Raw genomic sequence first — 288,358 nt, 5'->3', positions numbered from 1 at the left:
TGCCAACTTAACAGGATCTTTGGAGCCATTATGGCCCACTTCAGATAGAAATGTACAGGTGCTAGGATCTCTATAATCTTCAGTCATTGGCTGGAGGATGCCCACAAAGAGATCGTCAAAGCCAATAATAAGGTGTTAATAGGTGGAAGCACCCAATCAACTGCATTCCTTGCAGTTGAATGGAAAATTCTTTCTGGAAGGGAGTTCCTGGCAGCACCTCTCCATAGCTGCCACTAGTTCCCATTCTCTTCTTCAGTTATGAAGACCTTCTATTCTTCTTTGATATCCAGCATAATCACTGTTAGTGCGTTTTTTCTTAAGTACTACATTCATTTCAAAGTAGAGTCTTAGAGCTGGAAATAATCTTTGGGATTACTTCATTTTACTCATGGAGAAATTGAGACCAAGGGAGACAGGGGTTGTTGTTGTTGTTGGTGGTGGTGGTGGTGGTGCTTGTGAAGGTGAGTGATTCAAGATGACATAGCTGGTGAAGGCAGAAGCAGGACTTGACTCCACATGCCCTAAGTCTCAGAGCAGGTTTATAGTAGCGTTAAGAAAAGGCTGTCCATTTTGTTTTGTTATTTATATTTTATTAAAATAAAGAGAACATGCTTCATGTATTTCATAGGTACAATTCTAGGAAAATAATCATACTCCCTCCCTTCCTTTTTCCGTCTCTCAATTCCCCCCTGCCAACATTTCTTTTTTTTTAATTTTTGCAAAACAAAATTTCAGTCACTTGTATAATCACAGGTTTAATGCACCATGAACCATAATATTCAGCAAGTAAAAAGTAGAAAACCACATTCCATGGCAGTACAAACAAGGGGTAAATACAACAATCAAATCAGAAGATGTCAGTTTTATTCCTGCACATTTTTGTGTTCTATATTAACTACCACATATCGGAAAAAAACATATAATATTTGTCTTTTGGGGACTGGTTTATTTCACTAAGAATAATGGTTTCCAGTTGGGTCTACTTTGTTGAAAATTACAATATTTCATTCTTTTTTATGGTTGAATAGTATTCCACAATGCATATATACCACATTTTTCTTTATCCAGTCATCAGTTGATGGACATTTGGGTTGATTCCATATCTTAGCTATTGTGAATTTAGCTGCAATAAGCATGGAAGTACAAATAACTCTTTCATATGCTGATTTCATTTGTTTTTGTAAATTCCCAGGAATGGGATGGCCAGGTCATACGATAGAACTATTTTCAATGATCTGAGGAATCTCCATACTGTCTTCCATAGTGGTGGTACTCGTTTACATTCCCACCAAGAGTGTTTTAGTGTACCTTTTCCTGTACATCCTCACTAACATTTATTGTTTTTTTATCTGTGTCTCATAGCCATTCTAATTGGGGTAGGTGAAACCTCATTATGGTTTTCATTTGTGTTTCACTGATGGCTAGTGATTTTGAGTATTTTTTCATGTGTCTGTAGGCTATTTGTATTTCATCCTTTGAAAAATGCCTGCTCAGTTATTTTGCCCATTTCTTAACTGGATTGTTTGTTTCATTGTTGTTGAGTTTCTTCAGCTCTTTATAGGTCCTGGATATTAATCCTTTATTAGTTGCATAGTTTGCAAATATTTTCTCCCATTTTCTTGGTTGCCTCTTCACTTTGTTGAGTGTTTCCTTGCAATGCAGAAGCTTCTTAGCTTGATGACATCCTGTTTGTCTATTTTTGCTTTTATTGCCTGTGCTTATGGTGTCTTTTCCAAGAAGTCTTTGCTTATGCCGATGTCTTGCAGGGATTCTCCAAGGTTTTCTTCTAGTAATTTGATGGTATTAGGTTGTAGATTTAGTTCCTTGATCCATTTTGAGTTGATTTTTGTAGAAGGTGATAGGTCAGATTCTCGTTTCATACTTCTGCATGTGTAGATCCTATTTTCCCAGCGCCATTTTTTGGAGAGACTGTCTTTTCTCCAGGGATTGATTTTAGCTCGTTTGTCAAAGATTGGTTGGCTGTAGTAGTGTGGATTAACTCTGGAGTTTCAATTCTGTTCCACTGGTCTATATGTCTATTTTTATACCAATACCATGCTGTTTTGATTATAATTGCTCTGTAATATGTCTTTAATCTGGTATTATTGTGTATCCAGCTTTGTTTTTGTTGTATAAGATTGCTTTAGCTATTTGGAGTCTCGGGTGCTTCAATATGAATTTTAGCATCATTTTTTTAGATCTGTAAAGGATGTCATTGGTATTTTTTTTTTTTTTTGACAGGCAGAGTGGACAGTGAGAGAGAGAGACAGAGAGAGAAAGGTCTTCCTTTGCCGTTGGTTCACCCTCCAATGGCCGCCGCTGCAGCCGGCGCACCGCGCTGATCCTGGCAGGAGCCAGGAGCCAGGTGCTTTTCCTGGTCTCCCATGGGGTGCAGGGCCCAAGCACCTGGGCCATCCTCCACTGCACTCCCTGGCCATAGCAGAGAGCTGGCCTGGAAGAGGGGCAACCGGGACAGAATCCGGCGCCCCAACCGGGACTAGAACCCGGTGTGCCGGCGCCGCAAGGTGGAGGATTAGCCTATTGAGCCACGGCGCCGGCGTCATTGGTATTTTGATTGGGATAGCATTGAATCTGCAAATGGCTCTGGGTACTGTGGACACTTTGATGATAATAATTCTTCCAACCCACAAATGTGGAAGATTCATTCTTTTTTTTTGTGTGACTTCTTCTATTATTTCTTTAATATTTTGTAATTTTTATTGACAAGATCTTTCACATCCTTAGTTAAATTGATTCTAATGTTTTTAAATTTTTGTAGTTATTATGAATTGCATTGATCTTTCAAGTTATTTTTCAGCCATGGCATAATCTGTGTATATAAAACTACTAATTTTCATGTGTTTACTTTATATCCTGCAACTTTACCAAACTCTCCTATAAGTTCTAATACTCTCTTAGTGGAGTCTTTTGTTTTCCCTATATATACTGGATCATGTCATCTGCAAACAGGGATAATTTGACTTCCTTATTTCAAATTTGTATCCCTTTGATTTCTTTTTCTTGCCTCATGGCTCTGGCTAAAACTTCCAGAACATTGAATAACAACTTCCATTACATTGAATAGCAATGGTTAAAGTGGGCATCCTTGCCTGGTTCCAGATCTTAGTGGAAAATGCTTCCAACTTTTCCCCATTCAATAGGATACTGGCCATGGGTTTGTCATATATTGCCTTGATTGTGTTGAGAAATATTCCTTCCATACCCAATTTGCTTAAAGTTCTCATCATGAAAGGATGTTGTATTTTAACAAATGCTTTCGTTGCATCTATTGAGATAACCATATTGTTTTTATTTAATTTTTATGTGATACATCATATTTATTGATTTGCATATGTTGAACCATACCTGCATACCAGGGATAAATACCACTTGGTCCAGGTGAATGATCTTTCTGATGTGTTGTTGGATTTGACTGGCTACTATTTGTTGAGGAATTTTTTGTCTATGTTCATCAGGGAAATTGGTCTTTAGTTCTCTTTCTCTGATGTATCTTTTTCTGGTTTTGGAATTAAGGTGATGCTTGCCTTATTTAAGGACTTTGGAAGGATTCCTTCCCTTTTGATTGTTTTTGGGTAGTTTGAGAAGAACTGGAATTAGTTCTTCTTTAAAAGTTTGAAGGGCCAGCGCTGTGGCACAGTGAGTTAATCCTCTTTCTACAGTGCCAGCATCCCATATGGGCACCAGTTTAGTACCAGATGCTCCTCTTCTGATCCAGCTCTCTTCTATGGCCTGGGAAATCAATAGAAGATGGCCAAAGTACTTAGGCCCCTGCACCCACGTGGGATATCCAGAAGAGGCTCCTGGCTCCTGGGTTTGGATCAGCACAGCTTTGGCCATTGTGGCCAATTGGGGAGTGAACCAGCTGATGGAGGACCTTTCTCACTGTCTATCCCTCTCATTGTCTGTAACTCTATCTCTCAAAGAAATAAAATCTTTAAAAAAAAACTTGATATAATTCAGCAGTGAAGCTATCTGTCCCTGGGCTTTTCTTTGCTGGGAGGATTTTTATTACTGATTCCATCTCTGTCTTGGTTATTGGTCTATTTAGGTCTTCTGTGTCTTCATGACTTAATTTTGGTAGATTGTGTGTGTCCAGAAATCTATCCATTTCTTCTAGATTTTCTAGTTTGTTGCCATTACAGCTCTTTGTAGTAATTACTAATGATTCTTTTTATTTCTGTGGTATCCACTGTTACATCTTCTTTTTCATGTTTGATTTCATTAACTTGAGTCTTCTCTCTCTTTTGGTTAGTTGAACCAATGGTATATCCATTTTTTAAAAAAAAAATAGCTCTTGGCTTCACTGAGTTTTTGAAGTATTTTTGTTTCAATTTTGCTTAATTATTCTCTAGTTCATTTTTATCTTAATTTTAACTAGTTTTTTTTAACAGATTTGTTCATAGCACTCCAAGAACATAATGAGAAGGGAATATCATTATGTTCTTTTCTAGTTTTAATTATTTCTTTCCTCTTACTAATTTGGGGTTTGGTTTGTTCTTTTTTTTTTAGATCATTGAGATGCATTGTTAGCTCATTCACTTGATGTCTTTACAATTTTTTTATGTAGGCATAATTTACTATAAACTTTCCTCTTTACACTGCTTTTCCTGTATCCCATAAGTTTTAATATGATATATTGTCATCTTCATTGATTACCAGAAATGTTTTATTTATCTTTTGATTTCCTCTATGACACACTGTTCATTTATAAGCATGTTGTTCAGTCTCCATGTGATTGCATATTTCCTAGAGTTTCTTAATTTTTTTATTTCCAGCTTCATTCTATAGTGGTCAGAAAAGATACATGGTATGCTTTACATTTTTTTTAATTTGTTGAGACTTGCTTTATGGTATATGATCCATCCTAGAGAAAGTTCCATGAAGTGATGAAATTAATGTGTATTCAGCAACTGCAGGATGAAATGTTCTGTATGTATCAATTAGTTCCATTTGACCCATAGTTTAGATTAGCTCTGTTGTTTCTTTGTTCGTTTTCTGTGTAGTTGATCTACACATTGATTAAAGTGGGCTGTTGAAGTTCCACATTACTCTTGGAAGGCAGCTGTGCTCACCACTATAACACCAGTGCTGATGTCCTCCCATTATTATTGTATTGGAATCTATATCTCCCTTTAGATCCATTAACATTTATTTTGTTTCTTTCTTTATTTGAGAGGTAGAGCTACAGATGGAAAGAGTGAGAACCAGGAATAAACCACCCACTGGTTTATTCCCCAGATGGCCACAACGGCCTGAGCTAGGCCTATCTAAAGCCAGGAGCCAGGAGCCAGGATCTTCCTCCAGGTCTCCCACATGGATAGAGGGGCCCAAGCACTTGGGCTATCACCCACTGCTTTTCCAAGCCATGGACAGAGACCTGGATTGAAAAAGGAGCGCCTGGTACATGAACTGGCACCCATATGGGATGCCAGTGCCCAAGGCAGAGGCTTAGCCTACTATACCAGTCCCAACATTTGTTTTAAATAGGCAGGAGCCCTGGCAATGGATGCATTTACATTTACTATAGTCACTTCTTCATGTTGAATTGATCCTTTAATCAGTACAAAATGTCCCTCTTTATCTCTTACCAGTTTTTCTGTTAAAGTCTATTTGATGATATTAGGATGGCTTTCCTGCTTGTTTTTGCTTTTCATTAGCACAGACTACCTTTTTAACTATCATTCACTTTCAATCTGTGTATATCGTTTTTTAAAGATTTAGTTATTTATGTGAAAGTCAGATTTGCACAGAGAAGGAGAAGCAGAAAGAGAGAGAGAGAGAGGGCCAGCACTGTGGCTCACTTGGTTAATCCTCCACCTGTGGCACCAGCATCCCATATGGTCACTGGGTTCTAGTCCCGGTTGCTCCCCTTCCAGTCCAGTTCTCTGCTGTGGCCCAGGAGGACAGTGGAGGATGGCCCAAGTGGCCCAAGTGCTTGGGCCCCTGCATTCACATGGGAGACCAGGAAGAAGCACCTGGCTCCTGGCTTCGGATTGGCACAGTGCTGGCAGTATCAGGCATTTGGGGAGTGAACCAATGGAAGGAAGACCTCTCTCTCTCTCTCTCTCACTGTCTATAACTCTACCTGTCAAATAAAGAGAGAGAGAGAGGTCTTTCATCCACTGGTCCTCTCCCCCATTGGCCTCAACGACAAGAGCTCTGCCAATCCGAAGCCAGGAGCCAGGAGCTTCCAGTTCTCCCACATGGGTGTAGTGGCCCAAGGGCTTGGGTCATGTTCTACTGCTTTCCAAGGCCATAGCAGAGAGTCTGATAGGAAATGGAGCACCCAGGACTGGAACCAGCACCAATATGGGATGCCAGTACTGCAGACGGTGGCTTTACCTGCTACGCCACAGTGCCGGCCCCCAATCTGCGTATATCTTTGATGCTAAAGTGTGTTTCCTGCAGGCAGCAAATTGTCGGGTCCTTTTTTGAAAAAAAAAAAAAGTATTTTTTGAAAGAGGGAGAGAGAGATAGAGATTTCACCCACTGGTTTACTCTCCAAATGGCTGCAACTGCCAGTGTTGGGCCAGGAAGAAGCCAGGAGCCAGGAGCTTCATCTGAGTCTCTCACATGAGTGCAGGGCCCCAAGGATTTGGGCAGTTTTCACTGCTTTCCCAGGCACATCAGCAGAGAGCTGGATCAAAAGTGGAGCTACCAAGACTCGAACTGGTGTACAAATGGGATACCAACATCGCATAAAGTGGCTTAACCTGCTATGTCACAGAGCTGGCCCGAATAGTTGAGTCTTGTTTTACAATCCATTCAAGGGCTGCCTGTTTTGAAAGATTACTAGAGGGTCACAGTTTTCAATTAAATAGTAACTGTAACTGTTGTAAATAAATACTCTCATTACCTTGCTCCTAAGCATTAAGAAACTTAAAATTGGAAATAAAATAACTGAAGATCTTTGAGACTTAATTTATAAAGTTGTATTTAGTGACAAAACTGTAATCTTAATGAAAATTCTATGGCCCAGTTCACTTGTTTAATCACATTAATCTCCAGAATACATAGTAGCGTGTTATTTTAAAACTTTACAATAAAAAACTGAAGTTTGTCATTGCATTGTTACCTGACATTTTGAAACTATAAATGGTTTACAATATTATATTCAATTAATTATGTTGAACTAGGGAAATAGTTAGGGAACTATTGTAAACTTATTGTTTACATAGGAGAAAAATAGCTGATATATTCTATTTGGCACTTATTTGTGGAGTTGTGATTTTATTTGCAGATTTTAAAATTTATTTCCATTTGCTTTTAGAATGGAAAAGTGTTTAAACACAAGTCTCAATTGTACCTGTGAATGACATTCTTATTTGGAATGTTTTAAAGATAGCTGTTGCTTCCAGAAAAAGAGAACTGCTACATTTCTTGTTTTTTTTTTTTTTTCAAGAGACAGGCTTCATTCAAATATGTGAGAGTTTTCAGCCTATTTGAAGCAATTTCAATTCATCTAGATTGTAAAGGTTTAGTGTGGATATGGATCTCAAGGGGTGGGTTGAAGAGCAGAGGCATCTGGTGAGCCAGACCACATGACAAATGATCAAAACTGTAGAAAAAAATAAGAATATATTTTATGGGTTGTAGGCTTGCTGGGCTCGACTCTCTAGTTTCAAGATCTTGACAGATCTAGTGAAAAAAAATTTCACCACCAGGACCAAAATTGTGGTTGTAAAGCCAACTGCCTGCAATGCCAGCATTCCATATGAGTGCCTGTTCAAGTTTTGGATACTCGACTTCCAATACAGTTCCCTCCTAAAGGTCTGGTCTAAGAGCTTGGGCCCCTACCACCTCCGTGGGAGACTCAAATGAAACTCCTGGCTTTGGCCTGGCCCAGCGCTGGCCATCAGGCCCTCTGAGGAATGAACCAGTAAATAGAAGATTTCACTCTCTGTGTAACTCTGATTTTCAAAATAAATAAGTACAACTTTAAAGAAAACTCCATCACCGCCTCCACCCTTCACCAATTAACATCTCATAAGATTATCAACTAGAATTAGATAAAGCCACACAAAGAAAGACCAGGGGCCAATCACCTCACCTTTGTGTATAAAGGGGGTGAATATCTCATATGCCAGGGAGTGGGGTAGATGTGTTTTTAATCGTCAGAGTACAACGAGAAAGTGAGTCAAAGTAATGATTTTCCAGTTAGACCTTTGAAAATAAAGTGGGAAATGAAAAACAGAGTGGATATTGAAAGTCAAATATCTAAGCATGATATTAACCAGCAATTGATCTGGACCAGGGCTTTTCTGTGAATATTAGAGAGGCAGAGTTGTCTCAGCAGCAAGAGATCTTTTCTTTCCTCTTGAAGTAAGAAAACTGATTACCACCTTCAGCTTTATTCAAGATTTCCAGGGATTTGTATGGAAATGTTATCGGATCACCCTAGGCTACCTATGATGTCATCTCTATCAGAATCACTTCCTTTTTTCCATACACAGAAGATTAAGAGTTCACTTCTGATGATACAGATGAATATTTGTAGGACAAATAGATAAACATACACTTGTAGAATTATGTAACACAAGTGCAAGAATCAGCCTCCACTTTGAAATTCTCAAACCATCATCTAAAAAGCACATGGCTTTTGAAGGTAAACAACATTGAGGGGTAATATACTAATTCATTTTTTTCCTCTTACTAAATTTAGGAAACACATGTAACACACTGGAAAAACTGCTCTTGAGACAGGAGAATTGCAGTATTACTGCCAAGATCATCAATTCACTAATGCAAGTGTTGTGGTCTTTATTTACATAGCAGTTGGGAGAGGAAAATATCTAAGAGGCATGCTGACATTAACCCTTGATATTATTGTTGTGGAAGGTAAAGAGCACTGAGTTCAGAGGCATGCGTTTCAGTGTTGGCTCTGCTACTGGCTGTGTGACCTTGGGCAGGTCATTTACCTTTTGTTTTTTAAAGATTTTATTCATTTATTTGAGAGATAGAGTTACAGACAAAGAGCTGGAAAGACAGAGAGAAACACCTTCCATCCACTGTTCCACTCCCCAAATGGCCACAATGGCTGGAGCTGAGCAGATCCAAAGCCAGGAGCCAGGAACTTCTTCCAGGTCTCCCACATGGGTGCAGGGGCCCAATGACATGGGCCATCTTCTACTGCTTTCCCAGGCCATAGAAGAGAGCTGTTTTGGAAATGGAGCAGCCGGGACACCAACCAGTGCCCATATGGGATGCTGGTGCTCCAGGTGGAGGCTTAGCCTACTATGCCATAGCACCAGCCCTGTCATTTACCTTTTCTAACACTCAGTATTCACATATTTTAAATGAAGGAAATAATGCTAACCCCTAGGTGTTTGAAAACTTTGAATGAGATGATGAATGTGAAAGAAATTAGAATTCAGAATAGTGCCATGTGGCAGATTTATTATTGTTTACCTGCTGAGCTGTTACACAGGAATAAGTGAGTTGTGGACGGGGAACACTGATAGCAGGGGTTTCCATGATTGTCCAGGAGCAAGTACTGAGCTTAGAATAGACACAAGGCTGTCTACCAGATTGGAAAGACGGGTGAGTTTGAGAAATCGTCATTTTATGTGGAAAACATGACGAAAGGTCCTGCTGCCATCTCTGGTGCCAAGACTTGCCTTTCTCCTTCAGCTTGATGAAAGACACTGGGTATCAATGTGTGTGGCCCTAACAGTTCTGTGATGAAAACAAAGTGAACACTTCTCAGCCGTCACTAACTCTGAAAGAGCTAAAGGGACATTGTAATGTTTATAGAAATCAAGTGGGCCAATCTGGGAGGCTGTAAGGCTCCTAAGGTGCAAATGCCTATTGGGTATCGTATGCCCAAATCCTCATCCTCGAAGCAAGAGAAGACAGAAACTCAGGCATCCATGAAATGTTACAAAAACAGAAAAAGCCCTGCTCCAGCCACAGGCCCAACCTGGAATGGAGCAGCTTGCTCAACAATTCCATTTGGAATCCTTTGTTTAGAATTGAGGAATCAAATTTTTCAAGTGAAACTATGTCATGCATCAGGGCCAAACTGATTTTTAGCTTCTTTCCAAAGTTTGAAGATGCATGGTCTTGCCCTTTTTCATTATGCTTTTGCTAGGGGAAGAAGTAATGCTGGCCACAATCTGGTTAAAGTGAGAAAGCTTCAGGCTGTTTCTGATAATCAGTTGGAAAAGTAAGACAATCCCTTAGGATGCCTCGTGGTCAGTCTTGGTTTGAAGGACCCTACCAAAAGGAAAGTGAAGGGGCTATGGTTTCTAAGTCAAAGGGCAATGGGTGCAGTGGGGAGTGGGACACACAAACAAAAGGGCCTCTATGCTCGCAACTCAAGAACAGTTCCGTTAGCTACTTTATACTGGGAATTCACTTAGTGAGTTGGAAAACCTCTGCTGTAGGGCACAGGTACCAAGGAAGACAAGTACACAATTTTAGGGAGCATGTAAACTTGCTCCTGATTCACTGCTCTTTAGTGGCAGAAACAGAAAAGGACAAGGACAGTATGATATCTAGATTCTCAGGATTCACAGTAGAAATTATGATCAGGTTTGTCAAAAAGAGTTCTCTTCTTTAAACCGAAGTTCAATAAAAGAACAGATCCTTTCTTCTCTCTGGAGACTGGCTTCCTGAAAAACAGGATAAGCATGATGTTTAAGAAGCTGGCTATGAGGTCAAATGTGCCCAGGTTTGAGTGCCAGCCCCACCACTGCCTAACTGTGTGACCTTAGGCAGGTTACCTAAGCCTTTCTGAGCCCTGCTGTGCTCCTGTTGCATGGGGATATCAATAACAGCTACCTCCTTGGGGTATGGTGAGGATTAAATGAGTCAAACTCACATGAGGGTATGTCAAAAAGTTCAGGGAAAATGGAATTAAAAGATAAATTTGTCTTGGTGCAAAATTTTTTTTGGAAATTCATGCACAGTGTTTTCATTGCATGCATTTTCCATAAATGTCAAGAGCCTTCATGTAAAGCCCTAGAACAGTGGCTGGCACATACATGCTCAATAAATGTCCATTGTTATTTTAGTATTAAAAGCAGTGTCTCTATATGTGGTAGTCAAATTACTATGTGGTCAAGTTGCTTCTTAGCTTTGTGGGTAGGATCAAGAATTTCGAAGGCAGAGAATGAGGATTAAGTGAAATAATTTGCTCAAATATTTAGCACAAATGGGCTCTAACGTTTGTTTTCTTAAAAGTATGCTCAGGTCCCACTAATCTCTTTAGCTGCCACTTCATTTCTCTTCACCTCTTCAAGTCTAAACCTCTCTAAGAAGTTGCTGACATTCACTGTCTCTATTTTCTCATCTCCCACTCATTCTTCAACCCTCTCCAACCTGGCCTCTGTCTGTATTACATAAGGGGAACTGCTCTTTTACATATTGGAAAACACTCTTAACAAGGTTCCCAACATCTCTGATGTCACATCCAACAGAAATTCCTCTGTCCTTCTCTTCTTTTGGACAGCTTTTGACATAGCTGTTCACTCCGTCAGGTTTGAAACACTGTTACAAGTTTCTGTTGTGCACCAGACTGTTCTGGTTCTCTTTCTACTGCACTGGCCTCTCCTTCCCAATGTCCTTTGTTGGTGTCTCATGTCCCCAGCCTCTAAATGTGTTAATTCTTCTGGATTCTGTCCTCTGTTCTCCTCTGTATTTACATCTTCTGCCTGTGTGATCATATCCAATAGCCATAAATGTCATTTATACACTATACTATACTGATGAGTCCTGAATGGTTATCTAGACTTCTCTTCTGAATTCCACACTTACATATAAAACTGTTGAAATGGTATATTCACTTGACTGTTTTATGGGTGCCTTTAGATTCACATGATCAAACAGAATGGTGTTGTCTGATAGTCTTTACCATTTTGATATTTAACACTATGCACCCAGTTACCCAAGCAGGAAACTTAAGGGCTAGCCAGATTCTCCTCTCTTCCTCACCACTCCCATCCAATTAATTGGTAAGTCCTAAGCCATAAACTTTCCAAGTGTATCTCCAGCACATCGACTTCTATCTTTACTACTGCTGCTTAATCCAGGCTATCACCCTCTCCTGTCTCCTAGCCCATCTCTTCCTTTGGATTCTTGCAATTCTCCACAACGGCTTTTGTGATCTTATCAAATGCAAATAGGATTACACTTAAAATCCTTCCATGGCTCACCAAGTCACTTAGAATATGAAATCTAGTATCCCAGCATGACCCATAAGGCCCTGCATCACTTGGCCTCTGTGTCATAGGCACATGAAAGCAGCAGGTCCATATTACTGGGGTAGGAGGAGACTTTGCTTCCCTTCCTTTGACAAATATTTATCTGGATCTGTAGCAGAAAATCTTTCAGAATCTCCAAAATTCCTATTCAAAGATTCATGTGGTTCATTTTTTTATGACAGGCAGAGTGGACAGTGAGAGAGAGAGAGACAGAGAGAAATGTCTTCCTTTGCCGTTGGTTCACCCTCCAATGGCCGCCGCGGCCGGCGCGCTGCGGCCGGTGCACCGCGCTGATCCGAAGCCAGGAGCTAGGTGCTTCTCCTGGTCTCCCATGGGGTGCAGGGCCCAAGCACTTGGGCCACCCTCCACTGCACTCCCTGGCCACAGCAGAGAGCTGGCCTGGAAGAGGGGCAACCGGGACAGAATCTGGAGACCCGACCAGGACTAGAACCTGGTGTGCCGGCGCCGCAAGGCAGAGGATTAACCTAGTGAGCTGCGGCGCCGGCCCTCATGTGGTTCATTTTAAAATGACACTCATATGAAATACAAAAAGATTAAAATATTTCAAGAGGTGATTATGTCCTACACCAAATCTACCAATTAGGAAGTGGAGGTGAAGAAACCAGACAGCTAACAAAGTCTGTTGGTGGTTGTTACCATCAGCGAAGATTGGGAGACCAGCGTCATGCGTAAGAGCATGGAATTTGCTATATATTCTGATCTTTTTATTTGGAACTCAAGGAAATTTTCCTCCTCCCCACTATGTTCTCTGATGCCTTCCTCTCTACAATGGTAGAATGGCAGAGTCCAGACTGTTGGCATAGTCAGGCACTCATGCCACCATCTCTCAACTACTCTCCCCAGGCAAGAATATCCCCTTACCACTGTCCCAAAGTAGTACTGCTCTTTGCTCTTTAACTTTCTTTCTGAGCCTTCTGCTTTGCTCCTTTATTTTAGGATATGATAAATGGTGACTCACGTGCAGTTAAATAATGTCATCACTAATTCCAACCATTGTGCACTTGATTTCATTTAGAATTCTTTTTGATGATTTTACAACAGTGCAAGAGCCAAGAGATAAACTATGTCTACCACCTGCTAGTGTGTGACCTTATTCTCCAAAAATAGCTGCACTTTTGGGGGCTGGCATTGTGGCACAGTGAGTAAGGTTGCTGCCTGCAATGCCAGCATCCCATATAGGTGCTGGTTCCCTGCTTCTTCACTTCTGATGAAGTGCTTTCCCTGCTAACTCACCTGGGAAAGCAGTGGAAGCTGGTCCAAGTACTTGGGTCTCTTCCATCCATGTGGGAGACCCAGATGAAACTCCTGGGTCCTGGCATCTACCCAGTCCAGCCCTGGCTGATTTGGGTAGTGAACCAGAGCATGGAACATTTCTCTCTCTTTCTCTCTCTCTCTCCCCCTCTACCCCCCATAACTCTACCTTTCAAATAAATAAATCTTTAAAAAAAAAAAAAACAAGACTTACACTTTTGTATGACTTACTCTGAGCCATGTATGGTGCTAAGATTTTGAGTATATTATTTCTTTTAAAAAAGATTTATTTTTATTTATTTAAAAGGTATAGTTACTGAAAGAGATGGAAAGAGAGAGAGAGAGAGATAAAGTCTCCATCTGCTGGTTCACTCCCCAAATGGCTGCAACATCTAGGGCTGGGCCAGACCAAAGCCAGAAGCCAGGAGCTTCTTCCCGATCTCCCACATGGGTGCCTCTCCCCATGGACTTGGACAATCTTCTACTGCTTTTCCCAGGCACATTAACAGGGAGCTAGATCAGAAGTGGAGCAGCAAGGACTCAAAACAGTGCCCATATGGAATGAGGCATCACAGGTGGTGGCCTTACCCACTACACCACAACCTTAGACCCTTGAATATATTATTTAATCTTCACAGAAACTCTATACTGTGAGCACTATTTTTATTCTCATTATACAGATGAGGCAAATGAGGCACACAGAGATTAAGAAATGAGATTAAATTCCTGAAGCTAATAATTTCAAAGCTGGGATTTGAACCCTGAACCTAGGTCATGAAGATTTTCTTGCCAGTCTACTCAGCTCACCCTCATTTGGAAGCTCCTGTGGACATCTCTTTCAAATTCAACATGGAGCCCAAGGGTCATGGTCTTGCCTCAGCTGACATTTTCCCTAACTACAGAGTCCTGAAGTGGCCCTATACGCATGGCTGAATCTGAACACCTGGGACAGAACAAGCTAATCCTCATGGATTTGTTCATCTTTCTGAGTCACCTTGGTTACCATGGTTAAGTTAGGCTCAGATTAAATAACCCAGTGGAGCTGCTTATAGCAAAATTTTAAAAAAAATGCTCAGGACATTTTACACAATCTGAAATTTGCACTATGGGAGACTAAGACAAAATCAATTATATCTATGAAAAATACTAAATTATAGTGCCCCACATTTGTTCTTCAGATTCAGAGTACATTTTCAAAGGCTGAACCAGATACATACTTTCATTTGCAAGGCTGGTACTGGCAGGTCCATGATTGGGGGAGACAAATATTTTCTTATCTAGAAAAGAAGAAGAAGCAAACATGATTGGAAGTGACATCTCTGAGGCTGGACTAGAAAGTGCCCACCAGCACCTCCAGTAACCCTAGATGGCCTGCCTGTCACTTTTGGGAAGCCGGCTTATTTTCTCTTATCAGATGCCACAAAAGTAGAGCAGCTTCTCTGTTTTCTAAGGCTCCTTAGGTTGTGTTCCCATCTTCCTGAGTCAGGGTCACTGACTTCCCCAATAGATCCCGGACCTTCGGTTACCAATGACTACAACTGATCTCTGCATTAGTAAGAGAGCATGCAGAGTTCCCAGCAGCTGAAACTTAAGTGATGAACACTTGCTTGTCAATGTGTCTAGAGGTGTCAGAAATAGTATAATGCCTACATTATAGTTTTTGTTATGATGCCCTGGCATATAGTAGGTGCTCGCTAAATATTTACTGAATTGGATTTGAACTGTACAGAGTTGTTATATTTGGAAGGTGCTGATTTGAGCCATCTGTGTTTTAACCAACTGTTAAAACAGAACTCTGATGTGCGTATGCACAGGCATATATACAAACACAGTTGGCCTAATTTTCCCTCCAAATCCAGTAGGAAGAGACTTGTGAAAAAGTATGGGGTGGGAATTTTCACAAGTTACCCACGCATGACACTTTTATGACTAACTCTCTATGTAGTTTCCTAATCAAACTCTGAAAGTGATGGAGTGTTATTTTAATGGGGAATTTGTTTGTGATACTAGGATGAAACACAGGACCTGACTTAGGTAGGCTATGGTGAATGGGCTCTTTGTGTACTCTATGCTTAGTTCAGAGCAAAGACAGCTTCCAGTTCTTTCCTTAAGGTATAGAACACTAGAATCACAGATGCACATGGACTAGGGAGCAAAAAAAAAATGCATCCCGAGGATGCAGATTTGGCCCCATGAGACTATAAAAATATATATTATAACAAATATTTCATGTGAAAAGCAAAGCTTGCAGCATAGTGGATAGCCTTCTTCATGAAAGTATAGTGTAGGCCAATCATTCTCCATCCTTTTACAAAGAAAGGAGTCTTGTTCCTGATGAATATCTTACATCAAGTAGGAACAAATTAAATATTCATTGGATGAGTGAGTGAATGAAGAAGTGAGTGACCCTTATGGGTATTTTGATTTCAGGGGGTAGAATAGTGGTCAGAGAGCAGGAATCCAAAGGAAGCCAAGTAGGAGGAGCCCAGGGCACAGGAGTAAGCCATAGACAGCCAGGCCCTGTTACTTCTACAGGCAGCATTGGGGCTGCCTCTCCCATTGCTTTGAATTTTAATGCATGGAGCAGATGGTTGGTGTAGATTGCTCTTGTTTGTGCTCATGAGTCTGGCATCATTGCAAGTTGCCAACCTGTTTGAGAGTAATGTTTGAGCCAGTAGGTACGTCAAATGGCACAGTTTTAATGATAGATTATTTAGTGGCTCCCAACAAGGTAGATGCAGGACCCTACAATTTTAGGCAGTAGCCCACCATTTTTGTAGGGTAAGGCCAAGTCAACAGACTGCAGTGAATATTTCAGGCCAAATCTGGCTGGTTGACTATTTATCAGTCATTAAACTGTGCATACCAATGAAGCTTAGTGAAGATATATGGAACATTTAAGCAGAACATTCTGTTTCTCAGCAGCCCCATGTCAGAGAGGCAACAATTAGTCTTGGTACCCCATGTCATGCTAACTTACTCCCCATCGCCACCAATCAAAGGCAGCCTTCCAAGTAGGCATTTGAAGCCATCTCCTTATAGTGCACAGAGCTGGGAGGCAGGGTAAAGAGCAATTCCATGCTTCCAGCTATCTTGACAGAGTGGCACTATTCCCTCATAACACATTCCTGAAGAAGGGAGAGGCATCTGTTTTACTGGAAGAGACTTAGGAGGCGCTCACATTTCTCATCAGGCTGAGGCTCCTGAACCAAGTGCTCAGTGGGGAAGGCACGAGGGTAGCCAGGCTCTGGGGGCCTGGAGCTGGCGAGGGAGGAGAAATGCCACAGCTCCCTGGGCTGAGCAGAAGGGGCCCCAGTCAGGGACAATGGATACTGATCCACAGGCACAGGACCAGACTCATCCAAGCTACAGTTGGCGACGCCATGTGCAAGAGACACTTCTGGCTGTGGCTTTGTCCATGAAGAAGAGAAACGCCACTGATTTGGAGGCATGTCACCATCTGAAAAGGAAAGATTTTGAAGATATGTTAGGTGTTTATTCTTTTCAAAATGGAAGTAGATTAATGTTTTTCTGGCTAATACATACTTGAAGAAAATATAGAAAAGGCTAAAAAACACCCTAATCATAATATCCAGAAATAGCAGATATCCTCTTTTAGTTGTACTTCTCTCTAGAACATATTTTCACAACACATGTTGTTATGAAAGCTGCTTTTGCTTCATTAAAATATCATGACCATCCTCCTATTGCCATGAATACAGTCAAAGAGCAGCTTTTTAAATGGTTGTTCAGTACTCTGCATTAAAGCAAAGATGTGACTAACAGAATGTATATCTGTGGGCAGCTCAATTATTTCTATTTTTTTTTGTTATCTGAACAACATGGTAATCAGAGTTTTTGTATATACATCTTTGCCCCCATGTCCAATGAGCTTCTTAGTGGAACTTTTCTAGAAGGAAAAATGCTTGATTTGTGTTTGGTTGATGCTGTTGCTTAACTTCCATGTTGTTAGCTATTTTATAGCTGGTGTTTTACATATACCAAACTAGAAGACTCCATAGAACTTTACAAAGGGTTCAGTGCTTGCCTGTGTTGGTCACCGCACAACTCTAGGGGTTGAAACCCTAGACCAAGGAATTGGGGACATGGGAAAGCTAAGAAACAGAACCAAGATAGCAATGCAGAATAGCCCAGTGGGGAACTGAGCTAGAGGAATGAGTGATAGGTAGGGAAGGAGTTTCTTGGACCTCGTCCTGCAAAAGCAGAATGTTCAGGGTCAACAGGTGACTCTGTTTCTTCTTGCAAAGTTGAGGAATGGACACAGTGTCTCTTTTGGTCCCATAGACATTATTCTGACTGTCTATCATAGTGGTTGAATCTAGGATATTGCTCGTCTAGGACAGCTCACGACATGAATGAATGTTTTCCCCAATCTCAGCACCCACTCAGGTGAGACAGGAGGAGGGAAAAAGCTCTGCAAGGTGGAGCTTAAATCTTGGAGCCACTCATCTATTCAAGATAACAAAGGAGGAATGTGTGGGTGTGGATACAAAGAAAGATTGGCTGCCTGGTACACTGGCCTCTTTGCCCTCCACATATGTTTCTGGCAGCTCTCCCCAAAGTTCAAGTTGACGGGCTGGCGCTGCGGCAGAGCAGGTTAAAGGCCTGGTCTGCCCACCAGCATCACATATGGGCACCGGTTCGAGTCCCAGCTGCTCCACTTCCATTCCAGCTCTCTGCTATGGCCTGGGAAAGCAATAGAAGATGGCCCAAGTCCTTGGGCCCCTGCGCCCATGTGGGAGACCCGGAAGAAGCTCCTGGCTCCTGGCTTTGAATCAGCTCAGCTCTGGCCATTGCGGCCATCTGGGGAGTGAACCATTGGATGGAAGACCTCTCTCTCTCTGGCTCTGCATCTCTCTGTAACTCTGTCTTTCAAATAAATAAACAAATCTTAAAAATAAAAAGTTCAAGTTGACTGAATTTTCTACTTGCTAAAGGAATCTGAATTACGTATTTTATAAATAACTGGAAGAGTTTGAAGTTTTCCAATACGAAGAAATGATAAAGGTTTAAGGAGACAGAATGTTACCTGGATTTGTCCATTACACATTGTGTACATGTATGTAATTAGCACACTGTACTCCATAAATATATACAGTTATTATTTGTCAATAAAAATAAAAATTGAAAAGTGCATGAAAAAAACAAACATGTGGCCCGCACAGTGTTACTACAGTGCCTTCACTCACCACCATGACATTCCATGTAACACAGATGATAAAAAAAAAAAAAGAAGCCCAAACCTATGCGGCAGGACATTTGGCCCAGAATTTTACACCACTAACAATCAGTTTTGGGTGATGGCGGATCTCTTTTAATAAAATCAAGGGCAAAGGAGCATATTGAGATGTGTTCCTGAGACTGAATCCTATTTTTGAAAATTGATATCTCCAGACCCAAAGCAATCGAGGGCACTCTGTGGTACAAACACTGATTAAACTGGTTTGGTATAATCACTGTCCATGCTTCATAATGAACAAAGGTACTGCATGTCCTATGCACAGATTAGAAACAAAGCACAGCCTCTGACAGCCAGGCTGACTCCATCTGAACTGGCTTTACAGAGCTCATACATATGACCTAGGTGCTTACTGAGTGTTTGAAATGAGGAAAGCAGGGCCCCAGAGTGCTTTGATTGTTTCTCCTAAGTGCATTACCCTCCAGAATTCTGGGACTGAAATGTTTAGGCAAGAGGGTAGTTCAAGGTCTCTTATGGTCACCAGAGAACAGTTTGCATGGGAAGTTGTAGGAACACACAGACTATCTCAGCCATGAGTTCACAACAATCCAATAGTGGGTCTCAGATAGCTGGGGAAATCCATCTTCCCAGACAAGGCTTGGGTGTTGGTGGCTCCTAGAGCTGAGACTCTGAGTTTGGGCAAGCCACTCTTTCTCAGGCTTCTTGGGCCAACTGCTCCAACAACCAGACCCTTTCACCATGTGGACATGTGAAGGCATCGCATCTTAAATCATAATCTGGGCTGCTTCAAAGTGCTGCTGCCACTAGAAGCAGTTTGGGTGACATTTTCCTACTCAAGTACCCCATGAAGTACCTCAGGAGGTGAGAGAGGTAGAGCTGGTGGAGGCTTTGCTGCCTTCTCAAACCCTAAACTACACTGATGAATGAATAGGAGGGTGAAGTTGGTTTGATTCAGGGATACTTGGGGAAGATAAGGAGTTTTCTTTTGCAGGAATATAAGACTTCCGCTCCATATATTCCAACCTCAGGCATCTAGGCTCTACCTCCTAGTCCCATCCATGCCTCTGGAATCCCTCAGGCACTTGTTCCTAAGACCAGGACTGTTCAGAGAGTAGTCTCCAGCTCCCATTCTGCCTCTTTTGGATGAAGCTGGTAGGCCATTCCTCTTACCTCTCCCCCAACCCACCCAAGCACATCCAAAAACCCCACCCACACCTACCCATATTCACTTCTGGGAGCTCCAGAACTCTCTGGAAGACATCTTTGGACAGTGAAGTGCCTGCCTCCACCCCTTGGGGCCTTCCTGCCACAATGTCTTGCATGGTGGCCATGACTCCTGACCCCAGCCTACTTTCTGGAAACACAAACTTAAGTGTCACCATCTCTAAAAGACCCTCTTAGGACTTCCAATCTAGGATTTGGTATCCTATTGCTTTCTGTGACTATACCATATTTCTGTCCATCATACTGTAATGTTAATCTGTAATTCTTTATTGCTTAATTTACTCACTTATTCATTTACTATTAGTCTTCCCCTCTATCCAGTAGGCCTTAAGATGGCTGGGATAATTTCTTTTTTATTCATCATACAACACCAAGAACTTGCACAGTGCCTGGAACATAGTAGAGCCTGACTTAATACTCTTCTAGTGATACACATGCATGCACTCACACACATGTGAATGTCCATGATTGCACACAAACACATATACAAATGCACACTCACTCATGCACACAGCTCCCTACTGAACCTTTTAATATTGAAGAGGGCATCATTCAAACTGGTCAATAACACAGATTTGGAGTCAGGTAGGATTGGAGTCCAGTCCCAGATCTGCCACTTTTGTCTGTGTAACACTGAGCATGCCCCCTTCCCCCCAACACACACACACACATACACACACCTCTGAGTCTCAAGGAACTATTGTGAGATTGAATGGAATGATCCACGTAAGGGGCTTTGCATATTGCCTGGTATTCAATAGGCATTCTTTTTTTAATAATTTTTTTTATTTGACAGGTAGAGTTGTAGACAGTGAGAGAGAGAGAGGTCTTCCATCCGATGGTTCACACCCCAAATGGCCGCTACAGCTGGAACTACGCCAATCTGAAGCTAGGAGCCAGGTGCCTCCTCCTGGTCTCCCATGTGGGTGCAGGGCCCAAGCACTTGGGCCATCCTCCATTGCCCTCCCAGGCCACAATAGAGAGCTGGACTGGAAGAGGAGCAACCGGGACTAGAACCCAACGCCCATATGGGATGCCGGTGCCACAGGCAGAGGATTAACCAAGTGAGCCATGGCGCCGGCCCCCTCAATAGGCATTCTATAAGTGGTAGTCCTTGCTGTTGTTATTGTTAGTCATTTCCATTTAATAAACCCACTATGAGTTTCTTTACTGCTTTGCAACATTTTGTGTAACCAACCCAGGAAAAAGCAAGACATTAATAAATGTATGAGCCCTGAGAATTCACCCTGCCATCAATCACCTGGTGTTGTAGGCAGGGGGGGCATAGAGGATGGATTGATTTTTGCTGTCAAAGCAGAATTTCAGAAGCCTTGCTCAGTCTGTGTCTATTCCCATCTATAATACATCAGAGCTGGGCAGGAACAACATGTAAATATAGAATAACAGGCTTATTGAGCATTTACTATGGGCCAGGCAATTTGCTTAACATTCCACATGCATGATCTCATCAGGTCCTCACAGCAACCCAGATGAGAAAATAAAGACTCAGAGTAGTTAAAGCAACTTGCCTGAGGCCATGCAAATTGACAAAACATTTATGGAGAGCAATTTTTCAGTAGATATCAGAACCATAAAATTTGTACACACCCTTTAACCCAGTCATTTTCTTTACAGCAATTTATTTTAAGGATATAATAAATGATGCATGTAAAAACAAAGATGTTCAAAGTGATGATGATAATACAGCAAAAATTAGCAACAACCTAAATGTCCAAAAAAAATTTAATAAATTTGGTACATCTATGAAACAATAGTCTTCATTAAAATAATGCAATAGAACATGTGATAGCATGGACAGATGTCTATGACTTACATCCACTATTTTTTGCTCCTTGAAGCTTACCTGCTTACTAAATTTTCAAAAAGACCACATTTTATTTTTTTGTAATTTGGAAAAGTTATTTCTTAAGCAAAAACTTAAGAAACCACTTGACCAATGAACCCCCAAAAGATGAGTCACAGTTGCAAACAGCCAATCCATAATTGCCTTATTTTCTTCCATCTACCCTTTCTCTAACTGCATCCTTAATACAAGTTCTACTTTACAATGAAGCTTAAACTAAGAACACTAAGAGAACACACTCACCCTGCATGAGGAAAGTGCGACCTTTGGCCTGCCCAATCTGCACACATTGTCTCTGCCTTCTCTGCACGCCTAGCTGGTGGCACTTGTCCCTCATTCACTCACTTTGGGAACAAGTAAGAAGTTCTTTGAATGAGCTGAGGTCAAAACTACAAAAGGCAGAGGAACAGCTTAGTGGAGAGACCCTGTCCTAGGGCATCAGGGGTAACTGCTCAGTCCCACCGTTATTCTCTGGGGCATCTAGTCTCTTGTTGAACATCCCTGGGTTTCCTTACCCAACTAAAGGTGGAAATCAAATGCAGAACAAGTGATAGTAGTATGGAAAATTGTGACAATGTGGATGGACCTGGAGGACATTATGGTAAGGAAAATAAGCCTGACACAGAGAGACAAATACCATGTGATGTCACTCATATATGGAGTCTAGAAAAAATGATCTCATAGAAGTTGAGAGGGATATAATGGTTACCAGAAGCTGGGGAGGAGAGGAGGACAGGGGTAATGGGAACGCATCAGTCAATGGGTACAATGTTATAGTCAGATAAAAGGAACAAGTTCTAGTGTTCTACTGTACAGCAGGGTGACTATATTGAACAAGAATGTATTGTATGTCTCAAAATAACAAAAGGAGAGGATTTTTAATATTCACAACAGAGAAATAATAAATGTTTGATATGGTGAATCTGCCAATTACTCAAAATTGATAATAACCCAATGCATACATGTGTTGAAACATCAATTGCACTCCATAGATACATACGTGTACTGGATCAAAGATGTTTACCAAAGTGATACTTGCATGTAGATTATTAAAACAAAAAAGAAAGAAGCAAGGGAAGGGAGGGAGGGGGAGGGAGGAAGGGAATGAGGAAGGGAGGAAAGAAGGAGGGAAGGAAGGAAGGAAGGAAGGAAGAAAGGAAGGAAGGGATGAAGGAAGGAAGAGAGGAAGGGAGGGAGGGAGGAAGGAGGAAGGAGAGAAGGAAGGAAAGAATGATGAAAGACACACACAGATGAGAGAGAGAAAAGAAAATCACTTGAGTGACTAACTGAAATTAGGGGAGTAACTTGATAGCACCGAACCCATGTGATAATAAATGCTATAGCCACCCCTTACTAGTTGTGGGATTTGAACAGGTCCTTTGACTCTCAGAGCTGCCATCTCCTCACCAAGAAAAAGTACACAGTATGCATTAGCAGGCAGGCTTGGTGTGAGGATTCAGTGAGATCATCCATGGGGCAGCCCCTAGTAAAGAGCCTGGCCCTTACAAAGTGCTGAATATGTGTGAGCTATAATAAACATTATTAGCTCTAGTGCTTGTGGATCTTAACCCTCTCACAGGGGCTGTTATCGGGGACTACAAAGGCAGGACAGTAAAGTCATCAAGAGATTAGCCTTTGTGTGATGGCCCTGCGTTTCAATCTCTCCCATTCCCTGACTGTGTGCCCTATCTGCAGGAGCGCATCCTGGCTCAGCTGTAAAACGGAGGATAATAATGTCCATTGCAATGCAGCTTTGCGAAATACAATAACATGCAGCTGGGGGAATTTTCATAAGCTGAGGAATGAACAGCCAGACAGAGTAACCAAACACAAGTGCCACCTCCACAGGGCCCCATTGGGCCCCCTCCCAGTCACTATCACCCAGCCAAAGGCAAACACAGGCCTGTCTTCTAACACCATACAGTCACTTTGCCTGTTTTTAAACTTCATAAATCACAGTGGATTTTGAGCTGTTTGGCACCCAGTGTGGCTCAATAAACCTGTGTGCAGACTCCTTTACCTTACTGGGAAGGAGGACATAAACTTGTCAGTATTTACAAGGATGAAAAGCAACTAACATGTCTGGATCTCATGTAGCTACTCACAGTAAAAATGCAACCCAGCGTTGCTTTCCCACCCCCACTAATGGCAGAAGGGATGGGAGAGAGAAGGAGGTGGGAGCTTTGAGAGCAGCTATGAAAGTCTTCTAGGTGCTTAAGTGTACATCCTCCCACCTTCTCTGAGCAGCCCTGGAACATATAACCAGGTCTGTGGCCAGGCTTGGGACTGCTCTTGGAGTAGGACATAAAGAACTCAAGCTTGGATGTGCACCGTGACCATGCACCTTCATCCACCCCAGAAATCACAATTGCCACAGCCTGTCTAGTCACCAACTCCAAAATTCTTCATGTCCTTATAAAGGGAGGTAATTCAAAGACACCTTCAACTTGTATATGTGTGTGTGTGTGTGTGTGTGTGTGTGTTTTCTGAAGTACAGTCAGCAGGATAAATTATACATAAGGATTTTTAAAAACTAACTTTGATTTGGAAAGTCAGGAAATTCGATGGCATTTCCTAGCCACACAGGTCTCTATGCTTAGGTTTTGCACATTTGGCTTTAGAGAGCGCCCATAGAATGGGGGTGAATCAGTAATGGGAGCCCATAAATGAAGGCCTGGTCTCCTTGTTGTGGCTTCGTTGAGGCTGCATGGCCTGGTGCAGGCTGCAGGAGTTGAGAGCATGCTGAGTAACGGTCAGTCACAAAGGCTACTTTATAGATTTCTCACCATTCTTCAAGCTTTGCGTATGTCATACAATCCCTCTAAGGAGAACCTCTCTGGGATCGGGCTTCTTTCATGGGACCCTCCCCCAGAGTCACAAAGCTTAAGAGAAACTTGACTCCTAACTGCCATTAAGAGGGGTCTTAAGAAACACAGTCTTTCCTTCATAGCAAACAAATAGTTGCCTGGGCCACAGCACACTCTGTGAGGGAGGCAACACCTCACAGGGAAATGCAACAACCCAGAAGGTGGGTGGAAAAGAAAGTCACCTCTTTATGTGGCCTTTAAGGGTTGCTTTGGACAAGAAACAGGGCCATAGCCAAGCTTCCTCAGTGGGCAGAGGCTTCCCACAGTGATACAGGCTGGCATCAGAAGGCACAGAAAACACCACAGCAGCCGCACAACAGAACTCTCAGAACACTTGCAGGCTTATGGGAAAGGCCTGCTGTTCTGTGATCCTAATGTTTTGAATTCAGGCTGTCACATCCTTCCTAACCATTCAAGAACATGTGTCAAGCTTTGGCACTACTCCCACAAAAGTAAGCCACCCCTACATAGAACTTGCTATGTAACACTTGGCATGCATTGCCTCATTCACTCCTCACAAGAACTCTCCTCTAGTTAAATAGCATTCAATTTTAGAGGTGAGGAAACCAAGTCACAAAGAGGCGAAGATATATGCCTTCAGATCACACTGTTGATGGAGGGCACCTGGCCCCCATCGGCCTGTTTTTAGAGCTGCACAACATAGCACATCCCCTTTTATGGTAAGCCTGTCCGTGAGATCAGTACTCTCTGATCCAAAACACAATTTCATTCAAGCAAGCAATATTTATTAACTGCCTTCTGTGTGTGTCAGGCATTGTGCTAGGTACCTGGAAAGCATCATTTAACAGATCAAATCACTGCTACCATGGAATTGAGTCTAAGGCAGGGGGAGAGGGCAGTCATGAAAGAAACGTATAAACATGTAACATAGCAGGTGGTGACAAATGCTAAGGAGAAAAATCAAATGCAGTAAAAAAAACAGAGTGACAGAGTAGGAGCTTCTATTTTGTACACAGATCATTCAGAGGAGGCAGCCTGTCTGGAGAGGTAAAACTCGGAGACGTACATGAAGGAAAAGGAAACCATGCAGATGCTCAGGGGAGAGCATTCCAGGCAGAGGGGATATCAAGTGCAAGTGCAAGTGCAAAGGGAAACCCTGAGGCAGGATTGTACTTAGCACAGATTACACATAGTGAGGAGACAAGACTGAAGTAGTTGGGGTAGAAAGTGGTAGGATATCAGATGAGGAAGATAACAGGGGCCAGATGAGATGGGGGCCTGTTAATGACTTTGGATTGAATTCCAGGTGACATGAGAAGCTATTATAGTGTTTTTAACACAAGAGTGCTATGACAGGACTTCCATTTTCATTTGAATGGTGGCATTCAATGCTATCCTGAGACCAGACTGAAGGGGAGGAAAGACAGAAGCAGTGAGAGCAATTAGGAGACTACTGAACTAATGTAAGGGGGAGATGATGGTCTCTAGGACCAAGGTGACAGTAGTGGAAGAAGTAACCTAAGGGATGTCCAAGACTTGTGTCCTGGAGCTCGAGAACATTTAGAAATTGAAGAGAAAAGGACACCCACAAAGGAGACTGAGAAGTAGCAGTAACCAAGGAGGTAAATGGACAACCAAGAAAGTGTGATGTTATGGAATCCAAGTGAAGGAGGTGTTTCTAGAAGGAGGGTGCAATTGAATTCAGCAGATGAGGCTGATAAGCCAAATAAGTTGAGGACAGAGAAAGACCATAAGACAGTGGCAGCCACTGGGTAACCTTGATAAGAGTGGTTTTAAAAGTGAAGGTTCAAGATTGCATGACAATAAAAGCATGGACGTAGTGGAGCATAGAGAGTATGAGAGGAGAGGAAGAGGACTGAGTGTGCCTTGATGTCACTTTTGGATTTTGCTGCCAAGTAAAGCAGAGAAATGAGGTACTACACCAAGAACTGGTCTTATCCCAGCTTGGGTTTTACTGGGCAAATAGAACAGAGGAAATGAGGGAGCATGGATTGATGGTGTTTACAAGGAAATGATTGTAATGAATCCAAGCCTGTGCATTCAGAAATAAATCAGAGTCAAATAGCCAAAGTCAGCCAAAGTCAGCATACTTGTCTGTGTGTTAAGTGCCTGGGATTCTGACCCTATCAAGGAGTTAGTTAGATCTTCTGAATCCCACACACCGCATTTCTCAACTCTTGCCATGTCAACCTCCCACGCACTAAAGATCACAGTCATTCCTGCTCCTGCTCTGATTATTTAACACTCGGGGTCACCACCTCCCCACTCTCCACTGCCCCCTTGTGCCCATTTTAACACCAAGTTTCAAAGTAGTTCCTTTTAGCACCTGCTGCTAACCATGCTCTTCCACATGGTGACCTAACCCTCAAGAAAATCACATCACTTCACTGAACAGTAATTTCTAGGAGAGAAGTGAATCCTGCCAAGGTCAGTACGTAACATACACACCAACACCCCGTCTGGATCCAAAGAACACAGCCAGAGTGCTGGCTTCCGGAAACAGGTAAGCTCTTGCCCCAAAGGTGGAGTGCCTGCTCATCTGCATTGCACAAGTACCCCAGTTGGAGGCGCCCATGCCCTCCAATGGGAGCAAGACATTCAACATGTGCTTTTGGCACCAGTAATAAAGAACTCTTTAAAAATTAGCCCTATTCTGGTGAATTCGCACATTCCAGAAAGGTAAAGAGGAGCCACAATGCTTCACATTGCTTGGCAGGGGGAACTTCTCCATTAGGTCCAGGAGTCACAGGGCCATGAGTGCTTTCTGGTGCCCACACAAACGTTTTACCATATTTGGAATCAGAATGAAAAAGATCAATATGAAAATGATACTGAATATATTAAAAAATATATCCAGTCTGGATTTTACTCATTTTTATACTAATGCAGTCCTACTATTTTTATGGAGGAAGGGGCCAGTGAGGGAAAGCGTGTGAGTCCATGAAAGTCATACTGCTGCCCCTGTTGGCTTATTGTTAAAGCTTTCTCCAAACCTGCATATTTTGGTGTTCTCTCTTGAAGTAACTGCTTTGACATGTAAGAATTCTTATTTTTTAAAAAATTATCAAATAATGTGTGCAATACATACCTCTGACCTTGTGAAAGGTGGGAGAGGGATGTGGACTCTTCATGTGTCTTCCTCTGACCCCTGCCCTTGCTCACCAAATCACCCAGTATTAGTTGAAAAGAGCCTGGAGACAACCTACATGGGACACTCTTTTTCTCATCATGTCCAATATTAATGATAATAGTAACAATAATAATATTGATAATGATGATAAGGGTAAACAGTGATGGAGCTCTCATTTCATGCTCAGCAGTACACCCAGCATTTACTACGATTAAGGAAATAATGAAATAGGTGAACTAAGTTGATTAAACAGTGTCCATTTTATATTGAACTTCTAAGAAGAGCTGTGACTTCTCACTGGACAAGGGGACTTGGCTTTAGCAAATACACACATATCCAAGCACATCAAGTACATCAAAGACCTGGTCTTTCAGTGATAGTTTTCACAGGGAATTTCAGCCTCCTCCCTCTTAACATGCTCACCATTCCTTAGGATCACATCTTCATTCGGGCTTGATGGACTCAATCTCTGGGGACTCTTGATATTTCCCAGAGCTCTGGAGAAGTGCTCATCCACTACACTGCCAATGTCTCCTTGGAAATACGTGAAAAGAACACACCGGGAATTCCACTCCGTCTTTATAGGCCTCTGCCTACTTCTGTCCTGCTGGACATCAGTCTTCTTCATTTCTTCCATTGTGGGTGAGCAACAAAGTTGACAGCTGTGGACCAAATGCAAAGTATCATTGGCACTATGTTATCAAGTGGCTTGACTTTCGTTTGGATGAGCAGCATCTTTGGGGACAAGCAGTTTTCTCCTACCAATACAGGCTATCATTGGGGCCTCAAGGAGTCTTTGAGTTTTTGAAGGTCAACAACAATGCTATGCTGGTCTGAGGACTGATCTTATCTAATCAGTGTTCAGGAAACATCAAAACAAAGCTCCATAAAATGTTTAAAGGGGCTTCCCTTACAAATGAGAAGAATCATCAGGCAACATGATGGAAAAAGCATCAGGAAATGGGGAGTGGAGTAGAAGGGCATTGAGACAAAATAGTAACATATTTGCCTTCTGAGGAGGTGCCTCCCTTCCAATTGAATGAGCCAAGGTCAGGCCAGAGTTATCTGTAGACACCAGATTCCCTGGAGAGCTTGGCTAAGCAATCCAGTGGGAGATCGGCAATTTCAGCTTACATGGTCAGCATTGCTTTCTGTCTTGACTAGTTCCATGCAAGAGAATAAAACACATCCGATTCTCTTACTCCTCCTAATTTCCTAAGCTATGTAAGATGGTGTCCTGCAACTACCAACACTCATTTGTAGAAACTAGCAATTACAAACAACACCAGCTCTAAGGTGTCCAGACATAGTCTGAACCACATGTAGATCTCCAGCAAACATTTCTATGCTAATATATATGGGCGCCATTGGTGGAAAGCCCCTGGAAAATTGTAATATTGTCAGCTCTGTTCATCAATATATCCTTTGAACTTAGAACAGTGCCTAGGATAGAGCAGATGTTCAATAGCTATGTGCTGAATTGCTTTAAATCCCGGGCTCCATCACTGGCTTCACATCCCATCATGTGAGTTCCTTGAGATCAGAGGCGATTGGTTTGCATCCAGAACAGCACTTAGCACATATAGGACACTTAAGACATACTGTGGCCTTCCCTAAGCAGGGAAGTAGCCTGTCCATATCTTTTTACCTTTGACAACCCAATTTGAATTGCCATGTGCTCTGGCTAAACATGGATTTAATCTATTTATTTTTCTGAATAGGATGAAAATAATCAGAGTTTAACAAACTATCTTTCTAGTCTATGAGATCAGTGATGCTTTATTCTTAACATATAGCACAAAGCACATGATCATTAAATGATGGCTGAATGACTGAATGCCATTTCATGCAAAGAAAGCACAATGCAAAGAAATCATACCAGACAAGGGTTCAGAAGATCTTGGGTTTCCCTTGTCTATGTAACTTTGGGGGGAATTACATTATATGGCCTTAATGGGCCCCATATTCCTCTTAGGTAAAAAGGGCACTGGAGCACATAAATTATGTAGTAGCCTAGTTATCTATGATTCTACTAAAAGTGTCAACAGATGATATTGAGGACAATGGGAAGCAACAACAGACAGTGAGCAAGGGACCCCTTCTCAGAAGTTTTCCTTTCAGAATTATTCTAGATCCAGATGTAACTAGATTGTGCTGTCTAGAGAAGTGTTTGAGCACTGTCATTCCGTTTCCCCTGATTGACAGCCATGCTAAGCTTAACCAGGAACTTCCTAAAAGCACAAATACATTGCATTCATGTGAATAGTCACTTGGGAAAACAGGTAGTTTCTTACAAAGTTAAACATGTTCTGGGCTGGCGCCGTGGCTCAACAGGCTAATCCTCCGCCTTGCGGCACCGGCACACAGGGTTCTAGTCCCGGTCGGGGTGCCAGATTCTGTCCCGGTTGCCCCTCTTCCAGGCCAGCTCTCTGCTGTGGCCCGGGAGTGCAGTGGAGGATGGCCCAAGTGCTTGGGCCCTACACCCGCATGGGAGACCAGGAGAAGCACCTGGCTCCTGGCTTCGGATCAGCACGGTGCGCTGGACGCAACGCGCTGGCGCGGCCGCGGCCGCCATTGGAGGGTGAACCAATGGCAAAGGAAGACCTTTCTCTCTGTCTCTCTCTCTCACTGTCCACTCTGCCTGTCAAAAAAAAAGTTAAACATGTTCTGGAGCCAGTGCTGTGGTGCAGAGGGTTAAAGCCCTGGCCTGCAGCACCAGCCTCCCATATGGACGCTGGTTCTAGTCCCTGATGCTCCTCTTCCGATCCAGCTCTCTGCTATGGCCTGGGAAAGCAGTGGAGGGTGGCCCAAGTCCTTGGACCCCTACACTCACATGGGAGACCCGGAGAAAGCTGGCTCATGGCTTCGGATCGGCACAGCTCCGGCCGTTGCAGCCATCTGGGGAGTGAACCAGCGGATGGAAGACCTCTCTCTGTCTCTACCTCTCTCTGTAACTCTGTCTTTCAAATAAATAAAAAATTAGTCTTTAAAAAAACATGTTCTTACCATATGACTTAGTAATCTCACTTGTAGGAACATACAGCCAAGAGAAATGAAAACTATATCCACACAAAGACTTGTATATGAATGTTCATAGCAGCTTTATTTATAGTAGCCAGAAAAAAAAAAAAACTGAATGTGGCCTAGTGTCTATACCATGGCAATTAAAAACTAGCTGTGATATATTTATACAATGGAATGACCTTCAGCAATAAAAAGAAATAAATTATGAATCCACAACTGCGTGGATGAACCTCAAAAACCCTATTTAAGTATCTACAAAAGCCCCATATTATAGGATTTCACATACCTGGATCAAGCGCAAATACATTATGGTGATGAAAGTTAGAACAGGGGCCCACACTGTGGCCTAGCAGCTGCCTGCAGTGCCAGCATCCCATATGGATGCCAATTTGAGTCCCGGCTGCCCCACTTCCGGTCCAGCTCCCTGCTATGGCCTGGGAAAGCAGTAGAGGATGGCCCAAGTCCTTGGGCCCCTGCACCCGCCTGGGAAACTTGGAAGAAGCTCCTGGCTCCTGGCTTCGGATTGGTGTAGTTCTGGCCATTGCACCAATTGGGGAGTGAACCAGCAGATGGAAGACTTCTCTCTGTCTGCTTCTCCTCTCTCTGTGTAACTCTGACTTTCAAATAAAAATAAATAAATCTTTTAAAAAATTAGAAATGTGCTTGCCTGGGGATGAAGACTGACTAAGAAGGGGCATAAGGGAGCACCTAGGGGATGTCAGAAATGTCCTAAATTTTGATGATGATGATGGTTACTACATGGATATACATTTTTGTCAAAATGCATCAGATTGTACACTTAGAATCTTTGCATTTCACTGAGACATATTATTCCCCAATAAAAAAATCACATGATATATTCAGACACTTGGAGCTATAGAAATAAAGCAAAGATGTTATAAAATACAAAGTGATGTGGTAAATGTGGAGGCAGTACTTTTTTTTTTTTTAAAAAAAAAGCACTTATTTATTTATTTGATTACTTATTTATTTGAAAGGTAGAGAGAGAGGGAAAGGTACAGGGAGATGGAGAGCTAGTGGGAGTGAGAGAGGTCTTCCATTTGCTGGTTCGCTACCCAAGTGTATGCAACAGCTGGGACCAGGCCAGGCTAAAGCCAGAAACCTGGAACTCTATTCTGGTCTCCCATGTGGGTGGCAGGGGCTCAGGTAATTATTGTATCATCTTCTGCCTCCCAGGGACATTAGCAGGAAACTGCATGAGAAACATACAGTAACTGGACTTAAATCGGTCAGCAAATGATTTGCAGTACTTGGGCCCCTGCCACTCCTGTGGGAGATACGGGATAAAGGATGCAGGCATCCTAAGTGGCAGCTTAAGTGACTGTGTGACAATGTCTACCCACCACTTTTTTTTAAATCTGCAGTTTACATAGTACCAACTGGGCCAGAAGTTATCCATCTATCCTCTCCAACTTTTACAATTCTCAGGGTAGGTGTTATTATCCCCGTTTTACAGTTGAGCAAACAGGAGTTTAGAGAAAGCGCAATAAACTGCCCAGGCAACATAGCAGAGTAGAAGCAGAGCTGGCCTCTCTCTCTTTTTTTTTAAGATTTATCTGTTTGCTTAAAAGTCAGTTACACACAGAGAAAGGAAGAGGCACAGAGAGATCTTCCATTTGCTGTTTCACTCCCCAAATGCTGCAATAGTCAGGCTGGGCCAGGCTAGTTTGAAGCCAGGAGCCAGGAGCTTCATCTGAGTCTCCCACATGGGTGACAGGAGCCCAAACACTTGGGTCATCTCCTACTGCCTTTTGCAGGCCATTAGCAAGGAGGTGGATTGAAAGTGGAGCAGCTAGGACTCACACTAGGGCTCAGATGACATGCTGGCATTGCAGGCAGCGGCTTTACCCACTGTGCCACAACGCCAGCCAGAGCTGACCTTTGAACCCATGTCTATGTGTCTCCAATGTCTGTCTTTAGCCTACCATTGCTTGCTGCCTATCTGGTGGGTCTAATGGTCCCTTCAGTCTATAGGCACCAGTCTCCCTGTTTATTGAATAGGATAGCCCCTAATCCTGAGCAGGCCTCAAGCCAAGACCCTAAGCTGGCCATCTGGTTTCCTCCAGGGAATGCAGGCAGACCTCTGACCGCTCCCTCAGGGCTTCTTCTGGAAGCCTCTGGCTGCTGGGTATTACCTTTGAAAGTCTAGTGCTCTTCACTCAGAATTTCCCGCAATCAGTGCACTGGGCTTGATACAGCTTGCAAGATACCTTTACTAACTCCCCCTGAGGCCACAATGGAAAGAGCTTGCTGGACGCTGGGGTAAACAGGGCCCTGAAGCACACTTGTACAGAGACCTCAGCTAGGAAAGTTAGAGACAGAGAATGTTGGAGGTAATCATTCAGTCCTATCACCCCAAATGCCTCAGACTGTGGGAAACTACGTACGGGTTCTGAATAAACCACAACAAGCATTTCTACTCCTCTTTTCTTCCCCAAACACATGACACAACACTCAAAAGGAAAGCCATCGGCTACTTCTCTGAATCCTTCTCACAAGCAATTCTCTCAGTTGAACTTAGACCACAGTGGAGGGAACGGTACTCATCTTGAGGGATATTAAAACTGAGAAGTGGGGCAGGCCTTTCGCACAACAGTTAAGACACCCCTTGGGATGTCTGTGTCCCAGATTGGAGTCCTGAATCTGCTACCAGTTCCAGCCCCCTGCTAATGCTCCTGGGAAAGCAGCAAATGATGGCAAGTACTTGGGTCCCTGCCACCCCGTGGGAGACATAGGATGAATTCCAGGCTCCTGGCTTTGACAAATCCCAGATCCAAATTTTGTAGATGTTTGGAGAGTGAACCAGCGAATGGAAGGTCTCTCTCTCTCTCTGTCTCTCTCTCTCTGTCTCTCTCTCCCTGCTTCTCAAATAGAAAACAATACATAAATAAATAAAGTGAAACAATTCTGAGAAATGGTGTGTGGCTTAGTCCTGAGAGGAACTGAGTCTCACTGCACCTCTGGAGAAACTTGTGCAGCTTCATCCTCAAATGAGTCCTCCACAAAGGGTCTCTTTCATTTATGCCTGAATTTTGGGGTGGTCCTGTTTCAAGGAGAAAGAAATGTTATGAAGCTGCATCTAAAGGGATACCACTCACAAAATATAAAGACACTACAGGGGCCGGCACTGTGGGGTAGCAGGTAAAGCCGCCACCTGCAGTGCTGGCATCCCATGTGTGCACCGGTTCAAGATCCGGCTGCTCCACTTCTGATCCAGCTCTCTGCTATGGCCTGGGAAAGATGGCCCAAGTGCTTCGGCCCCTGCACTGGCATGCGAGACCTGGAGGAAGCTCCTGGCTCCTGGCTTCTAATCGGCACAGCTCCGGCCATTGTGGTCAATTGGGAACTGGACCACCGGATTGAAGAACTCTCTCTCTCTCTCTCTCTCTGTGTAACTCTTTCAAATAAATAAATAAATCTTTTTTTTAAAGACACTACATGCTCCAAGTGGACATGGAAACTTTCCCCAAGCTTCTGCAAAATGTCCTTGAATACAGAATCCAAAAACAGCAGTTTGGCCTCAATTTTCCCGCAGTCTGCCTGCATGAACGCTTTCCTGCAGTTCTGCAAATTGATACCTAGTACCCAGGGGGTGGCGTAGGCAGTCAGAGGGCTTGGTTGTCATGAGCTCTTGGATCCAAAGGCCCAAAGGGACCACATTGTATCTCCCTGGGAAAAGTATATGATGCCCTCCAATTCTGTCCCAGTTGAGATTCCATCCCTCCACCCACCTTAAAATTACCCAATTTCCCCTACCTTAGTTCTGGACCATCACCTGAGACAGGGCAAGATCCTAGAGCTGGCAAAGGTGCGTTTGGATAGCCAGAGCTGTCTGGCCTGTTCCAGAGAGGCTCAGTGCTTGCGGAAGCAGAAGCTGGGCATTTGTACCCTCCCCTTGCTACTTTCTACCCCTCTAGTTGGACTGTATAAAGGCGTTTCCTGCTAGCTATCTATTAAGAATGCAGAAAATGCACTCCAACGAGTCAACCTGGTTGGGCACCTACAGGAATGAGGAAAAGGGGTAGCTCTTTTTTTAGACAAAAAAATCATTCTTTTTGCGTTAAAAAGCACTTTGTGATATTGTCTCTTGACCTAGGAGGCCAATTGTCTGAAAACATATACAAGGGTCCATAATATCTAAACCATCAAGTTTGAGGTTTATCTCAACCTGATGTCACTTCACTCTCAAGAACTGAGAGCCACTTTGAATTACCTCTAGTTTCTTCCTCTCCCTCCATGGAAAGAAATAAAGAGCTCAGAACCCTGCATTCTGGATTTGTCAAAGGCTCCCATGGGCTGCAGAAGGAGTGAAGGCTTAAGGCTTCTGTGAGTTTGCAATAGACCCCAACAAAAGATTTAAAGCAGAGTGTCCCAATTCTCATCTTGAAAACCCTCAGTAATATCTTAGTCAGTGGCACCATCATTCAGGATCTATACCCTGAAGCCATTCCTTTGCTTGTTTCTTACTCTTTTTCAACAGTATTGATCCAATAAATATGTATTGAACACCCACTATTCTGGGAACTCTGTTCTAGAGTACACAAAACAGACCAAACCTCTGCCTTCCTAGAATGAATGCACATATATGTTACATGTTTGTGTGTACATACATATATGTGCACTATATGTACAATGTCAGCTAGCGATAAGTCCTGTAAAGAGAGATGGAATGGGGAAGGGGAATTGGAGTGAGTGCTAATGTATAGAGGCCAGAATTCTGCAATAAGGTGACATTTGACCAGAACCCTGAAGGAGAAAGTCATATGGACTCTTGCTTTCCTGGCACCCTAGGGAACACCAAATGCAAAACTATGAGACCCTGCTTAATCTGTTCACAGCACAGTGAAGAGGCCAGTGTGGCTGGAGGGGAGGGAGTGAGGGGAGAAAGAGAAAGGGCCGGATCACATAGGACCTCAATGGCCAGGCTGAAGTCTTTGACTTTTCCTCTAAGTGAAAAGGAGACTCACTGGGGGCTTGCAAGAACACATCAACAAATTCTGAGTGCTCTCCTCTCCAAATGCTTTCTGTTCTGTCCTTTTTTCCACCTCCCCAATGCTTTCCATAGTCTAAGCATCCAGCAGTTCTTCCCAGGATCACCAGCACAACCCCCTAGCTGGACCCTTTGCTTCCCCCCTTTCCGCCCTTTCTAATGCATTCACCTCAAGACATCCACAGTGAACATTTTAGAACATGCACACGATCCAATCACTCCTTGTTTAAAAGCTTTTAATAGCTTCTCTTCCCATAACCTTTCTAAGATCGTAAACCTCAGACTCCACCTCCATCCTGCTCTCTAGTTATTGTCCCTTCACTCCATGCCCACCCTACTGACTTCCTGGCTATTCTTTGAACTGGTTAAATACTCTCTGGTCTTCCCCCTAGCTAGTCATTCTCCCTGCAATGTACATCTCCCAGGCATCCTCATAACTTGTTCACTTACTTCAGTCACTTTTTCTGAGAACATTCTCTTAACTGTTCTGTTCAAAGTAGCAGTCCTTCAAATTCCACCCTGTCACTCCATTTATGTTCCTTCACAGCATTTTTTATAAAATGTATTTATTTGTTTATAAAATGTGAGGAATACTTTTAAAAGCTTGTGGAAAATGGAATTAAAATATAAGTTTATTTTGGTTCAAATAATTTTAAGATCCATGCATATGAAGGGTAATGCTTGGGATACAGTGGAGACTCAGCAAATATTTGTCAACTAACCGGATAAAAAGTGGAGGGAGAAATTATTCATAGAAATAAATGTATAATTGCAACAGTGATGAATCAATGCCTGGTACTGGGAAAGCCTAGGGTAAGGAATCCTGACTTAATTATGGAAAACTGGGTACCCTTCCTGTGGAAACAATGCCTGAACTGAGATCTGATAGTCTGAGAAGGAGTTAGACAAACAAAGAAAGGAAGGAGGAGTGTTCCAAGTGGTAGAAACAGCACGTGCAAAAGCTCTGAGGTGGGAGGGACCAGGCCAATATGAGTGACAGGAGAAAAGAAAGCAGTATGTTTCAAGTGGAGACAGTAGGGGGAGAATGGTACAAAATGAGCAGGAAAGGTAACAAGAACATTGCAATGCATATTAAGGAATTTTGTCTTTTTTCTGAGAATAATATGAAGTTATCAAAGACTTTTACAATATTATGTGCCAAGGAGTGTTGGGGGGGAAGAAATGACATAACTTAAGATGTACATTTTGCAAACATCAGTGAGCTACTGGCTATAGTGCAGAGAAAGGGCTGAAGGAATAAGCACACATGAATAGACCAATAGAAAGCCATTCTCATGGTCTAGAGCAGAGATGAGGGCAGCTACATCTGGAGCTGTGGGGAAGGAGATGGAAGTAGAGTGAAGCAGATGAATTCAAGAGGTTTTCAAAAATAAAATCAACAAATTTCTTCCCTAATTGAATATAGGGAAGGAGGCATATCAAAGATAATTCCTAAATGTGGGGGTTGCATATTTGATCATTAAGTGCAGCTTCACTGAGATAGGAAACACTGAAAGAATGTCTTGTTTAGGGGACTCAAAAAGAAAGGCTTATTATAAGCAATTGATTTTGAGGGTCCTTGGAACCGGTTAGTCAGGAGAGACATCTGAGAGAGGTAAATTGGGAGGAGAAGAGAGGAAGAGGCTGGTACTGGCAATACAGGGAATGCTTTGTGGGAGTTTGGAGGTGGAAGAATAGAGAGAAAGAACAGAATCTGAGGGTGGGAGATGCAGGGGTCAAGTGAGGTTGTCGTCTCTTTTTCATAAAGGGATAGAATTCAACATGATTATAGGCCAATAGCAAGGAACCGGTTGAGAGAGCAAGAGGTTGAATATACCACAGAGGGAAAGTGTTATTAATAATGTAAAGTTATTATAGTGTGAAGGCGATGGGGTCAAGGTACAGGTGGAAGGATTTATTATCCATAGGAGGAAACATTGTTCTCTTATAAAAGGGGAAAGAGGCCTCAGATAGGCACAGACTCAGTAGTTTTATAATTTTGGTGCATATGGGAGATATTGTTTCTTTACTTTTAGTGGTAGAGGAATTAGACTAGGAGACAAGAGATCTTGACTTCAATCAGAGATTCATAACTTAGGTGAAGTTATTTCTCACTTTTTGCCCATTTCTTAAGTGAAGACGCTCTACTACATAATCTTTCAAACGTCTTGCAGCTATGCCATTCTAAGCAAATCGAGAAAAGCTGAAATTCAAGACTGCAGAAAACTCACAACTTAGGATTCATTTAATTGTGTTTCTAGATGGAAGTACTCACTTCGGTTTCAAGGTGATGAACAGAACCAATGTTTTTAATCTCATCCTCTTAAGATCCTAATAAAATGCCAAAAGGCATAAAAATAAGAGGACCTCCCCCGCACAAAAAAGCAAAAAACCAGAGCAGTGCTATAAAGTCAGAAAAGGTATCACCGAGAGACCAGAGAAAAATAGTGAACCAAGTACTACAATAGACAGTGTACATGTATGAAGCCATTTAAATCATTCTACAAGATGGATATTATCACAAGGATATTTCTATATGAGGGATCTTCAAAAAGTCATGTAAAATGTGTGTTGTAAAAAAATTAGGCATGGATTCCTAAAAAAGTATTTTGCACAAAAATAAACTATCTTTTATTTCCATTTTCCACAAATTTTTGAAGTGCCCTCATGTTATTCAATGTTTAAAATGAGGTAAATAGAGTCATGGAGAGGTTACATAGCTTGGCAAAGCAGGAAGTCTAGCTCTAGTGTTTCCATGCTAAACCACTACGTTTTGTGACCTCCCAGAAACAGAAAGCAATTCTGGAAATGATAACACTGAACTCACACCCTGTTAACAGAGAAGTAAGAGAAGGATATTGGAGAAATGGTCATGGACTCCCAAATGGAGCCCCAGAAAAAGTTCAGAGTTAGCAGTGGCTAGGAGCTAGAGAAGTGCACTGAAGGTATGCCAAATTAACTGGGCCACTCTCCAACTCTGTGCAGTGTCTTATTGTAGTGTTCAGCCCTGGCTATAGCCAGTGAGAATAGCTTTCTAAATAAAGTCTTTCTTGTGAACAAAGAGGGAGTCTAGGGTGGACTTTGTGGTTAGAGACAGAAGTGGGGTGTGCTTAGGTAATTTTAGGGCCATAAAAGTATATGAAGACAAAAGGGACTTTGGTATCACAGTGACAACCTTTAAAACACAATATATCCAATAATAATTAGATGCTTTACTAACCTCTGAACTGTTAACTAGCCAGACTGCAACCAGTTCCCTATCCATATTTCAAAAAGGGGAACCCCCTTGTTGAGACACCCACAACACTCACCTGCACAGCTCTGCCATTGTTCAGAGAGGAATCCTGTCCAGTGAGTAGTGACTACTTGCAGTAGTACATGACTGCAGAGGACTCCAAGAAACGTACCAAAATATAGCAATCTGATTCATATGAATGGTCAATCACTAGACATTTAAGGAAAACTGCATTTTACAGAAACACTAAGAAGACAATGCAAAACAACTGACTTCTAAGGAAAACTTAATGTGGAAAGCAGAAGAAGATATGTTTTAAAAATTGTAATTGTGGGGTCAGTGCTGTGGCATAGCAGGTAAAGCCACTGTCTGCAGTGCCAGCATCCCATATGGGTACTGGTTTGAATCCCAGCTGCTCCACTTCCCATCTAGCTCTCTGCTATGGCCTGCGAAAGCAGTAGAAGATGGCCTAAGTCCTTGGGCATATGCACCTGTGTGGGAGACCCAGAAGAAGCTCCTGGCTCCTGGCTCCTGGCTTCAGATTGGCGCAGCTGCAGCAGTTGCTGCCATTTGGGGAGTGAACCAGTGGATGGAAGACTTCCTCTCTCTCTCTGTCTTCCTTTATGTAACTCTGCCTTTCAAATAAATAAATTTTTAAAAAACTTCTAATGGCTTAACATGATGTCTTCCAATTCTATTGCTGGATAGGATTTCATTTTTTTTGGCTGCATAGTATTCCATTGCGTACATATACAACATTTTCTTTATGATTAATTTGATGATGGTCACCTTGGTTGATTCCATGATCTTAGCTATTGAGAATGGTGTTGTTATAAACATGGTGGTTCAAGTATCTCTTTGATATATTGTGTTCAAGAATTTGGGGTATATACCCCGTAATGGGATTGCTGGGTCATATGGCAGGTCTATTTTTAGTTATTTAGGCAATCTTCACACTTTTTCCCACAGTGGCTGCACTAATTTACATTCCCACTCACAGTGTATGAGCGTTTCCCTCTCTTCACATCCTTGCCAGCATTTTTTACTTACTCTCTGTCTTTTGGATAATAGGCATTCTGAAAAAGTGAGGTGATACCTCATTGTGGTTTTGATTTGCAGTTCCCTGATGATTGGTGATATTGAACTTTTTTCCATATATTTATTAAACATTTGTATTTCTTCACTTGAGAACTGTCTATTCAAGTTCTTTGCCCATTTCTTATCCAGACTGGTTTTTGTTGTGGTTGTTGCTGTTGAGTTTTCTGACATCCTTGTATATTCTGGATATTAATCCTTTGTCAGATAAGCGGCTTGTAAATATTTTCTTCCATTCTATCAGATGTCTCTTCATTCTAATGAGTGCTTTCTTTACTGTGCAGAAGCTTCTGAGTTTGATATAATCCCATGTTTCCAGTTTTGCTTTTGTTGCCTGCACTTTTGAAGTCATCATCTACACCAATTTCTTGATGTTTCCACTACATTTTCTTCCAGCAATTTCATAGTTTCAGGGCTTAAGTTTAGGTCTTTGATCCATGTTGTATATAGTGAGAGGTATAGATCTAATTTCATTCTTTTATGTATAGACACTCAACGTTGCCAGCACCATTTAGGGAAGAGACTATCCCTTCTCCAATGTATATTGTAGGTACTTTTGTGAAAAATCTGCTGGATGAATAAACATGGATTAATTGCTGCGTTCTTTTTTCTGTTCCACTGACCTATGTATCTGTTTTTATGCCCATTCCATGTGTATTTTCATTACTATAACTTTGGAGTATACTTTGAAATCAAGTATTATGATGCCACCAGTTTTCTTCCACCTCAGGATTGCTTTGACTACTCAGGGTCTTTTGTGGTTCTAGATGAATTTTAGGATTTTTTTCTAATTCTGTAAAGAATTTCATTACTATTTTGATGAGGATTGCATTGAGTCTGTAGATTGATTTAGGTAGTATGGACATTTTTACAATACTAATTCTTCTAATCCATGGACAAGGAATATCTTTCCTTTGTTCTGTGTCCTTGCTTATTTCTTTCATCAGTGTTTATAATTCTCATTGTAGAGATATTTCTCTTCTTTTGCTAAAATTTATTCCTAAATATTAAAATTTCATATAGATATTATAAATTGGAATGTTTTCTTGAGTTCCCTTTCAGCAAGATCATTATTGGTGCATAAAAATGCTTCTGTTCTTGTACCAATGCCATCTCACTAGTCCAAGTGATCAATTTCAATTCACAATTGATCACACTGATAGGTCTAAGAGTCAAAGGAATCACCCCAACAAGACTAGTGTCTGCGAATACTAGCTGACAGAATAAAAAAGGGAGAGAACGATCCAACATGGGAAGCGGGATACACAGCAGACTCATAGAGTGGCAGATGTCCTAAACAGCACTCTGGCCTCAGAATCAGCCCTTAAGGCACTCAGATCTGGCTGAAGAGCCCATGAGAGTATTTTAGGCATGGAAAGCCAAGACACTCTGGCAAAAAAAAAAAAAAAAAAAAAAAAAAAAAACTAAATGAAAAGTCTCTGTGAGTGAGATCCCAGTAGAAAGAACAGGCCATCAAAGAAGGAGGTACCTTTCTCTGAAGGGAGGAGAGAACTTCCACTTTCACTATGACCTTGTCTAAATAAGATCGGAGTCTGTGAACTCAAGAGGCTTCCATAGCCTTGGAAACTCATGACTAGAGCCTAGGGAGATTTCTGACACCATAAACAAGAGTGTTAAATTGTTAAGTCAACAACAGGAGCCACTGTGTACTTACTCCTTATGTGGGATCTCTGTCCTTAATGTGTTGTCCAATGTAAACTAATGCTATAGCTAATACTCAAACAGTACTTTACACTTTATGTTCTGTGTGGGTGCAAACTGATGAAATCTTTACTTAATATATGCTAAATTGATCTTCTGTATATAAAGATAATTGAAAATGAATCTTGATGTGAATGGAATGGGAGAGGGAGCGGGAGATGGGAGGGGTGCAGGTGGGAGGGAAGTTATGGGGGGAAAAGCCATTGTAATGCATAAACTGTACTTTGGAAAATTATATTTACTAAATAAAAGTTTAAAAAAATGCTTGTGTTCCCTAGATGATGATTTTTCTATCTTACCACTTTACTGAATTGGTTTCTCATTTCTAATGACCTTTGGAGGAGTGGCTAGATTTTTCTGTGTCTAAATCATGTTATTTACAAACATGGATAATTTGAATTCTTCCTTTCCAAACTATATGCCTTATTTCTTTCTGTTCCTTAATTGATCTTGCTAATACTTCTAATACTATATTGAATAAGAGTTGTAATAGTAGACATCCTTGTCTTGTTCCAGATCTGAATGGAAATGTTTTTAAGGTTTTTCCCATTTGGTATGATAGTGGCTGTGGGTTTGTCATATATGGCCTTTATGCTTTTGAAGCATGTTCCTTCTATAGCACATTTGTGGAGAGTTTTTTAATCATGAATGAATATTGAATATTATCACATGCTTTTTCTGCATCTGCTGAGATGATCATACGGTTTTTGTTCTTCATTGTGTTGATGTAATTTATGATGTTTATTGCTTTGGAAATGTTGAACCACCCTTGAATCACTGTGATAAATTCCACTTGATTGTGAAAACAATAAGTCAAGAAATACAAATCCTGCATATTCTCTTTTATATTTGTAAGCTTAAAAAACAAACCTCAATCTGAACACAGAATGTTCATTACTAGAGGCTGGCAGGGATATTGAGTTTGGATAGTGAGTAACAAATCAAACTTAGAGAGAAGGAATAAGTTCTTGGTGTTCCAAAGCATAGAGGGAAGGCTATAGTTCACAATGACCTAGTATATAATGTATGAACAAATATACTTCAAGCTTGCAATCACAGAGTAATGTTAAAGAAAGGGAAATATTGATTACCCTGATTTGGTCAGTATGAATTGTATACATACATTGAAATGTCACAATGTAGCTCATAAATATGTACAATTGTGGTTAAGTAAAAATTTTAAAAAGAAAATAGCAAAAAAATTTTAATTGGCACTTTGAGGTATATCCAAGAGAATATTGAGATCATAGGTTAAAATTAGTCTTCTATGAAAAAACAGTAATTAAAGAATAAGACAAAATTCAAACAAATTGAAAACATAGTGACTGGAATAACATAACTTAGTAAAAAGCAGTGGAACTAACTTAAAAAGTGTTTTAGTAGTTTGAAAGCTTAAGTCATGGAATAGAGATGGAACAGATTATACAGCACAAGTGCAGGAGGACACTTCAAAAAGTTTATGGAAAACTGGAATTTAGAGATATTTATTTTTGATGCAAAGCATTTGAAGTTCATTCATAGTTTTTTCATAATATGCATTTTCCATGAACTTTATTCAAGACCCATCATAAATGAGATTTTCAAATTTTTAAAAGTTTTAAATTGGTAAGGAACAGATCAATTAATGATATTGAAACAATTGGCTATGAATTGGGGAAAGAATCAAGTTTAAGGATTATCTTGAATATTTTACCCTCTTCTGCTTCAATTTCTCTATCTCTACCGAATCATTCCCATCACCATTCAAAAATGTCATGTATCTTCCATCTGTAACAATCCCTCCTCCAGATCTATTTCCATTCCTCTGATGCCCTTCACAGCAGAGCTTCTTGAACTTATTGTCCATGGTTGGTTACTGCCACTCTCTCTCAACTTACCATTCACTTGCTCCCCTGGAGCTTCCATTTCAGCACGCTGAAGTATCTGCTCTTGTCGCCAATAACCTCAGAGTTACTAAATTGAATGAAACCTCTCAGTCCTCATCCTACTCAACCTCTTGGATGCATTTAACTGATTTGATTACTCCCTTTTATTCTTCAAAAATTCTCCTCTTGGCTTCCATGACACTAACTTTTCCTGCTTTTCTCTTACTTCAGTAGCCCTTTCTCCTCAACCTTTACCAACTTAATCATTTCTAGCTCTAGCTGCCTGATGAAGAGGCAGCTGTACTGTACGTTTTTGTAGACTGATTCATTAGGTTGCTTGAGTTGAGTTCTGTTTTAAAATTAAGCAGACCACCAATGCTATCAATCCCTCTGTAGGTTTCCACAGATAAGCAATGTTCATACTAAAACTTTCTTGTTGGCCGGTAGTTATCTTTTATAAATAAGAAATATGTTTTTCAGTGCAATATCCTTTTTTATGTCTTTTAATATACTGAAAAATTACATTTCAGAAAATCTACAGAAATACCTTCCTTTAGTACTAGCTTAGCAGTTTAAATATTGGCTATGACATTTTTTAAAGGATTGGCTACATTTTCTTCTATGTTAAACCATCTGAGAAAGCTATGAATATAGATGAAGATGCTGCAAAGGTGTGTAAAACAATGTTAACATTTAACATCCTATGCTAACTGACAAAAGGTGAGAAACACTATGTCCCAGATCATTTTTTACATGTTGACAAGAATGCTGTTTACTGCAAGTGAATGTCATCTAGGACTTATGTGTTGGAGGAAAGTGACTCAGGGTTTAAGGCTACAAAATCATTAATGGGCTGGGATATGGGGCACAAGTGCTATCAAATAGTGAGTAAAGTTCCACTATTTACTATCATTGGAATTAGCACTGCTCTTCTTAATGTTCTAGTTACAAACTTCCATGGGTTTTAAGTGGTTAGCCCTAACCATACATTTGCTACAAGTCCCATTGTATTTAGCACACACTTTTGAAACATTTTTTCCAGGTGCAACATTACAATAGAAATACATGCAGTGGTTATAAAATCCAAACTTCTTAACATCCTTATCCTTCCATGAGATATCTACCTCCCAAATATGCCCTGAACACAACGCAATCACTTTTCACTCTTTCCATAGCTACCATCCTGGATCCAAACCACCAACTTTGCTTGCCTGTAGTAATAAAATAGCCTCATTTCCAATCTCTTCCTTCTAGTTCATTCTCCACATAGCGATTAAGAAGATCCCTTTAATACACCAATCAGATTGCAGTGCTGCTTAGTCTGCGTTTGTTCACCTCTCTAATGGATTTCCATTACACTCTGAATAAACCCACCCTCACTGCATGCCTCTCAAGCCCTGCTCTATCCTGGTCTAGCTCCCATAACCTCATCTGCCACCCTTCCTGCCATTGCTCACACTGCTCCGATCCCACTGGCCTTGGACACACCAAGCTTATTCATGCCTCAGTCTTGTCTTTTCCTATTTTCTCTGCTTGGAACCATCTTGCCCCAGCTCTTCATCTGGCGGGATTGGGATCTTCCCCATCATGTGGGTGTTGACTTGAATGGATCCTCTTCAGAGATGTTCACTCCTTCCCACCCCAGCTAAAGAATTACCTTCTGTCACCAGGTTTTCTCTAGAGCATTATCCTGATTTGATTGGTTCCCAGCATCTACCATCTAATTTTATCTTTTAAATACATATATTTAATATGAAATAAATATATAAATATAAATATATATACACTCACGATCTTTCTTTCTTCAGTCTCCTCCTGTTAATTCTTGTATTTCTAGACATAGAACAGTGCCTGGCTCACAGCCTGTATTAATGGAATGAATGAACAGTTTAGTGCTTCTAAAAGTTTCCTAAGGAAACTCCCAATTGCATGAGGCTTGGATACAAAAAGGTTAAAGTGGCTAGATTTGCAGGCTTGTTCTTGCATTCCAGGGATACACTTGCGTACTCCCACTCATAGGAAGCTGTCTGCTGACTTCATCATTATGCTTGCCATCATTCCTCATGAATTCATATCGAAGTAGAACTGAAAATGAAGCTCAGTGCCTTGGTGTTAACAAGACTAAGTTTGTAGCAGAAATACTGGCACCTGCATTCGAATCTGGCTATCATTTCTTCATTGTAATCCCACACGGAGCTACCCCTAATGCTTAAGGATAATAAATGCAGTTGGGCTGCAAGGGATCCAAACAAGCTGTAAATACACACAACTTTGGCAACATTTCTAGCTTTATAGAGAATAGAAAAAATAAAATGACACAGAAGAAGAGTATAGGGAAGTCAGAGAATCAAATCATTTTAGACATCAAATCAAGGGATGTTCCAGGGGGCATTTCCCTGTTTATTTAAGAAAGGTGTTTTATATCTAGAAATGAGAATTTCATAAGCTCCTCTGTGAGGATCACAGAGCATCCTCTGTGATGAAATATCAGAAAATTTTAGAAGGTTCAAAAGGTTTATGGAGAATTGAAATTAAAAGATAAGTTTATTGTGGTACAAAATATTGAAATTGATACATAGCTTTTTCATAATATACATTTTCCATGAATTTTCAAGGATCTCTAGGATCTCAGCATGGCCTTTTGTATACTTCAAATCCAATTCCCTATGAAAGTGAAGAAAAACAATATAATGAAATTGTAATAATGTAATTGTTCTGTCCCCAAGTAGTGATTAACTGTGCCTTCTGTTCTCTGAATCTTATCTCATTGGTTTTATATTACAAATAACTCTTGTTGTTCCTCTTCCCTTGACCTACTTGAAGTTCACATTTTTCTAAAAACGTGGATCTCCGAACAGAATGCAACACTTTGGGATAATTTTTTTTCCAATCCTATTAAACCTATTTGCTTGTCTGTTACATGCCAGTCACCATTCTAGGCACTGGAGATAGGGAAGAGATCAGGACAAAACCCTTGGCTATTCAGAGCTTGCATGCTGCTAGGGTGGTGTGACATGGGGTAGAGCGACAAGGAACATACATGCAAATGTAAGTTTAATAATTGCTCTGAAGAAGATTCAACAGTATTAGCACCAAAGGATATTTGGGTAGGGAGGAGGGATGGGTCACTGTGGATATAGAGGAGGGTCAGGATTTCTAAGTAGCTGATATTTAATCAGTCTGAAGGATAAAAAATCATCCAGTTTGGCTAGAGATCCTCCCAGTCAGAGGTGTCTGCAAAGAGGTGGGCATGAGAAACTGAAATGCTTGTGAGCCTGAAGAGTGATGGGCTAGGACGAGTTCTGAGATGAGTTTCTAGAGAGTCAAGCAGGAGCAAGATATTTTGAGACTTTTTCCGAGCAAGCCCCAGCACAGTGTTTGAATTTTATTTTAAGTACTATTGGAGCACTTTAATAGAAAGCTATCAGGGCAATTGGGATAGTGATTTTTGTTTTAATGTCCTTAGTTGTTCTGTAAAAAAATTTCTTGGTGGGCCAGTGTGTGGTGCAGTGAGTTACTCTGCTGCCTGCGATTCCAGCATCCCATATTGGAGGTACTGGTTTAAGTCCCAGCTGCTCCACCTCCAATCCAGCTTCCTGCTTATGCACCTGGGGAAGTAGCAGAAGATGGCCCAGGTGCTTGGGCCCCTACCAGCAATGTGGGAGACCCAGTTGGAGTTCCAGATTCCTGGCTTCAGCCTGGCCCAGCCCCATCCATTGCAGCCATTTGGGGAGTGAACCAGCAGATGGAAGATCTCTTTCTGTCTCTCCTTCTCTCTGTGTCATTTTGCCTTTCAAATAAATACTTTTAAAAATTTCTTGGAATAGTACAAAAGTGCAAATAGGCAGTACAGCTTGAATGTTCTTTCAGGCAAGCAGGTGAGAGGTGATAGTTTGTACCAAGGTGATGGGAGCGGAGATGGGGAAAAGTATTCAGAGTCTGGATATATTTGGAGTTACAGTCAATAGGGCTTGAATATAAGAGATAAAGGAGGCAAGATTTTTTGGTTTGAACAGTTGTGCAGAGGTGGTAAGACTGGGAGAAGACTGACAAGGTAGGTGTAGCCAATGAACTGCTTCACATGAATCAGGATAAATGAATCCACTTAACAAATATTTGCTGAACTCCTATGTGCTGATACTGTTCCAGGCTCTAGAATTGGTCTTGTTGGATCAATGTCACATTGTTTTTCAGCTGTGTCTTTCAACACAGGCATTACACCGGTCATTGAAGGAGGGTCCATGCTTTTATATTGTTCACTGCTACATCTCATCTAGCATATAATTGGGCACACACTAGCCCAACATAGGCCTGCTAAATGACTAAATCAAATTATTCAAAGATTTTAGAGTGAGTGTGAATACACTAGATCAATAGTCTAACAGAATGTCAATGAGATAATCAAGGTTTCCACTAAGGTGATTATCAGAAGCACTGAAATGCTGTACACATTTTTATTAATTCTAATCTGTAACTACTTAAGAATCACATAAAAACTGAAGCATGTGCTTTTTAATTTACAAGGTAGCATAAAGTTGCTTTTGGGAAAAGAAGTAAAGATAACCATATTTTTAAATATTAAATTCAGACATACATGTTTAGTTAAATATGGAAATTTTACATTAAGATGTAGCTTTACAAATATTGCTTGTTTAATTTCAAGGATAAACCTGGAAAATGGTAAATTAAAAGATGTTTTATTCTGGGGGGGGGGAGTTTTATTCTGTTATAGTGCAGTGGATTAAGTTGTCACTCAGGAGGATAGTATACCACATATGAGCACCAGTTCAAGTCCTGCCTACTCTGTTTCCAATCCAGCTTTCTGCTAAGGCACCTGAGAAGGTAACAGAGGATGGCACAAGTCCTTGAGCCTCTGCCCATCCATGGAATAGGACATCCTATGGGAGACCTGGATGGAGTTCCTAGCTTCCAGCTTCGGCCTGGCATAACCCATGCTGTTGTGGCCATTTGGGAAGTGAACTAGCATACTGAAGTCTCTCTCTCCCTCTCCTCCTCTGCTTTTCAAATAAATAGAAATTTTTTAAAAGCTGTTTTATTCTGAGCTTGGCTCTTCTAATATTATCATTACTGTTTCAGCAGAAACTAAGAAGCAGTGCAGAAAGCAGAAGACAGGCAGCAAAAAAGCCATACTTTCATACTGCTGCTGCTATCCTAGCTTTCTGTAATCTAGCCTGGGATGAACACTGTATATTAACATTACAGTCTTTAAGTTCTGCAGATAACTAAAATATGAACACAAGACAATCTGTTTATGCTTTCTGATGGTAATGCATCTTAAACACCATAACATCAGTATTTCCTTGCTTTAAAAACCTTGGTAAAATAAACCTATAAAATTCCAAACAACCAAATGTCAACTTTACATGATGAAGTATTTCTGCTATGTAGTCGTTTTATGTGCCAACTGGTATCCAAGAATTTAGGCTATTTGCAATATCAACTTGTGATTTTGGAAAGGAATAAGTTGAACTTTTTTTTTCTTGTATCAAGAAGTTTTTTACTTAGTTATAAACAAAGCCAGTCATGTAACATGAGATGTGGTAAGAAGCAAACATCTCTTGAGCCAACTGATTTTTAAAATTTCATTTTTAGATACATTTTTGCTTATTTCAAAGGCAGAATGAGAGAGAGAAAGGAAGAGACAGAGAAAAAAGAGATCTTCTGTCCATTGGTTCATTCCCTAAGTGGCCACATCAGGCAGTTGGCCAGGTAGAAGACAGGAGCTAGGAGCCAGGATTTCCTTCCTTCTCTACCACGTAGATGGCAAGGACCATCTTCAGCTGCCCTCCCAGGCACATTAGCAAGGAGCCATAATTCTGGCTCCAAACCAGCTCATTTCAAATGAATTGAAGTGAGCATATAAAAACAGGCATGCATCTGAAACTTTATAGGGAAAAAACAATCCATAGGAATATTGACAACAGAGGCCAGGTTGTGGCACAGTGGGTTAAGCCACCATCTGCGATGCTGGCATCCCATCTCACATTGCTGGTAAGGTTACAGTCCTGGTGGCTCCATTTCTGAGCCAGCCCTTTGCTAATATGCATGGGAAGGCAGTAGAAGATGATCAAAGTGCCCCTGCCACTCATGTGGGAGACCCAGATAAAGTCTTTGGCTCCTGGCTTCAGCCTGACCCAGCCTCAGTCATTGCAATCATTTGGGGGAGTGAACTAGCAAATGGAAGAACTCTGTGGTTCTCATTCTTTCAGATAGAAATCTTTATTTAAAAGAATATTGACAATATTCATGAACGGCACATTTACAAGCCTCTCTCTATTCTCTACGCCATGGATTTGTTCAAATTAATTAAGAGCACTTCTTTGCATTACATGAAAATGTTTGGCTTTAAAAAATGTGATTCATCTTATTATTTGGAAAATGCTTAATATTAGCTAATTCCTATCTTCTCTCAGGGCCTCAGAAATAACCAATTTACATTAGGGAAATAGATTACATTCTGAAAAGGAAGAGGTAATGACTTCCAAATGGACTGCATTGGCTCCCCAGGGTGACAAGGAGAGTTACTACTTGCAAAGGAAAAGAGACATACTTAACAAAAACTATTCCAATTTTGCCTTGTTAAAGTTTCTGTTGTAGAAAGCAATAATGATTTCAGCATTTCAGTAATATTGCCAAGACCAGTATTTTTTTTAAAAAATATCTAATGTGAAGTTTCACATTTGTACTCATACAAGGTACTCATGGACTCAGAAAACAAAGCATTCACACCATTTAAGGCATGCCAGAAATCAACTTCTGGTTCATGAATTTATGGTTGAATGCATTATTCAATATTTTGTGTAAATTAAATAGCCTAGTGAGCATTAAATTTAGAAATTCTATCAGATAAGTTTCCAGCATTTCTGTACTTGGAAGCCACCTCCCAAAATTTATTCCCTTTTGATAACAGTATGTATTGTTGCTTTACAATAGTTTTCAGAACCAATATAAAACCTAATTCATAATCATGTGGGTCTGTGTGCCTCATGACTTAATTTCTATCATGTCTTATTTACCACTTTATAGTTCTTTGGTGTCTTCTTTGAGTGTTTATATGAAAAGAACATGAGTATTTAATATCAACCAAATTAAAGAGCAGGAGAAAAGAGGTCAAGATGTGAGGGCAGCCTCCCATAACTGAAGCCTCTTTCCACACACGCATAGAATGTGTGTTTACACAGGAGATGGTAGCATGCCAGGGTCAGCAATGTTTTTAGTGCAGTTCCCAAGCAAAGTTTACTACATCCTTAATGTATTTTCCATCCCCAAATGGTGGAATCTTTACTAAACAATGGTTAATATCTGAACAGACTAGATGTACCCATTATCTTTTGACAGATTCTGGATTCCCAAGAGTGCATTTTCATGTAGATGGAAATGCCTTCCTTACAATGACCTTAATTTGTTATCAGCTATGTATCCTAATCACTGTGTAAATATTCTTTTCATTTAGGAAATCAATTCTCCAATAAATGTTCAAATGCTTCTTGATTATCTTTAAAGGGAACACTATGTGGTATGCAATTTTTCTTTTTAACTTCTTAAACTAGTTTCTTTTAACTACTTACAGACTTATCCCTGGTGAAAATCCTGAGGATTTTAAGAAATCCCCAGAGAACATCTAAAAAGTTGTTAAGACAAATGACCTTGAAGTATAGAAGCCCTTTTCTAAATAGGGTAATGATTACACTTACAGACACTATGATGAAAGAACACCGACACAATTTATTTTCTGTTTTATAAGAAAACTTCTGAGTGCTACAAATTAAATGCATCAATTCTGAATTTGGATATAATGAAGAAAGATTCACAATTTTATTGGGATGACACAACTCTGTGTAATGCTAGGCACCGAGATTCTAAAACAAAAATGAAAGCAAACTGAAGTGTGCAAGATAAAGTACTTAAGTTCAGAGGATCCATGAACCTCCCCAAATAGTACACAAGCAGCTGTGTAGTGTGTATGTGTACATTTTCCTGTAAGTCCCAAAACTGTAATCAACTTCTAAAGAAACACAAAAGGGTCAAGAAACAGTGTAGGGTAGAATTCTAATCTCCTTCCCTATACTTCCAGTAAGATCATTTGTGTATATCTAACAGTTAATTTTAATAACAAAAAGGTAGAAAACAAATAAAAGGTAACCTGCAAGGACTGGGCTATGAAAAAATCCCGAGTGTTATTTCCTTTATGGGCTTAGCAACAGGTTCCAGTTTAGAGAAAGAAAATGGGGCTGTAGTGGTTAACACAAGCTGAGAGAGAGAGACTCCAGCAGGATTTTTCAAGTCCTTAGAAAAACCAACCTTTAGTATGAATAAAGCAATAGCAGGAACTCCAAATTCAGTGTAACTCAAAGTACAATTTTCAGTTTTTGCATAATTCAACTTATTTTTATTTTTTTAATATCACAAACTTCAATCAGAATACTTTTAAAAATATTATTCTGCATGCATTTAACAAATCTGACAAAAGGACAAATATCCAGTTTACTTGCATCATAACTGAAGTTTTAACTGAACAGCCAAAGAACACATTTAAAATCATTAGGCACAGGTAACAATGAAAAAAACTCCAATGCATTAGTATGATGGCAGCCTACCACTATGCACATGTTCATATAACACTACTAGTAATGACCCTGAAGCACAGGCAAATGGAGATGAAGGACTCTCCCTAAGAAGCAAGTTTAAGGGATCAAATATCATCATCATCATCACTACTGAGGACAAAGCTGCTGCCTGTGGACAGGGGCCCTTCTTCCTTAGCATTCTCAAAACCACCCAAAGTCCCTTTCTCATCAGAATCGTCAAACAACTTCTCATTGGAATTCTCCTCCTCGTCAAATAACTTCTCATTGGAATCATCATCTTCGAATAACTTCTCCTCTACCTCATCACCTGCCTTCATATCTGCATCTTCTTCCTCTTCCTTTTCATCAGAATCTTCAAAGAACTTTTCATCTGCATTGGCTTCTTCCTCCTTTTCGTCAGCATCTTCAGGCCCCTTTTCATCTGCTTCTTCGTCCTCTTTCTCATCAGACTCATCTTCGAAAACTTTTTCATATGGATCTTCCCCTTCTTCCTTCTCCTCTGAATCTTCATCAAACTCTCTCTCTGAGCCTTCCTCATCTAACACTCTCTCAGAGCCCTCATCATATTCAGATCTGTCTGTATCATTTTCTTCTAACTCATTTTCAAGAACATTTCCATGAGATTCCTGATCAGAGCCATCTTCGTCAAAATCTCTTTCAACACCGTTTCCTTCAAATTCTTTTTCAGAGCCATCTTCAGACAGTTTTTCTGAGTGTTCTTCCTCAGATTCTCTCTCTGAGTCATCCCCTTCAGACTCCTTTTTGGGGCCACCCTCCTCTTCAGAATCCTTGTTGGGGTCATCTTGCTTGGACTCCTTCACAAAGCCATTCTCTTCATAATCACTTTTGAATCTCTTCTTTGGAGATTCTCTTTCTCTTTTAGAGCCATTCTCTTTCAACTCCTTTTTAGGAGTCCCCTCTTCCAACTCTTGTCCAGGGCTGCCTTCTTCGGACTCTTTCTCAGGGCAGCCTTCTTCACAATCTCTCTCAGGGCAGTCTCCTTCAGACTCTCCTTCAGGGCAGTTCTCTTCACATTCTTCTTCTTTGGCCTCTTTTTTCGGGCCACCTTCTTTAGCATCATTTCCAGAAGCATCTTCTTCAAAGCCTCCCCCATCTTCTGCCTTTTCAAACTTCTCATCAATAGGTTCTTCAAGCGCCATTTCAGTTGCGGAATCTTCAGCATTCATTTCAGATGTGCCAGGGTGCTCTGAAAAGTGCCTTACTCTAGAAGGCCCTGCCCTTTCTGTTGCAACAACAGAATCTGATCGCTGAAGGCCTCTGTTGGCCTCTGGAGCATTGAGGAAAGCCTCCCATCCTCTCAGCCTTTCCTCCCTTTCTCTGGAGGTCTCCTCCACCTGTGGATAAATAGAAACTGTCATTAAAAAAAAACTTTTAGGCAAAAAGAAGTAACCTCTCTGGGCATTTCTAATATTGATCAAAGTACCATAATTTTATGGTACCTCTTCTTCAGAAATTAAAACAATTCCATCTTAAATTTTCAAAAATTTCCATCTTGGGGCAAGTGTTGTGGTAGTGCATTAAGTTGCCAGTTGGGATGCTCACATCCCATACCGGAGTGCCTGGGATCAAGTTCTGCTTCTGTTTCCAATCCACCTTCCTGCTAATATCCACCAGGGCCCAAGTACTTGGGTTCCAACCACCATCCACATGAGAGACCCAGTTGCAGTTCCAGGATCCTGGCTTTGGCCTGGCCTAGCCCTGGCTATTGCAGACATTTGGGGGAGTGAACTGGAGGATGGGGGATCTCTCTCTCTCTCCCTGTCGAACTAGTTAATCAATTAATTTTAAAAAACTTTACATCATGATTTACCAGAGTTTACCATAAATAAGATCATTTAAATAAATGAAACCACCACAGTACTGTAGCAATTTCTCACCTTTTCAAAAGTTAATATTTTAGCTCCAACTGTACTTTATGACATAGAAAGGAAGAGAAACATTTTGGCTCAATGTCTTCTTTTCTTACACTATCCTAAGCCAGCCTCAAAATTTCAGACTCATAAACTGGAAGACTGAAATATTTCTCTTACTAACCTTCAGATGCAAAATAGTATTTAAAATAAGTATTGCTACATTAAACAGATAAAACGGAACCTAAAACCTAAATGTGAAGGGCTGCTGTATTAGTACTTGTTAGTGATGATGCAATGGATGTGCCCTTGACAGCTGCAGAATTTACCTGATAATCTGTAGTCCCATCCCATGCTTCAGCAGTGATTTGACGGCCACCAAACCACCTTCCATCAAGGGTTTGAATGCAATAATCAGCTTCCTCTGGATCCCTAAAGGACACAGAGGCTACACCATCTGGGTGCCTCTAGAAAGACAACAAGGAAAAAAAAGGAACAAATGATAAGATAAAAACATAAGACATACAAGCATGTGACACAGTAGGTAGGGAGTAGCGTTCTCTTTGCTACTTTAAGCTAAATGACTTTATGTATTATTTCTTCTCTTTGATCACAGCTTGTAAAATGCAGCCAGCTGCTTCTTTAGCTTAGTCTTATCTAGCAAGAACCAAGCAATGTCCTTGGAAATGCTTTTGCTGACAACACTGTCTAATGCGAGGCAAGAAAGTATAACCGTTAAGAGTGTAAACTCTGAAGCCAGATAGCCCTGGAATGAAATCCTGGCTTTGTTAGTTACCAGCTGAATGACCTTGGACAAAGTGCTCAATCTCTAACATTTTAGCTCCCTCATCCAGAAAATGGGTGGAATAATGCCTATATACCTCCAAGGGTTATGAGAATTTAATGGGATAACATGTATCACACTATGTAGTACACAAGCAATGGTGACTTTTAATTATTATGCTTTAATTTTGGAAGCACAAAAAGGATACAAAGGGGAAACATAAAGAAGAATTATCTCTCCTGATTGTTTCAAATATGCAGGGAGAGAATAATTCCCAGAGAGGGAGAAAGGCAGGCAAACAGGGAATCATAAGGTCTCATACATTTTTCTTGTACTTTATTTTCCTGATCAAATATTATAGAGTGATGATGAAGAAAAATGAACAAGGAATAACCAAATCTATCAAAGCTTTGACTTGCAATCTATGTTTATCTAATTATTACTAACTAAACACTAACACAAGATAGCAGGTCGTCTATATAAAAATATTCATCTAAAATTCATGGGCATCTAAATGTCTGGTCACCACTTATTCAGTGGGAAGAATGACTGATCTAGGATTCATTTGTCCAAGCCATGAACTTACATCAAAGAGAAGGAGCTTCTTAATTTGTCCAAACTTTGAACACTCTACTCGAAGGTCTTCTCTTATCTCATTCAACACCAAAGGATCATCCTGCAAAAATACAAATGATTAAAATGAATTTTTGCTCACTTCTTTAACTATAAATCCTGAAAAATATCTTGTTCTTACTAACTGAATAAAAAAGCATTTTGCTTAAGGTTGGTTATGCTTGTCTACAGTTTATAAAATTAACAACAACAAAATCAAATGAAGCTAGACTACTTGAGCCACTGTTACTACGACAATATGTCCCGCTTTAAGATAGAAGAAATAGACAAATATGGCAGATGGCAGAAGGGGTGTACAGTGGTAAGGGAAAGCCAAGAGAAGTATCAATGGCAATTCCAAATCTACATCAACTGTGATGGCAGGAGAAGTGTGGAACATAAGTAACGACTGCTAGTTCCTATGTTGTCTATGGCCATCACAATGGAAGTGATGAGAGCCTTTTGTTTTGTGTTTTGGATAGATTCATACTTGCAGAAACGTTAGAATGCAGAGAAACATAGCCTTTTCAATGACTAAGTATTCTATAATTGATTTTCAGGCTTCTAAGAGTCTATTTTAAATCACAGGGTAAATCTTATGAGCATTCCTGTTCATCTTGTCTCCTACCACATTGCACTACCCGATGTTAAACAGACAATAACATACATTCTTGCTGTTGCTTTCTTGCAACTATGAACAACTCTAATAAGAACATCCAAGCACTACTGTTTCTAGTAGCTTTAAATTCAGGTAGACTTTCCTCCCCATAACAAGAGGTTTAAAGATTTTCCTTAGGGATTTCAATTCAATCCCATCAAGGTGGCATGTACCAAGGTATCACTAGTCAAAGTGATCAGTTTCAGTTCACAATTGATCATAACATAGGATTAAGAGTCAAAGGGATCAAAACAAGACTAGTGTCTGCTAATACTAACAGATAGAATTAAAAGGGAGAGAACAATCCAACATGGGAAGCGGGATACACAGCAGACTCATAGAATGGCAGATGTCCTAAACAGCACTCTGGCCTCAGAATCAGCCCATAAGGCATTTGGATATGGCTGAAGAGCCCATGAGAGTATTTTAAGCATGGAAAGCCAAGACACTCAGAAAAAAAAAAAAGACCTAAATGAAAGATCTCTGTGAGTGAGATTCCAGTAGAAAGAACAGGCCATCAAAAGAGGAGGTACCTTTCTCTGAAGGGAGGAGAGAACTTCCACTTTCACTATGACCTTGTCTAAATAAGATCAGAGTCTGTGAACTCAAAAGGCTTCCATAGCCTTGGCAACTCATGACAAGAGCCTAGGGTGATTACTGACGCCATAAACAAGAGTGTCAATTGTTCAATCAACAACAGGAGCCACTGTACTCCCCATGTAGGATCTCTGTCCCTAAAGTGTTGTACAATATGAATTAATGCTATAACTAGTACTCAAACAGTACTTTACACTTTGTGCTTCTGTGTGGGTGCAAACTGTTGGAATCTTTACTTAATATATACTAAATTGATATACTAAATTGAAAATGAATCTTGATGTGAATGGAATGGGAAAGGGAGCGGGAGATGGGAGGGCTGCAGGTGGGGGGGAAGTTATGGGGGGTAAAAGCCACTGTAATCCAAAAGCTGTACTTTGGAAATTTATATTTATTAAATAAAAGTTAAAAAAAAGATTCCCTGTAGAAATTAACAAATTTTTCTCCAATCCTCAATGCCTGAAAAAGACAGAAAAAGAAAATCAACCTGAATTTCAACTACATACAAATAGAAGATATCCTTCTATGAATTTCTATTTAAGTCAACTTACACTTTCTGGGAAGCACTTAAATGTATCTATCTTTCTTACAGAGTTTTTTTTTCTCAGCAACTAAGGAAGAAGTGCAAAGAACTACAAAAACAAAAATGGCACTCCTGCCCTGAAGTTCTCTCAAAATGCAAAAATAAGCAACTAGGTATGCATTTACTAAAATTAGATTCAAAATAAAAAATACAAAGTCCTACTCATTTTCACAAATCTGAGGCTTCTGAAATTACACTTGGAAGACTCTGGATTTCCCTACTTATAAATATAATTTTGAAGAAACGAATTTGTTTCCTACAGAATTATAACACCAGAGAAGAATGCATTAAAGTCACTGGTAAAGTCATGTGGTAGCCTTTGGTGATGTGTGTGTCTGGTCAGCTACTATGAGACTGTATGCTTTCAAAAGGCAGGAGCTTTGTTTTACTGCATTTTGTATACCTTGCAGAATACCTCCTACAGTACAGACTTTCATACACAGCCAACAATCAATAAAAGCTTTTTCAGAATTTGATAAATTGTTCCTAATATCTCTTTTATTCACCAATGGAAATCAGGATTACTTAAAAATAAACAAAACACTCAACAATTTTAAATCTAAGCATTCCCATTAGGGTGTGCAGGGTAGGATGTGGTGGGGTGGAGGCATCAATTTTATTTCTAAACCAACTTTTTGGTTCTTTTCCTGTAAGATACCAAATCTTAGCCAAAGTCTCACCAGATCTCCATGTTTGTTTTTACCAGCTTTGAAAAACTGATCTATATTAATTGCTGAAGCTAAAAGATAATAATCCCTTCTTTAGGAATACTATTTTAACCTAGCTGGGTACATGTAGAAATTTTCTAAGAAGACTCTGCAAGCAATAGACCTCAGGCTAAAATCAGATTCATATATTAAAACCCTCTGTTGGCCCGTGCTGCGGCTCACTAGGCTAATCCTCCACCTGCAGCGCTGGCACACCGGTTCTAGTCCCGGTTGCTCCTCTTCCAGTCCAGCTCTCTGCTGTGGCCCAGGAAGGCAGTAGAGGATGGCCCAAGTGCTTGGGCCCTGCACCCACATGGGAGACCAGGAGGAAGCACCTGACTCCTGGCTTCGGATCGGCACAGCGCGGGTCATAGCAGCCGTTTAGGGGGTGAACCAATGGAAGGAAGACCTTTCTCTCTGCCTCTCTCTCTCTCTCTAACTCTGCCTGTCAAAATAAACAACAAACAAACAAACAAAAACCCTCTGTAGGCCAGTGCCACAGCTCACTTGGCTAATCCTCCAGCTGCGGCACAGGCACCCCGGGGTTCTAGTCCTGGTTGGGGCGCCGGATTCTGTCCCGGTTGCTCCTCTTCCAGTCCAGCTCTCTGCTGTGGCCCGGGAAGGCAGTGGAGGATGACCCAGGTCCTTGGGCCCTGCACCCACATGGGAGACCAGGAGGAGGAACCTGGCTCCTTGCTTTGCATCAGCACAGCGCACCGGCTGCAGCACCCATTTTGGGGGTGAACCAACGGAAAAGGAAGACCTTTCTCTCTGTCTCTCTCTAACTCTGCCTATCAAAAAAAAAAAAAAAAAAAAAAAAAAAAAGACCCTCTGCAGTCAATCCTTAGGATTTTTAGGGTATTGTTTTGTTTTTCCCTGGAAGAAATAAACCACATTTTTTGTGCCTTTCCAATCTAAATTTATGCTGGTAAAGTTAGCTAGTAACCACTATCCACACACACAGCTACTGTGTGTCATACAAAAGAACTGCACCTAATTAAAATTAAGGTGTTCTGTAAGGGTGCAAAGCATACCAGATTTTGAAGATTTAGTACCAAAGGGAAAAAGAACAATGTAACATAACTCATTAATATTTTTATATTTATTACAAGTTGAAATTATTAATATTTTGGATATACAGGGTTAAATAAAATTCGCCTTTAAAATGAAGTTCTCTGGTTTCATGTTGTGATTTTACTGTGGCTATAAAAAAGCTTAAAATACACATGTGGATCACATTATATTTCTCTTGGACAGTGCTGTTATAAACAATGAGAAATCTACCTCTATATCTAAGTTTTCATTCTTCAGCTCCTGGTATTCAAATTTCCAGGCAATGCATTCTGAAATAAGGCTTTGAATTAAATACTGACAACCCCCTGAAGTTAAGAGCATTAGCCTTCATTATTTACCCTGAAACTAAAGAGTACTTGTAAGTATACTGTTTGGAATAATAATATAGTCGACCTCCCAAACTGATTTCTTTCTGAGTGAACTGATGAATCAGCTTCTACTTCCCACTGAAAAGCTCAATGCTGGTATCTGTTCTTTGGGTTCACATGGTGTCTTCAATCAAATGAGACACTTTGCCAAAACAGTCGATAAAAGTAAGTTGTACTATTAACACTTGAGAGCTACATAATATCTATATGAGTGTCATCCAAAACAACTTCCTGTGATGACAGAAGTGCTGTACATCTGCATTATTCAATATGGTTATTACTAGCCACATGTGCTTAGTGTAACTAAGGAACTGAATTTTTAATCTAATTTAAATTATCTTACATTCAAATATCCACATTTGGCTGGAGTCTACCATGCTGGACAGAGCAGGTTTATACGGACACATATCCCTCTTGTTAACAGGCTCTCATCAAGGTAGTCAGACAACAGGAGCCCAGGCAGGTTGGCAAACAAAAACAATGCCAGCAAGCATGTCTTTGCCCATGAACTCTGAAGCCCTTTGTGATGTTAGGCATCTGAAAAGAAAACTTGCCTTGATTTGCAAAGATGCTAAAGAGAAAATGTTTTAAGCACTGGGTGAATAAAAAGATCCTGGCTTGTGAGTAACAGGGGATTCACATTCTTATCCTTCCAATTATTTTCATATAAATATTGAGGGTCTATTAATAAATATACACAGAGAGCCTAGTTTGTGCCAGCCACAATTCTACGCACTTGGAAGTATAGCAGCAAACAAGGCAGACAAAGTCCTGGCTCTCACGGTGCTCATGGTCTAGCAGAGGAAACAAATAAGTTCTATGAAAGAAACAAAATGGAGTAACATAAAGGCTCTATAACTCCAAAATACAGTTTATACTAAACAATTAGGAATTTGTAAGCATGAAACTTCTACTTTGAAAAATATTCACTGGAGGGAATTTGTAGGGGTCAAGGTAAATTCAAAGTCATTTTTTGTGGGAAAGAGTATTTGTTAAGCTAAGAAAAGCTAAATCTGCCCATACTGATAGACTCAAATAAGGCAAGTAAATGACCAAGGCAGGAGTTTGCTTGGTAGCTGGAGCAGAAAGCGGACCGTGGAGAGCCTTAAGCAGCATGCCTCACCCCACACTCCCTCAGTCTTGTTACTATCACATACTGGGAGAAGCCATAGCTGTCACAGCTGGCCCTAGTCACCATCACTGCAACCATGAGCAACAAGGCTGAGACCCAGCAGCTACCTGCCACCCCTGCCCTCAGCGCTGCTGAAACCAGGCCCAGCACCACTGGGCAGTGGCACAGGGAGCTGTGGCCCTGGTGGCCTCACATCATTGGTGCCTGGGCAAGATAACTACAAATGGATATGGTTTCATCAACCAGAATGACACCAAGGAAGATGTATTTATACACCAGGCTGACATAAACAATAATCCAGCAAGTCCTTTCACAGTGTAGGAGATGGAGAGACTATGGTGTTTGATATTGTTGAAGGAGAAAAGGGTGCAGAGGCAACAAAGCTTACAGGCCCTGGTGGAGTTCCAGTCCAAGGCAGTAAATATGCAACATACTTTAACCATTATATATGCCATCCACACCTTAGGGTTCCTCCACGCAATGACCAACAGAAATTCAGAATAGTGAGAGTGGAAGAATGAACGAAGGGTCAGAGATTGCTTCTGAAGGTCAAGACCAACGGTGCTGGGCCTATTGCAGGCAAAGGTTCCCACCTCACTACATATATAGACCGTATGGGAATGGAGATAGAAGATGCTGACAGTCATGTTGCAGGAGGAGAAGGCAGACCAGTGGGACAGACTATGTGTTGGGCTTACAGAGGATTCTGCAAAGAATGCCAGAGACAGTTTAGATAGGATAAGGAAACTCAAGGAGATGAGACTCAAGATCAGCATCCACTTCGACAGTGCTACCACAGCAATTTCAATTACCAACACAGATGCCCAGATAACCCTAAACTACAAGTTGGCAAGGAGACAAATGCAACCAATTTGAGAATTCATCCCATCCCAAAGCTAAGCAGGGAAGAGTTGAGTAAATGCCAGAGACCATTTCTAGCATCATCTGGTTTAGTCATTCAACAAGAAAAAATGAATATGAAATTCCAGCAGTAAGAAAAGAACAAAAGGGGCTGGTGCTGTGGCATAGCAGGTAAAGCTGCTGCCTGCAGTGCCAGTATCCCATATGGGCGCTGGTTCAAGTTCCGGCTGCTCCACTTCCAATGCAGCTCTCTGCTATCGCCTGGGAAATCAATAGAACATGGCCCACGTCCTTGGGCTCCTGCACCCACATGGGAGACCCAGAAGAAACTCCTGGCTTCATATTGGCCCAGCTCCAGGTGTTATGGCCATTTGGGGAGTGAACCAATGGATGGAAGACCTCTCTCTCTGTCTCTGCCTCTCTTTAACTCTTTTACTTTCTTTTATTTTCATATGTGGAAATTCCAGATCTTTGAATGAAATTTATATTGACATTCACTTTGGAGTGTTAGGACTATTGAATGTGAAAATCAAGGCCTTCTAGTCACAGAAATAAATATGTCACCTAATAAACAAACCACTTATTTACCATGGGCATAAAAAATAATGAATCCTAGGGGATTCTGGAGTTTTATCTAGGAGATGAGGCATTACTATCCATCTATGCATTCCTTTTAAAGTCCCATCTGGCAAAGACAGCACTTCAGAAAGCAACTAGATACATCTCAGCTTATAATGGGGTTACACCCTGATAAACTCACTATTAAGTTGAAAATATCTTAAGTAAAAATTGCATTTATTTCACTTACCCTACTGAACATGATAGTTTAACCTAGCCTACCTTAAATGTGCTTAGAACCCTTACATTACCCTACAGTTGGGGAAAATCTAACAGAAAGCCTATGTTGTAATAAAGTACTGAATCTCTCAAGTAATTTACTAAGTAATGCACAGTACATTGTTGTGACCGCATGACTGTGAGCTGTGGGTCACCGCTGCCACCCAGCATCTACAGAAAGGATCCTATCATGTATCAGCATCCCAGGAAAAGATGAAAATTCAAAGAACAGTTCTATTAAGTGCATATTGCTTTTGCACCATCATAAAACTGAGAAATCATTAAGTTGAGGACCATCTGTAGTACATGTGTGCATGAATGTGTGTGTGCGTGTTTTAACCACATGACATTACCACTTCAAGTATAAAATCACTCTATTTCAAGATTATTCTGGATTTCTGGACAGATGAGAAATCATGCAACCTTATAAACAGACCACATGTATCTTCTTCATGACCTCAAAAGATGCCTGATTTGCTGAGATAGAGCTCAACTGGGCACTCTCTACTGGGGCTAACATGATATTGCCATTTTGACTCTGTTTAAATGCACAAAAGAAACAAGGATGTGTACCAGCTGCAACTAGATCATTTGTAATCTTGGAATTTTACATTGTGAATTTTTTACTCATGTGTATCCTGCTGTCAACGTGAGAACCAGACAAGAACAAAGGGTCGTTTGTCCACCAATGTTTGTATGTTTACACCAGCAGATGGAGATAAGAACAGAGACAGAATACAACATAAGGTACCTTGATGATAATTAAGACTCACCAATATTCCTTAAACTTCTTTAGTAGTTAGCTTTTCTTTATTCACTGTACTTGAATTTTCATAAGGACATTAAGTATTATAACATCTTCCTAATAGCCACTAAAGAGTTTCCTAAAAATTAGACACTGAAAAAATAATCTCCACTATTTAAACATCAGGGGCTATGTTTAATTGGAATCTTTCAGAATAAAACTTTTGGTACTAAAGTGAAATTTTCATTTGCAAGTGTGACTCATATTCTCAGCTCATACTTGTTGAACTACACTCAAAATCCACAAACAGTTCCCATATAGCTTCTAATATTTTTAAATGATTTCCCACACCAAATAGCTGCTGCTGGGTGCCACAGTCCACAGCCTACATGGGTTACAATTCGAGGAACACTGAGCTAAACAAAGGGAAATCTTAAAAACTTCGATCGATTCTTTGTTCTATTTTCCTGCCTTAACTAAAACACAAACAGGTAGGATGTGACATGACAATGCTGAGGCAAGGAAAGCTGCGGTCTCCTTTGAAAGAAAGCATATCTGCATTGCGGTCAGTCCTACCTCAAAATCCATAGGATGAAACATATTTTTGATGATGACAACTCGTTCATGGCGCATCCGGGATGGTCCAGCTCTCCTCTCAGGTCTCCAATCCAACTGCCTAATGTAATAAAGCAGTAACAAGAAACTGTGAACTTCATTCAGACTTGCATAGAGGAAAAAAAGCAAGTCGCTAATATCACCAGTTCTTGAGTACTTAACAATGATAATTATTTGATTCTAAAACAACAGTGTGTACTTTAGTAATAGTTCCATTCAAAGAACTTTCTGAAATAAAAACACTGAGCAAGGGAAAAATGGACTTACTGAAATTCCCAGAATATATTTTTTTTTCCAGAGCAACTGCTGTTTCATTATACAAACATTCCAATGAAATTCCTAGAAAATTTCTAATTAGTTAGAAACTATTTATGATTCTCAAGATAAGATATACAGGGCTGGCACTGTGGCGTAGTAAGTTAAGCATCTGCCTGTGCCGCCGGCATGCCATATGGGTGCCAGTTCAAGTTCTGGCTACTCCACTTTCAATCCAGCTCCCTGCTGATAGCCTGGGAAAGCAGTAGAAGATAGCCCAAGTCCTTGGGCCCCTGCACCTGCGTGGGAGACCTGAAGAAGCTCCTGGCTCCTGGTGTCGGATCAGCTTAGCTCCGGTCATTGTGGCTATTTGGGGATTGAACCACTGGTAGGAAGACCTCTCTGTCTCTCCCTCTCTCTGTCTGTAATTCTGCCTCTCAAGTAAATAAATAAATCTTAAAAAATGATTAAGACATACTTGGAGGACAAAAGAAATCTTTTAATTGTATTGATTTTTAGGCATTTTGTCATTATAAAGAATTGCATTGATATATGAAAAACTGTTCATTCTTTGTTACAATATTAAATTTTACTAACTTCATTTATAAAATTTGTAGGTATTATTTTAGCTACTCTTGTAAAAAAGTGAGATAGCACAACTAACTGCTTTTAAGTATTTACTATGATAAAAGTATTCATCACTTTAGCTAATTTCTTAAACTAGCGTATTTCAAAAAGTTTATTAAATAACTTGAGAACATTTTATATATACATACATATATACTATATATGATTTTAGAACATTTTATATATGTATTACATATGACTACATAGTAAGTACAAAAATAAAATCTATCATTTCTATTTCTAACAAACCTACATATAAAAATTCAGCTCCTGGTGCAACTGATTTTAATCCACATGGAAAATGAACTAATGGTTCTGGTATGTAAGCATAAAATATTTTATTTAATTTGATGTAAAGCATTTTCTAAAGAGCTGGCTTCTCTCAGCTCATGTAAGCACCCAAAAAAGGAAAAACCACACCACTGCCAAATCATCTCATTGTATAGACTACTGAAGGTTCCAGATGATCTAATGAAATTCCTTTAAAACTATATGTAGACATAACCAGGTAGCTATTACCAAAATACTCTAAGGTATTTATATGAAATATTTCAAAAAGGAAAAAAAGGACAAACTTTTGTTGCATAGACAGCTTCTTCTTATAGTCTTTGCACTTCTTCTTCTTCTTTGAGGCATCATATTCCCCCTTTAGCTGGAACTTTGCCACTTCTACATGCAATTTGTAGCCTCTGATTTCATCTTCATCCAAAAGTTTTAATGCAAGTTCCACAGATTCTCTCTTTAGAAAAGCAAAATAAAACAGTCCATAAGCTATAACTGAAGTGAAAGTTATACGAACAATAAAGATTTAAACAGAACTACCTACTTTGTGATACAGAACTTTAGAATGCAAACCAAGAAACCTGCATTTGAGACACAGCTGTCCCTAACCAACTAGCTATATAAACGTGGGCAAGTTATTCAAGTTCCCTAAGCCCTAATTCTTTACCTTAAAAAGTTTTCCCTTTATTGTCCCTGACCAAAATTAAATGAAACAATGCATGGCAAGGCTAGAGACTGGCACATGGAAGGTACTCAATAAATTCTATTCTTATTTGGCAATTTTGCTTCCTAAAGCCCCATTTTCTCACCTGTAGAACAAGGCAAATGGACTTGCATGATTTCTAAGGTGCACTCTAGTTTTTAAATCCTGCAATACTCCTTCTTAAAAGAGTAGATGATTAAACAAACTGGGAATAGCATAGCCAAACTTTGTTTAAGGGGGCTGGTGCCATGGTATAGTAAGTAAAGCTGCTGCCTGTGACACTGCCTTCCTATATGGGAGCTGGTTCGTGTGCCGGCTGCTCCACTTCCAATATAGCTCCCTGCTAATGTGCCTGGGAAAAGCAGTGGAAGATGGTTCAACTGCTTGGGCCCCTGCTACCCACATGGGAGACTGGATAAGCTCCTGGTTCCTGGCTCTGTCCTGGCTTAGCCCCGGCTGTTGTGGTCATCTGGGGAGTGGAACAGCAGATGAAGATCTCTGTCTCTCTGTAAGTCTCTCTATCTCTGTTAGTTTGACTTTCAAGTAAGTAAGTTTTTTTTAAAAATCTTTGTTTCACCAACTAAAATGTGGGTCTCTAAAATACTGAGAAACAGAAGATAATTATTCGACAGTTTGTACATTAAACACATTTATGGATTCTGGGTCCTACACAAAGGCAGCAGTTGTCAGTCCTAGAGTCATCAAAGATCCAAAAAATCACAAAAGGACACTGAACTCAAGATACTTGTACAAATATGGATCCTAGAATAATTATTTTTCTGGAACCCAGTTAACTGGTTTGACAATGCTGTACTTTTATGTTTCCTGAATTATACACATCCAAAGCTTTTCAAAACTTTGTTTTCTTTAAAAATCTTAAACATCCAATCAGACTCCCTAAGAATCTATACACAGATTTTAAAACAACCCTTAAAGAACTTGTAAAACCCTCAAATCTCCTTACATTTGAACTTTACCAAACTACCTTCCTAAAATGATCAGGCTCATGTCCCTTAAACGTATCATGTTTAAGATCCAGGTCAAAAACCAATCTCCCAAAAAGATGTCAGCTTATCCTACCCTCCTCTGATCCTACTAGAATCCTGTACGCTCACAGCACACCTGTGGTGTCTGCTGTTTCATCATTTTGATTTTACTTTGAAATTATTCTCAGGTTCTATGACTGTATACATATTGCCACCGTGCTCATTCCTTTTGTACCCTGCTCTAATACATAACACATGCTCCTAAGGTGGCAGATGTTCCAGACGATGGCTGCCTTTGTCTCTAACTTTTCCCCATGTAATTTATAGTACCATTACCACATGAGGTTCTTTAAATTTCTGTTAACTACACTCTTTCTTCTCTCCCATTTAAAAAGTATTTTAAATCACAAGGCATTAATTACCGTCTCCTTTATGGTCTAATTCAAGGGTCAGAAAAGTCCTTTTGAAAAGGGCCACTTAGTAAATATTTTAAGTTTCATGACTCACGGGGTCTGTGCTGTAACCACTTAACTCTTGCCAATGAAACATAAAAATAGCCATAGGCAAATGTGTTAGTGAATGAATGTGGCTGTGTTCCAATAAAACTTTATTTACAAAAACGGGTACCAGGCTGTATGCTGGTCTACTAAGTGGGTAAATTTTCAAATAGAGTTCTAAACTGATTAGATGTATCAATAAAAAGACCTTTATAGTCAGAATGCTTTTAAGACAAAAGAAGCATATCAAATGCTTATATAATATTTTGAACTGATTACATATTCTTTTAAAACAAGTAAATAACCTTTCCAATGTGATACATACAGGTACCATCTGAAATTTCAGTTTTCCTCATATCCTGTTTTGAACAGTTCCTGGTCTTGTTTATTATCTATAAAAGATTATAGTCCTGGTTCCTCAGTTGAAAATGGAGATACAAGAAACTTATCTGACCATATAACTAACCTTCAAATAACAGCAAAGCCCATCTCCTTTAAGATTTCCTTGATTATCTTTGTAAAGTTTGACCTTAAATTCTTCTGTCTGAGGATCTCTCATAATAATACCAAACTTGGACATAAGCTGTATAAATTCGTCCACTGTAATGTCTGGAGGCAAACCTGTAACATTAAGAAAAAATTTTCTTAAATCCCTAAAGGCAGTTATAATAAAGATGAGAGCTACTTAGCGTTCTACAAGTTAGAAATCTACAACTTAAGTGAGTGCTATGTTGATTTCCTCAATGGATGTAAAAATCTCACATCATCAAAACAGAGAAAAGTTCACATTTTTGTGTATTCAAGCATGCATTAAAGTTATGCTTTGCTCAGGCTTCACTGAACCTGCATTGGCAAACTTCTCTAAGTTTAGTTAAAGCAGGCAAAAATGATAGCATGAAAATGACATATACTTAATTTTTCTTAGTTCTGTCATAAACATATACTTAATGAATGTATACAGCTGAGCAACAACAACAAAGCACAGTGATAAGAAATGGACTTTAAAGAAACTGAAAACTAAAAATCACTTTGTAAGAAAACTGAACAACCAAGTATTCACTATCCCAAATTTGTTTAAAAGTATACAAACCAGACACATATACATTTGTATTTCTGTCTTCTTCAACATGAAACCATCCTAAAAATACAAATGAAATAAATATATAAAACTCAAGGTAATGTAAGATTTATATTATAAAATATATAAACAGTGGCAGTCTGTTGAAACTTACAAGAACTTTATCTTATTCTTAGAAAACTAAGACAAACTCATTTAAAGCACTACCCAGCTTTCCAAGTGTTTGAATCTTTTGACAGATGCAGTATTGTCTTAAAAAAAGGCCTGTTTATTTTGATTGTTGCTTATTATTTAGATTTTTGACTAGTACGTAATATTTGTACATTTTGAAATGTGTTATTTATTTTTATCTACTTGGAAAACAGAGAGAGATATCTTCCATCTGTTGTTTCATTCTTGAAATGTCCACAAACAAGGTTGGGCTGGGTCAGGCCAAAAACAGGAGTCCAGAATTCCTCCTAGTGTCCCACATGGGTAGCAGGGGCCCAAGGACTTGATCCGTCATCTGCTCCCCTCCAGAATACAGATACAGGAAGCTGAATCAGAAGCTGAGGAGCCACAACTTAAACTGACACTCTGATATGGGGTGCCGGGTTCCCAGTGGCAGCTTAACCTGCTGCACCACAATACCGATCCCAACTTAAACATTTTCATGGGCTATAGTAAAATTTTTCAACATACAAATAGAGCATAAACTAATCAAATCAGGTAATTATGAATCTGCCATTATTTAAATAAAAAAATCTTGCCATTTGTTCAAAGCTATTATAAATCTCCAAAAAGTAACTCTATGTATACATTCACACTTTTAAGTTTTTACACTCATATTCTGCAAGCTAGAACTACTTGCCTGACTCGGATTTTCTTTTTTCTCCCTTCTTTCTGGGATCAGTGGGTTCAGGAGTTTTTCTTTGTGGAGGTTCCTCAGCAATCCTAGTATTGACATCTTGTATGTTTGCCGTAGAACTAGATGCGCCATCATTAGAGAAGCCATAATTGGCCTGATATGTAGCAATGAAATCTTCAGTGATCTAAACAAGAAATTTAGTTCATGCACGTGTGTGCATACACATACAAACACATGCACAGAAATTCAGTTATTTCCACCCATAAACTTCAAACTGTGTCATATTACAGACTATTTGGCTATATAACTTACCATCGAAGATGCTGCGTGAATAATAATTGTAGTTGTAGTGATTAAAGTGTAAATCCAAGAATGGTCACCTGATACAAATACTTAAATTATCAAGACAAAAGTCTGTGGTACTAATAAAGCACTTTAAGTGATGTTGGTCCCTTTTCTAGTTGATGCATTTATAAATTACTACCTCTCCACAGTCTACTGACTAAGGCTACACATACATATAACAAAGGAAATACCAGGTAACAATACGACAGGATAACAACCTACAGTCAACTAATAAGCTAACCACAAAATCCACTTTTTTTACTGTATAGAAGCACACATATATTTCCACTTAATTATTCAATATGTGAATTCAAAGAGCACATAGAATGGAAGTGTGATGTGGCATACAAAGAATGAGACTCATAATTATAAAGCTAAATGATCATTTGAAATCTATCACTAATGAAATCACCATTTAGAATCAGAATCAATTCAGGGCAAATCCAACTAGTTTTGGGGGGAAAATGGACTATTATATAATGTTAGAAAAGTGCTTATAGCATCACACCAATTCAATCAACATTCAGTACACACATGAATGGGGAAAATTTAAAATCCAAAGTTTGAAGAGGTAAGGGCCTCAATAACACAAAAATGTAGAACGATAAATTAATCCACTACCAGACTACTGTTAAAAGTACTCAGAAGGCTGAAGAAAGCCAATTTGCCTCAAGCTGACACTACCTGTACTTCTGTAAAATAGCAAATTTTAAAAAGTTGGAGAACTTTCAATATATACAAATATAAAATGGGAAAGAAAAGTAGAAATGAAGACTTTTTCACAGATCAGTCTAATCACACAATGGAGACACGCTGTGTTTTGTTGGTTTGCATGTCTTGGTGTGCTATTAGTAGTCTTTCTGGCCTCCACAGGAGACTCAGAATAACAGAGTGCTTCTACAGCAAAGTTTACAGAACCAAGTTTCACTAGTTATGTTACTTCCAAGCAGAAATAAAATATCTAACAATTTCTCAGTACTCCAAACTAACATGCACACATCTTTTCCAACCATACTCTGCGCATCCCTCATTGTATTCTTGTGGATGTAAAGTTCAAACATAAATGCCTAAGGACAAACGCAGCAGGCAGAGAAAGCAAGGAGCAAACAAAGTTCATTCAGCACAAGTATATAAACAGCAACTTTTTGTAAACGAAGACATATGCTAAACGTGAATTCCTACGATAAGTGAGGTAAGCGAGGGCGGCTCTCTGAGATGATCAGCTACAAAATTTTTTTTGTGTTTTTCCTCTTTGCAATAAAAAAGTCATCAATAGAATAGCCAACTGTGACCTTCACAGACAAAATAAAGCACGGAAAAGGCATTTAATACCCCATTCGAAAGATTTACGTTCCTTTACACATCAACTCTGCAAAAGACACAACAAAAACAAGCGTCACCATCCAGGGGGGTGAGGACCACAGACCTGACTGAGTGAGCACAGCAAATGTAAAAGTGCTCTGTGAAGCTGGCCAGGCGGCCCGCTCTGCAGTGGCGCCAGTGCTACTCGCTTACCTTGGGGAACCAAGCCTTCTTGTCTAGGTCCCACTCGTACGGGGTGTCAGCCGCCTGCTGCCCGAAAGAATCGGGTTCTCCGCCGGGATCGTTCTGGGTGTCACCCTCCTTGGTGTCTCCGTACAATTCTTGCATTCGCAACTGCTCATCAAACTCGTCGTTCCCACCCAAGTTGTTGCCGCTCATGTTTCCTACCTAGCCCAGAAGCAGGGTTCAGACGAGCGAAGAGGCCGAAATGACGCCAGAGAGGGGATCTGAGAAGGAGGTCGGCCGTGCTCCGCTCCCGCCCCGCGGCCCCCCGGCCCGCCTCCCCACGGCGCCCCAGCAATCCCCGGGAAGTCGGGACCGCTCGCCGCCGCGCCGCCCCTCGCTCCGCGCGGCTGTCCGCCCGCCCACTGCGCGCGCGCGCGCCGATCCTCTCAGCTCGGCTCCGCCACCGCCCACCTGGCTTGAACCACCGGGCCTTGGCGGCGCCGCCGCTCGGTCCAGGGCGCGGCGAGAGCGCGCACGCGCGCCGCCGCCACCGCCGCTCGGGTCTGAGACGACTGCAATTCTCGCGGCAGCGTCAGGAAATGACTTCAAACGGAGCCCTCCTCAGGCTGACGCAGTCGCCATTGTGGGCGCGGTGTGACGTCCTGTGTCGCGCCGACACGCCTACCATGACGTCAAAAGGTGCCGACGAAGGCCTGAGGCGCAGGGTCCGGAGGGGCGGGGCGCCAAGGAATGCGCGGCTGTCGTGCGTTGATGACCACCAGGCCCTTCCTGTGGACGAGATGAGGTCCTTTAGGGCAATGCAGTCCCTTGGGGGCCTTAGGCCCCGTGGATCTTCGGAAGGTTCGGCCTGGCTGACCTAGTCCGGGCGGTACCCCAAAGGAAGGTGTGGGAATACTGCCTTGCAGTGGGCGCCATCTTGGGGGAGTGGGTGGGACCGGCAGGACAGGTTTCTCTCGCTTCCTTAAAACGCAAAAACATCGCGTCTCCGTCGCCCAAAAACTCTTCCCTGCTTCGGTGTCATGTCTTTTACTTATTTGTTTCTGATTGCCCTGGGATAGGCTCCGGCTCTGGCTCATCTTGGTAGCTTAATCACCTGCTGCAGGATTTGCTGTCTAGTGTGCAGTGACTGAATGAACGAACAAACCAAGGATAAGCACAAGGATCAACCTTTGCCTAATCTCAGACTCCTGTTTGATCGTCTCATGCCTTCCTCTGGACGAAGAGTTGGACTCTGCCTGCCTCGTCCTCCAGGATTCAGAAGTGCTCAAGCCCCAAACTTGAAACGTAAACATAAACATCCCAGTGTAAACACAACCTGTGCTGGCCCAGTAACTTTGTCTTTCCTTTAGAAAGATACAGCACGCTTTTGTTCTAAACAGAACTTTTTTTTTTCCCTGCAAATTACTTGCATTGCTGAAAACGAAGAAGTCCATATTTGTCACTTGGTATACAGTTATTGAACTAGTAAGTGTCAGGCAATGTACTAGGCTCTGGTGACTCAACAGTCAACAAGATGGGCACAGCTCGTGGGAAACAGGCTCAGGAAGGCTAATAAATCTGACAGGAGAGGTATGGGGTGCCAGAGACAGTGGTTCTCAAACTTTCTGATCACAGGATCGCTTTACTCCCCCAAAATACTGAAGAGTCCAAAGAGTTTTTGTTTATATGGTTTATATTTACCATTATTTCCAAAACAGTCATTTTAATGAGTATTTATTAGTCCATTTAAAAATGACAGCCCGTTAGGTGTTCATTGAGGATGGAGAAAAGCTCCTCAGAAAAAATTATTTCTACTATTCCAGTGACATTTGCTTCGAAACTTAGCGGCTGAGTATGAATTCTAGAAAATCCTGGCTCCTCACATGCCAACTGTGTGAATCCATGTTTCAACCATAACCATAGTTTTTGAAATAGTAGTTTGGGTTTGTATTTGTTTATATTTTTGTTTTAAGTACATTTCTGTTTCATTATATTCTTGTTCTGGTCAGAACTATTGGAGAACTGAACTTGCAGGCATTTGCATAATATAGATAATGTGAGTTTTATTGGGCTCATTTAAACATTGCTAAGTATATCTTCTTGGATCCAAAAATAGTATACAGTTGTTTTCAGCAATGTGTTATTGGGCTCCCGTTTCATTCCTGAGTGAGTCCACAGCATAGGTGATAATGCTACACCAGCCTACTGCAAATGACACTCCTTAAGTGCTTGCTGTATCCACAGCCCCTTCCTGATCAGGTGACCAAAAAGGTTCCTTATGCATGCATAAGTTCCATATCACCCAACCACCCTAGTCCAAAGACTGCCCAGAGGCCTGTAGGTGACCTAGCAGGGGAGCTCTGCATTCTAGATTGGGTTTCACTAACTGAGCCAATGAGAACCCCTCCCAGGAAGTTTGAGTGTGGAACAGATAGGAGTATGGTCATAGTAGCACAGAGACCCATGTAGGAAAGGTGAAAGATGGGACAGTGACCTGCTGTGAAGAAGTTCCCCAAGGGTTAAGAGAAACATCACAGGGGGCCGGCTTCGTGGCACAGTAGGTTAATCCTCCACCTGCGGCCCCAGCATCCCGTATGGGTGCCAGTTCTAGTCCCGGCTGCTCCTCTTCTGATCCAGCTCTCTGCTATGGCCTGGGAAAGAGTAGAAGATGGCCCAAGTGCTTGGGCCCCTGCACCCACATGGGAGACCAGGAGGAAGCACCTGGCTCCTGGCTTCGGATCAGCGCAGCTCTGCCATTGTGGCCATTTGGGGAGGGAACCAATGGAAAGAAGACCTTTCTCTCTGTCTCTACCTCTCACTGTCTATAACTCTACCTCTCAAATAAATAAATAAAATCTTTAAAAAAGAGAGAGAGAGAGAAACATCACAGGCAGAAACAGAGGGTCACCAAGTCACTATAATAATAAAGCAGTGGAACTGGGAGATAAATATAATTGTACCTGTAATGGCACTCTATTGGCCATGAGACCGGAGAGTTTTATGTATATATTTTTTATTTATTTTCACTTTCTTTGAAAGTCGGAAAAAGATCTTCATCCTCTGGTTCACCCACCAAATGACCACAACAGTTGGGACTGGGCCAGGCTGAAGCCAATGGCCTGTAACTGCATTCAGGTTTCCCACGTGGGTGGCAGGGACTCAGATACTTAGCTATCATCTGCTGCCTCCCAGAGTGTGTATTAGCAGGAAACTGGATCAGTAGTGGAGTAGCCAAAACTCAGATACTCATATATGGGATGTGGGTATCCCAAGCTGTGGCTTAACCACTGCACCAAATGCTTTTCCTAGAGAGTTATATTTTAGCAATACAATTATTTCTATAAGGCCCCATTCCAATTTGTTCTTATTTCCCTGTGTAGTCATAAAGTAACTCTCTGGAAACTGAAGCAATCTAGAAGCATCTCTATCCTTGTAACTTCTCTTCTTCAAGATTGTTTGCAAGTTGCAGAAACACTCAAGGTAACAAGGAAAATAGGACTAAAAAGGTAAGCAGGAGGTGGTTTCCTGAAACTCTAGGACCACAATAGATAGCCTGCGTGAAAAGCTGTTAAACCTAAAAGAGGAACCAGCTGGAATCCAGACAGTGAGCTTCTCTCTGGCTTCATTTTTCTCTCTCTGGGTGTTGTAATATGTGTGTTAGACTCCTAATAGACCAAGACCTTCTTGGTGGATAAAACTCTATTAAACTACAAAAGTATAGACTGCTTGGCTAGAGAAGTTACCTACCTGGACCAGGGAATCTTTTGGGAAAATACCTGAACCTTACCAAACTAGAGTTTTTTCATAATGACCCTTTCAAACGCACTCTGTTTCTGAATTTTCCTTTCCCCACATTCTGTGACCTCAAGATTTAGCAAATCCAAGTTTGAAGAATTCCCCCAGTTTGAACCCTTCTATATCAGGAATCTACTGGTCTTGAAAATAGTAAATTTTTTGTTAGAAGGAGTTTCATTTCTCCTATTTTCAGCATGTACTCCAGTGTTAAAGATTTTGTAGCAATTTCAACTTTAGTGATGAAGACTTGCCTTTTGGTTGTACCTACCTTTGTGACCGTGTGTGTGTGTGTGTGTGTGTGTTCTAGTGTACTATTTTGGTTCCTATTTGAAGTTTTGGGTCAGGAAAGACTCTCAGCAAAGTTGAGATATATGCAAAATTTGTTTTGCTTATGTCCCATCTGTTCTCCCCTTTTTAGGACTTTCCAAAGAAATTAAATCGTCCATAGGAACATTTCTGACATCACAATAACTGATATGAATGAATTCTTGGTGCTATTTGTAAGGTGAGCGCTGAAAAAGATAATCTGTTACTAAAAAAAAGCCACCCCTCCCCAAAAATCAAAACAGGGCTGTGAATTTTAATTACAAATTCTTCTGTTTGATTGGGACTTGGCTTATGCCCTAAAAACCATTTAGGGAATTATTTTATATCAGATCTCTAAGTCACCTACAGATTACTAAGTGTTCTCTTGGCTTTTGTATTCTGGTGCTTCTATCAAGTTATTTCTAAAATGTTACACTTAAGGAAGTGAGTATAATTTTTGCTGAGGGTGAGGAAAACAGTAACAATATTTTGGGGTTCTGTAGCTTGAAAACAATTTTTGGAATTAAAATAGGTTCTCTGTTACAGTCTGTCAGAAATATTGTTTTTAGACTATAAAGCTTCACAAGTCATTTAAAATTTTATTTCATATTTATTTGTTTCCCCTACTTTTTACAATGTCTATCTTAATATTAATACAATATTGGCACCCCCACTTTAAATAGACCAGTTTTACAGAGATTTGATGTCTAGTGTTAATATATATCCCCTTTATGAACCACATCATTAGCAAAAATTCACAACTATGCAAGCCATTGAGAAAGCTCAAAATTACCATAAACACACTCAAAAATCAAGTGTTTAAAATACAAATTGAACTATAGTACCAAACATATGCTTTGATTTGCTCCAGGAAAACATTTTCTGAAACCACACATCTAAATCTGACACATCTATTGACAGCGGTTTTGGGAAATGACAGTAACAAGGGCATCGTGTTAACAATAGGAGGAGCACAGGATAGAACATGAGATCCTGCTGTCTGATTTCCAACAGGAGAGACTGAATAAGTCAGATACTTACAGGACCTAGGCACCAATCAGGTTTCAGAAAGCCAAGCAGACAGCTGAGCTGATAACAACCTCAGATTCAGGTGTTGGGAGTTTCATGTACTTCTCCATGTTTTTAGAAAGAGGGCACTGCTTACCAGAAAGAAAGGAATTTCCTTAAAGGAAGAATTTCAGACACTATGACAGCATCAGAGATTTTCTCTGGGGGTCCAAATGACACTCATAAACATAGCTGCTTATTTTGCCTGTGTATGAGGCAAATTCTTTACAGTGTTTGTAATAAATACCTTTTCCTGGTTCTTAATCAATGGCAGTTGTAAGTAAAACTGCATTAAGTCAGTTAATGTTGACCTTGTTAAGGCAAGCACTCTGCCCCAGGACCTTACTCAGTGATTTCTATTTGTTGACCCCCACACATTTTCATTTCAATTGCACTGATTTAGTTATAATGGAGTAAAGATGAATGGAAAAGAGCAGTCAGTCTATGAAGGTTTGCTAATTTTAAGAAAATTGAGATGTTTTCTCTCCTTTTGTACAAAGTATAATATGATCTCTAGATTTATACCACATAATAAACACAAACACAATCGTATGCAAATAACATGAGTAAATTTGTGAGAAATTAGAGGCATCAGAGATGTGATGGAAACAAATTTGATTTTTGACTTTCATTTTGTTTCACTTTCCCTCCTATCCAAACTCCCTTACAATTTGCTGGCATACACAGACTTGTCTTTCTGCACTTAACTGGGACTTCATTTTATTTAGAAAGCCAATAATATTATTCTTTGTACTTTGAAGAAAATCATGGTTTGTCTTTTACTCATAGGGTTCCTTCACTCTTAAGATTTCAACACAATTTACAAACAACAAAAATCCAGACACCATACACCTATGTACACTTTAAAGTTGGATATACCCGCTTGGAGGGCAAAAAACACCTTTTTGAACAGGAAGATCTAGACTCTGTCTTCTTCCTTCTTCACACTGCACCCAGAGAACAAGGTCACACTAATTTCCGACATCTGTGTGCTCCCAGTGCCCGGGACCCTTCCCATCACAGCCAGGTTGTTAAGAGGGGTGTCAGCAGGAGGTTCAAGCAACTCTGCCTTGCAACAGAATAGCTGAGCTTTAAAATGCTTCTGGAAGGTTTTGCTCAGCCAATAGAGGGCAAAGGGGTTAACACAAGAATTGCTGAAAGCTAGAACCCGAGAGAAAATGGTAACAATAAAATGAATAGCAGAGGGGTCTACATAGGTTTCATAAGTGAATGAGTGGTAGAGATACAGGACATGATTCGGCAACCAGCAGAGGGCAAACAGAGCCACCAGTACCAACACCGTTTTGGCAATTCTCTTCCGGGATTCAATCTACAGAAGAAGAAGAAAAATGACAAAACAAAATCATTTAGTTGGCAAAGATTTTAAAAAGTCATTCTGTAAACTTATGTAGAAAATTGCAGTTGGGGCTGGCGCTGTGGCGTAGCGGGTAAAGCCGTCAGCTGCAGTGCTGGCATCCTATATGGGCGCCAGTTTGAGTCCTGGCTGCTCCACTTTCTATCCAGCTCTCTGCTATGGCCTGGGATAGCAGTAGAAGATGGCCCAAGTGTTTGGGCCCCTGCACCTGCGTGGGAGACCTGGAGGAGGCTCCTGGCTCCTGGCTTCGGATTGGCGCAGCTCCGGCCATTGCGGCCAGTTGGGGAGTGAACCAGCAGATGGAAGACCTCTCTCTCTCTCTCTCTCTCTCTCTGCCTCTCTTCTCTCTCTGTAACTCTGACTTTCAAGTAAAATAAATCTTTTTTTAAGAAAAATAAAATTGCAGTTAACCAGGTGGTCTCCCTTTGAACATGTGTTTGTTAGCTAACTGGCTGGGATATGCAGGAAGTCAGCCTGTGGCTATAGAATACAGCAAGTTAATTGGCATGGTATTCCATGATCCCGGTCTCATTAACCCTAATTCAGAGACCTCCCACCTCCCCTGATTTTGAGATGCTCTAGGATGTCTCCAGTTGACTCAAAGACTATTCAGGAATTCTGGAAATTCTAATTGGACTGAAAGCAGAGAAAGACACAATACGAAACTGCTTTTACTTCATCAGCAGAGGCTGACAAGATAGGAATATTCTTATAGGGTTTTTTTAAAGTTGCCAAATTGGTATCATGAAGTATTTTTAATCTATCAGAATCCTAATCGTATGGTCAAATGAATAAAAACCAAGTCCTTCGTATGTGAAAATAATCCTGCCTACATCTTCACAAGAGAAATGAATCAGGTTAAGTAAAGATATAGCCTGTGGCCACCAGTGGAGCAAATATTCATATGGGCATTCACTATGCTACTGCAGCTTCTTGAACCTACATGAATCACCAGAATGGACTAGTGCCAAAAGGTGACATAGCTCTCTGGGTACTGTTCCCTCCCCTCCTCCCCCAGAGGATAGAAATCCTTTTAAAAAAATCAAATAGAACAGTGTTAGTTAGCAATATCCCTTTTACTCTGTCTATATTTCTGGGAGAAGAGCACACCTGGCTCTTTCAAGAGTCTTAATCAAGTTTCTATGAGTCACCGTGTTCTCTTGTCATTGGCACTATGTCCCCCGTTCACACACACACTGACCTCAGTTTGCTCATCTGTGTGTAAGTGGCTTGAATAATGTTCTGGGTTCTTGCCAATTCTATCACTCTATTACTTCTAATTTCTATCCCATTTCTATTCTACTCCATTTCTCCTATTCTGTTATGCTTTCTACAACCAAAGCTGCTTTGCGTTATAGTCTCACCTCATGCAACATTCCTCATTATTCCACAGGGAAAATAGTTTTGACTGCTTTTGAACTTCAGCTGTTCCCTCCCTAAAAATAGCTGCCCCACCAGAAGCTATGCTAAGAATTTCACCTACATTATCTTGTCCCTGTCTTTATTTTTACAGACAAGGAGCTCGGAGTGCAGAGAAGTTAAAGAACTTGCTCAAGATTGCTCAACTAGTATATGATAAACTTGCAATTAAAACCAGAGCCCATGCCCACAACAAAAATGCTACATTCCTCTTGTGTTTATACACAGGTAAATGCACAGTTGCTCACTGTGTAAAAGTAGGAATTTCGCTTCTCAATTCAAACCGCAGTTGTATTAGTACTGATTAATACATACCTGCTTCCGGGCATGCCTTTGTTCCTCAGTAGGGATGTTCAAGGTGCTTTTGTAAAGGGTTCTAGCAATCAAAGAATAATAGACAGAGATAATAGAAAGTGGAATAATGTAGAACACCAAGAAGCACAACAGAGAATGTATTTCTTGCAGGAGCCTCTCAGAAACAGGATATGAGGTACATGATTCAAATGTCACATTTTTGTTGGAATCTCGAAAAGTATACACATTTGAAAAGATAGCCTCTGGGAGAGCAAATATCATGGACACGATCCAGATGCAGCCGGCTTTGGCACACGTCTTCAGGATGGCATTGGAGGGCTGTCGCTCAAGTGGCTTCACAACCGCCTTATATCTAGAAACACATAATCAGAAGCAAAGGTCAGGATTAATAACTATCACAGAATCTTAGGGATAGAAGTCACCTCAGTAGTCATCAGCTCTACCTTCTATCCATATGTGCACAGCCACGTCAACATTAACCAACTAGAATTGGTTACGGTTTCAAAGACACATACTACATCCCAGTATTTTATTTATGCTAATCAGCTTTTCCTTTATTCATGCCTATGAGATTCTCCAGATTTCCAATTTATAATTCTATGCATAGGCCCCCTATTTAGGACAAATAAATATTTGTTGGCATGATTTTATGTATGATTGAGAGTAATTCACCACCTGTATATTACCTTCAGTGCTCTAAAAGACTTCCTTTTTGTTAAGTGACTGATGTTAAACCGAATTAATTCTCCTTTCTTCATGAGTGAGAAGTCTTCAACCTTCCTAGAAAAGAATTCCAGGGATTTACGCAGTAAGGAGGAGAGTTAAGTTCTTCCCCATTCATAAGCGCTAATTTGTTGCAGAAGCCAATTGATCAATGGGCAAATTTAGGCAAAGCAAGGGTGAAATTGGAAGCCCTATGCTGGAGCAAAGATGCCGTCTCATTCAGACAAATCTACCCGAAAATCTCCAGCCTTTCTGCCAGTCTGCCCTCTAATAGCATATAAGACCAGTCAAAGCAAAAATCCAAAAAGACACGGGGAAAGCATTTTCTCCTCTCAGACTGCAGACTCTGAAGCAGCTATGTCTTCTGGTGCTACCGGGCATTGATTACTTACAGGCTTCTTGAAGGCTTTTTAAAGCATCGCTTTTAACATTTGGAGCCTCAATTTTTTTCATGCTTTCACAGTTATCATTCTACAATAGGAACACAGAAAAACACGGTACTTAGACTGAAAATATCCTAACACCGAGTCTGACCACCCTGACTGTGAGAGAGAGGTTCTCACTCGCTCTGTCCATAGAGCTCTAAAAGTCAATCAGGATTAATTTCTTTCCCTGGAAACGATAATGTCACTGAATGCCTATAGAGAAAATGCATAGAATTACTGATGACATTACATTCAGTTACCAGGGAACTGAAAACCTCACCATTATTCTACCATTAGCTAATTTGCTAAATTTCAAATAAATTAGATGTATGAAATTTTTTACCATCATCCCGGTATGCAGTAACGTATATGTGGTCAATTTCACATCTATACTAATGTTTTCATGTTAACTATATTGTACCACTAGGCTGCACTAACGTGTAAAGCATGACTTCTTTTCTTTTACACCTGCAACAATTTGCCCTTACTTAATAAACTGGAGGAAAATAAAAACACCATTCAACAGTCTTTCAAGCAAACAATCACACTTCAAAGAGAATAAATTATCCCTAAAGCATACAATTGCAACCTTTCCTCAGATGTTAATGCAGGAAATTTAACATACTTAACACCAAGTTTGTTTAAAATGCCACCCGATTTTCCAATCTTACATCCAGGTTAGAGAGTGTGAGAAAAGCAGAATAGTAGCCAGTAAATGCTAAGCACAAGCTTCCCTTTCTTTTTGTCAAATGTCACATCCCGACAAATATAACAGAGAAAAGAAACCCACCTGTCAGCGCTGAGAATCGTTAACGTGAACACCGACACACCAACAGAAGTGAGCCGGATGAAAGAGAGCACCTTACACCCAATTCTTCCGAACAGCCATCCCTCTGCAAGGTAGTGGGTAGCATCCACTGGCACACAAGTTAGCAGGAGTAAAAGATCTCCGAAAGCCAGGCTGGTGATGAAAATATTTGGAACTGTTTGCATGGATTTGGTCTTGAAAAAGACTTTGATGAGAATAGCATTTCCAAGGATGCCCACTGAAATGATCACAGCATAAGTGATATAGATGGCACACAATGCTTCTATTCCTGGAGAGTTGTCTCCGGTCCGTTCTTTATTTGTGGTATCGTTAGAAACGACAGAGCTTGAGGATTCTGTGTCATTTGTGATTGAAATTAAAGTCTGATTAGGTGACTGAGGCTGCCTTTGAGGCATTTCTCCTGTCTCCTGATTGTGTGCCTTTAATATTTCTTCTGCTCAGTTCAGATGTAGTTGACTGTCACGTCTATTGCCTACATCTAGTAATGAGGTGGTATCAGGAGAACAGAACAGAAGAGAATGGAAAGAAAATCCAAGACATCCGGATACTCCTTTCCTTCAGTGGTTCTGTGTCTCCCAGCATGCTTAGCTAAACGCTTACGGATCTGGTACTGAAGAGTGGGAGGTGGAGGAGTTTTATTGGCGCTTCTGTGACATAGGGGAGGGAGGGGCTAGGAAATGCTCTGCAGTTGCTTATTCTTATCCACTGGGGACTCTTTTGAATGAATACATAGTATTAAAGCACCCTACTGTTGGTCAGAATCACCCTGTCTTCATTTCTACCCAGGGTGGTCCATATAGGTCTTGTCGATTTTTTTCCTAAAAAACACCTCATTTCTCCATCTTCAATCGCATGGTAGTCTAATGCATTGTCTTTTACATGATAAATAAGGGTAGATGGCCCCCGCAATACAACCTTGAACCCATTCTTCAAGATTTAATATCAGAGAGGTGTTGAGGCAACAAGTCATTCACAAGAGTAACTGGACTGATACCACCTTCCAAGAGTCACCATTCAGGTGACCTGAGCGTGCTACCTCACTGTGACACATGGGTATTCCCAACTCTGCATACTTCTGGGACTCTGCTATACAACATCAAAGCAACCTTTAAGAAAGGAAAAATCCAAGCAAACCATTAGTTGCTGTGACTCTAAATGCCCTAATAAAAACAATTTTACTATCTGTCTGCTTTAATGCCATAGATTTTTTTAAGAGATGGTTAGAGGGTTTTTTTTTTTTTTTATCTAGAAATGGTTAAAATGACTGATCTTGTTCCAAAACAAAGTAGTATAGAACACCACTCAAGTCCTAACACAAAAGGACTAGTAAGAATGAAAACCATTATTTCCAGATGAGGAAATGCTACAAGTTACTCTGGAGATGATAGGCACATAGATGACATTTACATCAGCTTAAGGAAGTAGAAAATTAAGGTAATCACCTTAGCATCAGCAAGAAAAGCCCTTTTTAAATGGAAAATGCAAGTATGTGATTTATGTGTGCATGTACACTTAGGTATGGTTGGGGACTTGTGTGCAGGTTGTTTGGGAGTGGTTGGTGAGCAGTTTGAAGGCAGTTGATAACAAAACTTGCTAAGAACTATCCTATGAAATAAATATATATATTATATATAATATATTACATATAAACTATATATCTAAGTTTTTAATAATAATCACTTAAGTAATTTCATATACTGGGCTGGTTATTTAAGACCATGCCTGCCAAAAAGGGGATCAATCCAGGTCACATCTTGTTCTCACCAAACCAGTGAAAAATCCCTCTGGGATTTCTGCATCTCATTTAGCAAGGAGAAAACACTATCTCTCAATTCACAGCACAGTTGATCTCCACGCAACATTGTTTTGTAAGAAACAGATGCTGGCATGTGACTTCTGAAATTATCTGAATTCCCAAGTTCTGTCATGCTTTCAGCAGGCTGCAGCCACCAGCCTGCTTCTCTTTCTCTCTTCCTTCTGGTAAGGAAAGGTCATGAGAGAGTGGTGCCAGAGAATTGAGGGTGTTGGATCCCTAGAATTCTAGAATCCCAGAATATCAGAGATGGAGGTGACCCTAGAGATGATGAAATCAAATGTTCTCAATTTTCAGTGACAAAAATGAGGTCCACAAGAGGAAAGTAGCTCATCTCTCAAGTACTTGGTGGCAGAGTTGAAATGAAACACAGATTCTCCCTGGGTTATGAAAGGTTAAAATCAGAGACAAGAGCTGAAAAACACTCTGCTCCTGACAGTGAGCCATATTTGTTCAATTGTCATCATAGACTTAGGTTTTCTGCATGTTCTATTAACCCAAGAACAAGAGATTTCCAGGCTAATCAGCAATTCATGATAGATCATTTAAATGCACCTGATTTTATATCTGCCTCTTTCACAACCTTATAATTCAACCAAAAACATAACCATGTCTAGTTAATCATTTGTAATTAAAGTTGCAGGGCACTTAAACTATGCAACATGATGAAATTTTGGGGGGGGATATAATAATTTGTCAATATCATCTTCCGAGATTTTCAAAACTACTTGGTTATAGATTGAACAGTTGTAACACAATTCTAGTGTATCTTTTTAACTGAAAAGGACACTAAATAGCTAGATTACTAATTTTCTTAAATTGGGTTTTCTGATTAAGCACAGATTGCTGAGTCTCACCTCCAGTTTCTAATTTGGTGGGCCTGGATGGGACCTGAGCATCTGAATTTCTTCTTTTTATTTTTTTTAAGATTTTATTTATTCATTTGAGAGAGAGAGTTCCAGACAATGATAGGGAGAGACAGAGAGGAAGGTCTTCCTTCCATTGGTTCACTCCCCAAATGGCTGCAACAGCCAGAGCTGCACCGATCCAAAGCCAGGAGCCAGGCGCTTCCTCCTGGTCTCCCACGCGGGTGCAGGGCCCAAGCACTTGGGCCATCTTCTACTGCTTTCCCAGGCCATAGCAGAGAGCTGGATAGGAGGAGGAGCAGCCGGGACTAGAACTGGCGCCCATATGGGATGCTGGCATTGCAGGTGGAGGATTAACCTACTGCGCCATGGTGCCAGCCCCTGAATTTCTTCCTTTTAAATATTTGTATAATTTATTTTGGGGCTTGGAGAGAGAGTGTCTGCATCTGCTGATTTCAGTCCCCAAATGCCTACAGAAGCCAGAGGTGGGCCAAGAGCCAGAAGCCAGTAAGGAAGCTGGATTGGAAGTGCAGAGTAACCAGGTCTTGAATGAGGCAATCTGATATGGAATGGAAGTGTCCCAAGCGTCTGTTTAAACTTCTGGGCTACAACTCCCATCCCTCTCCCTCTTACTGCCTTTCTCACTTCTCAGTTATCTTCCCTTTCCCTGGATTTGCTTGTGTCCAATTCCTGTGAGATTTACTTTCAGAAAGCCTCCTAATGTTAATCCCTATTAAGGTGCTTCAAATCAATGAAGAACAGACATTTACACAACTCCACTCCTGGGTATCTACCCCTAGATAACTGAAAACCCATGTCTACACAAAGATTGGTATGCAAATAACAATGGGCACATTTTCATGAAATCAAATTGGAAACAACTCAAATGCCGAACAATTAGTAAATGGGTAATCCAAATGTGGCTTATCCAGGCAATGGAATACTACAAAACAATAAAAAAGACAACATGGCTGAATCTTAAACATCTGCAGTATAAGACACCATACACACTGTAAAGTTCCTTAATATGACACTTCTAGAAAGATGAAGCTGAAAGTAACACATCTGTGGTCGCCTGGATTTGCAGCCTGAGACAGAAGTAATTGGCAAGGAGCACAGGGAAATCTGGGGGATGATGTCGGTGTTGTAAAACCATATGATGCTAGTTAAGATGCCTTTGTCCCACACTGGAGTACCTGAGTTTGATTCCTGGCTTGGGTTCCTAACTCCAGGTTCCTGCTAATGCAGACTCTGCAAGGCAAAGATGATGTATCAAGTAGCTGGATCCCTGCCACCCACATGGGAGACCTGGATGGTGGTCCCAGTTCCTAGCTTTGACAGACATTTGGAGAGTGAACTGTCAGATGGGTAGTTTCTCTCTCTCTCTCTCTCTCTCTCTCTCTCTCATAAATAAAAACAATTATGGGCTGATATCATGGTGCAATAGGGTAAACCACTGCGTGTGAGACAAACATCCCATATTAGAGTGCTTGTTAGAGCCCTGGCTGCTCAGCTTCTGATTCACCTCCTCGCAAATGCGCCTAGGAAAAGCAGTGGAGCATGGTACAAGTGCTTAGGCCCCTGCTACCTACATGGGTGACCTAGATGGAGGGAGTTTTGGGCTGCCGACTTCCACCAGCTCTGGACGTTGTGGCCATTTGGAGAGTGAATTGGCAAATGGAAGATCTCTCTCTCTGCCTCCAACCCCATCACTCTGCCTTTCAAAAAATAAACAATTCAAACAAATAAATAAATTTTAAACTGTTGCTTATGATGGTTATGTGATTGTATAAATTTGTTAAAATTCAAACTGTTCACTTAAAAATAGGTGAATTTGTGTCATGTAAATTACACCTCAATGAAGCTTAAAAAGGTGGGAACAGAGTAAGGCCAGGACCAGATGCTATTGAGGGACAGAGATGAATAAGAAATTTCTAGCAGTGTCAACAGCACTCTACCAGGAAGAAGTTTTGTGCTCTGGGGAGACAGAGATGAGTAAGACTTAGCACCTGTCCTCACAGAACTTAAGGAGATAAGGTAAGGATACAAGCAACTAGGAAATCTGATTTTCTTTGGCATTCATAGAAGATGCTTAGTTTCTTGTCAAGTCATCTACCTCAAACACTTCTGGGAGTGCCTAAGGCTTGGGGTCTTACATGTAGTTTGAGGCTAAACAATGGCAATTGTTGAGTCCTTCAGTTTTTTTCCGAGATCTTTCCTCTTCACATAAGCAAAGAGATTTTCTCTGTCTGTTGCTGTTCCACATTGTGCCCTGCAGTCTCCACACTGCTTCTCTAAGCCATGTAGTCTTTTCACTGTTCAACCAAGCACAAAAATCCCTTTCCAGTGATCACCAATGGTCTGTTGGGTTGTCAGCATGACAAGTGCTGACAAGTCTGAAAATTAAAAATAAAATCTCTTATCCTTCAATATCCAAATTACAATTGAATTGAGACCTCCCTCACCTATTTTTTCAAGGAAGATTCTAATTGTCTCCCTTCTTTAAATGACTCAAGAATCTCTAGCATTGCTTTCATATACCCACACCATAGTCCTCTATTTTGTTTGATGTAGTCTTCTGGGGATTGGCAACTTAGTCTCACCTTTTGAAATGGGCTTCACAATTGCCAGCATCAAGTATGTTCCACCTGTTGCTCTCAGTTGACGTATTCTATTGTCTTCATTTTTATATGAGGAAGCTGAAGTGTAGGGCAAATCAAGTGATCAAGCTGAACCCAGGTCAATGGTTCTAGAGTTTGGGGTCCTAACCAGTATCTCATCAGACAGAGGTGGTCCCACCCATGCTTTGGTTTGTTCCAGCAGAGAATGCTGACTTGATCCATTTTTTTTTTTGACAGGCAGAGTTAGTGAGCGAGAGAGAGACAGAGAGAAAGGAGGTCTTCCTTTTCCATTGGTTCACCCCCTAAATGGCTGCTACGGCAGGCACGTTGTGCCGATCTGAAGCCAGGAGCCAGGTGCTTCCTCCTGGTCTCCCACGCAGGTGCAGGGCCCAAGCACTTGGGCCATCCTCCACTGCCTTCCCGGGCCACAGCAGAGAGTTGGACTGGAAGAGGAGCAACCAGGACAGAATCCAGTGCCCCAACCAGGTCTAGAACCCGGGGTGCTGGCGCTGCAGGTGGAGGATTAGCCTAGTGAGCCACTGTGCCAGCCAAGACTTGATCCATTTTAATTAAAATGGTTTCTCAAAGTGTCACTGTTACCCTGACAGATGCCAGCCAGAGATATCCTAAAGAAAAACTATCTGAGTCCCTGGGGGTTCTGACTCTTAGTGGCTTAGATATAGCACTTGTCTTTGAAAAGCATCCATAGGATGTCCAGGATAACTGTGTGTCCTCAGAGGAGCCCTGCTCCAGTGATGTGGATTTATTCCTCCTCCATGGAAAATGTCCTGTCAGAATACTGCACCATGTTCCTTTTCCACAATTTGGCCTTGTTGGGACCATCCTGGGCCATTGCCCATTATTTATGCCTTTGATCTCTCAGTGGGTCATGTTAGGAAGAGGGGTTCAGTATCTCATTTGCTGCTACCACAAGACTCTTTCATGGATACAAATAAGTCCCTGGCTAGGATACAGGTGAGCACCTGGGGAGGATGGGCCTGGGGCAGATTCATCGTATTGTATTGTACTCCAAATAATTGCTTCCTACTGCAAACTTGGGCTTGGTTCCTGAGTCAGCTATGCCATGCTTTGTAATTAGCTCCCTTTGGAAAGTGCGCTCTCCTTAGAGGCCCTCTGCTCCACCACCATTCCTTCAACTGTCCAGGCCTTCTGTGTAACTCTGAGCCCCAGCAAGGGCCACAATTTGGGCTCAAACTAGAACCCAAGTTGCAAGCAAAAGAGAAAGCCAATTATATCATGGTTCAGAGGAAGGAGATCATGGCTGTTGAAGGACTGAGGCATCAGAAAGGATTCATGAGAGAGCCCATTTACCAGAGGCACTGTGAAGGATTTCAGAAGGTGGAGACTGGGGACAGGGACACAGTCATACATAAAACAGACCAGCACAGACACAGAAGTGGGAGTGGATGGAGGCATGTTCAGGGGATGAACAGTTGAGAGTCGTCACAGTGTGCGTGTGAATACAGAAGCCAGATGAATAAACCTGGAAGGCTCAGTAGAGGCTACCTTGTAGAAAACATTTGAATGCTATGGGCTGGGTTTGCACTTCATTCAACAGGCAATAAGAAGTTATCTCAAATTTTTGTGTAGCAGCATGATCGATGGAGACCTCCATCTCCACAATCTCAAGCCAGATACACAGGGGCCATTCTTGTTTATTTTGGTTAGATATCTAGGGATATAGCAGCCACATTGCACTTGCGATTTGGCTATGCACTTGAGTGAACTAAAGTAGGTGTCTGAATCCCCTCGGGTTCTTTAAACACATACAAGTGTCTGCTCCTCCCTCCATAGGCGCACTGAACAACACCTGAGGGGTGTACCAAGGCAGACCTCTTATATTCCTGGGGGATCATTTTGGAACAGCACAGTGACCTGATCATGCCTCATCTCTTTTTGTAAAACAATTGTTTATTTATTTATTTTTGAATGGCAGAGGAAAAGGAAAAGAGATATCTTCCAGCCACTGATTCACTCCCCAAATGCCTGTAATAGCTGGGCTAGTGCCAGGCCCAACCCAGGAGCCTGGAACTCAATCTAGGTCTCCCACATAATTTGCAGGAACTCAAGTACTTGAGCCACTACCTTCTGCCTCCCAGGGTGCACATTAACAAGAAACTGGAATCAGAAGCAAGGTCAAGACTGTAAACAAGGCACTCTGAGGTGGGATGTGGACATCCAAAGTAGGTTCTTAATTGCTGTGACAAATGTCCACCCCCATACTTCATCTTATCTTCATGGCACTATCTCCAAATCTTACTTAGTTTTAAGACCTGATCCCTGTTTTCTGGGCCCGCCCAGTACAAGCAAGGCTTATTGGAATACAGTGAGGGACTGGGAATGAGGAAGGGCTACAAAACAAAATTTGTCAGGCTAAGCCAATAGAAAAGCCTGTGTGCTAGAGCTGTCTCTGGGTAAGATTAAGCCACACAGTTGTCAAGGGCAGTGTTCTAGCTAAAGTAAAAATAGTAACTAGGTTCAAATACGAAGAGCAAAATACATGTTTTCCTTTGTCTTCTCATTAGACCATGCCAACCTTAAATAGAGGCGAAATAGATATCACTTCAGTGGTTTGATTTGAGATGGAATAACACCCACCCACTGTGTGCTGGATGCTCTATGTGTCCTGCAGGTGTGTTATCCCATTTAATCTGGAGACAGCTCTGAGATGTAGATGATCTGTTTTTGTGCTTTAGAGGTGAAGGACTAAGGCTAAAAAGACAAGGAAAGTTGCATGAGGTCCCACACATCTACAAATGGAAGAGCTAGAATTCAAACCCAAAACTTTAGAGGACCAAGCTCTATTTTCTTATTTATGTTCAAAGCCAGACATCAGGACAAAGTCAGAATCAAGGAATGAAGGCTGATAATAGTTGAGGCAGTGCTGGGGACTCAGCACAGTTTAGGGGTGCACAGTTTAGGGGCACTGCATGGCCGTTTAAGATATCTACTCCCTAAGATCATAACCCTTTTGATTAGTGACCTGGATGATTTTCATATAAGATTCCTAGGGCTATCCTTGTGGCGTAGTGGGTTAAGCCACCACTTGCGACTCCAGCATCCCATACAGAGTGCCAGTTCGAGTTCCATCTGCTCTACTTCTGATCCAGCTCCCTGATAATGTGCCTGGGAAAGCAGCGAATGTTGAACACAAGTACTTGGGCTGCTGACACCCACATGGGAGACCAGATGGAGTTCCAAGTTCCTGACTTTAGCCTGGCCCAATCCTAGCCATTGTGGCCATTTGGTCAGTGAAATAGTGGATGGAAGATCTCTTTCTGTCTCTTCCTCTCTCTGTCACTCTGCCCTCAAATAAATAAAAATAAAATAATTTTTTAAAAAAATTATTATTTTTTCACTGCCATGGGACTTCCCCAGCTTTGGGGAAGTTTTAGCTATCTGAATCTGGCCTGGTTTCTATGAGTTGGTTTTGTTTGAGTGGGTTGGGGTGGTTGACAGTGAAGCTAAGCAGCCACAGCTTATCAACTGACTTTTGGAGGAAGTGGGAGCAGGTCATTCACAGAAGATGGACCGTTATGGAATGGGGGAATGAAGATTGGAGATCCCTAGCTGTTTAATGGGAGGTTTTTTTTTTTAAAAAAAAAGATCTATTTATTTACTTGAATGGGTTATAGAGAAAGGGAGAGAGGGAAAGAGAGGGATCCTCCATCTATTAAAGGCCGCAGTGTCCAAAGTTGGGCCAGGCCAAAGCCAGCAGCCTGGAAATTCATCCAGGTCTCCTATATGAGTGGCAGGAACCCAAACACTCAGGCAATCTGCTGCTGCTTTCCTAGGATCATTATCAGGGAGCTGGATAGGAAGCAGAGCAGCTGGAACTCCGGCTGGTGTTCATATGAGATGCTGGCATCACAGGTGGCAGCTTAATCCATTGCACTACAATACCAGTCCCCTGAAGGGATTCTTCCACAACCCTACAGTAACACATAGACCTATAGTTCACCCACCTCCAACCTCCCTAAGAACCAAGAGAATGCCTCATCTAGGGAGCCAGATGAAGTGTATTTTGCAAATTATCAAGCAAAGGACTTGGGCCCAAGTTTAGGACAGGTAGGGTGGAGACAGAGCTACAAAAGTAAGAAAAATAGCTTGAAGCTGAGCCCACAATGCTGGGTGAGTGTACCTCACATGAAAGCACTTCAAAGAGTTCATAGAAATTGGAATTAAATGAGAAATTTATTTTGTTGCAAAATAGTCTTGAAATCCATACATAGTTTTTTCATAATACATATTTGCACAACCTTTTAAAGGACCCCTCACATACTCCTTTGCCTCAAAGCCAAGACCAGTCATGTGCACTGGAAGTGTGGGATTGAATGCATAAGTGGGAGACCTGTGGTTCCAGGAATGGGGAAAGGAGGACATCTCAGTCTAAGATGTGACAGGATCTGGATTGTCCCTCTACCCGGCCATGTAAACCCTTTAAAGTCTGGGGCAAGAGAAGACTAACTCTCCTGGACAGTATTTACCCACCCAGAACAGCCCTCTCTTGGAAGATAGACTCCCAGACTCTCTACACCAAGCCCATTGAATTTTCATTACTGAGTATAATTTGTGTATCAATAACACATTTCCAATTTAAGGGCAGGAACTTGAGTAATAAAACAAGCCATGAGTCCCAAACTAATAGCAGTACTAGCCAAATAGACATGAAGATGATCAGAGCTGAGAGTCGTGAATAATAAAGAGATTTTGAAGCTCCAGAGACACACAAGAATACCAAAGTGGACCATGGACTCCTGACAAGCAAGACGAACTGCTGTGGCACTGTGGATTTGTAATTATACTTTAATTCACATTTTCTTTCTTGTTACTTCTGAGCTGCTTTTCCCTTGGCTTTCACTTTCCTTCCAGCAGAGCAATGTGACGAATAGCTCTCTGCATCACCTGGCACGTGTAAAAGCAACGGGGCCAGCCCTTTCACAGCCCCAGTGGGGAGAACATTGACTCAGCACCAGCAGGGGGCAGCCAGGAAGAGCTAGAAATAAGCTAGGCGTTCATTGCACTAGGAAGACGATCTCAGCTGGGCAACGTCTTCCCAGTGCATCACTGTTACAAACACCAACATTTGTATTATCCCTTCTTGTTTGATAGGTCTGACCTACCCTCAGAGGAACTGTCCAGGCCTGCCTCTTGAAGCTAGGGAGGTCATTCTATGTGCGAGGCTGCTCATCAGGAGCTTCAGGTGGCTGCCTGAATCTCATTGCCCTTAGCTAACCAGGGGGTCCACGATGGACATCAGGTTAGGGGTATAAACACCCCCAGATTTGCCTGAGTTTGCTTAATAGAGGTGGGATGTGGAAAAGGCTATCAAAACAGGACTCATTCCACCATTCACCCTTCAAATATATATTTTAGAGTATCTAAGAAGGCTTTGTACAAGAGCAATGAAATGAACTGTTTCAGAGACCTCTCTCACATATACCACATGTTAGAGTACACTTCATGATGCAGAGTTACTTATTCTCAAAGATGATTTCTTGGAAGATTTGTAAAAGGTTATATGATCACAACAACCATGAGTACCAAAGTGATGGTGGCATAGCAGGTAAAGCTGCAGCTTTCAATGACAGCATCCCCTATGGGCACCAGTTCGAGTCCCTGCTGCTCCATTTCCAATCTAGCTCCCTGCCAATGTCCTGGGAAAAGTAGCAGAACATGGCCAAAGTGTTTGGGCCCCTGCTACCTACATGGGAGACCTGGAAGAAACTCCTGGCTCCTGGCTTCAGCCTGGCCCAGTCTTGGCCATTGCAGCCATCTGGGGGAATGAAACAGTGGATGGAAGATCTCTCTCTCTCTCTAACTCTGACTTTCAAGCAAATAAATAAATCTTTTACAAACACAAGGATTCAGGCTTTTCCTAAATTGATTCATTCTTCTTACACAAGGATCTTTACATGGTTTACACACTCTACTTTCTTTTTAAAAAAGATCTATTTACTTGAAAGTCAGAATTACACACAGAGAGAAGGAGAAGCAGAGAGAGAGAGAGAGAGAGAGAGAGAGAGAGGTCTTCCATCTGCTGGTTCACTCCCTAGTTGGCTGCAATAGCCGGAGCTGGGCTGATCTGAAGCCAGGAGCCAGGAGATTCTTCTGGGTCTCCCATGCAGGTGCAGGGGCCAAAGGACTTGGTCCATCTTCTATTGCTTTCCTAGGCCATAGCAGAGAGCTGGATCAGAAGTGGAGCAGCTGGGTCTTGAACTGGTGCCCATACAGGATGCTGGCACTGAAGGCAGCGGCTTTACCCGCTATACCACAGTGCTGACCCCTTTCCTTTACTTTCTTCTCCCTCTCTTGGTAAGTCTAGACTGTGGACTCTCCAGACCTTTCTTCTCTCTCAAATAGACCAATAGGCATTTGTGCCTTTGCAGGGACCAGGGCCTGGGAAGACCATCAGCTTTTCCATCTCCCCAGAGCCAGATCTATATTCCATAGAAGCATTGTACATGGATATTAGAGGGATGGATCAAGAGTTGTTTCCCTCTTCCCTGATGGCAGACAATCAACAGTCAAAAGGGAAAATGAGAGGGAGCTGTGATTTAGAGAAAGCAGGAAGTGGTGGAGGAAATATTGCTGCCCTGTGAAGGCAAGAACCTAGTTCCTATGTCTCTGCAGCATTGTACCTGTGACCTCTGCAGAATTCTCTTCTCTAAGAGACTAATATTGTTGTCTTATGGCCTCTGCTCATGTTGGGAATTGGAACCACCACCCATGTTTCCCAAGCCTGATCTATTTCTAATAGAAGCAATCATAAGGAGGATGAATCAAGTAAGAGACACTATCCCCTAGCTAGGTGGATGGAAGGAAGCCCAGAGGGAGAATTATTTGGATGCTTAGTCAGGGCGATTATATATAGATATACACATTACATATAGATATACACAATGTTAATGTGTATATCTGGATATATATATATACACACATACATATATGTTATATATATGGAAAGCAAAGGAATTATAATAGGTAAATTAGTTCTGAAAAATAAAGTTCCTAGCTCCTGGCTTTGGCCTGGCCCAGCCCTGGCTGTTGCAGCCATTTGGGAGTGAATCAGCAGATAGAAAGTCTCTATCTTTCTCTTGTCTTTCTCTCTCTCTCCCTATAGTCTTTCAAATAAATAAATAAATCTTTTAAAAAAATCAATGGAATAGAATGAAGATCTAGCACAGATGGACACAAATCTATACAAATGATTTTTTATAAAGTAATTCAATGAAGGAAGCATAATGTTTTCAACCAATGGAGAAAGAAAAAATTAGATATCTATACACAAAATCAGAATGAACCATGACCTAAACTTCACATTGAAAATAAAATTGCTTTAAAATAGTTGATAGATTTTAATTAAAACATAAGAATTTAGCATAAAACATAGGAGATAAAAAGAGGTCTTAGACATTGACACTAAAAACACAAATTCCTTTCTCTAGAAAAATACTGTACAAAAAGTAGAGACTGGGAGAAAATAATTACAAACCAAATTGGTTTCCTATAACAAATGAGCACAAACTTATGGGCTTAAACAAGCAGAAGTTTATTCTCTCACTGTGTTGAAAGTTACAAATCCAATATCAAGATGTCAGCAGAACCACAATCTCCCTGAGCCAGGAGAGGAGGAATCCTTTTTTGTGTCTTCTTTTTTTAAAGACAGGTTTGTTTGTTTACTTATTTTTATTTTTTATTTTTTAAAGGTAACGTGACAGGGAAGGAGATCATCAGCTGGTTCACTCCCCAAATGACAGCAATAGCCAGGACTGGTCCAGGCCAACACTAGGAGCCAGAACTCCATCCAAGTCTTGCACATGGGTGGCCGGGGCCCAAGCACTTGGACCATCTTCTGCTGCTTTCCCAGGCACATTAGCAGGGAGTTGGATTGGAAGTGGAGCAGCTGGGACTCAAAACAGCACTTTGATTTGGGATGCCAGGGTCCCAAGTAGCAGCTTAACCTGTTGCACCACAATGCCTTTTCTTAACTTCTAGCTGTTGCTCCCAATCTTTGGCACTTCTTGTCCATAGATGCATCATTCCAATCTCTGACTCTTCTGTCACATGGTCTTCTCCCTATGTATATGTGTCCAAATCTCTTTCGTTCTTATAAGGGCATCAATCATTGGATTAGGGCCCACCCTAATCCAATATGGCTTCATTTTAATGTGATTGTATCCACAAAGACCCATTTCGAAATAAGTTCACATCACAGACCCTGGGAATTTAGAATTAACATATCTTTTGTTGAGACAGTTAAACCAAAACCAATCCAGCAATGATTGGTGGCTTCCATGGAACAGGCATGGGGGTTAGGGACAAATCCAAGGGGTAACTGAAGGGAGTTATTTTGTGCTAATGAAAACAGTTCTCTATCTTGATTATGGTGGTGGCGCAAGAATTTATACTTGGAGTCAGATTCCATAGAAGTATATACATGCATGTGAATGCAGTTTTGCTCAAGCTGACTTACCTCAAACGGTAGAGTTAGAAACATACCAGGGGATTCCAATTCAATCCCATCAAGGTGGCATGTACCAATGCCATCTCACTAGTCCCAGTGATCAATTTCTGTTCACAATTGATCACAAGACTAGTGTCTGCAAATACTAGCTGATAGAATAAAAAAGGGAGAGAACGATCCAACATGGGAAGTGAGATACACAGCAGACCCATAGAATGGCAGAAGTCCTAAACAGCACTCTGGCCTCAGAATCAGCCCTTAAGGCATGCGGATCTGGCTGAAAAGCCCATGAGAGCATTTTAGGCATGGCAAGCCAAGACACTCTGGGGGAAAAAAAAAACCTGAATGAAAGATCTCCGCGAGTGAGATCCCAGTGGAAAGAACGGGTCATCAAAGAAGGAGGTACCTTTCTCTGAAGGGAGGAGAGAACTTCCACTTTGACCATGGCCTTGTCTAAATATGATCAGAGTCAGTGAACTCAGGGGGCTTCCATAGCCTTGGCAGCTCATGACAAGAGCCTAGGGTGATTACTGATGCCATAAACAAGAGTGTCAATTTGTTAAGTCAACAACAGGAGTCACTGTGCACTTACTCCTCATGTAGGATCTCTGTCCTTAGTGTGCTGTACATTGAGATTTAATGCTATAACTAGTACTCAAACAGTATTTTTCACTTTATGATTCTGTGTAGGAGCAAACTGTTGAAATCTTTACTTAATGTATGCTAAACTGCTCTTCTGTATATAAAGAGAATTGAAAATGAATCATGATGTGAATGGAAGGGGAGAGGGAGAGGGAAAGGGGAGGGTTGCGGGTGGGAGGGACATTATGGGGGCAAGCCATTGTAATCCATAAGCTGTACTTTGGAAATTTATATTCATTAAATAAAAGTTAAAAAAAATAGCAAATATTGCATAAGGTCTTTAGCTAACGATATTGTTCCAGTATCCATTTCCTGATTGTGATATTGTACTGCAGCCATGTAACATGTGATCATTGGAGGAAGCTGGGTGCCAGTTATGCAGGACTGTTATTACTGTTCTTTCAACTTCCTCTCAGACTATAGGGAAAATGTTGATTATCTGATTTGGTCAGTACATATTGTATGTTTATTGAAATATCACACCATACCCCATAAATAAATAAAATTATAAATGTCAGTTCAATTCTTTTTAATATAAGGAAAGGAAAATGATAACTAACCTGATTTTATCATCATACATTAAATGCATGCATTGAATTATCACATTGTCCTGCATAAAAAAGTCCAATTAAAATATTGATGATATATGGAAAATAAAATAAATTATTTAATCACTTTTTTGGGATTATCAGAAATATTATAAGCTATGTGTTGTAATAATAAAGGTTTGCAATGCATTTACTCTGTGTGAGACACTGTGATAAGCATTTTATATTCATTATCTCATGCTGTTGCCAGAAGTAGATAATATTATGAGACCTGCTTTTGCATATGTGAAAACTGAAATTCAGGGAAGTTCCGTAACTTTCCCCAGGTCACTAAGCTCTACTAGTTTGAACCTCATCAGCCTGACTCCAAAACTTGTGATTCTAAGTGTAATGCCATAATGGTTCCTTACTTGAGCAGTGGTGAGGCCAAAATGAGGCATCACATGTCAGTTTCCTAGCTTTGTGTTTGGAAAACAGCCAACAACCAGAGAATCACACGCTTGTACTATATCATCACCTTGCTCGTCATTATTTATTAATTGTTGTCTTAGCTTTAGCATTGAAGGACATCTGGTCCTCACACTTACTTCACAGTAAATAGTTCTATAAGAAAAGACTCAGATGATTGTAAAAATGATAAATACTCACGATATTGGGTTATTTTGAATTTGGGGTATACTGAAAGTGATCATATACATGCAAAGTGTGCTGTAAACCGTAAAGCTTCCTGCATGCTAGCAGCATTGTGTTCTTTTCCATTACTTTACCTCTAGTCTGGCAGCTAAAAAGCTTTTTGCCTCTCATCCATGTCACAATCTACAAGCTCATCACCCAGCTCGTTCGCTGTGTGTTTCTATGGCATCTATCACCATAGTTTCTAGATTCTCCGACAGAAATATTAGATGGAAGGTAGTTTAACAGAAGAAATCGGTGAATTTGATTCAAATAACTCCATCTGTACACCTTGAAGTAGTGTTTAACTGGGCAGCAGATCACATATAGATTGCTCCTCCATTCAATGCTTCCATATTCTTTTTGTAAATCTTAACTAAAATGGTGACTTTTGAGTTATTTTTGGGTATTTCAATAACCAATAGTCTCTCTGAGATCATCTTTGCTCCTGGCATAAAATTTCCGAAGTATTCTTCTATATTAAAGTTTGCCAACTATGACCTGTGGGCCATTTATTTTTGGATACCCATGAGCTAAGAGGGTTGTTTAGTTTTTTCTAATGCTAATGAAAATTTCACGATCTGTGAAAATTACATGAAATTCACATTTCAGTGTGCACAAATGAAGTTTGGTGGGACGACAACAACTATAGTTTATGTAGAATTAAATAGTTGTAAAGCCAAAAACTATGTACTATCCGCCTTATTCATATAAAGCTTGTTAAGCCCTGCTATATATAGTCAGTAACCGATAGTATATTTAGGTGTAAACTCAACCTAAATACACCATCTCATCCACACTTTTTGCCCATATGCACAGCCCACACCAGTCTCCTCTTCAATGCTCCTAAATCACCTTTTCTTTCTTTTTTTTTTTTTTAGCATACCTATCTCTCACATAACAGTGCAAGGAAGACAAGGTAAATTTTGTCTATTTCATATTTCTATCCCATAAGGTGCCTAGCATAGAGTTTTACTCAAAATAGACAAATAATGGATGCTTTTTAAACAACAAAGCAGGATGCAATTTCCATAGCAACGGGTTTCCTGACTAAAGGTTCACTGCAGCATCCATTATATTCAGTCCATTCCCTTCAGTGCTGTAGGTCAAATGTGAAGATGCTACAGGTAAAATAGTACTTAAACTGTGTAGCAAGGAGATTAAAGAATCATGTTTCTGTTCAAATGGCTGCTATTTTTACTTTCTAAATATGAGGCGACTTCAAAAAATTCATGGAAATGAAATTAAAAGATAAGTTTATTTTGGTGCAAAAAATTTTGCATAGTTTTTCCCATAATACATATTTTACATGGACTTTCTGAAGACTCCCTTCCATATTTCACAAAAACCATAAACGATAAACCATAACTCAACTAAACACAGTAAAAAGGCAAATGAATTGGGGCAAAAGAGGAATAATGTCAGCTAGAACGTCAATTTCCATTCACCAATGAGTAAGAAAAAGATCAGCAAGCCTTTTACAAAAAAGAGGTGAGGAAGATCATAGAGGAGCACATTCGTAGGTGGTTTCCATAGTGTAGTGGTTATCACGTCCACTTCATTCATAGAAGAGTACATCTAAGTGGCTATTGGCCTTTAAAAAGCAGTTCAGCTTCAGTAATAACCATAGAAATGCAAATTTAAAATCTACCATGGTGCCATTTTTACCTGTAACACTGACAAAGTTTAATGACATACTTTATTGGCAATAGCACAGGAAAAGATGCATTCTCACACACTGCTGGGAGAAGTATGGATTTTCTCTGTGTGAAAAAACACATGCCTTTTGACCTACCAGTTCTGCTACTAGTAATTTATTTTGCAAATGTACTTGTTCATGTGTGAAATGACTTTTTGTCATTTCAGTATTTATTGTAAAAGTAAAATTTGGACAACACTAATTATAAACCAGTAGGTAACAAGCCAAATAAATGGCATTTAGTCCATATAGTACAATACTACTAAGCTATAAAGAAGAATAAGGCAGTGGTTTACATACCAGAGACAGAAAAATGGTATTATTTTAATGAATACTATTTTGTACATGTTGAATTTGTACCATGTGATACATTGCCTTTACAAAAGCAGACTTAATTTTTTAAAATGTGTGTATATTTTTTGCTTCTTGATGGTGGATATTTCAGGTTTAGTATATTGTCTTTACTTATACCTATAATATACATTACTTTTGTATGTATTCAGTAGTTAATAAAATCTATTAAAACATATATATCTTTTTAAACATTTTGTTAATTGTTAATTAAAAAATATTGGACTATTGGTAAGAAATTAGGGGCCCATAAAAATTGAGTTGGGTTTTGCCATGAAAATCAAGATTTGTGGCAACCCCAAAACACTTACATTTAATTGCAGGCAATGATGGTAACGAACATGGGCAAAACTCTCACTTAGACTGAATCACTCATTTTGACAATGGAAGTGTAAATAGGCTCATAAATAGAATTTCCAACCATTTGCCTAAGCAAAAAATATCAGATAGGGTTTAGTCATGACACATATTTATACTAAGCGATATTTTCCCCTTATTTTCTGCTCCCTAGTCTGTGCAGCCTCATATTGATCATGAAAAAATAAAGATCTTTGCCTCTCCCCAGGTGGCTTTTGATTTGTTATCTCTTTCAAAGCAAACTTTCCCCACACAAGTCAAAACAAATTGCAATCATTAATGACTACTTCACAAGCTAACAAAATTAAGAGACTCCTTTGTCCTCTGAGGACATTCTTTCTAGGAATGAGATTTAATTTAAAGCATGTCTATGTGCATATAAAATTAACTGTTATAAGAGTAACTCATTTTGCTCCAAACGGTAGTTAGAAACGTGCCAGGGGATTACAATTCAATCCCATCAAGGTGGCATGTACCAAGGTATCACTAGTCAAGTGATCAGTTTCAGTTCACAATTGATCATAATGATAGGATTAAGAGTCAAAGGGATCACATAAGCAAAACTAGTGTCTGCTAAGACTAACTGGTAGAATTAAAAGGGAAAGAATGATCCAACATGGGAAGTGGGATACACAGCAGACTCATAGAATGGCAGATGTCCTAAACAGCACTCTGGCCTCAGAATCAGCCCATAAGGAATTCGGATCAGGCTGAAAAGCCCATGAGAGTATTTTAGGCATGGCAAGCCAAGACACTCTGGCAAAAAAAAAAAAAAAAAAAAAAAAAAAACAACTAAATGAAAGATCTCTGCAAGTGAGATCCCAGTGGAAAGAACGGGCCATCAAAGAAGGAGGTACCTTTCTCTGAAGGGAGGGGAGAACTTCCACTTTGACTATGACCTTGTCTAAATAAGATCGATGTCCGTAAACTCAAAAGGCTTCCATATCCTTGGCAACTAGTAACAAGAGCCTCGGGTGATTACTGACGCCATAAGCAAGAGTGTCAAGATAATTGAAAATGAATCTTGATGTGAATGGAAGGGGAGAGGGAGCAGGAGATGGGAGGGTTGCAAGTGGGAGGGTGGTTATGGGGGGGAAATGCCATTGTAATCCATAAGCTGTATTTTGGAAATTTATATTTATTAAATAAAAGTTTAAAATAAGTTAAAAAAAAGAGTAACTCATTTTACTTACACTTACTACCACAGCTGAACATCCTCTAGTTCCAGTGTCGAAACAATATACCAAAGGATTTAAAAATCCTAGGACTAGCCAATGCTTTCCAAGGATGCTAAGAATTTCACATTGTGTTGATAGTGTAAATGCTGTTTGCTGGCCTATCAACCATATAAGCTTCCAAATTTTGTAGAACAGGAATGGATGGTGCCTTTTTTTCATCCTTTTAGCTTCGTCCTCTAGGTTTCCATCTGCACAACTTAGAAAAGGTCAATTGTTGGATGAGTGCATGACTAAGTGCCCTTCCCTGTTGTTTTCTGCCACAGTGTTGAATGCAAAACCATTCAGAAAGTTGATCATTCAGGTTTTGGAGTAGAAGTAAAGGGCAAAAGACAAGAAGGACTCCCAGCAATGCTTTACTCTCCAAGAAGGCACCGACCAGCTGCACCTGAAATCTGTATGGTCTATAGCTACCAGTATGAAGAAAGAATCATACACAGTTGTCCCTTGCTGTCCACAGATAATTGATTCTAAGATCCTTTGTGGAAACCAAAATCTGTGGATGCTGAAGTCCTTTGTATAAAGTTGTGTCACTTTTACACATAATTTATGCACAACTTCCCATATATTTTAAATGATCTCTGGATTACTTAGAATAATTAATACAATGTAAATGCTATATATATATATATAGTTGTTATATTGTATTATTTAGGGAATGTTGATAAGTAAAAATATCTGTTCATGTTCAGTAGAGATGCAGCCATTGCAGGTCTATTCTGCACCTGCAGTTGGTCAAATCTGCCGTTGATTGAATTCTCAGATGTGGACTCTCCGGATATGGAAGGCCGACTGTATCTGAAGCCAAAAAAATACATGGGCACTAAGTATATACCACTGCACCTTTAGTTTCCACACTAACTTGTGGCTTATTAATTTTATTTTGGTCTTTGCTGCCTGATTTTTTTTTACCAGTATAGGTAAACAAGAATCCAGACAACAGCCAATAGACAAGCTTTGGTGAGTTTCTCTATGGCTTAAACCTCTGTTTATTAGTTGAAATGAAAATTAACTGCTTGCAATACATTTGAATTTATGCTCCTAACTATATTTACTTATTTATTCATGGTTATTTTTTTGCCCATTTGCCACCCTATAAACCAAGGGTTCCTAAACTATGGCCCATGGGCTTGCCACTTTTTTTTTTTTTTTGAGAGCCAGAGAGAGAGAGAGCTAAAAAGGTAGTGATGGGGCAGTGCTGTGGCGCAGTAGGTTAATCCTCCGCCTGTGGCACCAGCATCCCATATGAGCTCTGGTTCCAGTCCCAGCTGCTCCTCTTCCAATCCAGCTCTCTGCTATGGCCTGGGAAGGGAGTAAAAGATGGCCCAAGTCCTTGGGCCCCTGCACCCACGTGGGAAACCTGGAAGAAGCTCCTGGCTCCTGGCTTCAGATTGGCTCAGCTCTGGCTGTTGCCGTCATTTGGGGAGTAAACCAGCAGGTGGAAGACCTTTCTCTGTCTCTGCCTCTCACTGTATGTAACTCTACCTCTCAAATAAATAAATAAAATCTTTAAAAAAATAAAGAGGTAGAGAGACACATGGAAAAATAGACAGCTAGAGAGAGTTCCCACCTGCTGGTTCTCTCTTGAAATGCCCATGACATCAGGGACAGGGTTAGAGTTCAATCCAGGAGCTGGGAGCTCAGTCTGGTCTCCCACATGGATGGCGGGAATCCCAGTGCTTGATCCATTTGTACTTCCTCCTAGTGTCTCCATTAGCAGGAAGTTGGAATCAGGAGCTGCAGCCAAGTATAGAACCCAGGCACTCCGATGTGGGTCGTGGTTAACTTAACCAGCACCTTAACTGTTAAAGCAAATGCTCACCTCAGTGACTGGTTTGTCTACATAAAGTTTTATGGGAACATAGACACACTTGTTTGTTTAAGTATTGTTGGTGGCTGCTTTCCATAGCACGGTTGAGGAGCTGTGATACTGTCTGGCCCACAAACCTAGAATATTTACTATCTGACCCTTAAAAGAACTTTACTGATCCCCATTGTCTGTGTGATCATGAGACAAAGAATTGAAAGAAGCATATATTCCCTCAATAAACAGCAAATAATTAATATGTAACTAAAACTCTAATACGTGCTGGCACAAAAAATTAAAAGATGCTTAAGATACTAATAGTGTTTATACAGAACATACTCTCAGCACCAGGAAAAGTATCCATTCTCATTCCAGATGACAATGTCAACAATGCCACATTTTAATTCTACGTGTTAGGGTGAAAAGCCACTGGATGTAACATGGAAAGCTGAGGCAGACTAATCTGCTCTGTCTTTCACAGAAGCATTTACATACTTTGTGGAAACCCAGGAAAACGTCATTCATTCAGTGCAGAAATCCCTGACTCAATCAACTAACACAAATTGGACTGAAAGTAGAAACACTCTTAATTCTACAACTAACAATAATAGTAAAGCTAATACACATAACATTTATTATATGCAAAATACTTAAATTAACTTGTCTAGTGCTCGTGAAAACCTATGAACTAGGGACAGTTATCATCATCCCTACTTTGTACATGAGGAAACTGAGGTAAATAAACTTGTCCAAATCACACAGCTAGTAAAAGGTTAGAAATATGAATCTATCTAGTTAAGCTGTTGGCCAATCCACTGGGCTCTTAACCATTTGTACTGACTAACTAATTCTATGACTGCAGACATAAAATGTAAATGTTGATGTCAATTTCTCAGATTCATCCAATCGTAGTATTCCAAGATTCTTGATCTTAATAGATAGTTGCATGTACCTAACTGTGGGAATTGCAAGAAACAATGTGAGACATTTTATTTATTCATACAACAAAAAAATTATTGAGTGCTTACAATGTCCAAGTTGTGTTCCAGGAACTAAGGCTATAGAAGTGAACAAAACAGAGGACATACCTGCTTATATAGTGCTTGTATTCTAGTAGAGTACAATACCAGTAATAAAAAACATTTGTAGAGTTCATGCCCTATCTTACATTACACTACCTTCTTTATAAGACTTCTATGACCAATTGACTAAACGGCATTCAGTTATAGAGAAATGGCCTAAAAAGAATACTCTGGGAGCATTTGGCCTAGCAGTTAAGACACTTGCATTGTCACACATAGGAGTGCTTGGATTTGATTCCTGGCTCCAGCTTTCTGATAATGCAGACCCTGAGACATAGCAGTGATAGCTCAAGTATTTGAGACCCTGCTCTCCATGTGGGAGATGAAAATTGAGTCCCTGGCTCCCAACTTAGGCCCAGCCCAGCTCTAGCTATTATGGCCACTCAGAGAATGAACCAGCAGACAGCAGCTCTATCTATCTGTCTGTCTCTCTTCTCTACCTCTCTAAAAATATCTTTTGAAATCTGTTAATATTTTTGATAGTTTCTTTTTAAATGAAGCAAGGGTAATGGTAGGAACCTGATCTTCAAAGTCACAACAGAAAATCTGGGCTGACAGTTTAGAATTCAAGGAGTCATATCTACATGAAGACCTCTGGGCCTTTTCAAAGGAATCACAAAAGGGATTTAGACATTGATGGTCTCCCAGGATACTAGGATTAAAATTTGGGTATAAGTAATAGATCCCAAAGAATTTCTGTGGCTGGAGTACGGATGATCATAGAGAGTTCGTCCTCAGAAAGAAGAGAGCTAAAAAATATTCTTGTGCCTTGGATCTTGAGTTGAAAGTCATCAAATAGTGCATTTGTCACCCAGAGTGTTGCTCTCTAACCCAGATCATTGAAGTACTGGTTTCTTCAACAGAGTGTACTATAAAAGCAGAGTTAATAGCAAAACTGTGCGAGATTCAGAATCAAATTTTTTTATGATTATCACCCAAATTTATGAAATACTAAAGTTTTGTGGGACTTTAGTAAACAGTGTTTACAACTCTGAATACATGTGACTGTTTCAAATAAACCAAAAGTGTTCTGAGGTCTTTAAGTATTTATGACATGTATTTAAAATAACTCAAATAAAACCAAAGGCTGAATAACTATCCAATAATTTAGAATATTCCATTCTGTCAAGCATTGTACAAATGTTTTACCAATCAGTTGCTGCAGAATAGATCCAATTGGCTGCGTAGATGTTAGGATTTTTGCTGTTAGTGGAATGTGTAGGGAGAGAGTTAATCAGGTTTAAATCTAAACTAGGGTTCAGACATGTCTCAGTTTTCCTTGACCCCTTTGATATCTCCAATCCACGAAGTTAACACTTTTTTTTCAATTCTTCAACTTTCTCCCACCCTCATTTCCTGGTTCCAAGGATCATTATTATAATCACTTCTTTGAAACTCCCTGGTGTGTGTGTGTGTGTGTGTGTGTGTGTGTGTATTTTTCTGCTCACATCCCAGAGCATTCACTTGGCAAAAATGCAACTCTGTTGAAACCCAGCCTACCCACCTGCAAGGGGCCAGTGCCATGGGTCGGTGCTGTGGCATAGCAGGTAAAGCCACTGCCTGCAGTGCCAGCATCCCATATGAGCTCTGGTTCCAGTCCTACCTGCTCCTCTTCCAATCCAGCTCTCTGCTACGGCCTGGGAAAGCAGTGGAAGATGGCCCAAGTGCTTGGGCCCCTGCACCCACGTGGGAGACCCAGAAGAAGCTCCTGGCTCCTGGCTTCAGATCGGTGCAGCTCCGGCCATTGTGGCCATTTGGGTAATGAACAACGGAAAGAAGACCTTTCTCTCTGTATCTCACTGTCTGTAACGCTACCACTCAAATAAATAAATTTAAAAATCTTTAAAAAAAAGTCATAAAAAAAGAAACCCAGCCCCTGAGCCAAGAATGTTTTTTGGAGACAGTCACAGAACTGGGATGCCAGTTTTCACTTTAAATTCATGATCACAAAATCAAGTGGCACTTAATAATGCAAGGTATTTCTGCTAGGTTTCCTTGGTAAGTTCATTTTCTTATCTGCTAAAATAGTTATTTCATACCTTCCCCTATCTCTACTTAAAACTTTTACATTTCTCTATTTCAAATATTTCATCGAGATAATAGAAATCCAATAAACAGGAATCAGCTCCTTACTGCTATCATCTAGCAGTTCCCCAGTCTTAATCATCATTGATGATTTCAGTACCTGACTTACTATATTCTCAGCCCAAATGCTCAATATACTTAATGATTACAATATCTAACTCTGGAATGAATCCAGTACCCTGAACACACAGATCTATGTCTTTCTCCCTTCTTTTCCATCTCTTTTTTTTCTTCATCCCACTTCAGCAACCTACTCCCGTAGTCATACTTTAGACCTTGTCATTATCAGAAAATGTACCACTTAAAGATCTTTACTTACAGCATCCCAGTATCTACCACCTCTGACCTGTCCTGCTCACTTTCTCTAATTCCCCCACTCCAATCGTTCTTTAGTTCTTAGCTGGATCTCCAATTCATGAACCATTTTGCTTTTTCGCTGATCAGCTGAAACTCTCACACCTTCATTTCCTTCCTTATGCAGCTAAGACCCCATGACCCAATATTATAATCACCCTCTTGCATTCACCTTCAAATGACTGACTCCTCTCTCCCTTAATCAGACTTGCCTGACAGCATTTCCGTGGTAGTTAAAATCAACTTTCCACCTACTCTGTACCAGCTTCCAAGCAGCTAAACCTTTCTAGAGGAAAGAAGACAGCCGGGCAGACTGGTCTTACTTAACATTTCTGCCAAAACAGCGTTTTCACTGCTTCTTTCCTTGTTCTCCTCTAATCCACTTCTTATAGAGTGTTGAGTAAATGGTATCATGTCACTCTTCTACTTAAAATTCCCCAGTGATTCCCACTGCTTCTACAATAGAATCTATAAAGTTTTTGCTGTGGCCTACAAGGATGTTCGCAAACTGCCTATGCCCATTCTGCAACCCTGAGCCTGACATTTCTTCACTAGGTTCCAATTACACTTGTCTTCCTCTACAATTACCTCTGATATGTTTCTTCCCTCAGAGATTTTTGCTCAGCATTCCTGCTCCCTGAAGCATTCTTTCCTCTCATGCTTTTAGGGCTCTGTTCCTCAGAGAGGACTTCTTTGACTACTCTTTCAAAATAACTACTTCAACTTTTTATGCACACGATCTCCCTCTAGCCCCTTTGCCTATTTTAGACTTCTCCATAGCATTTATCTCTCTCTCTGAAATTTTATTATATACTATGTATTTCAACTTTTTTATTACGTTTCCTCCCTTAGAATTAAAATTCCATGACTTGAGAACAAGGATTTTGTTTCAGAGTATCCTCAGATACAGCTTAGCACAGTGACCAATAAGTGTTCATTGAATTAATGAATCTTTTATTCATGATCCTATCTTACTTTGCACCAGCCTCTCCTTCCTTTCAATTCAATGAAATATATCTCCTTCTTAACAAAGGCCAAACTTACCACTTCTGCCCTGTATCCCAATCTTTCTCATTGACTCAAAGTTTTGATTATTTCACTTATTGCCCCTATTTCCTACATCTTCAATCACTACATCTTTGCCAGGATATTGCCATCAGTAATTGAACATATACTCTATTATCTCTCATTTTAAAATATCCTGTAATCCCACACTCACTTCATGATGTCCCTGCTTCCCTGCACAGCAAAACTCTGTCAGTATAATTATCTTCACCTGTTATGCTGTCTACACTTCCTCACTTACCATTCACTCTTAAGCTCTGTGAGATCTGGATTTATTACCCATCATTCCACCAACACAGTCGTGAATAAATTTCACCAACAATCTTCATTTCAAGAATCCTGTGGAAACTTTAGGGTTCTTAAGTTACCTGACCTATCAGCAGAACTAGAGGTCATTAAATACTTGCCTCTTAAAACCCTCTCCATTGCTTTTCTTTTTTTCAATTTTTAATTTTTTAAATTTTCATTTAATGAATATAAATTTCCAAAGTACAGCTTATGGATTACAATGGCTTTCCCCCTCCCCGTAAGTTTCCTCCCACTCGCAACCCTCCCATCTCCTGCTCCCTCTCCCCTTCCATTCACATCATGATTCATTTTCAATTATCTTTATATGCAGAAAATCAATAGAGTATATACTAAGTAAAGATTTCAACAGTTTGCACCACACAGAAACACAAAGCGTAAAATACTGTTTGAGTACTAGTTATAGCATTAAATCACAATGTACAGCACACTAAGGACAGAGATCCTACATAAGGAGTAAGTGCACAGTGACTCCTGTTGTTGACTTAACAAATTGACACTCTTGTTTATGGCGTCAGTAATCACCCGAGGTTCTTGTCATGAGTTGCCAAGGCTATGGGGAGGCCTTTTGAGTTCACCGACTCTGATCATATTTAGACAAGGTCATAGTCAGAGTGGAAGTTCTCCCCTCCCTTCAGAGAAAGGTACCTCCTTCTTTGATGACCCGTTCTTTCCACTGGGATCTCACTTGCAGAGATCTTTCATTTAGGTCTTTTTTTTCTTTTTGCCAGAGTGTCTTGGCTTGCCATGCCTAAAATACTCTCATGGGCTTTTCAGCCAGATCCGAATTCCTTATGGGCTGATTCTGAGGCCAGAGTGCTGTTTAGGACATCTGCCATTCTATGAGTCTGCGTGTATCCCACTTCCCATGTTGGATCGTTCTCTCCCTTTTTTATTCTATCAGTTAGTCTTAGCAGACACTAGTCTTGTTTATGTGATCCCTTTGACTCTTAGTCCTATCATTATCATCAATCGTGAACAGAAATTGATCACTTGGACTATTGAGATGGCATTGGTACATGCCACCTTGATGGGATTGAATTGTAATCCCCTGGCATGTTTCCAACTCTACCGTTTGGGGCAAGTCAGCTTGAGGATGTCCCAAACGGTACATCTCTTCCCTTTCTTATTCTCACACTTATATTTAACAGGAATCACTTTTCAGTTAAGTTTCAACACTTAAGAATAATTGTGTATTAATTACAGAGTTCAACCAATAGTATTAAGTAGAGCAAACAAAAAAATACTAAAAGGGATAAAGTATTAAGTTGTTCATCAATGGTCAGGGCAAGGGCTGATCAAGGCACTGTTTCTCATAGTGTCCATTTCACTTCAACAGGTCTCCCCTTTGGTGCTCAGTTAGTTGTCACTGATCGGGGAGAACATATGATATTTTTCCCTTTGGGACTGGCTTAATTCACTCAGCATAATGTTTTCCAGATTCCTCCATTTTGTTGCAAATGACTGGATTTCATTGTTTTTTACTGCTGTATAGTATTCTATAGAGTACATATCCCATAATTTCTTTATCCAGTCAACTGTTGATAGGCATTTAGGTTGATTCCAGGTCTTAGCTATTGTGAATTGAGCTGCAATAAACATTGAGGTACAGACAGCTTTTTTGTTCACCAATTTCATTTCCTTTGGGTAAATTCCAAGGAGTGGTATGGATGGGTTGTATGGTAGGGTTATATTCAGGTTTCTGAGGAATCTCCAGACTGACTTCCATAGTGGCTTTACCAGTTTGCATTCCCACCCACAGCGGGTTAGGGTCCCTTTTTCCCCACATCCTCAGCAGCATCTGTTGTTGGTAGATTTCTGTATGTAAGCCATTCTAACCCGGGTGTGGTGAAACCTCATTGTGGTTTTGATTTGCATTTCCCTGATTGCTAGTGATCTTGAACATTTTTTCATGTGTCTGTTGGCCATTTGGATTTCCTCTTTTGAAAAATGTCTATTGAGGTCCTTGGCCCATCTCTTAAGCGCATTGTTTGTTTTGTTGTTGTGGAGTTTCTTGATCTCTTTGTAGATTCTGGTTATTAATCTTTTATCTGTTTCATAGTTTGCAAATATTTTTTCCCATTCTGTCGGTTGCCTCTTTACTTTCCTGACTGTATCTTTTGCAGTACAGAAACTTCTCAATTTGATGCAATTCCAACAGTTAATTTTGGCTTTGACTGCCTGTGCTTCCGGGGTCTTTTCCAAGAAGTCTTTGCCGGTGCCTATATCTTGCAGGGTTTCTCCAATGTTCTCTAATAATTTGATGGTGTCAGGTTGTAGATTTAGGTCTTTAATCCATGTTGAGTGGATTTTTGTGTAAGGTGTAAGGTAGGGGTCGTCTTAATGCTTCTGCACATGGAAATCCAGTTTCCCAGTAACATTTATTGAATAGACTGTCCTTGCTCCAGGAATTGGTTTTAGTTCCTTGATTAAATATAAGTTGGCTGTAGATGTTTGGGTTGATTTCTGGTGTTTCTATTCTGTTCCATTGGTCTATCCATCTGTTTCTGTACCAGTGCCATGCTGTTTTGATTACAACTGTCCTGTAGTATGTCCTGATATCTGGTATTGTGATGCCTCTGGCCTTGTTTTTGTTGTACAAGATTGCTTTAGCTATTCGGGTTCTCCTGCATCTCCATATGAATTTCAGCATCATTTTTTTCAGATTTGAGAAGAAGGTCTTCGGTATCTTGATTGGTATTGCATTGAATCTATAAATTGCTTTTGGGAGAATGGACATTTTGATGATATTGATTCTTCCAATCCATGAGCATGGAGGATTTTTCCATTTTTTGGTATCCTCTTCTATTTCTTTCTTTAAGGTTTTGTAATTCTCATCGTAGAGATCTTTAACATCCTGTTAAGTTTATTCCAAGGTATTTGATTGTTTTTGTAGCTATTGTGAATGTGATTGATCTTAGCAGTTCTTTCTCAGCTGTGACATTGCCTGTGTATACAAAGGCTGTTGATTTTTGAGCATTGATTTTATATCCTGCTACTTTGCCAAACTCTTCTATGAGTTCCAATAGTCTCTTAGTAGAGTTCTTTGGATCCCCTAAATAAAGAAGCATATCGTCTGCAAAGAGGGATAGTTTGAGTTCTTCCTTCCCAATTTGTATCACTTTAATTTCTTTTTCTTGCCTGATGGCTCTGGCTAAAATTTCCAGAACTATGTTGAATAGCAGTGGTGAGAATGGGCATCCCTGTCTGGTACCAGATCTCAGTGGAAATGCTTCCAACTTCTCCCCATTCAATAGGATGCTGGCTGTGGGTTTTTCATAAATTACTTTGATTGTATTGAGCAATGTTCCTTCTATACCCAGTTTGCTTAGAGTTTTCATTATGAAAGGGTGTTGTATTTTATCGATTGCTTTCTCTGCATCTATTGATATAATCATATGGTTTTTCTTCTACAGTTTGTTAATGTGGTGTATCACATTGATTGTTTTGTGTAGATTGATCCATCCCTGCATACCAGGGATAAATCCCACTTGGTCTGGGTGGATGATCTTTCTGATGTGTTGTTGCATTCTATTGGCGAGAATTTTATTGAGGATTTTTGCGTCTATGTTCATTAGGGATATTGGTCTGTAATTTTCTTTCAATGCTGCATCTTTCTCTGGCTTAGGGATTAAGGTGATGCTGGCTTCATAGAAAGAATTTGGGAGGACTCCCTCTTTTTCAATTTTTCTGAATAGTTTGAGAAGAATTGGAGTTAGTTCTTCTTTAAATGTCTGGTGAATTCAGCAGTGAATACATCTGGTCCTGGGCTTTTCTTTGTTGGGAGGGCCTTTATTACTATTTCAATTTCTGTCTCAGTTATGGGTCTATTTAGGTTTTCTATGTCTTCCTGGTTCAATTTAGGTAGGTTGCATGTGTCCAGGAATCTATCCATTTCTGATAGGTTTCCCTGTTTGCTGGCATACAAGTCCTTGTAGTAATTTCTGGTGATTCTTTTTATTCTGTGGTGTCTGTTGTTATGTTTCCTTTTTCATCTCTGATTTTATTGATTTGGGTCTTTTCTCTTCTTTTTTTAGTTAGTTGGGCCAATGGTGTGTCAATTTTATTCATTTTTTCAAAAAACCAACTCTTCTCTTGGCTGATTTTTTTGGAATGTTTTTCTTGATTCAATCCTGTTGATTTCTTCTCCGATTTTAATTATTTCTCTTCTCCTACTAGATTTGGGTCTGGTTTGCTGCAGATTTTCTAGAACCTTTAGATGAATTGAAAACTCATTTATTTGGTGCCTTTCCAATCTTTTGATGTAGGTACTGATTTGCTATAAACTTTCCTCTCAACACTACTTTTGCCATATCCCATAAGATTTGATATGTTGTGCTGTTATCCTCATTTACTTCCAGAAAGTTTTTGATTTCTCTTTTGATTTCTTCTTTGATCCAGTGTTCATTCAGGAGCATATTGTTCAGTCTCCATGTGTTTGCATATGCTCTAGGGATTCCTGAGTTGCTAATTTCCAACTTAATTCTGCTGTGGTCTGAGAAGCTGCATGGTATGATTCTAATTCTTTTGAATTTGCTGAGACTTGCTTTATGGCCTAGTATGTGGTCAATCCTAGAGAAGGTTCCATGTACTGCTGAGAAGAATGTAAATGCTTTCTGTGTAGGATGAAAAGTTCTGTATATATCTGTTAGATCCATTTGGGCTATAGTGTCGTTTAAATCTACTGTATCCTTGTTGATCTTCTGTCCTGTTGATCTGTCTATTTCTGAGAGTGGAGTATTGAAGTCCCCCAATACTATTGTATTGGGGTCTCAGTCTCCCTTTAAGTCCCTTAACAAATCTTTTAGATAAACCGGTGCCCTGTAGTTAGGTGCATATACATTGATAATCGTTATATCTTCCTGTTGAATTGATCCCTTAATCATTATATAGTGCCCCTCTTTGTCTCTCTTAACAGTTTTTGTGTTAAAGTTTATTTTGTCTGATATTAATATGGCTACACCTGCCTTTTTTTTTTTTTTTTTGGTTTCTATTGACATGGAATATCTTTTTCCAGCCTTTCACTTTCAGTCTGTATGCATCTTTGTTGGAAAGATGTGCTTCTTGTAAGCAGCAAATAGATGGGTTTTGTTCCTTAACCCAATCAGCCAGCCAATCTGTGTTTTTTAACTGGAGAGTTCAGGCCATTAACGTTCAATGTGACTATTGATAACTAGTAACTTTGCCCTGCCATTTTCCCAAAGATATTTTCTCGTATATTCTTTGAGATTCCTATGATCTTTTACTGGGAGATTTTCTTCCTTTACCTTCTTTTATATTGATGACCATGTTTCTGTTTTTCTGTGTGTAACACATCTTTAAGCATCTTTTGCAGGGCTGGATGAGTGGCAACAAATTATTTCAATTTCTGTATGCTATGAAAGGTCTTTATTTCACCTTCATTCACAAATGAGAGGTTTGCAGGATATAATATTCTGGGCTGGCAGTTTTTCTCTCTTAGTACCTGGGCTGTATCTCGCCATTCCCTCCTAGCCTGTAGGGAAACCCTCTCCATTGTTTTTCCAGCTACCTCACTGATCATTGTTCCTAGTGTCTTCGTGAGTTCCTCTTATTCTACCTAATCTGTAAATGTTGCAATTCCTAAGAATTTGGACACAGACTCTCATTCTTTATACACACTCACCTGGTTCCATGGCTTTAAGGTCTATCTATATGTGAATGAAAGCCTCTGGAAGGCATCAGGCCCCAACATCTCTGCTTAAGTTTACCATGGCATGAGGTGCAACAACAAAACCACAAATAGAAGAAAGACCTTGTTTCCTGCTTGCAAGTAAAGTTCTATGTAGCTTTAGTACACCAAATGTTATGAAAGGTAACCATGACCATTAGGTGCCCAGCAGATAGAGGGATACCCGGCAGATGCCCAGAAGGAAATGAAATTATTTGTGAATATTTATGAGGTGTTCCCTGAGGGATCTGGAGATTTTGTGGGAGCTACATAAATGCAATTTGTTATTAGCAAAATGATTCCATTCATACTGAAGTATGGAGAATCACAGAATTTGGTTCAAGGCATCATATTTTCCATCTAATACCTTGCAAAGCATTGTCATTAGTGGTGGGGGGAAAAAATCTGTGTGTGACTCTATCTTGAAAACACACATCTCACTATTTACTCAGTACTACTAATAAATAGAAAAGAATGTCAACTACTTCACAACAATCACTCTATTGGGAAAACATAAACAGGGATGACCAAGACATGGAAAAAGTGGCTACAGATCAATACATTTGCTCTATTCATTTGCAAGGCTTTCTAGACATAATTACACCCAGATAAACACAGACATAACTAAATAACAACACTGAATAACCCAGACATAACTAAATAGCCACACTAAACATGTCCCTCTAATTTGCCCTATTAGCAATGGTTTAGAATTTTAATAATGGGTATTTTTGAGTATGCAGGATTTTTTGTTTGTTGTTCTTTTTTTTTTTTTACTAGTATCAAATGACCAATCATCTCAGCCAAACTTTCTTCCTTGGGACAGAGTAACAATCCTGTCTATCACATATCAGTTCCTGTGCTCTTAGATTAGAGCAAAATAGTTAAGGTACCAACTATTCAGGCAAGAGTTCTAGGTGTAATGATATTTCTTTGCAACTAAAAGACATTTCAAGATCAGGTGACTGACCAAAGAAACGGCTATTTCCTGTTTAAGTCTATGGTATATTTTTAGATATATAATGGGTAGGGAAAAGATTAAAGTCATATAATTGATATATTTGGGTATCCATTACTCCTGGATCATCTTCTGGAAATAGTGTCAGATAAATTAATGGGAACTTGATGATCAATAGCTGTTCTTTAACTGGTGTCAGTTCCAACACTGAACTTCTAAGTAGAGATGACCAATTACCCTTTATAGTTACTTAAATCTGGGAGGTTTATGAATCCCTTTGCCTCCATAATATGGATTGCCTTGGGGATACTGAAGAGACAACATTTTAAGAAAAGAGTTGGGAATGACTATATAACAGAAAGGGCATAATGGAATGATAATGAGAATAAGAGCAGCAATAATAAATACTTACTGACCACTTGATTGTATCAGGCACTGTGCTGAGTTTCTTATGTACATGATCTTATTTAATCTGTACAGCACCCCTATATGGTAGGTACGTATATTACTGAAGAAGAAATTAAGTCTCCAAGAAATTAAATGACTTACTTGAGGTCACATGCTTAATATTGTATCAGAGTCTGAATTCAAATTCAGTGATGTCTTACTCATCCAGATTCACACTATATGCCATTCATTATATTAACCTGGATGGAAAGAAAACAAAATTAAGGAAAAAATGGATAAAATATAACTAACATACTAAAATGTTCAAAGATATCAATCATGTGCCTTCAAACTTTTTCTTTCACCCAATATAATGAAACTGCTCAGGAGAAAGAGATATATTTCAGATGAAAATAAATTCGTCTTTATTGCCCCTCAATCATTCACATTTTTCCATTTCCTTTTCCATGAAGCAACTAGTGTCATGCTATTGTGATTTTGAGGTTTCAAAACTGAGTTTTCTAAAATATCAAATTAAATCCATTCTTATTGTGTCTCTTGGAGTGATATTTGGTGCAAGAACCCATCCAGCCTTTAGCAACAACAAGTAGGACTGCAATAGTGAAAGTTCTTCTGTCCCATGCTATCAGCAGAGACCCTGTCTGAATACATTGCTCCCTGCTCCTCCTTGGGAATATAGGGAAATCAGGAAAGGGAGAGGAGAACTATCTAGGATAAAACTGGTTGACTTTGGAGCCCAAAGGCCAAGGCTAAGATGGTGAAGGACTCAAGGCAACTAGGGGCAGGAAGAGATTAAAGTACAAGTCCTTACTGTGTACTCGAGAATCAAGCTATGGAAAACAGTACAATCACTATAGCCCATCAACCAAGTTGAGGCAGAAAATTACAGACAACAACTATAACTGGTTGGAAAGAAGGTTAAAAATCAGTTGAGAATATCTGCAAATGCTGAATATCCTTTTAAACTTTAGCTTCACCTTCTGAGTGCTCCAGCAAGCACTTCCATCCTCTAAGGATGTTATTTCAGTCTGGAGTACCTTACACCCATGCTCTGGCTCAGAAAAATCAATTTATTTTTCATAGATTGGCTTAAAACCTGCTTCTTCTGTGAAGCCTTCTTCATGCTTCCCAACTTTGAATCAATCAATAAGTCCTCTGCAGAAGCATAAACTTTATTTGTATCCTTCAGAGCACATAACTTACAAAGTATATTGTAGTTATTGGTGCATATATGTCTCTTGTTAACGTGCAAACTCTTTGAGGGCAGTTTTGTTTCTCCCTTATATCCCAGTCTCTTGAGGACAAGGAATTTTAATGTTTGTTCTATTTATTTTCGTGTCCTCAGAGTCTGGCAAAGGACCTAGGAGAAAGCAAGGATTTTGATAAATGTTTAACCAGTTTATGGTTATTGAACAAGGAGTTCATGAATGAATGATGGAGGCAAACCATGGCATGCACAACACTATAACAGTAGACAAGGCAAGTAAAATCTTGTTTTATTTACATACTGTTTTTCCCAAAAAGTATTTGATGTGGTTTGAAAATCATGTACATTTGTATTAGGGAGATCTTTAAAGAGGACAGCCAGGGAATGATTTTGTTGTAATGACTAATCTCTTGGCTTAGAGTAGTAAGGAACAATATACATCTCCAAAAGTCCACTTTCTGCTTTGTCATTCGAGCAGAAGTACACAACCCTCAGCAAAACAATGATGCTGTTGGTAAAACTCAAAAAACACAGGATACCCACAGGCATGTTGTCCTTTTCCATTAATTTTTATTACTCTTTTCTCAGAGCTATCTAGTAAAGGACATAAGTGAGAAAAAATGTCAAGTAGAGAGGAAGAAGAGAACTGTCTAAAAGAAACAAGTTTTCAAGTAAAAGATGAAGTAACCTTTGCCCACTGAGCTATGCTATTAAGTGAGTCAGTTTTCCTCAAATCTAACAGAGCCACCAATTTCGAAAGAGGATTTGAAGAAGCTTACTGTAAGAAAGAGACAGAGGTAGAGATATGAAGATTCACAGATAGATAAGAGATAGAGGAACAAAGAGAGAGAACACACCCAGATGAACTAAAGGGAAGATAACAAAGAAAAATCAGCAACTCCATTAGAAAAAGGAAAATGTGAACAGACTAGGAATGGAGATAAAGAAGTCACTGCAACTGAATACTGAAATTGGTTCTGGCCTTTTTGGCAATCAGGAAAATAATTCATGATGGGCTACAAATGTCGCCTTGTGTAAAGAAAATGTAGCTCATCAACTCTGAGCTACTTCCACAGGAGGGAGAATGGCTCTGTGTGTAGCCTTCTCCATTCTCTTGGCCAGTGCCTTTTGTGAGCCATGACACACACTGGCAGGGTTGACTGTGACACTGGGTTGGAGGGAAGTTGAAAAGCCTATAAGGCACTGAAAATATGACTTTGTCAGCTCTCTGCTCCTACCCACTGAGCTGCCTAGCCATGTCCTTTGAAAAGTGATAGACACAAAACCTCCCCCTGAAAAGAACCATATGTTTTAATGCAAAGATTTAACATTTAAAATACAAACATTTACATTATTTACCCTGACTCCTTTTCTTAAAGAACTTTTGAAAATTACAGTGATGGTTTATTTAATTTCTCAATTTAGAAAAAGTTTCCAGAATACAGGGAAGTAAAACCCAAATTATTCTGTTTGTTAATGAACTTTTCTCATTGCTAACAGCTTAAAATGAGTCCCCTTCTCCCCAGAAAGACAAGCTGCAGCGAACGCTTAAACATTCATCTTCCCCTTCTAATTGCTGTGTAGGAGTAATTCTGTGATTCTGGAAGGAAACTTCAGTGAATAAATGAACGACTCTCATTTGCTATTTGGAAGTTATAAAAATTACAAGACATCATTCCATTATATTCACCCATTTCCTTGTCATTGGGAGAGGTTCCAACCTTTCATCATATTAAAAAGTAATTATCAAAATGTTTTATTCCACAATAAGTTTGACTAGTAGGGGAAAAAGTATGAAGAAATCAAAATAAGGGGGTCCTTTTTAGCACATAAACAGGTGAGTCAACCCTCTAAAGCTGGGAAAAAAAATCAGTGAAAGATTCCTCTTGAAATCATCCATTTGGAACTTAGTGTCTTCCCTTTGCTGTTCCCATACAGCTTAACTCCCATTAAGCCATTGTCATTACATTAGAAATGTTGGCTGTTTTGCTGCCTATGCAAGCTAATGGAGTTCGGTTACAGTTCCTACAAAAGTTGGCACCCAGTTCTATTCACTAAGGTAAGCTGGGCTTTGTTAGAAAGAATTCAGAGAGCGCCTCCTGCTGCAGTGGGTCAACCAGTAGTAGGCTCTGAAGCCACCACATGCCAGGCACTGTGCTTCTGAGCTGGGGAGAATTACAAACGGATTTAAAGATATGCCACCTAACCCCTTCATAATAATCCTTAACATTTGTACAGAAACTTACAATTTGCAAAGGGCTTTCCCCTAGGTTATCGCTTTTATCCTTACAATAACCCAGAGAAGCCAGTGAAGTAGATCTTACCAATCCTTATTTGATAAACGAAGAAACCAAGGTTCAGAGGGTTTATATGTCTTTCCTGCAGCCATGAAGTTAGTAAAAATACAAAACAAAACAAAATAAACAAACAAAATAAAACCCAGCAGGAATCCAGTGCTAGAGCCCAAGTCCTTTGATGCACACGAGTGGTGTAGTGCTGCTTTACATCCTGTTGCTTCTAACATAACAGCAAAGAATGCAGGGATACACATAAAAGAGCAGAATCAAATCATATATAGAACCATCCACTGGAGTGATAAATCAGAGGGGAGCAAAGGATAAATTGTGGGGTGGGCTACAGTGCCACTGATGGGCAAGGCCACTAGAGCATAGAGCACCTTTGTGTGAATTAGAAACCAGGTGCTTGCTTCTGATGAGTGCAGTCCTGAGGTTGCCTGTAGCTTACAGAACCTTTGTAGGAAGTGGAAAAAGGGTGAAAATGTGTCACTTCCACCCAATTGCAGCCATTACCAGACTGCAGGGTTTGGAGAGCATAGCTTTAATTTCAATCATCACTGTTTTCTTTGGGTGCCTTGATATCTACCAGGCATTTTCACACAAACATAAATGTGTGGTGGTACTGTGTAAAGTGGCTAGAAGGCCAGAGAACAGGGAAAGTTAGAATCTTTGATACTCGAAGTGTGGTTCTTGAACTAATAGTACCTGGGAGCTTGTTAGATCTGTAGTATCCCAGGTCCCCCTGCCAACCCTACCAACAAAGAATCTGCAAGTAATTTGAGATTCCCAAGTGATTTAAGAAGCCCTGTGCTACAAACAAGAGTTGGGCCAAGAGCAGTATTTCTGGGAGTTGGAGATAGATGAATTGATGATTACTCATGGAATGGCCAGCACGTTTGCCTGGCTGGACAAGGGGCACTCAGTCAGTGAGTGCCCTTAAAGCACACTCTTCCTGAAATTCTGCTTAGAATCAATTCTTACTTTCCTTGTGTTACCTGACTCAACAAACATTGTTAGAGCCTCCTCTGATGCACTAGGCCCTTCATGTCTAATGATTGGTATGTCACTGTCCATTTTATCAAGGAGGTCACTGTTTAGGAATGATAGAGACTATTCTACACAGTGTGTCAAGAGCCGAATGGAGATGCATTCAGAGAACAGATGAAAAGCACACAGCTCTACCTGTGATAAGCGTCAGCTGTTGCACAGAAAAAAGAAGGGTATCCCTCTAGGCAGAGTGCCTAACTCCGCTATTGAACTGTGGACCTTTTGTGGGGATCCAGTTTAGTTCACATCTCTCTCCCCTTCTTCTATCTCAGGGCATGGCACTGTGACCAATGCACAGCCCTTACTCAGCACAGCCCTTACTCAGTTAACTGGAAAGAAAACTGACAGGCTGACCGAAAAAAAAATATTAGTTAATGGCTTTGGGGAAAGGAGTCACGAAGACTAACATGGGAGGTGGAGAGATCTTGTAATTGCCCAGGGATGATGTGATTAAGATCTACATTTAGGCTATGGCTGGAAAAATGAGAGAAAGATCTAAGAAATACTATACTATGCTAAGGTTTCTTGTCTGAAAGAAAAATGTAACAATGAGACAGAGACATTTTAAAAATACATCTTTGTTAAATCTGAATAATCTTTAACAATGAACTTAGCAAACCTGCAATCAGATCCATTCTGTCCCAGTGGGCTGAATGGAAGGCTTTTTCCAGCTCACCACAGGGTTCCATTTTGCTTTGGGTGAGAGAATGGCCATTTTCCTCTTACAAATCTTCATTGTACAGAATAAGGCAGGAGTTCCCTGAATGAAATCCAGTCATTAGTCTGTCTTTTATAATCTACATAATACTTCCAGCAAGGGGCAGAAGGAGGGGGTTCATAAGGCCAGCAAACCAGGGTCCCAAAGGGGCTCTTCCGTACCTGTTAGGGCAACAAAGCATATTGCAACCTGGCAGCCCCAGAGTCTCATGCACTGAATATTCAGTTATGCAGTGTAATTGGCTTGGAGCCTGCATATACTGTAAGCTGAATGTAGATGGCATTTTCTACAATAAAAAAATACATTTCAGAAACGTAAGACTTTGCTCCTTAGAGTGCAAAGGAGCACTTTGGGCATTCAAGGAAGTAAAGGAGTTCAGTGCGGATGAAGTCAGGAATGCTGACAGGAGGCAGGGGTGGCAAGGAGGAGGGGAACTTCATGGAACAGATGCAGAGGCCCTGAACCAAGCCGTGATACACAATTAAGTGGGGCATAAGGATTCTGGAGGCACTTCAGAACTCAGAAACAATTTGAATGTGGGTAGAAAAGATTGAGGAGAATTCAGAATGATTCCCAGATTTCTAGTTTGGGCAATGGCATGAGGCTGAAGCCAAGGGGATGAAGATGATGAATGTGGGTATGAACACCTTGAGTTGCAAGTGTCTATGGGTTATTTAGGTGCAGACAGTCAATAAGAGAAATATGGGGCTGGAGTTCCATGGAGAGAGGTTTGGACTGGAAATACAAGATGATAGTTAGAAGCATATTAATAAAGAAAATCAGAGAAGAGGATTCCTATCCTAGGGAGAACACATAGAGCAAAGAGAAGAAAAAAATGAGAGAACCAAGGGAAAAGCCAACAAAACCCAAGACAAAATTATGTCCAGGAAGCTGAGAGGGGACAAAGTTTCAGGACTGGGTGTTTGTAAAAAGCCTGGGATGCTTAAGAGGTTTGAATGCTAAAGGATGAGAGGAAGTCATCAAATTGGTTAATTAGTAGGTCAGTTAGCAAGTGTTTGTTAATCAAACTGCTTTGCCAGAGTGGATTGAACAGAACATACAAAGAAAGATCTCAGTTGTAGAGAGAGGAAGAATGGCTACAAAATGAGCCTGTAGACTATAAGGGATGGAAGAAAGAAGAATCAGGTGGTGACTGGAGGAAGAGACAGGTTCTAGGAAGGACTTTTAGGATGTCAAGTACATGAGCATGTTGAATAGAGAGGGATGCATATGGGCGATGGGAGAAAGGGCATTGAAGGAGGTGCACCCTTGATGTGGTGCCAGAAGGATATATTTTAGAAAGGAAGAGCACTTTTCCTTTGAAACAAGAAGGAATCGATAAATAAGCAAATAAACAGAAAAGAATGTGATGTTTTGGAAAACATCCTCCTTGTTAGTAGAAATATTAGTACCTGGAAAATTAACAAAGAAGAAAGATGCAATCAGGCTTGGTGGTGTCAAAGAACAACTAAGATGGCCGGCGCCGCGGCTCACTAGGCTAATCCTCCACCTACCGGCGCCGGCACACCGGGTTCTAGTCCCGGTTGGGGCGCCGGATTCTGTCCCGGTTGCCCCTCTTCCAGGCCAGCTCTCTGCTGTGGCCAGGGAGTGCAGTGGAGGATGGCCCAGGTGCTTGGGCCCTGCACCCCATGGGAGACCAGGAAAAGCACCTGGCTCCTGGCTCCTACCATCGGATCAGCGCGGTGCGCCAGCTGCAGCGCGCCGGCCGCGGCGGCCATTGGAGGGTGAACCAATGGCAAAGGAAGACCTTTCTCTCTGTCTCTCTCTCTCACTGTCCACTTTGCCTGTCAAAAAAAAAAAAAAAAAAAAAAAAAAAGAACAACTAAGATGAATCGTCCATGCCAATCACTTATGACTTAAGCCTCGTTAATGCACGGCATCCTTAAAAATATGCAAAGCAATGTGTACTTATCAGGTCAAGTTCATTTTAAGTTGTGTTTTATTTCTTTGTTTTTAAGATTTTATTTATGGCGCCGGCGCCGTGGCTCACTAGGCTAGCAGTGCCGGCACCCCGGGTTCTAGTCCCGGTCGGGGCGCCTGTCCCGGTTGCCCCTCTTCCAGGCCAGCTCTCTGCTGTGGCCCAGGAGTGCAGTGGAGGATGGCCCAAGTGCTTGGGCCCTGCACCCCATGGGAGACCAGGAGAAGCACCTGGCTCCTGCGTGCTGGCCGCGGCGGCCATTGGAGGGTGAACCAACGGCAAAGGAAGACCTTTCTCTCTGTCTCTCTCTCTCTCTCACTGTCCACTCTGCCTGTAAAAGAAAAGATTTTATTTATTTGTTTGAGATATAGAGTTACAGATAGAGAGAGGGAGAGACAGAGAGGTCTTAGGTCTGCTGGTTCACTCCCCAAATGGCCATAATGGCCAGAGCTGAGCTGATCCCAAGTCAGGAGCTTCTTCCAGGTCTCCCACATGGGTGCAGGGACCCGAGTACTTGGGCCATCTTCCACTGCTTTCTGAGGCCATAAGAAGTGGAGCAACCTGGACACGAATTGGAACCCATACAGGATGCTGGCACTGCAGGCAGAGGTTTAACCTACTACGCCACAGCGCAAGCCCCAAATTTTGTTTTATTTCACAACCAAACTGTCATTAGGTCTAATCTGTATTCTTAACTTGGAGCTTCTGTAATATTGTTTGTCCATCATCTAAAAAAAGATTATAGAAGGAGCATTATTTGGGCAGGAGAAAAATTCTCAGATGTCAGTTTACTTCCATGACATTTAACTTGGCAATTAGGGGATGAGAGAGAGAGAGAGAGAGAGAGAGAGAGAGAATAATGCATATATGAGAAAAAAGGAGGACAATTTACTTTATGGCCTTGTCACACTCAAGAGATATACTTACTAATGGAGATGCTTGTCCCATTTTAAAAGAAGATTGTATTTTCAAAAGAAGCATTATTTCCTAGCCCTCTGGTAGTTACATATAACTACTATATCCGAGGGAACACAAGTGCCATGAAAACTCAGCAAATGTGCTCTCTGCAGGTTATTGTGTGAGATGTGGTTTGGTGAGCACTTCAGCTGTTGGTTTGAGACGGTAAAGTCTGTATGATGTTAAAAGATGTCAGCATATACTTTTTAATTCTAGCACAAACATTATAAAAGGAATCATTACTATTTTCAGATGCCTACCATATGAAAGATATTACACATAATCTCATAATATTAAAAAACCTTTATTGAATCTTTTAAAACTTTTTCAAAAATCCCAAGAGATAGCAAAACCATTAATCCATTTTTAACAGAGGAGAAAAGTGAAGACTTACCTGCCAACTGTCACACCATTTCTTTGTTCCCATTTGTAGCCTTTATCAGTACAAAGTCTACTCCCTTTCTCCAATCCTTTCTTGGAACCACTCCCATCAGGCTCTGGACTCCTCTGTTCCACAAAAACTTCTCCACGTAAGTCACTAATTACCTTCACAATTCCAATCCATAGGTCAATTCTCAGGCAAAACTCGCCTTGATCCAACAGCAGCTTTCAAGACAGTGGATCACGCCTTCTTCCTTAATCCCATTTTCTTTCCTTAGTTTTCATGACACCACACTATCTTGCTTTTCTTCCAACTTTGCTGATCATTCCTTGTCTCCTCTACTGGTGGTGCCACCTCTATGCCTTCCTAATGTGGTGGGGCCTTTGGATTCAGTCCTTGGATCTCTTTTCTGTCTCTGCCACTACCCAAGTGACCTCATCTGGTCTCATGACAGCATAGGCTCTCTCTACACCTATGACTCCCAAATTTCTATCTCCAGCTTGGGACTCTGTCTTGAACTTCAGAGTTGAATATCGAACTTCCCATTAAACATCATCTCCACAAAGATTTCTAATATGAATCTTAATATGTCCAAAACACTGCTCCTGATCTTTGCCACAGTAAAAAAGGTAAGGAAGAATTGTATACGTATATGATAATACAACTTTGCACCTCACAGTTTGTCAATTTACAATTTAAGGAACGATTTTATTTTATTTTATTTTATTTTATTTTATTTTATTTTATGTCATTTCATTTTTAACTTTAATTTAATAAATATAAATTTCCAAAGTACAACTTTTGGATTATAGCTGCTTTTTACCCCCGTAACCTTCCTCTCACCCACAACCATCCCATCTCCTACTCCCTCTCCCATCCCATTCACATCAAGATTCATTTTCAATTATCTTTATATACAGAAGATCAATTTAGTATAGATTAAGTAAAGATTTCAACAGACTGCACCCACACAGAAACACGAAGTATAAAGTACTGTTTGAGTACTAGTTATACCATTAATTCACATAGATTAAGGACAGAGATCCTACATGGGGAGTAAGTGCACAGTGACTCCTGTTGTTGATTTAACAATTGACACTCTTATTTATGGTGTCAGTAATCACCCAAGGTTCTTGTCATGAGTTGCCAAGGCTATGGAAGCCTTTTGAGTTCACAGACTCTGATCTTATTTAGACAAGATCATAGTCAAAGTGGAGGTTCTCTCCTCCCTTCAGAGAAAGGTACCTCCTTCTTTGATGGCCCATACTTTCTGCTGGGATCTCATTCACAGAGATCTTTCATTTAGGTCCCTTTTTTTTGCCAGAGTTTCTTGGCTTTCCATGCCTAAAATACTCTCATGGGCTTTTTAGCCAGATCTGAATGCCTTAAGGGTGATTCTGAGGTGAGGCCAGAGTGCTGTTTAGGACATCTGCCATTCTATGAGTCTGCTGTGTATCCCGCTTCCCATATTGGATTGTTTTCTCCTTTTTAATTCTTTCAGTTAGTATTAGCAGACACTAGTCTTGTTTATGTGATCCCTTTGACTCTTAGTCCTATCATTATGATCAATTGTGAACTGAAACTGATAACTTTCATTGGTAAGATGACATTGGTACATGCCACCTTGGTGGGATTGAACTGGAATCCCCTGGCAAGTTTCCAGCTCTACCATTAGGGGTAAGTCTGATTGAGCATGTGCTGAACTGTACATCTCTTCCCTTTTTTATTCCCACTCTTATATTTAATAAGGATCACTTTTCAGTTAAATTTAAACACCTAAGAATAATTTTGTGTTAATGAAAGAGTTCAACCAATGGTATTAAGTAGAACAAAAGAATACTAAAAGGAATTAAGTAGTAAGTTGTTCCTTGACAGTCAGGACAAGGGCTGATCAAGTCATTGTTTCTCATGGTGTCCATTTCACTTCAACAGGTTTCCTTTTAGGTGCTCAGTTAGTTGTCACCAATCAGGGAGAGCATATGATATTTTTCCCTTTGGGACTGGCTTATTTCACTCACCATGATGTTTTCCAGATTCCTCCATTCTGTTGCAAATGACCGATTTCATTGTTTTTTACTGTTGTATAGTATTCTATAGAGTACATAGAGTGCCCTGCATGCTATGAGGGATTTTTTAAATATTTATTTATTTATTTGAATGGCAGAGTTACAGAAAGAGAGAGAAGGAGAGACAGAGAGAGATCTTTGATATGCTGGTTCACTCCCCAATTGATGCAACAGCCAGAACTGGACCAGGACAAGACCAGGAGCCACGAGCTTCTTCTGGATCTCTCATGTAGGTGCAGGGCCCCAAGAGCTTGGGCCATCCTTCTCTTCTTTTCAGGCACTTTAGCAGGAAGCTGGATTGGAAGTGGAGTAGCTGGTACTCAAACTGTTGCCCATATGGGATGCAGGTGCTGCAGGCAGCGGCTTTACTCACTGAGCCACAGAACCAACCCCAGGAAAGATTGTTTTCAAAGAGGTAATAGAGAAAGGAAACCTGCCCCAAACTATACCTTTCCTTAGTTATAAGCAGTATCTTTATGCTGCTGGTTGTTCAGGCCAAAAATCATGGTGTTATTCTTGACATCTCCCATTTTCTCATTCATCATGTCCAATGCTTCATGAAATCATTATGCATTCACCTCTGGGATATATCCAGAGTTCGAGCTTTTCTCACCACCTCCACTGTGTTCCTTGATTGCATCACTAATGCTTCTGCCAGCCACAGAGGCCCATGTTGCTAGTCCTCCCCTGTTTGTTCAGATGTCACGTTCTCAGCAAGGACTATCCTGAGCACCCCTTTTTTTATACCATTCCCTCTCTACAGAACCCCATGCCAGAGTAGCCTGCTAAACTTTTTCTTTAGTCCATGGTGTTTGCCACCTCCTAACACATCATACAATCTACTTATTTATTATTATGATTATTTATAATCTATTTCCCTTTAATTATAATCTAAGCCTCATAAGGGCATGGATTTTTGTATGCATTGTTCACTACTGAAATCCAATTGCCTGGAATACAACTTGACATATTAAAGCCCCATATGTTTTTGTTGGATTGAATTAGAAAGCTTAAGTATCTTGTCAAAGGTTGGTTACACAGAGATACATCTAGCATTTAAACTTCAGCAGCCCTGATACCAAAGTCCATGCTTTTAATGACTCAATACAACTGTCTCCCATGTTAGCATGGAGAGCAGGTGTGTCCAGATCCTTCTGGTAAATCAAGAAGGCAATGTATTGTGGCTACAATCAAGCATGCGGAGCGTCATGTTGATGACCCTCAGAGAGAATGCTGAATTGAATAGGTTCCACAATAGAATATGGACTGCACTTCTATTTCTTGTAAGGGGAAAAAGATACGGGACAACATCAACATATTGTCGGGGGTAAAGGGGAGAGGGAAATGAAGAGTTGTTCTTCAATGTGTATAAAGTGTCAGTTATGCTAATATGAATAAGTTTTAGACATTTACTATATAACATAATATATCTACTATATAACCGTAATGCCCATGGTTAACAATGTGATGTTGTACACTTTAAAAATTTCTCAAGAGGGTCACAACAAAATTCAGGAGGTGTTGGGTCTATGACCTTGATTGTGATGGTGGAATCACAGGTGTTCACATGGTAGGGAACTTCAGAACATTTACACATTAACTATATACATTTTTATATGTCAATTATATCTCAATAAAGCTGTTTAAAAGCTTTAAAAAATCAAATGAATGTCACAGAACACTATCACACCTTTGTGTGGAAAGCCTGCCTGTCCATTTGCTGCGTGGGTCTAGAAATGGGCATGATGAGGGCAGGGCACTGTTCAACTTGAACTGTGACATAAGGCTGAGGTATATGCTATCCCATGCTATCCCAGGGCCTGCAAGGCAAAGTTCAAGGACGACAGGGGTGACATGACAATCATGACTGACTTGTTCAATGAACTTTTTAAATCCCTTCAAGTATGCCACCAAGAAGTCTAGGATTCAGAATTGTGTCATAGATTATCAAAAGAAAAAATGTTGAGATTCCTTGGCATTAGGCAAGCTACTGGCTTTAATGTAGGTAGAGAAGGGTATCATTTTTCCCCTGATTTTATTTATAAATTTAAGAGAATTATAGAGAAAAAACTCATAGAATGCAACTTAATTCACTCAAGAATCAAACAACAATTACCGAAACAACTACCACAAAATCAGTGGGAATTTTGTGAATGGATATGTGTGATATAAAGAGCAGTACACTCCCAGGAGACCTGGCTCTAGTTCAAACTTTGCAACTAAATTTGTGACTTTGTCCAAGTCATTTCTCTTTCCCAAGTCTGTTTCCTTGTTCATAAAAAAGTTGAGATAAAAATTAAAAATAGAATTATTGTATGATCCAGCAATCCTACTCCAGGTTATATATCCAAAGGAAATAAAATCACTATTCTAAAGGGAAATCTGCACTCCCATGCTCATTGCAACATTGTTCACAATAGCAAAGGTAATAAAACAGAGGCTGGTGCTGTGGCATAGCGGGTAAAGCCACAGTCTGCAGTGCTGGCATCCCATATGGGCACCAGTTCAAGTCCCAGATGCTCCAGTTCCAATACATTTCTCTGCTATGGACTGAGAAAGCAGTAAAAGACTGCCAAGATCCTTGGGCCCCTGCACCCATGTGGGAGACTTGGAAGAAGCTCCTGGTTCCTGGCTTCGGATTGGCTCAGCGCCAGCTGTTGTGGCCATCTGGGGAGTGAACCAGCGGGTGAAAGACTTCTCTCTCTCTGCATCTGCCTCTCTGTAACTCTGCCTTTCAAATAAATAATAAATAAATCTTTTAAAAAGGTACTAAAACAAGAAAACTGTATATTTATGGAAGAACAGATAAAGAAAAATGCAGTGTATGTATACAAATAAATATTACTCAATCTTGAAAAGTAGTGAAATCATATTGTTTATAACAACATGCATGAACCTGAAAGACATTATATTAAGCTAAATAAGCCAGTCACAGGAGGATAAATATTTCAGACTGTCCCTTATATGTGGAATCTAAAAAAGTTCATCTCACAGAAATTGAGGGTAAGATAGTGGTAACCAGAGCCTGGGGAGAAGAGGAGGGCTGGATAATGGGGAGATGCTGGTCAATGGGTACCAACATTCAGTCATCAGATGAGTAAGTTCTTGGGGTCTAATGTACAGCATGAGGGCTATATTGTATACTTAAAGTTTGGTAAGACAGTAAACCTTAAGTGCTATCATGAGAAGAAAGATATCTATGTGAGGTGATGGGTATGTTAATTAGCTTGATTGTGACAATCATAGCACAATGAATACCCACATCAGATCACATTGTAAACACTTATCAGGTGTCCTTTTTATTTGTCAGTTATATGTCTGTCCCTAAAGCTGGGAAAAATAAGTGCCAAGATGAGGGGCAGCCCTAGATGAGCTGCACACTCTCCTCCAGCACTGTGTGACTCCATTATTGTGGGTTGAAAACAAAGACGTTGCTTGAGACAGTCTACAAGAGGTTAGGAGAGCTTTATAAGTCATTTATTTATTTCTGTATTTAGTTAGTGTCTTTAGATGCAGAGTTAATAAAACCCAGCCCATAGCACATTTATCATCATCAGTACTTCGTTTAATTTATTTATCCCCTTTCATTTCCACACCTCACTCCAACTCTCTCCCTTCCTCATTAGCAACTATTCTCTTCAGTTTAATTATATTTGTGTTTGCCTATGTTCTTAAAATGTGCATTACAATTTTGAGTGAATGTCTTTTTAATTTCTGTAAATTATATATTGTGGTATTGCAGAAGATATATAGACAATGTTACCTCAAAGAGTTTGTAGAAAGCTCATTATCTTATTTCAATTTTCCTTGTACTTACTTTTTGAAATACCCTCGTGTGTGTGTGTGTGTGTGTGTGTGTAACTAAATAAAATCTTGCTTTTTCCTCTTGTTTTCCAGCCAGCTATATGTTTTAAAAATCTGTACATGTTGCTGTATGTACGAGTAATCCTTTGCATGCAATTGCTGCAAACGACTCCAGAATGTGCATCCACCACATTTTGCCTCTCCACTCTCTTGGTGATGGATGCCAGATTGCCTCCAACTAACTCCCTGTCACCATAAATAATGTTGCAATGAGAAGCACTCCAATTTACAAAAGAATTGTAGGTGAGGGTGTGAATAGGGAGCTGCTTCTGAGCTGTGACTAGAATGATGAAGTGCTGCTGTTAGGGTCACCTTTTCTCCAACATACTGTAGAGTTTGGGTGATGGAATTAAATCCAAATGCTTCAGCCAGGGCAGTAATCAGGATTTGGGCTCTTGTGGTGCCAAGTCATTATATTAGAATGTTTTCTTCACCGAGTTGACTGGTTGTTTGAGTCAATTGACTCTGTTGATCAGGGAATTTGACATTCTGCAGATACTCCACCTCTGCTGTTCCTCTCAGGGGAATGCGCCACACAATTGCCTCAAATTCTCTAGACCATGGGCCTTAAGTAGAATTTCTAAGAGGCCTACAAATTCTTCCTTCTCTCCACTTAGCTCTTCGTCCTCCTCTCCTTTCTTCCCACACTACCTACCCTCCGCCTCCTTCCTCTTCCCTTCCCAGTCCCATTCTCCATTTAGAATCATTTTCAATTAACTTTATACACTGAAAACCAACTCTATATTATGATTCTTCAATTCTTAGCAATCTTTTATTAGTAAAACCATCACCAATAACTCTCCACAGATGAAACCACTATTAACAATAATTACAGACTGTTTGTGATATATATATATATATATATGCAGGCACATGAAGTTTTGTTTTTACATATACTTTATCATCCTGTATATACCATCATGCAAATTGCTTTCTAGCAGAAAAATATGTTGTGGTTGCCTTGATTTATTAATTATATTATATAATTCATTCTTATTAGCTGCATATTATTCTATAGAGTGTATAGCTTGCATCTATTGAACCATTTTTATATTTAAGGGCCTTTAGCTTATTTCCAGTTTTCACCATTTCAGGGTTTCAGTTAATGATTTTGCCCATAAATCTTTGTATTCTTGTTCTCGGGTAGAATGACAGAAGCAGGATTTGTAAGTATATGTACCATTTAATTTTGGATAAATAATGCTAACATGTCCTCAAGACAGTTGCATGGATTTTTTTTCCTTTGCTTTTTTAAATGAGAGATAATTTACGTATTAGTAAAGTACATAACGTACAACATTTTAAAAGTGCAACTGGATGGACTTTTGTATGTGCATACCCCTGTGTAACCTTCATAAATATCAATATAATATATACCATTTGCACAGCAGGTGTTGTAGTACAGTGGGTTAAGTCATCTCTTGGGATGTCTGCATCCCATACTGGAGTGTTAATTCAAGTCCTGGATCCTCCACTTCCAAGCAAATTTCCTGCTAATGCACCTGGGAAATAGCAGAGGATAACTCAAGTACTTGGGCTCTTGCCACTCACATGGGAGACCCAAATGGAGCTCCTGGCTCCTGGATTTGGCCTGGCCCAGTCTGGCTGTTGTGGGGCATTTGGGAGTACACCAGCAGATTGAAGATATCTCTCTCTCCCTCTCCCTCTCCCTCTCCTTCTCCCCTACTCTCTGTCACTTTGACTCTCAAATAAATAAATAATAAGTCTTTAAAAAGACATACCATTTCCCTCACCTCAGAAGGTTTCCTCTTAAACCTTTCCAAGATATACTTCTCCCTGAGAGACAGCCACTGTGTGGTTTCTAGAATCATCAATCATTTTGCCAGTTCATATAAATAAAATAATACAGGATATATGCTTTTGTGTCTGGCTTCTTTGACTCAACATATTTTTAAATTTTTTTATTCATTTGTGATATAGAGAATGAGATCTCCTATTCACTGGTTCACTCTCCATATGCCTGCACTGGTCAGTGCTGGACCAAGCCAAAACCAGGAGCCAGGAACTCAATCTATTTCTTCCATGTGGGTGGCAGGAATCCAAGCATTTGTCCCATAGGTGTTGTTTCTCAAGGTCTGCATTAGCGAAGAGCTGGAATCAGTAGCCAGAATAGGGAATTAGTTAATCCAAGTATTCCTATGTGGGATACAGGAGTCTTGACCAGCATCATAACTGCTAGCATTAATACCTGCTCTTCAATACCTTTTTCCATGTTGTTGTGTGTTTCCATAATTCATTCTTTTTTTTTACTGTTACATAGTATTCCATTATATGAATGTCCTACAATCTGTTTATCCACTGTGTTTATGGAAGTTTGGTTTGTTTAAACTTTTTTGACTGTTATGAATTAAGCAGCTATGAATACTCATGCACAATTTTTTTTGTGGACACACATTTTCATTTCTGTAGTGTGTATACCAGGGAATGGAAATACTGGGTCGTAGGATGTTTTTAACTTTTTCAATAACTACAAAATGGTTTCCCAAATAGGCTACATCTGTTTGCCCTCCCACCACTTGTACAAATTGGAACCTCCAGTAACAGTATATGAGAGTACCACACACTGTGTTGTTACTGCACATTTAATTGTCTGTCTCCCAGATGATTCTAGGAATTCTGTATGTCTTTGTTCAAATACCTCAGACATAATGAATACTCAGAAAGATTTGTGAAATTGGATTAATAATTAAGTGGGGTTGCTATTTATCATGCCTAAATGTCTCTACTACACAATTGGAAGAGTTAACCTATGTTACATGTAGATGCACATGTTTTGTTATTACAAGAAAAATCATAGTTCATCGCAGATAGAACAGTGGCTTTGACCTTAGTGTGTCCTTTACTAATGCTTGGTATAGAACTGGGCACAGAGAAAGTGCCTGGTTAGCTAACAGAGTGAAAGAATACTAGATCTTTCTGAAACTTTTATCTGCTCACATTCCTGGACTCGGATCTAAAGGGGTAGGGAAAGGAGAGGGATCCTTTTCTATTCTTCGCTAGCTCCATGGTTAGAAACTCCAATAGAAAATATGTCCCAACCCCAAGTCCACAACTCAATTTCCTAGGTCCACTACAGACATAGATCAGGCTGGGGAAGTTCTTTCCATTTTAGTGCCTACTCATGCTTCTGCTTCTGAAAAGGCTAGTGTCTGAAGAATTGATACAGCCTTTTATAATAGGTCTTTATTCTTCCATTATAACTGCCTCAAAAGTTTTCCATTTCTCTGGGAATTTGTGGCTGAGGATTCACAAAAAATATCTTTTTTTGCATGAACTGGGCCTTCATCAAAATTCTCCACAACTCAGATTCATTTCCATTTCTAGTCCCATTGCTGCCCACAATCAACTGAGCATGATGGATTAGCTGGCTAACATTTTGAAGGTGAAAACTATTATCTACTTATCTAACCATCTATCTAGCTCATCTCCTGACCTGAGTGTCTTCACCCTATTAATGTAGCATATCCTTCAAGTCTAGCCTCCCCTTACATCTAAGTGGTATAGGATTTAACCAAAGATCCTCAACTTTGTTTCTGTGATGAATACTAGGTTAACATAAATAAATCTTGGAAAATTGGGAATTTGCTAGTCCCAACTTTTTATTTAATATGCATAGGATTGCATACATTAAGGAACCATCTGCACTTTTCTTATGTGTTTAGAGGAGATTCTTTTTTAATATTTGAAGTTACAATTTATTGATTTCTTTTGGGTCTTTTTTTTAATACTACAGCACAATCCTCCAGTTTCAGGTCCTGAATTCCATCTGTCTCCCCCTTTTTCTATGAATCTCGCTTTGTCAATATCATGTCATTAGGACCATAAGATGGAGAATCTTATGGTTGTAGCACATCTCCTATCTTTCCTTCTCGGACAACTAACTGAGATCTTCCTTATCAGAGCTCAAGGGTCCTAGAACTTGGATTCAAAATATATTTTCAGATATTGGGATGGGGGAGAGTCTTAGAAAGCTGTATGATGAAGCATCCTCAAAAATGTGATCAGTTGTGAACTCATGTGGAGACATGCAACAAGGCAGTAACCTAGACATACGATTAAGTTCCTTGTTAGTGATGGGTTTTCCATAGAATGAGTTTTTTATTCAACATCTCTAAAGGCCACTTTTCTTTTTTTTAACTTTTATTTAATGAATATAAATTTCCAAAGTACAGCTTATGGATTACAATGGCTTCCCCCCCATAACTTCCCTCCCACCTGCAACCCTCCCCTTTTCCTCTCCCTCCCCCCTTCCATTCACATCAAGATTCATTTTCAATTTTCTTTATATACAGAAGATCCACTTTTCTCAACAACACTCTTTTGTATCATTCTTGGATTTGAACTAATCATCTCCCTGAATGCATCCTGATTCACGTTAGCCTTAAAAAAACAAAAACAAATGAATGCCTGAATTAGGCCTGGGGTGGGAGAGAGACCTCCTCTTCTAAGTACCGTTGCCCCCGCACTGAAAAAGTATGCTACTGGAGCAGGTATTCATTAACTCAAAATATGGTCAGTCTTATATTGTGTGCAGTGGACATATGTGAGTGTTTTGTCCAAACTTATTCATTCATTCCTAGCAACACCTTAATTTCTTTTTGTACAGTGACTTCTCTCTTGGTGGCACAGTAAATCCAAGAATCTGTTTTACCATTATCAAAATCAAAGGGCTTCTGGAAGGTTTCTCTACCACTTTTATCTTCTCACTGTTCAATATAGCACAATATTTAAGCTCAGCCGATGGGAAGCCGTATCTTACAGTGTTGAGATTTAAGCTAGTAACATGAGGATGGAAGAAAGTGCTGCTTATCCTTCCCAGCAGTGGTGCCCTTATGAGGTTCTCTGCTGGAAGACTACCCTTGTGGTTCCTGTTTTGTAGATTTCTGCCCTTTTTCAAGCCCTGTTTCTTAATCTTCCCATAAAGAATTGGAATTCTCCAAATCCTTTCAATAAATTTCCTTAAGCTTGGTTAACTGGAACTGACAATATTGTCAGTTCAGTGGCATGTGGCTTGTTGCTGGCAACCAAAGAACCTTGATGGGAACCTTGTACACTGAGAGTATAGCAGTAAACAAGACAAAGTTTCTACCCTAAAGAAGCCTACATATTAATAGAAAGCATAAGTTTATTCAGCACTAAGAAATCCTAGATTAGGAAAAACCAGCTACTGTTTTCATATATGTATGTATTTTAGACCATCCACTGATGGCTGCATGTGACAAACATTTATGAAATATCTTTGGGGTGCCAGACATTGTATGTATGAATTAAATCCTTTCCACTTTTTTACCTAGTCTGTCTGTCTCTCTATCTATATTTATATGTATATTCATATATACTATGTTTTTCTCCATTGCTCCAAATTTTTTGTGTCCCCTAAACGTTTAAAGATCATAGCCAGAGGGGCCAGCGCCGTGGCTCACTTGGCTAATCCTCTACCTTCGGCGCTGGAATCCCATATGGGCGCCGGGTTCTAGTCCCGGTTGCTTCTCTTCCGGTCCAGCTCTCTGCTGTGGCCTGGGAAGGCAGTGGAGGATGGCCCAAGTGCTTGGGTGCTTGCACCCGCGTGGGAGACCAGGAGGAAGCACCTGGCTCCTGGCTTCAGATCGGCACAGCGCACCGGCAGAAGCGGCCATTTTGGGGGTGAGCCAGCGGAAGGAAGACCTTTCTCTCTGTCTCTCTTTCACTGTCTAATTCTGCCTGTCAAATAAATAAATTAAAAAAAATCTTTAAAAATAAAAAGATCATAGCCAGAAACCCACCAATTAACCATAGGTCTCTGCTCTTGAAGATACAAGTTTTACCTCTTATCCTATTGTTCCTCTCCCAACTTACCATACCCTGAATGCAGGGAGCTGTGTCATTACAGATGGTCACTACCACATTTGGGGCTTCTGAAAAAATACAGCAATGAGTAGAGTCCTGGGCAGGATCCTCCTCAGACTTGCCTCACAGGAAGTTAGCACCATTCAATGTTTGCCAGTTTGCTCACAGGTACACAAGCACAGTGGAGAATAATAGACAAAGCTCATTCCACAGAGCTCTATGGAACTTTGTGAATTTGTTGACCAGTGCTTAATAAAGAGAGTTTGAGGGGCCGGTGTTGTGGCACAGTGGGTTAAGTCACTATCTGCAACACTAGCATCCCATAGGAATGTGGATTGGCATCCCAGTTGCTCTACTTCTGACCAGCTCCCTGCTAATGCACTTGAGAAGGCAATGGAATATGGCCCAAGTACTCTCACCCATGTGGGAGGCGCACATGGGGTTCCTGGCTCCTGGCTTTGGCCTGGCCCAGCCCTGGCTATTCAGCCATTTGTGGAGTAAACCAGCGGTTGGAGGATTCCTCTCTCTCTCTCTCGTTTCTCCATTTCTTTCTGTAATTCTGCATTTCAAATAAATAATTCTTCAATAAAAATAAAGATCATTTGCTTTTGGTATTAATAAATGCAACCTAGTGCTACACAGCTATCCACCCCCAACCCTGATGGCTCCATCAGAATTACCCCACTCTCATCCAAATTGAATCCTGCATCATTTCTTGCCTGTGAAGTACTTCCCTTTTTCTACCACGTCCTTGTTTAAATCATTCACTATTCCAGTGTGTAAATGATTCCCCCTGGTGAACAGCAAGCTGTTAGAAGAAGTGGTCTAAATATGATGTATCCAGATGTATTTCTCCATGCCAGGACTCCGTGAATATGTGGGAGTTGACTGTGGATTGAAAGCAGCCCAAGGTCCTAAGGGCTTCTTTTCCCTAATTACTTGAGTCTATCTTAACACAAGTGTTAGCCATTTTGTAGGCCCAGAAAGAACAAACCAAAGGATGCTTGAAAGATATTAAATCAGTGTTTTCCTTGTAGTTTCAAACTGTCATCTAATTTTCAGAAAAGCCACATTTTACTAATTAGCAAGAGGAGTCATGACAGGAATCACGAACTTTTTCTATTAAATAATGTTATATTCCTGACAGCATGTCAGGTCATTAGAAACAGACTTTCCATCCATCACTCCAGCAAAAGCACAAAAATCAGGGTCCTATTATTTATTGAAAATATGTACAATCATGGACACTGTACTGGTCAAATGATCCCCAAAATTGAACCCCTTAAAAATGAATACATTTGTGGATTTCCTAATTACAGCCAAGTCCTGTGCTTAGATCTATTTTGAGTACAGATGACAATGTTTGGTCATCATTTATGTCAATTCCTTCACACACACACACACACACACACATACACACACTTACCTTCCCCTACCAAAATAGGAGCCATATGGGAACAATGTGGCATTTCCTCAGGACAACATTTCATAGTTAAGAGCATTAAATCTGATGGCACATATCCAGGGGTCTAAGGTCCTACTTACCGTGTGTGTGTGTGTGTGTGTGTGTGTAGGTTGACAGATGGGGCAAGAGGGACTAAGAGCTTTTTACCTGTGGCTGGCACCAGTCCCATTCGTCTTAATAGTCAGTGTTAAATTTTGCTTGAAATATCAAATGTGGTATCTTTAATGGGATAGACATGGTGAGTGGGGTCATGAGAGGGTACATGGTAAGCAGGTGAGGGGTAAAAAGAGAAACCAGTTAAAATGTACTGTAATTTGTGCTAGAAAATTTTCAGCCCTCATTTTATTGAAGCCTCACTTCAATTCCATAATGAATAAGCAATTATTATTATTTCACACATTGAAGAAATAGAATTTGAACCCATCTCTGCTGTCTCCACAGTCCACTGTAACATATATATTCACAATGACAGTGGAAAACTTGATTTCTATAATTGAAACCCTAGAGTTTATCTTTTTTATCATTGGAAAGATCTGATTATCTTTATTTATGTCTTCATGTATTTACTGCTTAATGAAGCACTATCTTCCCCCAGTACAAGATACAAAGAAATATAGGGTAAAAAAGTAAAGCCCCCTTCCTCTCTTGCTCCCAGATACACAGTCCTTCTTGAAGAAACCACTGAAACCACTTGCTTGTATATCCTTCCAGAATGTTCATCTTCTTATGCATTTCTACTCAAGGCCAAATTTGAGCTGCATGCCTGACTAGGAAATCTCAGTGGTAGTATTTGAGACGGGCTTCAGGTGTCCCATCATGCTCAACCATGGAACGCAAAGCTAACTCAATTTATATTCATTGATCACTCTACTGCCTTTGGGTGACTCTTCTAGCCTTCATCTCCCTTCTCTTCCTGCTCACCCCAGCCTGCCCTTTCCATCCTATGGAGAACAAACAGCTTCAGCCACTTCCGTCCTGTTATATTCCTAAGCTCAGAAATTAATCTCCACTAAGGAATCCATAGGTTTCTGTGTGACTTCAATAAAGGGGATTTCAGGTACTTTGTCATGACAGGCGAACAGGGCGGAGTTTTCCTTTTTTCCCCAAAAAGTACAACCTTGTGGCTTTTCCTCTTTACTTCTCCTGTAGGTGTTGTGTCAGGCCATCCAGGTGTCCTGAAACTTGGGAGCCCTAAAACTGTTTATCTCATGGTAAGGGCAATAGAGAACCTAGTCTTCATTTTTTTTTAAATTTTTAAGATATGTGCATTTATAGTTTTTGAAACAAAGTCTCCAATGCAGATATTTCTCCCCCAGTGCACGGGGTCTTCAAAAAGTTTATGAAAGATGCATATCATGAAAAAAACTATATGTGTATTTTGAAATTTCTATACCAAAGCAGATTTTTCTTTTTTTAAGATATATTTATTTTAAAAACAGGGGAGGAGGAGAGGTAGGGAGAGCGATCCTCCATTTACTGGTTCACTTGCCAAATGTTTGCAATGGCCAGGACCAGGCCATGCTGAAGCCAAGAGCCAGGAACTCTATGTGGGTCTTCCACATGAGTGGCATGAATCTAACTACTTGGGCCATCTTCCACTGCCTTCCCAAGTGTGTTAGCAGGGAGCTGGGTCAGAAGTGGAGCATTCAAGACTGGAACTAGCACTCCAATTATGGGATGCTGGTGACTTAAGCAGCAACTTAATCTGCTGCACCTGACACCAGTTTTTAAAAATAAAAACATATTTTAATTACATTTCCCCACAAACTTTTTGAAATATCTTTGTGTATCATAATCATAAGCTCTAAACTTACCCAAGAAAATAAACAACCACAATAACAAGTAGGAGAATTATTCTGATATTCACTAAATGATATCTCATTTTGCTCCTTCCAAGATAATATTTAGAATATGAGGTTGGAGAAGATTGCTTCACACTTTCAACATTTTCCCCAATCTGTGGGCAGGGGAAAGCAGGTATCCATACTAAGATTTACTAAATCACATCTTTCTTTGTGAGTGGAATTCATTTTGAGTTCTGCAGGTAACATTTTTCTTACATAACTAGGCACAGCTTCACAACTCAAGGGAGAGAAACCATAAGGATCTTCGCCAATGTCATCTGTATTAATGAAAAGAAAAAGAACATTTTCAGTTGGGGCACCCAGTGAAGTCAGTTGACTACTTAAGTTGGCACTACACATAATAGAAAATTTTATCAAATGCTCCAGGTTCCTTGATTCTCCAAGTTTGTTGTTTGGTACAACAACACTAAAATCCTGGACACACCATGTGCTATTTTCCTCTAAAAACAAATGCATATATATCTAGGCTGTGTATTTGTTAATAATAAAACAATATCCCCTAGGGACAGCAGTGGAGCCAATACTGACTGACCCTTTTACAAAAATGCTATTTCCCAATCAGCCCCAACCATTGGCTACTAAGGAATTTCCACAACCCATGTTTTTTGTATGTAGGGCTTTCCTAGTGTCTTCATTATGAGGATCAGGACATACCCACATATTAGATGGCCAGAGTATGATGGATGCTTGGGGGCAGGGAAAGTTTGTTTTCATGTGTGCCACTAACTTTCCCATACAAACACGGAGACCGAGACTCCTTAAGTAGTCAACTAGTCCCAACTGAAAGATTGAGCTTCCTTACCCACAATTCTGAGGCTGGGAGTCAGTTTGGAGATTTTCCATTCTATCCCCCTCATATTAAATGTAAAAACAATGTAGTTCCAAGTAAGAAAGTGATGTGCCTAAGGTCACAGTGTTAGGGACATAGCTGGGATATGAGTCCAACCCCTTTCAACTCTAAATTCAGTGCTTTGTTAATCCATGTGGCTTCCAGATTGGCTTCAACCCTTGGAAACAGAACTGGGTTCTGGAGTCAACATGAATAAAATTAAAAGTGGATGAGGCAGTTCTACCACCATCACTGAGAAGGTAGGGGAATGACTACAGCCAGACCCACAAAAGGTAGTCTATGTGTGTGTGAACTGGAGTCTACTTTTATCTGTATAAAAGGCAATCAAAGACCACTGCACATTATGCAACTAGAAGCACAGAGCATAGAGTCATCACAGCACCAAGTTCTTGGTTACTTTGCCTGTCTCTTTACTTTAAGATTATAGACCGATCTTTTCCCTACACTTTCTCCACCATCACTCTCTTCCCACCTCCATATCTTTTTCTACTTAGAAACATGACTTTCTATGGAAGTCTAAGAGTGATATGAAGCTTAGAGAATCTTAGTAGGTGAACTAGCCCTGAGAGCAAGAAGTCCAGAATGCTGGCCCAAATTCTGCTGCTGATGAGCAGCATAACTGTTCACAAAGCACTTTCCTCTTCCATGATTAAAGTTCCTCTTTTGCAAAAATGACAAGTTTGGCCTAGACAATGTCTAAGATTCCTTTTGGTTTCAACAGTCTGTGATAATTGCTTTTAATTACCTATTTTTTGTGTGTTTTTTTAATTTAACTTTATTTTAATTAACGTAAAGAGAACAGATTTCATGTATTTCAAAGATACATAAAGATACTAAGAGAATAACAATACTTCTCTCCATCCATTCCATTTCCTCTTCACCTTCCTTCCTTTCTTTTTTCTTTCATTTTTGAGATAACATACTTTTTAAACCTCTAGTCTCTTTTCTTCTCCATAAATCTAATCACATGTCAAATTTGTACATATTAAACTCAATAGGTGCTTCTTAGTATACTTTCTCAGCCAAGAGTGAGTTTAGGCATATACTTGCACACATGCATTTAGCTTTGAAGAGAAAGCAATACCCAAGATGCAGTACATGGTCCCTTATTAATTTAGTGCCTTTGGAATATAAATGTAAATGACACAGTTTTCTTTGTCTCACCATTTGGGAAATTCATTTCTAAAGGAGTGCCTTGTGCAGAGCCCAAAGATTTGTAAGTGGAACTAGTTGCAGTTGAATTGAGGGATGGTGTCAATAATTGGTGCTTAAAGGTTTTCTTCATTCTCTTCTGCTTATATCCAACATTTATCCCATATCTGCTGCTCCCATCTGAAAAGAAATTTTAAAAACTTAAACATAATATAAAATTCATCAAATTATACACTTAAATCAGGTGAATTTCATGGTATATTATACCTAAACAATCCTGTTTTAAAAATTAAAAATCTCAGTTCACACAGTGTACATTCTAAATCAGCTTTTCTATGAAGTGATGAGAAAGAAGTTGGTACTGTTATGTTTATATAGGAGGGGCTAATGTGTTTGCCAAGGATGCCTTGCCTTACCTATAGCAACGGGGCCAGAAAGTTACTGACATGCCCAGAATAGAGGAGGGGGGACTCAGTGCTGCTTATAGAATCTTATAGTTCAATCACTGCCTTCTCTAAAGAAAACAGACTGCACCATGTACTGAGACTGAAAGAAGTTTCCTCAGTTGGGTGGATGATGAATAGAACACTAGTTTGCCTGCACTAGAGACATTCTCAAGTGAAGTGCCAGTGTCAAGAGGCAGCATCAGAGTCCACCACATCTCCCACTGTGCATGAAGGGCCATCAGCCTACTCAAGCAGCTAACTGGTGAGGCATCTATAGAAACGCTGACAGATTCTTGCCCTACCCACTGTCACTCCTTGCTTCCATATCTACTTAACCCACTGTAGCCTCCTGGACAGAAATCCCTGCAACTCAATGCCTAGTCTACAGCAGACACTCAACCAATGTTCTTTTAAATAAAGATGCAAGACCAAAGTGACAGCTAGGGTAGCAATCCAAGGAATGTAGGCTGAAATAAAGCTTCCCCAGGTTAAAACAGGTACCCAGTCACATTCTTCACTTGACTTAATTCATCTCAGCTCAAAAGCACAAATCATTTTCCTTTTTTAAGTAACAGAAAAAATATAGTTTTTTTATTTAATGTAATCCTAATTTTGCAAAACAATGTGTAGAAACAAGACTGGAAAGAAATATGTTAAAATACTAACAGTGGCAGCTTCTAAGTAATAAAATCCTGGAAGATTTTCTTGACTCTTGCTTATATTTTTCTGAAGTTCCCAAATTTTCCACAATGGGTCTGAATTAGATTCTCATTTTTTAAAAGTATTAAAAAATTATAGATGGGGCTGGTGCTGTGGTATAGCAGGTCTTTCTGCCACCTGCAGTGCTGGCACCCCATCCCATGTGGGCACCAGTTCAAGTCCCAGCTGCTCACTTCCTATCCGGCTCTCTGCTATGGCCTGGGAAAGCAGTAGAGGATGGCCCAAGTCCTTGGGCCCCTGCGCCTGCATGGGAGACCCGGAAGAAGCTCCTGGCTCCTGGCTTCGGATCAGAACAGCTCCAGCCATTTCAGCCAATTGGGAGTGAAACAACAGATGGAAGACCTCTCTTTCTCTCTCTCTCTGCCTCTCCTTCTCTTGCATAACTCTGCCTTTCAAATAAATAAACAAATCTTCAAAAAAATTATAGGCTAGGCATAGTTCTATTCCAGACCTGCTGCACAGCCAGAAACTGAAAACTTGACCTGGCTTAAAGGAAATGTCTCTCGTTCAATGCGCTTGCTTGTGATAAAGCTGTAACTGTTTCTAGTCTTCTTCCACTCCATGAGTCAAAATTGGTCCAAAAATGATTCCTATGCTTTTATCCTGTAGTTATCAGCAGATGACTTAAGAGAGTGGTGACAAGGGGGCAAGAAGGAATCACATTCTTTCAAACAATAAGCAGTCCTGAGCAGACTTCAGATTTACTGTGATCATTGCTTTTTTTTTTTAAAGGGATTTATTTATTTGAAAGTCAGAGTTACACAGAGAGAGAAGGAGAGGCAGAGAGAGAGAGAGAAAGGTCCTCTGTCCCACTGATTTACTCCCCAGTTGGCCTCAAATGCCGGAGCTGCGCCAATCCGAAGCCAGGAGCCAGGAGCTTCTTCTGGTTCTCCCACACGAGTGCAGGGACCCAAGGACTTGGACCATCTACTACTGCTTTCCCAGGACACAGCAGAGAGCTGGATCAGAAATGGAGAAGCTGGGACTCAAACCAGCACCCATATGGAATGCTGGCACTGCAGGCGACGGCTTTACCCACTACACTACAGTGTCAGCCCCTATCATTGCTTTTTAAAGTTCATCTTCTTTAACAAATAGATTTATTATCTTTAAAATAATCTTTGATCTTTGGTTTTTGACCAAACTTGATTTTCGAAAAGTATCTCTTTTCTCATGGGTTTCTACAACTCTCTAAGTCTTCTATTTGTAGCTTTTTAAAAATGTTATTTAAGTTATACAAGTTTCATGTATTTCATATATACATATTCAGGAACATAGTGAAGCTTCCCACTGTACCCTTCCTCTTGTCCATGCTCCAACCCTTGTTCCTCCTCCCTTTCCTATTCCTACTCTTAAGTTTTTAAAATTAATATTTTTTCAACTTTTATTTAATAAATATAAATTTCCAAAGTACAGCTTTTGGATTATAGGGGCTTTTCCCCCCATAACCTCCCTCCCACCCACAACCATCCCATCTCCCACTCCCTCTCCCATCCCATTCACATCAAGATTCAATTTCAATTATCTTTATATACAGAAGATCAATTTAGTATATACTAAGTAAAGATTTCAACAGACTGCACCCACACAGACACACAAAGTATAGAGTACTGCTTGAGTAGTAGTTTTACCGTTAATTCACATAGTACAACACATTAAGGACAGAGATCCTACATGGGGAGTAAGTGCACAGTGACTCCTGTTGTTGATTTAACAACTGACACTCTTATTTATGACATCAGTAATCACCAGAGGCTCTTGTCATGAGTTGCCAAGGCTATGGAAGCCTTTTGAGTTTGCAGACATCTATCTTATTTAGACAAGGTCATAGTCAAAGTGGAAGTTCTCTCCTCCCTTCAGAGAAAGGTACCTCCTTCTTTGATGGCCCATACTTTCCGCTGGGATCTCACTCACAGAGATCTTTCATTTAGATCTTTTTTTTTCTTGCTAATGTGTCTTGGCTTTCCATGCCTAAAATACTCTCATGGGCTTTTTAGCCAGATCTGAATGCTTTAAGGGCTGATTCTGAGGCCAGAGTGCTGTTTAGGACATCTGCCATTCTATGAGTCTGCTGTGTATCCCGCTTCCCATGTTGGCTCATTCTCTCCTTCTTAATTCTATCCATTAGTATTAGCAGACACTAGTCTTGTTTATGTGATCCCCTTGACACTTAATCCTATTATTATGATCAAAATGAATTTAACTGATAACTTTGATTAGTAAGATGACATTGGTACATGCCACCTTGGTGGGATTGAACTGGAATCCCCTGGCACGTTTCCAGCTCTACCATTAGGGGTAAGTTGGTCCCACTCTTAATTTTTACAAAGATCTATTTTTAGCTCACTTTATACTCATAAGATTAACCCTATCAATAAGAGTTCAAGAAACAGTAAAAAGAAAAAAAAACACTGTTTCTCAACAGTAGTAACAAGGGCTGTAATCATCGAATCTCAAAATGTCCATCTCACTCCAATACAATACATTTTAAGTACTCTATTCGTTACCACAGATCAGGGAAAACATATGGTATCTGTCTTTCTTGGGACTGGCTTATTTCGCTAAGTATAATGGTTTCCAGTTGCATCCATAGCACAAATCATTTTCATGACAAGCAAATGTTGCCTATTTTAATGCTGATTCTGTATGAACTCAATGAAAAAGCAAGTTAATCAAATAGGTTTTGTTAACCACAAAAAAAAAAAAAAAAAAAAAAAAAAACCTTACCCAAGCTGGCATCTTACCAGAAGAGTTATCCAGACGCAACCTCCCACAGCAGAGGAGTATCTGCCACTGCTCCCGCACACTCTCCTTCATCACACAGTAAAACACAAAAATGAGGAAGCCTAAACCGGGAGAAAAAAGTCAGTCTTTTTCAGCTTCTTTCACTAGTTGTCCCCATTGCCCAGACCCAGGTGTGCTCTTGTCACCACAGATTGCTGGTGCCATTACGTGTTTTCTGATGTCATTTACCTAGCTTCTTTCTCAGAGAATGTGTAAAAGTCTATATTAAGCCTTCACTGTTTTCTCTCTAGGCTGCTGTCCATTGCAGAATATGAGAGATGAGGTCTGCTATGGCATCTGAAATGGCTGCTCATGAGCCTCACATCCTGGCATTCTCATCCTTATGTAATACCCTTCCACACTGTACCAATAGAATATGGTGGAAATGATGACATGTCACTTCTAATATCAGGTTAGAAAAATCAATCTCTCTCTCTCTCTCTCTCTCTCTCTCTCTCTCTGTCTCTCTCTCTCTCTCTCCACCTGCTCTGAAGGAAGCCAGGTATTCTTTCTTCAGGACATTCTGGCATCCCATGGAGAAGCCCACATGGTGAGGAACAGAGGCTTCAAGGCATAGCCACATGAATGAACCTTCCTGGAAGCAGATCCCTCAGACCCGGTCTAGCCTTTAGATTATGTTAGTCCCAGGCCAGCGCCGCGGCTCACTAGGCTAATCCTCCGCCTTGCAGCACCAGCACACCGGGTTCTAGTCCCGATCTGGGCGCCGGATTCTGTCCCGGTTGCCCCTCTTCCAGGCCAGCTCTCTGCTGTGGCCTGGGAGTGCAGTGGAGGATGGCCCAAGTGCTTGGGCCCTGCACCCGCATGGGAGACCAGGAGAAGCACCTGGCTCCTGCCATCGGATCAGCGTGGTGCGCCGGCCGCAGCGCGCCAGCCGCGGCGGCCATTGGAGGGTGAACCAACGGCAAAGGAAGACCTTTCTCTCTGTCTCTCTCTCACTGTCCACTTTTGCCTGTCAAAAAAAAATTAGAAAAAAAAAGATTATGTTAGTCCCAGATGACTCCAACTTCATTAGTGACCCTGAATCAGAAAGACCCAGTTAAGTTTCTCTTTCTCTAACACTGTGTAGAATAATAAATGTTTGCTGTTTTAAGCTGTTAAAACTTGGGAGATAATTTGCTACACAGGCAAGACATATGCTCTTGGACAAAATTAGATTGTATGGAAAGCGAGTGTTTGTTACCCTCAATTTCTGTTGTTAACCTTGATCTTGTCTTGCAAATAGAAAAGATATTCTTCTTTATCTTTTTTAAATTTGTATTAACATAAAGAGAACAGATTTCATGTATTTCACAGATACAATTCCAAGAAGACAACCATACTTCTTTCTGGAGGGAGATTCTTAAGGTTTCTACCAGCATCCTTTAAAATATCTCTTTGAGATATGAGAACAGCATTCAAGTTTATCCTAATTGCAAGTTCTCAGAGGCCCAATTGGGTTTCCTGAATTTGAGTGTGGAATTGGCAGAAATAACTCCTGTCAAGGCTCTTTGAAGGGCTGAGTGTGTTTCCTTTTCATCTTTTTCATCACTTTTCCTTTTGCTTCCAGCACAATGTGTGAATGTGTGGCAGCTCAAAAGATGTTCATTGATTTGAACTCCAAAGCACTTGATCCATAAACTCTCAAATGTTTCTACAATCTTAGCAATACTTCCATGATCTTTTAAGTATTTATTTTGGCTCAAGTGCACATTGGGAAACTTTGTGCTCTATACAGGGTTCAGCTTGTCTCTACACTGACCAGTTGTCTTGAAGGTAAATAAACAGCAGTGAAGTGGTCTTAACCCACTGCAAACTGAATATAAATCAATTGAAAATGCCTCTAAATCGAAGTTTGGCTAGGGCCTTGGTGCAAGTAAAGGATCTTGACTAAGGTGGGTGAGAGTGTCTTTTCAACTGCCTTGATTTGACCATACCTTTCACCAGCACCATGTTCAGTCTGAGAGATTTTGTTTTAAGAGGATGATGACAAACAAGTAGTCAGCAACAGAGAAAATAAGGATAGTTATAAGCTTGAGGGAAAGCTGATAGAACCAGGGTGCTGCTTCTGGATAAGAAACAATTTGGAGGGGAAAACATAGAGTGAGAAAAGGCAGTAGCATCAGTCAGAGATCTGAAAGGGCTGTCATGAAACGGACAAATTAAGTCTGTTATGTGCAGTTTCCAGGTTAGAAGCAGGAGCAATGGGAAGAATCCACAGAGCAAACATATTAAAACAAATTACAGTTAGCATTTACTAAGCAATGCCTGCATAATAGGCATTGTGCTATTAGCCTCATGTTTATACACGAGAGACCTAGAAGTCCAAGAAGTCTAGTGGGCTTGACCCAGATCATAGATCTAATATTGAGCTGGCAACAATAAGACTTAACACAGGCAATCTGCACACCACCAAGGTCTTAACTATTGCGCTATGCTACCCTCAGCTGAGGAAGACATGTACAAGAATCAGAGCTGATTAGAAGTTAAATGCTCTGCTTCATGCAATGGGGAGCTCTCTGTCCCAACGAAGTTTCAGGCAAAAGCAAGTTAACTTCCTGTCACTTGAAGGGAAGTTGCATTGGAAAAATCTTGGTTTCTCTGGCCCTAGTCCTGAGACTCTGTGATTCCAGGTGGAAGGTAGCAATCTGGAGGCTGAACAGAATAGCATGTCTCACTAACCCTCCCAAGAGCTTTTGCTCCATTGGTAATCAAACAACTGTGGCAATGAATTCAGCAGCATTCCCTCCTTTTCTGAGCAGCAGCCACCTAGAAGGTAGTGCAGCAACCAGATGAAAGCAAACTCTAGTCTCAGAGTAGGTAAAATACCTCCAGCTTCAGCATGAACAAGGGGTCACAGTGATATCAAGCACCTATCACTGCTCTGATTTCCTCAGAGTGGTTTATTTAGTTCTCAGACTTAAAGGTTATTCTGTGAATTCCAATGGGCTGCCTGCCAGCTCTCCCTCTCTGCCCGACAGCCTTCTTTTTCCTCCCCAATAACAGATTGATCTGCTTACTCACTAGAACACAGGCATGAGGGAAGATGGGAGGTTTTTGTCACCCACATTTTCATTCGTGTACCCCTCCTTCACGAATACCTCATCATGGGCATAATTATTTTCCTTCTTGACAACAGGGCGACCCCCTTCAGCTGGAATTGCAAGGCTACTATTTATCATTGGAATGCCTGCTTTGTTCATTTGTTTCTCTACATTCTTGTTTAGAAGTTATTTGTGTGTGTGTACGCATGTGTGTGTGAGTGTGTGTGTGTGAGAGAGAGAGAGAGACTTGAGTTCAGGGTTCTGAAAATCCCCTGGCTACAAGATGGCACATTCTATCTTATAGGCAGAAATAGGAAGGCTTGACTCTTGACTGACATAAGGCATATCTGTCAAACAAAGACAGCTTGGCTCTGTTTGGTTTTAACCTGAAAGAAAGGGGTCAGGCGTTGGTGCAGCAGTTAAGATACCATTTGGAAGGTTTGCATTCCATTCCGGAGTACCTGGCTTCAAGTCCCAGCTCTGCTTTTGATTCCAGCCCTGTAAATGCACATCCCAGGAGGCATCAGATGATGACTCAAGTGCTTGGGTCCCTGCCATTCACATAGAATGCTCAGACTGAGTCCCAGGATCCTGACTTCAGCCTGGCTCATGGTCAGCTGTTGCAGATATATGGGTAGCAAACCAGGGGGACTGGGAGCGCTTGCTCTCGCTCTCTCTCTCTCTCTCTCTCTCTTTCAAAATAAGTAAATAATTCTAAAAATATATGTAATTAGGGGCCGACATTGTGGCACAACAGGTTAAGCTGCCTCCTGCAAATCTGGCATATCATAAGGGTGCCAGCTCAAGTCCTAGCAGCTCCACTTCTGATCTGGCTCTCTGCTAATATGCCTGAAGAAAGCAGCGGAAAATGGCCCAAGTACTTTCGTCTCTGCACCCATGTGGGAGAGATCTGGATACAGTTATAGGCTCTTGGCTTCAGGCTTGCCCAGAGCTGGCTGTTGGAGCCATTTGGGGAGTGAATCTCCAGAGGAAAGATCTGTGCAAGTGTGTGTGTGTGTGTGTGTGTGTGTCCCTCTCTCTGTAACACTGCCTTTCAAATGAATAATTAAAACATATATATATATATATAAATTAAATTCTGCTTGTACCCTTGTAGGCTCCCTGCTGAGATATATTACTCTCCTCTTGTACCACAGGAATGGAGCCCTTGCTATTTTGAAAACACCTGTTCCTTCCTTCTTAGGCTTATAACTGCTTTGCTTTCTTGTTCTTCTGCCAGCTTTGCTTTAACCCTTCTTTCCATACAATGAGTACATTTCTCCTCAGACATAGTGAGCCAGAGAGAGGCCTGATGTCATCACTGGGAAAGAAGTCTACAAAGCATCTGGTTCCTAAACCACTTCTGTGGAATATTATGCCAAAGCTGGTTGGTCTTTGAGGTTAAAGCGTTGTGCTAGAGTATTGAATTAGAATGCTTCAGCCTGTGCCAGGCAATTCTGTCCAGAGAAAAAGTGTAGAATCATCAGCAGGGCCTGAGTCAGCAATCTTGCATGAAACTAAGTGCTGGTATCCTCAGAGAAAACCAAGTATGAGTGGTGTGGAGAGTTCCTCAAATGTCTACTCCTGCTACCAGAGGCAATGAAAGTGGCATGTGGAGTTAGAACAGCACGTTTTGTGTCTTTTCACACCCCAGTTAGCATATGGGTGTATTGTAGTCACCCTTACTCATGGAAAATGTATTCCAAGACCCTCAATGGACCCCTAAAACCACAGATAATACCAAAGCCTATATATGCTATATACCCATGATAAAGTCTGATTTATAGATTAGCCACAGGAAGAGATTAACAACACTAAACAATAACATAGAACAATTATAACACTAACCTGTAATGCAAGTTATTTAAAACTGTGAATTTCTGGAATTCTCCACTTAATAGTTTCAGACTAAGGTAGCTAACACTGCAGAAGGTGAAACCATGGATAAGAGTGACTGCTGTATAAGACTGGCAGAATTTGGTGGGACTGAATTGTTTGGGTAACTCATTTTATTATGCTAAAATTAGGTGGTTTCTTGAGTTATTACACATGAGGTCAAAAGCTGTACCCAGTCATATTATTCAAGGTTTCCAAAGGGTTAACAACCACTACATAAAAGGGGTATGGGGGCCAGCACTGTGGCTTAGTGGGTAAAGCTGCCACCTGCAGTGCCAGCATCCCTTATGGGTACCGGTTCAAGTCCTAGCTGCTCCACTTCCTATCCAGCTCTCTGCTATGTCCTGGGAAAGCAGGCCCAAGTGCTTGGGTCCCTGCAGTCATATGGGAGACCTGGAAGAAGCTCCTGGCTCCTGGCTTCAGATAGGCCCTGCTCCAGCTGTTGCAGCCATTTGGGGAGTGAACCAGTGGATAGAAGACCTTTATCTCTCTCCCTCTCTCTGCCTCTGCCTCTCAAATAAATAAATACATCTATTAAGAAGGGTTATGGACATGCTCAATCTGACATGCCCCAAATAGTAGAGTTAGAAACGTGCCAGGGGATTACAATTCAATCCCATCAAGGTGGCATGTACCAATGCCATCTCACTAGTCAAAGTGATCAGTTAAATTCATTTTGATCATAATGATAGGATTAAGTGTCAAGGGGATCACATAAACAAGACTAGTGTCTGCTAATATTAACTGATAGAATTAAGAAGGAGAGAACGATCCAACATGGGAAGCGGGATACACAGCAGACTCATAGAATGGCAGATGTCCTAAACAGCACTCTGGCCTCAGAATCAGCCCTGAAGGCATTCAGATCTGGCTGAAGAGCCCATGAGAGTATTTTAGGCATGGCAAGCCAAGACACATTAGCAAGAAAAAAAAACCTAAATGAAAGATCTCTGTGAGTGAGATCCCAGCGGAAAGTATGGGCCATCAAAGAAGGAGGTACCTTTCTCTGAAGGGAGGAGAGAACTTCCACTTTGACTATGACCTTGTCTAAATAAGATAGATGTCTGCAAACTCAAAAGGCTTCCATAGCCTTGGCAACTCATGACAAGAGCCTCTGGTGATTACTGATGTCATAAATAAGAGTGTCAGTTGTTAAATCAACTGTGCACTTACTCCCCATGTAGGATCTCTGTCCTTAATGTGTTGTACTATGTGAATTAACGGTAAAACTACTACTCAAGCAGTACTCTATACTTTGTGTGTCTGTGTGGGTGCAGTCTGTTGAAATCTTTACTTAGTATATACTAAATTGATCTTCTGTATATAAAGATAATTGAAAATGAATCTTGATGTGAATGGGATGGGAGAGGGAACGGGAGATGGGAGGGTTGCTGGTGGGAGGGAAGTTATGGGGGGAAAAAGCCATTGTAATCCTTAAGCTGTACTTTGGAAATTTATATTTATTAAATAAAAGTTAAAAAAACTATAAAATAATATACTTTTTTCAGTTCTTCACCCAGAACTTTTTCCATAGTTGTCATTTTACACATAAAAAAAAGAAAGGTTATGAGGTTCGAACAAATTTTTAAAGATTATTTTTTCCAACAGTTTCTCAGAACTTTTACCCTGCCGATGCATCTTATACTACTCCAAGAATGGGGAAAAGTACTTTGCTACATTTCTCAAGCTTCTTTGATCACAGAACTTTCCTACTAGAAAGTCCTTCCAGTGGACTGCACTTTGGAAAAGGGACTTTATTGAATGAAAAAAAAATGGAGGGTATTAAGGAAGAGCCTAACCCACTGTTTCTCAGCCTGTCCCAGTAGCCTAAATTGACTGAAGCAAACTTGAGGGTAAAGAGTATAGAGTGGAATTTGAGATTCCCATGAAATCATTCTGCATGTCCTCCCCTTCCCAAGATGTTTTAATTATTAAAAATCAGCTTGAAATAAGCATCAATTCTTACTTAGATCTGACTAGATTTTACTTTTCATACTACCTTTTGTCTACTATTTCATTACTTCAATTGATCATTTGGTTTTTTCACCAGAATATAAGAATTAGACTAAAGAGCTGTAGAATCCTTAGCTTATTATCACCCAATCTAACCAAATTGGGGAGCTCTTTAAGGCTAGTTTGTAGCAAAACCAAGACTAGAACTTTGACCTGTTGCCTTGGCCCCTGGCTCTTTGTTTTTAATCTTCATTCTTGTATGACTCTTTGATTTCCTAGTATGGCTTTTCCCCAAAACATCAGAATATCTGATGCAAACAGAGCCCATGGGATCAAAACTTGAATGTCTCTACTGTTCAAGTAACTACTATGTTCAGCCAGACTGTATATTTCAAAATGTTAACATGTGTGTGAATCTGTACATTTACAAGTGCAACGTGTTGATGCAATGAATACTATGAGAAATATTACTAATCAGTGTTTGATACAGACATTGTGGACCAGCTAGAGTTAGATTAGCTATCTTGGCTTCTTTCTACATCCATGAGTGAGAGGGGCTGTGTGTTCACTGAATGAAGACTGATGTCTAACTAATGTTTCCAGAGGCTGCCTGGCAACTCACTAAGAACAGAGGCCTCCTGTAGTATTTTCCCTTCCTTTGAGTCTCTAATAAATGAGATTATTTTCCAAAGAAGCAAACACTTTGGTACAGATCTAGCTATCACAAGAAGGACAAAGAAGGAGCACTGACCTTGAAAAGTGTTGAAAATGGCAAAAAGATACAAGAAAAAGATCCTCACGGGTCCCCAGGCAAAAAAGGCAAAACCCCAGGTGAGGCCAAGTAAGAATGTCAGGCTTGTTGTGCCTTTGAGGTCATGCAGGATCCTCTTCCGCCGGGTCTTCTGGCTCTGGAGTTTCATTAAATTCAGCTGAGCCAGAACAGTGCAAAACATGGAGAAATTCAAGAGAAATATGAGGCAAAAATAAGCCACCACTGAGATGTAAAAGTTGGAATCATCTTTAATCCAACAACTGTAAGAAACAAAGAGGAGCTGTGTGAGATAGGGAAACATAAAATAGAAACTCCTATTGTGCAGAGACTCTGAAGTTCACCTAGTCAGTTTCATCGCATCTAAGCACCCCTAGATGAACTAGGTAGGTAAACTAACTCGCCAAGAGTCACTAGAAGCCAAGCTGCCATTAGACTCCCAATGTCCTGTGTTCCAATTCAGAGATCTTTCCAATGCCACATCAGAAATCCTTGGAGATGTTTCTGCCCTGCATATACAGAAACCTCTTAGTCCAATTCCCTGGGAGATTTTTCTCCTCCTCGACAACAGAAAAACAAATTATGTGTTTTCCCACAAAGTGGCTCTTCACCTTCCCACCTTCTACCTGAGCTTTTATTTGCAGGATGAATTCTGCTTTGCATGGTAAATATCACAGTAAAAGGACAGAGGCAATGAGTACCTTTTCTGAACGCTATATCAAACAATGATGAGATTATCAGAGTTAATGAAAATGCAACAAAAAGAGGACAGCTCTAGTTGTATTGCTTTAAAATATAATGTATTTGGACTATGGATGACTTTACAGTTTCTGTTAAAGAAGAAATACACAAGGGCTTATATGAACAGATACCCCATTTGATATAATTTCTGGTTACTAGAGGAATTGCTTCTGATTTTTGAAAACAGGCAAGCTTGACTAATTTAAGTGTGTGTCAACGTAGCTGAGACCTCTTTTCCAAAACCAGGAAAATCTCTTTTGGTCATATTATTCATATTGGTACGTGGGAATTTGTGTGTGTGTGTGTGTGTGTGTGTGTGTGTCTTTTCGGAAAACATGGAAAAACATTTGATTTCCCTATTAAGGTCTAATACTGGACAGCGCCGTGGCTCAATAGGCTAATCCTCCGCCTTGCGGCACCGCCACACCTGGTTCTAGTCCCAGTTGGGGCGCCAGATTCTTTCCCTGTTGCCCCTCTTCCAGGCCAGCTCTTTGCTGTGGCCCGGGAGTGCAGTGGAGGATGGCCCAAGTGCTTGGGCCCTGCACCCGCATGGGAGACCAGAAGAAGCACCTGGCTTCTGCCTTCAGATCAGCGTGATGCGCTGGCTGCAGCACGCCAGCCGCGGCGGCCATTGGAGGGTGAACCAATGGCAAAAGAAAGACCTTTCTCTCTGTCTCTCTCTCACTCACTGTCCACTCTGCCTGTCAAAAAAGAAAAAAAAAAGGTCTAATACTTAGGGTTCCATGAATATCATCATCTCCAGCCTTAAAAGAGACTATAGAGGCTGGCGTGGTGGCTCACTTGGCTACTCCTTCGCCTGCGGCGCCAGCATCCCGGGGTTCTAGTCCCAGTCGGGGCACCGGATTCTGTGCGGTTGCTCTTCTTCCAGTCCAGCTCTCTGCTGTGGCCCGGGAAGGCAGTGGAGGATGGCCCAAGTGCTTGGGCCCTGCACCCACATGGGAGACCAGGAGGAAACACTTGGCTCCTGGCTTTGGATCGTTGCAGCGCACCGGCCATAGCGGCCATTTGGGCGGTGAACCAATGGAAGGAAGACTTTTCTCTCTGTCTCTCTCTCTCTCACTGTCTAACTCTGCCTGTCAAAAAAAAAAGAGACTATAGAAAATTATTAAAATAATGCCATGCTATCTGTTTGTATAGAGACCCATTTACAAGATAAATTAAGTGAAAAGAGCAAGGTACCAAATGGCAAATAGCTACCATTTGGGTAACAAAGTATTCCAGAGATTATGCATACATGGATTCTTCAAAAGTTGATGCCACAGATGTAGTGAGTAGAGGCTGGAGCTGTGGAGTATTGGCTTAAGCTTCTGTCTGCAGTGCTGGCATCCTATGTGGGCTCCAGTTCAAGTCCTGGCTGCTCCACTTCTTATCTTGCTCCCTACTAATTCATAAGGGAAGGCAGCAGAAGGTGGCCCAAGTCTTTGGGCCCCATACCCACATGGGAGACCCTGATGAGGCTCCTGGCTTCAGCCTGGCCCAGCCCTGTCCACTGGGGCTATTTGGGGGAGTGAACCAGTCGATGGAAAATTCATAGATTCATTTCTTTCTCTCTCTCCCTCTCTCTCTCTCTCTCTCTCTCTCTCTTTCTCTCTCTCCCTTCTCTGCAATTCTGATTTCAAACAAATAAATAAAACTTTAAAAAAAGTAGAGAGCAGAATGGTGGTTACTGGGGATTAGATGGGGGAAGGAGAAGAGGAGAGTAGGGGAAGCTGATAAATGGAGACAAAGGAGGAATAAGTTCTGATATCAGATTGCAGAGTAGGTTAAATATATTCAACAATATTATATTATATTGTGTACTTCAAAACAGCTAGAAGAAAATACTGTAAATGTTCTCACCACAAATAAATGATTATTGTTGGAGGTGAGGTTGAATATATTCAACAATATTATATTATATTGTGTACTTCAAAACAGCTAGAAGAAAATACTGTAAATGTTCTCACCACAAATAAATGATTATTGTTGGAGGTGATAGACATGCTGAATACTCTTATTTGATCATTATACAATGTGGACATGTTATCAAAATATCTTATCTTACCTATACATATGTATAATTATTAGTGTCAGTTAAAGATAAAAACAAAACTTGGGGTTGGTGTTACAGAGCACCCACCATGCTGGCAACCCATATAAGCACTGGTTTAGTCCCAGCTGCTCCACTTCAGATTCAGCTCCCTGCTAATGCGCCTGACAAAGCAGTGGGATATGGCCCAAGTACTTCGGTCCCTGTACCCACATGAGAGACCTATATGAAGTTCCTGGGTTCCTGGCTCCTGGTTTCAGCCTGGCCCAGTCCCAGCCATTGTCGCCATTTGGGAAGAGAAGCAGCAGACAGAAAATCTCTATCTCTCCCTCTCTCTCTGTAACTCTGCCTTCAAATAAATAAGAAAATCTTTAAAATAAAATAAAATGAATGTTAACAACCCAAAAAACCCAAGAAAACATCTATGCAAATTTAAATTGCTAATAACTAATTGGTAATAAGAGTTACCTCAAAGAGGAGAAACTGAGTAGCTGGGAGTTAAGGGTAGGGCTTACTGTTCATCCTCTACCCTTTTTGTACTTTTGGATTTTGTACAATGTGCATGAGTTATGTCTTCAAAATTTAATTTTTAAACACCCATTAGAGAAATCTACATCTTACTAATGAATTCACATATGAAAGGGCTCTTTTGGATAAGAGTGGAGTTGATGTTGTTCTAGCTTTGCCTTTGCTTGATATTTGAAAAAAGAATCTCCATTAGGTAGTCACTAGGGATCTTGTAGGTCACAAAACCAGTGAGGAGGAGGGACAGAGGGGGTGATGAGGAGTAAGGGAAGAGAAAGGGGAGAGAAAAGATAATGAAGAATTTTCATTAGAAAATATTAATAATATTGCAAAGAGAAATATTATTTTGACCCTCTGAAAACTGTCATCTGAATATGAAAGATGGTGGAGTCTTGGGAGCAAGACCTCTACATTTGATTCCAGTCTAGTGGGAAAGGAAAACTACAGTGGACAAGAACTTGAAAAGCAATGAAAAGACAATAGATCTGGTTCAGTGGAAAGCAATCAGAAGATTTGAAATGAGATTGTGTAGCCTAAAGGATTATAGGGTAATTATCTACATGCCTATAAAAGAACATTCTGGAGAGGTGGAATGGAGTGAGTGGCTATTATCTTGTGACTGTGATTGAGAGAACTAAAGATATGAGCTCACACATCAAATGAAAAAGGAAAAACAGAAACAAGAAGACAACAAAGATGAGCCAGTTGACAAAGAAGAACTGTATAGTCTTCTTCTTCAGGGAATAACTTTGTTGTTGGAAAGTAGAGAATGTCTCCTAACTCATCTCTGTATTTCCTTCTAGTGGCCACTAACTTTCCAATGGTCTGTGGGCTTAAACATTATAACAGGTCCCAATTACAACAGCAATTACCATGGAACAGGCGACATGCTGAACACCTTATATACACCATGTCATTTCAATTATTATTCTCATTTTCCAGAAGAGGAAATGGAACTGAGAGGTAAGGTAACTTGTCCAAGGTCATAAAATAGCTCAGTAACCTAACCATTACATGAGTGTGGCCATGACCATGTTAACAGGAGAAAGGTTCAGACTCACTTAAGCCAGTATTAAGAACAAACCCCAAACCAGAACACCCCATGGTACCCTGCTGGATCAGGGCCCCACCAACTGACAAGCAGAGATGCTGGTACTTACAATGGAGTCGCTGGACTCAAAATTCCATACAGGTCTTTTCTCACACTCAGTATGATTGCCACTGTGATGGCTGGAATTCCTAGAGTGGGAAAGCAAGGTGAAAGCATCCTGTGAGGTACTGCAAGAAAAATCCTGATCAATTATGTGGGCGCTGATACATTAAGACACTGTTTAACTGAGCCACAGCATGCGCAGGCATCAAAATACCATTGTTTGCAAAATGTTTGTGAATTCTTCAATGTTAAACATTTCTAGGAGTTCTCCAATCTGCTAAACTAAACAGCACGCCAATGGCTCCAATACAACACCCACTGGTTATTAAAAATAGCTCAAGTGCCAAAAAATCAACTTGGCAATAGAAGTAGCTAGCTCATCAGAATGCAAGTTCCTATCAAGTCGTCCTTCTCCACTGATGGGCCGCCAATTGTTTATCTCCCTTTCAATATCGCCCCAGTGTCTTATGGTCTAGGTCACCTTGGAGGAAGGGCACAAGCAATCAGCTGCAGCCTGCAGGTCTTGTTTGACAGAAAAGCTGTTTCCACACTTGTTACTAGTTTGACATTTTGACTAGATCGACCAGTTAATGACCAGTCCATTCAGCTAGACTATAATAAAGCAATCAGTTCAGTCAAAATGGCCAAACGTGACATGAATATAGACACAAGGTTTAAAAATCCAATTTCATGTACATTGTAAAACTTAAATGATGTCTTTCTTTCTAAAGTGGTATGATTTCTCCTAAACTAAGAGCATCCACCCATGTATATTTTAGGGGTTTTGTAAGATACCTTCCAAAGCTGTGTCAAACATCTTTTTAAAAAAAACCCTCTACTGTCCTATACTGTGATAAACAGGGCAATCTCTTCACATCTTACAACCCAAACCTAGCACCTTGCCTAGCATGCTGCAGATTTTTTTGTAATAGCCCTTGGACGCTGAAAGCGAGGACTGGAGGGAGGCCTCACATTGAGTTTGGAATCTGTGTGGCAGTCCTCAAGCTGTGTTTGTCTTTATTTGTGGTATATTTGAAAAATGTGGAGAATACTGCTTTGGACAGGGTTTGAAATTAAGAAATAAACCTTTTCAATAGGTTGCTTTGGCATTAGGAAGGGAAAGCTTCAAACATAGATAGTTGATTGCATTTGCCTAATATTTAAATGCTCTGAAACCCCCTGTAGAGACTCAGCAGTGGCTTCCTCGTGACCTTGCATGTGTCCACACAAGACACACAGGCCAAGGTTTGGACTGCAGCTTACCTCAGTTTTGGTGGAATGCCTGTGGTCTTCCACAAATGCAAGAAGACAGGAGGCCTGTGAGGAGATGTTCCTATGCCATCACTTACCTGCCTCCCCATCTCCTCTGGGAGGCTGTCATAAGACAGTTTCTCTTCACCTCCCAGGGTTTTGCAGAGGTATGGGCCTAATTTTGTACCCTGTCCTCTGTGTATAGAGCTGTGGAATAGAAAACCACATAACTTCCATCTGGAGCTGCTCCACAGCAACAGAGAATCCCACAACTCATGCTGTGGGCATCTGTTCCTTTTTGGTTTTGGTGTCATTCTTTTTATGGTTTAGAACAAAAACTTGGGGGCTGTCATTTTTGGCTACTCTTCCCTTCACTATCATGTAAACAATGAGCTGGATCTAAGACTGGTTTCTTGCATCTTTCTTTATTTGTTGAGATAGTCAGGTCTTTGGCTTTAGCTTGGGTGTGGACTTGATATGCAAAGGTTTCCTGCCTCCAAGTACCAGGCCTCGGCCTGCCTTGTGTCTCCCCTATACCCCTAGGAAGAATGTATGGAATGAGAATCTCAATGGTACAGGAAGTGAGCCCTTGGGAATACCAACATGTAAGAGCAAGTGACAGAGGAAGGATCTGAAAAGGAAGCTGAGAATGAGTGGTGAAGAGGAAAAACAAAAGCCATGATCGAATGATATTTACAGCCCTTTCACCATTAGCCATATGTACATCATCTGCTTTTTGGATTATTCATGGAGCCTCTTCCATAACATTGTCAATCCTCTGGTGGAATCCAAATGAGGGGGCCCAGGCATAAAAGGGAAGTGGATTGACTATTTTGGGTTCTGTGTTTCTGATGGATTCCAAAACATACTAAAAAAATTTTTAGATTATACTTTGTTTAGTATTTCCTGTATCTGCTCCCCACATTAGTACAGATGATAGCAATGATTATGTGTCCAGTGAAAGCATGTACTATGTTAATGAACTCCTTAAAAGGATGATTAGTTAATTAAGAAGCTATTGTCTTCACAAAGGCAGTGGAATAAAATGTATTTTACTATATATCCTATGTATACTAGCTAATATACATTTCCTATGCATTCGGCACATTTTCTGAACCAAGATATGTTTTGAATAGATGAGGGGAAAGGGGGAATGGAGCTGCACTGACCCCATCAGTTAGAAATCCAGGAAAGGAAACCAATGAAGTGAAATTTATATTAGGAAATGCACATGCTGAATTCCACTTCTATCTTCTTCCAAGGACAGCAATGATGGTCAGTCATCAGGTGTGGTAAGTCAGGTCAAGGCTGACCCAGTACTCTTTCACCCACTTCAAGTCTTTTCCCTGTTCCTTTAACAATATGATAGGATCACAGAAGTCAAAAGTCCAAATGATGGAGATGGGCTCCTTGATTCAACCCCCAGTTCTGCCAGTTATTAGACAGGTGACTTTTGTAAGTTACCTAACTTCTCTGTGCCCTGCTATTTTCATCTATTAAATTGGAGCAACGATGAAACCCATCCCATGGAGAGCTTGTGAAGATTAAATGAGTATGTAAAGCACTTGGAATAGGTCTGGCACGTGTACGTGCTGCCTAATTGTCAGCTGCCAAATCAGTATTTGTTGTGACTATAACTTCTGTAAATGGAGGGATAAAATTAGATAGTTTAGTACTGCAGATCCAGCATTTAGCCCAGCTCACAAGCAAGTGCTCAGTAAATATTTGTGTATCAACTTCCCATAATAAATGCTCAGTTGAATTTATACAGAAATAGAAGTAGAGAACAAGATAGAAAAATAAACACCAGTGAGGTGATCCTTAGTTTATCATTTATTACATTAACAGAATTTTTACTGAATAATTTCTCTAATGGAACTTGGTATGATTTTGAGTTTGACCTCCAGAGGCAAGTGTTTGGGGCAGCAATTAAGACAGCATTTGGGATGCCCACATCCCATATCTGAGGGACTGGATTCCAGTTCTGGCTCCACTTCTGATCCAACTTCCCACTAATGAACACCCTAAGAGAGAACAGATGATGCCTCAAGTCCTTGAGTGTCTGCTACCCACGTGGGAGACTCATATTGAGTTCTGGGCTCATGGCTTCAGCCTCACTCAGCCCCAGTTGTTGCAAGAATTGGGAGCACGAATCACTGGATGGGAGATCTCTCTCGCTCTTGATCTCTACCCCCTAACTCCTCACCTTTCAAAATAAATACAATGAATAAATTTGGAAAATATAAAAAATAAAACAAATGTGCCCTCCACAGTTTGTGTGTTGAAAACTTAGTCCCCAATACAACAGTTTTGAACAGTGTGCCCTTTAAGGACTAATTACATCATGAAGGCAATACCCTCAGGAATGGATTCATTATTGTGGGACTGAGTGTGTTATCACAGAACTGAATTCTTTCTAAAAGGATCACTCTGCCCCCTTTCCTCACTTTCTTGTCCATGTTGCACCTTCTGCCATGTTACGAAGCAGCACAAAGGCCTTCACCATATGCAAGCCCCTCGATCTTGGACTTTCCAGCTTCCAGAACTGTGAAAAATAAATCTACATTATTTATAAATCACCCAGGCTGTGGCATTGGGTTCTAGCAGCACAAGATGGGCTGAGACAGAACTGGGATTTTAAAAGACATAAGGCTTAAAGCAGAAACATCAAGGACAATGGTAGATATACTTACCCCAACCAACTAGACAAAATTTAAGGATATAATTAGGAATGTATATGTTGAAGACTTTGACTAAAGCAAAATACATGTGGACTGCCTCCAGGCCCATCCAAGTCAAAGAAGCAAGCAGGAAATAATGAAGTACCACTGCGGCTGTGATACAAAGTCCCACTTTCTGAAATGATGACAACCAGGAATTGACCAGAAATGACAGGTTTAGCATCAGTAATGCTGTGCACAAATTGATCAGGATTTTGGAGGGATAATCTTTCCGAAGTTTGCTAAAAGAAAAGTATGATGCTAAGTTAGGAGGGTCTCTTTTTGATTAAGCATTGCCACATCTTGTTTCCACAAGAAGTGAGAGAATAAAAGAACTGTCAATTAAAATTACTCACTTGACATATACAAAATATTAGAGCTCTCTTCCTCTTTCCAGGTATAGTCAAATTATCCTAGATATAGTGACCTTCACTAATAGGAAAAATAAAAGTCTCTAAACTAGGCAGTCCCCTTTTATCATTCAGGAAGGAGTTTCCTGAATACTAAGATTCTGTCACCACCGCTTTGGTAGGCTGGTTCTATTTATTGGCAAGCAGTGAAACGGCTACAAAAACCTTTTCAACTTAGAGCTTTTCCAAAGATTCCCAATGTTTGGTATCATGGAAACAATGGCCGTTAAGTTTCACTGAGTGATCACAGTTTCACTTTGTAGAAACTGATCTAGTATCTTCCAGATTTATAGATACAAACACATATATGTGTGTGTATCCTCTTTGATTCTTTTACCTTTCTGTCAAGTGTTTATTGATTTAAATTTTTCAATTTTCACTTTCTGCATATTTTTTAATTAAGGCAAATTGTAAAATGCACAGTTCTTAAGATTGCAACTTGATGAATCTTTAAAAATGTATATACCTGTGGAACCTCTACCCCAATCAAAAGGTAGAATATTTTCCACACCTCAGATGGCTCCTTCATAGTTCTCCCACTCAACACCCCCCACCAGAGGTAACCAATATTCTAATTTCTATTCCCATAGATTTAGTTTTTCCTGTAATTGGAATAGGTATGCTATTTTCTTTTTCCAGCATCCTTTGCTCAATTCTGTCTATGATATTTAGATACTATGTTGTGTTGTACAGAAATTGTTCATTCTTTACTGCTATACAGCAATTCATTTTTATAAATATATCATTATTTATTCATTCAGTCAACAGCTAATATACATTGGGGTTTCTAATTTGGGGCTACTATGATTGAAGCTGCTATGAATATTCTTGTACATATATTTCAGTGGACACATACACTCAATTCTCTTGAATATATACTTAAAAGTGAAACTCCAGGTCAATGGTTACATGTATATTTCTTTAGTAGGTATTGCTGAAATTTTTTCCAAAGTATGTTTCCCATTTTACATTCCCATTAGCAATTGTTATACATCATTTTTGACACTTACTACTGTCAACAATAATTTTAACCATTCTAATAGGTACATAGAAGTTCAAGGTACTTCAAAAAGTTCATGGAAATGCACATTATCTTTTAATTCCATGGACTTCTTGAGGAACCCTTGTGTATTACTGTGGTTTTAATCAGCATTTACCTGATAAGCAATCATGTTGATAAATTTATCATGTTTACTGGCCATTGGAATAAGGGTTGTGGATGGATATTCTGTTTTCTTTTTTCTGTGATGCTTGTTCAAGTCTTTTGCCCATTTTAAAATTGTACTGTCTGACTTTTGCTTTTTGACTTGTAGGAGTTCTTTATTTATTCCACATCAAGTCCTTTGCCAGGTATATGAATAGCAAATATCTTCTCCCAATGTGTGGGTTGCTTTTTCAACTCATTTGTGATGAAATAGTTTTCAATGAAATTAAAGTTTTAATGAAAATTAAAAATTATTTTCTAAATTTAAATATATATAAATATATATATGCAAACACATATATTGTGCATGTGTATCTCCTTTGGTTACTTTACTTTTCTGATAAGTAAATATTTATTGATATTTATTGATTTAATTTTGTAATTTTTGGAAATTTTAAATGAAATTTTTTAATGAAATCCACTTTACCAACTGTTTATTGTATGGATAATGTTCTTGTATCCTGCTAGAGAAATCTTTTCCTAGCTCAATGTTCTTGCTTTAAAAATCAATTAAAATATTTTGTGTAGAGGACGTTTGGTTGTTTTGTTTTGTTTTGCTTGGTTATTAACTTGTCCACTTCATAATCTAATGGATTTGACCTCGTACTGTGATTTTCTTGTGAAATTAACAAGCTTCCAATGATAACAGCATCCATCAAACCAAATAAAACTTACTCAGAGCAACACTGTATCAACTTACTGAAAAATTATGTATGTCATCATTGTAATTCCCAGGAAAATTGAGGAAATCCCACATCCAGTGTGTGTTATAAGCACTAATATCCGTTCATTCATTGCATCCACTGTAGACCTGGATAAATCCTAAGGAATGCAATATGTGGTATATTATACATTTCCTAAAGGAAGTTTGTGGCAAAATGTTTCTAGTACTCACTAACAAGAGGTTCCCAGAATGTATAACATATCTGTTATAGTTCCTATAAAACCAGATTAAATGGATGGAGTTATGATAAGGTCACTTATTGTTTGCTGAGAGCTCCTAGTGCATCTTACTTTGTACAGGGTATGGAGAGTCATCAACAATATTTGAAGAACATTTAGTCCTTAATTCCATTGTCAGATGTGAATTTGGGATGCAAAGTGAATCATTATCTGAATTCAACATCCCAAAACACTACACAGAACATCAAAAAACATGTTCCTTTTCCTGAGACCTTAAATAACTTTCATAAAATTAAGAAAAAAATGGACCATAGAGATCACATAGCTGAGTAATTTCTTAATCTGAGGACTATAAAAGACCTGAAATGGCAAATGAAATTATCTTACTATATGTGTGCACCAATCTGGGAAGGAGGTCTATAGCTTTCATCAGATGGTTATAGAGATTCATGACTCATAAAAGCTTAAGAAACACTGGTCCTACTCTGGTAGTTTTCAACAGGGAGTGATTTTTGTCCTTCACACAGGAACATTTGGCAGTGTCCAAAGACATTTTGACAGTTACAACTTGGGGTGGAAGGGGGGATTGCTACTGAAATATAGTGGGTAGAAGCCAGGATGCTGCTCAGCATCTCACAAAGCACTTAACAGCTCCCAACAATAAAGAACTATTTGGCCAGAATATCAGTAGTGCAAAAGTTGACTCTAGTCTACTTTATTCATTCACATTTCAGAAGAAAGCATTAAGGTCCAAACAAGTGAAGTAACATGATCAAGATCACAAAGAGTTACTGACAAAGCTAAGGCATGAAAACCAGTCATTTGACTCCTCCTATAATGCCCTAGCTTATTAGGAAGCTAATCAAAATTCTCATAATTCAACACTTACCAATTCAACATCTCTTATTTGTTGAATAGAGTTTTTTAAAAAACAAAGAAACATAAAACAGACTTTCAGCCCTCAAAGAGCTTAGCATTAGTATTCAGATGTGAGTAGAGAAAAGGGATATACCTGAGACCTATTTGAAAGGAAAAATCAGCTAGTCTTGATGTTAGGGAGGACCAGAGGGAATGAGGGACTGGAAGAGTTAATAATGACGCCAAAGGCTTTAAGCCTGGGAAGCGAATTGACTGGATAATTCTTGTTAGATTAAGTATTGGAAGTATATAAAAATTACATCTTTCACGCATCACAGTTTGACAATAACTATTAAAATTTCAAAATTTTAATGATCATACCCTTTAACCCTGCTATTCTACTTTTGTCAATTCATCATCCAGGAATACTTAGACCAGTGTCACAAGATAAATTAGTAAGAATGTGTGTTACAGCAATGTTCATGATGAAGAAAAACAGTAACAGTTAAAATGTTCACCTATCAGGGATTCATTAATTCTTTGTGTTATATCCACAAGACAGTATTCTATAAAGTTGTTAAAAAATTAAAATAAGAACCCGCAGTGATGGCATCCCATATGGGTACCAGTTCAAGTCTAGCTGCTCTGCTTCTGATCCAACTTCCTACTAATGTGCCTGGGAAAGCAGTGGAGGATGGCCCCAGACTTGGGCTCTTGTGCCCATGTGGGACACCCAGAAGAAGCTTTTGACTCCTGGCTTCAAACCAGCCCAGCTCTGGCCATTGCTGCCATTTGGGAAATGAACTAGAGGTGTTTCTCTCTCTCTCCCCCGCCCCCGCTCTCCTCTCTGAAACTCTGACTTTCAAATAAACAAATCTTTTTTTAAAAAAAATGAAGTAGATACATATTTGTCAGAAAGTTGTCCTATATATTATTAGGTAAAAAAAGTGATAAAAACACTATAAATAGTTATAACCCATTTTGTAAAACAAAAATATACATTAATAGACATCTAGGCAAAGAATCTAAATGTATGCACTTGTGACTGATAAAGGTGATAGTTTCATGAGAGGGAATCACAGGATCCCTTTCTGTTGTGTTTGAAATTTGAGAAGTGGACATTAACTTTATAAGAAGAAAAATAAACGTTTGTTTCAATCTGCTTTACTTTGGATGAACAAAGATGTGGGGGACACTGCACTTAATATCATTTTTCCATAACTTAATTCACATATATCCAATAAAAACTGTCAAAATTCTGTTGAGGAGTGATGAAGAGACAACTCACCATTAAAACTCCAAAGTGGGTAAGGTGGTCACACTGACAGATTGTGTAATTTACGTTTGTTTCCTTTACTTTACAGCCTGACGAATTCCATCCACCTAGCCCATCTGCAGGAGACAGAAGGGAATTTCAAAGCAATTTTGTTTTTCTCAGAAATGTTTAACATTTCATTATATGCACCATCCGAGTGTGTGTTATAATTAGCATGTGTGTTAAGACAACAAGATAGAGGTATAATTGAACATTGATATTAAATTAAGTCTAATAGGCTAAATTGACTTTTGGGGAACTTTGTAAATGGAGTAACTTCTTTGGCACTCACTTTTCTGTTCTCTTACCATACCTCTACAGATTAGGACAGACTCCAGTCAAGAACAAGAGCCCTGCTACCATGCTGGAACAGCAGAGTCAGGGCCATTTTTTAAAAAGTATCCAACAATAGGAAATAAACAAACCTAAAATTTTTTGAAGGACATGAACCTCTGGAATATAGAGTGACACTTGAGTATACTTGGTCGGATTGACACAGACTGAAACAATCAGTTCAACCCAAAATGCATATGGTCTCAAGCACTTTGTACCAAAGTCACATCATGGTCTAGAGCACCTGAGGGCCAACTGGAGCCTTTGATGTATTTAACACATACCTAGTTTCTCCTGAGCATATTCAGAGTTCTAGAACCAACCACCATCCCATCATGATCTATATATCTCAGGTACAAGACCAGATTCAGCATAGAACCTTTAGCATGGCACTAGACCACAGGTGTTATTCCAAGGGCGTACATCTAAGTATAGTCAAATATTTTTATCTGGGAAAATTCCATAGATTCCAGAGATTCAGGACCTATCAGGACAGAATAGGAGCAGGGGAGACAAAGGATGCCCTGGAAGGTTCTCAGCCACTAGCATTAATGTACATGGACATGTATTTATTGAGGCTGTGAAGGAGAACACTCATTGCTTACCAAGATTCTTACCCTGGGAAACTTTGGAAGGGACCAGGAAAGAAGAGTGTTATTTCTGCTTGTAAAAATGGAGTGGCATTCCTACATCCCAGGGAACTAAATGGGAAAATAATTCCCCTTTTGTCCCCAAATACCAAAGATACTGGGGTGGGAGGGTGGGGAGGAGTTCCCAGGCAGAGCTCCAGCAGGTAAAAGAACTCCTCACATAGCCAACCCTGGCATTCCAGTAAAAACTGATTTGTGTGGAATTTTCCTGCGATTTGCAGAAGTCCCTTGAGATTCCAGTGGAGATGAGGAACCTAAGAGGAATCCATTCAACAAGAGCCATCCCAACCTCTCCCCTTACTGTCTCCAAGCCTCATGCTTATCCCTGTAGGAAGGGCCCTCAGAGGCCAACAAAAAGTCTCATCTGCTTGACGACAAGATAAACAAAGATGGGGATCCAGAGATGGTAAATGGCCTAACCAAGGTCACACAGTCTAGAAGAAATGAGGTGAGAAATGGGGAAGGAGATAGCAAACATTGAAAATTTGCCACGGGAAAGCACGGATAAAGAGCCAGGTGATCACTCCTTAACTTTTACTCAGCAATGGGCCTTCCAAATTTTTTTCTTCACATTTTGCTTACCTCAGAGTTGTGTGATATTTCTGATTCCCAATCACCCAAATAAGTATCTTATCAAGTGTAAAGTTTTTAATTCCAATGCACGAATACCATATAGAAATCATATCCTATGTGTTGGTCATGCAGAGTGTTCTGTGAGGTCTGATAAGACAGCAGCTTCAGCACAACTCCCTCTCATCCAACTGCCAAATAGAAAATTGTCTGGAGCAAAGTCAAAGCTTGCTAAGAAAAATGCTTACTGTTTTTCTCAAAATCCCAAAAAGCACAATGAACTTGATCATATTTCTGGAAAAAGGAAGAAATCAGAGATAAGCATCTTTTCTTGTGATAGCTTCCATACAGTGGCAACTGCACAATTGCTTTCTTCTCAATATCTTTTCAAACAGTAGACATGCACATACACTTGTTGCATACGTGAATTGGTTTTAAGGCTAACCCCAAATAACTCTGAATGACAGGTAAGAAAACAGCATATCACTGCATGATGATCTGGTTTTCACCCTTTAAAATATTTAATAGCCCTTGGAGTTTGCCATTTCTTTCTGGTGCAAGGTTTAGGAAGGGGCTGTGTATAATTAGTGCAGGATTGATGTGTGGTAGGTATTCCACATGCAGCTTTGGAATTTGGGGTTCACAGGTTAACTCAAGCCTCATGGAAGCAAGGTTGAGCAGTATCCTATGGTGCAGCCCTTAAGACCTCACCAGCTCCTACCATTTTCAGGAAACTGGAGGCTAGGATTGACTTCTCTAACCCAAAGTAAAAGACTTTACCTATCTTACATGTTGCATTTGGTGTCTATTTTTAAAATTTGCTCTCCTACTCTCCCTTTTCTTCTTCCCTTCTGGAATCAAGACTAGTGAAAAATATGTTGTACCATATGGTCTTTCAGATTGAGAATGAAGGAAGCTATTAAGACTTCACACTGGACACACATTAACATCAAAGAATGAAATAGTAATTCTTCTTCTACTAAGACTAAATTTGATCATTTAATAATATATACCTTATGGTATGCCATATGACTACACTTTTAGTTGCTCGGTGATAATTAGTACATATTTTAATGGTATTCCTGGGAATTCAAAGAATACAAATGTTGAATTATTTTGAATAAGATGTTTGTCTCACTCAAAAGTAAACAGAATTAAATGTCATTTAGTGTGACAGGACAACCAAGCAATCCACCCGCCTTGAGTCCATGCCCTGCCAATCTATCACAGTGCTATAGTGCCCACCATTCATTATCCCTTTAGGATAAAGCATTGTTTCAAGAAGGCCCCAATTACAATCCACCTTTGCTATTTATAATTAGGTAATCTTCATTAAGTCTTAGACTCACATCTTGCTATTCGATTATTGTTTATAGCTCTTATATATATTCTTGCTTACAGTGATCTTTCTACTTTTTAGTTGTTGAATTCCTATGTTGAGCATTAAGCCTTTGACTATTATGCAAATTAAAAATATGTTATTGCACAAATTAAAAAAGAAATAAAGAAAGGCGGGGGAAGAAGGGAGGAAGGGGGGAGTATCATTATATTCTTAGAATTGTATCTATGAACTACATGAAATCTGTTCTCTTTATAGAAATAAAAATATTTTTAAAAATCCAGGAAGATAAACAAGCTTCCTCATGACAAAAAGAATCATATCTGTTAATTAGTCAATTATTTTTAACAGGGAAATGACAGAGGGAGGGGCTCTGAGGCCATCTGATTCTTAGACAAAATGGATGTGCTACCTGACTTCCTTCTACATGCTGCAGAGTGATAACCACAGGGTCGGCCAAGTTTTGAATGGACAGATCTGAAATGCTGGCACTCACAACATATGTGGTTAATGCTTTAGAGACATTTTTGACCTGTAAATGAAACAGAAAGAAAAGAAGTCAAGGTTTTCAATTTCTTCCATATTAATAAGCAATGTAGGACAAGCATTTTACACAGCAGTAAAGAAAGCATCTGGGAGGCCTGCATTTCATACCAGAATGTCTGGGTTTGAGTCCCATCTCTGCTTCCAGTTCCAGCTTCCTGCTACTGCATACCCTGGGAGGCAGCAGGTAATGGCTCAACTATTTGAATCCCTGCCACCTATGTGGGAGACCTGAATTGTGTTCCAGGATCCTGGTTTTGATTTGGCTCTGCCTTGTGTTTCTGTGAACATTTGGGAGCAAACCGGTAAATGGAAGATCTCTCTCTCTTGCTCACTCACTCTCTCTTTGTGTGTGTAGTGTGTGTGTGTGTGTTCTCTCTCCCTTTCAGACAAAATTAAAATAAATATATGAAAGTCAATAATCAATGTAGAATTTTTGAGGTGCTACTGATAGTAACTGTAGAACATAGAATCACAAGTTAAGAATGCATTTGCAAAGGTCATTCATCTCATCTCCTGCATTCACCTAAGGTCTCAATCACAGCAAGCAAGAGCAATTCATTAATCCACCCATCCATCCAACTACCTATCCAACAAACGTTGGGTTTTCGCCCAGTACTCATTGCTGCAGTAGAAACAAAATGAAACTATTCCCTACTCTGATAACTCTATAGACCTTGAAATTTCACAGCTTATCCCAGTTGTAACCTACAACCACACTTTTGAGTAGAGGGTCCTTCCATACAAGGAAACTTGAAGTCATCATGTTAAGAAGTGACTATGTACAAGGCACTTCCTATTCTGTCCTCACTAGAGATGGCAGCAAGTTGTTCGGCATCCAGCTTGAAGCAAGTCTCTGAGGACCATCATCTCCTCACTAGGGGCCCATGAGCTCTGAGGCCACAGCCCAGACATTATGGGTCCTGGTGTTCCTACACACAGACAGTACACAAAGGTATTTCATCTCATGCTCACTGTAAGCTAGTTACATACAGACTATCTGCAGTCCTAAATGAAATAATACAGACATTTTCAGATTAAACTGAGGCTTGAGGAGGTTCATTGACTAAATGGCTAAACATCACACAGCTGATGATTGACAGGGTAGGGATGCTTAATACATGTTGCTTTAGAGGCAACAAAGTAGTATATAGCTGCTGAGATGTAGGACTTGCTGATTAGCAGGGACAAAGCCCCACCAGGCAAAGCTGTGAGAGGTTAGCCAGCTGAGAGACTGTCTCTTCCAGGGCACAAGTGAGGAAATCAGCCATGGGACTGGTGCAAGGCAGGAGGGAGGATAAGCAAGCCTCTGAGAACTTGCCAAGAAAGTGTAGAGGGTATGAGCACAGATGGTATCCTTTGGGGAGTCTGCTGGGCCACATTTAGAAGATGCCAGACATTCATATTTAGAAAGGAATAGTGCAGAGCCCCCTTTCTCCACCCAACCCGAGCCCTGATGTCTCTGATACCAGAATCACTGGGAACGCAGCCTGTGGTCTACTATGAAGCAACTCACTTCCGTGTTGTGACATGCAAAGCCAACCTGGGGGTTCAGTGCAGCCTTCCCAGTGGAATCCCACCCCCAGCCCTTCCCAGAAACACCTGATCTAGAGGTGTATCCGCAGCAAGATACAGTGACCTGGACACTGGCTGGCACTTCCATACCAAGTGCTAGCCTGTCGCTCCCCCTCTTCGTGGAGGAACGACACAGGACCCCGCACTGTTCTTTTGTCTGCTCGGCCCTTCCCGGGTTTGCTGCTGGTTCTTCCTCGGTTGGCTACCGACCCTTCCACCTCCGTGGAAGGGCGGTTCCCCCTGCCACTTTCCCCACTTCTGCAGGGGAGCGGCACACCGCAGGCCGGCTCTCTCGGGGGCTGCTCAGATGTTCCTCAGGTGTTCCTGGTGCATGTTGTCTCTCTCCTCCTTTATAGTCCTCTTCCACCAATCCCAACTCTGCTACCCACACGCCAAGTACGCTGCTCTCCTCCAATCAGGAGCAGGTTCTACAGTTTATTGGTTGAACTGGAGGCAGCTGTGTAGAAGCTGTTTACTCCTCTCCCAGCGCCATATTGTGGAAGAGCAGATGCATAGAATAAGTCTTAATTCGAGTAACTTAGTCTAGTCTGAGTTGCTCCCCACACTAGCCTAGGCTTTCTTGTTCCTTGAAAGTCCTCCCATTTCTGGGAACATTGAGAACATGAAGAAAGAGGGTGGATGAGATGACATGTAAGAGGTTCTCTCAACTTAGTCTGAGATATCTTTTGCTCTGCTGCAAAGGCAAAAGAAGGAGACACACAATGACTGAGGACTTCCCCTTTCGGTTCCCTTGCCCACAAAATGGTAGTCATGCTTGGAGAGGAAATAGATCATCCCTCACCCCACCAACCTTTGTGCACTAGGCTCCAGTTTTCCCTGTTACACCTCTGAGCCCGTTCCCTCTGCCTGAAGTCTCTCTCCCTCCTGCTCATTGTCTTCAGTCTTCTAGATCAGCATCAGGTCTCAGCTGTGAGCCCTCTCACAGGAGGCATTTCCCAATCTCTCAATGGGAGGTGCTGTTCAGTGTTCCCACGGCGCCTGTGCCAGCCTGCCCTCGCCTGGTGCCTTGCCCCGCCCTGAGAAGTGCGGCTAGTGGAAGCCTGGAGGGTAAGGCACACGTTGTTCAGGATTGAGGTCTAATCAACACTTTCTAAGGGGGTGTGTTGTCAAGACTGTCAGGATTGGTATGGAAAGATGCTAGAGCCAGCAGTGCAAAAGCAAGGCTGTGAGACTCAGAGACTCCAGCAACAGGTAGTTAAAGGGCAGCATCTTTCATAAGCACTCACTCTCCAACAATCCACGGCACAGAGCCCCATGTCGGATTCACCTGTCAACGTTAGGGCCTTCAGGTCTCCCTTGCCCACCACACCGCCAGTTCCCATGAGAGCAGGTGTTACCAGGTAACACACAGGGTAAGGATTCAAGAAGTACTGGCAAAACGAAGAAGAGACAGGAACCTGTGAATTCTGAGCACCCGGTGGCAGGCGAATTGTGACAAGATCTTTAATTCCTCTCAGTAGGTGATTGTTAGTGAGTGGAAAATGACTTAAGTGTGCAAGCTAGGGAGAAACAAGTTGGGCTTTTCATGGACGAGAAAAGCAAACATTACAGCCCTCTGAAGAAAGGAGAGAAATTAAGACTAAAAGAATGGCACCTAAGAGGACGCAGAGAAGTGATAAGCCTATTAAAAGGGACACAAAGCTATGAGCCACATTTTACATTTTGATTTAAATGTTTTACTAAAACTTTTTGTCCAGGAGAGAAGCAGGAGAGCCGGGATACACTGACTGACTCTAGGCAGGCATCTGCACAGGATTTGGACCAAGCAACAAATAGAATTTAGACATAGAAGTGGCTAGAGAATTTCAGAGTTATCAGTCTTATGGGGACTGGTGTTGTGGAGTAGTAGCATAGCAAGTTCAGCTGCTGCCTGCAATACCAGCATCCCATTTAGGCACCAGTTGGAGTTATGGCTGTCCCACCTGTGATCCAGCTCCCTGCTGATGTGCCTGGGAAAGCAGTACAAGATGGACCAAGTGCTTGGGTCCCTGCACCCACATGGGAAACCTGGAGGAAGCTCCTGGCTCCTGGCTTTCGCCTGGCCCAGCCCTGACCATTGCAGTCATTTGGGGAGTGAACCAGCGGATGAAAGATATCTCTCTCTCTCTCTCTCTCACTCTCACTCTGGCTTTTAAATAAAAACGTAAATAAATATTGTTTCAGCTTTCAAGAATTTGTTATAATGTCTTCTATACTACTGAAAAAACCTTTACTTAATGGGCTCATCACCTTAGGTAAAAATATACAAGAGAACAATTGAAATACATTTGAAAGAAGCTTTTCCTAATGGCAACATTGTACATTTTACATTATTAAGCAGAATTTTAAATCCGTATTTTAGCCAATAAATCTTTTTTAAAGATAGTCTTACAGATATAGATGAAAGTGATTTGACATGTTTAGTCTCCACTAAAATAACTGCGAATGTTTAACCATTAGACATTCATTCCTTTGGATAACCTCTTTAAAAACACAAACACATCTGGCCAAGTTAATGTATTGGCCTCCTAAGTACATGAATTTTGTAGTCAGTCTAGGTTTGATACCTAGATGTACCACTTCCTGGCTGTGAGACCTTGAGCAAAATTGCATAACTTCTTTGAATCTTGATTACTGATGAGTCGATAAGATAATAAATGTAAATATTGATAATCGATAGTGTTGATCATCATCAACTTCATGCAAATTCTGCTTGCTGCCTTCCCAACAGCCACATGAAAATAAATGTCTTGAAGTAACGGGTCTTTGGTTAGGCAGATGCCCAAGATAGGGTGAAGATAATAGTAGCAATGCAAAGGTGTTTATTATGTGTTGGGCAATACCATAATCACTTGGCAGCATTCACTCCTTCAGTCCTTCAAAAGCTCTATGTAGTCATGTTGTGATCCCATTTCACATGGGAGGAAACTAAGGCATGAGGATGAGGACCAGAGCCCTCAGAAAAGATTCTGTGCAGGCAGTGAGAAGGAGCAACAAGTGCCCGCAGGCAAATGTGCTGCTAGAATCCACCCAGCTCAAAGCAATTGGCCCCAAAGAGTGGGCATGTTGGCTGCGAGGAGCCAGGGAGACTGGAGAAGAAAGCACGGGCGAGCTGAAAGGGCATTTCATCAGCAGAACGCGCTGTTCTTTTCTGGTGCAGAAAAGTCTGGAGGCCTCTGCTTGGTCACCAGATAAGCCTTACGGTCCCTTCCAGAGCTGAGAGGCTGTGAAATTAAAAACGGTACAACATCATTAAAGTAGATGTTGAATCATGTGGAGGGCCAGGGGTTGTGCTAGAAGACTTGTAGAATCAATCAGACAGCGTATTCTAAAATAAACAGAACATAATGAAAATAGCAGGAGTTCATAATTACAATGACTCACCCACCGTATGTCAGTTCATGACAGTTACCAGAGGCAAAAACTTACCTTAAAGAGGGAAGTTTGCCCAAAGAAATTGAACAAGATGGTCTGTAAGTTGTTAACACGAAGCCTCTTCTTCAGTGATTTAGGCAAATATATAGAGGCCAAAACCTTCCCCGCAGGGACATCACCTAGGTAAATCTGCCAAAAAAAAATGTCAGGAAATGAAAACAGCAGTCTTCACCCATCAGAGTACAGTCCTGCCCACTCCCACCCCAGCCCCAACCCCAACCCCAACCCCAGAATATCACACAGCGGGCTGAGGGCTGAAGTATGGGAACTAGCTCTGGAAGCTATGATACACCTTTAACACGCACACACACACATGTAAATGCATGCACATGAACACCCACATACATGACACACTTGGAATCACATGCCTGCACACATACAGCACCCCCCCCAACACACACGCACATACCACCTATTCCTTTCTAAGCCTGTCTCTGTGGTTCTTTGTATTCAATCTGCTTCCACTGGAGTAACAATAGAGGTGGGAAGGGTAGTGACAAACTAGGAGATTGATCCTGGTTCTCAGTAATGAAAGCCAGTCTGGAAATCAAGCCACTTATCCCCATATAGTTCTGAAAGTGAAAACTGAAACATCAACCAAACATAGTACAAGGACATTAGGCACTTGCCCCATAGTTCATGGAGCAATGTTTTGTTAAAAATTGGGAAGGGAATTCTTCTAGAGACTTAATAGCTGAAGGACTTGCTTATTTGATTGGTAGTAGTACTTGATAATTACTGTAACATTTTTGAGACTGAATGACAGCCTAATCAATAATTACACTGGGACCACAGTACTAAACATGGACTCTCTCAAGCAAAATAAGGTCTATGCGCACCCTTCCCTACATTCTCTCACATGATCTAGCATCCGAGAACACAGAGGTAAGCTGTTAATGTTATCAGGAAATGAAGGTTCAGAGAGATTAAATGACTTACCCAGGTTCACATAGCTTGGATGGGATTGAAAAAGACAGATGTGATTTTGACCCTTGTTTTCCCCATTATCCATACTGTCTTTTAAGGAGTTATTACCTAACTGGATGTATACTAAGAGAATGAAAGTTTATATTTTCACAAATGAATTGTGAACTCAAAGTCATGTGGCTCCTCTAGCGCAAATGAACTCTGGAAGAACCATGGAGTGGTCATGATTTCACTTCAACCATCAATGTGGTTGAGGTTGGTTGGTTGATTTCTCCACCAAGGTTTATAATAGAAACCCTCAAATGTAAACAAAATGCAATGGAAATTCAACATTTACTTCCAGTATGGTTAAGTAGCTCCTAATGGACTTGATCCTCTTGTATATAACAACTACACAAAATAACAGTGACTTGAAAGCACTGGAAAACAAACAAAAGCAGACAGACTTGAGAGAAGACTAGACATTTGGAAAAAGGTAACATCACGAGGTGCGTTACCTGTTTTTATAGCATATAGCCTGCTAACATACTTAAACTAACGTTGTGAAGTACAATGGAAAACCTGCAGAATTTCTGGCAAGTAGAACCAGAAAACAAAGATCAGGGGAAGCACAACCACTAGAAGGTAGTAGAGAGAGGGCACATCTGGAACAGAGACAGCAAGAGGAGATACCGCATTCTGAGCATAAACAGGTGCAAATCTCTGCCTGTCTCTGTCATATGTGTAAAGGAATTACAAACTACAGGCAGTCTCTGTCTACTGCATGTTCTTATTTTTGTTTTGTTTCTGTTTCTGTTTTTGTTTCTATTATCTTCTCTCCTCCCCTCCTCCTTCATCTTCCACTCTTCCCATCTTCTGGATGGCAGTTCTAACAGAACAGAAATATTTATTATCTATACTTTAGCAAATAAATTTTCTGATTCCCCCTATAAATCCTACAGGTCTTAAAAATAATAAGAACGACTCTTATCTTGTTCAGACAAGGTCATAGTCAAAGTGGAGGTTCTCTCCTCCCTTCAGAGAAAGGTACCTCCTTCTTTGAAGACCTGTTCTTTCCACTGGGATCTCGCTCACAGAGATCTTTTATTTAGGTGTTGGTTTTTTTTTTTTTTTTTTTTTTTTTTGCCAGAGTGTCTTGGCTTTCCATGCCTGAAATACTCTCATGGGCTTTTCAGCCAGATCCGAATGCCTTTACGGCTGATTCTGAGGCCAGAGTGCTGTTTAGGACATCCGCCATTCTATGAGTCGGCTGAGTATCTCGCTTCCCATGTTGGATCACTCTCCCCTTTATTTATTCTATCTGTTAGTATTAGCAGGTACTAGACTTGTTTATGTGCTCCCTTTGACTCTTAGAACTTTCATTATGATCAATTGTGAACTGAAATTGATCACTTGGACTAGTGAGATGGCATTGGTACATGCCACCTTGATAGGATTAAATTGGAGTCCCCTGGTATGTTTCTAACTCTACCATTTGGGGCAAGTCAGCTTGAGCATGTCCCAAATTGTACATCTCTTCCCTCTCTTATTCCCACTCTTATGTTTAACAGGGATCACATTTCAGTTAAATTTCAACACTTAAGAATAACTGTGTATTAATTACAGAATTAAACCAGATAAGAATTAAACAAGATAAGAGTCAGAGAACTCAAGGGGCTTCCATAGTCTTGGAAACTCATGACTGGTGCATAGGGAGATTACTGATGCCATAAACAGGAGTGTCAATTGGTAAAGTCAACAACAGGAGTCACTGTGCACTTACTCCTCATGTAGGATCTCTGTCCTTAATGTGCTGTACATTGAGGCTTAATGCTATAATGAGTACTCAAACAGTATATTTCACTTTGTGTTTCTATGGGGGTGCAAACTGTTGAAATCTTTACTTAATGTATACTAAACTGATCTTCCGAAAAAAAAAAGAAGAAGAAGAAGAAATTATCAATTCCCAACTTGACTCTCACTGGGATTAAACATGACAATAGGTCTTACCTGATTTCATCATCATTTAAAAAATCATCTATTATTTTTCACTTTATGTTTCTGTGTGGTAGCAAACTGTTGAAATCTTTACTTAATGTATGCTAAACTGATCTTCTGTATATAAAGAGAATTGAAAATGATCCTCATGTGAATGGAAGGGGAGAGGGAGTGGGAGAGGGGAGGGTTGCGGGTGGGAGGGACGTTATGGGGGGGAAGCCATTGTAATCCATAAGCCGTACTTTGGAAATTTATATTCATTAAATAAAAGTTAAAAAAATAAAAAAAATAAGAACGTACTATGAACTATCACTAACAAGCTTGACAAGTTAGATGAAATCAATTCTTATAAAAATACAACTAACCAAAATGGACACAATGGATGAAGGAGGACATTTGAATGGCTGCATATTCAACAAATGCATGGAACTTGCTATCAAAAAAGCTTCCTACAAAGAAACTGTAGGCGCCAGCATTGTGGTGTAGCAGATAAAGCCACCGTCTGCAGTGCCAACATTCCATACAAGCAACAGTTCAAGTCCCAGATGCTCCACTTCTGATCCAGATCTCTGCTAATGCACCTGGGAAATCAGGGAAGATGTCCCAAGTCCTTGGACCCCTGCCACCCATGTGGGAGACCTGGATGAAGCTCCTAACTCCTGGCTTTGTCCTGGCCCAGCACTGGCTGTTGGTGCCATCTGGAGAGTGAACCAGCAGATGGAAGGTCTCTCTCTCTCTCTCTCTCTATATATATATATATATATAGATAGATAGATAGATAGATATAACTCTGACTTTCAAATAAAGAAATAAATCAAAAAAAAACTGCTGACCGAGAGGGTTTCTTTGAGAACTCTATCAAGCCTTTAATGAAGAAATAATACCAATGTTACACAAACTCTTTCTGAAAATAGGAAAGATACCATTTCCCAATTCACTTCTGTAAATGTAGCAAACTCTTCATCTAAAGCCCATGAAATTTAAAAACAAATCAGACCAACATCTTTGATGAACACAAGTGTAAAAAAAATTAACAAAATATAAACTCATTGTAAATATCAATATACAAAAGAATAGTACGTTGTGACCAATGAGATTTTTTCAAGAAATGTACAATTGGTCTGGGACCATGGCTGTATCCTAGCGGGTTAAGCCACCACCTGCAGTACTGGCATTCCATATGGGTGTTGGTTCAAGTCCTGGCTGGCCTAATTCTAATACAGTTGCCTGTTAATGTGCCTGGGAAAGCAGTAGAAGATGGCCCAAGTACTTAGGCCCCTGCACCCACATGGGAGACCTGGAAGAAGCTCCTGGCTCCTGGCTTTGAATCAGCCCAATTTCAGTCATGCTGGCCATTTGGGGAGTGAACCCCAGTGGATAGACGACCTCTCTCTGTCTCTTTATAACTCTGCCTTTCCAATAAACAAATAAATCTTTTTAAAAAAAATAAATGTACTATATTGGTTTGATATTTTTAACATTTTAAAATCAATGTAAATCACAATATTAAAATAATAAAGGATAAATTATTTCAATAGATAGAGAAAAATCATTTGACGAAACTCAACAACTCATGACAAAAATTTTCAGCAAACTAGGAATAGAAGGTACCTCCCTCAATTAAATAAGGAGCACCTAAAAAACATAAACATGGCCAACATAGTAATAGTAAAATAGTGAATACTTTTCATCTAATATCAAGAACAAAACAAATATTCTCACATCAACCACCTCTATTCAATTTCTTATTGGAATTATTAGACATCAAAAATGAAGCAAAAGTAGGGGGTGGCACTGTGGCGTAGCGGATAAAACCATCAATTGCAGAGCTGGCATTCCATATTGGTGCCAGTTGGAGTCCTGGCTGCTCCACTTCCAATCAAGTTCCCTGCTAATGGCCTGGGAAAACAGCAAAAGATGGCCCAAGCCCTTGGGCCCCTATATCCAGGTGGGAGACTCGGAAGAAGCTCCAGGCTACTGGTTTCGGATCGGCTCAGTTCCAGCCATTGTGGCCGTTTGGAGAGTGAGCCAGCAGATGGAAAACCTCTCTCTCTCTCTCTCTTTCTCTCTCTGCCTCTCTGTAACTCTTTCAAATAAATAAATAAATCTTTTAAAATGCAAAAAAAGTAATAAATGAAATTAAAATAATTACTTAAGAAAAAACCTGTCAATTGTCAGATGATGTTGGCTTATATAGAAAAGTCCTAAGAAATCACTAAAATAACTACTAGAAACAATAAGTGAATTTAGAAAATGCACGGATATAAAATTTATAATTATATGAAAGTACTTCAAAAAGTGCATGGAAAATTGAAAAAAAATTAAATCCATGCATAGGTTTTTTTTATAACATGCATTTTCCATGAACTTTTTGAAGACTCTTTGTGGGTGTATGTCTGTATGTGTGTGTGTGCGTGAATGTGTGTATTATTTAAAAAGTTTGAATAGTCCTTTTCTGAAGTGGTTAGGAAAGAAAATGTTTCAGACTCTGGAATTTTTCAGATTTTTGAATATTTACATAGATTTTATCAGTTCAGCAGCCCTTATCCAAAATGCTTCAAAATCCAAAATTGAAAGGCATTTGTATTTCAGCTTTTCCAATTAGATATGCTCACCCAACCTGTATTATATATTTCATATATAATATGAAAAAGTACATGTGTTATATATGGTATATATGTAATCAATTGTGTTTTTGTATACTTTCAATAAATAGATGGAAAATGTAAGCTCTATTCCATTTGCAACAGTTCCAAAATATAAAATATTTTGAAATAAACTTATCAGAAGACATGCAACATCTCTCTACTTAAAACTATAAAACATTCCTGAGAGATATTTAAATAGACATAAATAAATGTTCCTGGATTAGAAGTCATTATTATTAGGAAACAAATTTTCTTAAAATTGATCAATTGCTTCAATTTAATTCCAGTCACAATTTTAGTGAGTTTTTTGTACAAATTGGTAATCAGATTAAAAAATTCATGTGGATATGCAAAAGGAATAGAATAGCCAAAAGAATTCTGAAAAACAATAAAGTTCAAGGGCCTACATATGTGCCTTCAAGACCCTACGAAAAGTAAATGAAACAGGATAGAAAGCCCAGACATAGATCCATGTTACACAACTATTTGACCTTTTTTATTGTATTACTAATTGAATTTTTGTCAAAGGTACCAAAGCAAGCCAACAGGGAAAGAGCTATCTTCCTTAAATGGTGCTGAACAAACTGGATACCCACATGGAACAAAATGATCTCCAACCCCTTACCTCACACCATACATAAAAATTAATTAGGATTGTCGTCCTACAAATAGAAATTGGGACCATGAAGCTTTAAAAGGAAAGCACAGCATATCTTCATGATTTCCTTGTTGGCAAAGTTCTCTTAACCAAGTTACATATGGTTATTTATAAAAGAAAGAAACCTACAAACTAGACCTCAGAAATACTAAAAACTTAAGGACATCAAAATATACTATTCAGAAAATAAATAGGCCAAGTATAAAGAAAACACTTTAGAAACATATATTTGGGCTGGCGCCGCGGCTCAATAGGCTAATCCTCTGCCTGCGGCGCCAGCACACCGGGTTCTAGTCCCAGTTGGGGCGCTGGATTCTGTCCCAGTTGCCCCTCTTCCAGGCCAGCCCTCTGCTGTGGCCCGGGAGTGCAGTGGAGGATGGCCCAAGTGCTTGGGCCCTGCACCCGCATGGGAGACCAGGAGAAGCACCTGGCTCCTGCTTGGCTTCGGATCAGTATGGTGAGCTGGCCGCAGCGGCCATTGGAAGGTGAACCAACGGTAAAGGAAGACCTTTATCTCTGTCTCTCTCTCTCTCTCTCACTGTCCACTCTGCCTGTCAAAAAAAAAAAATATATATTTGAAAAATGACATATCCAGAATATATAAAAATACTTATAATTCAATAATAAGAAAACAAACAATCCAATTTAAAAATGTACAGAGGATTTTGACAGATACTTTACCAAAGAAAAGTTGTGCATATTCAAAATGGAAACAAAAAAACTACTCCACATCATTAGTGTCTTTAGAAAACAGTATGAGAGTTTGTTAGAAACTTATACAGAATCTCTGAGTCAGCAGTTTCAATACTATGCATTTTTCTAAGACATATGACAACATATGTCTACAAAAAGACTTCTATACGAACGTTCTTAACAGCATTATTCTTTATAACCTAAAGTGGAAACAACACAAATGTCTATCAAGGACAGGATACACAAACAATATGTGGTATAGCTAATTAATGGAACATTACTCAGTAATAAAAAAGGAAAAAGCTATGCATTTAATAGGACAAACCTCAATTTTAAAAAAGCCAGTATGCAGCTGGCACCACGGCTCACTAGGCTAATCCTCCACCTGCGGTGCCAGTACCCTGGGTTCTAGACCCGGTTGGGGCGCCGGATTCTGTCCTGGTTGCTCCTCTTCCAGTCCAGCTCTCTGCTGTGTCCCGGGAGGCAGTGGAGGATGGCCCAAGTGCTTGGGTTCCTGCTCCCGCCTGGGAGACCAGGAGAAGCACCTGGCTCCTGGCTTTGGATCGGCGTAGCGCGCCAGCCCTAGAGGCCATTTTGGGGGTGAACCAACGGAAGGAAGACCTTTCTCTCTGTCTCTGTCTGTCACTGTCTAATTCTGCCTGTCAAAAAAAAAGCCAGTATGCTAAATGAAAGAAACCTTGTGCTAACCTCGTGTGCAGCAGTGGTGTCTGCAGTGGCTACAAAGAGAAGAGCTGGGTGCAGTGTTTCACGCCATTTTGCTGGTGCAGCCCATCAAGAAGCCAGAGGGCAGAACTTAGGCTATAAATCTGTGAATGAATGCTTGGAAGGTGTTTGTAAAATGTGTAAGGAATATCTGAAGAGACTGAATCCCAAAAGTCCATCTTATCACATATGATTATCAGTCAGTTTGGTTTTATTGATGATCTGGCAGACCTCAGCTATCTTATTTACCAGGCTGATACCCACATATTCCAGCCTCACAACAAAGACTGGATCAAAGAGATCTAAATGCTCCTCTGCCAGTAGGCCCAACAGGTGGGGAAATAATGGAGGTGGAAGCACTGGGGGGTGTGAGTGGGCTTGGAACACAGGTGTGTATAGCGTGCTGTAGTGGGAGTTTTGTAGTAGTGCTGTTTCCATCTGTAACACTCTAGCCAAAATTGCGTGTATTAGATGAAATGTAACCATTGCCCCTGTTTTTCTTTTCTTTTTCTTCCTTTTTTTTTACTGAAACGTTTTTATGAGGATTTAGATGGAAGTTGTTTTTTGTCAGTTAATGCTGGTTACAGAGCTTCAGACTGTTGAGATCTGCTTTGCAACAGTCATCTTTCTAACCCTTCGAGATGGAGTGGGGAGGGTGGCTCAGTTCAGTTATGCCCTCAAGGTAAACTCTTAGTGGAAAACTAAGGTTACAGAACCTTAGTTATTTTTCTTTAAAGAAGAAGCCTTAGTTAAGAGATTCCATATCATACCATTTTATCTGTATAAAGATTCTAGAACAAGAAAAACTAGCATGGAAAACTATCAGAACAGTGGTTACCACTGGAGGTGATAGTTTCAGGGATTAGTTGTGAAAGGAGAATGAGGGAGTTTTCAGAGTTGATAGTGATATTTTCTATGTTGATAGAGGGTTGGTTGGTACACATTATACATTTGCCAAAATTCAAAGGATATATACTTAGGATTTTTGTGCTTTTTTCATATCAATTTTATACTTTTGTAACCATTAAAAAATCTAGTCTCCCAAATCACTTTGAGTAGGGTTGGTGGCCTATGGACTACCAAAGGCTGGGTTAATGTCATCGAGAGAAAGGACACTGACCATTTTTTAAAATTGCCACACAGTAATTGCTCATATTTATGGGTCACAGTGGGATACTTTGATATATGTATAGTATGTGTAATGCTCAAATAAGGATAATTAGCATGTAAATCACCTCAAAAATTTATCATTTCTTTGTGTTGGGAACATTCAGGGACCAGACTTTAAAGCCAGCCAGACATAGGTTTGAATTCTGGCTTAGTCATTAATACACTGTGTGTCCTTGGAAAACCTACTCAATTTCTCTGTTTTCTTGTCTGCACAAACAGTAATACACATATAACATGTAAGTTCCCATCAATGATAGCCAATAATAAGCTGACAGTTTAGATGAGTTGTGGGGCACAGGGCCAAAGGCAGTATCATTGTCAGACTGTTAAGGATAATATATGGATTTTCCCTGGGATATTTGTATATTCAGAAGTTCCTCTGAAAATGAAACCTAAGGAGTAAATGAATGAAGACTGGGACCAGGGCTTGGCTGAATGACTCTGTATCCCAAGTGGCACTCACCTCAGGGTCTGTGCCTTCTGTATAGGAGCGAATGCTGAAGGTCACTCCTTCAAACTTGTGGTCCACCCGCAGCATGGCCAAAGCCAGTCTGGCCACCATCAGATTTGCAGTTCTCCCCCAAAACTCCATCTTGTGACCAGCACGCTCGATTAGCCTCAGAATCCTGCAAGCAACCACAAGAGGAAAAGAATGTTCCTACCTTTTTATTCTTTAATGTTTTTAAAGATTTCTTTCTTTATTTCAAAAGCAGGGTGAAGAAGAGAGAGAGAGTGAGCAAGTGCACTTCGATCTGATGGTTCACTCCCTAAATGGTCACAACAGCCAGGCTGAAGCCAGGAACTAAGAATTTTATCCAGGTCTCCCACTGGGTGGCAGGAACTCAAACATTTGGGTCATCAGCTATTGTCTCCTAGGCTCATTAGCAGGGACCTGGAATAGAAGCAGAGCTGCCAGGATTTGAATCAGTGCTCCCATATGTGATGCCAGAGTAGCAAGTGGTGGCTTAACCTGCTGCTCCCTATTCCTACTTTTTCATGTAAAACCCAGCCTCCTTAAAAGATTTCTTCATTGAAAGACTTGGCTCTGAACTTTAGTCACCATGTTTATATTGCCTAGAAATTATTACATAAGAGCACTGGCTTTTAAATCAGGCTGAAGACTACATCGTAGCTCCTCTAATTTCTAATCATGTGTGCAAATAAACTGATCTCACTATACTTCTGTTTCTTTGCCTGCAAAGTGGGAGGTGATATTAGCACACGTCTCAAAAGACTGTTTTGGAAAATTAAATAAAAATGTTGTCTATAAAGCCAAATCCTTTAGGCCTCATAGTCCCTGATAAGAACTTTGGATTTCATTCACCATGTAATGGAATAGAACTGAATGGTGTTTAAAGCAAGAGAATATGATATGATATGAGGAAGCTCAAAATTTTTATAAAAAGTGGAATTAAAATATGCTTATTTGAATGCAAAAAATAATTTGAAATACATGCAGTAGGGGGGTGCTTCAAAAAGATCATGCGAGATGGGTATTATTTTTAAAACCTCATTTTCCATGAACTTTTGAAGCCACCTCTTCTACACTTTAAAAGCTCACTCTGGCTTCTATGTAGAAGATTTACCATAGAGGGTCAAGAGTTGAGGCAAGGAAACCAATTAGGTTATTGTAGATGGTCAGGTGAGAGGAAATGTGCCTCCGAGTGGGGGTGGGGTGAAGATGGACAGAAGCAGATGGATCCCAACAGACCACATAAGAGACCAAAAAAAAAAAAAATGCATGTATGGCGCCTCATAGAGAAGTTAGTTAATGATTGGCTGTCAGCTAGAGGGAGATACCTAGTACTATTTTTAAGTTACTTACATTAGCACTTGTTTGAATAAATTTCTTAGCAATGAGGAATACTGGGGTACCAGCAGGGTTAAGGAAATCAATTGGAGGTTTGGTTTAGGGTAACTGCTTATTTGAAAAGTTGATATCAGTAAGATACAACTCAAATTTGAATGCATTCTTTCACAACTGGTATTTGAATAAAAGGGCCTCATCTTATTGAACTAACTGTACTTTCAATGCCTAACTACCTGACTTTTAAATTGGTGATGATTGTATGCTAAAGTATGAATGGCATATAATTTAAACTTCTTGCATAATTTCTTTTACCTAAGTATTAATACTTACTCATTGCTTACTTCATGCAGACCAGAGGCGGAATCATTTTGCTTTTCCAAAACAGCATTGATGATTTGTAACATAAGCTGGGTTAAGTTCATACTTATTTTTTCACATAGCGAAATATCAGACACTTTAGAAACAATAATCTTTGTCTCTTCTTCATCCAGAGGAGGAGATTCATTTAGCAAATTTAAAATGTGCTCTGCCACATCATTTGCATTCTCTGGGGGAAACAAAATTGAAACGTACAACTTGCATTAAGTACTTTTGGGCCATGCTCATCTGCTTTCCTTGCTTTAAAAATCTAAAGACAGTGAACTGAAAATGCATACCAAGGTAACAAAGTTTATAGATGGACTTCAATTTCTACAATAGATGTAGTCCCAGAAAGTAGCACGTAAGTCAACTTTTTATTCATTAATTCCTCTTTCAAATGCACCAGGGAAATCTTTTTGTCACTGAACAATTATCTTGAAATTTGATTCTAATTAAATTGAGACTTTTGAGTATTGGATTGAGTTAAGCAGATCCCACCTATATTCAAATATCAGCAAACATTTAGTCTGTGTTTTCATAATCCAGGGTGGTGATTACATTTTCCTGTCAAGGCCCATCAACTGACAGAGAAAAAAGCAAATAAAGACCAGGTAACAATAAATGCAATTAATTTAGATTTTCTAGAGAGTAAGAACAACAGATATTAACTCGCCCACCTTTTTCCTTCACTTTTTATTATGGAAATTTTTAGGCACACATAAAAGTAGAAAGAATAGTATAATGAATCCCCGTGTACTGCATGAGTCACCCAACTTCAACAAATATCAATGAAGGGCTAATCTTATTTCATCTACATTCCCATCTATCTTTGCCCAACCCTGGATTATTTTAAAGCAAATCTCTGACATCATATCATCTCATCCATGCATATTTTAGTATGTATTTCTAAAATTGTCATAACCACAATACCAATTAAAATTAAATTTTGAAATTAGTGGTAATATTCAAATATCCATTGATGGAACAGGGATATAAGCCTCAGCCATTTTATCTCCTTGTCTGAAAGTAGGTAAAATTCTATTTTATCCCTTACCCCTGCCTTCTTTCAAGAGACCAGCTCAGCCCCATGCCCTGTATTGTTCCACACCCCACCTCCTGTATTCCTTTCCAGGTTTGAAAGCCTGGGAGAAACCTTAAAAAACCTGTATGGAGCCGGCGCCCTGGCTCAATAGGCTGCGGCCGGTTCTAGTTCCGGTTGGGGCGCCGGTTCTCTCCAGGTTGCTCCTCTTCCAGTCCAGCTCTCTGCTGTGGCCTGGGAGTGCAGTGGAGGATGGCCCAAGTGCTTGGGCCCTGCACCAGCATGGGAGACCAGGAGAGGCACCTGGCTCCTGGATCAGCGTGGTGCGCAGGCCGCAGCGGCCATTGGAGGGTGAACCAACAGTAAAGGAAGACCTTTCTCTCTGTCTCTGTCTCTGTCTCTGTCTCTCTCTCTCTCTCTCACTGTCCACTCTGCCTGTAAAAAAAAAAAAAAAAACAACAAAACAAAACAAAACAAAACAAAACAAAAACCTGTGTGGAGAAGTTCACCTCTGTCTACTGCTCCCCAACCCCTCTCTGGACCCTTAACCCACCCTAAGATACATAAGGCCCAGCACACTGGAGGACTGGGCCTTCTGCCACATGTTTGGTCTATGTGCACACCAGCAGTTGGCCACCTCTGAGAATGTATTTTTGTTCTTGAACAAATTCGTTTTGGCTGTGAGTTCGTATCCTGTCTCCTCTCTGTTCTGTGCCCACTTTCGTTACATCTAGTAAGTGCTAATATTCTTAATTGTCCAATAAATGCTTTATTAAAAAGAGGTTTTGTTTGAATAATCACCCACTTTTAAAGTTAGCAGCTTTGCTATACAAATACAACACGAATTAGATTTTGGTTCAATATAACTAAATGAAGCTGAGATTCCTTGTGGTATATTCCTAGCTGAAAATACTCAAATTCAAGTCCCATAACCAAAATATAGAGGCAAACAATTGAAAAAATACAATCTGCTAAGAAAAACTGCAGAGAGGGGATTAGGTTCATAACACATTTAACACAGATTATATTGCAAACAACCAACTGTGTTTGTGGAAACAAAATAATACAGCATAAAATTCTCTCTCTCTCTCTCTCTCTCTCTCTCTGTGTGTGTGTGTGTATCTGTGCATGTCAGTGTCCCCCCAAATCTCTCTCCTACCACCAAGCTCCCCACGACTTTACTTCTGATAAAACCTGCATATTCTATTTTTTCTCCCCCATTTCCTTGCTTTATTCTCTTTTTCTGCAAACAACTCTGTTCTCATCTATGTAAATTAAGCAATCTTAGCTGAAGTCCTCTCAGTTCCTCTTCCCTCCCTGATTAACCGTTACCCCAATCTGCCCAACAAATGGCTTACATGGGAACTGAGTTAGCAAGGACAAGGGTTTTCCTTGAGGAGTGAGAAAGAAGGGGGCAGCTTGTAATTTACTAAGCTTGTAATTGTTTCCAAATTAATACTTTCTCTGTGTTAACATCTATCTTCTGGGAAGTTAGAGAAACTGAGGAAACAAGACAGTGAGCTCATTCATGGATCTTTTTCATGCCTTTATTAAATTGCTCCGGCTTTGTTTGTTGAAAATGGAACAGTCAGAACTGTCTTGTCATGATTCTTTGGGTTTCAGTGGTGCGACTTCACTTTGTTCAGTCCCTGCTGTGGCAGAATGAAAGTAAACAACAGTGCAAGGAGAGATTAACTATGCTGTAGAAAATAATCATAGGCTCTTCATCAGGAGTTACATGGTTTTTAAGGATAAGGTACACTCATTGTGGAAAAATTCTAGGTCCCCAAGCCCAAACAATAAAAAGAGTGCTCCTTTGTTGCTATAGAATAAATAGATCTCCATTGCTCGAAGTACAACTAACCCACAACTAATTTCAATAATCAAAGTTGTAACAGTGCCCGTTATTTATTAAACAATTTTTATGAGCTAGTGTTCTAGTTATGTGCCGCTACCTAACAAACCACACAGAAACTTAATGGTCTGGGTGTTGACTAAGCTCAGCTAAGCACTTGTCACTTAGGTGTCCTTCGTGCTGTTGCAGTTAGAGAACAAATAGCAATGACATAGCTGAAGGCTAGACTGGGCTAGAAGTTCAAAGTGGCTCACTCACATGACTGAGAGTTGATGTTGAACATGAACTAGTCAGTTGGGGCGGTTGACTGTAGCCCCTTGACATGGCCTCTCCCAGTGTCTTGGCTCAGTGGTGTGCTGGATCCAGCTTCTGATGTACTAGACCCAGCTTATTCCAGTTTATATCAGCTGTTAAATTTTGAGGAATTTTGTGAATTTGTTATTAAAACACAGCTATTGTTTAAAAATTATATAAACTACAATGAAATCAATTATACCAAAAATAATTGTGATGCTCAAAACTCATCACTTCCTCATTATTCTGCTACATTTTATGACTTTATGTTCTTGTGATTATTTACCTCTATCGAAGCTGTGTGTGCATCTCTTACCACATTCATAGTTCAGTGACTACACATTGTTGCATGTAGTCAGTTGAAAACTAGTAAGTGCTACACATCTACCATTTTAGGATAGAGCTGGCTGTTAACGTATTTTTCACACATCAGTGTTTGTGTTGTGGGCTAGGTTAGGCTCAAACTAATATTTCAGACTCTTGCCTTTTACTTAGAGAAGAATTTTAAGTACAAGCACAAACACGACACGCAGCATGGTAAGGTTTATTTACAAAGTGAGAAGAATACACAGGAACATGAGCGCTTTATTAAGGGAAAGTGGGCTAGGAAGGGTAAACAGGAACTTTCATACCCTGCTTTCCCTAGATCCACCAGGCAAGAGAGAGAGAGAGAGAGAGAGAGAGAGAGAGAGCGCTTTCCCCTTCACCAACTTCTTATGAGCTTCAAAAAGGGAAGTGGTTACATAGTCTGATTGACAGGTGAGTTGAAAGGATTACATGGTAGGGCAGGGGAGGTGTGGCCTCCAGCTCATGAACTAGCTATCTCCCTGAGTTTTCCCACATCACTTGGGCCTCTTAAAGTATGATGTCTGGGTTCTACAGGGAAGCATATCAAACAAGAGTGTACTAAAAGAAAGGATACAGAAACTTCCAGTCCTCTTAAAAGTTAGTCCCCTAATTGGCAGTGTCATTACTGCCATATACTACTAGGCTAAGTAGTCACCAGCTAGTCCTGAATCAATGGGTGTTTACCCAATTGACAAGGAGAGAATGTTTGGCATTTTTTAAACAGCATACAACAGCTAGGTATTATGCATGCATTTTCTTATTGAATCATCACAAAACCCTATTTGATATGCACTCATATTATTTCTTTTATATAGATTTAGAAATCAAGACACTGGGTGATTCTAGTTCAGTTCTGACTCCACAGGTTCAGTTCTTTGATATCACTTTTTGCTACAGCGTCTGTGCCTTTATTCCTTTTCCCAGTAGTGTTGGGGATTGGGACAGCCATGTTTTGCAGTCCTTCTATCTGACCTCCTAGGAATCTCATTGTTCTCTTTTAATTGTCCACAGTTCCGCCCTGATAGTGGAATGAGCAGAGATGGCTTTGGGAAAAATTCTGCCCAAGTTCACTGAACCCTGACGCATCTTCCATATCATAAAGGTAACAAAATTAACCACAGAAAAGAACTCAAAGAACTTTGAAATAAGGAAATATTTTCTAACTCAATGATATTGAGAAGTTCAGAAAAAAATGAGCATTTATATGAAATAACCAAAGAGTCTTTCTCCAACCAAGATCTCTAGTGCTTGTCAGCAAGTTTGAAAACTAAAGAAAATAAATTATTTTAATGTAGAGATATTTTCTTTCCTTTACATCATACAATACTCATTGTTCACTAAGACCCTAACTTACAAGGACAAGAGAAAGATTTCCCCAGAGTCAATAAACTTGATAGTTCAGCTTTTATATATCTAAATCACCATCCAACTATTCTCTTTCTCCACAGTATTTTTTATAAAGTGACTTCTGAAAGTAATTTAAAAAAAAAAAACAACCCAATGCAGTGCTTCTGTTGTTGTTATGGATATTTGTTAGCTTTTTCTTCCACAAGAGAAAATTCTATTAGCGTGTCTAAACAAAATGTGTCACTCAGAAGGAGGGAGGTCAGCATGAAACACAGACCTTTCTATATTTCCACCGACTCACTTTAAGGTGAAACTTTCCCTGCTGCCCTGACTCATAATTTCAGATCCAGGAACCATCAAACCTATGCTTGCTTTGCTAATTGTTCTAGATATTCCTTGAAAAGGATATTATTTTTGCATTTTCTGCAAGGAAGACAAGTCCAATTCCCTGGCCCTTCTGCAAGGTACTGAAATGCTTGTTCCTCAATTCCAAACAATTCTTTATGCAAGGGACCCACTTGATGCAATAGAGCCACACCTAACCAGCTGGGTAGAAATGGAAATCCTCAGCCAGCACCTGGCTCACTTGGCTAATCCTCTGCCTGCAGCGCCGGCACCTCGGGTTCTAGACCCGGTTGGGGTGCTGGATTCTGTCCCAGTTGCTCCTCTTCCAGTCTAGCTCTCTGCTGTAACCCGGGAGGGCAGTGGAGGATGGCCCAAGTGCTTGGGCCCTGCACCCGCATGGGAGACCAGGAAAAAGCACCTGGCTCCTGGCTTCAGATCAGTACAGCGCTGGCTGTACTGGCCATTTGTGGGGGGTGAACCAACAGAAGGAAGACCTTTCTCTCTGTCTCTCTCCCTCTCTCTCACTAACTCTGCCTGTCAAAAAAAAAAAAAAAAAAAGAAATGGAAATTCTTTGATGAAAACAGATTTGATGTCCAGTGAGGGCCCACTTCTTGCATTGTGGATATCCATTTTGTTTTTACTATAACCTCACAAGGCAGAAAGAACAAAGAAATTCTCTGAAACCTGCTTAAATAGGCACTAATTTATATTCATGAAGGTTCAACTTTCTTGTCCTAATCACCTCCTAAAGATCTAATAGCCTCTTAATAACACCACAGTGGGGTTAGGATTTCAACATTTGACTTAAATGGTGAGGAGGAGGCCACAAATATTCAGCCTTTAGCAGACACCTCACCAAAGAAGATATACAGACAGAAAAGTTAAATGACCTGCCAATTGTACTTTACACACACACACACACACACACACACACATCTCCAAGAGAACTGATAACATGTCTACACAAACATTTTTAAATGAATGTTCACAACCAGATTGTTAATAATAGCCAAAAGGTGGAGATGACCAAATGTCCATCAAAGTGAGTGAATAGATGAAATCTGCTATATCTACACCACAGAACACTATCCTGTCATAAAATGTGGGGCCAGCGCTGTGGTGCAGTGGGTTAACGCCCTGGCCTAAAGCGCCCGCATCTCATATGGGCGCCAGTTCGAGTCCTTGCTGCTCCACTTCTGATCCAGCTCTCTGCTGTGGCCTGGGAAAGCAAGGGAAGATGGCCTAAGTCCTTGGGCCCCTGCACCCACGTGGGAGACCCAGAAGAAGCTCCTGGCTCCTGGCTTCGGATCGGCACAGCTCCGGCCATTGTGGTCAATTGGGGAGTGAACGAGCGGATGGAAGAACTAACTCTCTCTCTCTCTCTCTCTCTCTCTCCTCTCTCTGTGTGTATCTCTGACTTTCAAATAAATAAATAAATCTTTAAAAAATATGGAACTATGTGAAGTATATTAGATATTAAATTTTTATATATTGAAATAAAATGGAAAATAATTAGCAACAAATTATAACAAAAACACTAACTTCTTTTGCTACAACACTACTTCTATCCTCATTAACTACCTTTTCTTTTTTTAAACTTTAATTGTATTTATTTGAAAGGCAGTGAGAAAGAGAAAGAGAGAGAGAACTGAAAGAGATTTCATCCACTGGTTCAGTCCCAAAATGCCTACAACAACTAGGACCGGACCAGGCTGAAGCTAGGAGACCAGAACTCCATCCAAGTCTTCCATGTGGGTGGTAGGGACCTAGGTACTTGGGCTATCACTTGCTGTCAGTATTTGCATTAGCAGGAAGCTGGAATGGAGAGTAGAGTCAGGACTCACCTGAACACTTGGACATGGGATGCAGGTGTCTCAAGCAAGTGAGTTAACTACTGCATCAAATGCCCACTCCAACTACCTAGTTTCTGAGATGGGATAATTGTAAGATAGATTTTCCTGCCTGAAATTTGTCTGTGTTCTTTCTAGTCTCAAGGCAAGGAGGCAAGCTATCTAAGGTTCCATTATTTCTGTAATGAGTGCAAAACAATCTTACCGTCACTTACGGTGATATTAGCAAGATCCAAAATCTTATCAGGAAGTCCTTGAAGCAACTTGCATTGCTTAAACTTTGGCTCTTCCCACTGAGATTTGCCTGTGTCGATGCTGATTGAGCTGAAAAAGAGGAGAGGAGAGCAAAAGGCGTTATCTAGCTTTCTCCTTGGAGGATGAGGCAAGGATAGTGTTAACACAAATAGTGAAGAAACAGGTGTGTCGTTGGCATGCCTCCCCCTTGGCCATCCCTGTTCTCTTAGTCAAGACAGCAAAGGTGGGAGCCTATCGTTTCTTTGTAAAGTGAAGAAAATTTTGTTCTCGGGGAGCCAAGTGAATGTAGGGTCAGCACTTGGAAGGATAAACAGCAAGAGAATGAGAGATGGGCATGGCAACGTCCAGCTGTTGAAGCATCAAGGCGAAGATGTTGTCCCTTCAAACCTGACTCTTTGCCCTGATTTTCACTTTTTATTGCTATTTTAAGAAGACATTCCTGTTGGAATGTGGTCTCCATCTCAGTATATTCATTTACTCAAGGCAATTAGTATAGGGCCCTCTGTAGCTCATTAGCCCTCATCATCTACTTCCCCCGTGCCTTATCCTGTTCAACCCAGTTCATTTCAAGTCAACTAATAAACTCATCTGAGGACAGTAACTGGTAACAGACAAATAAGACAGGGTTTTGTCCCTTTCCAGAGGAACCCCAAATTCTATGGTTTGATAGGCAAAATATAAAATGAACAGCTGCATGAACAAAGCTAAATCTATTGTCAACATTGGATCTTTGCAGGCACTGTAAGGACAGAGATGGAGAGAAACACCTCCCACACAAACAGCAAATAGTACAAGCAGACAAAGAGATACAGGAAGTGCTCCTTGGAGCCCACAATGGCAAATGGCTTTTTGGCTGGAGTGCATGGTAAAAGGAAGGGAGAGTAGCAAGCGAGATGGCAAGAGAGGGAGCCTGCAGTCTTGTGGACTGTATTTAGGGGGTGAAACTTAATTTGTGGGCATGATAGCAGATTTCTGGAAAATCACAATGGCAAAGGTTTGCAATATAGTTGGGAGGTAGCAGACAGAAGGCAAGGAAAATGCTGTAATCACAAGCAAAAGATAGTAAAGGGCTGGTACCAGGACAGTGGCCAAGGGGCTGGAAAGGAGAGGCTAGCTGTAAAAGCCGCCTGCCTTGCTGACTGATGAGCAGCAGGGAGAGAAAGGTAGGGTGCAGTCATACATGGCACTTTGTGAAAGAGTGCTTTTAAGCCAATGTTCAAAACCTGCTGCCCTTCTGGTCTTGCCCACTTAAGTAAGTGGCATAAGCCATTAATGATTGACAGCAAGAAAAGAGGGCTGATGATTTTACAAAGGAAAATGATAAAGTCGACAATAGAAGAGTGATTTAGTTAATGATTATAGCCCATCAGTGAGATAGCTTCTGAGGCTGATTTTTGAAATAATCATTAAGAAGGTGAATGCAAAACATGGCAAATGTTTGATAAACCATTGAGTGAAAGGGTAAATTATGTTACTGATAGGACAGTGATTACCACTACATAAAAGTTACAGGTATTCAGAGAAAAAATAAAGCCACTAAAAACAGCTGTGTTCAGGTGGCGGAGCTGTGGGTGACTTTTCTCTCATGTCCTCCTGAAAATTGTTATTATGTCACATGTGCATGTTTCAGTAAGTCCAAAAGGGGCGAGGAGGGAAGAGTGGTAGCAGAGGTAGATGAAGGGATTAGTTAGTGCATCTTTGGTCCAGCAATTAGAACGTGCTCTTACATACCAGATTCTAGTGGCGCTTCCATCCTTATTTTTGATGCATCTAGTTTGGGTTGTCTCTGTAGGGTTGGTTAATAGCCACTTATATGTCCCTTTGTATTTAGAGGCTGTTTCCTCAGCTTTGCACTTTCCCGGCTCTACACGGAAAATGTATGCACATTTTAAAGGGCAAAAGGCACTTAAAGGTACCATGAACATCCATTAGGACCCATCATTATTAGCCTTCACATAAACATCAGAAAATAAAAGAGGAAACTTTTTCCTGCTAGGCCTTTGAAACTGGACTTCCTTGAAAATAGCATTAAATTGAGTCTTTTCATATTGAAATAAGCCACCTCCTATAACCCTTTCCATTAAAACCACCAGTTGACAGGAGAGGTATTTTATTTTGTTTCTGTTTTTGCTTTGTTTTGTTTTAAATGGATCCCATGCATCAGAAAACAATTCAAGTCACACAAAGGGGTGTTAGAGTGAAATACAGAAAATCTCCACTTGCCAATTGTCCCCCTTCCAAGGTACCCACAGTTAACAGTTTGACGTGCATGGACTGTGCACTGACTACTTCGGGATGGTCTGTCCTTTCTGACCATACCCTTGGGGTGGATTTGGATTGAGGACACTCAGTGCAGCTGCCATGACTGGTCAAAGTAAGAGAGCTCTGTTTCTGATGGTGATTATGAAGTACAGGATTACCTCCACTATGCTACTAGGGCATGTACAGGACTACCTCCACCATGCTACTAGGGCATGGTTGGGCTACCAGGCATTTCCACCTTAAGGAAGATGTGACCTGTACTAAGTCATAAGCTAAGCTCCCACTTTTTACTGACCTCCCACTGTGCCCACAGCCACGACTCTGGAAATTTTTTCCACAGAGTGACCTGTGAAGTGGCCTAGCCAGCCCAGCCTCATCTCTGAGTGAGGGGGAAAGGTGTCTTGTTGTCACACTTGAGACAAGTTCACCAGAATCCGGTGCACAGCAGCTGTCACACTCCCCTGCCTTCCACCTCACTCTCATGCTCCAGCCCTTACAGCCTGCCCTAGGCAATGTCATTAGTTTGTTGCCAAGGATTGTGCTAATGCCTGTCTGTGTTATCTGGGTTAGTGCAAAGATTTTTCTGGGGCAAAAAATATAAAGCTGGCAGTAATAGGAACAAGGTGTAATGGCCTAATAGCTTTTCTCTTTTACCATTAAAGATTTACTAATCAGAAGAGGAAATGCGTGCAGCAGAAATCTGGGACAGTTCCCACATCACTTGCCAAGATGAATAGGATGACTGAGTCAATCAATAAATGAGCAGGTATCTATTGAGCATCTCTTTTGTGCAATACGGAAGCTCTCCACATCTCTGGGGATTTATGCACGAAAGCCAGCCCTCCCACTCAGTGAATGGACTGGCCACTGCTCATATCCAGAGCTCACCAATAGTCTCTAGCAAAACACTCCAGCACTCTGTTCTCTCAGGAGCTTTTGCTAGGAGAAAGGTCGCCTGAGCAGGTGAGTCCTGAGGCAGTGTAGGGGGAGGCCTCTTCAAACAGTCCATGGGAAATGTGTATTGTGAAAATACTATCTGTGAATGTCAAACATTCTTATTGCATTTTTTCCATGAACCTTTCAAAGTGTCCTTATAAAAAGGAACATGAAAATGACTTTTCTCCCTCGGAACTCAGCATTCCTTACCATGTACGTATGATGAGTTTTATACGAAGGGGCGTAAATTCAACCTGAAATACTCCTCTCTCATAAGTTACCTAGTTTTCTCACTGCAACATGCTCCGACTTTACTAATAACGTCAGTTCATCTTGTGTGAAGTTTCCATGCTTGAGATTGCCATGTATTTTACTTCTGATCCTGCCAATCAATTTCCTGGGTGCTAGAGGAGAGTTGGCCTTTATGATGGCCTGAGAAACACAGCTGAAAAGTAGAACACATAAGAAAGATATTGCAGCTATGTCACCATGGTGTAACTTGGCTGGCACAACTGATGTTCAGTACAATTGATTTAATTGGTAGTCTGTAGATGTCAAAGTTTTACAGTTATTAAGTGGCAAATCTTAAGAAATGATGGAAAGCAGCATTTTGAAATCTTCTGATAAATTTTCTCCCATCCTAAGCAGTAAACTCGAAACCCATTTTCAAAAGAATGCTCAGTAACATTTGCACGATTTTGAAATTAAGTAGCCTTGTGACTTTTCTAGGAGTTTGTAGTAATTATTAGAGAAGATGGAGTATTCAGGATTAATATTTCAGGGAAAACCTTTTATCCTTCTGGTCTCCAATTTATCCATCATTACTGCAATAAGGCAAATAGGCACATGCTCAATTAGTCTGTAAAGATGTGTTCTGCAGAAGGCCTATTTCTATAATAGAATAATAATGATGATAATGATAGCTAACATTTTTGGAGTCCTTGCTCCACATGTCTTGATTCATTTTTATCCTTTTAACAATCTTCTGAGATAAGACAGCTACTCGGCCCATTCTAAAGAAGAGAGAACTGAGCCTTAGAGAAGGCAACGTTTCGCATGGTCACAAAGACCTACCTAGTATTTTTGTCCACTAAAAGATATGAAAGAACAGGACTGTCATTGATCTGAGAGTTTATAGCAAGGTCCTAAACCACTCTAAATTCCTGTAATATTCCATGAGAAAACCCATTTCAGATTCACAAACCTACCTATGCTTTTGTCCCATTTCCATTTGTAGCTTTGAAGAACACATTTGCTAAGCTGCTGAAAGTTAGATGTACCTGTGCTTACTCCAAACTTCTACATGCAATCTAAGTAATTCCTCCTCATTCCCTGATCATATTTGGTGATGTTTCTGCTCATGCTACCCATTCCCTTCGGAGCCTGTTTCTTCTCAGCTTGCAGATTTCCAATCTCAAAAGGACTGCTCTTCTGAAATCTGTACTCTTGCTTGCAACACACCCTCTGCTCCAACACACTGGTCATTTCAATGACTTCTTTATGCACCATCTTTGGCTATATGTCCTTCATGATGTACATTAAGCATTTCAACAATAGCCAGGGTCCTGGAAGGATCTGGGCTAATCACAATTCTGAACAGCATGGAGTATGCTTCCAAGTTGCTGTTGCTATTGCTTTTCAATTTCCCTGCCCAGTATTTCATAGAGCTTATTGACCACAACACTTCATTCAACCCTATCCCCAATTATAACCACTTTGGACTCCATTTTCTCTTCAGCACAAAGAAACAGTGAGCACACTGCTAGGCTGTGCTGCGACCAACTGAAACAACTTATTTCATGAAGGCAAGAGCCCAATTACAGCATCTTTAATATAACCATTGGGTACTTTGATCTCCTTCTGGCAACTCTGATCAACAGGCTGCATACACAGAATTAAATGGAAGGAAATCAGAACTAAATGTACCAGCTATGAATAAACTCGGCTCCTACCTACCTGTATGGTACATGGAAACTTGTAGCCATTCTTTGCCATTCTCTCTGTTTCAAACAAACCAAAAGAAAAGTACATGGTCACTAAAATCTTTAAATAAATGTCACAATTGAGGACGAGGCTTATTGTTAACAACAGTAATCATAATTATGCTTTTATGTTTATGTAACCCATTGCCATCGGAAAATCAACATCAAAACATCAATGCATTTTGTTCTCACACCAACACCGTAGGGTGGACAATGCGAGGATAGTCATCCCATTTTCTAGACGAGGATACTGAGTCCCAGAGAAATTAAATGATCTACCCAGTATCACACAGTTGACAAATCAGTGCACTAGGAGCAGAATCAGAGTATCTGGATTTTGACCTGGTGTTGACCAGGTCAAACTATAGTGGAAAACACTATAGTGATAGTGGAAAACACTATCAAATGTTTGCTAGATTTTTGAGTCCCATATTAAGCACTTAACATAAATTATCTCATTCTATTTTTCCAACAGCTTTCATTATACAGGTGAGGAAACTGAGGCACAGAGAGATTAATTAAATTGCCCACAGTCTCAGAGTCGGACATCAGAACAAAAGGGATTCCAACTCAGGCAGCCTGACCAAAAACCCTTTGCATTTATTGTTTGAGAGGAATTTGAGTCATAGTGTGCTATCTCCAATGTGTTAAATTTTAAAATTCTTATTCAGCTATTTACAGAAAGTATTTTAAATGATGGAAGATAATGCAGAAGTCACTGTAGGCTTGATTGTATTTTTGCATGGTCAAAATATTTATTTCTTATTTAGATAACTTGAAAACTGTATGCTTACTAATCATTTCAGGGTGTACTATTATACAGCTTTAGGCACTGGAATAAGTACCAAGAGTTGGGGCAATGATACCAAGATAGTTTTGTCACATTTCGAGTTCAAATTCATAGAAATAAAGGGCAGATTTTTGTGTGTGTGAGTGCCAGTCTTGCAAACGTGAGACAGGCTCTTTTGCAAGATGTCTACAACCCAGAAATTCCACTTACCATCTACAAACCTGTCATTCAACATTCTCATAGCCCACAAAATGTACCACATGGAGAGTTCAGAATATCAGAGGATGGTTTTCCTGATGAGTTCTTGTGCCATTCCCAAAGGAATAATATGACCCTCAATTTTCATAACTGAGTCTTGCCTAACAACACACACTGGGAGAAAGAGCTATTTACTTACATCTAATCAGGTATAGTATGGGTCACAAGTAGATTCATTTTGAAAAATTACTTACAACAGCTTGGTGTATGGCCATTTCTTCCTCACAAGTGTCTCTGTATCAAAAGCATCACAAAATTACAGAAAATGGCATACAGTCCCAAATACTCAGGGCACAAGTTCAGGAGAAAAACAACTATGAACAGATATAAAATTATAGACCCCATCCCACCCCCAAAGCTTGGAATTCAAATAGTGCCAGGACTCCAAGGAGGCATTTCTGGTCCAGTCCTGGCTGGCTGTTGCAGCCATTTGAGGAGTGAACCAGTGGATGGAAGTCCTCTCTCTCTCTTTCTCTTTCTAACTCTGCCTTTCAAATAAAATAAATCTTTTTTTTAAAAAAAGAAATGTGTGTCCCCAACAAATTTTAACTTGTAGGTATTTCTCACTGTAAACATTCCAAGTTCCTTTTGGAATTTCTAATTCTTGAAAATTCACCACCCAAAATTAAAGGCATTCTAAACCTTCATGTGTTGGCTATTCCTAGCCCTTCATCCCTTTAAGGAAGGATTTTTTTAAGTCACACAATTATAAAATTTTAGAGAGTAAGGGGGCAATAGAGGTAATTCAGTTTAATTCCACTACTTTCCCTATTGATTTTCTTCAGTTTTGTTCTCCAGTATATATGTATATATGTAATATATACACATATATGTGTGTATATACATATATAATACATTATATAATGTATTATATATTATATTTAATAATATATATTATATGTAATATATTATATAATGTATATACACATATATAATATGTGTATTATTACACTCTAGTAATAATACACATTACACATATTTTTAAATTCCAAACAGAATCTGCATTACACACGTAAATCTAAATCCCCAAGGATGTGAACAAAGGAAATCCCTCTGGATAGGAAAAATTATGGAATGCCTTCAGCTTGCCCTTCGACCCACAATAGATGTCATTCACATACCTGATTTTAATTTGGATAGCCAGATTAGCAAGAGAAAATTCACTGTCTTGAAATATAGAATTCAACTGTAAAAGACCAAAGAATCCATTTTAGTATTCCAACTCCCCTATTTTAAGCCAGCAAAATCACCTGGGATGACATGATCTTTAAGCTTGCACTCATTATTTCAGCTGGCCCAGCATTTCCATCTGCTCCACACTCAGTTTTTCAGTTTACATTTTATCAAGTATTATGAGCCAAATTGTGCCCTCTCCCCTCCAAATTCAAATGCTGACACCCTAACCCCCAGTGTGTTTATTTTGAGGTATGGCCATTAGGAAGGCAATTATGGTTAAATGAAGTCATAGGGTTGGGCCATAATCCACTGAGACTGGTATCCTTATAAGAAGAGGAAGAGAAACCAAAGATGCATGTGCACACAGGAAAGACCATATAAGAACACAGGGAGAAGGTAGCAGCCATTTCAAGGTAAGCAGAGAGGGCTCAGCAGAAACCAGCTCTGCAAACACCTTTATCTTGGAATTCCAGCCTTCAGAACTATGAGAAAACAAATATCTGTTCTTTAAGCCATCCAATCCAGAATATCTTTTATGGTACCAACTCATTTTCAAGCCCTTAAAATCATGTCATGTACACTTGAAAGTAAGTGTTGACAGAGGGAGAATGGAAGCAGATGCGATCATTCTCTTGAGGTCTGCAAGCTGGTATCAACTATCTGGGAGACCATTTAATGATGGTTATTAAAAATGTTCATATCCTTTGATCTACTAATTCCAGTTCTAGGAATTTATCCTATAGAAATATTCGATAACCCCAAAATTTATTGCAAGAGCATTATTTTCAGCATTCTTTATAAATAGGGGAGAAATAGAAACAACCAAAGGTTCAGCAAAGGATATTTGTATTTTAAAAAAATGCACTATATTACAGCCAGATAGTGAAATACTAGGCATCTCTTAAAGTGTATGAAGTAGCTTTATATTTAGCAACATGAATATGCTCAAAGATACATGGCTAGGTGTGGGAATAAAGCAAATTGAAGAGCAGCAGAATTTGTATGGTTCTAACTATTTTTGTGAAAGAACACATATGTATCAATGTTATAACAAGTACAGAAAAATCTAAGAGAATGTACCTTGAACTATTAAGAGGAATTAATGCAAGGAGCAGTATCAGAGAGGACATTTACTTTGTGTTTTAGATGCCATTGTCTAATTTGTTGCAGAACATGTATTAATTTTACTATCAGAAAAAACATAAGGATGAATAAAACATTCATTGTGTTGAATAGAGAAAAAATAAAATTCAGAAAAAAATATTTAAATGTGATACCATATTGACATTGTTATCATTGCTATTTCCTTTCCTCAAATAGGAAACTTTGGCAAAGACTCAGAATTTGTGTCAGTGGAGGAAAATGTGTAGATCTTCACAAATAAGAACATTTCATAAAATCATTCCACATTGGCTGTGTGGAAGAGATTGCATACATCTCCCACGGTATTAAGTATAGAACAGATAGATTTGCAGCAAATTTAAGACAAATTAGCCATGAAATGGGTTACTGGTACAAAAAAGAGAAGGCCTTGTTTTAATTGACTCAATATTTGTCACAAATATACATATTCACACATATTTATTTATATCATAAATATTCAAGATATTATTTTACCCAGTCTTCTGCAAATTCATGAATAAGACTGGTAATAAGGATCTTTGGCTCTTCATCAAAGATAGAGAAGTTCATTTCAACATTGTAGAAGGAAACTGTAATTAAAAATAAAAGGTTAATTTAATTCACTTCATTCAAGAAAGTCGACTACTGTAAATTTGATCAAAGGCTCTCTCTGTTTTAAAGCAAACCAAATAATGACATCTTATTCCTAAATTTTGTTTGACTTAACTCTAAGTCAAGAACCAGCAATTTTGGCTCCATATCTAAGAAAAAAATAGGATTTTACCATCTCATTTTTGCTTTAGTTATTTGGGAAGTTACATGATTTCTACAGCTGATAGGCACTCTACAAATCTCCCAAATTTTCCGTTTTTGTTGTTATCCAACAGATTTCTAGTCCATTCATGGCTAAGCTGAACAACGTGTCATAAGATCATTTGTCTTGAAAAAATAGCTATTTTTTTCTTCCTATGTCTTACATTTTGTTTCAGGTTTTTCTCTTCTTATTTCTCTCCTTTTGTATATCTTACTAAATTTCTGTTTTGGAATGCTGAAAGTTGAAGGAACATTGAAACTTTGAATACTGTGGAAGGCAAACACTCCCTGGCCAGAATAGGCATTCTTAGCCAGCTTGAGGTGAGGATTGGAGAAGACTGACACCTGCAAATGAGGAGTTCAAATAGCAGGACAGGATAACTTCTGGTCTTCTCTGGTATGTGGTCAACATGATCAACCCTAAGGCCATATGGCAAGGCATGAGTTACTAGTCCATGTTCATATGGCAGCATTATAGTCAGAACACCAAGAACAAAATGGGTGGAAAGGAGGCCAAGAAATTTCATACCAAGGGGGTGGACACTGTGGTACAGCAGGTTAAGCTGCCACTTGTGACACTGACACCCTATATTAGAGTGCCAGTTCAAGTCCTGGCTGTTCCACTTCCAATACAGCTTCCTGCTAGTGCAACTGGGAAGGCAAGGGGGAAATGGCCCAAGTATTTGGGTTCCTGTAATGCAGATGGGGAATCTGGATGGAGTTTCTGGTTCTTGGCTTTAGCCTGGTCCAGTCTTGGGTGTTGGGAGCATTTGCTGGCTCTCCTCTCTCTGTCACTCTGTCATTCAAATGAATGCATAAGTAAGTAAATAAATAAATAAATACTTTTGAAAAAGAAATATCTTGCTAAGTGAAAAGGCATATTTGAATTATACTTCAATAAAACAATGACAAAAAAGATGACCAGAGAATTCTGTGTTTGGACAAGGTACCCTTGTCTGGGAAAATAAGAAACACCTTCATTTTTTTTTGTTTTCAGATAACTGGCCACTTTGGAGACACCATGGCATGCATTTTGTTAGAAATGCATTGCATAATGGAACAGTACCTGTGCACTTAGTGCCAATCAGTGAAGTCAATGCTTCTGAAGATGGAGAGGAAGGGGTGGAGTCCATCCAGGTTGTCTCAAAAGAGGAAGAAACTAATGGAGACACAGTCAGTATAGAATTATGTATCTCTCCAGTGGATATGAGTGGAAATGAGGATCCAGTATCAGCAGATATAGCAGTGGTTACATTTACTGGGGAGTCCGTTGTGGGCTTAGAAAAAATTGAAGTATGGGATGCTGATGCAGCTGGTATTCTGCTCCATGCAGATTTTATTGTGAGGCTAGGCAAATGCATGGAACCAAAAGATAGGGGGTAGTCAGTTGTAGAAGGTGATATCCTCATTCTACTAAAGAATGGAGATTGAGACAAAGTCCTATGATCAGCACGCACAGTAGTTCTGGGCAATGCCTCTGGGGATGTGGAAATGCATACACTGTCATCTGTGACTTTTGTAGAAATAGGGAGAAAAATTGGGACACTAGTGGTGATATCATCCATTGTAGGTGTAGGAGTGGTCTTGTTGAGTAATGTGCTTTTAGTAACAAAGGGTAATGTTGTAAAGTTGGCGAATGGGTGTGCTGGTATCACGTCAGAAATCCTAAATGTGGATTTTGAGCCCTCCACTGTAGTGGAAGTTATAACATGAGGAGCATTAGATACAGTTGTCAGAGGGGGACCTGAAGGGAAACTAGGTAAGATACAAGTCAGCACAGGTATAGTGACCTTTGTGATTATAGATCTTGAAGTGGCATCAGAGAACTTGAGAAGAATGTGGTCCTAGGAGTTCCAGATGTGATTGTTTTTTCAAATGTGTTCTTAATATCAGCCAAAGTGGTAGAGTTAGTTCTTGAAGATGTTGATAATGAAGCGCCCCCAGAAAGCCCAAAGGTAGGAAAAATTTCTAATGTAAGAATTGATGGTACCGTCCTAACATCTCTAAATACTGGGTCCATTTGAGAGGCTGTGAATGTTGACAAAGACCCAGAAGCAAGGGGTAGAGGCTCTGTTTCCACCTTGTTGGTTGTAGGGGCATAAGTAGTAGTGGAAACTGGAAACTGAAAATCTTTAGTTGTGAGTGTGTTCCACGAAGTCATAGGAAGAGACTGGGTGTTATTAGATGTAATTATTATTCTCAGAAGTGGAAGTTCAACCATTTCTGATGTTAGAAGAAAAAAGGTATTTGTAATAGAGAACTCGGTCTCAGTACTATGAGGTGAGTAAGAAAATGATGCCCAAGAGGATGGAGTTGCACTGGATGGGGTCCATGGAGGGTATGAAACAGGGATGTTCACAGATGTAGCACTTTTTGGTAGTTCAGCTGTGAAAGTATTTTCTAACAAAGAATTCATCTTTCCTGTACTATAGGTGGTGCCTTTTATATTTTTTGTGGGTCCAGGAGTGTTCTTAAAGCTAGTCAAAGATGGGGAAGCTGGGGAAACCTGAAAGTTCAAGGAAGTATGAAGATTATCTGAAGGAGTAGGTGAAAGTACACTTTCAAGGACAGCCATTGCAGAATAAGTACTTCACTGAGCTGTTATTCTACCATTGCTTAGAGTGGATAGGGAGCTTTTAGCAATTCCAGGTAACATGCCTGCAGTTGTAGCCTCACCTGTTGGTGATGATTGTTGGGTTGTTGATTGAAGTGGTGAAAATTTGGTCTTCAGAATTGAGGAAATAGCTTCCATGTTCTTATAACTGAGTAGAGAGGAGGCAGTGATGTCTACAAATGGAATCACTATCCCAGTCACAGTAGGCATTGGAATAGTTTTCACAGAGGGGAAATTTGGCTCTTTTGAAAAGGAAAGGAATTCAGCTGTTATCCTGGAAGATACCTCTGTCGTTTCTGAAGCAGTGAAAGCAGAGGAAGTCATTGTGCTTTTTGAAGTTGGTCCAGCATAAGCCACAGGTGTGACATCCAATGCAGATGTTTGTATTGTCATTGTAGTATTAAGGGTAATTGAAGACAATAACGTAGAGGATGATCCAACTGATGAGGAAGTATCAGAAAAAGCTGTTGTAGGTGAGAAAGTAGAGTCATTAACTGACACTGAGGGCATCTCAGACATAGGCCCAGAAGTGTCTACAGAGGAACTTTTCAAACAACTTGTGTGTGTTGTTTTAGAAGACTTAGTCATTAACATGGCAGTAGTGCCAGAAACCTGTTTGGAGGTCAGGGAAGTGATATTAACTGGCAATGAGGACATCTGGTAGATATGATTGGATGTTGTCTTAGAGGCCTTTCCAAGAAGTGTTGTAGGTACATTTGGAATGGAAAGGGCTGAAGAGGTCCCATCAGTAGTGATCACTGTAAAGTTGGCATTAGAAACTCTAGTAGTGGAAGGAGACAAGGGCTTGGGAAAAGTATGTGTGCTTTCAGAAATGGAAGGAGCAACTGAAATCATGCCAGGCTGAGTCCTAAGTGAAAGGAATTGTGAAAGAGTTGTGTTGATGTTCACAGAATTTGATATTCTGGTTGTCCTGGAAGTTGTGGTATCCACAAATGAAGTATCCAGATGGAATGAGATAGGCTGAGTCACAGGGGTGGAGCTGACTACAGTTTCCATAGTCCTGGGAGTATGTGTTGAAAGGGCACTTGTGCTTTCTTTTTCAGGATGCAACAAAGTGATGATTGTAAGATCTTGTGAAGGGAGAGCTGTTTTCCTGTGACTGGCATACATTTCTGAAAGGTGAACATCTACGGTATTACTCGAGGTCAAGATAGGTATAGTCTGTTGGCTCCCAGGAATGGAAGATGAAACTGAGTCCCCGTTAGGTGGAGTTCCAAGTGGAATCTCTGAAGATGAATGTGTTTGATGGCTGGAGATCTGGGGGGTCTCAGAAAATCCTGCATCTGACATTACCAATGTTGAAATGCCCTGGGAGTAGAAAATAAAACAATTTGTTGATGGGGACATTTCTGTCACCTCCATAGTTCTAGGAGTTTTTCCTGGGGAGGTGATCATCTGCTCTTCATCAGAAGATAAGGTAGAGGGGCCAGTCTCTAGTTGGGTGGAGACTTGCATATCTACCTGATGTGTGGAAGATTGAGAAGTATGGATGTCTATGGAGGTAGCAGGCTTGTGGGCAGAGGTGGGCAGTGGCTTGGTCCTATCAATAGCAGAAGTTTCTGTGATGCCAGTAGCCAGACTAACAACATTTTCACTGGCACTGAGACTATATGGGAAGCTTGGAGCATAGGTAGAAGTCTCCTCTGCCAGAGATATGAATTGAGTCACCACCAGTTCAGACTTAGTTGAAGTCACAGGAGTGGAGGACACACTAGAAATGTTGTCAGGAGGGAGTTTTGAGCAGACAACAAAGTGTGTGGATGGAGTTACTATGGCAACTGAAGTGGAGAGAAGGGTGGTCTCAGCCTTACTTGCAACAGGAGTAGGGGTTCTCAGTGAGGGGACTGGATTTTCTGCCAGAGAGGGCACTTCTCTTGGTGTCAACCTGGCAGAGGTCATTGTAGTGGTATGAATTGAGTCACTGTGGGTAGGCAGAGTGTCATTGGGTGTAGAAGCAGTCTGAGCCAAAGGTGGTACCAATGCTTTGGTCTCTGTAGCTGATGACAGAGTCAAGACATCTGAGAGCACAGAGGTAGACAAAGCCCTGGCCAGTGTAGAGGGCTCAGGCATGGTCACCTTCATCTTGTCAGACACCACCACAGAAGTGACAGCAGAGACATTAACTGGCAGTGAGGACATATGGCTAACAGGTGTAAGAGTTGCTGGAGGATGAGTGGCTGAAGACCGTGGAAGTAAGATACTAGCAGACAAGGACATAGCTGGCTTGTCTGTAGGAGTAGTGATAAAACTAGTCCCAAATATCCTTGTGGTGGAAGGACCCAGGGCTTCAGGGAATGTCTGTGTGTTCCCAGGATTGAGAGATGGATTTGAATTCCCCTCAGGTGTCTCTGAAGTCCAAGGTGTTGAATAGATATGAATGGAATTAAAAATTTCTGTAGTTGCATTGTATGAATTCTTAGGTACGCTATTCATCAGTTTCGTTGAAAGCCTACTTTCTTTCACTTCAATAGTTGCAGGTTTATTGCCTGATGGGGTCGTCAACTTTTCGATAACAGGAAAAGGAAAAACAGAGACAGAAGCAGTTAGCATTTGTGCTGATTCATCTGTCGCTTCCAGTGTTGTTGAAAATGGAGAAACCTCAGTTATTGCTGATATAGTTGATTTTCCCTTAAGATAAGGGGAAACTGTTTCTCTTGTCATGGTAACATTGAATTTTCCTGTTGTTGCAGATTTGGGCACAGGCACTGTTGTATCTCCAAATGTACTTGTACCATTTGTTTCTGTTTGGGTGGTCTCAGAAGGGCTGTCTTTAGTAGAAAAATTTGATTTAACATTAGCAAGGGTAGATATTATGCCTATTGGTGGAACAATGGTCCCTTTTGTTATTAAAGAAAGTTCATTTGCAACTACTGTGGACATAGAGCTGGATTTTAGTGGTAAGGTAGTAAGCTTAAATTCAGGCATATTAGTTACAGATGGGGTTCCAGGAACTGTGGAGAAATTAGCAAACCATGGAGATGTCAATTTGGGTAGAGCCACTGTATATTTGCCTGTTGTAGTATCAATGGTACTGGAAGCCACACCCTCTGTGGATGCTTCTGGTGGGGTGATAATTTTAGTAGCTGTGGATGAATGTTCTGTATTGGTAGTACTTCCGTGGGATGCTGATGTAAAATTTTCATTAGGCACAAATGTCAGTAAGTTGGTTGTTTTCATAGATTTCTGGTCTGGTCTGACAGTCCAGGTAGTCTCATTGGTGGAGAATAGATGGGCATATTCATCAGTTATTGATGTGAGATTTGACTCATATGCCTTGGGTGTGGAAACTGATCTAGAGGAAATCAGAGTAATCATGTGTTCACTACCTGTGGGGGTATTCTGGGTATGTGTTGGCCTTGTGCTTGTGGGAGAAAGTATAGTTTCAGCCATTGTAGGTGTAAATGGGATTCCAGGACTTAAGGCTATGTTTGTAGGCTCAGAATTAATACCTGGCTGTGAACTCCGCATTCCTGTGAATGTGGAGGGTGTCACAAAAGAAAGGGCCATAGAAGAGATCTTTTCTGACATGGAGTTAGACATGGCACCCTCCACTGTAGGTGAAGAAATGCCCTGCTCATTTACAGTTGTTGATTCTGTTTTAGCTGTTCTTAGGGAAGGTGTGATCTGACTAGGCCTAGTTGGGAGTGTAACCAAATGAACTAAAAATGCTATTTCTGTATCAGCTGTTGCCAATGTAGATGCTGCCTGATTTCTAGGAAATACAGAATCCACTGGAGCAACAGTAGAGATGAGCACAGACTCAGATGGGAATGTAGATGCAGTCCCAATGTGAGCAGTTGTAGATAAAGTCTGTTCTACTATTGACCAAGATGTATCCTCAGCAGCTGCAGATGCAAGAAATTCCTGTCCAGCTGTGGAGAGTGTACCAATATCTGTGGTTCTATGTTTGGGCCAAGATGTTGTAGATATGGATATTGACTCAATGGTTAAGGATAAAGATATTGGCCTCATAATGGCTGACTGAGATTCGATTGCTAGAGTTTGGGACATAATTGAATTATTGATAAATCCAGATGTGGTTGGGAAATTAGTAGCCATAGTTGGATGAAAGGTCTCAGTGTCCATGGCATCAGTCATTTTTGTTGTACTTGCATTTTCTGAAGGTAGAAGTATAGTTATTTTCATGGAATTGGTAGTCTTGCCTTTGGAGGTACTCTGGGTAGGTACAGTGAAGTATGCTGAAGCAGACAAAACTTCTGCTGCCAATGTAGCTGTCTCTACCATAGATGTCTTAAAAAGTTTAGGTGCAGTCATTGTTTCCAGAGATGGAGATGTTGTATAGAAATATGATGTGGTTGTGTAATCAGTTGCAAAGACAGACATGCTTTTAGACATCACTGTAGTGGAAGGTGATTTTAGTCCAGTAATTTGGGACAGAGTTGTCAACTCTACTTGTTGAGAAAGACTTGCACTCATTTCTTGAATTGTCATATTTTCAGAAACAACTGAAAAAATCAGAAAGCATGTATTACTTTAGATTCAGCCTTAGAAATCAGGGACAATTCTTTAAGAACAAGCTTTGTAACTTCTTTTCATTTTTAAGAGGGTTAAGTATCACTGATATAATCAAGTCACTTGATTTTGTGGTTTTCCTTAGGGTGATTTTCTACTTTCTGAAATCTCTGTGTTTCTTATATCAACCTGGTTAAGTGAGTAGTAGGAGGACATCAATTACACAGTATCTCCATAAAATATACAGGCACTCCTAGAAGACAGACATATGCGAGAGTAGTACACTAATTAAGAGGATTAGCTTTGGAAAAAGAACAATTCCTTGAAAGACACAGCTACCAAAAATTACATAAGAAATAGGTAACTGAATAATCTTATACCTATTAAACAAACTAAATTGTGTAATTAAAAATCTTCTGAAAGAGAGGATGCAAATAGATGTAATTCTAAACCATGGCTCCATCACTTACTCATTACGTAAACTTGCACTGGTTACTCACCCTCTGTACTTCAACTTCTTCCTCTGTGCTATGAGGATTACAATAACAGCTGCTTTACACAACTGCTGTAAGACTCAAATGAGTTAAAGTGCATAAAATATTAGAGTGGCACCTGGAACACAGTAAGTGCTCAAAATATACTGGACTTGACTTTGACTTGGTTAAATTTCTATCACTCATTTAAACACTATAGATTGAAAATGCTTTTTATTTGGAATCTCAGAATTAAAATTTCTTGAACATATTATACACATATGTATATATATTATATATATAATATGTATATAATGTATACATTTTTACATATTTGACATTCTCTTTCCCAAAACAAGGCCATTGAGGATGCTATTTGCTCTATTCAGAAGTCCCTTCCCAGGGCCAACACTATGGCTTATCAGATTAAGCTTTCAGGTTCCGGTTTAAGTCCTGGCTGCCCAACTTCCAATCCAGCTCCCTGCTAATGCACCTGAGGTACAGATGGAAGCTCACTCTCTCTGTAACTCTGATTTTGAAATACATAAATAAATCTTTAAAACAGTCCTTCCCAACCTTCTCCAACCGATTAACTTTTATTCATTCTACAGATCACAGCTCATGTGTCTCTTCTTCAGAAAAGCCTACCTTCCCTGACCTCTGCAGCTAAATCAAATAGTGTATTCTAGGCTCTTACTGGCATCTCATATCTCTTTTTCTTTTTGGAAAGATTCTTCTATTTATTTGAAAGGTATAGTTACAAAGAGATAGGGAGAGACAGAGAGATCGTCCGTCCTCTGGTTCTCTCCCCAGATGGACACAATAGCCCATGCTGGGCCAAGCTAAAGCCAGGAGCTTCACCCCGGTCCCCCACGTGGGTGACAGAGGCCCTTGAACCATCTTCCTCTGCTTTTCTGAGGCCATTAGCAGGGAGCTGGATTAGAAGTGGAGCAGCTGGGACACAAACTTATGCCCATAAGGCATGCCAACATCACAGGCAATGGTTTAATCCACTAAGCTACAATGCCGGCCCTGTCATACCACTTTTTCATAGTACTTGTCACAGCTACAATTTTACATGTGTTTGTATGAGTTTATTAATGTCCGTCTTCCTCAGTGGACCGTATGGGCAAGGACCTCATCTTTCATTGCTCTCCTCAGTGCCTAGTGCAGTGCCTGGAACATGGTAGATGTTGAATACATATCTCTAAGTTAATGTAATAATGAAGGCTTAGGCTAGTGTTAGGCGATGTTAAGATCCCTAATCCTACAGGTTTTTTTAAAGAAAGAATTGACAAGTTGTGGAACAATGATATTTAAGAGATAAAGAAAACAGAGAAATTTCCGAGAACTCAAATATTGCTTTTGGGCAATTCAGAGGATAGTAGTGATATTCATAGAAATAAGAAAATTGGAAAGGCAGCTTCACTTAGAATAAAAATGCCCTGTTCAGATGTGAATAAGAGGAATTTGGGATGGTGGCAGAGCAGTAAAATGAAAACGGTGCATAGTAAAATTCAAGGCTGAGTCATAATCTTTCTCTGATTCAAATCACTCACAATGAAATCCTGCATATTTACGTTAGGGAAATTAGAATTTTGATTTATCCACCTGTAAAGCATATTGCCTATGATACGGAAATAACTGTGGTGGTAGACAACCTACTAACTTGCCTCACTGTCTTGAGCATTAACATTACTTTAAAGTTGCCTATCCAGAAATCCTTAGGTGTGTATAAGACGTTCTTTAGAACTTTCTTGTTATAAACAAATGGAATGAGTGATGACCAGGAACCTGCAAATGACTCTACAGATAAACTGATAAAGGTGCACACATTTTAAAGGGGGAAAAGCAGTTACATTAACACCTACCCTTTTACTTAATTTTATAACAGTATTAAAATTATCAGAGATCTACTGTCTGTTAGACCTTATCATGAAACTGGAGTATTTCAGCAGCATAATATTTATTTCAAGACTCCTGCTTTAAAATTTTTCCACAACAAGTAAAAGAATTGTCATAATCTTGGTTTGCATTTTTGCAGATGGATTTTCCCCAGCCAACTGGCTTAGCAAACCTCTGTTAAAGTGTTGCTTCCAGCACATTTGAGGAATAAGGCAACACAGAGCCTGAATCACTCTGTACAAACGCATTAATTGTTGAGAGAAGAGTACACAGTTCCTTCCTACTCCTTTACAAATGATTAATGATTGAGTTATATTCACTTTTTAGGAAAACAATAAATCACTAAATACTACAAAAGCCCAAGTTATCTTCATTGATACAACATTCAAAGAGTGTGATTAGAATAAAACATAACAAGTAAGGGGGAACTCGTTTAGAAGGCAAGACATGGGAGTTAGACATAGCATTTTTATCAGAAATGGCTAAGCTATAGATGTAGCAGTTGTTAACACTTACAGTGAGCACCTCAAAAAAAAGTAAGATTTTGAAAAATAGGGGCTGGCGCTGTGGCATAGTGGGCTAAGTCTTCACCTGGGGTGACAGAATCCCATAAGGGCATCCATTGGTGTCCTGGCCATTCCTCTTCCAAACCCAACTCTCTGACTATGGTCTGGGAAAGGAGTGGAAGATGGCCCAAGTGTCTGGTCCCCTGCACTATCATGGAAGACCCGGAGGAAGCTCCTGGCTCCTAGCTTTGGATTGGCTCATCTCTAGACGTTGTGGCCATTTGAGGAATGATGACCTCTCTCTTTGTCTCTCCCTCTCTCTTTCTGTAGCTCTACATCACAAATGAATAAATAAAATCTTTTTTAAAAAGATTTTGAAAAATAAAACAACTGAGTTGAACAAAATTGCCAAGCAGGTGATATTTTAAGTACCAAAGATCTTATAGAAAATAATCTATTTTATATTGTTCCATTTTAACCTGAAGTCTGGATTTGTATATTTCAGCAAATTTACCATTGGATCTTTCAGATGCAAGTTTTTTTCCTAGAGTTCTGCTACGTCAAACTTTTCCTCTAGCATCTTTATTAATGAAACTCACCTCTTCATTCATTAAAATCACAAAACCAGGTCTTTGAGACTGTATTCAATCTTCTCATTTACAGATGAGGCTCAAAGTAGGGCAATGTTGAGAAGATGAGATTTTCATAGACAAAACATTTAGAGAAGAAACAAGAGTATTTGGCAATACTTCAGTATTTACCATCCATACATACATGACTTCAGTTTACATGGAAGCCCCAAAACCCAGGAGAAAGAAATGAAGAGAATCTCCTCAAAAGAATCAAAAGGGAAACAAATCCAGATGCTGAAAACCAAGTTCTACAAGTACTGAACACTGTACAAAACAGCAATCCCCCAAAATATTGAGACAAAACCTAACAGGAGAGAATCACAATGCTAGACAGAAACATGAATACTGAACTTCTTAGCCCAACTAGCAAATTACAGCCATTCTCTGAAATACCTGCCCCTAAGAATTGTTCATATCCCAAACAAAGACAATCCAATCAAACAACAGATTTTCAAAACCATGATCTATAGAATTAAAGATGCCTTCGAACCCTAAGTCTAGCAATTAATTATAATGGGTTAACTAACAGGCTCAAAGCAATTAGCTTGTAATGTAAGCTGATAGTGAATATGAGGGAGTCTTCAAAAAGTTCATGGAAAGAGCCCGCGCTGTGGCGCAGCTGATTAACACCCTGGCCTGAAGCATTGGCATCCCATATGGGCGCCAGTTCTAGTCCCGGCTGCTCCACTTCCAATCTAGATCTCTGCTATGGCCTGGGAAAGCAGTAGAAGATGGCCCAAGTCCTTGGGCCCCTGCACCCACGTGGGAGACCTGGAAGAAGCTCCTGGCTCCTGGCTTCAGATCGGCACAGCTCCAGCCATAGCGGCCTTCTGGGAGTGAATCATCGGACGAAAGACCTCTCTCTCTACCTCTCCTCTCTCTGTGTAACTCTGACTTTCAAATAAATAAATAAATCTTTTTAAAAAGTTCATGGAAATGTGTATTATATTACAAAGAAATTATACACAGATTTCAAAAATTCTGTGCCAATATACACTCATCATTTAATTCAGCTTTTTCATGAATTTTTGAAGTATCCTCACATAAATTTTTTGATAACTTATTTTGTTTATTGGTGTCCTTTTTGTCTTCATCTACATGTAATTTTATTTTCCTAAATTTAGTAATTCAGACTTTCTGTGCTCCCATTATTTCTAATGAGTGAAGTTCACTGTACTTCTGCCACACCAATTTTTTCTACTTTCCCCATATGAGGTGGGAATTTGGGGGGGGGAATCCCTAAATAGTGCATTTATCTCCACTGAATTTATGCCTGTCCTGCTCAGAAAAGAAAATTCTGTACGATAGCTACCATGGAAGCCACATCATCGCCATTATTTTTGCTGCACTCTACTTCTACAGACACACACAGAGAGAGAGAGAGAGAGAGAGAGAGAGAGAAGCTTCCATTGCCCAAGAACTGATGTTGTAAGTAAGTGCAGACTTCATCTTGAATAAGATAGCTTAAATCCACTTTTTTTTTGCACCTCCCCAATAAGCACAACTACAGATACTGAAAATTATGTAAGAGACAACCAAAGAAGAATCATAAAAGATGTTAGGTGGATAGCAAATTGATTTTAGATCCCAGGAGTAGAGGAATGACATAGTTCAAGGCATCTTGCCTCTCCTACCCTAATATGAAAGAACAACTGAGATCCTATGTTTTCCAATTCTCAAATGAGTAACAGAAAACAATCCAAATAGACTCATTCCCCTTTCAGATCAAATGGGAGTTCCTCTGACATCGGACAAGCCTGACAACACAAGTAAGGAGGATTTATGTATACTCTGCTCACAATAAGCAGACAAAGGAATCACATTCCTTCCTTGCCAGGACTGAGTCTCCCGCCCCTACCAGAAGATATAGGCTGAAAGGAACTTGGTCTGAGAAAGCTATTTGTTCCCAATGCCCCAAGAGTCTCCTCACCTACATCAAATCACTAGTGAGAGGAATTGAAGAAGACATAAAGAATTGGAAAGTACTTCCATGTTCATGGATTGAAGAAAATGATACTATTAAAGTGTTCATACTTAGCAAATCAATTTATAGATTCAACAAAATCTCCATCAAAATATCAATGATATTCTTCACAGAACTAGTAGAAAATAATCCCAAAAGTTATATGGAGGCACAAAAGCCCCCAAATAGCCAAAGACATCTCAATCCAAAAGAACAAAGCTAAAGGCATCACAATACCTCATTTCTAGACATCCTAGAGTCATAGTTATCAAAACTGAATGGTACTGACACAAAAACAGACACATAGATAATGGAACAGAATAGAGATTCCAGAAATTAATCCATTCATACACAGGCAATTGATTCTTAACACAGTTATCAAAAATATACACTGAAAGGATAACACTTTCTTCAATAAATGATAATGAGAAACTAGATATCCATATATACATTAAATGCTGACACCACCATCCCCTCATTGTATACAAAAAATCAACTTGAAACAGATCAAAGAGCTACATATAAGACTTGAAACTACTACAAGAAAACATGAAGAAACACTTCAAAACATTGGTACAGGAGGCAATATTTTGAATAAGACACCAAAAACATAGACAAAAGGGATTAAATCAAAGACACTTCTGCACAGCAAAAAAAAAAAAATCAAGAGTGACTAGATAGGTGACAGAATGGGAGAAAGTGTCTGTAAGCTGTATGTCAAACAGAGCAGTAATTTCCAGAATATATCAGAAACTCAAAAACTCAGCAGCTAAAATATAAACAATACAGTTAAAATAGATAAAGCATCTGAAGAAATATTTCTCAGGAAAAGAAATACAAATGGCCAACAAATAAATGGGGAAAAATGCTCAATATAATCAACCATCAGGGAAATGCAAATCAACTAACTCCAGTTAGAATGACTGTTATCAAAAAGACAAAAAGTAAACAATGCAGGTAAGATTGTAGAGAAAAGCGAAACTTTACACACTATTGGTGAGAATTCAAATTAGTACAGCCACATAGAACTAAAAGTAGATATGCCATATGACCCAGGAATCTCACTTTGGGGTATATATTCAAAGGAAATTAAATTGGCATATGAAAGAGATCTCTGCACTCCAATGTTCATTGCGACACTATTCACAGTAGCCAAAGTATGGAATCAACCAAAATTACCATCAGTGTGGAAAAGGATGAAGAAAATGTGATACATATACACAATGGGATACTATTAGGCCATAAAGTAGGAAGTAATATCGTCATTCACAACAACATGGATGGAAGTATATGTCATCATGTTAACCAAAATAAGCCAAGCACAGAAAGATAAGTACTATATGATTTTACTCATATTTACTATAAAGGTGACTACCAGAGGCTGGAGAAAGTAGGATTGAGGGGGAGATTGGGGAAGGTTACTTAATGGGTACCAAGTTACAGTTTAATAGGTGCAAGATGTTCCAGTGTTCCATTACACAGCAGAGTTACTAATATAATACTTACTAATATAATTACTAATGTAGTAATGTATATTATTCTTCAAAAAACTGGAAGAAAAGATTTTAATGTTTTCATCATAAAAGTGAAAAGTGTTTGAGGAGATAGGTGTGTTTACCCTGATTGGAGATTACACAATGTATAGCTGTATGGAAACATCACATCATATTCCAAAATATGTAAAATTTTCTGTCTGAAAAAAATTTTTAAATGTTTTAAAAGAACATGTAGAAGATGGAATAAGAGGCACAGTTCATTGATAATTGCTCCCGTAAAAATAAAAAGTTTAGAATACACCTAATAAAACATATGTATGCTGAAAAATCACAAAATACTAAAGAAAAAAAGTTGAAACTTCTCTTAAAAAAGGAGGGGAGGCATACTTTGTTCATAGACTGGAAAATTCAACATAATAAAGATGTCATCAGTACTCCCCAAATTGATATACAAGTATCATGCAATTCCTATCAAAATTTTAGAGAGGTTTTGTGTAGACATGGACAGGATTAGTCTAAAATTCTCACAGAAATGCAGAAGGCATAGAATAACTAGGCCTATTTACAAAGAATAACATGAGAGGAATCATCCTACCCAAAATTAAGTCTTACTGTACAGCTATGAAATCAGGACAGTGTGGTATCAGCAAAGGGATAAACACATAGATGAATGAAACAGAAAGAAAACTCAGAAATAGACCTGCACAAATATGCTCAAGTGATTTGACAAAAATACAAAATCAATCCAATAAAGGAAGAACAGCCTTTTCAATAAATAGTACTGAAGCAATTGGACATTCACAGACAAAAACAAGTGAACCTAGATCATAGATGATCTATGGAACAGAATAAAGAACCCAGAAATTAATTCACGTACATACAGCCAAATGATTTTTTTTGACAGGCAGAGTGGACAGTGAGAGAGAGAGAGACAGAGAGAAAGGTCTTCCTTTTCCAGTAGGTTCACCCCCTCAATGGCCGCTGCTGCTGGTGCTCTGCGGCCAGCGCACTGCGCTGATCCGAAGGCAGGAGCCAGGTGCTTCTCCTGGTCTCCCATGCGGGTGCAGGGCCCAAGCACTTGGGCCATCCTCCACTACACTCCCGGCCACAGCAGAGAGATGGACTGGTAGAGGAGCAACCTGGACAGAATCCGGCGCCCTGACCGGGACTAGAACCTGGTGTGCTGGCGCCGCAGGAGGAGGATTAGCCTATTGAGCCATGGCGCCGGCCCAGCCAATTGGTTTTTGACAAAAGTGCCCAGACCATGCATTGGAGTAAGAATAATCTCTTCAATAAATGCTGCAGGAAAACTGGAGGTACATGTGTAGAAGAACAAAATATCATCCCTAACTCTCACCATATACAAAAATCAACTAAAGATGGATCAAAGACCTAAATTTAAGACCTAAGACTATGAAGTTGCTGGAAGAAAATGTAAGGGAGGGACCTGTGCTGTGGCGCAGTGGGTTAATGCCCTGGCCTAAAGCACTGGCATCCCATGTGGGCACCAGTTCAAGTCCCAGCTGCTCCACTTCCTATCCAGCTCTCTGCTATGGCCTGGGAAAGCAGTAGAAGATGGCCCAAGTTCTTAGGCCCCTGCACCCGCGTGGGTGATTGGGAGGAAGCTCCTGGTTCCTGGCTTTGGATCGGCACAGCTCCGGCCATTGCAGCCAATTGAGGAGTGAACCAGTGAATGGAAGACCTCTCTCTCTCTCTCTCTTTCTCTTTTTCTCTCTCTCTCTCCTTCCCTGTCTCTCTCTCTCTCTCTCTCTCTCTCTCTCTCTCTCTCCTTCTCTCTCTCTCTCTCTCTCCTTCCCTCTGCCTCTCATTCTCCCTCTCCCTCTCCCTCTCTCCTTCCCTCTGCCTCTCCCTCTCCCTCTCCCTCTACCTCTCCCCCTCCCTCTCTCTCCCTCTCCTCTCTGTGTAACTCTTTCAAATAAATAAATAAATCTTAAAAAAAATAAAATGTAAGGGAAACACTTCAAGACATTGATGTAAGGGATGACTTCTGGGATAAAAGCCTCAAGGCACAGACTAGATAAATGAAGACTAAATAAATGGGACTATATCAAACTCAGAAGCTTCTGTGGAGCAAAGGATAGAATCAGTAGAGTGAAAAAACATCCAACAGAATGGGGAAAATATTTGCAAGCTACCTATCTGACAAAGAATTACTATTCAGAATATATCAACAACTCGAAAAATTCAACAACAAAGAAACAACCAATCCAGCTAGGAAATGGGCAAACTGGGACCAGCGTTGAGACATAGTGGTTTAAGTTGCTGTGACATCAGCATCCCATATGGGCACTGGTTCTTGTCCTGGCTTCTCCATTTCAGATCCAGCTCCCTGCTAACGTGCCTAAGAAAGCATCAGAAGACAGCTCAAGTGCTAGGGCCCCTGCAACCATGTGGAAGACCCAGGTGAAGTTCCAGACTCCTGGCCGAGGCCTGTTCCAATCCTGGCTGATGCAGCCATTTGGAAAATGAACCAGAAGATGGAAGTGTGCTCGCTCTCTCTCTCCCCCTCTCCCCCATTCTCTTTCTCTCTCTTTCCCTCCCACCTCTGTTTGTAACTCTGCCTTTCAAATAAATAAATCTATTTTGTTGCTATTTATGCTACAGTTGTTTTTTAAATTAACTTCTAAAAAATTTTTAAGGTAAACAAGTTTCATGTATTTCATATACACCAATTTAGGAACATAATTATACTTCCCACCTTACTCTCCTACCTGCCCATGCTGCCACCCTTCTTTCTCCTTTCTCTCTTATTCCCTTTCTTAATTTTTACAATGATCTACTTCCAATTTACTTTATACTCATAAGATTAGCCATATGCTAAGAATTCAACTAATAGTAAGAAAAAAAAAACACTATTTCTCAACAGTAGAAACAATGTCAATCTTGAGATTGCTATACATTACATTTTTTGGTACTCTATTAGTAGATCAGGGGAAACATATGGTTATTTGTGGTTTGGGGAATGGCTTATTTCACTAAGTATAATGGTTTCTGGTTGTATCCATTTCATTGCAAAAGACAGGATTTCATTCTTTTTTGCAGCTGAGTAGCATCCCATACTGTATATATACCACAATTTCTTTATCCAGTCATCAGTTAATGGACATCTAGGTTGACTTAGCTATTGTGAATTGAGTTGCAATAAACATGAGGAATCAGGTAACTCTTTCATATGCTGATTTCATTCCCCTTGGGTAAATTCCCAGGAGTGGGACTGCTGGTCATTCTGAGGAAGCTCCATACTGTCTTCCACAGTGGCTGCACCAGTTTACATTCCCACCAACAGTGGATTAGAGTACCCTTGCCCCCACATTCTCAACAGCACTTATAGTGTGTTGATTTCTGTAGGAGAACCATTCTAACTGGGGTTAGGTGAAACCTCATTGTGCTTTTGATTTGCACTTCCCTGGAAGCTAGTAATCCTGAGCATTTTTTCATGTGTCTGTTGGCCATTTGAATTTCTTCTTTTGAAAAATGCCTGCTCAAGTCTTTTGCCTAATTTTCTTTTTTAAAATTTTGTTTAAGATATATAAGTTTCGGGCCGGCGCCGTGGCTCACTAGGCTAATCCTCCGCCTTGCGGCGCTGGCACACCGGGTTCTAGTCCCGTTCGGGGCGCTGGATTCTGTCCCGGTTGCCCCTCTTCCAGGCCAGCTCTCTGCTGTGGCCAGGGAGTGCAGTGGAGGATGGCCCAAGTGCTTGGGCCCTGCACCCCATGGGAGACCAGGAGAAGTACCTGGCTCCTGGCTTCAGATCAGCTCAGTGCGCTGGCCGCGGCGGCCATTGGAGGGTGAACCAACGGCAAAGGAAGACCTTTCTCTCTGTCTCTCTCTCTCACTGTCCACTCTGCCTGTCCAAAAAAAAAAAAGGAAAAAAAAAGATATATAAGTTTCATGTATTTAATATATACAGATTTAGGAACATAGTGATACTTCACACCCATTTCTTAACTGGATTATTTGTTTTGTTGTTGTTGAGTTTCTTGAGCTTTTCATAGATTCTGAATATTAATCCTTTACCAGTTTCACAGTTTGCATATATTTTCTCCCATTCTTTCAGTTGCCTCTTCACTTTGCTGAATGTTTCCTAAACGGGCAAAGGACTTCAATATACAATTCTCAAAACAAAAATTACAAATGGCCTACACACATATAAAAAATGCTCAGGATCACTACCCATCTGGAAAATGCAAATCAAAACCATAATGAGATATCACTTCACTACTGTCAGAATGGCTAAAATCCATAAGACAAAGAGTAACAAATACTGGCTAGGATGTGAAAAACGTAAATTACTGCAGCCACTGTGGAAAAGTGTGGCAATTTATTGAGTAACTAGAAATAAACTTGCCATGTGATCCAACAATCCTGCTACTGGGTATATACCCAAAAGACATGAACACGTTGTATCAAAGAGAGACTTGCACGAATATGTTTATAGCAGCACTGTTCACAATAGTCCAGATTTGGAATCAACAAAGATGTCCCTCATCAAATTAATGGATAAAGAAAATGTGTTTTATATTTATGTGTGTGTATCTACATGCACAGTGGAATATTATTCAGCTATAAAAGAGAATGAAATTCTACTATTTGCTTCAAATGGATACAACTGGAGGACATAATGTGAAGTGAAATAAGCTGGACACAAAAAGACAAATGCCATGTGTTGTTCCTTATATGTGAGAGCTAAAATTCAAAAAGAAAAAAAGTCAAAAATAAAATCAAAAAAAGAAAAAAATGCCTGTGTGTATCAGTACTGGTACAAATATGCTTTTGTCAAATTTTGTTTTATATATTTATCAAACCAATGGTTAAGAATATTATACTACTATAGTTTTAATTATCTGTGCTATTTACTGTATATGGGTGAAATGCTCATCTGTTCATTTGATTATTGTTTATAGCCCTTGTCTATATTCCTACTAAACCAGGAACTTTCTATATTTTACTTATTGAGCTCTTTACTTAGTGGGTTATTAAGCCCTTGACTTTAATGTAAACTTAAAATATGTTATCTCAAAAACTAAGAAAGAAATAAAGAAATGAAGAAAGAGAAAGAGAGAGAGAAAACAAAGGGATGGTCAGAGTCAGGGGGAGATAACAAGGAAAGGAATATCATTATATTCTTAGAAATGCATCTATGAATAAAAATGAATCTGATCATTTTGTATTAATATAAAATTAATGTGAAAAAATAAAGTATAAGATGGTACCAAAACAATCTACACATTAGATGAAAATATTTGCAAAAGACATATCCATCAGGCCGGCGCCGTGGCTCACTAGGCTAATCCTCCGCCTAGCGGCGCCGGCACACCGGGTTCTAGTCCCGGTCGGGGCGCCGGATTCTGTCCCGGTTGCCCCTCTTCCAGGCCAGCTCTCTGCTGTGGCCAGGGAGTGCAATGGAGGATGGCCCAGGTGCTTGGGCCCTGCACCCCATGGGAGACCAGGAAAAGCACCTGGCTCCTGGCTCCTGCCATCGGATCAGCGCAGTGTGCCGGCCGCAGCGCGCAGGCCGCGGCGGCCATTGGAGGGTGAACCAACGGCAAAGGGAAGACCTTTCTCTCTGTCTCTCTCTCTCACTGTCCACTCTGCCTGTCAAAAAAAAAAAAAAGACATATCCATCAAAAGACTGTAATATATAAAGAATTTCAAAACTCAAAACAATTTGATTTTTTCAAGGGGCAAAACAAAAGTGAGCAGACATTTCAGTGATAAAGGTACACAGATGGCAAATAAGCAGGAAAAGATGTTTAACATCATCAGTCCCCAGGGAAATGCAAATTAAAACCATGATGAAATATCACTACACATGAGAATAACTGAAATAAAAAATAGTGTCAACATAAAATGCTGGCAGTCATTCAGAGAAACTGGGCTACTCATTCCTTGTAGAAATATAAACTAATACAGCCATTTGGAATAACAGTCTGGCTGTTTCTTAGAAAAGCAAGCCTGCAATTGCCACATGTAGGCATTGTACTACCATTCTGAGTATTTACCCCAGAGAAATGAAAACATATGTTCACACAAAAACCTGTACACAAATGTTTATAACAGTGTTTTTAGATAATAACTAAAAATAGGAGCCAGTGCAGATATCTTTCAACAGGTGAATACCATGGACTCAGCAATAAAAAAGAACAAACTATTGATACACAAAGAAAAAAATCCCAAAAGGTACATCCTGTGTGATTGCATTTTTGTACTTTTCTGAAATGAGGAAACCTTAGAAATGGAGTACAGATTAGTGGTTAAAAGCAGTATGTAAAGAATGGAGCAGGGCAAAGGGAAAGTACAGGAAGGAGGTGAATGTGGTTATAAAATGGCCATGCAAGAGATATTTGTGATATTAAAACGGTTCTGTATCTTGACCATAGTAATAGATACACAAACACAAGTGACAAAATTGTATAGAACTTAATTTGCACAAATGAATAAAGTGAAACTGAAGAAATCTGAATACAATCGATGGGTTGTATCCATGTCAATATTTTGGTTGATATAAGATGGTAATTCAAAAAGTTCATGGAAATGTGTATTTTGAGAAACTATGCTTAGATTTCAAAGATTTTTTTTCCAAAATACACTTATCTTTTAATTCCATTTTTCATGAACTTTTTGAAGTACTCTTGTACTACAGTTATACAAAACCTTACTATTGAGTGAAATTGTACGAAGTGTACAAGGGATTTCCAACTGCATATGAAACTAATTATTTCAATTAAAACTCAGTTAAAAATAGCAAGTATCAAAGTCCATACTGTACAGGGAGCTGAGCATTAATCAAGTGCCCATTCGTACTGGAAGAATAGCAGAAGCCATGTGATCAGCCTCCATCTTTGGAGGGCTTGTAAGCATGTTCACATTCACTCTCTCCCATTTGTGAACAAGTGATCACTTTTACAGGTGGTTTACATGAGCCTTGTTGTTCTTGTATAGTAAAGTGGGGGATAATCCATGTTAAATCAGGGGGGTATGAATTTAATTGCCATTTCCTCTTTCATCCTAGACAAACTTGTATTGTTGTAATCATTGAGAGCTAGAGAACAGAAGTATAGAGTAACTGAATATTTATGAAGCATTTTGTTGTAGATGTACCTGCCAACAGAATATTAAGTAGAACATTTACTAAGGTACCACATTCTGGTTGTGATTTTGGGTATATCTCCTCACATTAAATCTGTGTGTTGTTCTAGTCCACATCTTGCATCTAGCTTTTCTTTTCAATCATGACCTCTGAAAATATAATTCAGTGAGTTGATTAGGTTTCTGAGAGATGATGGTGACCAGAAACTGACACAAACAGATCTGTCTGTAGAGTAGAAAAAAATATGTAATGAGTATCTTTAAGTTGATGAGATGAAAATTTTTTTCAAAATGGTGTCTGCATTCAGTTTCCAGAAAAGGACATGAAAAATGAACCTTGTGATCAAGAGAGAGAGGCTAGAGCTTCCACCTCAGAGTCTATAGGATAATGTCACCCTGTGCAGGAGAATACAAATAAGGAGGCTTTGAGCAAACTACAAACAGCTCATGCTTATCTTTCGTGATGAAAAACGAGGATAGCACAGAAAATTGATGTACAAGGGCAAGACCAAATTGCATTTTAGCTAGTAGAGTCCATCACCATGGAATCTTTTCTATCACGGCTGATAATTGGATAGAGGGGATTAATAAGGGGACCTAACAAAAGCCTTTAGAAAGTACATAAAGTACATAAAGTACTGTTTGAATAATTTCAGAATGGCCAGTTCATGGAGTAATTCATAGCAGCTGGAGCTTTAGATCAATTAATATTCCTCAGCAAATCAATGATCCATGGATACAAGAACCCTATGTTTTGATACAGGTTAGATTTCCCAGGACGTGCTCAAATCATGTGATTTCTTTCTTTTTAATAAAGGAGATTTCTCAAACATATAACTAAGTGAGGGTGGGCATTTGGCACAATTGCTAAGATGCCATTGGGGATGCCTTCATTCCATATCAGAATACGTAGGTTCAAGTTCTGGCTCTTTCTCTAATTCCAGATTCCTACTAATGTGTAATCCTGGAAGCAGCAAATGATGACTCAAGTATTTGGAGACCTGCTACCCATGTGGGAAATCTGTATGGAGTTCAGAGCTTGTATCTTGAGACTAGTCCAGCTACAGCTGTTATGGGCATTTGGAAAGCTGACAAGCAAATAGAAGATTATCTTTCTCTCTCTAATAATTTTTTTAAATAATGCCACTAATTTTAAGAGTATAACTAGTTTTAATCTACATGTCTTTGGAAGACTCTTAATCTTCATACATTCACAAATCAGAACAAGTCCTTTGCTGAAAATTATGCTCACCATACCTACAGAGGAAACTTAGTCCTTAATGATTGATTCAAGACATTTCTGTCACCATTCATTACTTTTGAGATTCACTAGACTTCTGTCACAGCTCAAACTGAAAATAACTTAAAAGTCCTTCAATGGAGTTTGTTGAATAAATGACAGAATACCCTTATTCAGTTCCCTTCCAAAATAATCAGGTTGATCTACATTTTATGACATTCAAATACCTCTAAAATACATTAATAAATTTTAAAAATATATGAAAGGGGTTGGCACTGTGGTATAGTGGGTAAAGCCACTACCTGTAGCGCCGGCATCCCATACAGGCTGCTCCACATCTGATCCAGCTCCCTGCTAATGAACTTGGGAAAGCAACAGTGGAGGATGGCCCAAGTGCTTGGGCCCTGCCACCCATGTGGGAGACCCGGGCAAAGTTTCTGGCTCTTGGCTTTGGCCTGGCCCAATCCTGAAATATTGTGGCCATTTGGGAGTAAACCAGCAGATCTCTCTCTCTCTCTCTGTCTCTGTCTCTCTGTCTCTCTGTCTCTCACTCTCTCTCTGTAACTCTGCCTTTCAAATAAATAAATAAATCTAACATGGTTTTTTTTAAAAAATGCAGAAAGCAATACATATAATTATTTCAATTATGAAAATAAAATAAAAGAATATTTAAATCTAAGCACTAGTTACATAGTTTTTCCAAGGATACATAAGAAGTTGTTCACAGTCATTACTTTTGTGAAAAAATGCTTGGGGTAAGGTATTAAACGAAAACGATAGTATTCCTTTAGATTTAGATATATTTATATTTTAAAATTTTCACTATTAATTTTATTTAAAGAGAAAAATCAATTTTGATGTGCAATTAAATTAATAATAAATTCTACTATTAGAGATGTCTCCTATGAAATTGCAAACCCATACATGCCTGAAGAAATTTATTGTAACATTATTTATAACTGCAAAAATTGGAAGGAACTTAAATGTTCATCAATGCTGGGTTAGATAAATAAATTATGTTACATCTATACAAAGGAATACAGGTAGCCTTAAAACCAAATCTAAAAGGGCTTATGTGCCCATGAGAATATTAAGTTAAATTAGATCAAGTTTTAGAACAATATGTATGTTTCTAAATATTATTCTTGATTTTCTGGACTATACTCATCCACACACACACACACGCGCACACACACACTTATCATAAGCTCATTGGAAAAAAAACTTTATGGCCGGCGCTGTGGCTCATTAGGCTAATCCTCCGCCTCACGGCGCCGGCACACTAGGTTCTAGTCCCAGTCGGGGCGCTGGATTCTGTCCCGGTTGCCCCTCTTCCAGGCCAGCTCTCTGCTGTGGCCAGGGAGTGCAGTGGAGGATGGGCCAAGTGCTTGGGCCCTGCACCCCATGGGAGACCAAGATAAGTACCTGGCTCCTGCCATCGGATCAGCGCAGTGCACCAGCCGCAGCACCGGCTGCGGCGGCCATTGGAGGGTGAACCAACGGCAAAGGAAGATCTTTCTCTCTATCTCTCTCTCTCACTGTCCACTCTGCCTGTCAAAAAAAAAAAAAAAAAAAAAAAAAAAACTAGATACCTCTATGGGGAGAACAATGGAAGGGGTAGCTTTTACTTTATAGTTCATATACTTTGCATTGTTTAAATCCATTTTGTTCACAAAGAAATAATAAGGAAAGGGTTCTTAAAGATAACTCCAAAACTAAATTTCTAATGAACAACAACTGTTATCATTTATCACTGTGCTGTCTAAGTATTCCTGAGACATCTCCAACTATAGAGAATATTTGTTTATTAAACCCAGGTATGGGTCATATTTTGCAGTAAATGTTCCCCCAAAAGCCTTGTCCTAATTCATGCTTAAATAGATTTATTGAGATTTGTAACCTAGAAATGTGCTCATTAAAATTTATTTGTAAAGGTCATAATCCTTCTATGAACAACAAAAACCTGATGTAGTCACTCATACATATTCATATATTTCTCCCTTTTCCTAGATGTCATACACCCAAGTCAGAAGCAGGGCAAATGCCAAGGTATTACAGCTCCTTCTGTAGTGAGGTCAGCAACAATGGCAGCCTCATTTCCCCAGATGGGTTACCAACACCAATCACAGATTCCTTTGAAATAGTTCTGTGTGGTGTGGAGGTGAAAAGAATATGGGATATGCAACCTGACTCTCACTGGGATTAAACATGACAATAGGTCTGATCTGATTTCATCATCATTTTAAAAATCATCTAAAATTATCTATTATTTTTCACTTTATGTTTCTGTGTGGGAGCAAACTGTTGAAATCCTTACTTAATGTATACTAAGCTGATCTTCTGTATATTAAGATAATCGAAAATGAATCTGCATGTGAATAGAAGGGGAGAGGGAGTGGGAAAGGGGAGGGTTGTGGGTGGGAGGGACGGTATGGGGGGGGAAGCCATTGTAATCCATAAGTCGTACTTTGGAAGTTTACATTCATTAAATAAAAGTTAAAAAAAAAGAATATGGGATATGCAACCAGAAAAATCTTTGTCCAAACACCGGCTCCACTGTTTATTTGATTGGTGATCTCAGGTAATTTATTTAATCCCTTTGAGCCTCTCTTTTCTCACCTATGAAATGTCTGGCACACAGTAAGAACTTAGTAAAATATGGCAATTATCATGTCGTGTTATAATGTGATGGAAACTATAGACTGTCCTTAGAAAGAAATCCATCTGGAATTGTTAAAGTTTGCATACAATTTCAAGGATTTTGCCAGTTCCTTCAAACCCATTCTGGTCCTCAGGTAGGAAGTCCTGATCTGGGATTTAGAAAGAACAGTTGAAGAAGCCTGAATAGAACACAGAACATTTTCTACCTTTGTTGTTCAACTTCCATTTTAGGTTGTGCTTAGTCTGTGTGTTGTATTGGATTATTGTGTTCATTAGTCCCACGAAGAGTCAATCAAAAGAGTTGGATTGCATATTAAAAATGTACAAAAGTGCTGGCTGAATAAGTAAGGGTATCTAGGTCTTTAACACATCACTTAGATTCAACTATTTACCAGCAAAGTGGTAGGAAAGGCCATGGCCATTAGCTGGCCAGATTAGGTTTTCTTTTTTTTTTTAACTTTTATTTAATGAATATAAATTTCCAAAGTACGACTTATGGATTACAATGGCTTCCCCCCAATACCGTCCCTCCCACCCACAACCCTCCCCTTTCCCACTCCCTCTCCCCTTCCATTCACATCATGATTCATTTTCGATTATCTTAATATACAGAAGATCAGCTTAGTATACATTAAGTAAGGATTTCAACAGTTTGCTCCCACACAGAAACATAAAGTGAAAAATAATAGATGATTTTTTTAAATGATGATGAAATCAGATCAGACCTATTGTCATGTTTAATCCCAGTGAGAGTCAAGTTGGGAATTGATAATTTCTTTTTTTTTTTTTTACAGAAGATCAGTTTAGTATGCATGAAGTAAAGATTTCAACAGTTTGCACTCCCATAGAAACACAAAGTGAAATATACTGTTTGAGTACTCGTTATAGCATTAAGTCTCAATGTACAGCACATTAAGGACAGAGATCCTACATGGGGAGTAAGTGCACAGTGACTCCTGTTGTTGACTTTACCAATTGACACTCCTGTCTATGGCATCAGTAATCTCCCTATGCTCCAGTCATGAGTTTCCAAGGCTATGGAAGCCCTCTGAGTTCTCCGACTCTTATCTTGTTTAGACAAGGTCTTAGTCAAAGTGGAGGTTCTCTCCTCCCTTCAGAGAAAGGTACCTCCTTCTTTGAAGACCTGTTCTTTCCACTGGGATCTCACTCACAGAGATCTTTTTACCTGGCAGGGGAGACACCATGATCAGATTAGGTTTTCAAAGATCACTGCTAAGCATACAGATTTAAGAGGTCCATGCTTCTGGTTCCTTAGATCAAAGTTACAACTACTTTAAAATGCTTTTGGTGAGTTATTCAGGCTTGGCCTTCTAGTTCTTAGCTCAGGTTTGTTAATTAAAGCCAAGTAGAGCTATTTTCTTTTATTTTCAGGACTTCAGAAAAGAGAAAAATCAAATGCTTTCAGGTAGCAGCACAAATAAATAGCTCTCCTATTTCTTTGTGTTGGTTTGATCACAACGAAACAGAAATCTCCTGAAATGTACCTCTGTCATTAACTCAAACAGCATCTGGATTGCTGGTGGGGACATATCCCCAGTCTGTGAAAGCTCTCCTAGGCACAGATCTAGCCCTCATTCTCTCTGTAATCACCCCTCTCCAAACAAATTTAAGAATGGCAAATAACATCCTCTAAGAATAAGCAAACACTTCAGGAGTTGAGAAAGAAATCCTATCTTGATGCCATTACTGCTGTGTACCCATGCTTCAGGAGGTTTGCTGCTGCTGATGGTGGAGAGGCTTGGAATTAAGGGAACAGTGATACTGTATAGAGAAAAACAATCCTATATTTCCTTCTTAAAACCAGATAAAAATATAAACCTACATGTGTAACTTCAAGAGGCCAGTTTTATTACAAAAGCTTCATTCCAAATGGCCCTTTAATACCATCATTGTTCTAACAAGAAAAGACAATTTGTTTACAATTCCCTGCTAAAGGAACCAGGGCTCCTTGGTAAAATGGTTAATTCTTGGACTGAGAAAAAAAAAAGTACAAGATGAACCTGAACATATCGTGTCAGAAAATAAGGAAATGCTCAAAGAATGATGGAAATGTGTCAAAAGGACACAGAAGCATGATTGAAGGGCTCCCACTGGTTGAATCTGGGCCCAATTTGACCATTAAAACAAATGATACTAGCATTGAATAAAATGACAATCCACGAGTTCATGTTCATATGAATAAACACATGAATGAAAGAATGAGTAAATGCAGAAGAAAAGAAAGTTCTTCCTTACAATAGAATGTCAACTAATGTAGGAACCTAAGACTTCTTAAAAATCATCATTTTGACACCACTGAAGTAATTAGTGATTTGGGGCAAGAAATCCATGTAAAAATTTTAGGTGAAAATCTAATAAGAAAACATTTATTTAATTTCAAAACATCTCCCCAGAAGTTACAAAGGAAAAAGAGTACAGGGCAGAAATCAGGCCAACATCACCAGAATCAAATTATCAAAATTATTCTCATGGGTAAAAGACAATGTTCCACCATGTGTCTATCCACTGATGCGACGCAATGAGAAGATTACAGCACAAGTTGAAGGATATCCTAAAAAGTAACTTGACTGTACAGTAAAAATGCCTAGGTCATGAAAGATAAGGACAGACTGAGGATCTCTTCCAAATCCGAACATAAACAGACATGATAACCAAAGGCCATGCTGGACCAAGCCAAAAACAGCTATAAAGGAATTTATTGGGATAATTAGCTAATTTTTGGATATGAACTGTGAATTAGATGTTAGTATTGATAAAGTTAAGGGAATTCCTTATTAAGAATTACCCACTGAGATATTTATAGAAAATGAGCAATCATGCCTGCAATTTAATCTCAAATGATTCAGAAACAAGTTGCATGTGTAAATGCATGTGGGGGGGGAAACAAGATTGAGATGGGGAGAATGACAAAGCATATAGGAAACTGTTAATCATTGGTAAATTGGGGTAAAGAGTATATGTTATTTTATCTTACTCTTGCAATTCTTCTGTAAGTTTGAAAATATATCATAACAAAAGGTTAAAGAAAACAGTAACTGCTCTACATTAAAAAGCAGATGACAAAACTGGCAACCTTGGACTTGTCAGAGGAAGACAGAGCCTGGGTCTAGGAGTGCATTATTCAGAACACCAAGCAGCAGGACGCATCAATGTTACCCTGGCAAGGAGGAAAGTTCATGCTACTCACAGCAGCGCAGCATCCTGTCGACAGTTGGGATGATCTTGTGGATAAGCCAGACATTTTCTTCCCAACTAACTACAGTTCCATCTAAGCACTTCATAAACTCATTTTCCAGGACGCAGTCCCCGAGTTGCAAGTAATATAAGCTGCTGTTAAATCGAGGCACCACATTTTTAACCCGGCTGTCGCCATTCTTCAGAAAGTTCCCTAGGATGAGAGTCCCATTAGGTGTCAGGTTTTGTGGTTGATCCATCACTAACAGTATCCCTTCTTTATTCAAAAAAAGCTCTAATCTGCCTTTCATACCATCCTATATCAAGCATATTGTGTGCCATTGAGATGGAGTCAGCTGGCAATGGATATAAAAGGTCCTGCCCAAGTTGTATAGTATTAGCTGCTGATGGTCTCCTGCAAGTCCAAGATCTATGCCTTCTCTGCCCAAGAAAGCATTATTAGTAACATAGGAAAAGGCCATCCAATAACTTGAGTTATCCTCCATTAATGCTAAATCAATGCATGCTGTGAATCTGCTGAGTTCAGGAATGGTGTTGATCAGGCTTATGTATTTGTCTCCTCTTCCAGAAAAATTGAGCTTCTTCCCTTTTAGTGAAACTGTATCTGATCATATTTGGAGAAGAGGGAAGAGAAAACCAATGAAATATTTGGTTAAAAATTTGTATCATCTTCTTTGGCAATATAGTCAAAACCAGATTATACAGTATAATTATGACTCAAAACTGGCATAAAGAAGCTACAACAGTAGATATACAGAAATCCTCTCTATTTGACATTGGAATTGTTTCTGACAGAAGAGTTTCTTTCTAATTATATTTCACTGGGCTAATATAAAAAGTTAGATTAGTGGACACCAGCTGGACAGTTTGGAGAAGTAGGGAAGGAACCAGGGAAAAGGCAGCTTGGATTTCAACACACATTCCTCACACGTATAATCAAAAGAGAACTATTTCCACCCACATAACCTTACTATATGTACTATATGCATGGTGCAACAGCAATTTGCTTCTCCAGTGCCTTTTCCTGATCCAAATTACCTGATTTATTCAGTCTCTGGAGACTGCTGCTCACTGAAAGGCACTGACAAAGTCTAAAAGGGTGGCCAGCTGGACAGTACTGAAGCTCCAAGTCTCTGACTGATACTCAGGAATGCAAGAGATGGCACTTCCCTGGGTGCACTCTGATGCCCTCTTTCCCTCTCCATGCTAAGGGGTCATAGTGGCTTTAAGGTGCTCTAGATGGCCATTGACATGCATTGGCTCTGGAGTCTGACCTGGGGTGAAATCGCAGCTCCAACACTCATCAGCTGCATAATTTTGAACATGTAACGCAGCCTGCCAGAACCACAAAGGTTTGCTTCAGTAAAGTGAGAAATTCTAGGCCACAATGCTGTATGTCTGTCCAACTCTAGGGCCCACCATTCATATTAGAGCCTATGCCAGATAATCATCCCTACCTAGTGACAGTGTGAGATTATGTAAAATTAGGTGTAATGATGTATTCAAGTTCCTCTCAAACACAGCGGAAGGATGCAGCCACTGGGGGCCTTTTGCCAGGCAATTAAGCAATACCTGTGAAAATTTCAATTGAGTTTGCCCTTTGTTTCATATGAAGCTGTTGATGAATGATGACCCTATCACCACTACAAACCTCACACCCTAAGGCCACTAGGCACACAACTGAAGGTTCCCAAGCATCACCCAAAGTTTCAGTACTAACACAGCCCAAGCCAAACCAACAAGGAGATCTATGGGAGAAAGGAATTGTAACTGCTCCCATAATTAGTGTTGTAATGTTGGAACCACTGCTCTGAGACAGTGACAACCACAACAGCACACTACATGGGCTAGCAGGGAGCACCCACTTCTCTACTTCTGGGAGATGGACCCCAAATGAAAACTCCCAGAGATTCTTTGGCCATATAGTGTTTTCTAGCTCCACTCCTCTACTGAACGTCCTCCAAAAGCAAACAAGCAAATGCATATGTCTGCCCACACACTCACACACAGACTCGCCAGCACACACACATATGCACACCCATATGCAGAAACTCATGCTGTGCACCTGTTATATCTGAACTATCCATGGTGGATAAGCCAATGCTTGTTTCTGTCCATGGCTTATGTGATTATAGTATCTTATCATCTTTCACGTGACTAATAAATCAATAGTTCATCCCACAGCATGATAATTTCTATGAAACCTGTGTCTCAATTATTATTGGGTAACATGACTCCGGAACATTATTGGGTAACAGCCCTCCAGAATGACACAAAATACAACATTTAAGAACCTGTTTTATGGTGAACATAAATCTCCAGGGCTCACCTGTCTCCTAAAAGAGAATGTATCATAATCTTATAGGGTCTACAAGGGCCTCTCCTCCAACTAACATAAAACTAGTTGCCAAAAGATAGAAATGAGTAACGTACAAAATCAGAAATATAAAGGCCAATAATATAAAACTATGCCATCTCACTCTTTAAAAACAAAAAAAACAATAATGGTATCATTTTTTCCTATTAGACTGATAACATTTTAGAAGCCAGAATACCCAGCTTTAGCAAGTCTGTGGAGAAATGAGTCATAGACATACTGCTGGTGGGAGTATCAATTAAGTATTATTTTTTGGAGAACAATTTGCCAGTATTTATGACAATTTTAATTGTGTATATATTTTTGAGCCATCAATTCCATTTCTGACAGTTCTGGACAAATATACAAATATACAAAGATCCAAGTACAAGGATATTTATTGCAGCATTGTTTGTAATCAAGAAAATTTGAAAAACCTGTATGTGTGTGGATAAGTGACTGGTTACAAAAATTGCTACTGCTATGCAATAAAATAGTAAAACAAGGTAGACCTAGATAGTCAGGGAGATTTTCAAGACTTAATATTATGTGAAATGAGAGTCACAAATGCATGGGTATAGTATGAAAGTACTTTAGAAAGTTAGTGGGGGGGGGGCATCACTGTGGCTTAGTTGGTTAAGCCTCTGCCTACAGTGTTGGCATCACAAAAGGGCTGGTTCTAGTCCTGGCTGCTCCTCTTCCAATCCAGCTCTCTGCTGTGGCCTAGGAAGGCAGTAGAAGATGGCCTAGACGCTAGGGGCCCTGCACTCCCATGGAAGACCTGGAGGAAGCTCCTGGCTCCTGGCTTCGGATGGGCGCAACTCCGGTCATTACAGCCATCTGGGAAGTGAACCAGCAGATGGAAGAACTTTCTCTCTGTATCTCCCTCTCACTGTCTGTACCTCTGTCTCTCAAATAAATAAACAAAATCTTAAAAAAAGAAAGTGGGAAAAATTGAGTTAAAAGAAGTTTATTTTGGTGGAAAAATGTTTGAAATCCATATGTATTTTTTCATAATACACATCATCCGTGAACTTTTGGAAGACTCCTTATATGCATGGATTTCAATTTTTTTCACTCTAAAATAAACTGATCTTTTATTCTATTTTCCATGACCTTTTTAAAGTCCCCTCATATTATCTTATTTAAAAGGGGAAAAATGTGTTGGCATACATATACAAAAATTTGCAAGAACAGATATCAAACCTTTAAAAATTATTATCTTTAGATTGGGACTTAGAGGCATTTTTACTCTCTATGTTACTTGTTTAGGTAATATTTCCATTTTAAAATAATTATGTGTTACATTTATAATGAGAAAAGTAAATATGGGTGGATGGGTAGATGGATGGATAGACAGATGGATAGAACCACTGGTGGCCTTGAGATTGTACAGAGAGAGTTGAATTCTACTTAGACATAAGCAGAAGTGTGGTGTGGTGTGGTGGACTGTGAAAAACTGGATGTGAGAACTAGTTCTGCCACTTACTAGCTGTGTGAACTTGGGCAATTAACACATTTGAAGCTTTCAGGATGGTGTCCGGCAGACACTGGGCACAATATAAATGTTAAACAAATAAACTCATGTCACTTCTCTGTGCCTTGTTCTTATATGATAAGCTGGTGACAACCAACATGCAGGTAATGTATGTGAGAATGTTTCTAAGGTGTGAAGTGCCATGTAAATGTCAGCTGCAGTGTGTGTCAGTATCATTATTAGAATGCCCTTCCTTCTCCCACACAATGTCTTTTGCACCCTCACATAGGCAAGCACATCTGTGCTTAGTCCTCCTGCACCTCCAGGCCCCAGCCAGGCCAGGCTCTAAGGAGATGGGACTGAGACGAGGCAGAGAGAGGCTTGACCTTCTGTTTGGCCAGGCATTCAGCCTTCTCTCCTGAGCCACCCCAGGGCCTGCTTCAAAGGCCACTTGTGTCCTTGCATATGATTTTGCCATCCATTGCAGATGTCTGCCTTGATGCTGCCATCTGCTCCCTGGCAATTCTCAAGTCCACATGGTATGATTGCTCCCCTGAAGCGTGTTCTCTTTTGCTTTTTTCTCCTCTGTGTGTCTTCACCTCTATCTTGCTATTTCCTTTGACGTTAAATACATTTATTGTCTCCCTTAATTTAAAAAAGAGGTGTTTTTCCATTATAAAAGCTGTGCCTTACATGTCTTTTTAAAGAAAAAGTGAAAAGTATAAGAAAGACAAAGATGAGAACAAAGTTTACCCAAGAATTCCATCACCCAGAGACAACCACTCAGAGCACTTTCATATATTTCCTCTGGCTTTCATTTTTCTTCTGTGCACAGATTTTGCTTGTGGCTGAGATCATATTGTATACTACATTTGGTCCTTTGCTTTTCTCACTTAACATTATAACATACCTGATTTTTTCCATGTTAGGAAAATCTCATCACAAACCTCCGCAAACCTATGATACAGTCCCAGGAGTGCCAAGCACAATTTTACTGGTACTGGCAAAAATCAAGTAACATAAAATTCACCATTTCTACCATTTAAAGTCTACAACTCAGTGGCATTTAGCATATTCATAATGGTGTACAACCATCATCATTTTTTAATTCCAGAACATTTCCATCAGTCCAGAAGGAAACCCCATACTCACCAAGCCACCACTCCCCATTTGCCCATCCCCTCAGCCTCTGGCAACCTCTAATCTACTTTCTGTCTCTGGATTTGCTCATTCTGGATCTTCATATAAACAATTATCCAATGCATGGCTTTTCTTCCCTGTCTTTTTCCACTTAGTGAAATGTTCATCCATGTTGTCACATGTGTCAGTACTTAATTCCTTTCCATGGCTGAATAATACCTGTATGCATGGATTTCAAATTTTTTTGGGGCCGGCGCCGTGGCTCAATAGGCTAATCCTCCACCTTGCGGCGCCGGCACACTGGGTTCTAGTCCCGGTTGGGGCGCCGGATTCTGTCCCGGTTGCCCCTCTTCCAGGCCAGCTCTCTGCTATGGCCAGGGAGTGCAGTGGAGGATGGCCCAGGTGCTTGGGCCCTGCACCCCATGGGAGACCAGGAAAAGCACCTGGATCCTGGCTCCTGCCATCGGATCAGCGCGGTGCGCCGGCTGCAGCGGCGGCCATTGGAGGGTGAACCAACGGCAAAAGGAAGACCTTTCTCTCTCTGTCTCTCTCTCACTGTCCACTCTGCCTGTCAAAAAAAAAAAAAAAAATTTTTGTACCAAAATATCCATCTTTTAATTCTATTTTCTGAGAATGTTTTGAAGTACCCTTGGACTCCCTAATATGTATATATAACATTTTGTTTATTGATCCATCTGTTAATGTACAAATAGGTCATTTCTAACCTTTGACTATTCTGAATACTGCTGCAATGAACATTCACAGCATCCATTTTGTTTGAACACATGTCTTCATTTCTTTGGGATATATATCTTAGAGTGACATTGCTGGATCATAGTAATTTTATGTTTAATGTATTAAGTATTGACCAAATTGTTTTCACAATAGCTACACTGTTTTAAATTCCTACCAGCAACATATGAGGGTTACAATTTGTCCATATCCAACACTTGTTGCTTTCTACCTTTTATTATGACAATAATTGTTATTGCTATTATTGCCACTCTAGTGAGTATGGAGCAGTATCTCATTGTGATTTGGATTTGCATTTCTGTAATAATTAACAATATTGAGCATCTTTTCATATGCTTGTTGGTCATTTGTGATGGATCACAACCTGGATGATTCAAAGAACAGACACCTATTGCCTTACAGCTCTGGAGGCTAGAAGTCTGAGACCAAGGTGTTTGCAGGGTTACTTCCCTCTGATAGCTATGAAATACAATCTGTTCCATGTCCTAGTTTGGGGTGGTTTACTGGATGTAGTTGGTATACTTTGGCCTGTGGGCAAATCACTCCAATATTCTGCCTTCATCTTTCCATAGTGTTCTTCCTGTGTGGTATCTGAATCTTAATTTCCTTATTTGATAAGGACACCATTCATATTGTAGTAGGAGCCCACCCTACTCCATTATGACCCCATTTTAACTAACTGTATTTGTAATGACATTATTTCCAAATAAGATCACATTCTGAGGTTCCTCCTGAGGATTAGGACTTTACCATATGGATTTAGGGAAGACATAATTCAACTTATGAACTCATAATAATGCATACATTCACAGCCCAGCAAACCATGTGGCAATATCTCCTATCCAAGAAATGAGAGGAGGCAGAGAAGATGTGGAGAAAGGGCCACCAGAGACACTGATTGTGTTTATACTTCAGAGAATCTGGCCATTCTGGAGGTGAGAATTCTGTCAAGGGTATTCTATAGTTGCTGCAACTGGGAAATTTCACCATCTGCTCATCAAAGGGGAATGAGCAGATAGTCACTTCCATATTATGTAAAGCCTTTACCTGAGCAATGGATTCTCTGGATCCTTGTATCACAAATCCTTACAAATCAATGTTCTAGAGTATTGAAAACCTTTATAGGCCATATCCTGGTTTAGCAAATTCCTGGCTGTCTGAACAGCTATAAAAGGTGCCTAATCTTGGAGAGTTTCATTTCCCACATCACCCTGGGCATAATGTGGATAACCACAAAGAACCACCTAAGTTATTATCTGCCACCTACTGCCTACACTTCCCACTGGTCTTGTGAATAAGCAGGCTAATCCTTAGATAATCTACATCTGCTGTATGTATAGGCATTCAACCCTGAACCCCAGAGCCTCAGTCTGTCACAAGTCCTCAGTCATGGTTATCTAGCACATACCCTCTTCCAATACCCAGAATGCTGAGCAAATGCCAGGTCTGCTAAGAGTTCTTCCTGGAACAGGAAACAGCAGAATTACCCTTACATAGGTAATGTGCTTATTCCTTTAAATATAGGATTCAAGGCCCTTGTTTTACCCAATGAAATGTATACCCTTACTCATAAAACCAGAAGTCTCCTAGAAAATCCATTTATTCAGCAGTGATGTCCATTGAGGACCAACTATGTGTCACTGTCAGAGTATAAAAATAGAGTTCATATGACACACAAGGTCCCTGGCCTTATCAGCTAACTTTTCAGAGAGAAAGGAAATCAATAAACAAAGGAAAGAATTATAAATTATGAAAAGTACCCAGAAAGAAATGAACAGGCTGATGACCTACATAATGGGAAGATAGGGATGAGGAGAGTGGGAATGTCCAGATTACATAGGATGGTTAGGGAAGGTTCTGTGACAAAGCCAGTTTAGCTTAGTCCTAGGGGTTGAAAAAAAAGTTAAGGTTACAATGACATGAAGTAAGACATGGATAACAGCATATGCATAAACCTTTTCATGGCACAGAAGGAAATCAGTGTGTCAGGAGTGGAGGAAGAGAAAGGAAATCGAGTAGGAAATGAGTAGGAAATCGAGTAGGAAATGAGGCCCCAGATGCAGTCAGAGACTATACCATGCAGTGATTTTTAGGTCTTATTAAAGAGTTGAATTCTATTCTAATTGTGATTGGAATTTATTGGCAAGTTTTGAATAAAAGAGTAGCCTGATCTCACATGATATATTAAAGGATAATTCTGGCTGCTGTGTTGAGAATAGACTGCAGCAGAACAAGAGAGAAATCAGGGATTCCCATTCGGAGGCTATTGAAGTTATCAGAGAGAAGATGATGGTAGTTCAGACCATGGTAGAGGCAGTAGAGATGGTAAGAAAATGAAAGAAAGGAATAGAAAAAGGTAGTCAGATTTGGCATATATTTCGGAGGTGGCATGAGGTAGACTCAATGGCTTGACTATAGAGGATGAAAGATGAAAGGATAGTTCCTAGGCTTGGTAATTGGGTGTATAGAGGAGCCATTTTTAAAAGGGGAAAGACTATAGATTATTATCTGGCAGTGGAATTACAAGGCCCTCTGCCTCCCTAACAAGGTCTCTGTCTTGTGATGCTAGCAGCTTCCATAAGCTCTAGCCTGCTAGACTAACTCAAAGGTGCCTAGGTAATTAAAACTCCAAGCCAAGGATATTAGAAGCCCATCCATATCTGAAATAAGAGCACTAGGAGCAACAACATTTCAGGCCTACTCTTCAGCCTATGCAATTCCTCATCAATATTTTCATGGTTAATGAATGAAATTTCCATACCCTAATAGCCTGAGGCAGAGTGTAAGTATGGGTCACCCACCTAAAAGACATGCACAGTCACTCAAAAACACACTATCCTATGAGGCTTTCTGATGTGTCCTTTACTGGCTATGAAGGCACCTTGGGTATGTCAACAAAGAAATACATATTTAAAAAAACACTTAAAGAAATGTATACTTCAGAGTCTGGTAGGCATAATTTTCCAACCAAGAGGCCTGAGTATTGGCAGACAAAATAGACAAAATGTCTGTTCTTGTACATGAAAATATGCTCAACATCATTAGTTAGAGGACAATGCAAATCAAAGCTACAGTGAGTTAGCACTTCATACCTACTATGCTGGTTATCACCAAAAAGGCAGGCAATAATAAGTGTTGTCAAGGATGTGGAGAAATCAGAAAATTTCATATACTACTGGTGGGGATGTAAAATAACACAGACTCTTTGGAAAATGGGCTGTGAATCTCTCAGAATGTCAATCATAGAGTCGCCGTATGACGTAACAATCCCACTTCTAGGTGTATTGCCAGAAGAATTGAAAGCATATTCGCAAGCAAAAAATTGTACAGAAATGTTTACAGTAACACTATTCATAATAACCAAAAAGAGGAAACAATTCAAATATCCACCAAGTCATGAACAGAAACATAGGAGGCCTGTCCATGCAATTTAATACTGTTCTCTAATAAAAACGAATGAAGCACTAACACCTGTTACACCAGGGTAAACCTTGAAAACATTCTTAAGAGAAAGAAACCAGACACAAAAGGCCACATGTGATATGATTCCACCTATATGAAATGTCCAGAACAAGCACATCCATAGAGACAGAAAACAGATTATTGATTGCTTAGCTGCTGGAGTGCCAGGCTGGGAAGGCTAGGAAGGCAGAGTATGTGGTTTCTTTTGGGGGTAATGAAAATGTTCTGGAATTAGTGGTGATGGTTTCACAACTCTGTAAATACACGAAAAACCATTGAATTGTACACTTTAAATGTGGAGGGTGGGTTATGGTATGTAAATAGTATTTCAATGAAGCTGTTTCATAAAAATGTATTTTCTCAAAGAGCTAGTTGCCATAAACTTCTAGAATAGCACTGTCCAATAAAATTTTCTATGAAGATAGAAATGTTCTCCAAGGGAGCTTCAAAAGATTCATGGAAAAATAAAATTAAAAGATAAGTTTATTTTGGTGCAAGAATTTTTTGAAATACATGCATAGTTTTTTTTCCCACAATGTGCATTTTCCATGAAATTTCTGAAGGCCTTTCATCTAATATATCTGCACAGCCCAATATTGGAACTGTCAGTCACTTGAAACAATTGAGCACTTCAAATAAGGTTTGATTAATGACTGAATTTGTTTTATTTTATTTCAATGCATTAAGTCATAAATAGTTATGTGTTATGAGGCATTACTATATTGAACAGCTCAGTTATAGAGTTAAATAAAAAAAAATTTGGAGTTTCTGCTTAAGGTTCATGCTCAGAAAATGACTTCTTCCCCAAAAATGAGGTTTTTCCTTCCCCTAGCTACACACACACCTGTCAGATGAAAAATATTTTTACGGTTCCACAGTTACAGCAGCCTGTCTGACTGACCCTGACCAAGCAGGTCTCTACAGTATAATGACAAATCTCCTGATGTGACTCCGGGGTCCTCTTGTGTCAAAAGATTCCTGGTTAACTGGGCTGGTGCTTTGGCATAGTAGGCTAAGCCTCTTCCTACAGTGCATGCATTGCATAAGGGCGCCTGGCTGCTCCTCTTCTGACCCAGCTCTCTACTATGGTCTGGGAAATCAGTAGAAGATGGCCAAGTCCTTGGGCCCCTGCACTCTTACAGAAGACCCAGAAGAAGCTCCTGGATCCTGGATTCAGATCAGTTCAGCTCCAGCCATTTCAGCCATTTAGGGAGTGAACCAGTGGATGGAAGAGCTTTCTCTCTGTCTCTCCCTCTCTCTACCTCTCAAATAAATAAATAAAAGATTCCTGATTACGTTGCCCCTGCATATGAGAGAACTTCTGAGCATGTTGACTCCAGCCCAGATGGACTATCCAATGTACAGGCTATAGGAACTCACTGCAGAGGCTGCCTGCAGATCCCCTAGGATCATGTGCCACAATGCTCCAGCCTCCCAAGTCAAGAATGTCTCCCAACAAAGCCTATCCTATTCCAGGATGCATTTAAGGTATTACGTATGTGTGTGTGCATGTTGCACATACACACAGTGTTATGAGGGAGACTTTGGGACAACTACTGTGGCTCTATGACTCGAACCTAGACCCACCCACCTAACCATAATGCAGCATTCATGCAGCCAGCAGCCAACACCAGTAAGAAGAAGGAGTATGTTATGGACTAAATATTTGTCTCCTCCCAGAATTCCTATGTTGGCCTTCTAACCCCCAATATGATGGTGTTTAGGAGATGTAGCCTTTGTGAGATACTTAGGGTTATGTGGGGTCATGAAGATGGAGACTTCATTGTGAGATCAGTGCCTTTATATAAGAGGGGGAAGAAAATAGAATTCTCTCTCTCACTCTCACTCTCCCTCTCTCTTCTCTTCCTCTCTTGCTCTCTTTGAAAAAGAGCTCTCATCAGGAATCATCTGGCACCTTGATCTTGGACCTCTCTGCCTCTGGAACTGTGATAAATAAACATCTGTTGTTTAAGCCACCCAGTCTATGATCCTTTAACGTGGTGGTGCAAGCAGACTAAGAGCACCAGGAAATTAAGTTCCTACTTAAGGCTAAATCCTAGGCCCTCTCCTCTTGCTTGTGCTTAGCTCTTTACCTCCTGCTCCATTCTGCAACTACCCAGCTCCTGACTTCAGTCTTCACCTCTTCCAGATGGCCATGCTCTTGTCCTTGGATGTGACGGCAGGTTTGGTTTCTCCTTTGGTATTCTGTGGACAGGGCTTTGCTCCACAACTCTGGCTCTTTCCAGTTAGAGCATCTCTGAGTCACCCCTACTTTGTCTGGCATTAATCTCTCCCTGACAATGACCCTTACAGTTGGGAGGGTGGTGACTCATCTGTGTGCAGGCCTGATGGGACTGAACCTTAGTTATACTATTGCTTCAAGGAAAGAATCTTCTATTTCCAGGAAGAAAGTGATGAGTTTCTCACCACTTGAAGAACAATTACACTTAATTGTTTTATAACCTAAAAAAATTTTTTTGCCTTGACTCATGATTTGAAATTTAAGCAGTCTGGAAAATCTTGTAACTGCTTTAAAGTAACCTCTGCAGGCTTAAATTCTATACAACAGATTTTTACTGACCAAAGACTCCTCACAAAATCCATCCAAACTTTCCTGCACTACTCACTCTTCCATGTGTAGATATGCTAAACTCCTACATCCTTGAATTCCTATATCACCTTATTCTGTGTCCTGACCCTTCAAAACACACACATGCACATGCACACACATGCACACACACACCATTAGATGTGTCATCTGTATCACCACCATGCAGGTGTTCAGTTTTTATAATTTCAAATTCCATTAATGAGTTAAATCAGCACATATGTACTGAATGCCTAACCTGTGTGTTAAGATCTGTATTAGATGTTTTGGATAAAGTAGAGAAAACTGCTTCTTGCCCCGGAGGAAACAGGCAAGGTAAAGATAAATCAACATCTTAGCAGGTAGGCAAGGCCAGGTGACAGAGCTGCTGCTTTGCCCTGTAGGCCCCATTTCAACCTTTATTATAAGAAACATGGTTTCCCATCAGGCCTGAACACAGCAAGAATTCAGTGTTTGCTGTTGATGACGTTTGATGACTTGGTATTTTTCCAGATTAGCTCTCAAATCTGAGGGCTAGTCAACTTAAATCTCAGGTCAGTTTCATGAGGAATTGTCACTCACGGGCATTTCAAACCTTTTAGCTAAAGACTTATTTGTTAAGTAAGTGTGTTATTAACTAAACTTATTTAATATGGAAAAAACAAGACAGGCTTCTCCTTAAGTCTCCAAATTACCAAGTACTCCAGTGAATTATCTTAATCATCTATTTACTGCAAAATAGAAGCAAGGAGTCTTTCTGTATTCGTGTCACAGAATCTATGCAAGATCTGGGTCCTTCCAAAATGTATGTCTGTTTGTCACTATGAATCAGTTAGCAGCTCCCCCTCTGTATCCTATAATCCCTGCCAATATTCGACAAAAAGATGATATGGTAATGCTCCACAGAACTTTGAATCAGCATTGTGCATGACAGGAAAAATCCCACAAGTCCTTGTCAGGTGTGCATTAGCCACCAAAGGACATTTCAGAGTTGCAGGAGGAAATGTCCAAGGCAGTAGTCCAAGTCCAAGTCCTGCCTGAAGTCAGCTCTCCATCAGCCATACATAATATTGAATGAATGGATTCATTAACTGAAATTCATCCTATTTCATATTGATTGGAGGCTGCTCAGAAGCAGCCCGGCAAATCACTAGTAATATTCTTCAAAGAGTTTATTTTTGAGACATTGGAAGAGATAATACATTTTCTTACCTGAGAGAAAGATAAAATTCAGCATGACAATCAATCCATAAAGCCTCTGATATATGATGTGTTCTTTCATTGTCTCCATCTCTGTTCAAAAAATTCAAAATACTTCCCAATCAGATGCAGGACAAGCAATTTCTGAGTGTACAAAGGTACTTCAAAAAGTTCATGGGAAATGGAATTAAAAGATAAGTTGATGTTGGTGCAAAAGAATTTTTGAAACCCATGCATACAAGGGTTCCAAGTTCATAAAAGAAATTCATAGAATGCATGTTATGAAGAAAACCACAATAATTTCTAAATGTTTTTACACCAAGATAAATTCCAATTTTAATTCCATTTTCCATGAACTTTTTGAAGGCCCCTTTAACCATACCTCTTCTTCACATCACTCCTGCAAGTCTTTTCCTACTACTTAAAGTCAGGTTAGCCAACTCCATGTCAGATACTTACCTGAGTTACCCAGTCTGGCTGAAGCCTCCCTGATTGGTTTATCTGTATACTCACTCAGCAGATCTCACTGGATCCCTACTCTGTGCCAGACACTATGGGGCAGTTAGCCGAGCAGGAAAGGCAGACCTTAAATGCATTACAAGACGTGATGTATCCAACTTTAATGCACACAACTTTAACTCGGCTATTTGCAGTTTTAATGATCCTAAATTTTACATTTTTAATCGACACATAATTGGACATATTTGTAGGATGCAATAAGATATTTTGATAAATGTAAACATGATATAATGATCCAATCAGGATCAAAAGAACACTGTGCAACATCTTATTAAGTAAAGTAACTCATCAATTCATTCCTATTTTTTTTTTTTTTTTGACAGGCAGAGTGGACAGTGAGAGAGAGAGACAGAGAGAAAGGTCTTCCTTTGCCGTTGGTTCACCCTCCAATGGCCGCCGCTGCAGCCGGCGCACCGCGCTGATCCTGGCAGGAGCCAGGAGCCAGGTGCTTTTCCTGGTCTCCCATGGGGTGCAGGGCCCAAGCACCTGGGCCATCCTCCACTGCACTCCCTGGCCATAGCAGAGAGCTGGCCTGGAAGAGGGGCAACCGGGACAGAATCCGGCGCCCCAACCGGGACTAGAACCCGGTGTGCCAGCGCCGCAAGGTGGAGGATTAGCCTATTGAGCCACGGCGCCGGCTCAATTCATTCCTATTTTTAAAACTATTGTGTTTAGAGAAACCTGACCACCATCTCATCACACTCATCTGGCTTCTTTCCTTAATTAATTGCAAGTAAAGCTTCTTATTTGGGAAACACATTGAAATGGTCCCTTTTCTCCAGGCAAAATGGTGTAAAAGCCACAAATCCTAATGAAACATATTACAGAAGCTGGGCAGTAGGGTGCTAGTGGGTATTTTATGATTTTAAATAAAATACACTTCTGAATGATTGACTAGTGATTTAAACGTTTCTTTTCCTATAGGATAATACAACATGTTGTATTTCTTTCTGCCTCTAAGTGGGATTTGGAGTGAAAAGACTCACATTACGTTTAATGTAACAGAAGCCAATTAGGAAATCAAATGAGGCTTGGGCTTGCTATGAGCACCAGCCATTAATCAGGCTCTTCCTATTTACCAAGTGTTCCGCTGCCATTCTTAGAATAATAGGAGAATTTGTATGACCTGAATGAATTTCCTAAACTACAAGCTTAGAAGTAAGGGGAAGTCTAAATCTTTCATGACTCGTGAGGTGAAATGCAGCTTAAATTGATAGTGCTAAAAGAGGACTAGGCTGAGAATATGTAACTAGCCATGAGAACATATATATTTCTGTTCTTTCATTACCCCTGGGCCTCAGTTTCCTTATGTGTAAAAATGGAAATAATAATATGCCAATTTCCCAAAGCTGCCATAGAAGTAGATCAAATGAGATGATATTTCAAAGGCAATTTTCAAAGTATAAAGTGATATATAAAATGGATATGATCACCATCTGTAAAATGGAATTTGCAGTAGCAAACAAACTAATTTATATCTCTCTTCCATTTCTTCTAAATTTTTTATAAAAATTCCAAGGTATTTTTCAAAAACTTACCTGACATCCAATAAATAAATCATGGAGCATTCACCAACAGAATATTATGTAGCCATTAAAAGGTGTAAGATAGTTCTATGTCAGGGAAGAAAAGGTACATTGAGGAAGGGGATGAAACTTGAAGGCTTTTCCTTTATATGCCATTCAAATCTATACCACATGATTCTTTTACAGTGGTTATATGCTACTTAAGTATTTTAAAATTTTTGTATATTCTAAAATTGAATATGTTTTAAAAATTGAGGGAAAGTGGGAGAAGGTAGGGAAGATAGGAAGGAAAGGGAAGAAAGAGATAGGAAGGAAGAATGAAAATTAAATAAGCTTCCTTTATACTGCCAATAGTTCAATATTATTTTATTATTTTATAATTAGCATACATTACTCTCATAACTTTTTAAAACTGAAATAAAGAAGAAAAGGAGAAAAAGGGAGGAAGGGTGGGGATCAAGGACTTGCATTTTATACCTCACGCAATTATATACAATTTGGCTCTTTTATGATGAGCATTTGCTACTTTTATAATGTAAAAATTTTAAAGGAAGAAAGTAGGAAGGGCAGAGAAGGAGGGAACAAGGGAGACAGGTGAAACGAAGGAAGGGAGGGAGGGAGGGAGGGAGGGAGGGAGGGAGGGAGGGAGAAACTTACCTGAGAACTAAGCTTCTAGAACTTCCCACCTCCTTGCCACTGTGGGCTCCAAAAAGAGTTTGCTTTAGGACCGACCAGAGCTGGTCTCTAAATTCCTACATTTGGCGTGAAATGGAATGAGCACGATACAAGACACTTGTTATCTGCTGGCCGTGTCCCAGTCACCTTCCTTTCTAGATAAAGCCAGCCTCTCTGTGTTTAGCGTTGTGGCACTTAGATCCTCTTTTTGTGGCTTGTAGCACGTCATGGGGCTGGTCTCTGGAGCATAAAATAAGTATGAGCAATGTTCTCAGGTTATAACATACCTGCAATAAGCCATTAATTTGAGGGCTCTTTCCCAGTTTTCACTAAGGATTATTTTGAGTTCCTAGTTCATTATTGCTTTAATTAAATCAGATATATTAAATGGGTACTTGCTCTCTTAGCTAAGGCTCATTTCATTTTATTGAGAAAATGAGGAGGAGGGGGCTGGTGTTCAAAACTCTGAGCAGAAAGCAAAGGTCAAGAAGGCATTAACATGTTGACATCTCAAGCTGTCAGTAAGGTGAAGCCAGATGTTTACCCTCACTGGAGATCCCTTCTTCAAATCACCTTGAAAATAAACAGATCTGCCAAGCTGGTCTTGTGTCATTCTTGAGAGGGGGATTGTAGTTTTTGCCCCAGAATGTGTCATTACATTAGCCTTTGGGGCCAATGGAAAATCACCAAATCCCATTAAAGATCTGGCAATGACCCTCATCAACCTCTACCCCTCACAGATGTGGATCCTGCAATCTGCAGGGTAAAATGACTTGTCCAAGTCTATAGAGCTTGTGAGAGGCAGTGCAGGAGCTAGAAACCAGGTCTCACAACTCCCAGACCAGTGCACTTTCCACTCCATCTTGTGAAAATATTCAGTCTAATAGGAGACTGAATCAACCACATTTGCTGGTTTCAATTCTCCACAGGGTAAGAAGGAAGTTGTGGTTATATCAGAAACATCCATTATTCACCCCCATTCTCAGAAGCTGTGATCAATATGATAGCCTAGGCTTTGCAGAAAGGTAGACTTGAGTTTGAATCTCAGTGTGTAACTTAAAGCCAGTTCCCCGACATCTCTGGAGCCCCAGTGCCCTCACTTGCAAAATGTAGATAATGGAACTCACCTCGTGTCACTGAGAAGATCTTGTGAGACAAGGTATATAAAGTTCTTGGTCCAGTGTCTGGCATAGGATTCCAGCATCCTTGCTCTTGTCTAGGACTCTAAGTCTCTTTTCCACTAGGCACTATATTAAGTTTGTGTAATCTGATCCACACAAAGCTTATAAGAAGTTGTGGAGCAGTTGCCAAGGAGCATTTGGGAACATTGCTGGCATTAGTTTATATTTCACACCATGCCTGCTCGTTGTTCTGTCTCCCCTCACAACACAAAGATCTGGAAGGGCAGATCTTTTTCAATGGCTCACACACTGCTCAGAACACACAAGGCACACAGTCTATGTCTCATAAATGAATGACTTTGCCTTTCTCATGTACTAGAGTATTAGCTTTCTGAGGACTGGGAACTATCTCTATTCTCCTTGCCCTGCCCTAGGAGTTTGCACAGTGCCTTACACGTAGTATATGCTTAATATCTGTGAATAGAAAAGAGAATTTAAAGGAGAACATTCACATATACTTGGATATGTCAAAAATGTATCTAGAGAGAGACCTTGCTGAGAATAGTTGCTTTTAGAAATGGAGGCTGAGGAATCTAGAGTGGGAGGGAAACACTTTTTGCTGTATATGCTGTTGTCTAGTGCAGGGTCTTAGGCCACCCGGACGAGGATGGACTGGGCCCGAGGAAAGGTAAGTGCACCGCTCGCCCCTTCCCCAGCCTCCTGATCCCGGAGACAATCAGACTCAGCAGTCAAGCAAGAACTCGTTTATTTCGCAAGGAACAGAGCCTTTTAAAGCACAAAATTGCAGAGTCATTGGGGCAGGGCATAAAGACCAACCAATCACTTAAAAGGTCACTTTATGGGATGATTTCTATAGGACTAGCCATATGTCTATACACTTGTTACTAGTTTTGTTACCTCCCCTGATGTTGCATGGCCAATTAGCTTTGGTGGTAAACAACTTTGGATTCTGCCCACCTTACTTCCTCTGGGCACCATCTTTGAATTGCTTCATGTAACTAATTTCCCCACATATTCCCCCTTTTTTGTTTTTAGCCAATCACCCACCTCATTTGAGGTTCGAGCATACCCTCCTCGTTTGAGGTTCAAGTGTGCCCACCTCATTTGAGGTTCGGGCACACAGACACCTCCATTAGGAAGTACGTCCTGGCTACACTGCTGTTGTCTAGAATTTTAATCATATGCATGTGTTATTTTTTCAGAGAAGAGCATTATGTTTGTTAAAAACCCAATGTAGTGCAAATGAAATAATTGACTAGAAAATGAAACATATACAAAAACCTGAAGAGGTTGGAACTCTTTAGTTGGGAAGAAAACATTCACCTGGGTGAGTTTCAATGGAAGCCCTTTCTCTGGAAGGTTATAAAGAGAATGTTGACCAGCTGTTCTTCGTATCTACAGAGTAATGGGAAATGGACTGAAGTCACAGTGGGAGCCGTTAGACATAAATAAAAGTCATTATGCATGACAGGCATTGATAAGCACCAGAAAAGGCTATCATGGGTTGTTATGAGCCATACATCCTTAGAAACCCCAAGGTCTAGGTAGCCACATGGCTCTGTGAATTGTCCTCTGACAGAGAAGGCTGAGCTGTATGACTTGTTGAGACCCTATCTCCACTTTTTTATTTAACTTTTATTTAGTAAATATAATTTTCCAAAGTACAGTTTATGGATTACAATGGCTTTCCCCCCCATAACTTCCCTTCCACCCTCACCCCTCCCATCTCCCACTCCCTCTCCCATTCCATTCACATCAAGATTCATTTTCAATTATCTTTATATACAGAAGATCAACTCGGTATATATTAAGTAAAGATTTCATCAGTTTGCACCCACACAGAACATAAAGTGTAAAATACTGTTTCAGTACTAGTTATAGCATTAATTCACATTGGACAACACATTAAGGACAGAGATCCCACATAAGGAGTAAGTGCACAGTGACTCCTGTTGTTGACTTAACAATTTGACACTCTTGTTTATGGCGTCAGAAATCTCCCTAGGCTCTAGTCATGAGTTTCCAAGGCTATTTAAGCCTCTTGAGTTCACAGACTCCGATCTTATTTAGACAAGGTCATAGTCAAAGTGGAAGTTCTCTCCTCCCTTCAGAGAAAGGTACCTCCTTCTTTGATGGCCCGTTCTTTCTACTGGGATCTCACTCGCAGAGACCTTTCATTTAGTTTTTGTTTGTTTGTTTGTTTGTTTTTACCAGAGTGTCTTGGCTTTCCATGCCTAAAATACTCTCATGGGCTCTTCAGCCAGATCCAAATGCCTTAAGGGCTGATTCTGAGGCCAGAGTGCTGTTTAGGACATCTGCCATTCTACGAGTCTGCTGTGTATCCCACTTCCCATGTTGGATCGTTATCTCCCTTTTTTATTCTGTCAGTTAGTATTCGCAGACACTAGTCTTGTTGGTGTGATCCCTTTGACTCTTAGACCTATCAGTGTGATCAATTGTGAATTGAAATTGATCACTTGGACTAGTGAGATGGCATTGGTACTTCCGACACTTGAAGAGACCATAAATGTGTTAGCATTCCAGATTGTCTTTGTTCCCTCTCCTTTGTCCTGGTATGAGCATCCCATCAGCCTCAACTACAGAAGCAGTGAAAGAGCCCGATGCTGGAGAACTCATGGGCATTGATGGCTTCCTAAGGGATTTTGAAGGACAATTCATATTATCTTTGATCTCCACCTTAAACACTACCATCCAACAGACTCCTAGCTCATTGTCACCCCTATGCATGCCTTCATACTTTCACTACATATATGAGCATCCTTTAACAATATACACTACCACTTTTCTCTGAAGGGAGGAGAGAACTTCCACTTTGACTATGACCTTGTCTAAATATGATCAGAGTAGGTGAACTCAAAAGGCTTTCATAGCCTTGGCAACTCATAACAAGAGCCTAGGGAGATTACTGACACCATAAACAAGAGTGTCGATTTGTTAAGTCAACAGGAGTCACTGTGCACTTACTCCTCATGTAGGATCTCTGTCTTTAATGTGCCGTACATTGTGATTTAATGCTATAACTAGCACTCAAACAGTATTTTTCACTTTGTGTTTCTGTGTGGGTGCAAACTGTTGAAATCTTTACTTAATATATACTAAGTTGATCTTCTGTACATAAAGAGAATTGAAAATGAATCTTGATTTGGATGGAAGGGGAGAGGGAGCAGGAGAGGGGAGGGTTGCGGGTGGAAGGGAAGTTATGGGGAGGAAAGCCATTGTAATCCATAAGCTGTACTTTGGAAATTTATATTCATTAAATAAAAGTTAAATATATATATACTACCATCTTATATAATATTGCTACGTCTTTAAACATCACAGAAATTTGCATGATTTTAAACATAACATAAAAAGTATCATACCTCAAAAGAGTCAATACAGCATAGGAGATAATGATAGACTCTGAAGCCAGACTTCTTGGGCTCCCTAATGTCTCACTGCCTCAATGTCCTTGCCTAAAAAAATGGAAATGATGATGATGATAATATCCACCTCCAGTCTTTGCACAGTATAAGTGAAATAATATACGTAAAGCGCTTGGAATACTGCCTGATGCATAATAAATGCTTTATAAGTATTAGCCATTGTTACCTATCTAGCTGTAACTTATTTTTCAGACTCAACAGTGTTCATTTAGTCAATAATCATTTAAGTGCCTACTATTTACAAGGTATAATTCTAAGATATCAGGGACTCAGTAGTATACAAAACAAATAACTCTCCCTTGCTTCATAAAGTTTATGTCCCAGTGATAGTAGACAGACAATACACAAGAAAAATAAATAAAATATACCATAGTAGAAAGTGCTAAATATCACTGAGAAAATTGAAGTGGGAAAGGGTGTAAGGGTTTTTGGAAGGGAAGGGGGGAGTACAATTGTAAATGCGGTGATCCGAGATGTTCTCCCTGACAAAGTGAATTTGAACAGAGAAGGGAAAGGGCATTCAGGGCAAGAGGAAATACTCTGAGCACCACAGAGTGGGTTGAAGCCTTTCTGGGAGCAGTACTGACAGCCAGTGTGCTGGAGCAGAGCGAAGAAAGGGGAGAACAGGAGGTAAGCAAGATCTTGGCAGGGTAAATCCCAGAGTCTTAAGGGCCATTTAAAAAACTTAGCTTTATTCTGGAGAGATAGGGAGCCTTTGCAGAGGTTTTATAAACTTTTTATCCTGAAATAATATCCAAAATCATAGAAGAGTTGTAGGGATACTATAATTAGAATTCTTAAAGATCTTTCATTTAGATTTTCTAATTTTTTGCATTTGGTTACATTTGCCTTATCTCTCTTTCCATATATTTTTGAAGCTTTTGAGAGCAAATTGGAGACATCATTTTCCTTCACTCTAAATACTTTACTAGACATTTTCTCAAGAACAAGAGTGGTTTCTTGCATAGCTACAGTACAATTATTAAAATAAAGAAATTTACATTGAAAAAATCGTGTATAGTCCATATTCTTATGTAGCCAAATGTCTCATGAATATCCTTTACTGCATTTTTCCCTCTGATTCAGGATCCAATCTAGGATTATACATGGCTTTTAGTTGTCATGACTTTTCAGTCCCCTTAAACTGGCAATGTTGCTTAGCCTTTCTTTGACTTTGAATACATTGGCATTTTAGAAACATACAGATCAGTTGTTTTATAGAATGCCCCGCAATTTGGGTTGGTCTAATTTTCCCTCATGGCTCAAGTTATGCATTTTTAACAAGAAGAGCCCAGGCGTGATGTTTTGCATAATCCTCTACAGCGCAACACATCAGGATACACAGTTTGTCCCATTAGCAAGGATGTTCACTTTAACCACTTGGTTATGGTGGTATCTGCCAGATTTCTCCACAGTAAAGTTAACACTTTCCCATTGTGTAATCTGTAAGTGATCTGTGGGTAAATATCTTCAGTCTTTGTAAATATCCTGTGCCTCCTCAAATCTTCGATCAGTAGTTTTAACATTCATTGCTAGTTTTTGCCTGATGGTTTCCATAGGGTGATTATCTATTTCCATCATTTTTCTACATTTATTCATCAGCTTTCTACCAATACAAAGCATTTTCCTGTTGCTGTGGATTCATTTATGGGAGGAGGAGCATGGTGGGGGCAAGAGGCACGGAGTCACCACACAGACCCTGGGAGTTGGGTGAAAGCAGGCCTGAGGCAAGCAGCCTACAGACTCGTTTATTTCAGTTGCTACAGCAGCTTATATAGCCAAGGCAGCCAATCCGGTCAAGGGGCAGTCTATATCCTAACCAATCCCACCCTGTTGCCAGGCAGTTTCCAAAGCCATCCAATCACAGTCTGTTGCCAGGCAGGCTCCGCTGTCATGTGGTTTCCAAAACCATCAAATCACAGCCTGTTGCCAGGCAGTTTCTGTTGCCAGCAGCCATATTGGCATGGCCTTCTCATTCCACCACATTTTCCCTTCTCTTATATACGTTCATCCATTCATGTTTATCAGTATAAACTCAAAAATTCCCATTTTAATCAGTGTGTGACAATCTATTACTATTATTATGTTGATGCTCAAATCATCCCAGATTTAGCCAATGGAAGCCCTTTCAAATGGGTGTCCCTTTGACATATTCCTAAAATTCCTTGAGAACTTCCTTACTCTCTTGAACAAGATGTTCCTGATTTATCTCGCATATTTCCCCACCTGTTACCAAGAATCTACCATTTCTGTAAGGACGCTTGGTTCCTTTTAGAGAAGAATGGTGTCTAGAAACCAAGACCTAAGAGTCTAGAACAGAAGAGGGACGCAATCTGATGTGTTCTGAAAGAGCCATTCAGACTGCTGTGCTAAGAATGAACTCTAAGGCAGGAAGATGCCTCTGTGTTCACAGAATAGACTGACTTCTCTGCAATGCAAATCCACTGCATGGATTTTCTGCCAAAACTCTTTGACAAGAGAATGCACATATAATATTAAAACCTGCGGCATTTCAAAGAAATTTCTGCCATAGTCTGGTCTCTTGGGATTTTTCCACCTTCATCTCCCTACTGCTCCCTTTCTTCAAATCCTGTGTTTTACCTAGCATAAATCACTTAGCATTACCAAATGATTGGTCCTGTTAACATGAGGCTTGAGGAAGTTCAGAGTCACTAGGGACTTGCCCCATTACACAGTTAGAGCCACAGTCTGGAGTGCTGGAGTCCTTGAGGCAAAATAGGGGTAGCAAGATTTCAGGAGGGCAGAGACCTGCTCAGATAATCCTGGAGACATGCATAGGACAGAATTCAAAGGACCCTAGGGCACAGGGAAGAGGGAGACAGGCTTGGCTAACTAAAAGATATAACTCAGTTAATGTTTGAGATTTCTATAAGAACATTCCCTCTCTTAGCGCCCTCCAAATCTTACCAAAGCCCAACAATATCTTTCCTCTTGTTATCTAACAGGGAGCTAAGGTCTCCTAAGTCACACCCTCTAAGCCAGATAGAAAACTATGGAAGATACTTTCATTAGTCCTCCTGAAATGGCCTAGCTTTCTGAAACATGTCCTTAAGGGCCTTCAACATGAGTTCTCATTAGTAGCTCTTAGCACCCATCAAAGTTTTCTGGGATCAATGTGTTCCAGCTAAATACTACCACAGATAAATTTGTCATAGAACGAGAATGGGTCATTACTTGTCACACAAGATAGAACAAGCAACTTGGAGAACCATGGGGGCATTTCAATAAGAAGGAGTAAAAGATTTATTATTGGATTTAGCTTAATGACTTTGGAGGGTGTTAGGTCTCATGCTCGCCACAGGATGAGTTGCATTCTCTGTTACAAATACAGCTGCATGATAAGAATGCACTGTAAAAGACTCTGGGAAGATTGTATCAGCTGGCTGTAAGACAAGCAATTATCAGAAATATACATCAGTAACATCTTGTGAAGTCAGAAGCCTAGATGATAAAACTTGGGCAAGGAAATCATATCCCAGAATCCAACGGGATCCGTTTTAGACAACCAGGTGGCATTTTCTTTCAGCCTAGTTACAAACTGTTCTCTCTGTGTGTAATATTTAGAAAGGAAGAACAAATAGCATTTCATGTGGCACAAACTCACCCTTAGCTGCTTAAGAGGAAATCAAGGGCTATGCGATTGTCCATAACAACTTTAGCTAATGAATGCGGGCAAGTTTGTTGGATTTTCAGAGAAGACATCAATCATCATTAACTTCTTCTAGTGTCAGAAACAAGTTTCAAACCACCTGTCTAGCTGGATTATGCCCACTATGGGGATTGCAGCCCAAAGTGCAAGCATGAAGAGGCAATCAATGATCCATCTTGTGGAAAGTCTCTTGAATAACCTGGATTTATCTCATTTTAGAGGCTTTTAGGTATCCTTCTCAAGGAAACATGAAAGGATGGTAATTTTAACTCTCTAATGATTATCCTTCTTTTAAAAAGATATTTATTTATTTATTTATTTATTTGAAAAGTTGAGTTACAGAGAGATCTTCAATCCATTGGGTTCACTCCCTAGATGGCCACAACAGCCAGGGCTGGGCTAAGCTGTCAGGAGCCAGGGGTTTCATCCAGGTTTCCCACGTGGGTAGCAAGAGACTAAACACCTGAGCCATCTTCAACTGCTTTCCTAGGCCATTAACAGAGAGCTGGATTGGAAGTAGGGCAGCCAACACTTGAACAAGCACCCATATGGAATGCCAGCATCACAGGCGGCAGCTTAATCTCCTGCACCACAACACTGGCACCTAACAGTTATTCCAAGTACATATGAGATATGCAGTGGAAAGTATAAGGCCTCCCTAAATCAAAAGAATATAAGGAGGTATATAAGAAGTAGTACCCAGGGCCTGTGTTGTGGTACAGGAGATTGGGCCACTGCTTGTGATGCCAACATCCCATATGGTCACTGGTTGAAATCCTGGCTGCTTCACTTCCTATCCAGCTCCCTGATAATCAGCCTGGGAAAGTAGTGGAAGATAGTCCAAGTGCTTGTCCCCTGCCACCCATGCATTACAACTCGAGGGAATTCTAGGATTCTGGCTTTAGCCTAGTCCAGCCCCAGTCATTGTGCTCATTTAGAGAATAATCCAGCTGGTTGAGGATTCTCTCTCTCTCCCCTCTCTCTCTCTTCCCCCCCTCTCTCTCCTCTCTCTCTCTCTCTCTCCCCTCTCTCTCTCTCTTCTCTCTTTCTCTCTCTCCCTCCCTCCCCCCATAACTCTTTCAAATAAGTAAATAAATCTTTCTTAAAAAGAAGACATAGTACCGAAATCAATGGGGCAAGATGGCGGAATAGGAAGGGAGCACACTGATAGTGCGGGGAGAGATAGTTTAATAAAAGTGGAGATACTGCAGGTTCAAGGAAGAGTAGGGGAGGAAACAGCAGAAGAAACTCTTCCGGAACGCATGATTCACAGCAGACCTGCGTGGAGAGCATGGGAGCCCACAGTTTGGGACACCAGCAGCAGACTCAACACACCAGCGCTGGAACGCGAGGTGAGCCGAACCTCAATAGCCTGAGACACCGGCAGGCAAGTGGAGAGAGGAGACTAGAGGGAACGACCCCCCGGGGGGGGCGGAAGTTCACCAGGCTAACTGGAAGAGAGAGAGAGAAAAAAAAAGGTGACTGGTACGGACACGGGTTTCTCTCTCTCCGCTCACCTCTCAAGGGCGAGCAAGACAAAGAGCAGGCGCCATCTTGGACATACGTCATAAGCAGAGCGACCTCAGGTCTGCACCGGGCCTGAGCCTAGCAGAAAAACCTGACTCTGGGCGGGGCGAATTAACAGGAGATTAGGACCTAGTAAATTTGTGGTGCTACTGAACTGAGACTGTGAAAAAAGAGACGGTGGGGGAGAGAACCCACGGAATTCACGTGAGCACTCTCCAGAGACGCTACAATTCCGTAACTTTGGCAACCCAGTGGGAGACTGAAGGAGAATTTGAGCCCACTCTGAGAGCTGAACAGATTCCCTGTGTGGTCCTTGGGAAAGAGCTTCTGATCTCTGGCTCCTGTGGGTATATCATTTGCCTGCTAACTACCTCCAACTTCGTTCAGCTGTGCAGAATTACTTCCCTTTTGAATCAAAAAAAAAGAAAGAGAGAGAGAGAGGTTTACCACGCCTAACCTGGGAGTGTCACCTTTGGCACACCAAACAGAGCTCTCAGGCCACATCCATCTCAAGCCCTAAGGCTCCATCAAAAACAGATAGTCCACTTAATCTAGAGTCATAGTATAACAAGAAAAAGCACCACAGTGAAGAAACCAAATATCTCCAGTATGCCAAATAACAAACGCAAAAACCGAGGTAATAAAAACAAGGAAGTCACCATGACGCCCTCAAATGAAAAAGACACCCCAATTCAAGATTATGAAGATGATGACATAGAAGAAATGCAAGAAGCAGATCTCAAAAAATTGATAAGAACATTAAGAAGTTCTCAAAAACAAATTCTTGAACTACAGAAATCCTTAATGGACAAGATAGAAAATCTCTCTCGTGAAAATGAAATATTAAGGAGGAATCAAAATGAAACGAAACAACTAGTACAACAGGAAACTGGGATAGTGACTGAAGTGAAGAATTAAATAGATCAAATGAAAAACACAATAGAGAGCCTTACAAACAGAATGGGTGAAGCAGAAGAGAGAATATCGGACTTAGAAGACAGAGAACAGGAAAGGATACAGTCAGACCAAAGAAAAGAAGAGGAAATTAGAAATCTAAAACATATTGTCGGGAATCTTCAGGATACTATTAAAAAACCCAACTTCAGGAGTTCCTGAAGGCATGGAGAGGGAGAAAGGATTAGAAGGCCTTTTTAGTGAGATATTAGCAGAAAATTTCCCAGGTTTGGAGAAGGACAGAGAAATCCTAGTACAGGAAGCTCACAGAACCCCTAATAAACACGACCAAAAGAGATCCTCACCACGACACGTTGTAATTAAACTTTCCACAGTGAAACATAAAGAAAAGATCCTAAAATGTGCAAGAGAGAAACGTCAGATTACTCTCAGAGGATCTCCAATCAGACTCACAGCTGACTTCTCATCAGAAACTCTACAAGCTAGGAGGGAATGGCGAGATATAGCCCAGGTACTAAGAGAGAAAAACTGCCAGCCCAGAATATTATATCCCACAAAGCTATCATTTGTGAATGAAGGTGAAATAAAGACTTTTCATTGCAAACAGAAATTGAAAGAATTTGTCGCCACTCCTCCAGCCTGCAAAAGATGCTTAAAGATGTGTTACACACAGAAACACAGAAACACGGTCATCAATATGAAAGAAGGTAAAGGAAGGAAACCAAGGAAGGAAACCTCACAGCAAGAGATCACAGGGAATTCAAAGCATATATTAGAAATTATCTTTCGCAAATGACAGGGCAAAGTTACCACTTATCATTAGTCATATTGAACGTGAATGGCCTGAACTGTCCAGTTAAAAGACACCGATTGGCTGATTGGGTTAAGGAACAAAACCCATCTATTTGCTGCTTACAAGAAACACATCTTTCCAACAAAGATCCATACAGACTGAAAGTGAAAGGCTGGAAAAAGATATACCATGCCAACAGAAATGAAAAAAGAGCGGGCGTAGCCATCTTAATATCGGACAACATAAACTTTACCACAAAAACTGTTAAGAGAGACAAAGAGGGACACTACATAATGATTAAGGGATCAATTCAACAGGAAGATATAACGATTATCAATGTATATGCACCTAACTACAGGGCACCGGTTTATCTAAAAGATTTGTTAACGGACTTAAAGGGAGACTTAGACCCCAATACAATAGTACTGGGGGACTTCAATACTCCACTCTCAGAAATAGACAGATCAATAGGACAGAAGATCAACAAGGATACAGTAGATTGAAACGACACTATAGCCCAAATGGATCTAACAGATATATACAGAACTTTCAATCCTACAGCTAAAGATTTTACATTCTTCTCAGCAGTACATGGAACCTTCTCTAGGATTGACCACATACTAGGCCATAAAGCAAGTCTCAGCAAATTCAAAAGAATTAGAATCATACCATGCAGCTTCTCAGACCATAAAGGAATGAAGTTGGAAATTAGCAACTCAGGAATCCCTAGAGCATATGCAAACACATGGAGATTGAACAACATGCTCCTGAATGAACAATGGGTCATAGAAGAAATCAAAAGAGAAATCAAAAACTTTCTGGAAGTAAATGAAGATAACAGCACAACATACCAAAACTTATGGGACGCAGCAAAAGCAGTGTTAAGAGGAAAGTTTATATCAATAGGTGCCTACATCAAGAAATTGGAAAGGCACCAAATAGATGAGCTTTCAATTCACCTCAAGGATCTAGAAAAGCTACAGCAAACCAGACCCAAATCTAGTAGGAGAAGAGAAATAATTAAAATCAGAGAAGAAATCAACAGGATTGAATCAAGAAAAACATTCCAAAAAAATCAGCCAAACGAGGAGCTGGTTTTTTGAAAAAATAAACAAAATTGACACCCCATTGGCCCAACTAACTAAAAAAAGAAGAGAAAAGACCCAAATCAATAAAATCAGAGAAGAAAAAGGAAATGTAACAACAGACACCACAGAAATAAAAAGAATCATCAGAAATTACTACAAGGACTTGTATGCCAGCAAACAGGGAAACCTATCAGAAATGGATAGATTCCTGGACACATGCAACCTACCTAAATTGAACCAGGAAGACATCGAAAACCTAAACAGACCCATAACTGAGACAGAAATTGAATCAGTAATAAAGGCCCTCCCAACAAAGAAAAGCCCAGGACCAGATGGATTCACTGCTGAATTCTACCAGACATTTAAAGAAGAACTAACTCCAATTCTTCTCAAACTATTCAGAACAATCGAAGAAGAGGGAATCCTCCCAAATTCTTTCTATGAAGCCAGCATCACCTTAATTCCTAAGCCGGAAAAAGATGCAGCACTGAAAGAGAATTACAGACCAATATCCCTGATGAACATAGATGCAAAAATCCTCAATAAAATTCTCGCCAATAGAATGCAACAACACATCAGAAAGATCATCCACCCAGACCAAGTGGGATTTATCCCTGGTATGCAGGGATGGTTTAATGTGCGCAAGACAATCAATGTGATACACCACATTAACAGACTGCAGAAGAAAAACCATATGATTATCTCAATAGATGCCGAGAAAGCATTTGATAAAATACAACACCCTTTCATGATGAAAACTCTAAGCAAATTGGGTATAGAAGGAATATTCCTCAATACAATCAAAGCAATCTATGAAAAACCCACAGCCAACATCCTATTGAATGGGGAAAAGTTGGAAGCATTTCCACTGAGATCTGGTACCAGACAGGGATGTCCACTCTCACCACTGCTATTCAATATAGTTCTGGAGGTTCTAGCCAGAGCCATCAGGCAAGAAAAAGAAATTAAAGGGATACAAATTGGGAAGGAAGAACTCAAACTATCCCTCTTTGCAGATGACATGATTCTGTATTTAGGGGACCCAAAGAACTCTACTAAGAGACTATTGGAACTCATAGAAGAGTTTGGCAAAGTAGCAGGGTATAAAATCAATGCACAAAAATCAACAGCCTTTGTATACACAGACAATGCCATGGCTGAGGAAGAACTTCTAAGATCAATCCCATTCACAATAGCTACAAAAACAATCAAATACCTTGGAATAAACTTAACCAAGGACGTTAAAGATCTCTACGATGAGAATTACAAAACCTTAAAGAAAGAAATAGAAGAGGATACCAAGAAATGGAAAAATCTTCCATGCTCATGGATTGGAAGAATCAATATCATCAAAATGTCCATTCTCCCAAAAGCAATTTATAAATTCAATGCAATACCAATCAAGATACCGAAGACCGTCTTCTCAGATCTGGAAAAAATGGTGCTGAAATTTATATGGAGGCACAAGAGACCTCGAATAGCTAAAGCAATCTTGTACAACAAAAACAAAGCCGGAGGCATCACAATACCAGATTTCAGGACATACTACAGGGCAGTTGTAATCAAAACAGCATGGTACTGGTACAGAAACAGATGGATAGACCAATGGAACAGAATTGAAACACCAGAAATCAACCCAAACATCTACAGCCAACTTATATTTGATCAAGGATCTAAAACTAATTCCTGGAGCAAGGACAGTCTATTCAATAAACGGTGCTGGGAAAATTGGATTTCCACGTGCAGAATCATGAAGCAAGACCCCTACCTTACACCTTACACAAAAATCCACTCAACACGGATTAAAGACCTAAATCTACGACCTGACACCATCAAGTTACTAGAGAACATTGGAGAAACCCTTCAAGATATTGGCACAGGCAAAGAATTTCTGGAAAAGACCCGGGAGGCACAGGCAGTCAAAGCCAAAATCAACTATTGGGATTGCATCAAATTGAGAAGTTTCTGTACTGCAAAAGAAACAGTCAGGAGAGTGAAGAGACAACCAACAGAATGGGAAAAAATATTTGCAAACTATGCAACAGATAAAGGGTTAATAACCAGAATCTACAAAGAGATCAAGAAACTCCACAAAAACAAAACCAACAACCCACTTAAGAGATGGGCCAAGGACCTCAATAGACATTTTTCAAAAGAGGAAATCCAAATGGCCAACAGGCACATGAAAAAATGTTCAAAATCACTAGCAATCAGGGAAATGCAAATCAAAACCACAATAAGGTTTCACCTCACCCCGGTTAGAATGGCTCACATGCAGAAATCTACCAACAACAGATGCTGGCGAGGATGCGGGGAAAAAGGGACACTAACCCACTGTTAGTGGGAGTGCAAACTGATCAAGCCACTATGGAAGTCAGTCTGGAGATTCCTCAGAAACCTGAAGATAACCCTACCGTTCGACCCAGCCATCCCACTCCTTGGAATTTACCCAAAGGAAATTAAATTGGCAAACAGACAAGCGGTCTGCACCCTAATGTTTATTGCAGCTCAATTCACAATAGCTAAGACCTGGAACCAACCTAAATGCCCATCAACGGTAGACTGGATAAAGAAATTATGGGATATGTACTCTTTAGAATACTATACCACAGTAAGAAACAACGAAACCCAGTCATTTGCAACAAAATGGAGGAATCTGGAACACATCATGCTGAGTGAAATAAGCCAGTCCCAAAGGGACAAATACCATATGTTCTCCCTGATCGGTGACAACTGACTGAACACCAAAAAGGAAACCTGTTGAAGTGAAATGGACACTATGGGAAACGGTGACTTGATCAGCATAGCCCTGACTGTTAATGAACAACTTAATACATTATCCCTCTTAGTAGTTTTTTTGTCTGTTCTACTTAATATGACTGGTTTAATTCTGTAATTAATACACAGTTATTCTTCAGTGTTGAAAATTAACTGAAATGTGATCCCTGTTAAACATAAGAGTGGGAATAAGAGAGGGAAGAGATGTACAATTTGGGACATGCTCAAGCTGACTTGCCCCAAATGGTAGAGTTAGAAACATACCAGGGGACTCCAATTTAATCCTATCAAGGTGGCATGTACCAATGCCATCTCACTAGTCCAAGTGATCAATTTCAGTTCACAATTGATCATAATGAAAGTTCTAAGAGTCAAAGGGAGCACATAAACAAGTCTAGTACCTGCTAATACTAACAGATAGAATAAATAAAGGGGAGAGTGATCCAACATGGGAAGCGAGATACTCAGCCGACTCATAGAATGGCGGATGTCCTAAACAGCACTCTGGCCTCAGAATCAGCCCTAAAGGCATTCGGATCTGGCTGAAAGGCCCATGAGAGTATTTCAGGCATGGAAAGCCAAGACACTCTGGCAAAAGATCTCTGTGAGTGAGATCCCAGTGGAAAGAACAGGTCTTCAAAGAAGGAGGTACCTTTCTCTGAAGGGAGGAGAGAACCTCCACTTTGACTATGACCTTGTCTAAACAAGATAAGAATCGGAGAACTCAGAGGGCTTCCATAGCCTTGGAAACTCATGACTGGAGCATAGGGAGATTACTGATGCCATAGACAGGAGTGTCAATTGGTAAAGTCAACAACAGGAGTCACTGTGCACTTACTCCCCATGTAGGATCTCTGTCCTTAATGTGCTGTGCATTGAGATTTAATGCTATAACGAGTACTCAAACAATATATTTCACTTTGTGTTTCTATGGGGGTGCAAACTGTTGAAATCTTTACTTAATGCATACTAAACTGATCCTCTGTAAAAAAAAAAAAAAGAAATTATCAACTCCCAACTTGACTCTCACTGGGATTAAACATGACAATAGGTCTGATCTGATTTCATCATCATTTAAAAAAATCATCTATTATTTTTCACTTTATGTTTCTGTGTGGGAGCAAACTGTTGAAATCCTTACTTAATGTATACTAAGCTGATCTTCTGTATATTAAGATAATCGAAAATGAATCTTGATGTGAATGGAAGGGGAGAGGGAGTGGGAAAGGGGAGGGTTGTGGGTGGGAGGGACGGTATGGGGGGGGAAGCCATTGTAATCCATAAATCGTACTTTGGAAATTTATATTCATTAAATAAAAGTTAAAAAAAAGAAGACATAGTACCCTAATGCTACACAGATAGTAATAGGAGTGTAACTCACTCACTACAATACAAGTAAGCCAATTTGTGTCACTCGAAATGGATAGATTTTTTTAGTGGAGTTAAACAGTTTCTTCAAAGAAGGCCAAAGAAAACAAACTGACCATTGCAACCAATAAATCTCTAATATTTATGTCCATCCCTGATTGACTGGGCTTTTTCTGCTAGCATTATGATAACTTCAGCAGAAATGTTTTGTTAACATGAGGTCAAGGCCCAATCTTTAGAAGACCAAAGGCTGGAGTTAGTGCTGTGAGGGAAACAAGGACCAGGAGAGACCTGTCAAAGGGAATATACAGCCTGAATGGCTATTACATTTTTTCAACAAAGTTAGGCAGGGATGACATTTGCAGTAATCAGTTAACTTCAGAGTCACAGCCATGGGACAATCCTGAAAGAGAGCTTTTTTTTTTTTTAAGTGGTAGGCAAGGGGGCAAAAATAATAGGATAGAGATAAGGGATGACACATTAGTGTTCCAGAAGGCACTTAAGTGAAATAACAGCCAAGATTAGTAGAAGGGTAAAGGAAAAGAGGAGGACGTTGAAGAATCAGAAAATAAATCTTGTTCTTCCCCCTTGAGCACAAGCTGTCCACTTCTGAAACCAGTAGCTTCTGGAAGATTCCAAAGAATCCAAAGTTTAACTTCTCCAAGTGGAATGGTGGATATCCATTAATCAGAATGAAGTTACGTATAAATTCAATTCACAATAGCTAAGACCTGGAACCAACCCAAATGCCCATCAACAGTAGACTGGATAAAGAAATTATGGGACATGTGCTCTATAGAATACTATACAGCAGTCAAAAACAATGAAATCTGGTCATTTGCAACAAGATGGAGGAATCTGGAAAACATTCAGCTGAGTGAATTAAGCCAGTCCCAAAGGGAAAAATATCATATGTTCTCCCTGATCAGCGACAACTAACTGAGCAGCAAAGGGGAAACCTGTTGAAGTGAAATGGACACTATGAGAAACAGTGACTTGATCAGCTCTTGTCCCGACGGTTGATGTACAATGCAATACTTTATCCATTTTAATATTTTCTCTTTGTTTTGTTCTAGTACTATTGGTTGAACTCTGTGATTAACACACAATTATTCTTAGGTGTTTAAATTTTAACTGAAAAATGATCCCTGTTAAATATAAGAGAGGAATAAGAGAGGAAGGAGATGTACAATTTGGGACATGCTCAAGCTGACTTGCCCCAAATGGTGGAGTTAGAATCATGCCAGGGGATCCCAATACAATCCCATCAAAGGTGGCATGTACCAATGCCATCTCACTAGTCCAAGTGATCAATTTCAGTTCACAATTGATCACACTGATAGGTCTAAGACTCAAAGGGATCACACAAACAAGTCTAGTGTATGCTAATACTAGCTGATAGAATCAAAAAGGGAGAGAACAATCCATCATGGGAAGCGGGATACACAGTAAACTCACAGAATGGCAGATGTCCTAAATAGCACTCTGGCCTCAGAATCAGCCCTTAAGGCATTCGGATATGGCTGAAGAGCCCACGAGAGTATTTTAGGCATGGAAAGCCAAGACATCCTGGGAAAAAAAAAAAGGAAGACCTAAATGGAAGATCTCAGCGAGTGAGATCCCAGTGGAAAGAATGGGACCATCAAAGAAGGAGGTACCTTTCTCTGAAGGGAGGAGAGAACTTCCACTTTGACTATAACCCTGTCGGAATAAGATCGAAGTCGGCAAACTCAAAAGGCTTCCATAGCCTTGGCAACTCATAACTAGAGCCTAGGGAGATTACTGATGCCATAAATAAGAGTGTCAAATTGTTAACTCAACAACAGGAGTCACTGTGTACTTACTTCTCATGTGGGATCTGTCCTTAGTGTGTTGTCCAATGTGAAGTAATGCTATAACTAGTACTGAAACAGTATTTTACACTTTATGTTCTGTGTGGGTGCAAACTGATGAAATCTTCACTTAATATATACTGAATTGATCTTCTGTATATAAAGATAATTGAAAATGAATCTTGATGTGAATGGAATGGGAGAGGGAGCGGGAGATGGGAGGGGTGTGAGTGGGAAGGAAATTATGGGGGGGAGCCATTGTAATCCATTAACTGTACTTTGAAAATTTATATTTACTAAATAAAAATTTTAAAAAAAGCATTTAATAATACAAAAAAATTTTAATTGGGAAACAAGAATCCAAGTATCAATACCTCAGAGTTTTACTTCTGTGCTGGTTGTTAGCAGTGCCTGATAGGGTCCTTCCACTGAGGCTAAAGATCACGGTTTCTTCGATATCTTTTCTAGAAGACCAAACCTCCAGGCTGCAGATCCTGCAGACTATAGAGATTTTTAAAATGCAGCTTGTCTCTATGGGAGAGATTGTGTGAGTCCCTTGCACTAATATCATATCTCTGTAGTAAGGGAAAATCTAAGACTCATGGTAAAACTCCTAGACTCTGTACATAGGAGTGGCCTGTTCTTAATTCCTATAATAATTTGTAGATCCCAGAGTGGGAGTTAATCCTGTAGACTATAAAGGTAATGATAACATTTTAGGTCATAGAAGTTTTAAGATTTCTGAAAGTTTTGACAGTTTTACTATTAATATTCCATTAATTTTCTGTATTTCAGATGAGGACAATGGAGTTCCTAGGTAAAAGATAGAACTTTACAGAACTCCTTAATAACTACATTGATGAAATGAGTTCCCCTATCATTAGAAAGATAAGGGGGAATTCTGTAGGTTGGAAAAAAACAAAATTAAGAGGCTTTATTTGCCATTGGTAAGACCTCTTATGGGTTGAGTTGTACTCCTCTCTATTCATGGTTGAAGCCTAACCCCAGTAACTTGGAAGTCAACTTTCTTTGGAGCTAAGGCCCTTGCAGAAAAAATTAGCTAATGTAAGATGAAGTTGACAGAGTGGGCCCTAATCCTCATAAAAGGGGTGAATTTGGACAGAGATATGCACACGTAAAGGGAAATTGATGTGAAGAAACGCACACACACAAAAAAGGTGGACACATGCAAGCCTTGGAGAGAAGTTTGTTTAGAAAGATCCTTCTTTCCACAGTTCTTAAAAGGAATCAACCCTGCCAAAATTTGCATTTCAGACCTCCAGCCTCTAGAAATGTGTGGAAATAAATTTCTGTTTGTTTAGCCATTGCTAATCCCCACCTCCCACTGTTCATGATTCTCTATTATAGAAGCCCTAGCAAACAAATACAGGGCTGTAGCCCTCTGACAGGAGAAGTCTTAACCCACCCTGAAAACAATCAGCAACTATAGGTTTGTATAGCTCATTGAGGAATTGTTTGTAAGAATTTCATTTGGAGGTGTTCAAAGGGCCCTCAAGGCTTTGGATCCTGTCTATGACCCACTTTTACAGGTCAACCAGGATAGCATTGTTAGCAGGTAGGAAGAACATGTTTTGGGAACATCTTTGACAATCCCTCTAAAATTACCCCCCATGAATGTTGGTTTAACAACATGACCAATCTATTTCCATCATTGTGGATGATACTGTAAAATATTGCTGAATTCCATTTTACAGGACTTGACACTACTAGTTGCTCATCCTGAGAGAACCAAATATTATCTTTATGTAACAAACCTTTAAAATTCTTCTCTCAATACTTTTTTTCCCAATTAGGACCTTATCTCTGAGGGTCAAAAACAATCTCATTTAATTCTTCTAAGGTTTCTCCTTTCTCAGTGATTACAGGAGTAATTATCTTAATTAAAGCTGTTTTTTCAGCCTACCTAGGTTTCATCATAAGATCCTGGGTTCTTGCACTTTACGTGATGCTCCACTTTCATCATAGTGATTTCCTTAAGTTATGAACATCTAAAAAGTTCTTTAATTTGTCAATTTTTAAATATTTATTCATTTATTTGAAAGGCAGAGTTCCAGAGAGAGAGGGAGAGACAGAGACACACCCACACACATACAGAGAGAGAGAGAGAGAGAGAGAGAGAGAGAGATCTTTCATCTACGGATTCACTCCTCAAATGGCTGCAGAGACAGGGACTGGGATAGGCTGAAGGCAGGATCCAGGAGCTTCATCCAGGTCTCCCACTTGGGTAGCAGGGGCCCAAGCATTTGGACCATCTTAATGCTGCTTTCCCAGGCCATTAGCAGAGAACCGAATGGAAAGTAGAGCAGCTGGGACTTGAAATGGTGCTCATATAGAATTCCAGTGTTGCAGGCAGTGGCTTAACCTGCTATGCCACAACACCAGCCCCAATTTGTACATTTTCATAGTTGTTTCAGTTCAGGCCAGAAAACTTCTTTGTTTCAAAGAATTTTAAAGTCAGATCGACATAAAAGTATATATTTACCATCATTATAAATATTTATTCTTTTGCCTTTTGTCAGTTGTTAAATCTAGATGACGCCAATCAGTTAAGCCATCAGTACCAATTTGACTTCTGTGAGGACTTTCTCTTTTAAGTGTAAATTTAAGTCTGTGGCAGGATATCTTATTTGTCAACTTCTGATTTTACTCTTTATGTATGAGTAATTAGTAAGCACAATTAAATTAGGATTACATAGGGGGTCCTAGAAGTTCTGTGTAGTAGATAAGTTTTTTTTTCTAACAGAGGTAAGCGATTAGAAAGTTTCCCTTTCTCAGGTAAAGGAAGCATGCTGGGTTTATACCATTGCAGTAACGGGTAACACTATATCCCATGATGTGTGGAAATGATTTATAGGGGGTTAGGTGACAAGCTAAAAACTGGTGAGTGTTGTTTTTTCAGTATGAGAGATTTTACAGTGTGTTTAACTTTAATCTAAATTTAACTAACTAAAATCTTTGCATGTTTTGCTATTGCTGTTATAGCTCTTAAATAAAGGGGCCACGCCTTTACTACTGGGTCTGTGACAGGTGACTCAAAAGTTTAAGCTATAAAAAAAGTTTAAACTATCTACAAGGTATAGCACGCCTGGGTGGTTATAGACTATAAATTATTTTTCTTGGTTGTTTTAAAAAACGGGGCCTGTTCTTCATAAAAATAAATGTTAGTTTGTAACTGGCCCATTTCTAGTACTGTACCTCTGTTTGCCTTATAATGGCCAAGGCCATTAGACTATGATTTCTCCTGTCTTCTCTGGACTTGCTCTGTGAGATGGCAGTCTCCATCTGGCTAATAAAGACTCCTAATTTGACCTCAAAAGTCTGGCTGTGTTTTTGATCTGTGCTCCCCACAACAGGTCCAGTGAAAGACTGAAATGAGCAATGAGCCTCTCATGAGATAGATGTAGCCAAGCTGGTATTTCTAGTGTCTTTCAGAACCTTTATGAACAAAAAGTGAACTGGGCTTGTGAATTGAGAGATCTGGAAAAACTATGTGCTAAACAATTTTTGCAGTTGTCTTGTGCTTATACTTGAATATGTTTCTTTGATCTCACAAGGTATTCAGACAATGAAATATACTCATATATGACCTGGCCCCAGTCCACTTATTTCATAGCTTAGGCTAGAACATAGATGGATTAGGACAAAATAATGCAGTCTGGTGGAAGTCAGGGTAAAATACAGACTCATGCCCTAGGACAGATCATACACAGGAAAAGCCTGAATGAAAACATCACAACCCACCTTTGTGGTGTGGTTCATGCCAAAGAATTGCCAATGCCCATCCACTGACCAGAAAAACAGTTGTATTGGGTATAAATCAAAACCCAGAAGAAAAAGTAGACATAACTGACAAGAGGAAGAGGACAAAATAATGAGAGATGTGGTGGATGCAGTCATAGAACAAGTAGCAGAGTGGAGGCAGCAAGCTAGTGCTTAAGAGTGGAATGCTCTAAGAAGGACTATGTATTTAGGATTGATTAACTGATTTTTCTCCAAAGAGAATGGGAGACAGCTTACAAGAATTCATTCAATACAGAAATCTAAGCATATCTTAAAGTAAAAAAGAGAGGGCAAGGGATAAAGGTACAAGCAGATAACCTTGTCCATAATAAGACAAAGATCCAGTTCTCACACAGAATCTCTATTCAGATTAGCAGCGAAGTGGAGTATTTAAACTATGGAGTAGGGCCCGGTGCCATGGATCACTTGGCTAATCCTCTGCCTGTGGCGCCGGCATCCCATACAGGGGCCAGATTTTGTCCTGGTTGCTCCTCTTCCAGTCCAGCTCTCTGCTGTGGCCCAGGAGGGCAGTGGACCCTGCATCTGCATGGGAGACCAGGAGGAAGCGCCTGGCTCCTGGCTTCGGATCAGTGCAGCACCGGCCACAGCGGCTATTTGGGGGGGTGAACCAACGGAAGGAAGACCTTTCTCTCTGTCTCTTTCTCTCTCACTGTTTGTAACTCTACCTGTCAAATAAATAAATAAATAAATCTTTTAAAAAAAACTATGGAGTGCGGAGGACATTTACAACAGAGGTTAAGATGTCACTTGGAATGGCTATATTCTTTTTTTTATTTATTTAATGAATATAAATTTCCAAAGTACGACTTATGGATTACAATGGCTTCCCCCCCATACCGTCCCTCCCACCCACAACCCTCCCCTTTCCCACTCCCTCTCCCCTTCCATTCACATCAAGATTCATTTTCGATTATCTTAATATACAGAAGATCAGCTTAGTATACATTAAGTAAGGATTTCAACAGTTTCCTCCCACACAGAAACATAAAGTGAAAAATAATAGATGATTTTTTTAAATGATGATGAAATCAGATCAGACCTATTGTCATGTTTAATCCCAGTGAGAGTCAAGTTGGGAATTGATAATTTCTTTTTTTTTTTTTACAGAAGATCAGTTTAGTATGCATGAAGTAAAGATTTCAACAGTTTGCACCCCCATAGAAACACAAAGTGAAATATATTGTTTGAGTAATCGTTATAGCATTAAATCTCAATGCACAGCACATTAAGGACAGAGATCCTACATGGGGAGTAAGTGCACAGTGACTCCTGTTGTTGACTTTACCAATTGACACTCCTGTCTATGGCATCAGTAATCTCCCTATGGTCCAGTCATGAGTTTCCAAGGCTATGGAAGCCCTCTGAGTTCTCCGACTCTTATCTTGTTTAGACAAGGTCATAGTCAAAGTGGAGGTTCTCTCCTCGGAATGGCTATATTCTATATGGGAGCATTGTTTGAGTTCCAGCTCTGCTTCTACTCCAGCTTCCTGCTAACGCACACCCCAGGAGGCAGCAGATAATGGCTCAGGTACGTGAGTTGCATTCATTCATGTGAGAGATATGGATTGAGTTTTGAGTTCCAGTTCCTGACTAGAGCCTGGCTCAGCCCTAGCTGTTGCAGCATTTGGGGAGTGAAACAGTGAATAAAATGTATTTCCCTCCTTCACTCCTTCCGTTTCTCCCTCCCTCCCCCCTCCCACTCTGTCACTCTTTCAAATAAAAATAAAAATTTAGGGGCTGGGAAAAGGCTTCAAATGTGATCATGAACCTGGTCTTCAAAAGGTATGAAACAATCCTTTAAAAAGCTCACAGCAAAATTGATTTAAAGGGAATGTTTATTTTGGTGCAGAAAAACTGAAACCCTGTGTTGGTGCTGTGGTGCAGTGGGTTAAGCTAATGGCTGTGACACTGGCATCCAATATGAATGCCAGATCGAGTCCTAGCTGCTCCACTTTTGATGCAACTTCCTGATAATGCACTTTTGAAAGCAGTGGAGGATGGTCCAAGTACTTGGGCACTTGCACCCATGTAGGAGACTCATATAAAACTCCTGGATCCTGGCACCAGCATGACCCAGCTCTGGCCATGTGGTCGTTTAGGGAATGAACCAGCAGATGGAAGATCTCTTTCTCTGTCTCTCCTTTCTTTGAAACTCTGCCTTTAAAATAGATTTTAAAAAAAGAAACTTTTTTTTCATAATATGCAACTTCTATTAACTTTTGAAGTCTTCTTATAAGGGATATTTGACTTCATGGAGTTGAAGTAACAAGCACTTTGGGTGGAGATAAAGAACAACCTCCTGCACTGATGTCAAAATACAGTGCCTCGAGAGCAGAGATGATGGGAGAGAAGCAGTAGGATGTGAAAGAGACTGGAGGGGAATAAGCAACAAGTCACAGATGCCCCTGGATGCCTCCTTTGTAATTCAGCACTTCCCAAAGATTCTCAACAATAGGAAACCTAAACAGAGATATGCCTTAGGCAAAGAAAGTCAGATAATAGAGTAAGTGATGTGTCTCAATGTGACTACGTATGAATAACTAGGTGAAAGGGTAAGTGTTTAACAAGAGTTACTAAGTTACTGTGATAAAGGAATATGTGACACCACAATACTAGCAAGCATACTGAAAAGAGACAGGAATGAAGAAAGAGAAAAATGGTATCAGGAGAGATCTCAGGGACCTCCTAATTGCAGTGGAATATTTCTACTCTAAGCAAAGGTGCTCAGAGTGAAGCACATCGTCCTTGACATTGCTACTCAAATGTCTTCACAAGGTTCTCTCTAACTGGCTGAAGAGACCCATATGAGGGAGCAGCCATAATGCCACCATTATGAGGCATTGAGGACCCATCAAACTAAGGTTTCCCATTGGCAGAAGGTGGGCCAATAGCAGCTCTCCTATTTTGTAAAGTTGATGTGTGTGTGTGTGATTCCCACCACAATACCCAATATCATGAGATTTGGTCATTAAAAATATAAGAGTGGCCCTTGGGGTTAGTGCTTCCCCAAAGAAAATTCTACCTTTGAATACAGCATTCTGCTCTTACTGATAGAATCCAGGAGATGGAGAAGCCACAAATGCCCTAATCTTTAAGGTTTTACAGCACTGGAAGCTATCCACTAGCTATCCTCCTGTTTAAACAAGGCCACTATAAGAGCAGGTAATGCGCTTAATTACCACCACAGACTCCCAAATCATATGATGAGGTAATTAAGAAGTATAGGATGGGGGCCAGCGCTGTGGCATACCTAGTAAAGCTGCTGCCTGCAGTACTGGCATCCTATATGGGTGCCGGTTCGAGTCCCGGCTGCTCCACTTCCCATCCAGCTCTCTGCTATGGCCTGGGAAAGCAGTAGAAGATGGCCCAAGTGCTTAGCCCACATGGGAGACCCAGAAGAAGCTTCTGGCTCCTGGCTTCAGGCTGGCACAGCTCCGGCCATTGCAGTCATCTGGGGAGTGAATCAGCAGATGGAAGACCTCTCTTCTCTCTCTCTCTCTCTCTCTCTCTCTCTCTCTCTGCCTCTCCTTCTCTCTCTGTGTAACTCTGACTTTCAAATAAATAAATAAATCTTCAAAAAAAAGTATAGGATGATCCTAGGAAGTAGTACTCCCCATGACATCTTCACTGTAATTCACTACACTCTACACAAAATTGTTACCAAAAGTCTTGTCTTTGTCAATGATACCAAATCAGAATAATGAGGACACAGTCTGGAGATAAAGGAAATAGAAACATAATCCACCAGTAGATGAAGATGGTAGCAGGCTGAGGGGCTCAAGAACTATGTCCTCTCCAGTCAGTGAGGGTAGTCTGAGACTTTTAAGGAATACAAAAGGGAGGTTGGGATGCTGAGAAAGTGACTAATGGCAAGTCAGGAGTACATAGTCAGGTGCTGAAGCTGGTTGCAGGTCTGATGACAGGGCATTTTATCAGTCTTGCACACCAACACAGTTCCTTGAGAAAGTTGCTTAACAGCTGGACTGAATCATAAGGAAGGCATAGCAGAATATTCTATACAAATAAGTAACTACAAAATGTTATTTAGCTAAAATCAAAAAGCTCCAACATATTGTACTAAAATATTAATCAAGATGAAGCCCACTCAGGCTAGAGTCCATGATTATTGTGCCCTTAGTTATTTGTAACATTTTACAGGCTGTTAGAATACATTCAGTCCTCTGGCCATGCTGACAGGGTTGGATTACCTTGCAAATTTAGCTGGCTTTCCCAAGGTGAGTTCCTGGAATTCACAAGCAGGCATTATGTATATGCTTGAGCAGACACCCTAGTATAGTCATAGGCTCAGTAGTTAGCTTTTGTTCATCATAATATTTGGTTCATTTACAAAAGGAGAAGATTATAGAGTTAGAGAACATATCCCTGATATTACAATTCAGAGATCTGAGCAGGTGCACTCTAATGACTGATGAACCCTCAGCAGGAAGGTGCAAGGATGGCTGTACCATACAAAAGCGATGTTCTTTCTTCTAACGTTCCTATTGGTGGAACTATCCCATGGTTCCCTTCCATTTAATCTGGCCAATATGCTAAATTCTCATTAAAGAATCCAAAATCACAGGCTTGGACAATTAAAACATATAGGAGTGTCCAGAGAAGGTATTGGTCCACATGCAACACCCACACCTGTACACATGTACCCTCCCTAGGGTTATGTCTTGAGAGGGTTGCAGATGTCCCTAGGAGTATTGATAATATATTGCCACTCACATTTCAGCACAAGGCTTTTTAGAGCCTTAAAGGGCTCAAAGAAGGGAGGATCTATATTTCCCCCTTTGTCAGGCATAAAGTACTCTCTATCTAAAGTTTCCTATGGATGGAAAGTGGGCCAATGGCTGTCCTTTTCACTATATCCTCTCTGTTTAACACTGCAAGAATACAAATCATGAAGTCTCACCATTAAGAGAACTAAGGATGGCCTTAGAAATTACTCTTCCCTAGAAGTCACTGTATACTTACTCTCCATGTAGGACCTCTGTCCTTAATGAGTTGTACTATGAGAATTAACTGTAAAACTTGTTCTCAAACAGTACTTTATAAGTTGTGGGGGGGGGAGGTTGTAAACTGTTGATATATTTACTTAGTATAGAGTTGGTCTTCTGTATATAAAGTTAATTAAAAATTAAACTTAATGAAGAATGGGATGGGAGAGGGAGTAGGAGGTGGGACAGTAGTGGGGGCGGGAGGGTGGGTATGGGAGAAAGAACTGCTATATTCCTAAAGTTGTACCTATGAAATTTGCACTCATTAAATAAAAGTTTTAATAATAATCATAAAAATAAATTATTGTTCCCTCCACACAATACACTGCACTGTATCTAAGGGAAGGACATCAGAGTTGCAGACATCATCGCTGACATTAGTAATCTCATATATGCACAAAGTGCCTTTTAAGTGGCTGAAGGGGACCTTGGATGTTGATGTCCTTTCTCTCATGATTTCCCATTGGTAGAAGTTGTCCAATGACTACACTTCTGTTTCATCATGGCAACTGTATGAGCATAAATGTGCTTGATTCCCACCACAGAACTACAAATCTTAGTACAGTACCATTTAAAGGTATAGGGTAGCCACAGAAGGTATCGCTCCCTCTGTGACATCTGCACCTCCGCGCACTATACTTTCCCTATGGGCACAACTTCAGAGGGTTGCAGATGTCATCACTTTTATTACTATTATAAATGCTTTCTGTGTATACTAGTATTCACATTTTGGTAAATAGTTTAACTGGCTGAAGGGACTTATGAAATGGAAGAGCCATATTATCATCACAGTGAAGTGCTATGGCCTCCTTAAGATTTCCCACTGATAGATGCTGGCCAATGGCTGCCCTCCTACTTAATCACAGCCTCTGGAGCAGCAGCCACTATGCTTCTTTATCCTCCCAGATCTCCAAACCATAAGTGAAGTCAACAAGAGGAGTATTGTGGTGGCCAGCATTGTGGTATGGCAGATAAAGCTGGCATCCCATATGGGTGTTGGTTCACATCCTGGCTGCTCCACTTCTGATCCAGCTCCCTGCTAATGACCTGGGAAAGCAGTGGAAAATGGTCCAAATTCATGGGCTCCTGCCCACATGGGAGACCCAGAGGAATCTCCTTCTCCTGGTTTCAGCCTGGTTCAGCCCCGGCCACTGTGGCCAGCCATCTGGGATGTGATCCAATGGATGGAAAGCATCTCTCTCTCTCTCTCTCTCTTTCTCAGGAACTCTTACATTCCATAGCCTTGGCGACTCATGACAAGAGCCTAGGGTGATTACTGATGCCATAAACAAGAGTGTCAATTTGTTAAGTCAACAACAGGAGTCACTGTGCACTTACTCCTCATGTAGAATCTCTGTCCTTAATGTGCTGTACATTGTGATTTAATGTTATAACTAGTACTCAAACAGTATTTTTCACTTTGTGTTTCTATGTGGGTGCAAACTGTTGAAATCTTTACTTAATATATGCTAAACTGATCTTCTGTATATAAAGAGAATTGAAAATGAATCTTGATGTGAATGGAAGGGGGAGGGAGTGGGAAAGGGGAGGGTTGCGGGTGGAAGGGAAGTTATGGGGGGAAGCCATTGTAATCCATAAGCTGTACTTTGGAAATTTATATTCATTAAATAAAAGTTAAAAATAAATAAATAAATAAATATTTTAAAAGAGAGAGAGAAGTATTGTGGCACTAGAAATTAGTTCTCTCTCAAGGACATCTCAACATTCATACACTGCTCTCTTCCCACAGGAGGAAGATCAGATGTTTGGAGCATTCTTCCTAACCGTTATATTTCATAGCTCTACACAAGCTGTCCCCTGAGTGGCTATGGTAACACTTGGGAGGAAGCGATCATCATGCCTCCAGTATCAAGCATTGATGTCCTTTCCATTAAAATTTCTAATATGTGGAAGCTGTCCAATGACTGCTCTTATTCATATTAAAGGAGAATGTATGACTAGACAATGCACTTAACTCCCACCAAAGCTCCCCAAGTCAAAGTATTGTACCATAAATAGGTACAGAGTTGCAGAGGTCATGACTTCTGTCACTAATACTATAATTATTAAACGTCCTCTGTGCAACCATTCCCTTTCAGTAAAAATTCTCTCTAATTGACTGAAGGTACTTATGAGATGGAGGACTTATGAGATGCATCCTTGTGAGGTGTTGATTGTCTCTTTAAGTTTTCTCACTGTTGGAAACCGGACAACAGCTGTCCTGCTATTTAACCACAGTCTTAATCAACAACCAGTGTGCTTCTTCTCCATCCCCAAGTCCCAAGTCATGGGTTTATGTCATAAGAAAGAATAAAGTGGATATGGTGGTCCTAGAAAGTATTGTACCCCCATGGTATCATTACATCAATTCTCTTCATTCTACCCAAAAGAGCAATTGGAGGGTTGAAGAATTTATCATGGATGTTGCAATTCGCAGGTTCCACAGTTACCCTCTGAGTGGCTGTAGTAACCCTCTAGAGACAGCAGCCATGATCCTTCCATTGTGAGGTGTTGATGTCCTCCCTATTCGTGTTTCCCATTGTTGGAAGCTGGGCAATGGCCTCCTTCTATATCAGCCATTATTGTGCTTGAATCCTACCATAACACCACGTAGCATAGGCTCAGGCCTAAGAGCATTATGGGTCTCCCTGCAATGTTTGTGTTTCCCCATACCACTTCTCAATGTAATACATTCTGCCAGGATTGCAGAAATTATCATGAGCTATTTGCATGTCTGACCAACTGCCTCTGAAATGGCTAAAGGCACTTATGAGTGGGAAAAGTCATGTTTGTAAAATGTTGAGAGGCCTGTCATCTACAAATTCCCATTGGTGAAAGCTTGGCCAATGGATGGACTCTTACTTGCTAACAGTCTCTCTCTACCAAACAGGAGTAAGGTTTGTGTCAAATAGAAAGGTGAAAAGGTCTCTCTGCCATTACCACTCCCCTGAGTATAAAAAAGCATATATGAGTTTTTATGAAGAGATTACTTAAAAGCTCATAGTCTTGAGACATTAAGCTTCAAATGTCACTGAGATTTTGTAGAATAAGATTGACTGTGTTACACAAAATTGGAAAGATATTTTAAAATCTCCCAGCTTAATTATAGGTAAGAGTGTATAATATATGATCTATATAGTTTATATACTATATAAACATATCATATTGATTAATTAACAATGGCATTGCCAGCCAAAGAATGGATGGGCCTTTTCCTGACCCCAGTTGAATCTTCTGAAACTGAAACTGATTTTAGTTTTCTTTTGAGACATATATATACACACACATATATGAATGGGGCCATGGTTGCTATGGAGATCTCAAAGCTCATCCAAAGTTCTCTACGGTTATGTCTAAAATGATGTCTTTGGGGAGATTTAAATTGTGACTGTGGGTGTCTGCCTCTGAAGGTGCCACTTGGTATCAGCTACCATTGTCTACTAAACCAGAAAGACTCATAGATTCCCAATCTTAATAGATGATTGCATTTCATAGTAGATCTTTTATCCTGTCAACCATCCTGAATAACACACCAAATTAATTTGGGGGCAGAAATGGATGTGCTTTTTAGGAGAAATTGACTCTATTTTCAGCTTGAATTATGCATTAGTAAGAATTATTTGGACAGCATTCATCATTTCCTAAGTTAATGAAATTCCATTACACTTCAGTACATTTTCATCTCACTCAGTGGTAAATTAATTCTCCCTCACTCTTTCTCCCTGCCTCTGTCTCTTGCTCCTTTTTGCATCATTTACAGTGGTTACAGAGTGTGAACATGGAGAGGCTTCGTAACAAGAGTAAGTTAAATAAGAGCGGCCAGGAAAGACAGATGTTACTGATTCCATCTATAATGATGGTGTGTTCTGTAGCTCAATGCCAGGATGAGCTGAGAAGGCTGCTTGTTTTCCCAGCTGCCACTGCTTTTTCCACTGCTCCAGAATCCAATGCAGGGTTGGAGCTAAGGAACTTAGCTGGGATGTGACATCCTCCTGCCACTGGTGAGTCTCCACCAGTAGCAACACACATGGCATTGCATTGCTACGGAGTAGATTGCTTGCCTTTGGAGGAGATTCCTTGGGCAAATGAGGGGGCCAACTGTACTGCAAGGACTAGCTTGCTCACTGAGGACAAGCAAGTGTACAGCTCTCAGTGCTGGCTGTTTCTGTTTATTAGGGGCTTTGTCCTTCCTTGGTCCCACCCTACACCCAGCCCTAGTTACAGCCCAAATCAGTTCTTTCTCCCACAGATCCTCTATCCCATTGGCAAACAATGGTGTCTATCTAGTTCCCTCAGAACAGACCAAAGTGCATCCAGGAAGCAACTTTGACCCTCCTCTCCTGGGTGACTCTGTATGTTCCTAGAATCTTCTTCCAACTAGTAGTGCAGTGGTTGTAAGGGAGTTCAGAGTCTGAGCATAGAAAGACCAAAGTCTGAGTGCTTTGGACTACTGTGGAAATGTTGCCAAGCTCTATATCCTTTTGAGTCCTGCTCTCCTCAGCATATATGGAGATAATTTCTCTCATGCGGACATTGTGAGGGAGAAATGAGATAATGTCTGGGAAAGTATGGGACACAAAGGTGGAAACTTAGTAAATGGCAGTTGTTAGTATTATTACTAGCTCACTCCAATGATGTTTACTGACTACCTTGTGATTCCCTGCTCCTTTGCCCTCCTAGTTTCTCCCGTGCACCTGCCACTCCCCATGAGATTTCCAGAAGTAATAGGAGCCACTAACGCATGGCGTGTCCAAGCCCAAATCCTCGTACAAAGAGTTGGGCAAGAGTAGGGCTTCTGTTTATTCTCCTAAGTGATTCATTCACCCTACCACCAAGTACACCAGACACTGCTAAGCAGAAAACAAAAAGAAAAGCATTTATTGAACACCTGTTTTATTCCAGGTAGACTTCAGGACCTCTCAGTTGAACAGATCCGTGTAAGTGCTGGGAGATGCTGAAAGTCATGGTGTGTTCCAGGTGATGAGGGATGCAGATATTAAATTCACCTGCAAGATCATGCAGGCACTGAGTGAAGGAAGATCATTTTCATAGTGCTCAGTGATTTCATTATACAAACAATAGGTGACATAGTGTATGATAAACCTTCTTCCTTCTGGTACATTTGTTTTATTTAAGAAACAGAATGGAACTTCTGAATCATTTACACAGGGAAGACTTTCAAATTCTTAAAATATCAAAATCACACAAAAACAAGCTACTTCCATGGCTGAAAAGGTCCTCAATCAATCAATTCTATCAGAACAATTAGAAATGACCAGTCAGATGGATTGTTTTCTGGTTGATGGTATTCAGCCAAACTAAGCAGAATGAAATCAAGCAGATGGCAATCCCATTGATTGCACAATCACGGGTCATTTTCTAGTCCAAAGAAATGCCCCCCCCGATGAGCAATTCAGGCATGTAATAACAGCACAGACTCTGGCTTATATATAGTAGTCATCACTTTAGATCACTTTTCAGCTTGATTTGTTGCCCTATGTAATACAATGCATGTTTATTCAAATTATTTGGTGCTCTCTATTTCAATTAAATCCAGGCAGGTTCCTTCCAGAAGGAAAATTCAGAGGGCATACATTTATTTACTTATATTAACCAAATTGTCAGGTAGTCAGGCAAACACAACCATAGCAACATTTGTGTAAGGAGCTGCCCAGAGCTCCCAAGCCAGGAGAGTGATTTGAGTCAGGTGGAGATAAGAGGGTACCTTGAATGTAATTTATTATTCTGGGGAAATAACAGAGTTGGGGAGGTGCCCCAATCCTACTGAAAGCAGAAGCCATTAATGAGAGGAAGTAATCAGTATTGATTGTGAAAGGTACAGTAAATCCTGTGACCACCTGCATCCCCTTATCAAGGGACATTCTCCAAAAGTCACTGATCCTGGGAAGCTCAGATTGCTATGACTAATTTCGAGCACAACAAATTTGTATGTAGACCTTCAGGCTAGAAGGCAGCATGATGTAGTCACTGAATTAGAATGGGCCTCAACTCTGACCTATGTAACCTTAGCCAAAACCCCTCTCTCTTCTAGCCTTCATTATGTCCACCTGCAAAAGCAGACATGCTACAACAGATGGTCACCATTATGTGTGTGTGTGTGTGTGTGTGTGATTCTGCAAACTTTACTCAGAAGAAATGAAAGAAGTAATCAATTCCTTAAAATTGAAAGGAGATGGATATTCTCTTAATGATGGAAACTGTTTCCAGAAGTATTTAATTTTGATCAAAATAATGGCAAATAAACTCCCCTCTTTGGACCTGGCTTCAGGCTAAGATCATGAATGTAAGTATTCATTTAGGGTTCTTCACTTTTACTGATCTAGTCACCACACAATCTGACCACTACTGTTTTTGGCTACTGGCCCTACTGGGATCTCCCTATACAATACTTTGTTAGTCCGTGGCAAGTAAAGCTCCATTCTAGACAGGAGATCAAATTATATGAGGGGTCTTTTAAAAGGTCATGGAGAATGCATATTATTAAACATCCATGCATGAGTTTTTTAAAATCATACAGCTTTAAAAAAATCTTTTGATGAAAAACTTTTCTCTTGTTATACTTTAGTTGTTTGAAAAGCAGAGAGAGAGAAATCTCCCATCTGCTGGTTCACTCCATAAATGACCACAAAAGCTGTGGCTGGGCCAGGCCAAAGCCAGGAGCCCAGAACTCAATCTGTGTGTGCCACGTGGGTCACAGAGATCGAACTAGTTGGATGAGCCATCACTTGCTGCTTCCCAGGGTGCACATTGGCAGGAGTCTGGAATTGGAAATAGAGCCAAGACTCAAATCCAGGCACTCAGGTATGGGATGTGGATATCATTTGACTTAAATACTGTGCCAAACATATACTCCTAAAGTTATCTTTCAATTCCATTTTTCCATGAACTTTTTGAGATTCCCTTACATTACACATTTTCACCCCACTTTCTTTGAAGACATCTCATCTCACCAGCAGTACATGAGAAGTTCAAATGCTCATCATTGCCAGCATTTTATATTGTCGGTTTTGTTTTCATTTCATTTTTGCTTGGGCCATATAACAATTATGCAGTGAAATTTCAGTGTGGTTTTGATTTGCATTTCCCTAGTAACTGATGCTGTTTAGCATCTTTTCATGTGCTTATTGCTAGCACTAGTAAGTGCTCCCCTCCAAGATTTTTGGTGGTTTCTATGCTTTTCTTCCCAAATATTTCCCCTTATTCCCAGTAATTTCTGTGATTTCAGCAGAAGCCATTTAGAGACAATACTCACAGGACTTTTTTAACTTTTATTTAATAAATATAAATTTCCAAAGTACAACTTTTGGATTATAGTGGCTTTCCCCCCATAACCTCCATCCCACCTGCAACCATCCCATCCCCCACTCCCTCTCCCATCCCATTCTTCATCACGATTCACTTTCAATTATCTTATATACAGAAGATCAACTTAGTACATACTAAGTAAAGATTTCAACAGTTTGCACCCACACAGACACACAAAATATAAAGTACTGTTGCCTCCTTAGGGAAAATGGTACTGGGGAGCTAGGAAGAAAGCAGAGGACGCTTTTGGAACTTCTTACCCACGTCACCACGTAAGTGGCCACAGAGTTCTGTTAGTTGAATTCTAAAATTTCTTTCCAATACCGTAACACATCCGAATGCACACACACACACACACAGAGAGAGAGAGAGAGAGAGAGAGAGAGAGGCAGGGTTTTTAATTAAAAACTTGTTTTAGTATGAATCGTGGCATAAAGGTAGACAGATTGTAGAGGAGCTACAAAGCCACAGTAAACAGCCCATATGTGCTGCATTATTACCGTTATGATTCATGTAAAATGAGATTAACACATTTACTATCTTTACAATCTTCCCTTCACACTCTGAAATGAAGTCTCCATAGTTTCTCATTTCTTTGGCTGATTTTTAATAAAAATAACAACTTGATTCTTGACGCCTAGTATCTGATTACAAAGTTCATCTTGACTCACTGAATATCTATTGAGGACCTAAAACATGCCAAGCATTAAGCTAGACAACACAACAGAATGTAATGATGGAGACATATACTCTCACCCCCTAGCGGGGACCCTCCTGATCGCCTTCCACCTTAGGATTATTTCAGGAGACAGCTGAAAATGCTGCTTGTTGTCTAGACTTAACACACCAAGTGTAGGCATGAGGTGAATCCTCTGTTTTTTGTTTTTTTTTTTTTTTTTTTTTTTTTTTTTTTTTTTTTTGACAGGCAGAGTGGACAGTGAGAGAGAGAGACAGAGAGAAAGGTCTTCCCTTGCCGTTGGTTCACCCTCCAATGGCCGCCGCGGCCGGCGCACCACGCTGATCCGATGGCAGGAGCCAGGAGCCAGGTGCTTTTCCTGGTCTCCCATGGGGTACAGGGCCCAAGCACCTGGGCCATCCTCCACTGCACTCCCTGGCCACAGCAGAGGGCTGGCCTGGAAGAGGGGCAACCGGGACAGAATCCGGCGCCCCGACCGGGACTAGAACCCGGTGTGCCGGCGCCGCTAGGCGGAGGATTAGCCTAGTGAGCCGCGGCGCCGGCCTCTCTGTTTGTTTTTAATAGGTGGTTTCTATTTTGATGACTTTCTGAACACAAAGCTTCCTTTAGTGCCCAACTCACTTCCTCTTTTTTAACACCATTTTCAACTTGTGTTTCGTTATTTCCTGTTCACATTTTCTAAATGTCCTTATTTATTATTCTCTGCCTTAAAAAATAGAAACAACAGAAAATGTTATGGGTGGGGTTTTTTAGCTTATATTCTAGCCTAAGGAGTCAAAACCATCAAAAAAGCAAAAGAGCTAAATGGGGCTGAGTTGAGGACAAGGGTAAAAGTATTATGATATAGATTCTGTTCATACTACATGAGTAGATTTAATAAATGATAGATCAACAGAGAAATAGAGAGTGGGAGAGTGACTATATATATATATATATATATATATATATATTCTTGGTTAAGGAGACTCCTCACTTACTAGATAATTCAATGGGAGGAAGAGTATACTATATTTGACAACAAACAGCAGAAGAAAGTCCACTGTGTTCAGTGAATCATTCTGAGCATGCTTGTTTATTACTGAAGAGAATTTTGTGTGTGACAGAACAAAGCTTGAATTACTTAACTACACCATTAACTATTTCTTAATGACCCATGTTCATAGAAGCAATTGCTCTGGTAATCTGAAGTAACAGATACTCAAAAATTCTTATTCATAATCATTCACTATCCTCCTATGATCTGCCTCCCCCTCCAACTCCACCCAGCAAACCAATATTTTTTCACATTAAAGGAAAGGTTTTCCCAAGGTAATCTCTCCCCCTACAGGCAACTAGCCTACCAAGCTGATGAATCAGTTCCCTGGGGAGTGGTTGTAGCACTAGAATGCCTGTGCGCTCATTTACCATTATTAGCACAGCTGGGAAGCCATGCTCTCCTGGAGGAGGTGGGATAGCACAGTGATTAATAGCTGAGATAGAGAGAGCAATATGAGTTTGACTAAACTGCTTTCTGGGCCTCAGTTTCTTCAGCTATAAAATGAAAGAACAATTACTACTTCATTGGGCTATTTTCAAATACATGAGATAATGAATGCACAGCATCTGGCACAATGTACGCCCTTGGTGACATCCATCATTGTTATTGTCATCATTATTGTTAAGGTTGTTGACTGCAAAGAATCATTACAAGAAGTAGATCATCTCAACAAGTGGCTATGGGTCCATTATGATAGTAGTAAAACCTTCTGAGTTTTAAAACTACATTCTAGCAGATTCAAGTTACCCCTACAATAACCTTTGCTTTTCACACTTCCTCCTGATACTCTTTCCTGATAGCACAGGGAACGACAAGATTGCAACTAGTGTGCCAGGAGCTCTGGGCAACCCCCTCACTAGTGGGAAGTGATCTCATAAAGATTGAGATGTTCTCACTGCAGGTTTTTTCATTCCACCAAGCCTCAGAGAGTCCTGATGAGCCACCCCTCCCTTCTTCCAGTCAGAGAGGGTCTTCAAATGCCTGAAGCTTCCCTCCGCTTCAGTGTCTCCATGTCTCCAGTCACACCACCCATTCCTCTTACCAGAATGACTGGGCTTCTTTTAAATATGCCCATGCCACTGACTAAGTCTCCTAATCTTGCTCCAGACCTGGGAGCAATATTCTCTTCTGAAGGCAGTTTTGCACAGATCTAATCTCATCCATTCTGGGTGGATTTTATCAGAGCTTTGAGAGTTCTGGAACCAGTCTATGGTCATGCTTGTCTAGGTGACCTTGGTTAACTTATTTTTCCTCTCTATTATGAAATTGCCTTGAAATTTCTCTGATGATAATTTCTTGCTGATCAGACCGCCTGGAGTTCTAGGATTGCAGTTGTTAGAACGAGAGGACCAGTGGGGAAAGGACACAATATCACCAGACATTTGCAGGAAATGAAAGATGGACCATTTGTATTTAAGAGTGCCCAAAGTAGCTCTTCTCCAAACCCCATTTTACTCAAAGGGAAATATATTGATTTGAAGATAGTGAAGGGACTGGCGCTGTGGCACAGCTGGTTAAGGCCCTGGCCTGAAGCGCCAGCAACCAATATGGTTGCCGGTTCTAGTCCCGGCTGCTCCTCTTCCGATCCAGCTCTCTGCTGTGGCCTGGGAAAGCAGTAGAGGATGGCCCAAGTCCTTGGGCCCCTGCACCCTCATGGGAGACCGGAAGAAGCTCCTGGCTCCTGGCTTCGGATCAGTGCAGCTCCAGTTGTTGCAGCCATCTGGGGAGTGAACCGGTGGATGGAAGACCTCTCTCTCTGTCTCTACCTCTCTCTGTAATTCTTTCAAATAAATAAATAAAATCTTTTTAAAAAAAGAAGATAGTGAATCCAAGATGGCGATATTTAACACAATAGTGAGATCCCATCAATTGTCTGATCAGCTGATTGATCTCTGGCATTTTTCAAAGGGCTTCCACAGAAGAACCCAACTTTGCATAGAAGTCATGCTTCCTTGATGCACTAGGTGGCAGCAATACTCAGCTTTGCCAAATACAAACAAGGTTTTTTTGGTTTTTTGGTTTTTTTGGGTTTTTTTTTTTTTTTTTTTTGGTTATTGCTATGATCTTCTTCATGGATTTGTTTGATTTGGAAGTATTTGGATAGCTTGTCTTTCTATATTTCCAGTATTTCCAGATGAATAAAGAGGCTTAATTCCAATTACGAGTATTTACACATGAAACGGAGTTCAGAAGAAGATATCAAATACAAAGTCAGGAAGAAAAAAGAGTAGTAACTGGGTATGATCTTTTAATTTTTGGAAGATGAAACAGAACTGGAGTGACTTGTCCTTCATACAGGTAGTCAGTGACAGAATGGGAAATAGGATCCAAATCTTATAACTCTCAATCCCAATCTCTTCCTCTGCCCACCCCTTTTTGTTTTGTTTTGCTTCAGGAAGTAAATATGCTCAGGTTGCATGCAGTAACTGTGTATCCTGGGGCAGATTAGTGCACCATGCCGGGTCTCTGGTGAGTTCCTGGCCTGCAATATAGCGATAATGATCATATCCATTGAGAGAGTTTTATCAGAATTAGACAAGGCCGTGCATGTAAGGGACAGGGAGGTGAGTCATACACACATGCAGTTGTGTCACACACAGGACAGGGTAGTGCAGAAAAGCACATCACACCCAGGTTGTCTGGTGTTTGGTGGCATTTTTATACTCCACTTTCCACAGGCAGAGTCAGATGCAACAGGCTACACACACAGTCTTCCTTCTCCTTTCCCTATACAAGACACTGCATGCATTCTCAACAAAGCAGTGAAGTTTTATTCGGATCATAAGAAATGGGAAGGGGAGATGGGAGGGCAGATGTCCAATGCGGGATATCTAAGGCCTCTTCCCGTGCAAAGCCTCTGATTCTGCCATGAACGTATGATGTGGCTAACTGCAGGTTTCTCCTTTAGAAAAAAGAAGTGAGAAAGAATGAGTGGCTCCTCCACTTAATGCACAGTTTCCTATGCACCCATCTACAATGAAAACCTGAGGCAGAAGCATAAGGTTTTCTGTGCTGTGGGTCTCCAGGTACCACAGTCAGGTCAGTTGATGCCTCTGTAAACAAGCACAAACAAAAATATCAGTGTAGGTGAGTCTCATACAAGCAAGCACTGCATGTGCAAATATCAGAGTACAATTACTACTGGGAACTCATTCCTCAGAAATGAGTCTTAGGACAGAGACTGCTGATTTCTCCAGAAAGTCCAGGACTAGGCCCAGTTGTCTGACTGGTAGAATCTCATAGGATCACACTCTAGCTGAATGAAACCAAGTCATGATACGGCTTTGCAGTTCCAAAATCACCTACACATTTACACAATGTATTGGGGGACTTTTTTATGTCATTTGATCCTTAAAACAACAGTAGGGACAGTAAAGCATGCAATAAAATGACATCTCCCAAGTGAGGAGCCTATACGAGTGCAGAACACAGTCAGGAGCAAAGGGCATTGAATCAAACAGACTTCAATCCCCATCACAGCTCTGGCACTTCTCAGCTGTGTGACTCCGAGCAAGCATCCGTTTCCTCCTCCATAAGATGGCAATCACAGAATCCACTCCAAGGGTTGCTGTTGTGAAGACAGAATAAGCTCATGTGTGGAGACAAAGAACTCATCACTCAAAAATGTCACTTGGCATTACAAATCACTGGCAATTCATAAGTGACAGAGTCAGAACAGGACCAGTCCAGGGTACTAAATACTCAAATCCAAGGCCATGGATACTTAGATCCAGATAGGCTTCTCTTATCAGCTGCTCTTTGGCACCAAAATCATATTTTTGTCCACAAAGAAAATTCACAAGTGAATCTGCAACATCTGATGTGGTGAAGCACTCTGATGTTCGCACCTCCACATGCATAGCTTCTGTTCCATTTTGCCTTGTATTGATACAGAGGCTGTTCATCCTGTTCCCTGCCGGCATGGGCACTTCTGCTGCAAGCTTCTGCATAGAAGGAGGAAGTTAGACAAAGGTCAGGAAAGCACTAACAAGGCTAGGCTAGAGAGTGGGGCGAGTGAGGCAAAAGGAAGTTTCAGCCAAGATTCCCTAGTTCCTTTTCTATGCCTGGAGAGAAGAGGTAAAACACATTTTGCCTAGTAAGACAGTCTTCACACCCCTCCCCCATTTCTATATTCCAAACAGTCCCCAAAGAACGTGGGTAGGAGGGTGGAAAATGGAAAACAATCCAAATGTTCCATAATGACAGGGTGTCCTTACAAATAGTGTATTGGGGCTGGCATTCTGGATCAATAGGTTAAATCTTGTGATGCTGGCATCCCATATGAGCACCAGTTCAAGTCCTTGGTCTACTTCCAGTCCAGCTCCCTGCCAATGTATCTGGGAAACAGTGGAAGATGGCCCAAGTACTTGGGCCCCTGCTACCTACATGGTATAACAGGATGGAGTTCCAGACTCCTGGCTTCAACCTGGCTCAGCCCCAGCTGTTGCAGTCATTTGGAGGAGTGAACCAGTAGAAAGAATCTCTCTTTCTATCTATGTATCTACCTATCTATCTATCTCTTCTTTTAAAATAAAGAAAGAAAGAAATATTTTTAAAAAGTAGTCTACTTACAAGATGGAATATTATTCAAGAATTCTAATGGTGAATGCTGGGCTTTATTAAGTGAAAATGGCATATCATAATGTAGTATAGATATTATAATTATGTAAACTTAAAATATAGAAAGACATTAATACAAAGGAAAAGTGTGTAAGAAATACAACACTTTCAGTAGGGTTGGTTTTACTGTGCATGCCATTTAACAAACATTACCTCATTTAATCCTCAAGACTCATTTTGTTTATTTCCATGCACACATACACACACACAAACACTGTTGAGATTATAATTTGGATTGTGGCTTTGAAAATGTGACTTTAAAGTGAGTGAAATATAGTCCTACCATCACTGGTGACAGACACAATACACTGGTAGTAGTTCCTTCAAGATCAATTTGGTAAGAAAGCTCTTTACAGCTCTTTACACCTCTCTCCCATTCCCATACTCCATTGCCTACTATTGATACAGTCTGTTTGTCCTGTTCCCTATCAGCATGTCCCCTTCTATGCCAAGATTCTATGCAGGAAGGGGAAGTGAGGAAAAGGCCAGGAAAGCACTAACAGAAAGCCAAGGATCAACTGATAAGAAAAGAATGAGAAAGAAGGGGGAAGAGACACAGAGAGACAGAGACAGAGAGAGACCTTCCATCCACTGGTTCGCTCCCCAAATAGCTGCAATGGCCGGCTGGTCCAGGCCAAAGCTAGAAGCCTGGAACTCCATCCCAGTCTCCCACATGGGTGGTAGGGGTCCAAGTACTTGGAACATCCTCTGTTGCTTTCCCAGGTGCACTAGCAGGGAGTTGGATCACAATTGGAGCAGCTGGAACTCAAACGGGTACTCATAGGTGGTGCCAGCATTGAAAGTAATGGCTTAATCTGTTGTGCCACAATGCTGGCACCAGTCTTCCTCTTTCTGATGCTCCTAAAAACCCTAGTTCAGGGGTCAGCACTGCAGTTCACCTGGTTAAAGCCCCTACTATAAGGGCGCCACTTCGAGTCCTGGCTGCTTCACTTCAGATCTAGCTCCCTGCTAATGTGCCTGGAAAGCAGCAGAGGATGGCCCAAGTGTTTGGGGCTCTGCATCCACTTGGGAGACCAGGAAGAAGCTCCTGGCTCCTGGCTTCAGATCAGCGCAGCTCCAGCCATTGCAGCCACTTGGGGAGTGAACCAGCAAATGGAAAACCTCTCTCTGTCTCTACATCTCTCTCTGTAACTGTCTTTCAAATAAATAAAATAAATCTTTAAAAAAAAACAGTTCAGAATGCATAGCACATAATGTACATTAACATGTAAAGAAGAGTATAGTGCAAAATACCACTATAATCCAATGATTTTCCCATTTTAAAGAAATACAAAATTTGGGGCCAGCATTGTGGTGTAGCAAGTAAAGCCTCCACCTGTGAAGCTGGCATCCCATTTGGGTGCCAACTCATATCCCAGCTACTCTACTTCCTATCCAGCTCCCTGCTAATGTGCCTGGGAAAGGAGCAGAGGATGGTCCAAGTAGTTGGGTCCCTGATACCCAGGTGGGAGACCTGAAAGAAGCTCCTGGCTCCTGTCTTCAGTCTGGTCCAACCCTGGCCATTGCAACCATCTGGGGAGTGAACCAACAGCTAGAAAATTCTCTCTCTCTCTCTGTAACTCTGCCTTTCAAATAAATAAATAAATAAATCTTTTTACAAAAAGAAATATACAATTCAAAATATTCTATTACTGTCAGTCACATTTCTATACATTGTGGAGACCAAACTAAAAGTGCTTAATGTCTAGCACTTTCAGAGAATTGACAGTTTACAGGGGTAGGGACTGGTGAGGGGGCATGTGTGGTGGAGACATACCTAGAAAAGAGTAGGAACTATGCACAGAGAGTTTAAGTGGAAAATGTTGAAATTCTGTGCTGTGGCATCCCTGATGCCAAAAGCAAAGTCACACCAGCATTTTCACTTTGCATTCAAATCACCCTGTCATGAAGGAGGCACTATTTTCTCTGAATACAAGCTGTCCTTCTGAGCTGGGTGAAGCCACGTAATCTGGATGCATTTAGCCACGTGATCTGGGTTCACCCCCCCCACCCCAACTTGACCTTTATGAAGACCCCTGTGCCTCCTTCATTGCCATTGCTTGCTATGGTTAAGTGTGGCCCTGTGGCTTGAATTCTCATCAGTTGTTTCTTCTAGTGCTTTAGCCTTACTCTTAAACAGGTTTTTCTCTCCTTTCAAGATCCATCCGCTTATAAGGCTACTTCCTTAAAGACTCATCAGTACTGAGGAAGAAAAGGAAGAGTTCAAGCATGGTAGTGGCTGGGATCCATCTGTTCAGAATATATTTTCTCCTGCCTTCTGGCTTGCCCACTCGGAGGCATGCCTGGGAGTGGGTCTGTGACTACGCAACATGCTTTGTCAGCACCTCAAGGGAATAGACTCTACCTTGTCCACTTCTGGAGCCGGCCTTCCCCCTGCCAGCAGCTGAGGGAAGTGAGGGAAGGAAGGGGGCGGGCCAGGAACACAAAGGCTGCTAACATTCTGGGAAGCGCCAGTATTCTGGTTTTTCAAAAGATCTTAAGTATATGAATGACTCCTGTGTTTATTCCCCCGGAAACAAGCCTTTTTGTTAGATAGTGCCACACAATTATCATTCTTCCCCTGAAAGTCTGATGTCTTATCTCTGACTGCAA

The 288,358-nt window shown here is 40.3% G+C and overlaps 4 protein-coding genes and 1 pseudogene across 4 annotated transcripts; 1 reads left to right on the top strand and 4 right to left on the bottom strand.

Annotated features, from left to right (window-relative positions):
• Positions 1–8,046: 8,046 nt before the first annotated feature.
• On the bottom strand, positions 8,047–45,660 carry VGLL1 (vestigial like family member 1). The gene is made up of 5 exons (XM_008273255.5): positions 45,528–45,660; positions 28,208–28,446; positions 16,678–16,956; positions 14,714–14,773; positions 8,047–10,634 (listed from the first exon to the last, which is right to left on the bottom strand). The coding sequence occupies exons 1-5, from the start codon at positions 45,575–45,577 to the stop codon at positions 10,591–10,593; spliced, it is 672 nt and encodes a 223-aa protein (XP_008271477.1). The 5' UTR covers positions 45,578–45,660; the 3' UTR covers positions 8,047–10,590.
• Positions 45,661–51,462: 5,802 nt separating this feature from the next.
• HTATSF1 (HIV-1 Tat specific factor 1) lies at positions 51,463–71,846 on the bottom strand. Its single transcript, XM_002720326.6, has 10 exons — positions 71,369–71,846; positions 70,925–71,119; positions 69,068–69,248; positions 68,230–68,277; positions 67,606–67,760; positions 65,247–65,410; positions 63,751–63,850; positions 55,587–55,676; positions 54,546–54,683; positions 51,463–53,700 (listed from the first exon to the last, which is right to left on the bottom strand). Exons 2-10 carry the CDS (start codon positions 71,108–71,110, stop codon positions 52,450–52,452), a joined length of 2,313 nt encoding a protein of 770 aa, XP_002720372.2. The 5' UTR covers positions 71,111–71,119; positions 71,369–71,846; the 3' UTR covers positions 51,463–52,449.
• Positions 71,847–74,728: 2,882 nt separating this feature from the next.
• On the bottom strand, positions 74,729–82,193 carry BRS3 (bombesin receptor subtype 3). Its single transcript, XM_002720325.5, has 3 exons — positions 81,114–82,193; positions 79,176–79,527; positions 74,729–77,396 (listed from the first exon to the last, which is right to left on the bottom strand). The coding sequence occupies exons 1-3, from the start codon at positions 81,545–81,547 to the stop codon at positions 76,986–76,988; spliced, it is 1,197 nt and encodes a 398-aa protein (XP_002720371.3). The 5' UTR covers positions 81,548–82,193; the 3' UTR covers positions 74,729–76,985.
• Positions 82,194–135,594: 53,401 nt separating this feature from the next.
• ADGRG4 (adhesion G protein-coupled receptor G4) lies at positions 135,595–285,048 on the bottom strand. The gene is given in 24 exon segments (XM_089323950.1): positions 135,595–138,109; positions 139,867–140,034; positions 143,765–143,866; positions 151,446–151,726; positions 155,940–156,018; positions 159,877–160,145; positions 162,218–162,339; positions 164,567–164,670; positions 166,395–166,440; positions 167,898–168,017; positions 173,033–173,167; positions 182,298–182,460; positions 183,975–184,191; positions 191,289–191,407; positions 193,070–193,202; positions 194,818–194,981; positions 196,493–196,538; positions 197,754–197,800; positions 198,688–198,752; positions 200,360–200,454; positions 201,744–202,505; positions 202,508–207,778; positions 228,980–229,591; positions 284,850–285,048. Coding segments are annotated over 24 exon segments (9,501 nt in total). The 3' UTR covers positions 135,595–137,927.
• LOC108178678 (enhancer of rudimentary homolog pseudogene) lies at positions 176,312–181,009 on the top strand (annotated as a pseudogene).
• Positions 285,049–288,358: the final 3,310 nt, after the last annotated feature.

The sequence above is a fragment of the Oryctolagus cuniculus genome, chromosome X (genome assembly GCF_051225735.1).
Source record: "Oryctolagus cuniculus isolate XC-2025 breed Fujian yellow rabbit chromosome X, ASM5122573v1, whole genome shotgun sequence".
Classification (NCBI taxonomy): Eukaryota; Metazoa; Chordata; class Mammalia; order Lagomorpha; family Leporidae; genus Oryctolagus; species Oryctolagus cuniculus.
Note: the sequence above shows the minus strand (reverse complement) of the source record. Positions and strands in the feature narration are given on the sequence as shown.

Bases quoted from the DNA above. Each gene is read 5' to 3' on its own strand.
- VGLL1 (XM_008273255.5), bottom strand. From the start codon at position 45,577: ATGTCTAGAAATACAAGAATTAACAGGAGGAGACTGAAGAAAGAAAGA. The intron at 16,957-28,207 runs GTGAGCATGTTA...TTTCCTTTTCAG, and splicing joins AGATGTGATCCTAAGGAATG to ATGGTGACATGCCTCCAAAT. The intron at 14,774-16,677 runs GTGAGCGCCTCC...CTTCTTTTCTAG, and splicing joins GCCTCAGCCTGATGAGAAAT to ATAAGAAAATATTTGTCTCC.
- HTATSF1 (XM_002720326.6), bottom strand. From the start codon at position 71,110: ATGAGCGGCAACAACTTGGGTGGGAACGACGAGTTTGATGAGCAGTTG. The intron at 55,677-63,750 runs GTAGGACTGACC...GTATTTTTGCAG, and splicing joins TTCATCCTATGGATTTTGAG to GATGATCCTTTGGTGTTGAA. The intron at 54,684-55,586 runs GTAAGTTCATGG...TTGTCTTTCTAG, and splicing joins AGAAGCTCCTTCTCTTTGAT to AGGCACCCAGATGGTGTAGC.
- BRS3 (XM_002720325.5), bottom strand. From the start codon at position 81,547: ATGCCTCAAAGGCAGCCTCAGTCACCTAATCAGACTTTAATTTCAATC. The intron at 79,528-81,113 runs GTGGGTTTCTTT...ATGTGTTTCTAG, and splicing joins ACGATTCTCAGCGCTGACAG to ATATAAGGCGGTTGTGAAGC. The intron at 77,397-79,175 runs GTATGTATTAAT...CTTCTTCTGTAG, and splicing joins AAAGGCATGCCCGGAAGCAG to ATTGAATCCCGGAAGAGAAT.